Source organism: Festucalex cinctus, chromosome 4 (genome assembly GCF_051991245.1).
Source record: "Festucalex cinctus isolate MCC-2025b chromosome 4, RoL_Fcin_1.0, whole genome shotgun sequence".
NCBI classification, from domain to species: Eukaryota; Metazoa; Chordata; class Actinopteri; order Syngnathiformes; family Syngnathidae; genus Festucalex; species Festucalex cinctus.
This window is the reverse complement of record NC_135414.1, coordinates 19,156,509-19,440,950: the sequence shown is the minus strand read 5'-3', so window position 1 is coordinate 19,440,950 and position 284,442 is coordinate 19,156,509. Positions and strand designations below refer to the sequence as shown.

Genomic DNA, 284,442 nt, shown 5'->3' with positions numbered 1-284,442 from the left:
CATTTCATATGGCAGCTTTCTGGCTTTAAGAAACACTAAAGAAATCAAGAAAAAAATGTGATAGTCAGTAACCTTACTTATTTAGACCAAGCAGAGGGAAACATTTGGGAATCAGTAAATTCTGAGGGGAAAAGTATGGAATTATGAAGGGTGGGGGAAAAAAGAACACTAACACACCACTAGTACTTTGTTTTACCACCTCTGGCTTTTATAACAAATATACAAACTCGATTCGTCCCAAACAACACAATCGCATTGTAGATATACTGCAAAAGTGTCGACCAGGAGTACCAAATAGTTGGAATCTGGTCCGGATCCAGACTCATATTCCTTTTGTATATGAACCCAAAGGTATTATTACTAAATACAGAATATTTCCTAACTATGGAAAACTAGGGGTGTCACGATTCGCCAACTCCACGATTCGATTTAAATTTCGATTTTGGGGTCACGATTCGATTTTTTTTTCGATTTTTTTTTTTTTTTTTTTTTTCCGCTCCCCCACTTTATAACACAGAGGCATATGCTTCTGTAGGCTAAGGCTAGTCTATGATCATTGGTTCTATTCATTGTACAGTAAATCTTATTTCAAAAGATCGGCTACATATAGGTGATGCAATTTCCATATTATTTTTGTGTAAATTTATGTAATATATGATAATTGACATTAGGCAGGAATGATCAAATTCAAAGAATTTATTTACAATATAAAGTTAACCGTCTTGTTCTTACTGAAGTGTAAAATAAAAAATAAAAAAACAAAAACAAAAAGTCACAGTGGGTGCCTGCCATCTATTGACTGTTTTTGGTTACAACAGTGTGCTGTGCGTTCCTCTTAAAATAATGTGCAATGTGCAACAACAACAAAAAATATATTGTATCCAAAGTCATGGAACAAATACAGCCTGAACAAACTATATCCCAACATTTACAGTTGCTGGGCATACTGTAGCGTGGTTCAAGTACACTAATTAAATGTTTGAATCCAGCGTTTTCCAAGGCTGCAGGTCTGCTGCTATAAATAGACCTATGGATCTGGCGTTTCGCGCGAGCTGAAGTGTGTGGAAGTTTCACTGTAAATGAGGATGAAATAGTTGGTTGGACCGTTGTTTTCCCACTTCTAGTTGAATTTGATAAATCTAAATCTTTGTGATGCCTGCGTAAATGTCCCGTCATGTTTGTCGTGTTTCCCGTTGTTACGGCTGGCGGCTCGGGCCCGCCGCCGGCTCCGCTCCCCTAGTATGTATGTGTGTGTTTGTGTCGGCTGGTGCCCGTATAATGGTACTTCAGTTTGAATGCGCCAGCGCGACACTCTGATTGGAGGACTGTGCCAGCGCGACACTCCGATTGGACGACTGTGCCAGCGCGACGCTATTGTGTATCCGTGTATTATACCCCTATTGGTTATTGTTGTTTCTCCTCCGTTCTGTCAGTTCTGTCAAATGCGGTTATTATTTGTTCACCTTCCACTTTCACTCCCTTGTCAAACCCCTGCCTGAAATTTCAATTAAAACTACTCAGATGTTAAAGTCGACCCGTGTTTATCTACTCTATATTTTCTGTTATTGTGTTACTTCCCTTCCCCTTGACGAGCCGGGCGCACATGGAATCGTGTGTCCTCTCTTCTATTTCGATGCTCGAAATCGTGACGTAATTTCGATCGATTTCGATAAAAAATCGAAATCGTGACACCCTTATGGAAAACCAATTGTACTCCTGCATTGCAGGCTTCCTTCAAGCTGTTACTCTTGAAGTGAGGGAGAGGAACTCCACGTGCATCAAGGCTGAGCTCTCTGCATTGTTCTCCATCACGTACAACACTTCAAGCAACTCGGTACATACAACAGAGGATACTCTTTTTGAAGTACCACCTATCATCCAATTAGGATTCTGAATCAACCACGTGTCTTTCCTCAGAGAACTGTGCAGGTGCAGCTGCCCAACACGACCACAGTCGACGGTACGAGTAGCTCGTGTGGCTCAGTTACCGCCGGCATACCGTGGCTGGTGGCAACATTTGGACCTGGACACACACTGGGGCTGAGCTTCTCAACCAACGGAAGTCTTTACAGTGTGGCGGCCCTGATGCTGCAGTACAACTTGAGTGACTCGTCCATATTCCCTGAGGCCAACAGCTCTGGTGAGTAGTTGCACAAAGATAAAGCCATAGCAAGTGCACAGAGCTTGTTGACCACAACCAAGGAGGTTATGTGACATGTTTGTGTGCAACTCCCAGTTATGATTTATTTTACATACAACATTGTCACTAAAAACACCATTTAACGATACTTCATGTGATAAAAATATAGGGGACTGGTGACTGACTACAGTCGTCGTTAAATTAAAATGGCCTGGAGTCCACGAGTTACTTCATGTTCCAAATTGCTCTGAATTTGAAAAGAAGTGTCCTTTTCCTGACACCAATGTCTGACATGAAACACTAATGCCACATAGTGGCAACAAAAAAAATTACCTCAACACAAATCTATGACTCAATGTTTGACACTCCTTTTAACTGTAACTTAACTGTAATTTTAATATTTAGTTACTATAGAATTACTGTATCATTAATCTAAATGATGCAACCACATTTGGATTTGGTATTCATATTCGTCCACTTCTATGTTAACAAGAGCATGAAAAACTTGAAAAATATATTTTATTGTTCATTCAGAACAGATATAATGGGCGATTAATTTACGATAAATCGTGAGTTAACTAGGGAAATTATGTGATTAATTATAATTGACTGACAGACCTGCAATACAAAGCATTGAATGAGATGCGGTGATACCTGCAGAAACCCTGTATACTAATCCCATTGCATTTTGTTTCTTTGGATCAACAATAAAAATAAAAAAAAACTAACATTTTAAATATAGATTGTAACAATCTAGTCATAGCTTTTACTAGTAACTAAGAATTGTCAGATATTTGGCCACCGTCTCACTGCTCGTTGATAAATGTGGCTCTTTTCCAGCAGAATTTAATTCATTTTCCAGGAGACAAGAAGTCCGTTTGGAAACTAAATTTGATTTATTGTTTGTGCTTTTTTTTGTGTGTATGTAATTTACCCTTTAGCTGTGGTAACTGTTGAGACTGCTTCGGTTGGCATCTGGGCAGCAATCAACACCACCTACCATTGTGTGAGCGCCACCTCTGTTGTAGCTGGGGGACAAACGGTCACCTTCTCTGATATGAGACTTGAAGCATACATGCCAGGAAATGATCTCAGTTCAGCTGGTATGACGTAACTTTCTTCTTTCCATAGTTTGGTAAAAGTGTGTAGCCATCCGTGCCTTCCTTGTCACGAAATTAATTACCCTTGCTTTGTTTCTTCAGAAACAATTTGTGCAGCAGATCAGGCTCATACTACCACTCTCACTCCTACCACCACTGCCCGTACTCCGGTAACACCGACTCCAGCACCCACACCACCCGGAACTCCTGAACGGGGAACTTACTCCATTAGCAACAGCAATGGCACAGTTTGCCTCTTGGCCCAAATGGGATTACAGCTCAATTTCTCTTATGTCTCTCAACCTCAGAACAAGGTAGCGTAACGGCCATTCTGTCTGTAATGTTCAATCTTTATTCATTTACATCAAATTTGTCTCACTGTTATCATTTTCAGACTGTCCAAGAATTTTTTAATCTGACTCCTAATATGACAAGTTCTTCGGGATCATGTGAAGCCAGCAGGGCTACCTTAGTTCTGACTCAGGGCAGAACTACCACGCTCAACCTCACCTTTACCCTGGTAATCATGTTCTCAACGCTGCTGTTTAGCTACTCATGTTTTGTGTGTGGACACAGTTGGTAATCCAAACTCTCTCTGCAGAATTCCACGACCAATAAATACCACCTTAGCGGGATAAATATGCTCGCCAATTGGTCTGATATGACAGGTAATAAAGCAACGTATCACACATCATTTTTGATCTATTTTATGTAATTAGATTTCAAAAGAGAATCAAATTTGTCTCTGTCCAGCTCCCTTTTCAGCCGGTAACACCAGCCTTGACTACCTGCGGACTACACTGGGACGTTCCTACATGTGTAATGCAGAGCAAACTCTGGCTGTGGTGCCAAGCTTCTCTCTCAACACATTCAGGGTGCAGGTTCAATCATTTGGAGTCACCACAAACCAGTTTGCCACAGGTACAAATGCCCATTAAGCTCCATCTCGGTGTACTCTTGGTGTGTCTACTCTTTGGACCTTGTCATTTTTTTTTTATGTCAGTGTTCATGGTCTTGTATGGATGCAGGTAGGTGGACGTATCGCCATTATACATGAAATCAAAATTCATTTGCAGCCCATATGGAATATGTAGGAAGAACAACAAATGTGAGGGGTAACAGACATTACTGTCGTTTTTTATGGGGTTGATGATAAAAGCACTTCAATTCTTCCACACTAGACTGATCCAAGTTTGCCTGTATGGACCTTGCTTTTACATCACAAAGTTGGAAACATAAAATTGTCAAAATGGGAAATGAAGATGAAGGGTAAATCATGGACAATGACGTCAAAATGTGAACATTTTCAAGTAATGTTACTATTTGTAGTTAAGTAATCAGATGAGAGTTTACTGTTCTAATATTGCAAGTTACTTGCTTATGTATGCAAGAAAGAAGAAAGCGTTTGAGAGTGGCACCTTGTCATACCACATGTAGTAGCACTTAGCCAGCTGGAGGAGGCACTCGTGAGAGAGAATTGAGATGTAAATGAGCAGCACACTTTTCTCACCCATCATGTAATGTAAACCGAATGGAAAATAAATAGGCCTTCAGGGGGGTACAAAAAAAAAGAAAGTAATATTACAGTACTTACTCACTAAAGTCACTAAACAAATAGCTACATCATACAACACCTAAGAAAGGGAACCTCAGGTATTTAACATATTGAAATGCATTGTGGGAGTATTCACATTCCTGGCTGTCGGTGACATTGGTTTCAGCACATTGAGACTCATGTCCATAAACGGCAATAGAGGAAATAGAGAGATTCACTTTTTCAAGACGCAAGTACAGTCACTTGTTTGCGTTTGTATGAGATAAAAACAAGAATATAAAGGCTCATTACACGTCAAGTGTTATCTATATATTCAATAATACTGTCAAAAACATAAACGTATCGCAGGGTATGTGGTGTGTATTCAGTCAAACCGCATTGTGTGACTGCAGAATGCCCCCAATTTTAATCATATTTATAAACGATATACATTATTATAAATGTTTTGCCATTGCATTAACAGATGTGAAATAAGACTGCCTTTATTATAAATAATGTTTTAAAAAAATTAATTATTTTTGTATTTTTCTGTATTAAAAATGAGTAGAAATGTTCAGTGAAATCCTGAAGGCTAAATATTTTTTTTAATTAAAATAAGTCAAAAAGGCATCTTATTTTTTAATAAGAACAATGATAAGTAAATTAACTTAGCTGTTGTACTGCTTGCAGTGTCTCTCCAAGGCATGAGAGAGAAAAAAAAAAAAAACTTTCCGAATGATTACGAATTGGTGCCAAATACTGTTGTGCAAGACTCATCGAACTAAGCTACATTAATCCAATTGTGGCGACATCTTTCCAGCGGAGGAGTGTCAGATGGATCAAGACGAGATGCTCATCCCCATCATCGTTGGAGCGGCCCTTGCCGGACTCGTGCTGATTGTCCTCATCGCTTACCTAGTAGGCCGCAAGAGGAGCCACGCTGGATACCAGACCATCTGAACAGAACCCTCATCGGAGGGGGACATGACTGACTGGCCTGAGTGAGGCGTAACAGAAACTGCAGGCACAAGCATTAGTCAGTGGAAACAAGTGTTGCTATGTCTGCATGTTGTTTCATAATGTCTGGACTGTTTTTTTTTTTTTTTTTTTTTTTTTTTTTTTTCCCCCCTCTGGGTTGATGATGAAAAGCCAAATGCGACTATGTGTCCATCAAGATTGAGTCTAGCATGTTGACCATGACATTTTTTGGATGTTTTTATCTCTTTGGAAATGATTCTGCTGTATTTGTGTAAAAAGGGTGTTGGTTATATTTAAATAATTTCTTCCCCCGCTACTTATGATTAAGAAACAGAGAGGAATATAATGAACAGAAGGTTAAAAATGTATTTTTAGCCAATGAAATTGCTCCTTTTTGTAAGAAAATTGGACAGCTAAGAATGTATATTCAAATGTTATCACGGAGTTGATTGGCTGTGAACCTCCCATGGTGAGGCGATGATCCAAGTTAGCCGAAGCTCAGATGTTGACCCTCCCACAATAGTTTGCAGTGAAGCGTGACGTTCTACTGCACACTGCCTTTTTAATTTATTTTCTTAAATCTTTATGGTGGTCAAACAATCCAAGTCTGCCTTGTGGGTTAGTTTTGTATTGCTGATATATCCTCAGTATCTACAAAAAAAAAGTGTTAATAGAAACTAGTGATTTGATCTTTATTTTTATAGAAAGTGCTTTCCAAGTCATTTTTGCATTGTGTGTCCTACTGAAAGATTTAATAAACATTTGGGTGGTGATTCCTTTTGAGTAAATTGTGCATTTAGGATTTCTTCTATCCTGTATGTTAAACTGGGTTTAACTGAGGAATTCAACAACTTAAGGTGCACAGTACTAATGTCAATACCAAGGTTATTTTTGAGTCCTGAAACTATCTGGCTTGAGAACCCCACACAGACCAAATAGGACACAGTATTCTTACAGGAGTGTTATATTTTGGTCAGGTAGCATGAGGTGAATGAGACAAAGATCACATGAAATGTATAATCGAGTTGAAGCTTAAGACAATTCATATTCATGTTACAGACAGTGTCACTTGATAACTCATTAGATACTCACTTGATAACTAATTAGCCTAATTTGTCAGTGTCACCCCAAAAAATATATTGGGTGTGTCTCTTGGCTGTGCTCAAAGTATGCAAAAACATGATACATGGATTTTGACATCACTTATTGTGTCCAAACAAATGACATTAACGTGTAAACTAAAAAGTGTTACTTTCACATAGCTATAAATATCACATTCTTTCAATTTATGCTAAACTGAAATGTAAGATGAGATCAATAGCATGGAGGTCAAGGTGGGACAAGTTGTTTGGTCCTTCTTCCAGTGGAATGGGCAAACAAAATTCATTTTGCTTCCTCAGAAATGATACGTGCTCGACACGCTGCTCTGAGCTTCGTCAACGTTGCGATGGATAGACTTCCGGGTTCAGTAAAGATTTTCTAGAGTGGAAAAACAAGTTTAAGGAGGAGATAACTTTGTTGTCTTTTGCTCCATCTCGTCTTACCTGCATGAAAGGGTGGCATTCCTCCACAAACGGTCCACGCGTGATCTGTTTGAAGATTTGGCAAATGTCTGGCAGGGACTGAGCTTGTTCAATTAGAAGTCTGTGGTGATGAATCAGCGTCAGCGCGACACGGAACAGGATTTTCGAGCCCTCGTAGAACAGGCAATCCCAAATTCGTAGAACAGTCTGCAATGGAAAGTTAATGAAAGCATCCAACTAGTTAACTTATACCCTTTAAACAAACAAGCTGTGCAAGTGACAGCACTAGACTAAACTAGCATTTCCTCCATAAAAAGTCACTAGAGCCTTCACCTCCACAGGCAGAATGTCGACGAAGAGACAGATGAACCATCGGGACGCCACAAGAGTCCACATGACGTTGTGATCTGTCATGGCCTTCCACACTCTGGGCAACTTGACTCTGACCAACTCCCCCAACACTTCCTGGTCTATCTTCAAGCCAAGCATTGCCGGACTGTAGTAGTCTGCCATCAGACATGTACGTCACCCAGTAGGTCATGTTAATAACCAAATAGTAACACATGATGACTAGTCACACACCTGGTAAGATTCTGCAAAGGAGTGCAACCATCAGCCAGAATGACTTCTCTTCATCCTTGGTGATGATAAGCAGATAGCCGGCTATAAAATTCATGCCCTGAGATCAAATCAAAGAAACATGATATGACAAAATACTCTTTTCAATCTACTGTGAATGAGAGTGGTGAACATGATTGCTGATGAATGAAAGGATATATTTACAATGCAAAAGAGGTTACTATGCTGTGATGGAAGACGTTTCCATTTCAAATACAAAACAATGGCAATGGACGTGTTAATGATGTAGAGAGATCAGGTGCGATGATAACCAGTGTATCATCAAATTTAATGTAATGTTTTTTTTTCTAAATGCTATTTGTTTCTTAAATGCAACTTAAAACTAAATTTAATGCCCATATACTGCATGCACATGCACACACACATGCACACCTATATCCATACCGTTTATATATTAGGGCTGTCAGTCAATAACAATTTTTAATCAGAATTAATCTCACAATATGGTTACCAAATGCAAATTTGTCTGTAACTTTTAGTTAATAGAGTCATTATATTGCAGGTAATTTATAAAATTACAGTTAACAGCTACAGTTAAAAGGATGTCATAGATTTGTGTTGAGGTAATTTCCTGCCACTAGGTGGCATTAGTGTTTGATGTTGGTCACAAGAACATTACTTTTTTTCTCCCCCCCCCCCCCCCCCCCCCCAAAAAAATAAATAAATAAATAAATAAAAATAAATAAATCACAGAAATTGGTATTTGGAACATGAAGCTACTCATGCACACGAGGCCATTTTGTTCATTGTAAATTACTAGTCACCAGTCCCCATAAACACTAATTTTTTTTAGATCATATCATTATATTTATTATTGATTTATGATTGTTAAATTGTGTTATAGTTACTAATTGTCCATTTAATTAAAGTATGAACAACAATTCTATTTAAATGTTTCATCCCTCTCAACATATTTAACGCTTCTTAATTAAAAACATTTAAGGCCTCATTTTTAGCAAAATCCATCTAATAACTTTTAATGTTTTGAGCAAACGTAAAACAAAAAAAGTGTGGCAATACAATTATTCTAATGCAATTTGTGTATTACCTGACAATAACCCACAGCAGGATTGTGGTGGCCATATGCTTGCAGCACATTGAACAAAGATTTCTGTAGGCACGGGTCAGATGTCTTTCGAAACTGCACGTTGTCAGGAAATGTTCTGTTTAAGTCTTAAAAAAAAGAATAAGAGCAGTCATTCAGGTAAGGAACTCCACCAAGACAGAGAATGAATCTGACCTCTACCAGATATTTAGTGCGAATAAAAACCACTGCCGGCTAACCTGTGCAGATGGTCTCCACCAGTTTGGGGTCATGCTGGGCACCAAGCAGGGCTTGGTAGTAGCCAGGGTTTTTCTCTAACTGCTCTTGAGCTCCACTAGCCGCCATCCAAATCAGAGCCCGGTGCTCATTGGGTATCCCCTTACGTATATAACGCTTTACTGAAAGTGGAAGGAAAAACGGGAGTTTACTGTGTGCAAGACGAGCTTGTTGCGACAAATGCATGTTTCACACTCACATTTCACATTCCTCTGCACCTTGCGTTTGCTCTGCAGTAGTTTGGACCACTTGATGGACCTCTGAGTGAGCACAACAAGATACTCAGACATCAGTTCTTCATATGACTCATAGTCAAAGTCTTGCGGTCGCTCAAAGCCATATGGATCCACCCTGGGAAACAGCAAACAGACAGTTGTTTACATTTGTTCTTAAACCTATGTACTTTGTAAATGTCAAATATAGAAAAACACAACATATTCAGTTTAAGTGCATTATGAAGTCTAACCAGACTGGATTTGAATGGTATACTTTGTTGTCCCTTCCTAAATATACCGTGCTATAGTGAGAGTGGATGGCTTGAAGCAGTACCTTTTAAGATGATTACCCAACATGATCAGCTTTCTTAGCTTAACGCTTTCACGAGTGGATACTTCTTTATAGGAGAGAAGCATTTTATTTGCGTACGTGTTTTGAACAGGTTCAGGCACAGTAAAACTTTTATATAAATCACCTGACAAAATCATAAAGACAAAACAGTATTTACAAATGTCATGAATGTGTAAATAAGGCCGTAACAAAGTCGACTTTGTTATGGATAAGGATATCCTTATTGCCAAAACAAAGGAAGGGCTTCGGTGATGCAGGTAAAATAAAGGCAGTGGCAGATGTTGGGGTGGAAGTGTTTTTTTTTTTTTTTATACATAGGAGGTATTCTGGTTTTAGTTTGCAAACTGTGTATCCAAATAAGGGAAAATCAAATAAATTATATATCACTGAAAAACTTCCATCGCAACACAAATCATTAATACATCTCTGATAGGGTTAACATGTTCACATATGGCAACTATTTTTGTTTCGGATTGTCTCGCAAAATAACCCAAACAAGTTCTCGCGATATTTCGATCATGTTCCACCGCGAGTTTTCGACAGGTGCATCTCTGTTTTGCCAAATGCAAATAAATACTAAAGAAGAATTTCTTGTAGCCATTACGACAGGTAACAGTTTGTACAACATAAAATCCAATGTTTTCACGTGTATTAGTGAAACTAGTGAACTTATATGCTTGTAAATTGTTTTAGAGCAGGTTACCTGTCCACTCTGTCTTTGGCTGTGCTGCCGGAGGAGCTCGTCGTCTTTTTCTTCTCCATGGTCGCAAGCTTTCCTTGCTTTTTACGTCTGCTTTCTTCGTCCACCGAGATATTTCCAGACTGCGACGCTTCAACTTCAGTTTCTGGTATGTTTTTTTGTTTGTTTGTTTCTTTGTTTGTTTAATTGCTTCCGTTCTTTTTCTTTTATTTAACTAACAACAGGGGTGTTCGCGAGCGGAGGGTCTCTACACGCTATTTCTTGACAACAGGACTGTGAGAACACTGTTTCGTTCATTCATCGTTTTCTTTCTTCACCCTACGTAAGTAAATAGCTTAATATCTGTTGAACAGATTCCCAGTCCGCCATTGTGCCTGCCATATGTAGAGAACTTTAAGTTTGACTTTTACCGCCATTCACATGCACCTGCTGCTTGCTTCTTCGCAGTATCCTGCCAAAGAGCTCGAGTAACGAATGCAACCCGGACATAAAGAGTGGAGGTTTGCTGCCCCGCAATGCCAGCTGAAGATCCGCTTTGAAATCCGTGGAAGCTGAAAGGAAGGTTTCAGTCAGAAACAAACGCGTGACGCTTGCCCTGGAACTCTCACGTCAATCAGATCTCATGGTGCCTTCAAGGGAGTCAGGTAACATGCGTTTTCTCCCCACAGTAGAACATTAGTTAATTATTTTCTATTTTACTAATAAATGTTTTATTTCGTTTTAACTCGATACCATATATACTCCATAATAACAATATTTCATACAATACTTCATATTAATGGATGGAAGGAATATCAGCTGTTGGCGCCATCGACGATATAATTCACACATTCTGGACTCATATCTCTCTAGTAACAATCTTCATAATATTTGTTTAATTGTATGCTCTCCAAATGAACACACTATAGTTGAGTAACCACGCTCTTTTCAGTGCCTGGAACTTAGGTGGAGTAAATACTGTAGAGCAATATTTCTCGACTAGGGCTCAACAATATAGCAAAAAAAAAAAAAAAAAAAAATAATTGTGTGTGTGTATATATATATATATATATATATATATATATATATATATATATATATATATATATATATATATATATATATATATATATACATATATATTGCAATATGCATATCGCAAAGACATACAATAGGTTTCTCAGCAGAATTGTACGCTTTTATCTGAATTTGATCAGTCAGACGTAAACTAACTGTAAATGTGCATCACTATCCAATAGTTGAACACTGTCTAGGGTAAGTACAATTAATTAACAATACACTAAGCGTGCTTATTTTACCACATGAATAAAAATGTAATTCTTTCATTCGATAATAAAAATGTAATTTCTTTAGGTACATGTATCGCAATAATACCTCTATCACATAGCGCATGTTTTTGACTGTGAGCAACCTTTCCTGGCTTGCAACAAATTTTTCGATTGCCTAATAGCATAATTGCTTAAGTCATTTTCTTTCTTTTTTTATGTAATGTCTTTGGGCACAAAAACAAAAACACATTCAATACACAAATACAATTTCCATTTGCCTCTATTTAACCTTTGACCTTGATGATTGAGAATCTACACAGACTTAAACAAACAGACAAAAAAACTTAGTAAGCACGTATAGTAAGCAAGTATATTTTTTTAATAGATGACCGTAAATTAAACATGACTTAAGCAATGATGTTATTGGAGTGAAGTACAATGTGAACAATATTTGAGAGAAATATGCCTTTTGTTGACATAGAAAATGTCCTTGAGTCTAAATGAATGCAATCAGTGATAAAGAGGATGAAACATTTTGCTATAGTGTAACCAATATTTTAAAATTACACTTTGCACGTGTTGGGCTCGACCACTTGAGGGCGACACTAACCAAAAAATAATAATAATAATAAAGTACTTCACTCGAATTGGGGAGTGCACAAATTTCATGATTACTTTATTTACCGTACATTAGTTATACTAGTATTACCGGTTACCCTTCTTCCCGCCATAATTTGCAGCACTGAAAGTAGTACAGTAGCTATCTCGTGCACTGCACCAGAAAACTAAGGTGATACTGAGTTTGTCACGTACATATTGGACTGGGGCATATTTATTTTGGGGGCGTATGCAGTATGCAGTCAAAAGTTGCAGGGTTAGGGTTGGGTTAGGGGGTCTAGAATGAATGAAAATTGTTTTAAATAGTCAGTTATAATTTGCAAATAATACTTGTTGGAGTGTTATCGATTTATATAATTGGATTCACTCAGTGGAATTACGATTCAATTCGATATGGTACGGCTCCGTTCGAGAAGGTATTAATTATTTTCGAATAAGTCGTTTTTCTTAGGATATATATGGTCTATTTCATTTGCCTCTCCGCCAAGTCATCAGGATGCAGTAGTTGTATTTCATTTAAAATGCTATAATTTGATATGTGTATAATTCTCAGCGATCTAGAACGTAAATGTGTCAGTAAACCGTATGACCTTGGGTTTATATGTTTGTTTGACAGATGGGTCACCGTAGTTGATTGACGTATACTTTTGTCTCTGAGTTTTGTTGGTCATCGGTAATTGAGTTTGAGCAGGTGATGCAAGCATGCTGACAATGGCCTCAGATGTTTGACCACTCTGTGGTGCTTGTGTATATCTCATTTCTGCTGTTATTGTGTCGCTTATTATGTCTCCATCCTGCTCATGTTTTAGCTCAAATGTTTCTGTTTCATTTTCCACTGCTGCTTGAACACTCTGTACCTTGATGTCAAGAGGACAGGACTCCTGTGAAGTTCCTTTTGTTCTCAATCCAGTTCCTAAAACATTTGTAGAACAGTTGGAGGATGAAGTTTTAGCCAAAACTCTCTCCGAGTGCCGAGCATCACCATGTTGAGCGTCAAATGTACAAATGTGCGGTATGATGTAATGGGGAAATCTTGTTTGACTAGCTACATGTCTGTGTCGATTTGGCTCATCCATCAGTTCTTTACCCATCAAGCTATAGTCTGTATCAGTGGAGAGTCTCCCACAACGTGGGTCTTTTTCTATCATTTTCATGTCAGCACTAGCCGAAGCCTCATGTTTACGTCTCTTAACATATTGTTTCGGAGAAGAATCCTCACATGTGGACCACAGGATGGACGATGGCAGCACAATTGTCATATGGCACTTGAGTGCAGCCTCTCTATGTAAAACAAGCCGGTTGGGCTCAGGGAGAGACCACTGTGTTACACATCTAAACTGGATTGTCTCTTGACAAGCATAGTTTAACTTTGCTGTCATACAAATATTTTCTTCACTTGTACCATGCATTTTACCAGAACTCCAGCATTGTGCATCACCTAAATAAAAATTGTCGTCGTCCAAATGTGGCAACATTTGCTCTATTTTCGAGTTCAGGTGTACCTTCTGCTCTGAGTTTTGTTGCTCTTCATCTATTCTCTGATCTGGTTTCAAGCACTGACTTTTACTTTTAGGTTTCATATTTTTACACTGGATTTGTTTGTCATCATTTGCATCCACTGCTGTGTTGTGCCCTCTTTCACAACAAGCAACCCGCTGTTTTACACTGACTGTTCTGGGCGGTCTCTCACTTGAAGATTTTGATTTGATCCCCTTGGACACAATGGCCATTTTCTCAAACTTCTCCATCAAGGAGGACAGGAGGACCCCTTTTCCAATTACTCTTGATTTCATCGACTGCTTTGATGTTTTCAGTCCCAGTTCCTTCTGCTCAGTCATGGCAAACTTGGCCACAATATCTTTCACTCTGCCACCCCGCTTCAGCTTGTGCTCTCGTCTTTCTTTGCTACTTTTACTCATCGCATGTCCACCATCTTGTCTGTGATTTTGAGCACCTGTCGTGCCTCTGCTGGATGACAGAGTTCCTACCTCCCTTCTATTTGTTAGAGGGGGTTTTGGGGTGGTCTTTGTGAATTTGGACTGGAGTAGGCGGAATGTGGTAAGACGCCGAGGTGTCGGGTCTTCTTTTATTTCATCTCCTTCAAACATTCTTTCAAACATCTCTTTTGGTTGTTCGCACTCATTTTTTTCTGGGATCTTACACATTTTTTCAGCTGTTTCCCCATTGGTCATTTTATCAAGGGCCTGAATCACTGACATGTGACGTGTTTTAAGTTCAGTCTGCTTAACCAATGTCTGGATTCTCTGAACAGGACAATCGCTCTTTCTCTCAAAGGAAGTTGTGAAGACTAGCTCATCCCCATCTTGGGTTCTGATGGTCCGATTGGGTAGATCCTGTGTCAGGTAATGCAGGAGAGTCTCCAGAATCCCTCGGAGCACTGGACGACAGTCACGGTCTCTTAGTAACTTCCTCAACATACTGGCATTGGGGCTGTTGTTGATACAGGTTTCCTGAGAATCTGGTCTATAGAGAATAGAGGATATGCAAAACTTAATCCACATGACTATGTCCAGGTTAGAAGAGAGAACACAACTATGAAATTATCTACGTAATAAAAATGGTAGAAACGGAGATGCAGCTGCCAACAACCTGGTAAATACAGTAAGTACAGTACTCATGCACTGAATGAAGTTTTCTTGTCTGCAGTGACTTAACGTGTCAAAGAAAAAGATCATCCTTTTTTTTTGTTAGTGGAAGTGAGGCTACATATGTCCTTTAAGGGAAAAAAATGCATTATAATAAAAAAGATGGGGGGGGGGGGGGGGGAAACATACTGTAGCCTAGTACCTGAAGGCCAGCTTTGCGTTAATTAGGCACCATTGATTAGTTCATTACAGTATTAGATCATTTGGGTAGAATAAAGTGAAGACACGAGCATACATCCATTATTATTATTCAGACATGTCAAAAGAAAAAGAGTCAGGGGCTTTATATGTCTCAGTACATTTTAATCATTGATATATTATGGTTAAATGACATGCTGTCACTAATATGTTTGTCACTGTTCAAATCACAATCACAGTCTCTGGAAACATGAGTGAAAGTGCACTACACATTTACACACTGTTAAGAATAAATTATCATTACAGAATTTAATGTACTGACAAGCTGTTGGATAGATTCATCTCAAATGTAGTTGTCATTGAGCGCTTTTAGACTAGGATTATGTATGCACCCCATTGTTGAACTATGTTGTTAATCCAGAGAGAGTGGCAGTTTCAGTGTGCTTAAATATAGGTTAAAGGGGAAATAGCGTTAGGGTTATCCTTGGGTTGATGATGTTTGCTTAAAGGTTGAAACAGTTTACTTCTTCCCACAGCAATGAGACGTCATCCAATCCATACATATTTAAAAAACAAAACAAAACAAAAAAACAAACAAAAAACAACAACATTCTACATAATATGAGATATAGTACTGTACTTCATGTAGAATAGATGCTATTAGTTAATTGGACAAATGTTGAAACCGTATACAGTAGCCTAACCTTTTGTGTATGTTTTTTTTTTTTTTTTGTAATTGCAGTTGTTTTAGCAAGATGGTGGGAAAGGACAGAAAGGGTGAAGAGAGGATGGGTTACATTAGCAAGAATCTGCCAGAACTAAAGGACAGTGCGGGGATGAGGGGTCTTTGGGTCGTGCAGTTCCTCTGATAGCCGTTCAGCTTGTGAAGTGCAGTTTTACTTGTCTATGCACTTCTCTGCTGATGCTGCTTTGTAAAGCGCCTCTCCCAGCTCCTCCAAACGCTCCCTTTTGTCTAAATCCTGGTACAGGGTTGAGGGAACTTGGCTTAGACCGTACATTAGGCCATAGAGGCAACCAGCGATTAGACCCGTGGCTTCACTCTCCCCTAAAATAACACAAGTCTCAGTGAGCAGGTGGTCTTTTGAATCTACCCTTCTTAAAATGTGTTGATAGCGTACCTCCATGGAACATCGCTCTTTTGCATAATTCAGCCCAGTCATTTCCTGCAAACAGAAGGGCATCGTAGGCTATCATAGGGGCATCATGTCCCCTCCGGCCCGCGCGGCCTTCTGAACTCCATCGCTTGTACATCTGTATCATAAAGAGTAGTAAGGGAATGCTGCTTATAACTAGAGGTGGGCACTTCCTCTCCTTGTCAGCCCCGTCATTGACAGATGCCCACATTTTCCACCAATTCCTTATGTTGCGGAAAAATACATGAATTGATGAGGACCTGAGAATTGAGAAGGAACGAAAATGTGGGCATCCATCAATGACAGGGCCAACGGAAAGACGGAATTTCCCACCTCTGCTTATGACAGTATTCTGAAATGAAACTGAAAAAAGGAACTTACCTTATCTGTGTCTTCAGCATCATAGCGATTGTCAAACAATGGTTTATTCTGACCTTCTTTTTCGAGTTCCCGTTCTTCCAAGTAAAACTGCCACTTAGCCTCAAAGTAGAACCAGTTTTCCTGATATTCTGTAGAGAAAAATATGCATTAGTACAATGACACAATGATCCATATATTGGTTGATTCTGCCATACTGTGTCGTTAGAAACTTAAATCAATCTGAACTAAAAACCTTGTCTTACCTGCCATATGGCGTATGGTCTTCCTACAGTACTCCTCAGCGCAAGGAATGACTTTCATAAGCTCACGGCCCCAAGTCCCAAGTGGTTTTCCCTGGATTGCATAGGATGCAAACAGTGCTGTTGTCAGGGAACCCAAAAACCCTGAAAGACAGTAGTGATATCGTCATGTGGCATTTTGAATTCAATAGCTACAAACAAATGATCTTGCCGCTAGATCACCTGTCGGATGGTTGTGGGTCATCCTGCCAGTTTCAATGCTGACCTCCACTAGGCTGTCTAGTCTTTCGGGTTGCCAGTATCTCATACCCACACACATGGCTTTAGCAGCGCCCCCGAATCCTGACCCTGAACAGACACGCGCATTGCAGCATTTTTCTCCATTGAAAATACTGTACATTTTTACTGAGCGAGAGAAACATCCCCAAACCCCAAAAACCTTTTTCATTGAAGGGCGTATGCCAAGCGAGGAGAAAATTGTGAGGTTTGAGGTGAACACAGGGTTCCACAGTTGAAGGATCAGGGTTTCTACCCTGGAGAGACACCATGGCTTCAACATAGAGACGCACCAGCTCACGGTAAAGGTCCTCCAGACACCAGTAATCTGCATGTACACAAACACGGAGTGATTCTGAATCATTCATAACTGGCACGCAAGAGGAGACGAGTGCAAGCTAAGTTTAGCCTCAGCCTACAACGCGACAGATTAGAACAAGCATGCCTTGAGCAAATGGAGACATTAAAACACTGTGAAGTCAGCTGAGATCCACAAACAAATCTCATTGCCACTGACAATGACCAACTGTAATTGAGAGTTCATTCACCCCTTTAAATTGATAGAAATACTGTCACAAAGCAACGGAAGATTTACAAGATAGTGTCCGTTCTCTGAAAAAGAAAAAGCAGGGAGGAATATAGTTTTCGATATGTCTCTTTTCCATTTGTTTCTGCCGCTTTTATTTTACACACCCACGGTCAGAACATTAGAAGGGAAACTCTGCCATTAATACAGTCTAATGTTTCAGTCTGGCTGCGGCGCGTGTTTATGTACATGTGCATATCTGCATGTGGGCTGGCATTCCGGCATGTGGCTAAATGGGGATACCTAATCTCAAAAGATGTCATCACCATTACTGCAGCCTTGTTACCAGCAGAGTCTGACCAGCTATTGTTCAAGAGGGAGAGAGCTAAGCTTGTGTATGCTATTTTCAACTCGACTGTGCTGAAAATTTATTGCCATCCTTTGCGGGGCTTAAGATGACATTCGGGTGAGGACAAAGATACTGTATTACGGTTTGTATTTTGGTTGGTGACTGGATGCAAGGATGGTGAGTGGTCTACAATGACATTCTTTCAGAAAAAAAAATGTACTCAAATACTAAACTTATTCTCAATCAACATGGATCCCAAACGTACCTGTTATAAGTGCCTCTGCCGTGGTCATGTGCATCAAGGTTGCATCACTCAGCGGCCAGTTATCGGCGTCCAGTTTGAGTGCTCCCAGACCGCCCAGGGACACCAGTTCTTCTTGGATCTTTCTGCCTGATGTGCAACTTTCCCAGTGGCCTTTTCTGAAGCCTAAGGCATCACCGGCACCGCCCAAAACCATACCTGCCTTGAATTTCTCCATGGTCCTGCGGTTTGCTGTTCAGATAACAACTTCTAAGTTTTTCTGTTGATGCTTTTCTCTACCGCCCCAGAGGACTCAGAAAAGTGGTCTGGTCTGGTATCACTGCAAAATTTCCTTAAAAACGTTCTTCGGTGCCAACAGTATTATTGTCATTCTTTCTTTACCATTCCCATTATTGCAGCTGTCCTCTAGCTTTTCACCTGTTGTCCGTATCAATTCCAAGTCAGAAATGCACTTAGTTTCAAGGATGGTCACTCGCATCAAAGTTTCGTGTTGTCATCCATGCTTCTTTATGCTGGTCATGGTATGTCCACAGGAATCGGGTGTCTCCTAAAAAGGCAATCCCCTTGGCCCTAAGGCTTAAAAGACAGTGGCTCGGTTTGGGGCAGTGATGGGGTCTGGATGCACTTTAAGAGATGCTAATGTGCTGCTCGTCAGCTGGTGCTGTTGATATTCCACCCCAACCCATGGGAGGAGGAGAGTAAGGTTCCATCCTCAGTCCAACCAATCATTCACTGAAGCTGACTCTAATCCTCTGCACAACATTTCAGACATTTTCAAACACGTCACACTTTGGTGCTGTGCTGCCCAGATGTTCCGCTCTTTGTCAAGCTTAAATGATATCTTCATTTTACCTATTGCACCAATAACTCAAATGTGTTATTTGAAACCTCCCCTGAGTTGCCATTTGATTATAGACCCAGACATCTAAAGTAACAGGAGACAAAGCATTACCACAAGAGCTTATGATGACTATGACGATGATGATATGAAATCGGAATGCAACTGGTTAAGAGACAACTGTTACAGAGGACTCGAGGAGACACTGACTCTCTCTCTCACACAGTGGCTGGCAGTGCTTCACATTCAGCAATATCACAAATGTTACAATGTTTACAAACTTGGAAACAAATTCTAGGAAATAATAGGAACAGGAAACGATTGTGTCAATCCAATGACTTGGTGATCGTAAATGAAACTATTAGCATAAGATAATGTTATAGTTATAGCTACCCTATTTGTAATGAAGAGTTTTGTTAATCGTTGCTTTTTGTTCCTTTGCTGGCACACTAAAGGTTTGAAATGTGCTAACAGGTCACACTGCAAAGACTATGATATGTTAGTTTCTGGTTTGTTTTGAAAAATGAACGATACATGGATTCATACTGTTGGTGTCCAATGTTTTATTTTTTAAGATAAAGAGTTTTAGAACAACCTTTAGTAAGGTAAGGACACATTGTAAATGACTGTTATTGGACTCATTTAGCAGAAATCAGTCAAACAAGGGATTTAAATCTGAAATTTATATCTATATTCACCATCATCACGACGTGAAAGTGTAAATAATAATATAAGTGGTTAGGAAAATGGATGGATGGAAACTGACTGCACTTTAAGCCCTTGAACTTCTTTTTCTTTTACAACAGCCAGACAAAATCTTCTCCAATGAAAATACACCATTGCTCCCTTGAAAATGTCACTTGGCATTTTGCAATGTAATTTTATTGAATTTTGCATTGCCAAATGTAAAATATATGCTTTGAATCTTTTATAACCAGTAAATTTGTTTTTTTTATTTGTGATTGTGTTTCTCTGCCATAACAATAGTTTACATGCTTAATCAATTCTATGAAATCGTACCAACATAATATGGTACAGTATACAGTAGGCCTGTAGAATGGAGTTATCTGATTGTCATGTCATGTTTATAACTGTGAAAGTCCCACTCAGTTTTTCACACAAACTGCAAAAACAAACTGTATTATACATATAAATTCAAGAGCTACAGTAACCAAATAAAACAATGTATTCATTTACTTCAAGCTCATGTGCAGTCAGTGACTCAGTTGCTTACATGCACATTTCAGTTATATCAAACACATTAGCACTGACCACCACTAAATGTAATGTCTTAATCCAGTTCACACACATGCTTTATTGACATTCTTTTGTAAAACATTTACACCTTTGGGACGTAACAATCACTTTCCTTTGCCATGTAAACCTGTCAGGTAACCAGAAACAGATGGCTTGTACCAAATGTAACACATTGCCCATCTTTAGGATGTGACATTTTCCTATTCGAGAGCCACAATGTCATGCAATGAGGTCACCAGCAATCAGTTACATGAGGTTTCACATCTGCATATTTTTCAAAAGGATGTGCATGAGCCCGATGCTGTGAAACATGGCCGTAACTCACGATGGATAAAGATTTATCGTCTCGCATTCACATTCAACGCAGCTTTAAAGATCATAATAGTTGACAGCTTTGTGAGGACAACAGTGCAATATTGCAGGGAAACAAGATAATTTATACAGATGGAAAACAACTAGAGGTGACATTTTAGCCTTTCCGAACCTATTCAAGCGTGGTCAGACAAGTCCAGGCTTGTAACGTTCTGTCACCCCTAGATGGCAGCAACAATGTCCGTGTGACCTTTTCTGAAATACTTTCTAGTATCAAACTAAAAACTCAAACAGTGTAAACAAAATACATTAAAAATACTGATGGATTGTATGTTGATGTAAAATGTAGCAGCTTAGTGTGATACAAGTTTGCAAAACAGTGTAAATCAGTGCAGTTTGTAGTTGGCAAGTCATCTTCACCAGGGTACTCAAACGGTTCATGCGCCAGTCAGTTTCTAGCTGTGCATTGATTTACACACTCCTGAACTTATTGAAAAATAAAAGGCAACTGTATTTAAAGTGTATGCAATTGAGGAACAACTACTAATTATTAGATACAGTATTACAATTACTGTTATTTTGCTGGTATTGAACTTGAAATGCATACTCTTCTGACCAAATGTCAGATTCGAGTACAAAATGCAGAGCTGTATATTCAAATCATTCCACATTTAGATGTGAATTTCTAATTAAAAAAGCAAGTTAAAATCATGAACCCCGCCCAAAAACACTCATACACTGACAGCAAGTGCACATTTTGCTCAGCTCTCACTGTGATTGTCAGTGAGATCGTCAATGGCACTGCTTCATTCGACAAACATGCATGATTCGGCGTATTGTTCAATTCAGTGACGAAAGGAAGACAACACTTGCTGCTGCACCAATAGCTCACTCTTACTGACTCCCCACCCCCACCCCCCAATGTGCAAAAGTTTTAGGTCAGTGAGCCAAGTCCACAGCAGCATGATAAATGTTTGTCCATAAATGATAAGTACCAGAAGACCATCTGAAGCCCGCTTGGTAGTTGACAGAAAAACATCTCGGTGCAGCTTCATCCACGAACGACCAGGCATCTTATGCAGGCTCAATGTTCGACAACTCTGCAGATAAGACAACTGAGGATGTCTTTTTGGCTTATGTGTTTAAAAAAAAATCATTTAAAAAAATAACTGTGAAAGAAGTCCAGTCAAAGCAGGAGTCAAGCACTATGTCATGCCGCTCTTGCCCCCCATTACAATTGGCCGTGCAAACTCCACAAAGTCATCTATGAGAACAGGCCATGCCCCTGAGGAGCGAGAGAAGAAAGGTATTAGCTAGGTTTTGTGCATGTTAAATATCCCAACGTCATTAGCTCACCCTCTTCATCATAGTTTGACATGTCGTCTGCAATCATATTGCCAAAGTCCAGAAGGAGATTCCATGTGTCTTTGGGGATAGAGCGCTTGTGATGCTCCTGCGCAGCAACCAAACATTTAATTAGAGGGGGAAAAAAATACATGCTCATTACACCATAAGCTGATCCGTATCATATGGTAAGTAGTGACAACTTTCTCCATTCACCTGCAGGAATCTGTTCCAAAGATCCAAAAACTTGAAGCGACCTGTGAGAACTAGATTCCAGTAAGCCACGGCCATCTCTAACTCTGAGACATTAAGAATGACGGAGAAAATCAGTCTGAATAAATACCCGCCATAAAAATAATTTTGCTTTTGGCCTTACCTAAACCTTTCTGCCCAGGATTCTTGGCAAAGTTAAAGGTAAACTGGTAAAAGTCTTTAAACTTCCCGGTGTCTTTTAGCTCTTGCTCTAGTCTGGGAAGGATGCCCTTCAGTTTTTCTGGAGTGTCACAGCTAGGGGAGAGGGGTAAAGACAAATAATAGATTTTACACAATATAATTACTCTAAATCAGTGGTTCTTAACCTGGGTTTGCATGAATCGAGTATCCCTTTAAGAACCACTGTTCTAAATCATCAGTACGGGTCTTATACAGAGTAACATTAGACAATATTTTTTTAAAGCAATCTTTTCAGTCACAATAGAAAATTGATTTTTTAATACGTATTTCACTATTACTCACCCAAGGTCAGCCATTCCATCCAGGAACTCTTTCTTGCTAAACTCGCACTGTGTGGCTGCTCTGAACTTCCACGCTACCACCAATATGCTCATGCTCGCCGGGTCTAGCGTCAGGTCATCGCAAAATTGCTGGATTCCATCGATGCCAATCTTATTCTCATCCTGCGGATCTGCAAAGATTGGACAGAAATGTAATCACATTGTTGTAAACAGCCCCTGAGAAATGTCACAAATACTCACCTTTATATCTGTTGTAGAGCTGTTCCAGCTTCTTGCGATCTACTGAATTTTTCATGGATTCTTTATAGTAAAGGTCCGGATTCTGGAAGTAGTTGTCCGTTGCAACTTCTAGTTTCCAGTCATTCTGTGACAGGCAGTAAACGGCAGTTCTCTCTCCTGCCTGTGTGAAGGACATAAACTGCCGAACCTTGTCTCTCTGTGATGACTTTAACTTGTGCTGGAAGAAGAATCCACGCCAAGGACCATATGGTAAACACAAAGTCAGATGAATGCACCATTACTTCACATTTGAGATCAACACAGGAAGAAGAAAAAAAGTACTTGATACCAGGTCCGAGTCTACTCAAAAGTGTACTGTATACAGAACATGAAAACCTTCAGCAGCAACTCCTATAAGATGTGGCACACATTTGATACAGATATAAATGTGTAGAAACATTGTTCAATATAAAATAGTCACAACACGCAGGTGTGCGGATATTAAAGGTTCATGGAGTTCACAAAGTGTCAAAACAACGTCCCGATGATTTGCAGAATTATCACACAGTGGCAAATTAACCTAAGGTCATGCACTGCAAGTCTTGCAGAATTGCCGACCCATACCGACTCACCCGGGGATCGAACACGACGATGCTCTGAGTGGTCTCCTGACCCGGAGGAGCGGCTTAGGGGGCATCAGCTACCAAAAAGGGAAAGGTACGTGCCACAAGTGCTGTCGTGCGCGTTCCAAATATATATAACCACTGACCTTCCCCTTCCATCATATTCCATCCAATGCGACACAAGGTTAAAGACACTACGGTAAACTGTTTCGCAAACTCTCACATTATGAATAACGGGTATTTGCAGCATTTGCATTTTGAGTCACTTGTTCTGGTATCGTGTTTTGAATTGTACCTACCATTTTATCACCCGCTGTTTTGGCCAACATATCTATTTTTGCCTCGCTGCGCATGCGCCAAAGAACTGCACTACTGAGTTTGCAGTTGACTCATGGGACGTGTAGTCCAAAGCTTTGCACAAGCCGTGTGACTTGACGTCTAGTTTTTCACTAATCTCATGCATTCACATACAATTTACCTTAGTGTTAACTTTTTTTAAATGTTGCTTATTAGTGACACCCAATGAGGAGAGATTCTGCTGCTGTCGGTAATAAAATTTTCTCTAAAACAGTGGTTATAAAACTCGTAGGCTAATTACATATTTGGGGAGATTGTCCGATTCCGTTTTAGTTTAAACAAAAAAAGTTAAACTCTTATTGCAAAATTATAACTTGAAAATGTTATACACGACGCGTAAGATAAATCGACGTTAATGTGGTTGTATTAGCTTCGTGCGCTTTAATCGGCGAGAAAACAAAACTACAACTCCCATACCAAAGCAAAAAAGTGTTTCGGAGGTAATATTAAAGTTAAAGAACACAACCGAATTCGAGAACAGCGTATTGTTTTGGTTATTTCTTTGCGCCGTTTTCGCATTAAAGCGACGGATCAATGACGTGTTCTGTAAAAAGATCGTTTTCATGCTGTAGGATAGCGGCCTTATCAAAGTTCGGTTAGCTTTAGCTTCGTGCACTCACAGTACTGTACTCACAGTACAGTCTGCGAGCTGCCTCGAGTTGGTTTGATAGCCAGCAAGAAGAAAACCGGTACAACTTTAACTACATAATCAAAGAAGAATAAAATTTCAAAACCTTATCGTGTTAGGAAACAAAATATATGTACCTACCCGGACGATTGAGCGACTGTCCTTTCTCTGCTAGCACTACTACTGTTGCTGTTTATTGCAGAGGTGGGGGACGGAAGTAAACGTTGAAGTTGGTGGCCAAGTGAGTCGCTGGAAAGCTGCACGGAGGCTGGCATGTTTGAGAAATGTGGCACGACCGGCCAGGAGGGGGGAGCCATCGGTCCGATACAACAAGCTGATTGTTCCCGGTTTACTCAGTCGTGCACCGGAGAGCCAACGCAGTGCACATAATATTTCGCAGGTATCCGTTTCTTATTCATGTGTTTAAACTGGTCAAATGGGATGTTTTCACCTTTCCCCTGCTTGCTCATCTTTGCATAATGGTAGGATCTGTCACGATTTATTCCAAATTCATTGCATGCTTCTTAATCAAAATCTGTCGGACGTGCTGAATCGTTGCTGCGTCGATGTTTCGCTTCTGGACTATTCAGTGTCCGCCAAGCACATGTAGTACAGAGAGGGGAAATAGATATTACATAATTATTAATGTGTCACAAAACGTGATTCCGTGTAATGTAATCCATTAAAAAAATAAAAATAAAATCTCCACTCACTACAGTCGTTGTCATGTAAGTTTTTGGTCACTGCCTCTCTCTGTACATCTGTAAAGAATAGTTGCATTATATTTTCTCTACTACACAAAATCATTGAACAATTCTTGCGGAACAAGTTGTCATAGGCACTCTCTTTAAATATTGCAGTTATAGTGACATTGTACCATAAACTTTTCATACAATGCAGTCAATACAAAGGATTGTGACCAAATAGTTGCCTATGTATACTCGAAAATTGTAATTATACAGAGAACTAGATCATTTTTGCAGACTTGAACATGTTTACATGAACGTGTGTTTTCTCTACACTAGCAGGCCCGTGAACAGTGGCACTATTGACTTCCACTAGGAGTACCCAAGCAGCATTCCAGCCACTGGAGGATGGACAGGCAAGTAGTTTGGAAAGTTAACATCACTCAGCTTTATTGAAGCAGCTTGGGCGTGAGTTGAAAATATGACATACGGGACTCATGAAGGGCTATGTGCAATATTACTGGACAATAAAGGGGTAGTCTTGACCGTTTAAGCCACTGTATTAAAATTTAGGTCTTGTGCTGGAATCCAAACACATGGCTTGTTCACTAAAAAATCTTGCTAGCAATTGGGTGTTGTTCCATAATGAAAGTCAACACCAGTTGTATGCACAGCTGTTGTTTAACCTGACTAGCTGTAACCACACCTTACCTAAATATCCATTGTGCGGTATTGAAGCACAATTACTGTGACCTAGAACATAGTCCCGAAACCATTCTTGACAACTTCGTTTTTTTTATATATAGTTTCCAAGTCAAATCCTTAATGATAAAAACGTAGGACAACATGCTTGCCTCTACTTTTGTTTCTCAGAATTTCTGAATTCCTTTTCTGTATAACTCACTATTATCATTTCTAGTTAGTGGATTTTGGCGTGTTCTATGAATATTTTAGGAGGTTTCAGATTGCAGTGTGAGCTTTGTTAGTTTGTTAGCTTTGTCAGCTTTATTAGTGTCATCGCTTCATTTCACAATTTTAGTGGAAAAAAAAAAAAAGTCTGACATATGACAGACATTTTCTTCCAACCAATTCTTGCCACATCTCTTAACCAATGTGTAGCTGTTCAGTTTCCTGTGAAGCTTCATAATAACATACATGTCTCTTATTTTTGTCTTGCCCAATTCAGGCCCATTGCTCTCAACGCACTCTAGTCAGGAGTGAATAGCCTCTTTGGATGCAGGTTTGTTTGGTTCTGTGCCTTGGCCTGGCTGCGGCATCTGCTGTGCAGCCGAGAGACCAGGCGGCCTGGCATGGTCTCAAGAGGCTCCGCAGAGATGGGGCCACACAGGGTAAAAGCTGGTTAGCCAACAACTGCATGAAGTTGGGTAGCCTCCTCCGCCGAAAGAACGTGGTTGTAAACAAGCTGGCAATCGCCGCGGCTGCTGTCATGCGAGACCAAACCCTTTCAGAATCTGAGCGTCACTTTCAGGTACAAGACTCTGCCTTTTGTAGTGCACTTATTTAATGTTGTTGAAATTATTTTTGCCCTCAAAATTAGAGGCACAATACCCCTTTTGTTGTTGTTTTTCTGTATTTTTTGTTTTGTTCTAAGATAAGTGCTCATCTCTGACTTCCTTCAGGTGCACACAATCCAGGTTTTCCAGAAGGAGTTGAATGAGAGCGAGCACATGGTATTCCAGGCGGTGCAAAGTCTACATAGGGCGCTGCAGGGAGACTACAAGGATGTGGGCAACATGAAGGAGAGTAGCAAACAGAGGTTGGAGGCGCTCAGGGAAGCAGCCATACAGGTGATCACATCATCAAGTTATAGCGATCGCTGTTTTGTGATCCTGACCTACATTTCCTTAAATATTCACGATCCATGGGGATTTCACACTTATTCTGAAATATTCTTAAAGCAAAATCTGTTTCGTTGTAAAGTGAACATTTCTTCTTTTTTCTGTAATGAAGTCTAAGATGCCTCATCTTCAATAATAACGTGCTCGTGTCTTGGATTTAATCCTCCAGGAGGAGCAGGAGTATGTTGAACTGGTGGCTGCGGAGAAGCACCAGCAGGAGGCTGTAAAGAGCGTCCTTGCGCGGAATAAGACTCTGTCCATGGTGGATGAGATCCTGGAGAATGTCAGAAAGGCAGCCGACCGACTAGAAGAGGAGATTGAAGAACATGCCTTTGACAATAACAAGCAGGTTAACAATTAACTTCTCATTTAGTAGTTGTCCCTAAGCAGCCAAAAATACAAAAGCCACCACATGTCTTTCTGTAGATTAACTCTTATTTTTCCATGAAAATAAAATTCAGTATCAAGAAGGTAATAAATAATACAGTTGGAAAGACTGTGTAATATGTTTCTTCCCTCCTGTCTGTCCTTTGCTGTATAGATGCAAGGAGTGAATGTAGAAGCAGTGCTGAGAGTGGAGGACGACGAAGAGAACGGTGGCAAAAGAAAAAACAAATCCAGTCAGAGGGAAGTGGAAGACGACTTGGGCCTGAGCATGCTCATTGACTCGCAAAACAACCAGTATGTGTTGACCAAGCCCAGGGATTCCACAATGCCAAGAGCAGACCATCATTTTATCAAGGTCAGTTCTTTTTTTTACCTTCCAAATTCTTCAAAAAGGCAGTGCCAATATTTTGGATTATTACTATATATTTGATGCCCTGCGATTGGCTGGCAACCGGTTCAACTACTGCCCATAGCCAGCTGGGATAGGCTCCAGCACCCCCCACAACCCTTGTGAGGAGCAAGCGGTTCAGAATATGGATGGATGGATGGACTATATACTTGATTTGTCACCTTATGGTGGTATACGGCTTCCATTGTTCATGATAATTCCAGTACTCTTTAATTAACTCATTCACTCCCAGCTGTTTTACTGGATTTTGACTGATTTTGCAAGGCCCACAGAATATTGTGTTCTATATTTTATAAAAACATGGAACCTAACAAAAGGTTTAGCAAGTATATTTTTATGTTTCCGTTTTGCAGCAATTAGCATCGTAATATAGTTTTTCACAAATCTGTTTAAAACTGGGGAAAAGAGCTTTTTGCAACATGGCACCAGTTGATCTCTTATACTCTGCTGCCACCTACTGGCCGTTTTTGTAATAACTACCTTTGATTCAAGCATTCTCTTCAGTTCAGCGGCTGCATCAAAGCCTTCTGTATGCTCTAGCATTTAAAAACAAAAAAAAACGTATAAATACGTCTTTGGGAGCTAATGAGTTAATAGACCCTTCCAGCTGACGACACTTCTTCGCTTCCGCTGCGCCTCACGGAGGGCAAACATTCCATAACAAATGAATGGAGAGAGCTTGATTTTTGGCGAGCGTTTTCGTTAAAAGGTGGGAAATATGTCAAGTGTCACAAAAAACGTCCAGAGTAGGCCACTACATTACTGCGACTCATTGAAACCAGTTGTTTGAAGTCGCTAGCTACAAAAAAGGAGTTTGTTGAAAGGCAAAGTGGAAGTGGAAGCTTAAGATGTTGCTTTTGCTTGAAACTGTACGTCGATCACTATTTTCATGGTGTAAATTGTCATTTATGGAATTGTTTATGTCCGGATATACCCGGTACTTGTCTTGCTGTACATCGCAGTTTTCAAGCTATCTTAGCTTGTTAGCTGCTAACAAACAAATTGACGCCCTGCCCTCCACCGCAAGGGGCACACTTAAACGTGATGTCACACTGGAAGGGTCTATATTGTATTTTAGCATTTATTCCCAAGATACATATACTATATATTTGAATGTGTGTAGGATTTGGTGTCTGTGGTCATGTTGTCGCTACCCTGCGGCTGGATGTGCACCCTGGTGGGTCTTCCTCCCATGTTTGGATACATCATCTGTGGGGTCCTGCTTGGACCATCTGGCCTCAACAGCATCAAGGTGTGCGTTTGTAGCTGTGTGTCTGTCACTGCAAGTTTTGTATTGCGTTCATTGAGAATGTTGACTTATTTATTTGCGACAGTCTATGGTCCAAGTGGAGACTTTGGGTGAACTCGGGGTGTTCTTTACCCTCTTTGTGGTAGGACTGGAGTTCTCACCTGAGCGCCTACGAAAGGTACACAAAATTTGTACTGTAATATATAATAATGTAACAGCATATGTGTACAATTGTACATGTTGTGTGTAGGTATGGAAGACATCGGTGCAGAGCTCCTGCTACCTGTGCCTGCTCATGGTTGTTAGCGGCTTGTTATGGGGACAAGTGCTGCACATTCAACCCATCCAGACTGTCTTCATATCCACGTGTCTCTCCCTGTCCAGCACGCCGTTAGTGTCTCGTTTCTTAGCAGGAGGGAGCAGAGGGGAGAAGGAAGGTTAGTGTAAACCCCACTTTCAGTGAAGTTGAGGGCTGTCACAAATGAATGTTTTTAGATTCAGGTGTCAGACTCAAGTTTCTGGACAATTTTGTCCCAGAGAGAGAATGTCTGACAGTGATAAAAAAAGAAAGCCTCTATACTTAACACTTGAGTTTACCAAACTTAATGTTTAAACACTCTCCTACAATGTAAACAACATTTTTATATTGTTGTTCACATAAGGATCTCTCGCAGCCGACCATTAATGGCTGCTCCGCTGGTGGATGTGAGGATTTATTTAAAAAGAAAGAAAGAAAAAAAAAAAAAAGATCCGGCTGCAACTATGTTGCTTGTCTGCTCTTTATTCATTTTTTTTTTGTAAACATTTCCCATAATAATTAAATGACTTTCCACTCACGCAATCACTGCTGAGCCATGTAGACACGCTTTGGAGCAAGTTAGCGTAGCGATTAACATTGAATTGGCTTGTGACTTGTTACTGTACGTGTGACACAGGTGACCTTGACTACAGCAGCGTGCTCCTCGGGACGTTAGTGATGCAAGACGTTCAGCTGGGCCTCTTCATTGCCGTTATGCCCACTATGATCCAGGCTCAAAGCGGAGACATTGACAGGTCAGTTCGACGTCACTCAAGTTGCTCCTGCCTGCCAGCAAGCATGGCATGCTCTCTTTTGGTAAAAGCAGTCGTTCCCTTGTGCGCACTGCAGCTTCCTGTTGGGGAGTCTCCGTGTCCTGAAGCTGCTGGCGCAGGTCCTGGCGTCTCTAGCTGCCGTGATGCTCCTCTGTCTGCTGCTCAAATCGTTTGTGGTTGGCCCCTTTTACAAGAAGCTACATGCTGAGAGCAAAGGCAACAAGGAGATCCTGGTGCTGGGAATATCAGCTTTTGTTTTTTTCATGCTAACGGTACGCACTTTATTTACAGGCTTTTTGTGGGCCATTACAAATCATTAAAAATCTAAAAATCAGTCAAATGAGTAAGCTAAAATTAAATTTCTATGCTTTCTTGTTAAGGTTACAGAGTTTCTGGATGTTTCAATGGAGTTGGGCTGTTTCCTGGCCGGAGCATTGTTGTCCTCCCAAGGTCACATGGTCACTGCAGAGGTCAAGGGATGCTTTGAGCCAATTCAGGATTTCCTCGCCATCATCTTCTTTGCTTCAATCGGTCAGATGCAGTTAACCCTTTGATGACTTTATGATGACGACATAGTACACTTGGATCGTAACAGATATTCGTTGCCGCAGGTCTCCACGTGTTCCCGACATTTGTACTGTATGAACTCACCATTCTGGTGGCGCTCACACTCACGCTTGTCATCTTGAAGGTAATGAACTCCTCCAGTAGTTTTTTCATCTAATCCCAAGTCCACCTCCATCTTGATTTCTCTCCCTCCCCTCCCCCTCAGTTCATGATGGCCGTGCTGGTCCTTTATGTAATCTTGCCGCCCAGCTCCCGTCACATCCGCTGGATCGTCTCGGCCGGTCTGGCGCAGGTCAGCGAGTTCTCCTTCGTCCTCAGCAGCCGCGCGCGTCGTGCCGGCATCATTTCCAGAGAGGTCAGTGGCCACTTGAGTATTGACGGCCATGGATATAAGCGACACGTCTTTATATCCATCGACACAATCCAATGAAGATTTTGTTCTATTTATATTTGACCCTAATGTGCTAGATAGTTTGTAGTTTCCTCTCTTAACCACCACAAAACGAGTTCTGAGATAAAGTATGGAACAATTAGTCATCATCAAACATATCCAAATGATTGGATGTCATTTTTAATGTATATGTGGTTGTGCTCAGGTGTACCTGCTGGTTCTCAGTGTCAGCACCCTCAGCTTGCTGCTGGCACCGATCCTGTGGCGAGTGACGACACACAAATGGGCGTCACGAAGAACTGTCACATGACCAGACGGGCTTGCAGGAAGAGACGTTTAGTGGAAGGAAGGTGGGAAATCCAGCAGCATTCATTTGGCAACGTGACATTTTGTCATCACATCAAATGGGTGCTGTTCAAAAGACTTTTTTTTTTGGTTTTTTTTGGCCGATCATGCTTGAAGATGTTTATATGCACTCCAACTTTCTTCCATCACGATCCTCTTTTATTATTAGTATAATACTGTAATTGTACTATAACAGTATACACACACACACCATTTGTCTTTGCAAAACTTTCAATTCAGCAATTTTTACATTCCAGTGTAAAAGTGCATGTGCCTTTTTGACGTTCACACGTTGTGTGTTCGAACTTAGACAGAAAGATTTTTTTTTCTTGCAACTATTATTGCACATAATTGCACTAGTTCCCCATTGCATTCCAAGTGAATGTGCCTACTCAACTTGCTGCTCTGCATAACTGCTCGTCAGCTCTTCTATGGCATTATGTATGCTGTGTAAATGTCTCTGTACAGTATATACTTATTTAACGAGCTTTTTCTATATTACTGTTAATGAAAAGGCTTTTTTTGTTTTTGTTTTATTGTTTATTTATTAAACGAATAAAAAACAAACAAAAAAGATTTATTGTATGTATTTCAGTGGTCACATTTAAACTTCTATCTTTTTTTTTTTTTTGTCATATCCAGTTCACACATGTATATGAAATGTAACCCATTACAGCAAACACACTTCGCAGTGTACACTGACTGACAAACTGAATTTTCACCTGTAGTAATAATCTAATTAGCAAACTCCCACTGTCCTAGGATCTCGCAAGTCTATCTTGTAATCAATAAATGACAGTGTGTGTGTTTGTGCGCGCACCTGTAAGCTGTTAACCCTCAAACTCTTCTCTCAGCAGATTTATTTTGAAGCTCCGTCATCCTATTAGCAGCAGTGTCCTTAAATAGAAGTGTTGTCAGATTGCTTTAGCGGACTCAGTTGCATTCAAGTCAACTGAAAACCAATACTGAGCAGGACAATTAAGTTTATGACATGATTGATAAGTGGTGTATGTTGAATGATGGTAGGTTGCATAATTGCGGCTATCAACATTTTTGAGGGCTATGTTTAAAAAAATCGAATAATTGATGTTGAATCGATTTTCCTTTTCAAGCCTGATATTGATTCATAAAACCATGAAATCGATTATTTTAATATCTCTTTTTCCCATAAATTCATCCATCCGTCCGTCCATCCATCCATTGTCTTAACTGCTTGATTCTCATAAGGGTCGCGGAGGTGCTGGAGCCTATCCCAGCCACCCTGAACTGGTTGCCAGCCAATCGCAGCAATAAATTCATAAGAACATAATTATAAAGGCCTTTTTTTTTTTTTTTTGGTATCTTACCGTTTTCTTGAAATGTACTTTCATCCTTGCTGATGTCACTGTTTGTGTATAACATCTACGGTGATTATAACGTGTTACTTTCATTAATAAACTAAATCATTTTCATCATCTGCAAAATTTAACTTGGAATTCTAATGTTTGTGGAGTTTTTATCATGTGCTTGATATTTGAGAATTGATGTTCTATCAATATTGGATTGAAGTGAAGTGAATCGAATCTGAGAAAATCGAACGGAGCTCAGGAAATTGGAATCAATACCCAGCTCTACTGTTTTTTTAACACCTACTGTTAGATGTACCTCATGAGGGCACCATAAATTTATACTTCCGTGAATATATTAAGAAATGTTTGTATTGTGTACTTGATTACTCTGTACTCAGTGGAATTTTACTGCAATGAAACAAAATTGATATTAATTAAAATATTTCCATTGTTAGGCCTGCTAAAATGTAATGTCAGGTGAATGAGCACTTACCAGCGTCCCCGCCTGCCCTTCCACCAACTGTAGGTTAGTGAAGGATAAACCCAGAGTGGATAAAGCCCTTTGGGAAAATGATGAGTCAGTCAGAAATGAATGTGTGAGAAGAAGGACTCTCAGGTTCAGCCAGCCTCACTCGAGGAACCACCCTGTTGTACGCTCTATTATTTTTGTTTTTTTTTCTCATCTTTATTTTCTCACATAAACAACCTCTTTTTTTTTTTTTTTTCTCTACCCCACTACCATCATCATCATGGATATTGGCGGTCTGACAACAGTGGTGGCCAACTCGGCCTACATCTCCGCCCGCGGGAGTTTTGACGGCACCGCCAACCCCGCAACCAACCGCGACAAGAAATATCACTCCCGCCTCAAGCTGCCCCACATCACGGTGTGCGAGGGCCTCAGGGAGACTTTAGATTTGGGCTTCCAGACCGTCTGCGTCGAGCAGCCCATCGGCAAACGCCTTTTTCAGGAGTTTCTCGACTCCCACAGCGAATACAAGGGTCCGTGCCGCCTGTGGAAGGACATCGAGGACTACAACCTGGCAGAGGATGAGGACCGAGTGAAGAAAGCAAATAAAATTTTGTTGCGCTACATGGAGCCCGGCGTCAAGTATTTCTGCCCCTTCCTGCCCGAAAACAGCATCACAAAGGTCAAAGACAAACACCAGGAAGCCGGGGATGACCTCTTCGGTGAGACGTTGGATAATGTGATGGACTTTCTCAAGGAGGTGCCATACACGTTCTTTTTGGAGAGCATGTATCTAAAGAGGTTCCTGCAGTGGAAGTGGCTGGAGGTGCAGCCGGTAGGAGAAGACTGGTTTCTGGATTTCCGTGTGCTGGGCAAAGGGGGGTTCGGGGAGGTGTCTGCTTGTCAGATGAAGGCCACGGGGAAATTGTACGCCTGTAAAAAGCTCAACAAGAAGAGACTGAAGAAGAGGAAAGGCTATGAGGTAAAGATTTTTTTTTTTTTTAGGGGGTCATTTCCTGCTCTAACCCTGACCCTGAACTCGAAACGGGCGTGAAATGGTGTCTGCTGAATGTTGAACCCTGCAGGGAGCCATGGTGGAGAAGAGGATCCTGGCACGAGTTCACAGCAGGTTCATTGTCTCCTTGGCTTACGCCTTCCAATCCAAAACTGAGCTGTGTCTGGTTATGACCATCATGAATGGAGGTGACCTCAGGTGAGCCTGACCTCACTTTCGGCATACTTAGGCTACAAGTAAATTATTGAAAGATGACTTCAAATACAGTATTCTTTTATTATTATTATTAGGTGTTTTTTTGGGGGGGGCAGCGTTATCACAGTCATTCTGTTTCAGACCATTTTTGAACAGGGTTGCCCAAGCTACCAAAGCTTTTTTTTTTTCCATTTTTCAATATTTTTGACTGCTGCACACGCTCATCCTGCTTTTTCTTATCAATTTATTATTTGCATAATTTAAGATGGGGAAAACATGACCTATGGCGTATGTAAACATTTATTAAATGCTTTACTTTAATGCATGTAGTTATGTTTATTGCTCAAACTCCAACAGCTACCTTTAATGTTGGCTAAAAAGGATCATCTGCGGTCAAAATGAATAGTGTGATTAATCTGTGGTAATACAATGAATAACGCGATATTTTTTTGTGATTAATTAATTAGTTAATGCTTTAACTTTGACAGCACTAATATATATATATATATATATATATATATATATATATATATATATATATATATATATATATATATATATATATATATATATATATGTGTATATGTATATACACAAAAAAAATTAAAGTGGCATTATTCAATTTTTCTAAAAGGAAAAAAATTGGACAGAATGGCGTTTGGTTTGGCTTCTGGTTTTGTTTCCTATGCATGTTTATAACCTAAAGTTGAAACAATCCAACATTTCCCGACGCTTCCCACGTTTCTCTATCAGGTATCACATATATAACGTGGACGAGAACAATCCAGGTTTTGCCGAGCCGCGGGCTTGCTACTATGCCGCGCAGATCATCCAGGGCATGGAACATCTCCACCAGAAGAGGATCATCTACAGAGACCTCAAACCCGAAAATGTGCTGCTGGACAATCAAGGTCAGATGCAGATTCCACACGCTGACTCTACTGTACAATTGTCACTGTCGTTTGGCGAGATGATGCACCTGGTCCATACTGACGTATATTTGTCCTTGTAGGTAATGTCCGCATCTCGGACCTGGGTCTGGCTGTGGAGCTGGCTGACGATCAGTTGAAAATCAAAGGTTATGCTGGCACTCCAGGTGGACTTGATGATCATCAACTCGCCAAGCGTTATCTGTCAGTCTGAACTTTCTGTCTTAATTGTTTGGTGTCAATGTTCCTCCGCCTGCAGGCTTCATGGCACCCGAGCTGCTGAAAGGAGAAGAATATGACTACTCTGTGGATTACTTTGCGCTGGGTGTCACGCTATTTGAATTTCTGGCTGCGAAAGGGCCGTTCAGGAGCAGAGGAGAAAAGGTTCAGAAAAGCATGTTTGTCCTGGCATTTAAAAATAGAGTCATAGAGAATAAATACTGTCTGCAGTCCCCTCCAAAAGTATTGGAGCGACAAGGTCACTTCCTTTGTTTTTTTTTAGTGTTTTAGTAAGCTTTACTTACAAAAACTGCATCAGTTCTGCATCCACTGACTTCACCAGACTGTTACATTCGTCAAGCCCCCCCCATTTTTGTTGTGTTGAATGTGTGTTTTGGGTTATTATTTTGTTTATGATGAATGGTTTATATATTAGGGCTGTCAATTGATTATAAATTTTAATTATAATTAATCATCTGTTTTAAATGTACAATAAAATATTTTTTTTCAATTTTTCCTACTCTTGTTAATTAACATGTAAGTGGACAAATATGGTTTCCAAAAACAAATGTTTAATTTGTAACCATTGATACAATAATTTTTGAGTAATTCATAGTTATTTGAAGTTTAAACGATATTATAAACAGTTAAAATGAGTGCAAAACATTGAGCCATACATTTGTGATGATTTTGTTTGCCACTAGGTGGGATTAGTGTTTCATGTTGGACATTGGTGACAGTGAACAGTTCATTTTTCTTTTCATACTCAGAGCAATTGTTATTTGGAACATGAAGCAATTCAATGACTCTTGTCATAAGTCCCCACAAATATGCAAATATTTTTTTAAATCCCATTTTTTGTTGGTAAATTGTGTTATAGTGACTCCCTTGCACAATGTAAGTTAAAGCATCAACTGTAACATCAACATCAATTAATTTTAGATTTTTAATGTCTCTGAACATTGCATTTATTACTTTTTAATGCCATATAAGGCGTTAATTTTAGCAAAATCCATTTAATGACCTGCGGAAAAGCTGTCTGATATTCATCTTTTGAAACTATAATAAAGTTAAAAAGAAAAACGAAAATCATCTTTTGATCTGAAACCCAAATGTTGTCACTATACAACAAAGGAATTAACATTGTTATTCCAATACTTTTGGAGTTTGGAGTGGACTGTATATCTGTGGATATATACAAATTGTTCCTTTGTCCATGCTACATTTTATTTCTATAATCAATGTGTTGTTGTTCTTCGAAATCGATTAATGTGAAGGTGCCAAACGTGCTCCTCCCAGGTGGAAAACAAGGTGGTGAAGAAGCGTATTTTGAACGATCCCGTGATCTACCCGGAGAAGTTCAGTGAGAAGGCCAAATCCATCTGCGAGGGTCTGCTCCTCAAAGAGGTGGACAAAAGGCTCGGCTTCAAGAACGGGTCATGTGACCAGATCAGGGCGCACCCTTTCTTTGCTGACATTAACTGGAGAAAGCTCAACGCGGGTATGTAAAGACACGAGTTGTAAACAAACATGTTGCTTGTCCAAGTCAAACATGAGCTAAACTTTGACCTGCTCAACAAATTCTCCTCAGGGATTCTTCTGCCCCCTTTTGTGCCTGACTCCAAGACAGTTTACGCCAAGAACATTGACGACGTCGGGGCCTTTTCCACAGTTAAAGGCGTCCAACTGGAAGACGAAGACACCGACTTTTTTGTCGAGTTTGCATCCGGGAACGTGTGCATCCCGTGGCAGGAGGAGATGATCGAGACGGGAATCTACGGGGAGCTGACCGTGTGGGGCCCCGTCGGGACTTTACCCAATGACCTGCGACGCGAATCCATCCTGGAACAACCGGCACGCTCCTCGACCTGCTCTGTTTCATGAGGGAATGGAATGCTCACACTTCCACATGTCTGGTACTTTTTCATGCAAAAATTCAAGACGCATGTTTGATTTTATTTTTGCAGCCCTGGATCAGCTCTTTTGTACATTTTACAAAATTTTACATGTTTTTTGATAATGAAGAGATACAGTTTGAGTTGTTGTTTCTTTTTGTCTTAATCTGGTAAGATTTTTAGTCTGATGTGCTCATGCATTTTTTTTTTAATTCGTGCCTATTTTTATAAATACAGCGACGAGCAAACATCACTTGCAGTTTTGCACCGTAAAGATATACAGTAAAAGAGCTAAAATGTCCGATGAGGAAAGGTAACAATCCACAGTTTTGATTGACACTGTCAAAGATTTTGAAATCAGAAAATCAGAAAACCGACGATTAAAGAATGTAACTATTCAATTTTATGTTAAGAGATTTGTGAAAGGGATGGTGTGTAGTATTTAGTGCCATCTAGTGGTGAACACTGTACAATATATTTTTTAATAATAAAATAATATTTTTTGAAGCAACCCTGTCCGTTAAAACGTATTCTTTAAATCCAATCATAATTCTATTTTTTTTTCTTATATTTTGTTATTTTGAAACGACTGAAGTTAGAACCGTATGTTTTGAAGCAAAAAAAATCAGCGAATAAGCAAGTATGCAAGAAAAATGTATTTGCAGTATTTTTAATCATCATCATCATAATAATAATAATAATAATAATTTGGGCGTCCTTAAGTCTGTTGAAACAAATTATGTAAATCCAGGCTATTATTTTTCATTGTATCCCCCCCCCCTTATTCCTTTGTGTACGCTTGAGTATGTTATTAAATGCATCAGTTTCAGGCTGAACAAAATTGTATATCAGCTCTGTAATGTAAATGCAGATTTTAATTAAAGGAGACAGTTGCCTCTGACAACACGTTGTTTGCGTTTTTGGATTGATTGACCGTCGGAGGGCGCTGTAAGCTCAAACGTCTTCTTCAACCCTACACAGCATCATGACCAGTCACATAAAACCAGTCTGCTGAGTCAAGCTCATGTAAGATGCATGAAGAAAGAAGGGAACACTGAGATGGAACTGTGGATGCTGATTGGCCTGCCTCTCTCTCTCTCTCTCTCTCTCTCTCTCTCTCTCTCTCTCTCTCTCTCTCTCTCTCTCTCTCTCTCTCTCTCTCTCTCTCTCTCTCTCTCCCCCTCCCCCTCCCCGCGACAAAGTTGAGACGTCTGGGCTCAGGTTCAGCTATAGTGAACGCTTCTTTCGGGGGCCAACATGTTTGAATGTGTATCATGTGTCGTTTGTGAGCGCGCACTTCGGAGGATGCAGTAGCTGTGGTGAATCAACAGGGACAAAAAAAAAAAAACTGCCTAAAAACTACAAGCGAGCTTGTTGAGATCATATTTTCCCTCCTTTATTCATTCATCTTGTCTGAGTCAAAATGCAACAGCCAGAATCTCGTCAGACCACTCAGCCATCAGACGCAGACATCCTGGATCCAGAAGGTACCTTATGATATTTGTTGTGTGAATTAATTTTACTTGAGTGGGAATGTGTTTTGATAGCGCACAAAGCTCTTCTGAAGACAGAAATCATATTTATTAGGAGTTTCGTTGAAAGCAAAAATGTTTGTAGCACCCTTTAATGTAATAAATTCTTGGAAATGTAATAAATTTGGTACTAAATTTCGTGGAAAAAAATGTAATAAAACCAAAAATATAATTTCACCAATTATCCAAAAATCCATGACAGATAATGTTCATTTTCAGTCCAATTTTTTCAGTCCATTTTGTGTTTAGATTATCTAAGACTGCATGTTATATACATTCATAGCAAAAATCGGAGTCTTAATTTTGGTTTTACATTTTTTCAAGTTGATTTCAACCCCCAAAGTGTAGTTTTAATACAGTCTGATTAAAATGGAGGTACGTGTTGGAATTATTTGACAGAGTTGATTTATTTAGTGTTAAACCAACTCTGTAGAGAGTTAACGAAGTTAGCTCCACCCACCTGATTACATTTTCGGTTTAAAAAAAAAAAAAAGTTATTAAAATGTTAGTGATGATTTTTTTGTACATTATTGGTAAAATTATTACGTTTGTGGGTTTTATTACATTTTTGTTAGCGTTAAGTGCAAATTTTATTACATTTACAGGAAGTTATTATAGGGTGCCACAGTGTTGAAATGACCAAAATGGGAGAACGACGCAGTTAAATAAATTAGGAAGCAGCCTTGAGGGTAAAACTTGCAACAACAACAACAACAACAAAAAAACACATCAAGATTTAGCTGCAAATCTTGGGTCCATTATTTCGGCTTGTATTTTAAATGTGATTTTATGACTTTGTTGCTCTCTGTTTTTATCTCACAAAAAGCAACTTCAAAAGGATAATAGAAGAATGAAGAATAGCTGAGGTTTCAAATCCAAACTCTGGCCTTCATTGGAGTTTGCATGTTTTCTCGCGTTTTCACTATAGCTTCCTCACACATTCCAAAAATACGCATATTATATCCATTGAAGACTCAAAATTGTTCTTAAGTGTGGATGAAAGCGTGATTGATTGTCTCCCACTTTTCTCCACATTGCCATGCCCCTGTTCAAGAGTATTTCCTGTCCACAGTTGCGTATGTGCGGAGGAAGAAAACAGCCCTGTGGGTGACTGTGGCTCTACTGATTCTGTCTCTGGTGGTGCTGACCGTGGGTTTGATCTCTGCCACTCGCACTGACAATGTTCCGGTGGCTGGATATTACCCCGGGATCACCGTGAGTGGCAAGCACTTCCATACTCGTACTTACAGTCCTTGCTGAGTTTGTCCAATGAGCAAAAATTGCTTTCTGTTACCATCCAGTTGAGTTTTGGGGCGTTTCTGGGCATCGTTGGCATACACCTGGTAGAAAACCGCAGGCCTATGGTAAGTGTTATCATTCTTGTTATACATTTATAATCCGTGTTGGTCTTCATTAGGACATTTTAACCAAACAGTAGGCCTATGCCAAAAATGAAAAGGATACATGTGCCAATTGTGCCATATATACTGGAAAAGCTTCTGTTCCTGTCATTACCTGTGTGCTTTACAGGAAATTGTTGACATGCGCAAAAATGTGATTACTCTGTAATGCGTCCTTGCTCTCTTGGGCGCTGGTCATTGTTCATGACTGCATTTGTGGTCAGTCAAAGAGATTCTGATTGGCTCTGTATTTCGGTGGCAAAAACAGAAATTCAATTTGCATTGGTTGTTTGTTGAGTGGCCTCGTTTCTTTGAGACAGCCACAAAGTGCCTGGATGTGTAATAGGAGGTACACAAATGTGATCGTGTTGCCAATTTATGACATGAAATGTGTACCTTTTTAAGCTTCTGGTCTCAAGGATTTGCAGTTTTTACTTTTTCATGATAATCTCCCTGAAATGACAGTTATTCCATGTGCCTTCTCTTAAAAAATTCAACATTATTTATGGTTTAAAAACAAAACAAAACTGAAAGTAGAAATATTTATTTATCAGACATTCCCTCTGCTGTCTACTGGTGAAGGCGAGTGTGTCTGTAGTGAATTTTTTATGTGGACTTGACGGTGTCCTGTGGCAGGTCGGATCTGCTTGTCGGTGTCGAGTGTTTGATCCAAAAAGTTGAGCAAAAGTTTGAAAATGATGAAAGCCTTTTTAAATGTACATTTGTCTATTGGGGTGTTGTTGAAGTAAAAAAAATAAAAAATAAAATAAAAAAAGAAAAAAAGAAAAAAAAAGAAAAAACGGCAGATTGGCAAATATGGCATGTTTTATTTCATAAAACAGTATACATTTTGTAAGGAATTCTTTAGTGCCCCTAATAAAGGCAAACGGGATAGAAAATGGGGGGACAAAACCAAAATTGTCCATCATATCACCCGTTTTTGAATTGGCTCCAAGGTTAGTTTTAAAATTGATTTAAATGTTATTATTAGTGCTGTGAAACACTTAATTAATGGCACAATTTCCGTAATTAATTAATCACGATTAATCAGGATTAATCACATATTCTACTTATCCAACAGCAGAACAAATTCTGCTTTTTCTCTTTGGTCCCATTTCAATCAATTACGTGGCTACCAGCCTCATCCTAGCTTGCGCTAAGCTAGTTCGTCTCACAGGTAAGGAGTCAAAATTCGTTAACTCCAATGGCCGAACAAATTAGGCTTTTCTCTTCAGTCCAATCTTAAATCCATTTAACTGGCTACTAGCCTAACCCTAGCTAGTGCTAAGCTAGTTCGCCTCTCAGGTCCAAGTCCAGGAATCCAAGTTTGCAAACTCCTTTTTGTTTGTTGCCAGCAATTGTTAGCCGGCTAACAGTGGTAGCCGACCAAATATTACTCAACTACTTTCAGGCGTCTGCTTGAATAACTTTCACGAATGTGCACGTACATATGGCAGACATAGTGAGAACCAGTAAAAAAAAAAAAAAAAAAAGACCAGTAAAAAAATGACAATATGTTATGACGCGTTCTGAGTCAAATGGGAAAATTCTGATTCGGTGTTTGTTTAAAAGGGGAAGTCAACCCGATTTTTTTTCTTTTTTTTTTTCTTTTTTTTTCTCGATATGTTCTATGCACCCCCACTAGCCTAAATATGGTTTTCTGGTTAATATTGTGTGAGTCTAACATCAATTAAGCAGCAAAAAATATTTATTTTTATCTATCTCTAGATGGCGGCCATATTGCCATTTGCTGTCGACTAAAGATGACATCAATGTTGCTCAGGTCTCAGGTAAAAGCCAATCACAGCTCAGCTTCAGAAAACAGGTGAGCTGTGATTGGCCATTGCCTGAGCCCTGAGCAACGTTCATGTCATCTCCAATCAACGTCAAGTGGCAAAATGGCCGCACCCTGAGATGGATAAAAATGGCTTGATTTTGCTTCATAACTCTTATTCCACAAATATAATATTAATCAGAATGTTATGTTTAGTGACTAGTGAGGTCACATATAACATATTATTGTCAAGAAATGTTAACTTAACTGCCAGTTGGCCATTATTTGAGTCACCACGTCCGCAGGGTTAACATTTTTTTTCAGTATTTATCAATTTCTCCTATAGTTTCCAATCACACTTATATTAAGATTATATCAGACACAGCAAAAGTTGTGAGTCATGATATACTGTACTGTATGGCCTCTGAATGTTTACCCTTTTTAACCATGATAAGCCAAATTACTGGAGGTATACAACATGAAAGAATACACTGACTAAAATGTACTCAGTTCATCAACGTAGAGGGAAAACTGCATGTGCCTCCATTTTAACTCATGCCGCTGGCTCCTTTTCGACACAGCGACTTTTACTTTATGACTGAACGCTTCACCAAACTGGTGTTCTGTTCTCACCTCTAAAAGGCTCTTGTGGACATGGCCACTATATTTCACAGACAAAAGCCTTTCCGGTCACCTTGCTGCATGAAGAGCATTATCGTATTTTAACCAACAGGCAATGGGATGTTGGCTTCTTATTACCAGTGTGCTGTGGTGCTCTGTCACTGGACCAGTGAGCACTGCAAAAAGACCTTGTAGTGACTTTAGTTGCAAGACATCATTTTCTCAAGGCAGCTTAAGTTGCACTTGTTACTTCTTTCTCCATTCTGCTTTGCATCGCTCATTTATGCACATGAGGGCTGATGAGAGGCGGTGTTTGGAGTGCGTGTTTTATGTCCTGACAGCTGGCGCTAAGCTAATGTGAAGTCATGCATTTGTCAGGCTGTATTGTCTGAGCTGCTGGCCTCATCTCCCGCTTGGAGGCCATAAAAGTCGAGGCATTTAAACAGCTAATGAAGTGGAGAGTCTGGGCTGGGGGCAGATAAAAACCCACCGAGAAAATTGTTATTCTTTTTCAGCGGGGCTCTATGTTCCTTCCATGTTTTATTATGTGCTTTCAATCAATCAACAGTCATCCACTTGTGTTATTTTTTTTTCTCAGAGCTGCAATCATATGACATAACGGGCGGTTCGTTTTAAGCTTTAGTTACAGAATCCGTCCTAATATGATGATGAAGTTTACCACTTGTTCACCTGTGGACAAAATTGTTGATACCCTTCCGTGTAGCCCGTAGGCAGTATCTTATTTTGAAATGACTTGGTCAGAACCATCAAAAAGCTCAAAACGAGGTCATAATACAGCATACGGGTTTTAAGAGAGAAAACTCACAATGTCTGCTGAAGACAGATGTAAAAATAATGATTAAAACATACACAAAATTAGCTACTGAAAGTCAAACGTTTGCTTTATTTTTGCAGTCTAAGACAAATGTAAAAAAATAAATAAAAATACTCTTAAAAAGCCATACAGAGCTGCTGTAACATTCACATTAGGGATGGTAAAAAAGTGCAATAAAGATTTGTTATTAGAATGCCACTAATGAATTATAGTAACTTTATCTTTTTTTTTTTTCTTTTTTTTTCTGCCACTCGTTTTTTTCCACTATAGCTATGAAATGTGATACTGACTATTGGAAACATGCAAACTGCAAATGACAAACTGACTTCAGAATAATTTATTTGAGTGTGCGAAAGCAAATGAGAAAGCGGCATATAAATCTGCTCCATTATTATTATTATTATTATTATTATTATTATTATTATTATTATTATTATTATTATTATTATTATTATTATTATTATTTTATTTTTATTTTTTTATTTTTTTATTGAGATCTTTCCACTTGACAATAAGCGGTATAGTATAATAATAAAAAGGTCACCTTCCTAAAATAATGGTCAAAATCTTTTTTTTTTTTTCCTTCAGAAAAATTAACCAAATACTGATTATATTAGACTTAATATTTTCATTTCACTGGTAGAATTGAAAGACCTCATTAACTCAGGATGTAGCACAGGTGGACAGCAGCCTGAGAAGTTCAGGCAAAAATAATTTTATGTCAAAACATGACATAGGTCATTATTGTAAGAGGGTGACGATATAACATATTAAATAATACATTGAAAAGGCTTAGTTTAAAATACATAAGGACAGCAGTTAATACAGCTCGGATGACTTAATCGTGTATACCGGTACATAAACACACACAACTGAACAACTGAATCAAATATGACTTGACTTGTGTATGTAGATTTAGAACCTTTCAGAAAATGAATAGTAGTAGTTGGAAGTACAGTAAATTATAAAACAGAATAAGAAGATGTATATATATCACAGTTCATTTCATATACCTGCAAATGATTCCACGGAGTATTTGAAAGCCACTTGTCAAATGTAGAGCAGGCACTGACCTGGTGGACTGATTGAACATTGACAGTAAATGATATTGAGATATACAGTAAATGTTATTACAAAGTTTATGATGGGCCATCTGTGACGGGGCAGCTGGGGCTTCTGAACAAATTGTGTGTGCACGTGCGCGTGTGTTGTCACTCTTTGAGAACATGAATCTTAACATTCGCCAAATGTTTCCTTTATCGCCCTACTGTCTTTATGTACCTACTATCTGTGTGTGTAATATGTTTGTCTGACCAAACATGAACTTGAAGTAATTTAGCTTTTGTTGCTATGTAATTCTGCTACCCATAGCCAGCTGAGATAGGCTCCAGCACCCCCAGCTACCCTTGTGAGGAACAAACGGTTCAGAAAATGGATGGATGAATGCTATGTAACTTTTGGATGTTATTAAACAATAAATTTCCCTCTCATTGCACGTGTTCTCTCCAAGCTGATGGCAGCCATCATCTTCATCAGCATTGGAGTTATCGCGTCCTTCTTCTGTGCCATCGTGGACGGGATCATTGCATCAGAATTTATTGTGAGTATGAAAAAGACGGAAAAGTTCTCAGGTTGTGGTCTAAAAAGTAATGTTAAATAAAACAATGCAACAGTTTCCATTAGTTTTGTATGTTTATTTTTGGTTTTTGGTTTTTTTTAAATACAGTTTCCCTCACCTGACTTCCTGTCCTGCACAAGAAATGTAAACAGTGCACCAACATAATGATATTCTCTGTTTGAGGACCTGGAAACGAGCAAAGCTCAGTATGGCCCATTAACCCGCAGTGAAATATTAAACATATTCGAATGAGTGTGGATGGACGATGAGGAGTTTAAAAAAAAAACATCCAGCTCTTAGCGCGGAGTCGCTGATATTGATCACGAAAGCTATCAGAGGCCTCACAGGACATGAGAATTTATATTCATTGCTCTTTCAAGCCTCACACAATGAAATCATTTAATGAGCTCATTCATCGTATCGTGCTGCTGCAGGAGGTCTGCTGCGTTCGGCGGAAAACGCCTGCATTCGCGCTAATGTGCGGGCACCTCCCCCCAAAAGGGAAAACCTGTAAACGTGGGACTGGAGGAAAATATTTGGGATCGTTTGCTGCACCAGGAGGAAGACTCAGTGGCAGACGATTTCATAACTATTTTGAAACTCTACTTTAAAACCTTAATTTCAAGCCCCAAGCCCAGGTGGATGCCCTGGGACCACCGCCCCATTGTGCACCCCTCTACGCGCCCCTGGGAAGATTTTAATGCAGTTTGTCTCTATTTTTGAATCTTCCCACAGGACATTCGACCTTTGCAAGAGGACATGTGTGAGTTTTACACCAGTGGCTCTGGCTATGCCTTTGACAGCCACTACACTGAGGTGAGCAGTTGTCCTTGACGTCAAGATATTTTCTTTTGGTACGACATCAAATTGTTGACCTCTCAGCAGGCACAGCATATGGAGTAATGGTAAGATACTAAAGGACAGAATTATATTTTTGACACTTCAAAAAGCGACATTTTATCACACCTTCTAATGGGCTGTTTGCACAAATCCACTACTTCCTGAACACACCAGTCCTTCATTTCCTGTCTTTCACGAGTGGACAAGCTGATTAATCCAGGTGTGCCTGATCTCAGTAACTACAACAACATTGGGCAGACACACCTGGATTAATCAGTTTGTCCACTCATGAAAGACAGGAAAAAACAACAACGTAGTATTCAGTTCAGGAAGTAGTCGAGCTATGCAAAGAGCCCATTCATAGACCACAACGAATGCGAGTACACGCCAAGCTCATTCCAACTGTTTTAATTCAGCGACATCTAGTGGTCGAATGACTTTACTGCAGTTACTCAAGAAACAATAAATGACGCTATAACGGTTGTTCGACTTGAATTCACCACCCTTGCAGGAGACGTGTGCTTCGTCGGACAAAACCTGCAAGCTGAAGCTGAGAAGCAACACTTGCTACTGCTGCTACCTTTACAACTGTGAGAGGTAACATTTGCATACAATTTCCATTTAATTTCATGTAATAAAGTAGTTTTGATTGTGGACTGTTAACAGGCCTGCATTAAACTGTAACTTGACTGCAAACGTTTAGGCTGTTCTTATGAGCGCTTTTATGTTTTTACAGCACAGAGTACCACCCCCACTACTTTGAGTTCACTGGGGTTAGCGGCTGTTGGGATGTGATCCACCTCCATCGTCTGCTGTGGTCCTCGGTGGTCCTCAACGTGACCGGCCTCTTCCTGGGAATCATCGCCGCCGCCATCCTCGGAGCCTACAAGGACATGGTATGTTACAGTATGAAAAATGGTGACTATTCCATGCTGCCACACACTTTATGTTCCATTTCCACTCCAAACCCTGCAGCAGAAGCCCGCTCCCCCGATGGCCCCAAGCCCAGCGCCGCCACCCCACATCCTGTACAACCCGACACAGCACATGCTCACCTACGCTGGCTTCTGTCCTCCTGGGCAGAATCTACCCGCCTACCCTAACTATCCAGTACCAGTACAGGTAAAGTGCAAATTGTCGCATTGTGAAGCAGCATGATTGCGTAACCGGGTCACTCACAGGATAACATTTTTTGAAAGTTTCTCTAAGGTACATATTGCCTCCTTCTTTCCTCAGACTACCAGTAGTTTCCAAGGACCAACGACCCCACAAATGATGCCCGATGGTGGTCCGGGAGGCACTTCCTGTCTTTCTGAAGAAACCCACAGTCAGCCGCCCTCACAAGGTGCCACCCAGATGTTACAGCAAGGGGGCACCCAGGAACCAGGAGGCGGATTCATGCTGACGCCCAATGCTCCGGTCCTCTTCAGAACCTCACACAACCCCTTTGAGAAACCGCCACCTTATGCCTACTGAACCGTCAGCCATTAGAAAACAAAGCATTTGTGTCTCTAATTTGTTTGCCTGAATTTATAAGACGTTTGATAGAAGGCCGGCTACTGCTAGAAAGGAGGAAGATGTCTTTTTAATAGTGAACGTAGCTCATGTGCTTTGAATAGACATTAGTTTATCAACTGACTGACATCTTCAGTTTCTTAGCAGATGTTCCTGTGTGCTCTCTCTGATGACAAATGCACTATAAATAAGGGCTTTCTTTCAAAAGGAATGTGGATAATACACATCGTGTCTGGTGAAGTCAACCCAAAAATGTTCTTTCCAATCAATGTTGTATCTAAACACAACATTCTGATTAATACTGCATTTGTGGAATAAGCAGCGAAATCAGCCTGTTTTTATCCATCTCAGGGGTCGGCCATTTTGTCAGTTGCCGTCAACTGAAAATGACATCCCGTTTTGACGGGGGTTTGAGCCTTGTATCCTGTTTTCCGGGGGATTTCAGTGTCAAAATGGCCACCCCTTGAGATGGATAAAAACAGATGGATTTTGCTGCTTAACTGATATTCCACTAAAGCAATATTAATCAGAATGCTGTGTTTAGACTAGTGTGGCTGCATAGAAAATAGTGTAAAGAACATTTTTGGCTTGACTTCTTTGGACGATTATATTGTCAACGAAGAACATTAGGAAATAAAAATTTTATTTAGCACTAGTAGTAGAAAATGCTGTGGATTAATATGTGTGAACATTGTCAACACATAAACACAACTAGTGTTTAAAAAAAAAAATCAATTTCACTCTTAAAGTTCATTGAACTGTTTATTTTGCTTTTAAATACAATTGTCACCCTGGAAGATTAAAACATAATTGTAGCATTTTGTACATTGGGCTGATATTTAAAAAAAAATAAAATAAAAAAAATAAAATAAAAAAAATAATTGGACATTACAACATAGATGATAAAAAAAAAAGAAAAGAAAAAAAAAGTATTCTGGTATCCTGGCATTCATTCATGAAAAACTAGAAAATGGTACACCAGAGTGAAGCCAAAATAATACTGGAGCCCTTTGGACCAACACAATGCTTCTCAGTCTCACATTCTTTGTTTGTTTGTTTTCCTGTATTTTGGTTTATTCAGCATCTACAAAATGAATAATTAAACAATTCAGTTTGTGAGTAGAGTATTGCTCTTAATCCAATTTTTGAGAGAATCAGCTATAGTTTATATGAAGAACATGAAGTTGAGACGATAGTAGTTGTTAAGCTTTGATGCAAAGATAACCTCAGTGAGCCGAGCCTATTGTACGGTGAGTTTCTGTCCTTCTATAAAGCATTGTACAGTCACATTATTTACACACTTAGTATAATACAGCGCATTTGTTTTCCTCTCAGTAGCTTGCATGGTATGTTGGATACAGCGGTCTTCCACTTTTGCAACGTCAGCCTCCTCTTCCTCTCTGGCTTTCTGAAATGAATCTGTCATTATCGGACCTGGTAGTTTTTAGCATTTACGTGATTTGAGAACTTTGTGCACCAGCGCAGATGCAAAGTGCAACTGTGACAGAATTCACCTGTTTTTAGACCACTCAAGTAGGCACAAGGTAGATTTTTTTTTTTTTTTTAAGGTTGCAGGTAGACATGGAGCAGGTGGAGATGAGCTTGTGAATATGGCTTCATGTTGCGTACCACGTCTACCTGCAACAATGTGCAAATATTTTCCAGAATATGCAAAAATGAGTGAATGGAGGAAGGACACAAATGTGAGGACTTGCTCAGTCTGAAATCATGTTGGACAGAATGCTGCTTTGGGTCACAGGTAACAGTGAAATCACAAAAAAAAAAGAAAAAAAAAGCCTACCTGGGCCTAAAAATATTCTTGAGAGCTTACAAGGTGAAACATTCCATCCGATGACTTCTGACTGATGAGGTGGACATTGTTGACTTATTATATTTCTTAGAATATGCAAAAAGTACTTGCTAGAGCTTCGGGGCAGCAAGCACCATTGTCACAGTCAAGACCATGGTACGAGGGCCCAGTAGGACCACAACACCTGCTTTAGATTTCATGACATTTTAATCTAATAAGTCGCCTCTCTACTCAAGACATGATATCTTATAAATATTCTGGAAACAATCTCCCCTGCTTGTGGATTTGCTTGGGCAGAGTACTGTGCAAGGTCACTGGTTAGAGTCCAGCAGGGGGCAGGAGTGGGAGCGGATGTCGTTATGTTTCAGGATGGCCTGGTCCAGGTCCAGTGTTTGTCCGTTCACTGTGACCTTCATGCAGCCGCTGAATGGAGCAGACACCAGCGTGGAGACCAGCGGGACATCTGACAAAGAGGTGACAGTCAATGTCAATGGTTACATCGATTTCAATTTCTAGTCTGTCATCCATAAGCGATTATTTTAACACCTTACTATACATGGTCGTTATATATATATATATATATATATATATATATATATATATATATATATATAATAATAATAAAAACACCCACTACCTTACTATACATTGTGGTTTAAAAATAAAACCGCATTACTAATATACATGGTTATTTAAAAAAAAAAAAAAAAATGCCTTACTATACATGGTCATTTTAATTGTTTGTTATAAGTAAATACCTCCATATCGTTTTTGACAGTAACATTTTCCAAAATTTCAAAAGATCTGAAATGCGAAAATTTTCACTTACAGTTTTAATATCAAAGTAAAACGAGTTCTCAGGGTCAACAGCATCTCTTATACTGTAAGTACTGAAAATTAAAGTAGTTCACTGAAGTTAAAACAGTTTTAAATTAATCTATTATTGCTCGACAGGGTGGAAAAAGTGCAGATATTCGTAAACATTGTCTGAAAGTCTTCATCACAATTATTTCTGAGTGAGGTTCGATTCCTTCTTTATGCAAACAAATGTACTCATCCGTATCTTCTCTCAATGCTCACCACCAGGCAGGCCTCCGATGAAGGTGCTGGACGATGAAGGAAGGTTAACCTCTGCATCTTCGCTCCGTCCAGGCTCCCCGTCGACAAGGAGCAGCGTGCGGTTGCCTGACATCTTCACCTCGATTTCATGACTCTCACCATCACAGAGGGGCGCCGGTGAGCTGGCGACGATGACGCCGCCTGCTGTTACCACAACAAACTAAAAGCACAGTTTATTCTCATTAAAGGCATTCCGGATTTTTTATTTTTTTTAACCCAATTAAACCCAAAAGTGTGTAAACACTGTTTTTAATACTTTGTTGTTGTTTTTTTTATGCAAGACTACACAGAAGGTTTTGATGCAGCTTCTGACATGAAGAGGTGGCATAAAGCAATGGTAGTTATTACAAAAAACGGCCAGCCGGTGGCAGCAGAGTATAAGAGATCAGCCAAGGCCATGTTGCAACAAGCTCTTTTTGACCATGTTTTCTCCAAGAATGTGAATATTGATGAAAACTTATAAAAAAATATATATTTGAATAAATATTTCAATGTTAACTCATTCAACCCCAGAAATGTATAAATACATGTTTTAATACTTTGTCTTTCAGTCCCAAAAACCTATTTATACGTTTTTTTTCCTCCGATTTTTATGCTGTAGCATACAGAAGGCTTTGATGCAGCTTCTGATCTGAAGAGGTCGCTTAAAGCAATGGTAGTAATTACAAAAAATGTCCAGCAGGTGGCAGCATAGGAGATCAGCTAAGCCAGGGCCATGTTGCAACAAGCTCCTTTTCCCAGAGTTTTCAACAAGTTTGTAAATAATGATGATACTTAGCTATATTCGAATGCAAATTGCTGCAAAACAAAAACAGATACAAACATACTTTTTTTTTTTCCTAATGAAAGAAGAGACTGTTATCTTTCTTTTGGTAGGTTCCATGATTTCATAGCAAAAGAACACAATATTCTGTGGGCCTTGCAAAATCAGTCAAAAGCCAGGAGGGAAGGGGATTGCTTCAGTGCAAATGGCTGCAAGTGATTGAGTTAAATGGTTTAGTCTGTACTTACGTCTCTCCATTCATCAGTGCCAGGGTGATAGTCAGCCAGAGCGATGGAGAGGGGGATTGTGTCTTCGTGAACGAGCGTAAAGAGCACCCCGATGCCGGTAGTGGGATAAAGGGTCAAGTGGACACTCAGGTTCTGGGACTCTAAGCACATACAAAGAATGTTCGATTCACAAAAAAACGTGAACGCACCACCACATACACACAGCTCACCATAAGTGATGTTGAAAAGCGCAAAACCCGTGCCAGGGTAATACGCTCCCGGATTCTCGGTGCTGAAACACTGAATGTTCTCATTAGTCATGATGCTTTCCTGCATCGACCTGTCTTCTCCGGTCATCCAGCGCCACTCCTTCATGCAGCCGTCCAGACGCGGGTTCACCTACAAACAAGAGCACAGGTTGAGATGACCAGGCAGAGCCCGAACAAGAATATGGATGAACAAAACTGCCACAATTAAACATAAATAAATAAATGAATACATTGAAAATAAAAACAGATGTAAAAAATATAATTCAAAAATTCAACACAAAAAATAAATATAAATGGCAATAAAAACATATAAATAGAACTAAATAAAAAAATAAATAAAAAAGATCACTCACCACGCAATTTGTGTTTATTTCCCCATTTATTTTAGAATCTCGTTTATTTTTGTATTTATTTTTACTTTTATTTATGGATATTTATTTTTAGTTGTCGTATAAATAAATGAATGAACAAATACATTGAAAATAAAAACAGATGTAAAAAATATAATTCAAAAATTCAACACAAAAAATAAATATAAATGGCAATAAAAACATATAAATAGAACTAAATAAAAAAATAAATAAAAAAGATCACTCACCACGCAATTTGTGTTTATTTCCCCATTTATTTTAGAATCTCGTTTATTTTTGTATTTATTTTTACTTTTATTTATGGATATCTATTTTTTGTTGTTTTTATTTCCATTTATATTTATTTTTTGTATTATTTTTTTTACATCCACTTTTATTTTCACTTATGTGTATTCATTTATTTATTTTTAATCTGGCAGTTTTGGTCCTCCATCGAAGAAAGGCGAGAACAAAACCAAAACCTTGCTGACGAGGCTGCCCTCCTTAAAGGGGACTCCGCCCACGGTGAGGTTGAGCTCATGCATGTCCTTCTTCAGCGTGAACAGATCACCGTTAACTGCAATCTTCATGACGGCCTCCCTGTCAATCTTAATCACCAGACTCCGCCCCTGCTCCTCGACCGAAATCTGGTTGGAAAACGGGAAACATTCTGATCAGAACTGACGAGTCCACTCGTGATAAGAAAGCACCAACCTTCCTCCATTGGCCGTCGTTGACGACGGGTCCGCTGCTGGTGACCCTGCTGACTGCGCCGTACTTCAGCTGCAACTCCAGTTTCCCGTGATGAATTGCGAGCACTATCCAGGAGCTGTTCAGGTGACCTCCGGCAAAGAAGATCACACCCTCCGAGTCGTACGTGCGGAAATCAAACTCTGCGGAAAAACTGCAGCAGAATGAGTTGTAAGATTGATTAGGAGTGGTATTACATAAAGAGATGGAAGAAATACTTTTTTTAAGCTACTAAATGCAGAATATTCAATTTCAAATCACTACTGCCACCTGTTGATGAATAATGAAACTGCACACATGCCACACGCCCTTCTTCCACATGACCTTCACATCTGCACACAGGGGCGGGTCATTTGAACCTGAATCCAGTCTGAAAACTATTGGCCTGAGGCTTGCAGGAGTACCCATTGTAAAAACCTAAGGTGTTAATCTACATGTTTCAGTCATAAATGCCATTTGGTCAAATAAAAAGACTATTAGAAAGATATTTTTGGCCAAATTGTTACAAACAGCAGCTATAAATCATTGATTGCTACTTTATCTTACAAAGTGATATAATCTTCTGAAAAAAATTAAATCTTGAGAGAAAAAATTGCCTTAAATTGACCAAAATGTAACAAAGGTAGCTTTCGAATATTTCGAATAATCAGGCAATTCTGACAAAAAAAAAAATATATATATATATATATATATATATATATATATATATAAATAAATGTTTACTTGGCGAAAAGAACAATTATAAATAAAAAAAGACAACAAAAAAATCCACTTAATAATGATCGACCAACTGGTTTTCACTTCTACATTTTTTTTATTTAAATTTAAACTGTGCTTAGCATTAAACTATGTTCCTCAGGTCATGTGACCAAAATACTCAAAATCAGTGTGAGAGAGTACTGTAGTGCTGGGTCTGCCGCATGAGATCCTCGATTCCGCAACTCTCAATATTTTCTATGAATTTGTATACATTAAAAAAAAAAAAAAAAAAAAAAATGCATTTTAGCTGAATAGCTTCCAAGTGATGTGACCTGTCGAGTCAAAATCAGTGTGGAATGATAGTGCTGTATCTTCCCTGTGATATACGACTAATTTTCATTGCAATATGATAGCACAATGATGACTGGTTGACATGCATCTCAGATTCTTTCATTTCCAATTCCAGGTGACGAAATTACGACTATCCAACCTAAAACTAACTTCACCTCGGTATAGTTTGTGACAGTAATATGAACGGCTGAAACACATTCTGAAAATTTAGTCAAGTCAGCTGTTATGCCATGACATGCTGCCGGGAACAACTTCAAAATAAAAGCATTCCAAGGCATTTATCTCCATATAATATTTGGTAAGGTAAGATTTATTCTGAAGTTCTCACTGCATTGGTGGCATGTTGCCAGATAGTGTGTCATATATTCCCCACAATGTAAGATTACTTCACTGTAAAATCACGTTAGTGGGATAAATGTCTTTTTAAATAGCATTGCGGGCCACTAAAAAACAGAGTGTGGGCCACAAATGGCCCCCAGGCCGTAGTTTGAACATCGGCGGGCTAGTTGTTTGTTTTTATAACCACCAATCAATCAATTAGCATTGCAAGTTCAATGTGGTGTCTCTTGAAGAGAGCACTACCTTATATGTACTGTATCAAAATGTAAACTATTTTCCATGTACGTTAAAAACAAACCAGTGTGAGATTTTTCTCATACTTTAAAACGTGGAGGAGTCAGGAGACATCCATCCAAACACATCCTCACCCAGTGTTGATCCTTCGACGGAAGCGCAGCCTCATCACCGGCAAGCCGTTGAACATGCGGCCCAGGTAGAGAGAGCGAGAGTTCCTCTTTAGAGCCGGCGTCATGCAGGGAGTAATAGCCTGCAGGAAAACAACCACGGTGTCACTCAAGCGCGTTTGGCAAGCTACGACACGCATCATCGTTTGATGTGTTTCACTGAACGAGAAAATTGTTTACATGTTGAATGAGCTGAGAACAAAAGGCTGGTTATTTGTATTTCACCTTACAGCTCCTGAGGTCCTGTTCCAGCTTCATGCCCTGACGCCCGTCGCACAAACAGCGGAAACTCCCCAGAGTGTTGAGACACTCTTGCGCGCACACACTTGCCTCGCACTCGTCCACATCTGGGAAGTGATAACAAAAGTGGAGGAGAGCAAAAATGATGACTGTTGCAACAACGATTACAAGTGAATTCAAGTGCAGAATTCAATCAAAACATGGGCTCTAAAATATAAAAAAAACATCGGAACTGGCTTCCTGTCACCATGCTGAGGAATGTAAACAACACTCGTATCAAGTGGGATTTGATGTGAACCGAGCCGTTATCTTCCCGCCGCACACAAATGACCTTATATGGCTATAATAAAACGTGATCATTCTCAGAGGAGGGACACTGAGATTACGTAAAGTCTCTTTTCACACAGAAAAGCAAAATACCAAAAGAACAATGACGTCACTAAGATAAATTCTAAATCATCAGTTCTTAACCTTATTGGAGGTACTGAACCATACCGGTGTCCACCAATTAAATAAAGTATGATTTTTTATTTATTTTAATTCACGACATAGGTTTACTGGTGAACAAAATGTACAGGGAAAGTTTTCATCATCATTAGTTTTGTTACCTAGCTAATTGCTAATTTCAATTACTACACTCCACAATTACAAAATCAGCATAATCGCAAACAAAAATAAAAGATTATTAAGAATTTTGAGTTGTTTATACATCTGCACCTTTTTTTTATTATTTTAAAATGACTAATTTTTTTTTTTTTTAAACTTGCACGATTATAGTGTTTCAAAGAAATGCATTTGTGTTGATATTTTTAACATGTTTAAACATTTTTTTTGTACCAAAAAACAAATGATTGTCCTAATCATTCAATTATTACCAAATTAATCATAATTAATATTTTGTTCATAATCAAGCAGCCCTACTGTCTCCCATCAATCAACTCAGCTGAACTATATTTATAGAGCACTTTAAAACAACTGCCACTGTTTTCTTAAGATGGAACCCAAGAACAGCAGATCCAATGAAAACAGCAGAGTCCCCAGAATTGAACCCTGTGGAACACCATACGTTACGTTATGGGAATTTTTATTGCACAAATTCATCCGACTCCAACCACTTTATTTTATTTTTAGCTTAACATAGCATCACACGACTGAGCCGAAACAAACTGACAGCACACGGAAGACAAATGACCTGTTACCTACTTAAAAGTATTTCTCTCAGTTCTCTAGCATTCCTTTTCTGACCCCACAACACAGCTGCATCAGCGCCTGCTGACACTGAAAGCTGCTCCTCCAGCAAGACTCATCAAACCTGTGCGCGTGTGTGTGTTATGCTTACCCACGCAGCTCTTGCTCTCATTGTCAAAGATGTAGCCGGGGTCGCACAGACATTCATAGCCTCCCTCGTTATTCTCACAGTGGGCTGATCCACACACGTTCATGACGTCTTTACACTCGTCCACGTCTTTAAATAAAGACAAAAATGTAGACAGTTAGGGAACAGACAATTAACAGTGGCATTGTTTTCTGAGTAATAACTAGGACCCGACCCATATGATGGTGGATGCCGATACCAATTTTTGGCAGAAAAAAAACTTAGATTAACAGACCGATTACCGGTAATTAAAAAAAAAAAAAAAAAAAAAAAAAAAAAGCATATGCAAATGCATTTCAGCAGGTATAAATGTTAAAAAAATAACCTTCTTTTATGGTTACCAGTTTCCCCCCCTCCCAGTGCGAAGCTCTCTCTTGCATAAAAATTATCAATTAAGGGCGACACATACAGCAACTGTTGAAGAAGAAACCAACATTAAAAACTAATTTTGTACATTCCCCCCCCCCAAAAAAAAATCAACTCACTCAAAATGTGAATATAATTGAGATACTTTTTGTCCTGCATAATATTTCAAAGCCACAAAAAAATATATAATAATAAATAAATATTTGTAGTATAGGGACCGTATAGCAGTATAAGAACATAAGTGAAACTAAGACATATCTGAAATCTAGTGGCGAATGGTGATATTACAAATTAAAACTACAGTCAGCCCCTGCATTGTCAAAGTTCTTCACCCACAGCTTCGGATATTTGTGGATTTTTTTTTTTCTTCTTTTTTCTTCCATTTTTTTTTCATATTTTTGTTTTTTCTTGTTTTCTCAAGGATTTTTAGCCCAATGTCCTAATGCTTTTCATGGAAAATATATAGTGGCTGTTCATCAGCGTTTTGTGAGGAATATTTTGGGTTAAAAAAAAAAAAATCCGATGTTTCAAGGGCCACAATCGCTGATTAATCGGTCACACACTATTCACTCATTTGCTCCCAAAAACGCATAAATATTTCCATTTTAAATGTTTTAAGCGTCCCAAAGATGTATTTACACGTCTTTTTATGATAGAGCATACAGAAGGCTTTGATGCAGCCTTTCAACCGCTGAGAACGGGTGAAGCAATGGTAGTAATTACAAAAACGGCCAACAGGTGGCAACGGAGTATAAGAGATCAACCAGGGCCATGTTGAAAACAAGCCGTTTCCCCACAATTCTAAACAGATTTGTGAATAATGATGAAACTTAGCTAATTTATAATGCTAATTGCTGCAAAACGGAAACAGGCAGAAATATACATTTTTTTTCCTGATGAAAGAAAACACTCTAATCTTTCTTTTGGTAGGTTCCATGCTTTTATAGCAAAAGAACACAATATTCTGTGAGCCTTGCAAAATCTGTCAAAATCCAATAAAACAGCCGGGAGTGAATGAGTTTATCACTACACACGAGCAATTTGAACACACACGCCATACACGCACGTCTCGTTGCTCACCAACGCACATGTGATGTCCTCGCAACATGTAACCTGGCTGACAGTGGCAGTGGTAACTCCCCATCGTGTTACTGCACTCGTGGTCACATCTTCCGTTACTCTCGCCGCACTCGTCGACATCTGCCAGAGGGGAGCGGAGGGCCAAGTTGTGGGAGTTGTTGGGAGTAAGCAGCAAAAAGAATATCATGAATTATTTTGGGCTTGTGTAATTTAACACACAATGTTGCATTTCTCAACTCCTGTTTTTGCTCAGCGAGTACTAAATACTGTTTTTGTGTTTGGGACTTGAGAATCCTCTCCAGTGGAAAAGACCCAAGTAGACTGAATCCTCCTTGATTTCCACTCTCGGTAAGGTGGTAAGATGAGTCACGGTGGAAAAGTGTGAATTGAGTGGCTGTGGAGCATATTCCCCTCCAACTCACAGTGTGCACTCTTTCCAGTTTGTGCTTCGAGATTTTCACATCTAAAAGTGGAAGCCTTCATGGTCGGCTTATTCAGGGTAGGGCAGCATCCTTCCCCTCATATCTATTACACACTATAATAGGAATAGGAATGAATGTCAACCTTGTTAAAGTGCCAAATAAAAACTGTTTGTTTGTACTCCAACTAATTCATGTAAAATGGCTGAATAAAAATACCGGTAAGTATTTTGATGAGGCCCGTCTTGTTACTTATCAAGATTAGGCAGGCAAGGTTCGAGACTTCTTAAAATGTGCAAGTTTCCACGTTTGTTGTTGAAAAAGCTCCGCAGTAGAAATAGAGCACAAAAGACTGCGTGAGTGCGGTGAAGCCAAGCGACAGCTGTCAACGAGGTCACCGACATGACACTGCGTGCTATGCGCTGACCTCACCCCCCGCGCACTAACGGCTCAACATTAAATCTCCCGTGGCGATGACAGTACCTTGATCACAGAAGTCCCCCGTCCAACCTGAAAAACAGTGACAGAGGAAGGAGCCCTTTTTGTCCTCGCAGCGCACGGTTCCTCTGGAGTTGCAGGGGGAAGGCGAGCACTGGTCCGGAATGTCTTGTGGGGGGAAAACAAAAAGTGCAAAACATATTTGGCATTAGACTGACACTCAGATTTATTAGAAAATAATATTGGACCAGAGCTGCGAGCAGCCATAAAAGGACCCTTGCAAACCTGGCCACGTTGGGGTACTGTCAAATAGGACAAGAACCCTCCAAATATGAATGGTTTTGCTGAGCTTTAAGTGTGTGGAAAGTTTTTGCCAAGGTTTCGCCGTTCAAAATGGTAGACTTCCTATTAGGGTTAGCATGGGGGTACTTTTGTAGGTTTATAGATATGCCTTCCAAGCTTCGTTGAAAATTTGTAGAGGGCACTATTGACCCATTTATTGAAAATTGCACAAGAACTCTCATGTGCAATTTCATGAGTTTTTGCATATGTTGAGACCCCCCCCAAAAAAACAGTATCATTTTTCTTTGCGAACAGTGCGTCGCCACGGCAACAGCATACCACAAATTAAAAAGCTTTCATATGTTTTCATCTTAAACATATTAAGATGAAACACCACAAGCTTGAAGACAATTGAATGAATTCTGCAGGAGGAGTTTGATAAAATACGACCCCTGGAAAAGGCCCCAAACAATGGCGACAAATTCCGAAGTAGATCAAAATGGTGGAATTCCCGTTTGGTGTCTTGTGAAAAACACTTATGTTCATTTTTGTCATTTTTCTTACATTTTTATGTTTAGGGGATGAAACTGAATGCAGACATCCCAAAAAGGTTTAAAAAAAAAAAAAAAAAAAAGGACGCGTTTTTCACAGGACAGTGACAATATGGCTACAAAAATGCTTTTTTTTTGTACGTCAGGAGCTGTTATAACCTTGCTCTTGCAAGATGAATTCTCGCGGTATTTGTGAGTTCACATCTCCGGAGAATACCATCTTGTACCGCTCCCGCAGATAACTGCCGTTCCCGAACCAATCACAGAGCAACATTGTGTTTGGGGGCGGTATATGCAACAGAAACCAGGAAGCCAGCGTCGACGCCAGAGCTAACAAACAAACTTAACATGGACGAATGGACGCTACAATTAATTCTGTTCTCGCATAATTACTCACCGTTTCCTTGTTGAACAGCGAGAGGCGCTTCGTGCATTTCTAGCTGGTAAGATGTTCGTGCTTTTCCCCCTCGTTGACAAGAACGATGAACGGACACAAACGCATTTTCATCCGTGGCCGTGATTGGTTAAAACAAACGTGTAGAATGTCGCATCGTCCAATCAGCTCGAATTATTGTAGTGAATGTCCCGCCTTTTTCCGACGAAATTACTGTGGAGCGGTACCATCTGGTTATTACCAGGTTAGCCATTCATACAACTGGGAACGGTTCGTTAAGAAGGAATTTCAGAACCCATTATTTGATGCCCCGTCCCTTTTATAAAGTATGTTGGAAAACTGCAAAAAAATAAAAAAAAATAAAATAAAAAAGAAAAAATCCATTGATGTTATCCCAGGTGTTGAGATGGTACAGTTTGAAGTCAATCGAGTTAAAAGTCTAGGACAAGGGGACAAAAAGTATGACCACTATAAAATGGGCCAAAATTGGACATTCAATCAAAATACTCATAGCTCACTTCCTGTCCTTTTTCGGGTATGGCTAACTAAGTCTTTTTTTTTTTTTTTTTTTCCCCCGTCTCGGTGCTACATGTGACACCCAATTTTCATAGCCATAGGTCAAATGTAACGGGACTATTAAACCTCTGTAGTAGGCGTTACGGACCAATGGTTTTTGTACTCGTGTATGTCAACTTTAAAATATCTAATTATCCACCAGGCCCAAAATTTGGTGAGTTTTCAAGAAGAATAATTACGAAATAATCATTCTTCCGGATCGCTGCTCACTAATTATGAGAAAACAGCAAAACAATTCTCTGCCTCAATTCAGTTCTTGTTTTAGTCTGTGTGCCCTCTGGCTCATAAGAACATATTACTCCACGACATGCTCAATTCTTTGGGGCTGATATGTGTAAAAAAACAACATTGTTTTCATGTGCTTGCAGGGGGAGTCTGTGCAAGTCTGTGCAGGCCAGCTTGCGATCAGAGTGCGAGTGAGTGTGTGCAGGGCCTGCACACAGCACAGATGCTGGTTCAAGTGTACGAAATGAATCCCACCCAGTTTCTAAACAGCGCAATGGGAGTTCTATCTGCAGATTTGACATCAAATTTGAAAAATTACACTTGCTTGTTGGCAGCAGTCTCAACATAACAATAACACGCATACGACTACCAGATGTGTGCAGCTACTGAACTTGAGTGTTGCGTGTGCAATGAGCGCAGCCAGACGAGGAAGAAACGAGCCAAAGATCTGTTTCTCACTTCTGATAATGCGCCGATATCCCGCCAACAAGTATGCATGACATCATTTTGATGTTAACAGAGGAATGCCAATGTGTGTTGTGAAGAAAAGGCGAAAGGTGGGAGAGGCAGAATATTGTGCTGACATAAGGAGAGAGGAAAAGGAGAGCTGTTGTCTTTAAGTAGCACAACAGCTGAGTCACAGTCCTCCATCCGCGTCACTCTACTACACTGATGCAGCAGAAATCTCAAACCCAAGTCACGTAAGACGAACTCGCGTCATCTCTGACGAAGAAGGCACCTGAATAGCCAACGAGGGGCGTCATTCAGCAATGTGCTGCATCATAATGCTGCAACGTTACTCATGCCAAGCACAGATGATAGGAGTCCATTTAAAGGGAATTGGGTTGTGATATTTCCTACTGCAGTATTCACTGCTGCAATGCAGCCCGACTACCCCACATCTTCCAAATAAAACCAGGTGACTCACTAAGGACGTCAAATTAGGTCAAAATAATTTTTTTTTACAATTTCTACACACAGACAAGTCAACATGAAACCTACTGTGGACGCAGGTGATCAAATCATGTTTCTTCTTTGCTGAACCTCCAAACCTCTCCAAACAATCTGAGCAGGAGAAGAAAAGCAAAAATATGAAAAGTAAGAAAAATGTTATGTCAGTAAAGCTCGGCATTGTGGATGGCGATGGCAAAATACGACTTACCTAAATACTTGGGATAGAAGTAATCCTAAAGAAGATGAAAACATGGAAACAGTACATTTTAGATGCATAAACATTATTAACAGAACATGTTAATTTATGCCTTAACATTTCTATTATTTTTCTTAAAACTTGTGTTACCGTAAAATCCCATGTATAACATGCACCCGTGTATAATACGCCCCTTCAAAATCACCCTGAAAAAGTATTTGTATGTGTATAAAACAGTCCCTCAATTTACTTTTATTATCGGAAGGAATCAGAAGACTCATAACATTTCAATAAGGTGTAAATGCTTTTAAATCCAGGTTAAAAACTATTTTCCTTTCACATAACTATGATTAAGGTCTTCCAAAGAATTTTTAAAATAATGTGTTTTCAAAAATCCAACTCTTATAAATTTTAGTAATCTGTTCTTCATGTCTTTACTTTGGTTTTGAATATTAAACATATTTATCATTTCATTTGCTTCACTTGCACAAGAAAATGACATTCAACACAATAGTTAGAAAAATTCTGCCTTTACAAAGGTAATAGTGCACAAGTTAATGAAAATATGATAACTTTATGGCTTGCTTTCTCCCTGCAAAGGCTGGCATCCATCGCCAGAGGCATCCTGAGAATTCTCTGAATTCCTGATAAGGAGCAGCAGCATCATCATTGCCTCCCAGCTGTAGCTGTAACTGTAAAATCTGCCAGAATAAGTCACAGATTCTGCTGCAGTGTTACTTTGGAAAGCGTCCGAAATTAGACATCACCAATATTTCCTTAATAAAAGCTCAAGTCGAGCCCTATGATTTGTTTTGGACTTTTATGAAAGTTCAATCCGGATTCTCAATCAGCTGTGGTACATTTTTATTGATTTTTTTTTTTTGGGGGGGGGGGGGGGGGGGGTCTGTGTCTGTTGCAGGGAAAAGTCAATGGAATCACCCCTTTCTCTTTGCACAGCCGGTGCTTGCAGCAGAAGACTAAATTGCAGCGTCATGGGTACGTTCAGAATGAAGAACGCACCTCGTTTTGACACTGCAGTCTTTGTGTTTGATATTGCAGAAAGCTACATGCGCAAATAAGCCGGTCACAGCAGCAAATTGTGTTTGTTGTTCAAACTCTACAAGATAGAAAAACTATTTGACCTTTTCTTAAACTCTCTGTTTCGGCTTCAAGGTCTGCCCATGGCATTAAGCTGACTTAGAAATACTTTCAGTAAAGTAAATATATGACAAAACATGGCTGAGCACACATCTTCTGGGTTATTAACATTTTGGGAGGAAATTGTACGTGTATTCTATTCACATGACCTGCACACTCATGAAAGCAGCGTGGACACTAATGCTGCTGTAAATGGCTCCGAGCGCAAGCAGTGTGATGGATTGTGTTTGTAAAACAGAGTGGGAGGGAATGAATGCAGATTAGGGACACATGACTGAGCAGAATGAAAACACGTTTCTCAATCTCAACCAAGATTTGTTCTAAAATAGGAAAATAAGTCAGGAGCTGCCCGAGTAGATGTGTTGGCAGGCATGTGATGACATAAAAGGGCCACACACAAGACATTTATTACCATCCATGAATAACGGCAAACTAAGCAAAGCAAATTCAGTTGGAACAGTGACATTTATTCCCCATCAAGAGATGATAAGATAAAATGACACGCATGTGAAGTGACTGGGAGTATGAGCACCGCAGCATTTTGCAAAACGCTGCATAGCATAAACGACGACTTAGTCATGCTGACTCAATGACCACCACAGAAACCGAAGAGAAACGATATTTTTGAAAAACATGCCCATCAAATCCCTTTCCAATACTATCTTGCTTGTCAGCACTGACGGGAGCATCAACACCAGCAGCTCAGACTATGAATCAGCAGTCACTATAAAACTCACACCACTCATGCCAGAAGTCTTAAAACAGAGTAGAATGCAGATTTGGGTCATGATTGACGTTTATACACTGTAAATAGGACACTCACTCGCTGGTCAAAACATTAGAAAATGCTGCAAATTCCAATTGAAAAAAATATTTAAGCATTACGCTATTAAACTACGTTCATCGCACACTAATGCCTCAGACAGAAGAATTGCCAACCCGGTTCTGAATCGTGATCACAACTATTAAGTTTACTCACAGTCTCGGGGTCATTTTCAAACACTTCTCTGGCCTCCTCCTTGGAACACTTCTCTTCCACACACTCCCTCTCCAAGTGGCCTTGCTTGGTCTCCTCAAACACTTGGTTAGCTCTCCGGTGTCTGCTCAGGAACTGGTTTGCCTTTTGGTGTGACAGGGAGACTGGACAGAATGAAACAAAACATCAGAGGTGAAAAAAGAACTCATACTCTGCATAGAAGTAAAAGTGCAGGTACTCGTGTAGAAAAAGTGAAAATGTCTAAGTACTCTCAACTCATTTACATTAATAAAAGAGGGTTAAAATATTCACAAAAGGTACAACTACTCAAATCTTCTCAATCTCTATTAATTAATAACAGTTCAGAACATTATTAGCGCTTCAGAATGTGAACAAGGTTGGTGACCTCGCATGAGTAATGACATCCGATTTCTCGAACGCTGCAACTTTCTCTGTGCATTCAAGACATGTAGGTCTAGCACTGTGCATACAAGAAAAAAAAAAAAAAAAAAAAAACATTCTGTCTCCAGTTTTTCTTGAACTTGGCAGTTCTCACCACAAGCCTTCCTCTTCGCGGTAGGTTTTTGAAAAAGACATGACTGGGACTGGGTGCCTGGATATCTTTTCCTTCTACTTGGTGTCACTTCTGAATCACGTTTCACCAAATGCTGAGTCTCGTTTTTGCCATGAGTACATCAATCACACAGTTGGCATACGATAAACCCATTAAAATTGAATTTAACTGTTAAATTTACTTCCAAATTCATATTTGCATGTAATTGTAGCAGTACGGACTTACATATCTTTAATTAAAGTTAAGATAAATAAATAAATAAATAAATAAACTAAAATAAAAATGTATTACACTTTGGTGTCAAGTTGGGGGCCGCAAAATATCACCCTGTGGGCTTGCAGATGGCCCTCGGGCCGCAAGTTTGATACCACTGCCCTAAAATGCCAAGATTTCAAAGGTTGACTTTGCTCTTACTTTTCTCTATTTACATGTTTTTTTTTCCAGATTGTGTCATCCATAGAGAATGAAAAAATTACAATCCTATTTTGTCAAAGTAGGCAGGATAGAAAAAAATGTCTTCAAATGGAAGGTTTAAAATAAAATGCCATAACTATACATATAATAAAATATTTGTATTGTATTTCGTTACTCCCACCACAGCAAAAGAGTCCACAACGACACACATTTGGAAACAATAGAAGGTCAGGTAGCGTGGAGGTGCCCCCTACGGTGATCCTAAGCTCCACCGCGTGGGGGGCTGTTCGGGGGCACCGTGAAGGACGCCAGTGTTTGTTTTACCACAACACAAACGTGAGGAGACACTTAGCACTGCAGTCTGCAGCATGCCAGTTAGCCACCTACTAGCATGCAAGTGTTTACTTACTACTACTGGGGGAGCAGCGAGCGGCCAGCAGGATTAGCAGCACGGCCGATGCGAGCCACTTCGTCCGGCTCACACGCATCGTGTAGCCGCCGTGTCCGCACCGAGCACCGTAAACTTTTGTCTTGGAAAATTAAAATAAAGTCCTCTCTCTCCCTTGTTGCCTCTTGCGGCTGTATTGCTGTAAATTCGTAGGTAGCGTCAGGTCTTCAGGTACTTCTAAAATGACCGCCGAGGTGTGTTGGAGGCTAAACAGCCGTCTTCTCCCCCCGCATGTCTCTCACTGCTAAAGCCGCCGTCGTTGTCCTCTGGCTGCGGTTAGCTCGTCTTCATTGCGGTCCGCACTTCTTGTCCTTTGGTTCCTCACCACCTCCTCCTCCTTATACACTTGCATGCGTGTGTGTGTCAACGAGTTACTGTGTGGTGTGCGAGCGAGGCTGCATCATTTTTGTTCAACGCAGACTCGCACTTCTTCATCTTCCCTCCTCTTCAAAGCGTCAAACGGGAATGAAGGTTTGGCGCATTGGCAAGGAATGCAACGCCCTGGGATTTGTGATATAATTTTGTGTTGAACATGTTGCATATGTTATACGGGGTTAATTTCCATGGGTCAAAAATGTCTGTGGTGACCCACAATGGAGAGACATTCAACAAAAATGAAACCTGTGAGAACAGCTAACATGTTTCTGGATTCAAAGGAGTAATAGACATGAAAGGGATGAAAGAGTAGCTTGCTGTGTAAAGTGACTTTGTCTCGTCATTTTCTCCACAAGACTTCATTTACTTTCCATACACTTTAAGTTTATGTTAAATTTTCATCCCTTTTCTATAGCACTTGTCACAGGTGGTCCAGGCTGCTCACTAGTTAAGCACATTTTCAATGTGAATATTGTAGCAAAGCATTCCAGCATGCTTGTCAACTAGTTGGTTAAATGTTGCTCTTTATTTGAGTTGTCACAAGTTTGTCTGTGATGTGTTTGAGCAAAGGAACATAGGAGCAAAGGCAAAGTAACATTTGTGTATTGTAATTTCTTTTACTTCTCAGCATTTAGCTTCCTGATTTCAGTTTTCGGTTTCAGCCAAGAATTTTCAGTTTGGTCCTTCCCTATTAAGTACGGTCACTGTTCAGAGTTGCAAAAAATGTGGGTGACTCAAACAAGACAATACAATCTAAATTGGGGGGAAAAAAATCATAAAGCATGTGTTTGACTTTTATTTCAAGTTATTTATCCATCAGCATCGGCGAGAGGAATAATCCCACCAAGATCCAGCGACAGGTCAGGCTGCAGGTGGCTTCGGAGCACAACTGTCTCTTGCTCAACATATTATGTGTGCTGCTACAGAGCTTTGCTGTTCTTCTACATTTCTTGGAATTACTTGGTTGCAGCAAAGTGCTACAACTGCATAATCTGGCTTCCAGCGATCTAGCTGTCGTCATACATCACAATTGAGGAAAAAAAAAAAACATTGATAAGTGCGGTTTAAAACCAACTAGAACAGTTGAAAAACTATCTCCTCTTCTTGATCTCTCTTACTCCCTCCCATTCTGTGTCCTAAATTCTCAACATCCCACAACGGGGAGGACACTGCTACCTACTGCGAGTGGCGGCGTTAATTAAGGTCACTCTCCATGTGGCTGAAGAACGTCAGTTTCTGCGGTTGAGGCAGGAGGACAGGAGTGGGACTTGATACTGTTGTGTTTACTCAGGGCCTCGTCAAAGTCCAACATCTGGCCATTGACAGAGATGTCCATGCAGCCGTGATAAAAGGCCGTCACTGGGGTGGCATCCAATGGGACTTCATCTGCAAGGGAAGTGAAGAGAAAAATAATGAAAACGTATATGAAACGTACGTGACACATGCTCTTCGAGAGGTGACACCTGGAAGTGTCTGCGCATGTATGGGAATGTTCGGCTAATGAGCATTATATTAAATTGTAAACATAATAAATAATATTGTGGGAATATGTTATTGTGATTTTTATTCTCCACATTTCTTTCCACGTAACAACTCCTGCATAATACTTCCGATTTACACTGTTCAAATTTCAACTTGCTTAAAAAAATCACGCCTCCCGGGGTATATATTGTGTGATTTCACATTACCTACAGTATCCGCACAATTTAATGTTAAGTATCAACTTTTCCCCATTCATTTTCAATGGGATAGACATTGAACTATTTCTAAATGTCACTTTCCACGCCCACTTCCATACATAACTTATCATCGTTACCAGGTGTTTGATACTGCTCGTTGGCACAGTTGGTAAAGTGCATTATTCAGTAACCAGGAGATCATCATTCCATAATTTATCTCTCCATTTACTTTATCAATCAATAAAATTTTATTTATATAGCACCTTTCATACATTAAAAATGCAACTCAAAGTGCTGAACATCCATAATACAATAAAAAGAATAAAAAGAAAGAAAAAGCCACCCACATCCCCATGATCGTACCCACAGACACACCCAAAACACAACAGACACACAAAAACCACAACATGGCGGGGCACAGAAGTACCCTGTAAGGAAAGGAGGAGATACAGGAGGGGTTCATCCACAGTGAGATGGATGAAGAGCAGCCATCCCTCTCACTGTGGAGGCTCCCCCATGAGGAAACACTGGAGCTATAAATTTAACAACTACCAAATAAAAACATTTCAACACTAAAAGAAAACAGTTAAACACTATAGAAAAAATAAATAAATAAAGAAGCATTCCACATGCATTCAAATCTTGGCATTCAGCTTTCAGCATTCCCACACAATTTCTCCAGAAATTGCACTTAGTCTAGTTAAACAGTGAAATTTCTGGAGAAATTGTGTGTGAATGCTGCTATTTCAATGCATGTGGACTGCTTACGAAATAAACTGAATGATAAATTATGTGAACATTACAAATTATTAATTGTAGTTGAATGACGGATTAATTAAAATAAGTTGAATGTCATGAAATGTGAACGGTGTAAATTTCAGGTATTATGCGGGAGTTATAATATTGCACGCAGAAAAATGGAGAATAATAAACACGAAGTATAATAATAATACAGGTTAAAAACAGCATAAGTGTGAATGCTTCAGTATTCACAATTTCACACTAATAATAAATAATGCATTCCTCTTCTTTTTACGTTTTATCAATGCAATGACATTAAACTTCTGGTGTAAATTCTTACAGTTGCTTACTGCAGCAGATTCAAGTAATGAGACCACAAAGAAACACTGATCATTGATTCCTGGAATCAATCAGGATGGTCACTTGGAAATGCTTAGAGGGAAAGTTTCCTGTAACTACTTAAAGCAAGTTGCTTTGAAGCACTTTTTGGAAGAAGTCTCAAAAGACAAAATGGGAAATTCGTATTGAAATGATTAGCGCTGGCCTTTATATGATGAACATACGCCACTGAGTATGTTAACTGAACAAATGATCTTCAACTGACCTGGTATCCCACCAATGTAGGTGCTGACTGGGTTCTGCATTGTGGAGTTAAGGCGCTGCAGCGCCTCCTGCAGGGCATCAGGCAATATTTCCCTGACATTTGAAGAGTTGGCTGAGATTGAAATTTCTGTCGGCGTGACGCTCAACAGAACTGTTAATCGGTCCGGGTAGCACAACAGCAATGAGTCCAGTGTTGCAACCATCACCCCATCCAAGAAAACTTGCAAGTTCTACAACAGAGAGAGAATCAATTGTGCTTAAAATATGCTTAAAATTGTTTAATATGCACGTACGGCATCATATTCGCCCTCTGTCAGCACAGCAAGAGACAATGGGACTCTATCGTCGGAAACTAGAGCAAAGAGGACGCCTGTGCTGCTTGAAGGACGGATGTTCATCTTTAAATCCAGCTTCCAGTTTCCGGAATCACCTAAACACATACAGTTACACACACTCATTTAAATAACACTGCTATTATTTAAATTCAACAGTCTTTATTTGACATAAGGTAACAAATATTGAAAAGATATTTCCCTATGTGGACTGATAAAGAGTGACGCAACTTACTCACTGTAGTCAATATTGAAGCGTGCCAATCCTTCCCCAGTGAAAAAAGATCCTCGTTCCACATGTACGTAGCAATGTTTACTTTCCTTCTCCTGAATGACCTCCTTCACTCCAGATGCTCCCTGGTTCATCATATTCCAGCCCCGGATGCAGCCATCAAGTCGTGGGTTGATCTATTGGACAGATGGATGGTTGAGCGGGCTCATCCAATTTCGGTTCTTAACATTCACTTTCATCCATTATTGGGAATCATGTGCAATAGAGAGCAAAAGAAAAAGAAGATGCCAACTTACAGGTTTGATGAGACTGTTGGTGCGGTTAGGGAGACCGGCGATGTAAACTTTGGTCTCCAGTTTGCCGTTAACCCCCGTAAAGAGACTCTCTGGACTGTTGATGCTCATTACTGCTTCCTTGCTGATCTTCACACTGATGCTCTTCTCAAGTTCATCCACAGAAACCTGCAGGTCACATTGTAGTACTGCTGTCATTACTCATATTTGAAATATTTTTTTTCTTCTTTGTGGAGCAGTTTTTTTTTTTTTATTTCCTTTGAGGAGCAGCTTTCAAATTTTGTGGAGCATCATCATCATTATTATTATTATTATTATTATTATTATTATTATTAACAATAATAATAATAATTTGCATGTTAATCCCACATTAAAAAATTATTTATTTTTTTCATCAAAATCAACACTTTATTTCTTAAATTCACATTGTGTAATGTATAGCAAAAAAAACTAAACATTTTCTTGTCTCGAAGCGAAGCTATTTTTATTTTTTTTAAAGAAAGATATGATCAACTGTAGAATAATTTTGAGAACATTTACTGCACAGACAGTCAAAACCTCAGGATTCTACTGTGAAAACAAATATTACTGATATAATATATATTTATAATTTGCTGCCGTACGGCGTAGCGTACCCTAATTCATTTCCGGTTCAGGTTCTGTTGAGCCAGTATGATTTTTGTCCCCAGAATCCAGACGCTTGTTAATTTGTTTGATATTTTGTTGTTCAAAGTTGGATTTTGTTGTTCAAAGTTGGATGTTCTCCACTTAACATGGTTCCTGCCAAACCTCTATGAAAAGTGGACTCCATCACCCAAGCACTTACAGTGATAAACGTGCTCGCTGTGTTTAGGTTAGCTTAGCAATTAGCATGGCTTCTCCATCTCTCCTTGTCATCCCTTTGTCAGAACAATACTTGTCACAAGTGTAGTTTACTGTATTAGCCACCACAGAGGTGATAATTACTGACTGAGTGACTCCACAACGTGTTTAGCCCCAGCAGTAGTTTGCCGAAACTCATTGCTAGCTGGCAGGTGCGGCGTAAGACGTGTCTAGCTACTCGAGGCTGGATTTTCTTGTGTTGCTCCACTTCAATACCAGTGAAACTTTTTGTGACCGTTGAGTTTCAGTTCTGCACGTCAACGTGTTGTTTCGATGAGGTGCAAAATGAGATGCGAAACTGCTTATTTTGGGCCTTGTTACTATTCTCTCATCAGCAGTTTACAGTACTGGTAACGTTAGCTATTTATTACCACAAACACACACTGTCTTTCCACACTCACTCTAAAAATGTGCAACATGTTCATCTATCTTCCATTCAAATCTTTTTACCACATGCCACTGTCCATCATTGATGGCTTTCCCTCCACTGGTGACCTTTAACGTGTGTTGATTTTTAAATTGGACCTCGATGCGGCCGTCTCGTAGCCCCAGCATGAACCATGCGTCCCGGGAGGATTCTGCATAGAGAATCACTCCCTCTGGGTCAAATGTGCGGAAGTCAAACTCAGCTGCAAACCTGCCATTCAGAAACACAACCGAAAGTGTTAATGGGGTGCCAAATGATTTACAGTACTCCAATAGGCACACATTTCTATGCTCATTTATGTGTGCTCACTTTGTTGTGTCTGGCAGACGGAAGAGGAGATATATCACGGGAAGCCCTGCAAACTGCTCCCCCAGGTACAACATCTCATAGTATTTGGAATCGTGCAACTCCACACAGACGGGGATCCTTTCACAACGGTGCTTGTCATCCGCCAAGCGAAGACCCTGGCGGCCGTCGCAGTGGCACGTGTAGCTGCCCACGTTGTTGACGCAAACGCCCTGGCAGACGTTCCCCTTGCACTCGTCAATATCTGCAATGACGAAATCAGAAAGTGTTCAGGACTGCAAGAGATCCTGATAGAAAGTTCAAGAAGAACAACCATGCAGAATTCGGCCAGTTGACTTTCTAACCCAAGTTAGGTCATAGGTCAGGTTTTAGTACTCACCATTGCAGCTTTTGGAAGTGAAGTTGTATTTGAACCCTGCTGGACACTGACACTCAAACATTCCTGGTGTATTGACACATTTAGCAGGCTCTTCACAAATACTCGGGTACATTCGGCACTCGTTTATATCTGAAGAGAGTAAAAATAACTTTTGAGCCTTTTAATGTAAACAACAAAAAAATAGATCCTGACACTTCCATTCCAGCCAGATGCTTCTAATGTGTAGCCTATAATGAATGTTCAACAGTTCAAAATCAACTACAGAATGGCAAGCTATTAGCAAACAATCTGACCCGTAAATGTGAGAAAGTAAATGTTTCTCACTGAGTCACCGCATGTTTAGAGAGACTTTGTACTGAACTAACGCAAGATAAACAGTGGCAAATGAGCACTACTTACTAAAGTGAGACAGCAAACAACAAGTAAGAGTGATGATGTCAGTTTAAGGACAGTTTGTCAGTTGAAACAACCTCTTCTGATGCCTTGGAGGGGAGTTTTGATTCAAGTCAATGTAAGAGTAGATGATTTAGAAACAGCTGGGTGACTAAAAGTTTCATATATTCATATACTAAGTACACTGGGGACATTATCAAAGGCAATGTTACGAGTGACCTGTTTGCTTAGCTGCTCATCAATTTGAGGCAGCTGCATTTCCGCCACAGGGGGCACAGTAAAAACATCTGCCCTCATATTTTATACAACCATGTGAATAACAAACATGTTTATTATTGCAGTTGCAGTTTTCGGTGGTGTAGAATTAAAAACGGAGCACAATCATGAACATGAAATTAACACCTCTTTGGCAGTTAAACAACATAATGTTGATATTTTTATTGTCAATACAATGTGGTTGCAAATGTAGCTACACTCACTTAAGGCTATATATGTAGTGTTTATAAAACACACGTTTTACCCAAACAGTTGATATTGTCGCTGAGATAGTAGCCATCTTTACACGTGCAGTGGAAGCTTCCTGGAATATTTTCACATTTCTGGTTACATCCCGCTGGGAACTTGAGATCTGAGCATTCATCGATATCTGTGCAACAAATTGGTAATTATCATTTGAAGTCATCATTTTATTTATTTATTTATTTTTAAATCCAACTCACCTTTCTCACAGCATTGCCCGTTCCAGCCAGGCTTGCACACGCACGTATAGGAGGCTTGACCGTCCACGCAGCGCTCGGTACCTTCCTTGTAGCATGGAAACGGTGTGCACTGATTGCTGATTTCTGCTCAACAACAAAACAACATTTTGAGGAAATAAAAACAAACATATAGGCAAAAACATTTCAATGTGGCCGGGAAGCTCTTGCGGATACCTTGTTGTTATGACGTCTTCTCAATTTCTTCACAAATAAATACATCAACAAAGATACAATTTTCATAAACAGATCATTTTCACACCAATTGGATAATTTCCTGCAGCACACCTGGTGATATCTCAGCGCACCGAACAAAGAGACATAAAAATAGCATCCACCTTTCACACAGGTCCGAAGGTCTGACGGGATGGCAGAATCGGAATTGTGGTTGTTGATGCCAACACGATGCGAGCCCAGACATGCTTAAAAAGACATATATATTTACTACAAAGATTAAAAAATATATTTTTTCCAATATATTAAAAAAAATAACCTGTCTGCAAACTTACCAACATACCTCGGATAAAAGAAGTCCTGTGAAAGAAAAAGGTTGGGTTTTTTTAGGATGTTGCGGTGACCTTTTGGATAGTGTGACAGCTTCAGCTCTAAGTATTCAACGCTTGCATTTTGATTTTAGCTGAAATGTTGCACATTATAGCATATTAAACAATGAACATCATATTTGGAATTTGGTCATTCGATGGATGGATGGATGGATGGATGGAAATTCCTACCAATGAACTCCCCCAGATGCTCTTTTTTTCTCCTCTCACTGAGGTGAGGACTTTGGTGCCCCTTCTTACCGTCTCAGGGACGTTCTCAAAGATCTCCCTGGCCTCCTCCCTGTTGCACAGCTCCTCAATGCACTCCCTCTCCAGGTTGCCCTTCTTGTGCTCCTCAAAAAGAGAGTTGGCCCTCCTGCGCCGGCTCAGGAAGTGCGATGCTGTGCTCTGGCTCAGAACTGGGACACACATGGAAACGCACGTATGAACACACATGCCATCATACTGCTTGTTGTCCTTTTTGCACAACATGCAGTTCCCGCATACGGGATTCATCCAAGAATCCAAGCAGCTTCATGTTACAATAACAAATGACTGATCCAAGCAGGAATTTAGTCATGTTTGCTTCTGACAGATGGCAGATGGAGCTGGAGTCTGCATGGATGAATTGGCCGAGCCAAATTGCTCTTATATGAACTGGCCTGGGAGGGGGGAAAAAAAGAGGTCATTGCGAAACTGAGATTTCCAAGAAATGACCTTTTGTTAGTATAAGCACCTCGTGATGTGCACGCGAAGTTTGAATGTTAAAACTCACTTCGAGTTCACTCGCTTAATTAGTAGCAACAACAACAACAACAAAGTGATTCAACTTTCCCCACAGTTGCTCAAAACAAGAACTTTTGGATATGAATCAAACAACGGGCGCAAACTTACATCGCGAAGCATCGGCGAACGTCAGCAGAAAAACGAGACATGCCGAGACAAGATTCTGTCTCCACATAGTCGAGTCGTTTAGTCCCGCTAGGCCCCGCTTGGCTCCGGTAAAAGACTGACTTCAAACCTTATTCTTCCCGAAAACGCTATGCGAGGCTGGGGTGGGGGGGGCAGAGAGATACTGGCGGGGGAGACATGCAGTGAAGTGCGTGCGTGTGTGTGCGCACTTACTGCTGGTGGGTGGAACTCATGCACAAAACAGATTTACTCCACACAATGCACGCCGGGAGGTCAGCAGCTCCACAATGTGGGTTGTCAACAACAAACCCTTCATTGGGACCAGAGGGGCAAAAATACAGTAAGTACAAGTGCAGATTGCCTACTTGTGTGACGGGAACAGCATGGTGAAAGTCTTGCTGTACTGTAATAGTACTGATTTAAAACTAAAACAAACACTTAAAAAAAATACTGACATTGAAAATTTAAGTACAAAAACAAAATTATTGTATGTGCACTACCCGTTTTGATTATCGAAAAATAAACTGAGCGGGCGGCCATTTTGCCACTTGCTGTCGACTGGAAATTACATCACATTTACTCAAGTAACGACCAATCACAGCTCAGCTTCAGAAAACTATAATACTATAATAACTAAAAAGTCGCCTATTTTTGAGAGGAAGAGAAAAACGTTTTTATCTTTACAAGAACAAGGATGTATTTTGTCTGGCTCAATTAAGTGTTCTAATGTTACAAGAATAAAGTTGTAATATTCTGATATTAAAGTCAAAATGAAGCAAGGGAAGAAAATCATTGCTTCACAAAATAATTGGTAAAATACTGTACTGTTATTGTGCATCAAAATAGCACATAAATGTCTAAATGTTTGCAAGCACAATCAAAGACCAACATGTGCAGCCAATTAGGTGAGCTATTATTCATCTCAGCGCAAACACTGGCTCCAAAGTAGCACATTTTCCGCAAGGTGATCAAAAGCAAGATGTTGGGAGAGAGTGAAAAAGAAATGATGTCATATGACTTTCGATTTACAGGAAGATCAAAGCACTTACTGGACATCCAATCAGATTCTTCTGATGCCATATATTTTTCATTTGCTGGTATTCATCTTGATGAGAGCGTCTCTCAGTATTCACACACGCACTCTCTGGGGCAACTACAATTTCTAGTCAACGGAATGCTCATGCTTAGTCCTTCCAGTAGACATCCAAAGACTTGTGTAACATATGCACCGTGCTGGCCCAACAACTAACAAATACCCAACGAATCATCTGGAGGATGTTAGGAAGCCATCAAAGAACACGATTAAGTTGTTTAAACAGTTTACAGTCGAACAGGAGAGCACTTCATCTAATTCCAATGTTTCTAATCCATGACAGAGCAGAACAATTAATGTCTCCAACGCGAGGTCATGTATTAAGACACCATTTTTTTTGTATTTGAGTGAGTTTTACAAAGATAAAATAATATTCATACCACAATCTTTCATTTGCAAAAACAGATGATAAAATGCCAAATCTAAAAGAATGTCATAAACGTTGATGAAATTGCTAACACTTGAGACACAACTCAAGTCTAACCGAGTGTTTTTGACAAATGACACAGACGCCACATTTGCATTAATATTTTCATTTTGTTGTTAAGAGAAAAAGCACAACACACTTCACCATTCATCCCACTATTCTATATACAGTACACTTACAATAAGCTATATTTTACTTTTAAAATATTTGTACAAAATACATGTTGATTCTGTGTTGTTAATTATCAAATTTATGGGATAATGTCAATATTATTGCAAGGTGGGGGGAAAAATATTGCATAAATCAGTCCTTTGAAGGCTTGAGGGTGGGGAAGTTAACTTTTAATAAGAAAAACAATGTGTCAAAATGGGGTTGGTTGTGTGGTTTATACTCAAAACCTGAGGAGTTAGTGGCATGTTTGGGGAGAGTGAATTAAAGAAGCACGAGAAAGGAACTGTGTGTGGTTCTACATCAGATGAACGGGAACAACATAAGACTGTTTGCCATACTGTTACTAGTATCATCACATGCAGTGATTCAAAAACATACATCTTACAACTGGCATTCTGCCTTCTCACTGCTAACACTGGGTCAATTCACTTGGCATGGCAGTTACACATTTACACACTTCAGTCATTCAACTCAGATGCACAGCAAGATGTCTGTATGACAGAGTCAAATTCATAGAAATAGCTTAAAAAAAAATCAACCAACAGTTTTTCAAACGTGACAGGTTATAATACATATATTTAAAAACAAAAACATACATTTAATGCATTGTATTATAATTATTTTTTTTTTAACAGAGTATTTTATATATTTAAAAAAAAAAAAAAAAACGACTGGCACTGACCACCACGGAGGATGCACAACCAGGTGCTTACATTTGGAGATAGAAAGAAAGCATGTGAATGGCGTTATTTTCACCTGCTTGCACAGAGGTGACCGGAGTCTGCTGTGATGACACATGCACTGGTTTGGCAAGAAAAAGTACAGTAATCATACAATGAATTCAACAGAGAGGTTGCAAAGACAACAAACACTCACACAATAAAAGTGTTAGCAAGATCAAAATCCAGTACCTTTGAGGGAATGTGAGGTGCTGATGGGCAAGATTGGCAAAATTAAGCAATAAACATTGCTTATTCATCATTTTTATGATTTATTATTACGTCTGCAGTGCATGATGTAGATTAATATGCTATGTTTGTGGCATTTTGCCTACAAGTGCGTTCAAATGTACTTGAGTACATTTGAACGCACTCACCAATCCAAAATGTTTACTGAACGTTCACGCTTCTATAATGAAGATTGATGACCTGCATTTTTGTGTACTTTCTTCAATATACAGTATAAATAAGTGGTTGTCACAATCTGTAACCAAATGACTTGTGTAGCCAATAAAAGCGATTGTGAAAGTATGTAGCTTGAAAGCATCTCCATCCTGACGCATAAGACCGCCAACAATGAAGTCGTGCAAAAGCCAACGGCTGACGCCATCTTTCAAGCTGCTCGCACAGAAACCAGAAGAGCCTTCCAGGTTTTTGCTTGGAATCAGTTCAAATCTGGATCAAGCGGCCAGGGCAAGACTTCAAAACACTACAGTAAATAAAAGCTCAGCATCTGGTGAGTGGCGTGTGATTTCGCTCACACCTCCAACGCACAAGGCTGCACCTGGTCCCAAAAATCAATTTTTTGAGCTGTCGACCTATTTATTATTTCTAGGCAAAAAAAAAAAGGGAAATACTGTTGCTCCTTCTGAATATTTTGGTCTATAGGATGTGATATACAAAGAACTATTACAACAACCAAAATACAAATAAACGCCGTAAAATATATTTTTTGGAAAAATGTGCTGCGAATCTTGTTCGTGCATCGATTTGGAGGGGATTAAAGTGCGTGTCGTTCACTGTCAAAACTGTCCAGTGAAAAGTTTTGTTCTTTCATCACACCACAGAAAAGACAAACAGTTCTTCAACTTCCTCTTCTTCCTGTGCTTATGTTCCTCTTCTGTCAATTTCTCCATCTATGTGGAGAGCTGCGTCTTGAGCACAACGCTGTCCCATCCTGTTTCCCGCTGGGAAACTTCAAACTCGTATTTTCCCTGAATGCAGCCGATCCACATCAGAACAGATGGACTGCGATTCACTGTCAAGTCCAACGTGCTGATTCTGAACGTCACAGAAGGAGTCTCGAGAGTCGTGGTCAGATGGAATAGGTGGAGCTCTCGGACTGCTGGCGGATGTAGCACTGGAAACTCTTGTCCCCTATTGGATGTTCTCTGTGGAAACAAGGAGAACTCGTGGTTAGATTAAACTGTAGATTTGGACTACAAGTCCATGCAACATTGTGAATCATGTTGTAAACAACATAATAAATCAACGCAATTGACAAGCAGAACCACGTACTGGCTGCCTATCTTGGTCTTCTTGAACTTGTCTCGTTTGTACTTGGTATGCTGTTGCTCCAAAGTCTGCACAGCTGAAACGATCTGCTTCAGGGTTTTGTAGGTCTCCTGGGGGTCGTCGATGACAAAGGTGGAGTATTCCTCTTGCTCGGGTCCGTCGTACACCGACTTGCTGCCACAGGCCTCTGCGGGCCGAAGGGAAACAATCCAGCAACATGTGAGTTGGGCTGTGCAATTAATCAAAATTCAATTACAATTTCAATTATTATACTCCACAATTACAAAATCCGTACAATTATTTAAAAAAAAAAAACTAATTTTTGAGTTGAGTTGTTTAACTAATTTAACCAACTAATTTAATAAATTTAGTTTCATCCAAAAGTAATTTGCAAAATTATAGTGTTTCTCAGTATAATTGTATTCGTCTTTTTTTTTTTTTTTTTTTTTTACATTTAAGCATTTTCTTGTTTTTGTACCAAAAAATAAATGATCGTCGTAATTGTGATTTCAATTATTCTCACTTTATTGTCAAAATTCTGACTTTAAAGGGATGCTTGATTCATTGAACAATTATCAGCAGTGAAAAGTTAATATTTTGTCCAGAATGAATTTGCTAACTTCATTATTTTTCATGTACAATTAATACCTTTAAAAAGTCACTTTTCTACTCGCTGTCAATTGATGATGACATCATGTGCTGAGGAAGTAGGTAACGGCCAATCACGGCTCAGTTTACTGACCAAACCCAGAAAACAGGTGAGCCATGATTGGCCGTTAACTACTTCCTCAGCACAGGTGATGTCATCATCAGTCGACAGCAAGTAGAAAATTTACTTTTTAAATTGTACATGAAAAATAAGTTGCCACATTAATTATAGACAAAATATTAACTTTCTACTGATGAAAATGGCTCAATGGGTCAAGTATCCCATTAAAGTGAGAATTCTGACTTTGTGACGTAGCACTATGAATTGTGGGGGGAAGTCAGAAAGTCAGAATTCTGAGATTAAGGTCAGAAATCTGAGATTAAAGTCAGAATTCTCACTTTAAAATCAGATATCTGAGAATAAAGTCAGAATCCTGCCAACCTTTTTTTTTCCCCCTCACTGGCCCAAATCCTCTTCTGTACAATTATTACCAAAATAATCATGGTTAATATTTTCTTCAGAATCGAGCAGCCCTACATGCAAGGTAAAACAACAGTTGGAGACAAACATACTTGAGGGACGTTTTGCCCTTTCTGACCTTGCATCTTGATCAGTTTGGTCATGTATGTGCTGTACAGGGAGTAGATGCGCTCAGTCTCTCTGTCCCCGTCTACGTCCAGCTGGATGTTGGCTGGGAGGCCGCTAGAAACAGATGCAACGCAGGAACGTGAGAAGAGCAAAGAAAAAAACAACACAAGATAAGGACCACCCGGGAGGATTCTTGGACGGCTCCACGCACCCGGTGCAGGGCGTACAGCCAGGCGCCGTGTCGGCAGAGAGCTTGCAGCAGAGCCAGTGGCCGTTGAGGTAGGCTGAAGGATGATAGGTGCTAAGACGCTTGCGGTTGCATTGGCTGACTTTGGTTAAGATGTCGATCCAATCTCGCGCCTCGACGCAGTTGTTGGCTTGGATGTAGAGTGCCCTCTCTGGCTGGATCACCTGAAACATCTGGAGGGAGGAGCAACAACACAGGGAAGCCATGATTCATGTGAACGTTTTCTTGAAATGTGTGAAAGCATGACTTTTTGTTAAGCTCTTACATTTTTCATCTTAAAAGACTCCTCCTCCAGCCTTTCCACAGCCAAAATGTTCTCTATGGGAATGCTGCACAATGCTCCCTCTCCTGGAAGTAAGAGGTAATTAGTGGAGGTTTTGTGCTTTTTAATTTCTGTTTTTTTGTTTGTTTTTTTTTTAATGAATTTTCCACAATTATTATCAGCTGGTAAGACATTTACACTCCTCTTCGTAATATTGAAAAAAATATTTAATAGAAAACAATTATGGAAATAGTATGGGTGTATATTTTCCTCCTGCACCTGTACTGCTTTCTACTTACTTAAAAAATAATAATAAAAATAAATAAATAATAATAATCATAATAATATTAACTGTTTTGATTTTTATGTATGACCAGCCAGTTTGCATGAGCCAATATTAAATTCTGACAGCATGATAACTATGAGCAAGAATGTCACGGTCTCATGGTATTAAAATTACAGATCCAAAATTATATATTTTTTTTATTATTTTAATTGCTAAATTTTAGGTAAATGAAAACAGCAATTTTTCGCATTGAATACAACCTATTTTCTAAACAAAATATAGAATATTTAAACGAGTAAATAAACAAATAAATGTTAATATTGTTCTTGGTAAGTCACAGTGTCTAATCACCGGTGAGCTATATTTAGTACAGTCCCATGGGCTACTTAAGTTGTCCTTGGGGCTAATCAGTACCCGCTGGTGCCTTTTTAAAGTTTTTTTTTTTTAGGACAACGCACATTAAACGCATCTGTTTTCAGTGTCTCTTTGGTCTTGCTTCCTCTCTCCTCTCCCATGCTTAACTGCGCTTTCTCTGCTCACCAAGGTCGAGGGAAACAAAGTTCAAACTTCAACGAGGCAGCTGAACTCTGCAAGCAGCCAATCATATTGTGCCCTGCTTAGACGTACCCTCAAGAAATTGAAACCGTCAAACTGGTAATCCAAACATGCCTACCAGCCAGTATAAAAAGAAAAATGTGTCGACTAAATTAGTGCAATGAAAAGGCACTACAATTGATAGAACATTTGAAAATGTTGACATCTTCCTGTGCCGTGTTGTTTGAATTTAGTACATTCTCAGCCTCCCGCTAGTTTGTCTGCAAAGACAAACAGGAAGACGCTACCTTTAGTCTTGTGGTAAGTGAACTCGTGGTTGGTGAGACGAAACCATCTCTTTTTAAAGTTCTTCATTCCGAATCGGTTCCTTCCTTGTGCTCGCTTTATCATAAATCTGAAAGAAAAACGAGACATTCATTCAACTGAACATATTTAGTAGATGAGCTCAAGCTTGAGGTTTTTAGAGTGGTTTGTGTTAAATATCTGCTCCATATGTGTGAGTGCACCCATGAGTTTTGTTGTATTGATTGCTGCAGTACTAAAATACAGGATACAGTACACAATGACGTTAACTCATTTTGTCAATTGAGGAAAAATAAGAGGATGCTTGGGCACACAAACAACTTGACGTAACTTGTGTTATCTGGCTCAAATGGACCTTAAATGTAAAAATAACTCACCCCGTGAAAAACGTTACATCACACTGATAAGACACGTTAACAAATAGTGCTGCTTTGCCATGACATTATGTAGCTAAATAGAAAACACACACTATCACAAGTACAAGACACACGCAAGTTATCACTGTGATGGTTTATGAATCCCAAGTGTGTTTCCAGTTAATGTTTACAACTTAGCAACAGGTGGTTGGATCGAATTGTGGGAAATTAAAAGCAGTGCGCTCTCGAAAACTGCCAGTAAGAGTGACAGTGTCGACATTGTTGTTAATTGATAAAACATGTATAGGAATGTGAACACAAGAGGAACTCGCGTGTAAGCGCCAGACTATTTTGGGGGAAGTGATGCAACGGGATTCCACAGTGAGACTTGTCTCCTTTTCACATTCCTGAACCCCAAAACGTGCAGATTTTCCCTTTGGAGCTGTGCTGGAGTGTCTCATGGGCAGCGATAAGGTGACAGTGGATACAAAGAGTACAAAAAGGGGGTCAGGATGTGGGCAGATATATGAGAAGCCAGGAATGTGCGTACAGTAACCAGTTCCTGCCGTCACATCTGGCGTGACGAGGAACGAGAGGAGCTATCCATGTTTCTGCTTAACTAGACACCACTGCAGTCCCCGTGCACGTCAGCCTGCTGGGCGCACAGTGTCACGCAAAGGTGATTTATTTTCAGCGATGTGCAACCAACTGTGACGCGGGAGAGGAGGTGGACCACTTGAGGAGGGTTTACAGTGCACACACGAGAGGTCACAAGGGCAAAGAGAAGCTCTTACCTGCCCTTGGTGCCTTTTGACACTTTCCCATCCACCCTCTTTATTGTGACTTTTACAATTCTATTCCCGGTAGCAGAAAGACAAGAGGGTGGGGATGATGGTGAGTGAGGCAGGAAAACTTAGCTTCCCTTTGAAGCCTCATTAATTCAAAAGCAGCATAGAAGTAGCAGCGTATGTTGTGTACAAAAGTACTCCGTTCGTATCCTCATGTGTATTGTTAGAAAAGTTCATTTTAGCTTGGGCACAGATGCAAGCAAAATATTTGGAGCTCTTGAGGACGGGACAGGTCAACAATAATTATTAAAACAACAGTAAAATGAGAAACACGGCGTGTTAGTATGAGGTTGAAAACATAAAGGCAGCATACCCTTCTTTGAGCATGATTGGTGTTTCAATACTCTTCTGATCCCACTTCCCGGAAGTTGATATGAGGTCAAGAAACTGTGGAAGGATAACAAATAGATACTGCTAAATATAGTACTTTATGTTGTACAGTACAGTTAAAAGAAAAAAATAGCATTTTCTCAGTCAATCAGGAGTTAGGTTAGATCAGGCATGGGCAACTGGTGACCTGCATGCAACCCCGAACGACCTCCGAGAGGCTCCTTGACCAATTTTCAAAACATTTTTCTTGACAAACCCATAACATCTTCTGAAAATGTTAAACTTTCAATATATATAATATGCTTTGCATGAAAATCATGGGATACATGTGGAAAGAAACAAAAAAATAATAATCTGAAAAAAATAAAATGTTTAAAAAAAGTTGGGGGGGAAAAAAGCCCAAAGTAAAAGAAAAGAAAAAAATCTACGAATATGCAAATATAGTTTTGCGTCGTCCTTGAATGGATTTTTTTTTCTTTATGCAAGAGAGCTCTTAGCACTGGGCAAAAAATAAATAAAAAATACAGTTGGTTGTTTGCTTTATACATGTTGTTGTTGGGTTATGTCATAATGGATCTTTTATACATGCAATGAGAAGAAATACATTATGAAAAATGAACTAAATTAAGAGAATGTATTTTGGATGTCTGCACATATTTGAAATGAGCATGTCAATTTTTGTCATACATCAGTTTAGAAAGTGTGTGGCATCCCTGGGCTAGACCCCTTAATTCGTTGTATGCCCCAGTATAGCAAAATTCCAAAGTAGAAGGGAAAAAAAGCATAGCTGTTTCCATATTCTCAACATCATATACACAGTATATATAATATTTTATGTTGGGAAAAAATGATTTACTGGGTGTCAAAAAGGAATAAAAATGCCAATACTTACATTCTTCACAGCATCGGCATACTTCTGCTCATTGAAGTAGTCGTAAAATGCTGCCATGTAAGGCTCTTTGAAATTGGCCTTAAAGAAAGTGAATACAGAACAAGGTTAGACACGAGTATTGGGTTTTATTTGTTGTTAGCGAGATAAAGAAATAACATTTTGGTGCGAGGTACTCACAGATTTTGACGTGGCAAGACTTCCCAATGTCTGGATGGTCTTGGAGATGAGGGTAAGCGTTCTAGAGGTGGCGGGATCCTGCACAGCCAAATAAAGGCGATAATAACGGAGTATAATATGCGACAAATTACTATGTGAGATTGTAAAGCGTCAATAAATCCAACTCACCGGATGGTGAGGCCGTAACTGAAAGAGATTGGGCGTTAGGATGGCTGGAGCAAAGAAACGCAGGAAGATGAAACTGCTCACTGCTGTGTATCGGACATCTTGGTCCACTGGAGGAAAGAGAAAAAAAAAAAACTTTTTTGTGATGTCTACAAAGGCAGTTCTTATATCTGGATCTCAACAAAAGCACAATTTTGAGGCCAGTTGTGATTGCAGAAGATTACTGCATCCACAAGGGGGCACCAGAGTATGAAACCCAAGCTAGAGTACACATGCAATCCTCAGAAAGATAAGTACCAAATAAGTTCTGAGTGAATAGCAAAACTTGACTTTACCTGTCTTCTGCGTTCGTCACACATGAGGTCAGTTAGTTACCTTGGAAACGCGTGGCGGCAGACTCTCTTAACGAGAAGAAGATGTCACACATGACAGTGGGACAGAGAACGCCAGAGGTGGTGATAACGTTGAAGATATGGTCCACATAGTGACGAAGGTTTTCCTGCGGTGGGAAAGTAAATACAGTATGTCAGATGACAGCAGCCGCACGCCAACACACACAACCACGCGGGATCATTTTCTTACTCGATTTGTCTCAAGGTTTTCCGATTCCTTGAGCTTAACCGGGTCAATTTCACAGGGCTTGTGTTCTGCGCAGATCTGTCAAGAGATTCAATTAAGAAGACTTTTATACTTGTATACTATATACAGGAGGAAGATGCAAGAAGCACATGTGATTTCCAACCTCATCTATGATAGGTCTAAGTGTGACTCGCAGATAGTGCATCCCTGCCAGTTTCATGGTCTCGTCAATGCATTTGGACGTGAGCGAGTTTCCCCGAAAAATGGTGTTTGGATCCCTGCATGACAAAGTAGATTTGCCAAAACAGAAAAAAAAATGCACCAACAGAAAGTTTGGATAAATGGAAAATAACCTTTCACAGTCATATCAAACTACTTATAATTGTGTTTGAAAAATTCATTACACCATCCAGTATCATGAAGTGCTTCAATAAAATATAAATATTGATTAATGAAACCATTTTGAACAGGAAACAGGAATTTCAATTTGGATTCACATTTTAACTCAAATTTTTTTAACCAGTTTTTCTGTTCAAGATTACAAGTAAATAAACACAATTTGACAATAGAGATGAAATAATATTTTGATCATTTTAAAAAAAAAATATTGGATTCAATAGTTTTTAAATACAGATGTGTTGACATTACAGAAACATAAATAAAATGGTATTAATTGAGCTAAATCTTACACTGGGTGACAACCTAATATAATTGTTAAGCATCTTCATGATCTCATTCTTTTAAGCCAATTGAATTAATTATTCACATCTTACGAAGCACAAGATTTAATAACATTTGCACTTCATTCAAGTGACTATGTACATAGTATACAACACTGAGCTATCTTATGGTGAGTATCAAATTTAATTCAAATTTACCTCCTGCAGGCAATTTACATCCTTTCCATTGCATCGCCCACCCTTCAAATACAAACATGATTTTTCAAACACTCACTGTGTACGGTTGACCTCAGCGTGTGCAATGGCGCTGATGAAAGGCACAATCTTGCCATAGTGGAGGAAGAGACGCACGAGCGGGATCGCGGCTTCTTGTTTCTCTCGACACGCCTCCCCCAGAATGTTGGCAGTGGACGCCGACACAGGCTGCGCAGCGACAAAGCAAAGTAAAAACACGTGGCCTGGAAACACGAGACCTGTGAAGATTCACTCACGCACCTGGACGTTAGCCGAGTACAGCAGCAAATCTCTGAGGGGGGTGTAGTGCTCCGAGGGGAAGACGTGGTCCTCGGTGTAAACAATGTTCAGGCGCAGAGAGCCGAGCTCTTCTACCTTGACAGACTTCCCTCCATTTTCCCTGGGTTGAAGATAGTACCTGAGAAGAGACTTCATGTCAATGAGTGATTTCAAGGGGAAGTCAGCCTTTAACATTTCTTGACAATAATATATGTGACCTCACTAGTCTAAACATGACATTCTGATTAATATTACATTTGTGGAATAAGAGTTAAGCAGCAGAATCCAGCCTTTTTTATCCATCTCACGGGGCGGCCATTTTGCCACTTGCTGTCGACTGAAGATGACATTACAGTTGTTCAGGGCTCAGGCAACGACCAATCACGGCTGAAATGTTTTCTGAAGCTGAGCTGTGATTGGTTGTTACCTGAGACCGAAGCAACTGTGATGTCAAGTAGCAAAATGGCCGCCTTCTGATATTGATAAAAACTGCTGGATTTGGCTGCTTAATTAAATCATATTCCACGAAAGCTATATTAACAAGAATACTGTATTTAGACTTGTGGGGCTGCATAGAACATATTGTCAATAATTTTTTTGTGGGGGTTGACTTCCTCTTTAACATTTATATGGTGATTAACTTTAAGGACAACTTCAGAAATTAATATGCAATATTTGCCCCTCTTATGCAAGCTAAATAAGTTAAAGGTAACCACTACAAACTCAAGGCTCGAAATAAGCGGCGGAAGTCAAAATGAGCATTTTATGCCTCATCAAAACAATAATAATTATAACAATATTGCTATAAAACATGGAACCTACCAAAAGAGATATTAGAGTATCTTCTTTCATCAGGAAAAAAAAGCATATTTGTTTTCATTTTGCAGCAATTAGCATTAGACTATAGCTAAGTTTTAATTAATACTCGTATTCCTGTTGAAAACAGTCAACGCCCTGGCTTAGCTCTTATACTCTGCTGCCACCTGCTGGCCGTTTTTTTGTAATAACTACCATTGCTTTAAGCCACCTTTTCATGTCATAAGCTGCATCAAAGCCTTCTGTATGCTCTTGCATAAAAAAAGAAAAAAACGTATAAATATGTTTTTGGGAGTGAAGGACAAAATATTAAAAACGTATTTACACGTTTTTGGGTTTGAATGAGTTAATCTAACTGGTGCGGTACACACCACACGTACCATGCATCATGGACTCCAGATTGACTCAAGACTCTGAGGGGCACCCGCACACCTCCCAGGAACTCATCACCAAACTTCAAGTTGCTGGCATTCCACAGGTCCACCCTGGACATAAACCAGAGGCCACCGTTCAAAGACACACACTCAGCCGATTGCAAATTTTTCACTCACCTCAAAGCTAGTTTGTCCACATCTTCCTCTTCTACATCAAACTGTCGCTTTGTGTAGCTTAAGGGCCGGGTCACCTAAAAGAAGCGGAACCATGAAATACAACAACAACAACAACAACAACAACAACAACAACAATAATAATAATAATAATAATAATAATAATAATAATAATAATAATAATAATCACATTAAATGGGCACATTTTTGGGCTATCGGGTCATCACTAAAAATTTAAATAATAATAATAATTAACTTCCCTTTTCCAACATTTTACAAGATTTTGGATGACTAATGCTGAAGGACTTGGTCACAAGCTTCTGTTCTCGTCCAATCACAAAGGTGTCTTGTTGGTCTCCGCTTCTTCCACACTAAAGTCATCAATTCATGCCTTGCTTTGTATACTAGGCCACAGGCATGCTGGAACAAAAACGGAACTTTCCCAATCTATTCTCGCAAAGTTGGAATCCTATCTTGAGACAGGCATCCCAATACTATTGTTCACGCTGTGTAATACAGCAACTGTTTACTGTGCAAGTTTCAAGAACCCAGACGTTTATGAGTCAGACTTTTTAGTGTGTCTGCATCAATCATACGCTTGTCCTGCTGGCTGGCGGTAGCAGAAAAGGAAGAGGGAGGAGCCACGGGAGGGGTCAACACGGCCGCCGACAACTATCTGACTGCATTTTCAAATGTATGCAGGAAAAAAACTCATTTAGACCCTTCACTCAGGAAAGTGTAGATAAATTCATACAATATCTTATACGGCAACGAAACACATCAATTAGGTTATTTAAAAGTTTCCTAATACTATTAGAAACTTAGAACTGTGGTGAAAATATCATGAACTAACAACAACTCTTAAAAAGATGACCTAATACGACATTTTGTGATTCGAGCACAGAATGTTGTGGAGTGTGTTGTGTAGCAGATAGCGAGATTGCATGACACTAATGTTATTAAACAATCACACAGTTCAAATGCTTGTACTTTGTTCAGTTATACAACTGAATAACTAAACAAACAATAGAAGTGATTCTTCTGTCTAAGATGTGGATGTGATGCAGTTGAGAGAAAATCAAATCAAACCTAATAAATTTCATTTAGTGTGGGTCAGTCAAGTGCAGCATGTCTTTTGAGAAGTTTTTTTTTTTTTTAAGAAGAAAAGATAAGACCACTGTGGATAGACTGCCAGGCCATTTATATTCAATCATATTAAAAAGTTATCAGGGTCACATTGATTTGACTAATCTGCATCCACAAATCTCTGCAGCCAAGCGACAAAATGTTTTGCAGTTTTGTGGTATAATAATGGACCCGTTGAAGTATCAAACGACGACGTATTAGCCTTAACAAACCATACCTCAAAATAGAAAACTTCATCAAACTGTGGATTGTTGGTTTTCCTCTTCACCTTTGTCTTCTTGGCTTCTGACCTGAGGAGAGCAGAAATACAGAAGAAAGAGGTTATTACCTTCAAGTAACGAGGTTTGTAGACTTTACTGCAGTCATTTACATGTTATGTTGCTGTTTTGCATGTTATACTGCACAGTAAGCATCACCTTCCCATTTGACCACTAGATGGCAGCATGCTATTTTGTTTGACACTAAATATGAAAGAAGAAGAATGGAAACAGAACGTGTTTGAATGATTGATGATGTATACTGTGAAATAATGAGTATTGTTATTTTTTTGGGGGGGAAAGCACGTTTTGTTTACTGTTAACGGATAAAAGAATTGGTACACTGATGCGACAATATTTTTGTGTTATCCATTTGTTTAAATTATTTGAAAGCATATTGTATTCCTAAAAACCTGACTTACTTTGGTTGCATGGACATATGATAGGTTCATATCAGAGTATTTTGTGTGCAACGTGTACTAACCTGGAAGGACCGAGTAGTGAGACAGCAGCATAAGGGTCACATTGGCCATTGACAATTGGAAGACCTTGGCACTCCAGCACTCTTGAAGAAACACAAACAAGACAGTTTATTTTTATTTATTTATTTTGTTAATGCATGGTTGTCTTTGCAGACCAGTTTTGTAAAACAGATTCCATTCAGCTGAACAGAATATGTCTGAATAAGAATATATACCCGAAAAAAATCTTATGTAGTGACAGTTGTTATGCCTGCCAGGGAGAAAAGTCTGGATGCATTAAAGTCCAATATTCTCTGGGGACTATTAAAACTCTGTTAAGATCTCAACGATCACTTAATTAGTGTACTAATGCGAGAGGGTCGCAAGCGTAGTTGAAACCACTGAAAAATGACACCCAGCCCAGCAGCCTCGAAAAGCTTTTAGCTCCCTCTCATCTACCTTCTTGGATAAAACCACAACTCCCAGTCGCAGTCAATTAAGTGTTTGTGTATAAGCAGCACAAGGGAACAGGGCAAAAATATGAGCACTTTAACAAAGACCTGCTCATTTTTCTGAGGAAATATTAGTGACCGTAAGGCTTAGCGAGAGGTGAGAAACAAGACTCCTGTGGGATGTTGTGTGTGTGTGGCGAGGAGAAGCTGCTGATAAGTTGATGATACATGAGCGGAGAGTTTATTCCATTAAAGCCCCTTTCCCCGACACTGTTGAAGAGGTCAACGTGTTTATTCAAAATACCGCAATGATAACAATTTTTTAAAAATGTGTTGGGGAATGTTTTGATAATATTTGGAATTGGGTGGAACTGTATTGCCTCATAATGAAAGAAAATAGAAGGGGAAAAAACAGCATTGTCAATATATTTTCGAGAACATATTACTTAAGCTGTTCAGTTGACAAAATTAATGTTTTAATAAGTGTGTCTCACCAAAAGTAAAGCAATATACCAGAACCTTCAGACATACTTATTATTCAATTACAAGGAAATCATTGACAGAGCACTGGCAACATTTTTTTTATGGGTGCTTGTATTTTCAAAAAGGCTGACTAGTAACTACTGCAAGGCATGTGTCTTAATGGATTGCTTTTCTTGTTACCACAGACACTGGCAAGATATAAAAGCGTTTTTAATACTCTCCTCCAAAAATATTAGAACAGTGAAGCCAGAATTTGAGGTTGACGTTAAAAGATGAACATGAGATCAGAGCTCAACAGTTCAGCAACTATTTCTAGGTATTTACAGCAGCATCAGATACAAAATTTATGGTTTAATGGTTTATTTCGGCATTATTGTTCTGTATAGAGAAATGAAGGTGAAACCGTTGTTAGGGGATTGTAGTTTACTTTATTAGTTAGATAGTACTTAAGTGACCCTAAAACTGATTAAATAAATAAGTAAATAAATAAATAAATGAATGAATAAATAGATAGATTAATAATAATAATAATAATAATAATAATAATAATAATAATAATAATAATAATAATAATAATAATAGCATCTAACAAACTTGCAGTCAAAAAAATAAAAAACTAGACTCAGAACAAAATAAAAAGTAATTACAATGAAGAATCCAAAACCATTCTAACCCTGGTTTCTACTTGACAAAATAGAAAGTGTGGTGTCGGTGTTCAGTATTTATCTTCCTGTGTGAACACCAACTGTCTAAAGCTGTCCCCACTCCCACATGACATCATGCTGTAACGGGATTAGCACCCACACAGGACGAGACACCCAGCAGGACGAATCACTTCCTGTGTGTCACGGTGACGCACTACTAGTCACACAGCCTGATGAATTGCACAGCAGATTGTGGCACATCCCCAACAAACACACATAGGCAGTGGCACACACACGCACACACGCACACACAGGGATTCCTAATAAAGAAGAAGGGCTGGGTTAAGCATCTCTAATGCCAGTGCACTTCCTGTCCAATAAGCTTGTTTATGTAACCCCTGCTTGGCCTACTATCCGGCCCCCTCACAACACTGCACGGAGCTCTGACATGCAGCTCAGGCTGCCTGGCAGACATATTTGCTTTCATCCATGCTACTCGATTTTTATTTTATTTTTTTTTATGATAATGCGCTTGTTTTCGGCGCTCCCATATCCTGTCAAAAACAATTCCAGTCCAGCAGCAGGATAATGAATTATAAATCACTCCAAACTGATGCAAAAAAATATTGTGTCATAGGCTAAGCACTTCAGCAGATGAAGGATAAGCTACAACTGGAACTGATCTATGGTTAATAGATAACATTTTAAACTAGAATGACAATCAGTAACATTTCTTTTTGCATTCTGAACCAAATGGAAAAAAAAATGGATGCATGCCTTTATTTTAATTACAGGTATTGATTAAAATTAGAGATTTTTGAGACCACTTTTTTCAGACTAATACCAGTATGAATACTCACCACTTTAGTAGTACCAATACCAAATACCGATACCACAAGTACATAAAATTCCCCCAAAAAAACTAATTTTAGAGAATATATAATATATCCCAATAGAGCATATTTTCCTTAAAATTACATGAAATAAATGGCAATTTTCTATTCTTCTCATTTCTAATTTCTAGCTCATGATGTTTGATACCATCGATACCACATTTTTAAGACTGATACCAGTGGGAGTATTCAACTCAACTCTAAAGTCGTCATGATACCAATATCAAGTACCAATACATTTTCAGACATAAAATTGAAAAAAAACAACAACAACAATGACTGTTAATTTTAAAGAAATTAATTTAAACAGCCACTGCCACCATCGTCAGTACCGATACCTTGAAATAAGGCCAGATATTGGCCCGATACCGAAATCTGGTATCGGTACTCGCCCATCCTTAATAACATTTAGATTAACATTAATTGATTGCATTTTCTTTGGACTAATGTTTTTGTGTGTCTAATTGAAAGCAAAAAATAAATAAATAAATATGAAAAATGGGCGCTTGGCATTCATACTTTGTCCCTATGGGGACCAGGACAGAGGTCAAAACTTCTACACAAATGTTCACTAAAGGAAGCGAGGAAAAAAAAATGCAAAGAGATCAGACATTGTCAGCAGTACGAGTCGTTATCTGGGATGGCATGAGTGAACGACTTTTTATGCCAAGCCATCCATTAGCTAATTCAGAGTGGAAGAAAGTCGAGGCTGGCTGTCCTCAAGCTAAACCGCAGGTGACAGCAGCTGACAGGAAGTGGTGGGAAGTTTGCCTTGCAATGTTGTTTATTACAAAAACATGCATCATGTGGATGCACATCCTGAAGGTTGACATTCTGTATTCCTGGTCAAGACCGCCTCAACGTTTAACTTGTGCAACACTAACTACAAACATGTTTGAATGTACTCGGCAGTCGAAAATGTTTACTCCACATTAGCAGTTCCACGCTATATGGAAGGACTATAAAATATGGGCCCTAGTGTTTGTCCAATCTAATAACAACACAAAGCATGCGCAGAGCTTACCGTGTGGCTAGTTTGTGGTTGATGATGCCGCTGTCTGTGATGACTTCACTCAGACGGAGCTCCAGGTGTACTTTTCCCTGCAAAAGAAATGCACACAAGTGAACATGTTTTTAGTTTTTATCACAAGTTGCAAATCACAAAGAGGAACTGTTCACGCATCAAAGAATAATTCAATAGAAACTGAAGCGCATAACCTTTATGTAGTTCTGTTTTTTTTGTGTTTTTTGGGTGGATCTGGTATGAACTAAAAAAAAGGGAATATTAGGGAAAGTTGTTTTCATATTTGCCTCTGAAACAGCATCAATCATGCACTCCTAACAAATTACGTAGCTAATAGAATGGAATGTCTGAGCTAAAGGGGTTTCAAAATTGCATTATATACTTAAAAGACTCATGTAATTATTTTCTATTTCTGTAAACAGCTTAATCAAAATGAGTTTTAATGGAAAGCATCAGGTCCAGCTTTTACGCTGTTACATCTTATGATGGCACATTTAACAGTGATATTTCTAGACCTCCAGTGGAGGTTTCATACATACACCTCAGTCACCACGTGTGAGCTTAGTGTTATATGAAGGTCGATTACAGAAACATCAAAAACGGTCTTCCTTCAAAAATGAAGCGCAAAACAAAAACACAACATTGTGGTATTCCTCCACCGAGGGAAAACAATCACGCTGAAGTTATTTTTACTCTGGAGTGATTGGATTAATGACATAATGACAGTGTTGGTGCACAACTGTCTCAAAAAGCTCCGTTAATTAACAGCATCGCTATGCAAACTCGCAGGCATCGCGATTTGAGCAAAGGGAGCGAAACACACGCGCACGGGGGCCAACAATGCGTCCTCTATTGAAAATAGAAGCGAGACACTATCTTCTGACTTCATTTGATCTATCTCACTCGCTTTCTCTCTTTAACTCCCATTCTCTTCACACATCCTTCCGCCCGACGCCTCCTTGGATGAATGTGTCTCTGTTTCAGCGAGCTGCTCCAGGGCGACACACACCCCATCTGTCTGCAGATGTTACCATTCACTGTTTTTCGGATCCTAACTGGGGTGTGTATGCGAGGCTGCGTGTGTGGCTGTCTGTGTGTGTACTCCTGACTGTGCATACATCTGTGTGGGTGAACCAGACGGCTGAATAGTGAGTAGAGGAACAGTAATACATGTGGGGACAAGTGCAGATATGGACCACAGGAAGCTAAATCCTGAAAAAACAACTTCAGGATCAGGACACCAAAATTTCTAGAATACCAAATCGTACAAGGCTCCACTCAAGTCCCAAATAATCCTATTCATTGGAAACTGACATACAGTACGAGTATAAAAACAAATTAACCATTAGAGCGCTCAAGTTCTAACTTTCACCGGCTGCTGTGCACACTCTGTTGCTAATGCTAAATGCTATCCTGGTTGACAGTTCAACTGCGCTAAACAATGCAATGCACTCATAATTTTGCAACCTTCCCGGTAGATATTGGGAGCTAATTGTGTACATACATGCCGCTAGAAATGATCACCTTGCGTTGGCTTTAACCAGCTATGTAGCAGTGGGACTACATTTCCCAAGATTCTTAGACACGGAAGCCGGAAGTAGTTCTAGTTTCAGTATAGCATAAACACGCTTGCTGCCGGTTAGATGTGGATGCGAATGAGAACGCAAATGTGAATTTGGAAATAAATAGGAAGGAATTTAACAGTTAAATTCCATTTTAATATAGGAATCGCTATGACAACTGTGTGATTGACATACACATGGGAAAAAAAATGAAACGCCGGAACGGGACCTGAGTAATATTGGGGCAAAACAATGGCGTTGGCAAAATTGGACTTTTTTTTTTTTAACCTTTTTTTTTTTTTTTTTTTTAAATAACTTCAGATTTAAATAACTTCAAAAGGGCATCAAATAAATTCCCAAAGCAGGAAAAAGCTTTTTAACCCACAGTTTGAGATGGTAGTTTTGATATTATGCATGAAGAGCACTGATGAGAAACGATAGTAAAGTTGAACCCTGCAATGCAGGTTATTCTTTCCTCAGTCTGTCTGTTGCTCAACAATGAGTCACAGTGACAGGAAGTTTTGCTTTAGCTATGCTGCTGGCATGCCACTGTATCACAGACAAGCATGTCCCCAGTCTTGACATCTGACAGGAACAGACTGATCGACTGTAATTGTCCTTCAATTGCCGCATGAAGCTTTGGACCATAGCGAAGCGTTACAACGTAATCTTATCTGACATAAAAACGGTTTGTGCTTCAACTTAATCATGAACATTAGTTCATAGGTTTTTCTTTGTATTTTTTTTATGGGTGCGTTTAAACACATCTGCCATGGTTTGGGTTGGGTTTTGGTTCGTTTTTTATTTTTTTGCTTTTGTCAGGGTTCTAGTTTTGAGTGTTTGAGTCTGTCATCATATGTTCCTTAAGTTTCTGTTATGTTCTGTTTTCCTTGTGTGTCTCCCTTTGACTCGTCAAGCATTGTCCTGCCCACCCGTGTTTGCCTGACTTCGTCGTGTCAACCTATCTGAACGCTCTGCCAATTGTGTCTTGCACCAGCAGTGTCTCGTTGTGTCAATTAGTATGTGCATATTTCATCTCTTGTCTCCCCTCTGTCTGTGTCGATTCATTGTCATTTTCCTCATGTCATGCTGCCGGTTCTGTTCCACGCCTTGTATTGTTTTACCCTTTTGGACTTTGTTGTTTTGGTCTCTTAACTTGTAGCTCATTTTTGCCTCCTCCTTTTGATTAAACATTTTTTTTGACCGGATTCTTTGCTTCCTCGCCCTGCTTCCCTACATTTGGATCCACCACCACACGCCTGACGTGACAACAGCTACAAAAGCTAGCTACAAAAGTGTGACACGACAATGAATGAGAGGTAAAAGGTGGATTGGGACCATGACTAACATGACCCATATTTAATAATTGTTTGATGATAGAGCAAGAACTCAGTTGTCATTCAGTTCCACTAGGACTCTTTGTTGTCACAATTTAACACAGATGAGGTCCAGTAGCATTGTAACGTGTTTACTCTGGATTCACTGACAAAAGGGAGCATAGAAGATTACAGGAGAGCTATTTAAAGAGTATGCACAGTAAATGTTTGTGCATTCCCTTTGTCTGTACTGACCTGCACCTCTGAGTCAGCGCTGACAGGTTGGAGCTGGAACCAGGTGTCTTTCCCGTGATATTTCTGTAGGTCTTCTTTCTTCACCGCAACCTTACCTAAGCACATCATTGCAAGTCAGTATGACGAATGAGCTCAGAAAGAAAGACATCATCCACATGCAAAAAAAAAAGAAAAGCGAAAACGTTCAGGTGTAAGCAAGACGAGTGGGTGTGAAGCATATCACAAAAAGGGCAAATGATCACAGATGCTTAGTTTTAAAATTGAGGTTCTGAGATGTTGCAAAGGGAAAACAGATGGTTTAACAGTAGTCGACAGACTACTGGCCAACTATTGGGAGAAGAAGAAAAAGTCTCGATTTTATGCTAAGTTGTAGCATCATACAAAAATCTGTTATCTCATTGTCATTACATGGCTAAAGATTTGGTTGAAAATTAAAAACCACATACACATATAATTGCCGAATATGTGTTTCTTGAACGTTTTTGTGGTTGATACTGACAATATCAATACTGTAGCGCATTTGAAACTTTCCATTCCTTCTGTAGTAGTAAACCACAGACACCAGCTGCACTTCCTGAATCTTATCTGACAGTTGTTGACGCATACACCACAGCACACCATTTGAAAGTGACGAATCCTATAAGCAAATGACAATTTGACAGGGTTGGTCAAATTTTGCATATAAATATTGAATCATAAAATGTGCTGTCTAGTTGTGAATGAGTTAATAATTTGAGAGCACGAAACCCACAAAAGAAATTGCAGTTGAAAAGTAAAACATGTTAAAAGTAAATACAGTACTATTGTAAATGCTGTTTAAAATTGGCATGACGGGTTTTAAATGCAAAGTAATTTTAAAAGCTTCAAAAATAATTTTGTGGTACATTCAGGAGAGAGGGCAATTATTTAAATTATTTATTATGTTGACGGATCAGCCAGAACAGCTGTTGCATGAACAGTAACTTCTGTGCCAATTGTTAAATTACCCAGACACTTATTTCAAGATGTCATGTAGCAATAAAAAAATAAATGTAGCACGTACTGTAAAATAATTGCCCTGACTTCATTCCACTCATTACATTTTACTAAATAAACTCAATGTGGCAAATAGTTAAATTGCAAAAAAAACAACAACAAAAAAAAACACCTGTCCTAATTCCCCCTGAGCATTACATATGTACATGAGACTGTATCTGAGATGTTTTATTTGCCAAAAACCTTTGAGCATTTCACCCACCGATACTTGAGTCCCTCCTGAAGACATCCCTGTCAAAGATATAGAAGGAGAGATGTCTGAAGCTACGTGGAATCTCACAATAGAAGTCTTCTCCGTAGAACGGACTGTTGGAGAAAGGGAACACAAAAAAATATATCACATTGTGATGTGAAGGAAAACCTCAAGGCTTAACTAAATCCTCCTCAATGTAAGAACGTTTGTCACCTGAGATGTTAATAGCTCTAGGAGGTAAAATTACAGTACAATGGTGCAAGATGTAAGAGGAGCCTTCACAAGCACAACAAAACACAATTTGTTCAGTTGTGATTTCATCGCATGCACAGACATGTAAAACAGATCAGCATTAAACATGGCAGGATTAACGAAAACAACAGTTGAGAGATGACACAGGTAATATTTCCCTCCAAATTTGTATTATTACGTTATTGCATCAGATTATCATCAAAACTAACAAGCCAATAGAACTAGAATAAAACGCAACAGGATTATAATAGCCAAGAAAGACATTTAGATAAATTGTATACAGTTAATAAGTAAAATTGTTTTGTTTATCTCTGTTGTCTCATTTTGTGACACATTTGCATTTGAAAGCTTTACTTTTACTTTTATCTTTTAAAATTTGCACGTGCGGTGTCTTAAAATACAAGAAACAGGAGCACGGTGGGCCGTTAAATTCCAATTTCAACGCCCACGGAGGAATGTACCCTCCCCCCGTGGAGCGGACATCACATCCGGCTATTGCTGATTGACAAGTGGAACTGCTTTCGTGCAGTCTTGCACACAATTGGATTGAACTCTGTTGACATGTCTGTCAGTCAAGCGCGGCAAAGTTTACTCGCCGTCTGCCGGAATTGCTATATACATTCATTTCGAGTACATCCTATCATACTGTACTTCTGTTCAGTTGTTCTATTTGTTAATGCTTGTAGATGTTGTGCTTTTGGTTGTGTGAAGCACAATGAGTTGCCTTATCTATGGCACAATGAGTTGCCTTATGTATGAAATGTTCTATATAAATAAAGTTACATTGCCTTGAATACCTTGTGTGATAATTGGAGAAAAACAAAGCAAGAAGTGTAAAATGTAAGGATAGAGGAGGAATCTGGATACAGACCAAGGCTATTTTATAGTTAACAAAAACTGACAAATTAACAAAAACAAAAAAACAAAAAAAAATTTGTTCATGAAATATAATAAAAATGCTTACTAACCAGCATAGTGTAGATAAAGCACTTTAAACCCATTAACCATAACTACAATTAGAGCGAAATAATCCTTCGTTTTCGTCTTTGGTCAATTAGTCTTACATTGTTCGTGGTTCGTTTTAAATGTTTTTCTTTCGCTATTACTGCACGTCCGTACAGGAGGAAGGTCAAACAGTCGTTCGAGAATTGTAGTTTACGTTGCTTTATTACACTTTTCTCAGTGATCCTTTTTTTCCCGTTTTGCACCCAACAAATACGCCATATATTAAAACTAAAATTAATAATAAAACAAAAACAAAAAAAAATTAAGCATTTTTAAAAAAAAATAAAAACTACAAAACCTGCTCAAGAAATTAATTAAAACGAACTGAATTTAAAAAAGAAAAGTCAAAATGAAATAAAATATGAACTCCAGTGTTCCCTTGCTATAATACGATTCACCTTTTGCGAGCTCACTCCTTTGTGGGCTTTTTTTTTAGTGCATGTTTCTTGTTTGTTTGTTTGTTTGTCTTTACAGTAGTGTACCTATATATATATTTTTTTAATCTATGTGGTTTTTAACATTGTGTGTTTTTTTGGGTATTTTTTGCAACATAGCCCCAGTGATAAAGGATATGTTTAGGATATGTTTTTGCGGCTTTTGCTTGAACCCTGTTACACACGCAAGGCTAATGCTGTACTGCATGATGTCGTGAAAATCTCTGATGATTGTTATGCTCGCTGTGATGCACAAACAAACTAACCCAATTTATAAAGTAACAGAAATTTCATTTGTTGGTAATATCAACAACCACATGAAACCTCATTCTTCATAAGTGTTAATTGACGGGAACGTTTCAATTATGTCTTTTATTACGACTTCCTGCCCACACAGACAAAAAAGAACAGGAAACAGAAAGACGGCAGGATAGCGGGCATACCAAAGCGACTTCTCCACAATTTTGGTTCTGAAGACTTCTTCTTGGTCCAGGTTGACAGTGCAGTAACAATCCCTCATCCTGTTTGGCCCCGGGTATGGAGGGATGTTTTTAGCTTCTCCTGTACAGCGAGCGAGAAAAAAACAGAGAAGAAAGGTGGTGAGCGGTTATTATTCAGGAACGCTACGGTAGGCACTAACAAAGTGTTTACTCAGGCACGATGCTGAAAGTGATTATTTATTAAAGAACAGTGACAGTAATAAAATACCCTTATGTAAGTGTGTACACCTGTTTATGTTTTGAATGAAACACACATGCTTAACACACACCTACATTACCATTACATCATCAAAGCGCATAATGAGCTTAGTTCTCGTAGTGTGGTTACTTCTAAACGGGGTGCGCTGTCATGTCATGCTCTCAGACAACCACTCAATAGGGCATTTATGAATTTATGAATGGTGTTATTGCGCATCATTGTGTGTGTGATGTTTGATCTGTGAATGAAACGAACTTGAGTGGGACACTTCCTTCATCCGGCCTGCTCGGTGTGTTCCTCAACCATATGTGACAAGATAGCACTCCCTTTCACAAGAATGTGGTCCAACCACCCACATCGACACGCTTGCATGCGCAACACGTGCACACGCAAACATACACAAAGGTGTTGGTGTCCCAGTTGCTCATGAGGAATATATTCTCCTTCCAAAAACCTCATATCCACAGCCTCGGTTCCACGTGTGTTCGCCTTACTCGCGTGTGCAGCTACATCTGATGAGCAGCAAATGACAAAAGCAACAACAAATCTATCACCAGTAGTTCAAGCTTTGACACAATAATGCCTTCATAATAACAGCACATTCATAAATATTAAACCTTTCATCAACAGAATTATCTATTGTAGAAACAGATCAGAGCAGCCGTTGCAAGAGAAAAATGAGTTATAAGATGAACCAGGAATTTACTGTACACAATAAACGCATTCCTGTAAGCAGAGATATAATACACTGCACTGTTTCCGTGTGCCTGATGGGGGAAGGGGAGAGAGTTGACTTTTGACCCTGAAGAACTGGCTGTAAAACAGCAAACAGATTCTCTCCGTGAAAGGACATGATTTATGACTCAGTTTATAAGTGCATGAATAGTAAAGACATTTCATCAATTTTGCACTTGCAATTGCGTTTCCATGGCGAGCCTTGGGAGCCATTTTTATTGCCACAAACATGTATTTTGGTGAGTATATTTACTGCTTCTGTGCACACAGTGACAGTTTGAGGGATGTGTTTGCAGAAAGGAACATTTTTCATGTGTCATCATTTAGATGACTAATAATGCAGGTGATTATGCACTTGCACTTGTGTGTTATTTTACCCACCCATCACTTTCCTAGGCAATTGTGTGATAAACACATTTCTAAAGTTAACTTCTTCACTGAAAAAAACGCAATGAGTATTTTTATTTTTTTTACTTATGCTAAAACAGTCATTTAAATTGGAATATTTTTTATATACAATTTTGGACTCTTATTTCTTTGTTTTGAAATGGGAGGAAGCCAATGTTCACAAAAGCAAAACATATAAAAATATTTAGTTGACTTGCCCAACTTAAAATTTTATCAAAATTTGTTGCCTTGAAATTTTGTGTTCACTTTTATAGTGTTCGGATTCCCAATGATCGACAAAAACAGAAAACTAGCATACAATCAGAGATCAATAAATACACGTTGCAATTGTTAACTAGAAAATGTTGAACCAATCTCACAGACTTTTAAAACAAATAGATTACAGGTGTGTTGATAGTCCCAAACTTGACTTTTTGTGGATATGAAGGACTATGTAGCCCTTCCAGTACATAAGCCAATTGCAACAGTAAAGGTAAGAAATTGTGAAATTGTTCTTATTGTTTCATTTGGTTAGTGTAAGAAAAATTATCCCATTGAGGTGTGGATTTTATTTTAATGTATCATAAAAAGCAGTAATGGCATCAGATGTGTGGAACTGTAAAGTTACACTACTATATAGAATCTATAATGTAAGTTTTTGCTACTTGTTGCAATTAAGTAAAACCCAATACATAAATGAGATTATTTGGTTTTAGAGGTAACTAGACTGAGGCACTGCTTGGACTCACGACAGTTCAAATTGCCTCAAGGATCTTGCTGTCCTATTTTGTCTGGCACTACACCTTTTTGCTCCAGGGACTCTATGGTCGCCTCTTCTGGAATAACTATAGAATAGAAGACATCCTCTCTGAAAGTCTGAAATTATATATAAAAATAATTTTATCAGCCCGGCCCATACTAATATTATTAACGTCACCTTACTAAAGCTGTACAAGAACAAATGGTCTGAGGGTAAAAAGCACATCTAACACGTATTCATCTCAACCTTCAGTTCCTGATACAAAACGGACGAAAATATACAAACCACAAAGGGACAAGCAACGGATGAAGTGCCCCACATGGGAGTCTGTTACAATGCAACCGAAGGTAATGTGTGACTCTCTGGGGGCTGATTCATACATCGCAGTTCACAACAACAACAACAACAACAACACGTCATTCACAATTTAATGATGCCTGAGGTCTAAAAATGGGATTCCTACCACACTCTGCTAAGTACAATTGTTTCTATCAATCATAACGGTTCATGAACAGCAAAGTGATGGTCTTGCTTTTATTCCCTTCTATTGTTAGATCTCCCGAACCCACTGAAACATCCTCCTTGCGCTTCACTTTGATTACTTATCCTGTCACATTCATTCCATCACTCAGCAATAATCCCTCATTTCCGATTCCCTTCCAATATTTGTTTTACTCTCATCCATCAACTAAAATGTGTTTAAATGACTTAGCCAACAAAATCTACTAGCGAGCACAAGTTGAATACATCATCATACATGTTCCAAGAATTGTTCTTCCTGAATCATGTGTCAATCATACTAAACACGGTTATTGACCTTTATAACTCTCTCTCGCTGCCTTTCAATCTTCTTCCTCTTTGTAGCTTTAATGGTAGTCCATTGCTTCCATATTCCTCTTTGAAACAAGATTAAACTTCATTTATTTTTACTTTCCCTTCCATCACCCCACAGCCCCTCCTTTCTTTCTCCAGAGGAGCTGGATTTCATTTTCTCTCCTCAATATTAAAAACTAAGCAGACAAAAACAACAGCTTTCTCCTCTCATCATCCAATGCTCATCAGTGCTGCTGTCTTTTGGGAATATCTTGCCCTAGTATGTGAACAAAACATACACTGCTCTTGGAAGGTATGCGTAAGTGTACTATGCACACAAAACAAGATGAGCACGCATGACAGAAAAACAGAACAGAAATACCCAAGTAAGTGAAACTGGTACACGTACACAATAAATGTACAATAGGTCAACTCTCCATCTGATTACATTACAGGAGAGTGCAGGAGGCGAAGACGGACGTAAGGCAGGAGGAAGCTCAGGCGGTTGAAGCAATGCCCTCAGTGAAATGTGTTGCTTTGTTAATCTTCCTTCTCTGTTGCGTGTACGGTTCCAGCAAGGCAACTTGTTATTCTAATCTGCACTGACGTGAACACATTCGAGGATATGCAGGCATGAATATTTTCAGTTGCTGTTCACGCAACACACATAGAAAACATGGGCTTAAGGAAACAAGTGGGAATGCCAGTGAGAGAAAACTATATGAATCAGTTGTAAGGGAGAACAATGACTGTGGAAGAGAAAAAGAGACTGAGAGGGGAGTGGGGAACAGCTAGCATTGGAGAATGCTACAAGAGGAAATGAGATGAGGAGAAAGGAATTTCAACTGGATCCAAGATGTAGTTGAAAGCAGCAAAAACCTTAGTTATGATCCAGTTGTGTTTGTGTGTGCATGCGTGCGCGTGTGAAAAGAAAGCCACATAATTGTACAATTACCTGTTAACAATACTCAGTTCCTACTTACTTCTATGAGCTTTATTTTTATTTAATAACGGTGTCAGGCCAGGAACGGAAGTACAACGCATCCTGTAATGATTGACACACAATGCAAATATACTTATTAATCATGTGGCTGCAGCATACCCTTATTTTCACAATAAGGTCTTATTTTGACATCCAAGTATTTATGTACATATTTCTCAACAGAATGTCAAACAATAGTAACACCATGATGACACATGAACAGTATTCAGGCCACGAAGTCAAATCTTAGAGAAACAACCACTCTGATTAAATCAAAAAGTTAGTAACTGGTTCCTTGGCTCTAACTCCTGATGCGACATTTCCCCAAATGCAACTTGACACTTTCTTTCGTCAGGGCCTCCTTGACAGGTAAACATTCACATACTTCGAATCCACAAGCACGGCAAGCTTGAGGTACAGTATTTGTGCAAGGAACACAATGACAACAAAACAATCATTACCTTTTACTTACTTTATCTTTTCAATTTTTTTCCCCCTCAGGGCACTTACAAACTATAATTAAACGGAAACCATGTTTGGAACTTGATGGTTGAACCGCTGTTTCTATTTAGAACACATTACTTCCAATGTGAACTCAGATGACCCCCTTATGACATCACCAGGGTTGTTCAGTTATTGTGACTCGTTCCAAAGCCATTGAATGTAAAATATGCAACAGCACTACACATCTCTTCCAGTTCCAAAACCACTACAAATAATAATGTTCCCACATAACGTTCCCATCCCTGAAGCTAACAAGACTGTCTTTTACATAAAGAGACAATCTTCAGATTATGCAAGTGTACCTTGTGAATTGTCCGGCGGCAAGTGTATTTTGCTACATTTTAAAAATACAGAGGACAATGGCGAGAAATAAAGGGGAGAGATCGCACCATTCACTGACTGCACTTGCGCATTTCACCTACAGAGACAGTTATAGTTATAAATTTATACATATATACAAAAAAATGACTCTTCATATGAAAAGAGAGGTATAAACTACATTTTTATTTAGACATTAGATTAGACATTAGAATTTTCTTTTTATTTTCCAGCAATTTTTTTTTAGTAGTGGCCGGCGTGTGGAAAAGTGTATTTACAGTTAATAACTACTCATGCAGCACACCAAAGTCCCTGGGAAAAAAACTGTATTGGGTTACTGATCAAACTCATTCCCATCTTGTGCTGGCAATGGCTAATGTTCACACCGATCTGGTAAGTCTCAATGGAAAACTTGAGTGAGACAAAAATAAACAACCACAAACATGCGCTCAAACACACATTTGTGCAGGGACATGCAAGTTCACTAAATATGGGGAGGCTTTAAACAGGAGGATATGATAGTATTCAAATGTTTGCTAGGCAGCTTTATTTGGACTTTCAGAAAGAACGATGCTACGAATTAAGTTTGTATCAGAGGATTGGAAACAGGCTACAGACTGACAAACAAACATGCATGAATCCATCCATCTATCTATCCACCCATCCATCTTCTTCCACTTATTCGGGGTCAGGTCGTGAGGGCAGCAGCTTAAGCAGGAAAGCCCAGACTTTTCTCTCCCGAGCCACTTCGTCTAGAGCAGGGGTGTCAAACATAAGGCCCGCGGGCCGGATCAGGCCCGCAAAGGGGTTTAATCCGGCCCGCGAGATGATTTTGTAAAGTAAAAAAAATAAAAAAATAAAAATTGTAATGCCAGACTAATAAATCAGCCGGCCATAATCCAAACATAAATTCGTAATCTCGCAAGCATTCCTCAGATGAGCAATGCAACTTGTACAAGGAATCGTCCTAGCGTCATTATTTTACACACAACCTAAAGTTACGGTTTGTTTAAATTTTTCTAAAAAAAAAAAAAAAAAATTGTAGACCGACAAACGTATAAATATGACACAAATTCAATTACTGGTCACAAATACAAATTAGAAGAATTAACGTCCTTATATCTTCATTAACTGCGCCAGACATTGCATTCTGTGAACAATATATATGCAAAACAGGTCGATTTAACACATCCGGAACTCATACTGGCAAAGTGTTGCCGTGTTCCATTGGCATTCCTGTTACTTTTTTGGAACAATAGATTACAGCTGAGCTCCGTAATTTAGGGCTGGTCCACAAATAGCGAAAATCTGCGTAGAATTGATGGCAATTGTTTTTATGTTATATACCATTATTTTACTGATTCGGCCCACTTGGTCATATATTTTCCTCCATGTGGCCCCTGAGCTAATATGAGTTTGACACCCCTCGTCTAGAGGAATTCCCAGGCTAATTGGGGGAGATAGTCACTCCAGTGTGTCCTAGGTCGTCACCAGGCCCTCCTCCTGGTGGGACATGCCTGAAACACCTCTCCACGGAGGCCTGATCAGATGCCCAAGCCACCCCATCTGGCTCCTCTGAATGTGAAGGAGCGGATGACTCAAATTATCATGCTATCTCTCAGAAAGAGCCTGGAGGAAGCTCACTTCGGCTGCTTGTTTCAGGGATCTTTCAGTCATGACCCACAGCTCGTGCCCATAAGTGAAGGTAAGAACGCAGACGGACCGGTATATCGAGAGTTTCGCCTTTCGACTCAACTCATTCTTCACCACAACAGACCAATACAGAGATCTACCAATTCAACTATTGATCTCCCCCACTCCATTCTTCCCTCACTGATGAACAAGACCCCATCATAATAAAATTTGTCACTTGCCCGTTGAGGGAAACTGCACCCTTTTCCGACTGAGTACCATGGTCTCAGATTTAGAGGCGCTGATTCTCATCCCAAACGCTTCAGTGAGAACTTAAGATTAAGTCTTGATGAAGCCAATAGAACAAACATCATCTGCAAAAAAACGCAGATCACCAAAACCCTCACGAGATCACCTGGAAGACATGGTGGAACACCGTCCGCAAACATGTATACTGGATGGGCGCACTCCAATGCACTCTCGAAGACCCTGCCGAGGATGTAATCCAGGGTCATTTTGGCAACAAGAGCCAGATCCAAAGTTTGCGTAGCTTTTGTGCGGCACAAACCGGCATAAATGGAGCAATCCGGGAGCGTGGAATCCACTAAGCATGCGCAGATGGTGAAATTCATCACTAACTGCGCTGCCAATTAACCAGATTGTGCCCCGGCGTGCCGGTGGTTTTCGTGTGTACGTAAATGACTCAAGTCAGGTAATTTGCATACATTTGTAGGAGATATAGCCTACCTCTATGCAAATTAGACTGATTGATAGCGTTAATAGCCACATGGAGTTTGAGTGACACAAACAACGTATATGTAAGGCTGGTGTAAACTTGGCGTTTCCTCGATCCTGTGGATCATGGCAGCAGTTTTTGCAGCACGGAGAAGGCAGTGCCCGTCCCCTTCACTCTGATCACGCACGGGTGCGTAGGGTGAGAGAGATGTGCGGCGGGGTGGGCCAGCGTTTTACTATGTTGGTTTACAACACGACGTAACCTAGGCTGATTGGCGATCGCGGTGGGTGGGGGACATTTTGTGATCATTTTCACGTGACAGATGCGTACTGTATGCCCACCTCAACCTCTGAAAATATATATAAAAAAATGATTGCACCAATAATTAGTATTTTATGGACATTAAATGAATGAATGACGTCACTGTCGTCCTTTCCGCTCACTACAGCTTAATGGCGCTAAATGAGGAGAACGCTACTGCACCCCTCGGTCCAAGCTCGCTTTCTGATCATTTCATCTTTCTTGCAACTGTTAATTGACATCTTCTTGGCACATATCCTTTGCAATGTGTTGTAAATCAGGTGCAAATTTGCTCCTAGCTGTCAAACTTTGTGGGCGTGTTTGCGCTGGTATATCATTAGAGCAATATCCTTAGTGAATAGGACGTTAACAGGAAGCAAGCTGCGGGTGCAGATGTGGAGCCATTTTGAGCGCTGTTAGCGGACGCAGCGCATTCTTAGTGGATTTGGCCCTGTGTCTTTTAAACCACAACGCAGTGAAGTCTTCATGCTTGTTATGCTACTTTGAGCAGCTAGAGGTCACCCTAGGGAGAGATCACATCTCCAACAGGGCATTTGAAGGGCAGCACCAAGGAGCGGCACACTCCAAACCCATTATTTACCCCTTCTAACCCTGCATGCTGGGCCTACTGTGGCCATTCCTCGCTATTCCAAGTACTTCTTTCTCATTGCGGCTAGATCACTGAGGACGAGCTGCTGTGCCCGAAACAATCTCTGCGTAACAGTCAACATTAATGTTGACAGAAAACTACCCATATTAGTTCCCAGAAAACTTGCTTTCTAGGACAAGGCAAGGGAAATGTATTGGGATATTAGAACTCAAGTAGAAGTCTTCCCATGAAAATCTGCTTCACTGGCATTCCTCCTCGCTCAGATGCCTCCTATTCAGTCTGGACAGGGGGAGGTTCGGGAACCTCTGTGAGACAGCTGTGAAGAGGGTGAGGGGAGGAGAAGCGGAGGGGTTTCTGTTGAAAGAAATCCACTCTTTCCTTTTGGGCTCAACCCTGCCAAAGTCAAATTGCCACAGGCGCCTAAATTCAGCTTTCTTAGCACAGTACCTCTTCACACCTCAACTCATTCACTTTCATTCACTGTGCTGTTTTCCATCACATCCAAAAATACACTTGAACTGTAAAAATGCTATAAAATGATAACAACATGCTGCTTGGTCAACAACTGATCCCAACTGGATTGATCGCAGAAAGGGGTACAATTTCTATGCTGTATTGGGCATAAACATTAATTATGCTGCACAATATGCAACATTTGCAAAATATGGGAACTTGTGCCAACGCCAGATGTACGTGCATTGCCTGTTTTGACACATCATATCAACATTTGATTTAAGTTTGTTTGCACTGATGATACTGAAATCCACCCTGAACCCTTTTTAAGGCTTTATTATTCATTTTATTGATAAGTCATCCATTTTGGTTCAGTCAAGAAGCAGTTTGTTTTTTGAGAATTTGCATTTTGCTGGGAGTGGTCATGCACATTGAGATGTTTATGTATTGTAGACTCTTTTGGTTCTATTTTCGTGAATGGTGTAAATCTTTAAGTGCTAGACCTAGAGTTGGGCATTGAGAATCAACAATTGAGTGGAATCGTGACTATTCCAGTTCTCCCGGAATGGGTCAATTTTAAAATGTGAGCGCTAAATTTCAATCCCGAGTTCGCCGCGCGGCAACCATTGAACACGAACGAAGAAGGACTAGCAAATTGTCTCCAGTCTTCTGCTTACTATTCAAATATGATAAAATATCTCCGGATACACAGAATAGAGTTGATAATGTTGAGGTCTTCGACCTTCCTGTGCTGCCTCTAATTTGGTACTTGGTACTGAAGCCTGGTCAGAATCGGGTAAGGATTCCAAAAAATTATGTCTAATGCTAACATTGAGCCAAGAAGTTAAACTGGAGCTAAAACAGTGGGTCAATACACAAATGCAAATGGCCAGCTATTTAGCTTTTTAGCTTACAGCACACGAGGGAAGCCAACATACAGTGTTTGTCAAATTTTGAACAGTTAAAGTTAAGTGAAATGCATGTGTTGTAGTTAATTAGTGCATATAGTTCCACCTCCAGCTGTGCCACTGAGAATCCTGCTGCCTATCGAAGTACTGGCAGAAAAAGCGTAGACCGCTCCTGAATGTGAGACACCACCTCTGTCCCTCTCTGTCCCCCACCACATCTGCTACGTATTAGCTTGATGCCATGCAGGAAAAAACACAATTCTTCTGTAGTCTAGTCCAGCCAATCAGGAAGTGAATTGGGGGGTAGTTTCCTGTTTCCTGTTTTACAGACAGTATGGACTCCCAGTACTATCCCTTCGTGGGTTACGAAAATCATGTGTTCCTCCGGTAAACTCAGGGGAGTCATCATCTGGCAGACTGTCCCAATAGTAAGCCATCTCCTAAACAAAAATGTTCAGGTATGAGTCATCAGCCAACTACACGCCAAAGACAATGTGGTGAAAACAGTGTGACGCAAGAGTTGCACAGGTCGGTAAAGATCACACAACATGACGGCTGCTAGGTGACTGCACGGTGTAAACTGTACTGTTGTCACTGTATGATATTACAGGTGGAGGACTGACAACTTGAGCATGTAACTGACAAGGCGATAACAGGAATACTTCTTATTAACAAGATTTAAATCTATTTTTGCAAGGATACACATTCAGGAAGGTCCTCCAATCTGCTTTAAGCAAAAATAGATACATTTATATCTCAATGTATGATTGTAATGTATTTCTCACATATGGAAAGAAAAGCTTCAGAAACGCAGTCTAATTTTATATCATCTGGACTGTTTTTGTTGAACGCGTGTGTTGTCATTTAATTCTCTTTTTTTGTTCCTCCCTTCTGTCGCGCGTTAGGAGTCAAAACAATCCGGACAGCACAGACAGGATGAATGGGGTGCCAGATGTCAGTGAGATTGTTCCTTATTGACCACGAATAACAATTAGGGCAAACACAGGAAATGAATGTGCCACTGAAAACTGAATGCATTAAAAAAAAAAAAAATACAGTGTGCACCAGGCCTCTCTTTGAAGAAACATTAATAATTTGAGCGGGGGTGGGGGGTCATTTGACTGACCCCATCTTAAGTGTGTTGCAAGCATCTAAAAAAATAAAAAATAAAAAAATAAATAAAGAGAAAACGCTTGAATTTGTGGCTATCAAGTATTTGACATTAAAAAATATATGAACATAATTACTAGATCTGACAAGAGTTAAGCTAAAGATTTCCTATTTTTTAACACATGAAAGACATACTTAGAATAATTTGTATAAAAGATTTTAATGACTGTAAAATAATAGAAGGTTTATGGAGCCTTCAGCTTTCCATAAGAGACGGTTAGGTTTCTTATCGTGTAATCACTGAAGCTATCATCTATTATAACCTATGGGATACACATCCATTCAGTCTAGTACACATGTAGCCTTGAGGCAACTTGTGCTTCATGTGCTGGAATGATCATTTCTAAAAGGGTCAAGAAAGCTCTAACAGAGCTTTCACTGTAAGATGCATTCAGCATTTATGGCTTCATTCATAACAAATAGCGGAATGCACTTACAAGTCTCTTGCAAACCAGGATATCCACTAGAGAGAAATCTAAATATAGCAAGCTTTTGCAACAATCAATGACTAGCCTGTGGTGGTCGTTTGGGTAGAGGATTGTTAGGATGACCATGAGAAGATTCAATCTACAAAAAAATGTTGATACATAAAATTACATATGCACAAATGCACGCAAATAGGCAGCTGCTACATTCCCACAGTCCCCCACAGCCACAGGGCTGTAGAAGTCTCTTTTCCACCGCACGGTCATTTGTTGTACAGTCTAAACAGAACCGCATGTGATTTGAATTAGAATAACATTAACAAGACAGATCTGTCCCGCTCCACAAGCATCGGTGCCTTTCTGGCCCGTTAATGAGGAGCCATCCATCGAGGGGCTCAGATTGGGGGTGGGGATTTTTTTTTTTTTCTTCTTCTTACCTATTTTTATTTTAACGCTCTGAAAAACCCGAAGACCTTCCTCTTCAACCGCCATGCTCTCGCCGTCCCTCAGTTCCCTTTAGCCGGCTGAACAGAAGCGGTCCTCCACGCTGGTCGCTTGTAGCCTCTCCAGCAATGGGATATTCCAGAGGTTTTGCACATCTATGCGCGCATAGCCGCGATCACACTCCGAGAACCGCGCCGCTGGCTGATTGAGAACAAGAGGACCGCTACAGCTCTCTGTCCGTCACGCAGCAGCAGCAACAGCAGCAGCAACGGCAGGGGGCGGGGACTTTACGGAGCCCCGCCCACTTCTATAAGGCGTGATAGTGGTAAGGAAGTCTGTTGAAAGGACGAACAATCTTAAATAATCCAGGGGTGGGTAATTTAAATTACCACGGGCCAGATATATGACAAAAATGCTATTTACATTTTTAATGCGTGTACAGTATAAAAGATCAACCAACAACTACGAGCTTGAAACAAACAACAAAACCATGTTGTGATTTTTTTCTTCAGTACAAAGGTCTTTTGCATAAATAAATACATAAATAAATACCACTCAAGGATGGTACAAAACTCTTGAACAGCAAACCAACTTTAAGTGCAAGAACTAATTTTGTGTATTTTGTCACAAAAATCAGCTCACTCAAAATTTTAATATTATTAAGGAACGTTTGAACTGCATATTCCAACTGTTGTAGCATAGGGCTGTTACTGTATAGGAACCGGTGTCAGTGTATGCCATCTAGTGTCATGTATGCCATCTAGTGGCGAATAGGGATATTACAAATTAAAACTACAGTCGATATGTGCAGTTCACCACCCGTGAATTCACATATTTACTGATTTTACCTTTTTTTTTTACAGGAAAAAAAGTATATTGCATGTTTATTCGTTTTTTTAGGGTTGTAAAAAAATTCTGAACCCACATTTAAAAAAATAATAATAATCAAGAGGCCATTCCCGTGGGCCGCCAGTTGTCCATCGCTGTTTCTAATCAGAGCCGATGCAAAATCTTTATAAAGATATATGTCGAAATGGTGTAAATGTTCACTTTTGATTGTCCATCAGAGATATTATTGGCATAAGTATTCACAGTTTGTACTTAAGTAGAAGCACATATTTTAAAAGACAGGTAAGAATTATGGTGAACCAAAAAGGAAAAAGTTCTTAAACTAAACTAAACTAAAAAAATAAAAATAAAAAATAAAATTTTTATTTATTTATTTATTTATTTATTTATTTATTTATTTATTTATTTATTTATTTATTTATTTATTTATTTTAAGTGTCAGTAATATATGAAACATGTAATGAAAACTTGGCATAGTAAAGCAAACATTTTGGTATGTGTTTTAAACCAGCTAGCATTTTCTCAGGCTTTTACGCTATCAAAACAGCTTCCCAGAGCTTTGCTTAGATTGTCAACTGACCAACATATGCTATCTGTCCTCACTAGTTAGACAGTGCTTCGTGCTTTTGGACTTATCGAATAGTTTGTCAAATTCTTTTTCATGACAGAATGCTTGGATTGGTAGTGGGGGTTGGTCATACTAGGCATTAATCAACCCCCCAATGCAGCATAATGCTGATGGCTAAATTATACAGAAAAGAAACAGCCCATAATTATGGGCTTTTCAGAAAGTATAATTTTAGCTGTTGGCAAGGCTGGTCACCATGCCTACATACTTGAATTCGAACACATCTCTGAGCTTTGGCAACAAATGTTCATGTTTCCTGCATCCTCAAGTGAAAGTTCTAAACAGTAAAATCATTAATTGCGAGATTAGATTCATTACTATTACTGATGGAGTTTAGCCAGACGTGGTGTGGCCAATCCACTTTTCCTGTTGACACTCTTCTTGGGACAGAGTTAACAGATGGAAGACCTACTGAAGTGTTGACCTGACCTGTGGGATGTATGTCTGGAAGGGATTTGAGGTCCATTCAGGTGGAAGACCGATGGCTATTATCAACCCACGCTTGAGCCTATTGGGCCACGCCTAAGAGACCATAATGGCCACCATTCTCAAAATAACCCGGCACTGGTGCGGAACATACGACTTCAGCTGGCCAAGCCAGAGATGTGGCGTGAACAGCGGTTGGACTTCCCCTTCACTAGAAATCACAGCTTGCTTCAGTGTTGACTTGAGATTAGTAGTGACTGCTTTAGAAAAGCTCTAAAGCTAATTAGGTTGCATCTCTGTTAGCCTGTGAGACGTGCCTGAGATCAGAAAGCACACTCTCCACATAGCTGTCCCAGTATTCATATCAGTAAGCTGGTAATGTGAGTATGTGGCTATCTGGAGCAGTGTGCCCATTTTTATAACAAAACAATAGTAAAGGTTTTCTGCAGGTATCAGCAAATCTAATTTAATACTTTTCAATGCAACTAAAAAATAATTGAATGCCCATGTCGTGCTGCACACACATAAACATACATATATACATACACATATATGCATATGCTTATATATTAGGGCTGTCATTGATTACATTTATAAAAGAAAGATATTTAAAAAAGATTTTTTTTTTTTTTTTTAAGATATACAAAGCAGTTAAAAGGAATGTGAAACATTGAGTCATCGTTTTGTATTGAGGTAATTATCTGCCACTAGGTGGCATTAGTGTTTGTGGTGCCAGGAAGATTAAAAGATGCAACCTATCCCAGATGACTTTGAGCAAAAGTCAGACTACAGCTTGGACTGGTCACAGAAACAGACACACTGACACATTCACACGTTACTGAAGTATAACAACGTTGCTTGCGCCAAAGTCAGGTGAAAGAACCACTAAACCATCAGTGACACTGGATCTCAGCCTTTGTAGAAAATAAAATAAACAATAATTGTGTACCAAGATGGCCACATCCTGCAGCATCTAAGATGCACACTTGATACATCACACAGAGAAATATAGAACCACATTGCATTTCAACGTAGCTGCTGTGACTACACCCTGTGGCAGACCACAAACCTGTGAGTGAACCTGTATGCACTTTTTTTTTTTTTGCCAAAGATTTCATTTAACATAATGCAAGTTTCTCAGCTAGCCTACAGGAAAAAAAAGGAACCATGTATGCTAAAATTTGTAATTTTATGACAATGTACTGCCAAAGACAGAGGAATGAAGTTGTGTCAAATTTGATTTGATTTGTATAGATTAGTGGGCGGGTGTTTATCGTTAATTCGTGGTCAACCACTACGTACCACAGTGTGTAGGGCGTTGTCGCACTTACAAAAACTGTACAACCACTGCAGTGTGTGCTAGTGCGCACACAACACCTCATATTGCGCACATATACATGACTGTAATTTCTCGCTGAGTGGACACTGAACAGATGGTGTTTGACATGTACAAAGTTAATCTTTTTGGAGCATTATTCTCCATATAGGGCTTGAATCAAATCAGAGTACCTCAAAATCTGATGTGATCTGTGATCATCAAAAAGAACAATGCGAACTGTGCTAAGGGGGATAAGCCTATTTGTTATTTTGAATCTGTTTATGTGTTTTCATTCATGCAATCTGTTGGGAGATGCTTTCGACTTGTGTTACAAGGGTTAAGATAACAACAGGAACACATATTTTCAGTTCTATTTTAGGTAACTGTCAGATAAAATCATATCTATAGTCTATTGTGATAATTAAGATGTATATTGTATTCCTTTAGGGATGAAAAATAGCAACAAAGTAGTTTCAAGGGTTTATGGATTCAGTGGAGAGCATTTTGTTGGATCAAGTCAAACTTCTGAAACTAGTCTTATCAAAACACATTAAAAAAAAAAAAAAGTGTGATGGCCGTACTGTAGTGTACAGTAACAGTACCTTATACAGAAGAACAAGCAGAATGGTGTAGTAACATGTAGGCTCCAGCACATGGGCCACCCTAGCCAAGTTAAGCAGAGAATAAATGACTATCAGTATTATACCACCACCTAGTGAGCACACACCAAAACATAATCCAAAAGCATGTGGATGAAGACAACATTGAACAAATAAGGTTTGTATTTTAGTGATAATAAACCAAATGCCTTTTCACCCAATACTAACAGTTCCTAGGCAGATTATTGACATATAGTAATCACATAAACTACTTGTATAGGTCTCAATATTTTTTTAAATCCATTTTTTGTCAAAGTACAATTAATGTCATTTTGATATATATATATATATATATATATATATATATATATATATATATATATATATATATATATATATATATATATATATATATATATATATATATATATGTGTGTGTGTGTGTGTGTGTGGGTGTGTGTGTGTGTGGGTGGGGGGGGGTTTAAATGCAAATAAATTATGCTCTCAAGTCTGTTTCTCTGTCCAAGTGAAAATCATTCAGAATATTATTCCTTAGTATTGCGCATGCAATGTGATCATTTGGAAAGGGGAAAGTATGAAAAGTATGTGGGGAGAAAATACACACACGCATGGGACGAATATACAAATCCCCAACATATCCCCAGTGAGATGTACTTCTAACTACAAATCCACCATGCTGCATGTGCATCAGAATGAAATGTATAATATAATCAACTGCGGTACTCTAAAATCGTAGTGTTGTATGGTGATGGACAATAACACCCCCCCCCCAATATTTGCGGTTGATAGAGACCGAGCCCTGCTGCGAATACTGCAAATACCCCTGCTACATTGTTTTTTTCCCCATCCATTCATCCATCCATTTTCTTGATTGCTTTTCCTCACAAAGGTCACGGGGCGCTGAAGCCTAACCCAGCCGGCTTCGGGCAGTAGGCGGAGGACACCCTGGACTGGTTGCCAGCCATTCGCAGGGCACACAGAGACGAACAACCATCCACACTCACAAGGGACAATTCGGAGCACCCAATTAACCTACTATGCATGTCTTAGGAATGTGGGAGGAGACCGGAAAACCCAGAGAAGACCCACGCAGGCACAGGGAGAACATGCAAACTCCACCCAGGAAGGCCGGAGCCTGGACTTGATCTTGCGTCCTCAGTACTGATCCATGGTGCATATGGGGGGAATTAGTATTGAGCTGCAGTGTAAACAACTGAATGGCTTCATTCAGCATTTTATGGCTTATGACGCCATCTTGTGGGATCTCAAAGTCTTACAGAAAGCAGAAATCAAAATACCCAAGGATTGGTTCAATATGGGGGGGAAAAAAATACAAATAGGGGATTCTGTGACTAGAGCTGGAAACAGGGTTGGTTGTAAAAGAAATGGGGCTTATTATAAATAAATTAATTTAGTGAGTTTACTGAGTTGTCATTTCCACATTACACATTATGAAGCAACTTGACAGCACGTACTACACACAGGGTGTTCAGTTTAGCTACAAAATATTGATCTGAAAATGTAACATGCAAGTAAGTACGTTAAGTTCAATAAAGACAAAACAGGTAGGTGCAGTAAAGCTCACGTAACTGTGACGTGTTGTGTTGTGGCCCTTTAAACAATTTTCCTCCACTGGCAATCACTCTGTCCAACGGCGCTTTAGCATTTCGCTGCTGTCATATCGCTCTTCGAGTCATGGCTACCCATTCAACCGAAGAGCCGTTCCCCTTTCACGGGCTGCTTCCCAAAAAAGAGACCGGCGCCGCGTCCTACCTAAGCCGGTTCCCTGAGTACGATGGCCGGGGGGTTCTCATCGCGATCATGGACACCGGGGTTGACCCGGGGGCGCCCGGCATGCAGGTACAACTCACCCGGCTAAGTTAGCTACAAGCTAACTGGGGGCAACTGAAGCGAAAGGCCACATAATCTGTACAGTCACTAGCTAGTTAGCTAGCTCAGTTGTTAGGATGAACAAATGGAGCACATACTGCGACATTACCATTGATAGAAGGATGACAACTTAATTTATAGAAAGAAGCGCATTTGTTGCCTCTTCTTCCGTGCTCACTAATGATTTGCCGATAGAGTCGAGTTGACAAGAACGGTTCCTGTAAGTTAGCCTTCTCGCACAGTATCTCATAGCATACAGGCAGTTGATTGACTTTTAGACAACTTGTTTGTATTTAAGTTATTACGTGTTATTTACTCAATGGGATAAGTGGTGTATAAAACGGCTGGATGTTTACAAGTTTTACAAGAACCACGGCCATTGCTTTTAAATAAATAAATAAAGTAAGACGTGAATGATTCAGCTGTATTTTCCTTTTTTTTTTTTTTTTTTTTTTTTTCTTCTTATAGTTTTGTTAAGCCTCGGGATAACACTACACAATATTTTACCCCTTTTGACAATAAACGAAATCAACTCTGGTCAAATATTGAATCTCATTTTGAAATATATAAGTGGATCTAGTCTGTGTTCTTCTCACTTGTGATTTATGTCTTCATCCTCAGGTGACAACAGATGGGAAGCCAAAGATTGTCGATATCATTGACACAACAGGCAGTGGTGACGTGAACATGGCCACGGTGGTGGAGCCAAAAGAAGGGGCAGTCACTGGTCTATCTGGTAGAATATTAAAGGTTTGTAAATTCATACAGAAATAATTTACAAACAACAACAAAATTGTGTATTTATGTGTGTAATACATGGTATTTTAGCGCACTCAAACTCAGCCCAACACCTCTGGAATTGTCCTAAAAATATATCTCATACTGTGTCTTTTTATGTCTTCCAGATCCCTCCTGCTTGGGTCAACCCATCAGGGAAGTATCACATTGGAGTTAAAAATGGCTATGAGTTCTTCCCCAAGGCTCTTAAAGAAAGAATACAGGTAAGAACATGTGGTAGTGTATTGTTACGCTTCACTGGGTCAGTTGGCTGGCGACCAGTTTAGTGGTAGGGTTGGTTTTACTAGATTATTATTAACTCATTGACTGCCATTGACAGAAAAAGACGTCAAATAATGCATTTTTGCTGGGCTGGCAGTGAATGTGTTAATAGTAACATACTAACAATATTATAAAACTTTGTTCTGTAGTGTTGGAAACTTTGAACAATGTTTGATGAAAGCAAAACACATTTTGAGCAGCATTGCTAGATGTCATGGCATTATCAAGTCTCTGTCTAGTCTGTATTACCAGGTACTCAAATGTAAGTGTTCGTACTTTGTCTGAACAGTGGTATTGGTGCCTCGCTGATTCTTTGATCGGATTTCAAAGTGACAGTGTTTGAAATGATTTAGATAATTGGACACGCTTGTTGCATAAGACTGTTCTACATTGCAGAAAGAGCGAAAGGAAAAGTTGTGGGACCCGGCACACAGAGCAGCACTAGCTGACGCCAGTCGCAGGACAGAGGAGTTTGATCTTTCACACCCAACTCCATCACAGGTAACAGGAATGATCTATTCAATCTGCTGCGCTCATGTCACTCATCGTGCCTTATGTCTCCAGTTGGAGAAATTACAGAGGGAAGAGTTGCAAAGTCAATCAGAGCTGCTTGTTTCGCTAGAAAAGAAATACAGTGATCCCGGGCCTGTGTATGACTGTGTTCTTTGGCATGACGGTGTCACATGGAGGTAAGGCCAAACATTGACTACGTTGATTCGCCAATATCCTTCACAAGGTCCTCACATTGTTGTTCGTCTCTTTAGGGCTGTAATAGACACCTCTGAATGTGGAGAATTGTCCCAGTGCACAGTTTTGAGCTCCTTCAGAGAGTCACAAGAATATGCAACATTAGGGAACGCTGAGATGCTAAACTACTCCGTGAATATTTATGATGAGGGAACCACGCTCTGCATCGTCACCAGTGGAGGTAAAGTATATAAAAACCTGTTGTTGTCTGTAATACTACCATTTTTCACTAAAAGGAAGTTCTTGTTGAGTGGTTTGAAGTATGAGAACTTGTGTATTTGAAGGTGCTCACGGGACACATGTTGCAAGCATCGCAGCAGGTTACTTCCCAGAAGAACCAGAGCGGAACGGGGTTGCCCCTGGTGCTCAGATCTTAGCGCTTAAGATTGGAGACACTCGGCTCAGCACCATGGAAACGGGCACAGGACTTATTCGAGCTGTATGTTAATTGGATTTCCACAATATCAGTTAGCTGTTGAGAATGAATTAATGGTTTTGGTTTTTTTCTTGCACCTATCCAAAGATGATTGAAGTGATCAACTACAAGTGTGACTTGGTTAACTACAGCTACGGAGAAGCCACCCACTGGCCCAATTCAGGGTAAGTGTTGTAAAGTTGCAGAAAAAAAGCCTGTATATCAATAGATTTGTCATTGTTCACATCTGTGTGTGTTTTTTTTGTTTTGTTTTTTTTAGGAGGATTTGTGAGGTTATCACGGAGGCTGTACAGAAGCACAATGTGATATTTGTTTCAAGTGCAGGAAACAACGGCCCCTGCCTATCCACGGTGGGCTGCCCCGGAGGTACCACCAGCAGTGTCATAGGTAAAAGAGCGGTATCTTAAAGTTTTCTTTCACATATGAGCAGCCTAGATAAGATTAGTCTTATTAATGCATTATTAGACTAGAAGTGTCATCTCTGGAAAATGAATGCACATACACGTCTTATGTATATCCTCTCCTTAGGTGTTGGAGCCTATGTGACCCCTGACATGATGGTGGCTGAATATTCTCTGAGGGAGAAGCTGCCTCCCAACCAGTACACCTGGTCCTCCAGGGGCCCCAGTACGGACGGTGCACTCGGGGTCAGCGTAAGCGCCCCTGGTGGCGCCATTGCATCCGTACCCAACTGGACTCTGCGTGGTACCCAGCTGATGAACGGCACGTCGATGTCCTCCCCCAACGCTTGTGGAGGCATTGCTCTCATCCTCTCTGGTGGGTCAGAACGTCATAGGACTTTTTGATGTATGGTCTCGCACAGCCATTCATGCTAGTTTGTGGCTTTGCATGAGACAGGTTTAAAGCAGCAAGGGATACAGCCCTCTGTTCCTGGAGTCAGGAGAGCACTGGAAAACACTGCCCTGAAGGTTGATGACATTGAGGTGTTTGCGCAGGGTCATGGAATCATTCAGGTAACTGACCTCTAGATTGCTGGTAGTTTCTTACTGTCAGTGTATTATGTTGTAATTGTTTGCACTGCTTATTTAATCTTCTGCGGGTAGGTGGACAGGGCATTAGACTACCTCACACAAAATGCCTCCTTACCCACCAGCCATCTGGGTTTCGCAGTAACTGTGGGAACACACCGAGGCATCTACCTCAGGGATCCGGCACAGCTTCTGTCACCATCAGACCACGGAGTAGGAATTGAACCAATATTCCCTGAAAACACAGGTAATTTCTCCTTACCTACCATCCATTTTGGAAATATTTTTCCAGTTATGAGCAATTCCTATAGCTTCATATCGCTAGTGTCAGCGGAATCCTCATACCTCCAAAATCATATATTTTCAGGAGATCCCAAAAATAATGTTTAACCTAAAATTCGTCAGTAATTTGTAAAAATTCTCCCATACGTGTGGATTGATCAACTTTGGGTGACGTGGCTCCATGGTAGAGTTTTCGTCTCCCAATCCAGAGGTTGTGGCCCTTGTGACCATGCCAAAGTGTCCTTGAGCAAGATACCGATCCTGACTTGTAAGGTAGAAAAGCGTAATATAAATGAAGCAGTATAGATTTGTGAAAAATATGTGAAATTTACCAAATTGTGACATAGGAGGTTCTGACCCGACACCAGCGAAATATTAAATCCACATTATTAGAAACAATTATCACACTCTCATCAAAATTCCCGTTTTACATTTGATATTTTCATTTCATGACCTTTTTTACACCCATATATTAGGATTAAACAAACATTTTTGCCACTGATTGTAGCCATTCACTTATTGATTTTAATTCATGCCATCATTAGATTTAATTCAAAGCAGAGTTGCTCCGTTTGCTCATCCTCTATTTCTTCTGAATTCCAGAAAACACTGAGCGAATATCCTTGCAGCTGCACTTGGCCCTCACGTGTGCAGCCCCGTGGGTTCAGTGCCCATCTCATCTCGAGCTGATGAACCAGTGTCGTCATGTCAACGTCCGTGTGGATCCCCTCGGCTTGAGGGAGGGGGTGCACTATACAGAGGTGGGCAAAAATAGCCAAGGTTCTAAAAACTGTTCGTTTGCATGTGGCAACTTACAGTATACCTTTTTTCAGGTATGTGGTTATGACACCGCAGCGCCTGCTTGTGGACCGCTCTTCAGAGTCCCCATCACAGTTATTATTCCCACCAAGTAAGATGATACTTTTTTTTTTTCTCACTTTCTCTCAATAACAGCTTCTTGAAAGTTTGTGTTTCACTGTTTTTTTTCTCCGGCAGGGTGTCAGAGAGCCGTAATCATGAGTTGTGTTTCAAAGACGTCCACTTCAGACCAGGACAGATCAAACGCCACTTCATAACTGTGCCTCAGGGAGCCTCCTGGGCAGGTCGGTACTGGTTGGGTCCCGCATGTTCTCCTTTCTCTCACGGCTAAAAAAAGAATCTTGAATACAATGTTGCTGTTCGTCAGTGTTCTGACAATTGTTTGTGGCGTCTCCTTTTCACCTCGCAGAGATCACGCTGACTTCTCATTCTGGAGACGTGTCCTCAAAGTTTGTTCTGCATGCGGTGCATCTCGTCAAACAGAAAGCGTACCGAGCTAATGAGTTCTACAAGTTCTCGTCACTTTTGGAGAAAGGCTCACTAACTGAAGCCTTTTCTGTGCTGGTTTGTAAATTGTATTTCTGGCATCATGTAGTCTGCATGAAGCCAAGTGTGTTGTAGTTAAAACCTCCATAGAAATTTTAAGGCTAGGATTTCTAATTCTGTTTTTGTCCACGCTTATTTCAGCCTGGTAAGATTGTCGAACTGTGCATTGCCCGCTGGTGGGCGAGTCTGGGAGATGTCACAGTGGACTACAACATCTCATTCCATGGTCTCAGTATTTCTCCTTCACCGCTGCACATTGTAAGTGGAGCACTGTCATGCGTATGAAACCATTTTACATACAGTCCGTGACTCCTCCATGTCTGTCTTTGGCCAGCATGCGTCAGAGGGAGTTACAAGTTTTGATGTGTCATCGCCATTGAAGTATGAGGAAGTGTCTCCGACTATCACCTTCAAGTCTTGGGTTCAGCCTCTCAGGTAAATCCACACGCTAATCTGTAACTTGTTGCACCAATTTGCTATAATTTATTATGTTGTCCACTCCTCTAGGCCCACTAGTTCAAAGATAAAGCCTTTGGGAGGGAGGGATGTTCTACCTAACAACAGGCAACTTTACGAGATTATTCTCACCTACAGTTTTCACCAGGTACCCCCCAATGCCTGAAGCATACAACAGTCCTCATGTTTTTTAATCTCATATTTATAACTTTCCCGTTCTGTGCAGCCAAAGAGCGGGGAAGTCACACCCAGCTGCCCGTTGCTGTGTGAGCTGCTGTATGAATCTGAGTTTGATAGTCAGCTATGGATGCTGTTTGATCAGAACAAGAGATTACTGGGTTCAGGGGATGCTTACCCACATCAGGTAACTTTTTTTTACATGCATGTTTTCAATTAATATGTTCCCTTTTGCCAGCACAGTTGTGCCGGGTTTACCTGTTGTATCGAACACCCCGTTTTTCTCCTCGTCTAGTATTCTCTCAAGCTTGAAAAGGGCGACTACACAGTACGCCTGCAGGTGCGCCATGAGTTGTCGAGTGAGCTGGAGCGGCTAAAAGACCTGCCGTTTGTTGTCTCCCATCGTCTGTCTGCCACCCTCAGCCCAGATGTCTACGAGGCGCACCGAGTGGCCCTTCTGGCCAAGAAGAAGGCGAACTCTGTCACCCTGTCACCAGGGGCCTCACAGCATTTCTATATCACAGCCTTGCCGGATGACAAGTGAGTTAAAAGGGAGGATAACAAATCCAAGACACCACATTTAAAATAACCAAAATATTTATTGGCAAAATGCCGTGACAATTTAGTTAAATGCTCTCTAGATGGTTGGACGCATTGAATTTGGTTTTACGTAAGAAATGTGTCAGTTGTGTCTAAATTTGTTGCCCTTTAAATATCGTGGAACTATAATTGTGTTCTTTCTGTTTATTCTCATTTTCTGCCCTTCCTTCAGAATTCCAAAGGGAACTAGTCCAGGGTGCTATCTTTCAGGGTCCCTTGTTGTGGCGAAGAGTGAATATGGCAAGAAAGCAGTGAGTGAATTCAGTTCTTTCATAATGTATCTGTTCTTCAGACCAGTAGTCAGTCCTGGTCCTCAGAACATTCGTTCCATTTTGATTGGGGAATAAATATTGTAACAGTAAATATGCCATAGATTAATTATCGCAGTCTAAATTTGATACTTTTTTTTTTTTTTTTTAACAAATCTATACTCTTGGTCAGTCTCCATTCCCATATGCAGGTTTTTTTTTAAACAATTTATTTATTTTTTTAATTTTGATTTTAATTCTTATTGCATAAAAAATTAATACAATAAAATATTACAAATTATTGACCCGTCTAGAGTGTTGAAAATTACTTTCTCGTTTTATAAAATTTTTAATAATTGCAGAACAAACTTGTCATTTTTGGGCTTTTGTGATGGTTTTGGACATACGAGAATTCAGTCCAACAGCAATGAATGATCCTGAGGATGAGGGTTGAAATATGGTCCTGTTAAGCGTTTGCGATTTTGTTTTGTGTTTTGTCCCCTTTTAAAAATGTGTCAGCAGAGCCGGTTGCCGTTGTACATCAATTAATCAGTGGTTGACGTGGATCTTGTTTTTCTCGCATGTCGTGTTTTTGCCTCTCCTCACTCTTTTGCCCGACATCTGCTGTCATATAATGTCGCCCATGTGCCTCCTCGACCAGTCTGGTTTTGCTGGTTTATTCTATAATTAGATTAAATGTCATTTGTTATATTTTAAGCATCAACTTGACCTGTCAGCGTGTCTTTGGCTCACATGTTCACTTTGTCATGAGGAAAGGCAGGAATTCTATGGGGGGGAAATGGTCATAAAATATAACCTTTGAGGGGGAAAAAATAGGCTCACCAGTATTTGCCAACCTTAATTGAGCCAAGGCACACATTTGATAATGCATTAGAAAAACTGTCATGACAGACCACCAAACAAAAATGTGATCTTGCCTCGATTTACGCACAAATTAGTATTAAAAGTTGAACACAAAGGTATTATTCTGTATCAATCACAAAAGGTGGAAATACTGGTAAATTGGACCTAATGCCACCTAGTGGAAGCGCATTTAATTATTTCACCTGTCATTATATGTCACTGCCACATGAACAAGGATACATTATTTGTTGGAAATAAATTATCATTTCTAACAAGCTAAATAAAATTGAGGTAATTTCCTGATGATTTCATTCTAATGTGCTTCAGAACTGTAGTTGGGAATCACTTATATAGAGCATGCATTATATGGACAAAGGTTTTATTTGATGTGGAAGAACTTGACTGGCCCAGACAGAGTCCTGAAACCAACACACAAAAAAAAAGGTGTAAAACTGTTAAAAAAGCCATTGATCACATATTGTTTGCACTGAAGCTCATTTTACTGTCCTCATCCAAAAGACGCGTCCCAATGTTTATTGTTTCGTACATGGTTGTTCATAATTCAGAGGTGAGTGTTCCGAGTGTGCGAGTGTGTCGGCAATGAAAATCAAACTTTTAGTTTCAAATTTGTGGGCAAAATGTTCACGAAAAATCAAAAGAATCCTTTGTGGTGTGCTTGTGTTGTCTCTTCCTTACTGTGTGTTATTCTGACCACCAGGGGCAGTCGTCTGCAAAACGACAAAGAAAGTTTAAAAAGGTACTGGATGAGATAGAAACTTTATACAACAGAGCGCCCACTGCTCTTGTGGAAGTTGCTTCGACTTCACTTTGAAATTGCATTTGTTTTATTACTTCCATTTGATCTGTCAAAAGTATGCCAATGTGTCTTTTTAGAAGTATTACAAATTAGTAGGCTACATTGGAAATTCTACTGGTGAGTGAAATGATTACTGACTTGGTGAACATGATACTAAAGTTTTTCTCTCTCTCTTACTTGTTAGCGTTAACAGTTGGTATTCTAGAGCTCTTCCTCAAAATAAATAAAAGGGTTATTAATAAAATAACCCTGTTTGTTTTGGGTACTAAATTGACCCATGATGGGTGTGCTAGCTGAGGTCAGATTGCAAGATCCACATTGTCTGTCGTTGCAGGGTGCAATCATGATTATATTCAGACTTTTAGGGATTCTTATTCTCTCATGTTGTACGTGGGCACGTCTTTATGCAACTGATATGAATGATTCGGCATGCTTGTGCTAACTGGGGTTACATTGCCACAATTTGTTGTTGCTGTTGATGGTGTGAGAGTGAAAATTAGCTGCAATTGTTATTGAACGCTACAATTATTTATGTTTTCTACAGGATCTTGTTGCAGTCATCTACCATCTGATCCCTACACCCAACAAGGCAAAGAATGGCGGGAAGGAGAAAGACAAGGATGCTGACAAAGAAAAAGACATCAAAGAGGAGTTTACTGAAGCCATGAGAGACTTGAAGATTCAGTGGATGACCAAGTGAGCATGAAAAAAAAGCTAACATGTCTTTGTTTTATTTATGTATTTTTTTCTTAAACCATTCAAACTCTTTTGGTTGCTCAGGTTGGACTCCAGCTCACTTTATGATGAGCTGAAGGAAAAGTACTCTGATTACCTTCCTCTACATGTGCAAAGACTACATCAGCTGGACTCTGAAAAGGTCATTTCTCCTCATCCATCCGTTTTCTGTCATGATTTTCCTAATCAAGGTCTTGAGGGAGCGGGTTTGACTACCAACGGTTTATGTGATTAAAAAAATCTAAACATTCAAATTAACATGAATTCAATTTCCATTTTCAATTCAGGAGCGTGCCAAACGTCTTGGGGAGGTGATCTCAGCCGCTGACACTGTCATCTCCCACATTGACCAGACAGCCTTGGCTGTTTACTTCACCATGAAGACGGACCCTCGACCTGATGCTGCTACCATTAAGACGTATGTGATACTCAACTACAACTACGCATTCAGTTGCCCCCCATCAAACACAATACAAAGACTTTTAGCATTTCCGTTTATTTCAATGTGGACAGATGAGATGAGTTCCGAGCGTGGTCTCAGAACAGTGGTTCTTAAAATGAGTTTGGCTAAAGGTGATCACGCTATATTGCTTGGCGTAACTGTGCTGTAGGAAATTTAGTACACTCAGTAGTCAACTAACTTGTGACTGTTGTGAGGGTACATTGTGTGATTTCTTTATTATTTTAATCCCTTCAAGTGATGTAACAAAATAATTGGGTTGAATTCCATTTGTGCAGTTCTAGCACCCTCTGGTGGCTAGTTTTTTAGTTCAGTTTGTTTCATAAGGCATGATTTGGCCCTTCTTATGTTTAGGATCCAAACTAATGGTCAGATGAAGGGGAACGTAATATGCTTGTGAACCGAATCAATATGTGTATGAACTCAAGGTGTGCTTGCATTAGCAAGTGCCTCAATATATATATTATATTTATAATTTTATATTTTTTTATGTTTAGATTTTTATATTTTTCATTGATGTAATGTACAAAAGCACAATATTGTGAATTGTGTGTGTTTTTTGTATGTTTTTTTTTTTTTTTTTTTTTTACAATATTGTGACCTTTTTTTGTATTGCCAACCTCCCCACAATATCGTGATAATTATTGTATTGTGACCCTCATATTGTGATAATATCGTACATCCTTACTTCATACTATAAGTTGAGCAGGGGGGGTAATAATGTCATTTTTCAATAAAGAAGGATATGGTGAATGTACATATGAGCACCTCCAACAACATTAAGAACCACTATCCCAGAAAGAGTTAAATCCTACGTCAACGCCTTCCTCTCCATGTTTCAGCGACATGGAGAAGCAAAAGTCGTCCCTACTGGACGCCCTGTGCAGGAAGGGCTGCGCTCTGGCCGACCAGCTGTTGACTGTCGCGCCTCAGGAGAGCGGCGGCGCCGTCGCCACGGGCCAAGCCGAGCCCGAGGGAGTTTGCGAACAGGAGGCGAGCAGTTCTGATGACTCGGCGCAGAGTATGGCCAACACGCTGACGGAAACCTTCTGGGAGGTGCAGAAGTGGGTGGAGCTTACTGAATCTAAGGTGGGTTCACGCTTTGTCAATTTTTCATTTAATTTATTTTGTGTTGTTTCGTTTGAATGAAAAATGTCTTTTCCTTCAGGTGCTGATGTTTTCCTACAAGCACGCCCTCGTCAGCAAGATGTACGGTCGAGCCTTAAAATACGCCTCCAAGATGGTGGAGGAGAAGCCTAGCAAAGAGAACATGAAGAACTGCATCCAAGTATGAGCAACATCAAGCAATTGTATTGATTGATGAATTCAACTTACACTCACTTTCCACGTTTTGTTTTTTTTCTAGCTGATGCGTCACCTCAAATGGACACACTGTGCCACCTTCACTGAAAATTGGCTTCCTGTCATGTACCCTACAGACTACAGCCCCTTCTAGAAATCACATAAACACACACTGAAGCATCACATCAGTTTGACACCCACTCAGGATCCTGTGGAAAAAGAGGACCTTTTTTTTTTTTTTTTTTTTGGAAGGGGGGGGGGGGTCTCGGACAATGAAGGACAGTGTGCAACTAACTGGTCATTTTAAAAAGACTCACTGAGCATCTGTCGTTGATTCAAGTGCCACCAGCAGCACACCAACAAATCTTTGAATTAATGGAGCTTTTTTTTCTCTCTCTCTTCAAATCAATTTGTAGTGGATGGCGCAGTTCAGTCTTTTTTCTTTTTTGTGTGTGTGTGTGGGGGGGTTCTCTTTACCCTGGCGTCAGCTCTCATTTTTGCTCATAGTTAGCCATTAAGGTTTTTTTTTTATTTTTATTTTTTAAACCTCTGAATTTTCCTCCAATCTTCAACATTGGACGTCTTTGTGCCATGCTTACCAGGATGTTGAGTTCACTTAGTGGACTTTTCGGATCTGACTTTGCTCGAATGAACAGACCTCAGACCTGAAGCAGTATTGCGGTGCCTTGCATCCATGTTACCTTTACTGACGCAAGGGGGTGGGAAGCTGCGGCAGGACTTGAGTTTTTTGGTTGTTGTTTTTTTTTCTCTCTCACGTCAGTCCACACCTAAAGACACTCCCCTCATCAGCTTCTGGCGTCCAACTGGCCACGGTCTCATTTTGCGTCACGCCGCTGCCGCTCGTCAAGATCAGCTGCGCTGTGGCACGTGACCACCTAACGGACCTCACCCGTGGCATGAAACGAACTTCACTGGGACACGTTCACGTGTTGGTAGATGTTTTTTGAAATGTTGCTCATGGACACACAGACCTAAATTATGTACATACACACATAGGAAAGCATAGTACGATGCAATAAGTATATACTGTAATACTAATATTCCGATTGATGTATTTTGCATATTATGCATGTCTTGTAGAATTTCAGGAAACATGATTTTATTTGCAAGCTAATTATTGTTTGAAGGATTTTAAAATCTCAAGCATTTGTCATTTTCATATAAGTGTGTGTGAGTGTCAACTGAGCTGAAGGATAAAGTGTGAGTAATTTGCTTCAACTGTTTTTGCATGTTTTTGATATTTTACCTCAACCTACTTTTATTAATCACAAATGGCCATTTTGCATATGATGCTGTTGTTTGACCTGTGGATGTATTTTTCATCAATTTTCCATCCATTTCTTTACAAATGTGTTACATGAACTGAGTTTGTTACATTATGTGTAGTGAAAATGCATAATTGCAGATTGTCAGCAAAGAATATGCAAAGGAAAGTTGGTCTGACAGATGTCAAATTGGGAAGGATGTTGTTGATACTGGTCAGTCATGTTTTATAGCTCAGCAATAGACTGCTACTCTCCTTTTTAAAATATGAATAGCAATGTTTAAAAAAATAACAATGAAAGTTATCCTCTGGCTTGTGTAACTCGACTTGGATTTGTTGAAAAGATGAACATGTTGCTGCATTTGTAATTAGAGGTCATAAAAATTACTTTTTGAGGGGACAGTTCATATTTCTGTTTTGAACTGACACTTTTTAAGTCAGGGCTTCTGATTTTTGCAACCTATTTACAGTTATCATGGAGTCGGGCACCTGAGTTTTTATTTCGGTTATGACGTGCATTGTTGTTCCTTTACCACCCCTATGTGTGTCTTGGGTCAGATAAAAAAAGAAAGAAAAAAAGTTCAGAGTTCTGCTGTCGGCGCGTTGTGTTGCCATTGACAGTCTCTTTGAAGCAAGGCCTTAACTTCCACCACCACTGAATGCCGTCCATATCTGGCACCAAACAGAATCCTCACGTCTAATTCACTGCTGGTGTCAGGATATTTAAAAAAAAAAAAAAAAAAAAAAAAAAAAATCAAAAAGAAGCTTATGCTCTTGTTTTCTGACTGAAATATTTTAGGTCATGTATTCTAGCAAAGGGTCAATAAATTCTTGGTATTTAACTGATTGTTCCTCAGAGACTTGTCAGAAGAGGAAAAAAAAAAACAAGACGTAAAAAGGTCTCAGATGGAACAAACACTGAATAAAATCATTTTCAAGTATGTAAGTGTGTACTGATCATCACTTACTTTGATGATGTCAACCATGATTATTAAGTAGGTTGCTTCTTGGTTGTTTAACTTTGGTTTAAAACTGTTATCTGATGTTAATTGTGACTTGTTTTCATCCAAATCCCTCAGAGATCAAGAATTGTAACATGCCTTTAAGCCTCTCACAGCTGTGGAACTAATGCTGATCAAAAAGTATTTCCAAGATTCAAAGTAGAGCATTTTAAGAACAGATTTGAACGCTAATAAAGAATATACAAGAACATGTTTTTGCTGTGAAAATGCTTGGCATCGTTAAACATTTATATACAATAGCTGTTCTTCAAAATACTGCAACTAATAACTAAAGTTATACACACGTGGACAAAATTGTCGGTCCCCCTGTTAATAAAAGAAAATGATCAATAAAATCAATTGAAACAAAAACAACAGATAAAAAAATATATTGAGAAGTTTATTTAGTTATGTTAAAAATTAAAAAATAATACCTGATTTTGATTGTTTAACATTCAATCATATTTTTTTTTTTTATTGTTACTGGGGGTAGCCATTTTGCCACTTGGTGTCAACTGAAAATGACATCACAGTGGCTAAGGACTCGTGCTACATTCGAGGAAAATGGTAAGTTGTACTTTTCCGACTTCATACCAGAAAATGAGCACAGGAACACACACCCCTTTGTACTCGGCAATACGAGTTGCGAAGTGTGGGAAAAAAAAGGATTACGACTTCACCGACCGGCTGCAATGTGACGTCACTCGACAATGGCAACCCCCATAGAGACAGACTGGGAAAGGCAAAACATAATTTACGCAATAATAAACACATACAGGAGTTGTCTCTTTATTTATTCTAACATTCGAAATAAGTAACACATGATTTGTACTGACTGTGTGAACCAGAACAATATATCGGAACATTTTTGTTGTTTACGTTTGCTTCGAACGCTTTGAGGCCGGAACTGCGACAATCCAAGTAGGGTAAATCCAACTTCCTACTTACCCTCCAATGCAGCATTAGCGTGCAAATATCACATGACCAATCCCAGAAAGCAGGTGAGCTGTGATGGTTATTTGTTGTGGTTCTGTTTAAAAAGTATCAAAATGTCTGGCAACAGCATGATGATGTTTTTAGTGTTCATGTTGTTAGCGACTTGAAAATGTAGCTTTTATGTGAGTTACTCTTTATTCAGTTAGCTGATGTCTCTGCATCTTCCCATGTAGATCTTCATCTCTCCATCTTCAGCGAGCAAAGTCGTTTGGAAGGCTTCCTTAAATGTGTCCGTAAACGAGAGGTCAGACTCCAGCCTGATCTTGTTGGCCCAGATCACGCTCGTCCCTGGCTGGCAGAAGTGCTTCATGGTTGCCAGAAGCTCAAGCAGGTAGTCGTGATGGTAGACCACATCTGCCGCCAAGACGTAGTCGTATCGATGCTCAGATGTAGGGTAGGCGCGCTCCAAGTCACCCCCCCATGGCAGAGCTACTACAGTGGGCGTGTACTTGCAACGTCCTCTCGTGTTCCTCATCACATTGGACCTGAGGTTGCTTAGCACCTCAGGTAAGTCCGTCGCTGTGACTGAAGCTCCTGAGGGCACCAATCATAACACATGTCATACACAGTTTATACGAGCACACAAAAAGTGTGTGCATGTGACTTGAACTCACCAAGCAGACTGGCTACAATAGTGACCAGTCCTGTTCCGGCTCCCAATTCGAGCACACGTTTGTCCTGGAGGTCCACGATGTGCCGGTTGTTGTCCAGGAAGGCGCACAGAGCTAGCGCCTGGAAAGTGGACAATGCAGTAACTCATTGATTGGGGAATTATAAACCGATTCATCTATACGTGAAATTGTTTTTCAATATTTGTTTTTATTTATTTATTGGTGGTGATTTTATTTTATTTTTTTCATTAAAAAAATGCATATTGGAGATTTACACAGAAGCGTATTGCGTTCATTTGGAAAAAAACAACTTTTTTCTGAATATATTTTGAGAGGGTGGGAATAATTTTTTCCTCCTATTTTTCTTTATATTTTGCATGTGCTTTATTAATTTTGTTCCCTGTTTATCAGAATTTTCTTTCTGTTTTCATAGTGTTGTTGTTTTACTGTTGTTTTTGGGAATATTTTATTTAATAACAATAAAAAAATATTCTTAAAAATGGGGGAAATAAAAACAACAGGAAAACAAGTAATCCATACAACATAAAAAAGAAAAATAAGAAAAACAAAGCTCCCCAAAAATACTTAAAACGGACTTATTTTTTTCCAAGTGAATGCAATACTCTTCCCAAGGTTTATCAGCATTTTTTATTTTTTTTTGGTGGGTTTACAAAAAAAAACAACTAACTTTTGCACACATTATACATTTGAATTGGCTCCGTCAATTATATACAGATTCGTGGACTGCCCCAGTTCCTATCTCCCACAAATTGCAGGGGTCCACTGTATAGTTTTACATTGCAATATCACCATTCACCACATGATGGCAGACATTTTATGCACGAGAATGCTTTGCACCGGAAAAAAAAGTATATGGTTATACTCTATTTTGATTGTTCAAACCCTTTGTTGTCGAATCTTTTATACATGTATTGAGCATTAACTTATTTAAGATACTGTAATGTACAATGTTAAATAAAAAACAGACATGTGCATGCAGTTTGTCCTTACTTAAAATTAGTGTTGTTCCGATACAATTTTTTGGCTCCTGATACCGATACCGATACTCAGCTTTGGAGTATCGGCCGATACCGATACCATACCGATACTTAAGTTTTTTTTTTCCTCAACATGAAAAAGCTGTCCTGCCATTGGTTCAGAGCATTCAAGGGCCAATAGGATATCTTAGATTGGCATGCAGTGAACATGTCACATACCAGTGAATGTCGTGCACCAGCAAGACACAAGATGCTGCATCCAAAATCCTATATTAGAGTTGGAATTAATGGTATCGGCATGTTACTTGTGAGTAGTCACCGATACCGATACCACTGTTTTAATGCAGTATCGGCACCTCTGCCGATACCAGTATCGGTATCGGAACAACACTACTTAAAATAGTATTTTTGTCATACATCTAGTTATTAAGTGTGTGGTCCTATGTGACGTGGTCCTATGCTAACCCTGGCCTTTTTGTCTATGCGGCAGACATGCTAACCACTATCGTTGCTTACTGCTGGCCACATGACCGCTCCAAAAGATTCGATGGATTCATGAATGACAATGTCCTGTCCTCTGTAATGGTACACATCTCTCCCAAAGCTGCTGTTGTTGCTGGGAACCCAAGCTGGTGTCCTGTCAGGCTGCGTTTGTTTCACCGCATGTACTTTCCCTAAAGCAGATTGTCGCATACATTGGAATTTAGCGCTCTAATCTTCCAATACTTACTACTTTAACTCAGAAAACACTCACCTGAGAAAATGTCCTTCTCCACTTTGTCTAAAGAGTTCACTGATCGTCCTGTTGTCTTCTCCTCATTACATTCGTTTTGGTTTACAGCATCTCCATCAAGTCCTGCATTCTCTTCCGCATTGATCCAGGCAGATTTTGCATCCATGTTTCCATGGCAACAGTCTCCCTCTGCCTCTTGGCTAATCATTCCCTCCCCTGTCTCCTTTCCTTTCTGAAGATCCTGGATTTCCTCTCTCTCCTCACCATCTCTGCACGTGGCCATTAAGATTATCAAAGATTCTTCTTCTTGCAGCAACCTAGTGTGAAAGACCCTCTTAAATTTATCCAGAAACGTATAGTCCGACTCCAGCCTGATCTTGTTGGCCCATATCAAGGTGGTCCCTGGCTTGCAGAAGTGCTTCATGGTGGCCAGAAGCTCGTCCAGGAAGTCGTGGTGGTAGACCACATCAGCTGCCAGGATGTAGTCATAGTGATAGACCGTCGTTGGGTAGGTGCGTTCCAGGTCGTAGCCCCAGGACAGCGGAGCCACTTGGGGTGTGTGTCTGCAGCGACCTCTGGTGTTTTTGCTCAGGTTGTACCTCAGGTTGCTCAGAACGTCTGGAAGGTCTGTAGCGGTCACCCAGGCCCCTGCAGACCACATAGGACAGGGGAGGGCAACTTAAATGCTGGCCGGGGCCACATCGGAATTTGCACTTCCGAACCAGATGTATGACAAAAAAATATATTTTAGATATGGACAAAATACATTCATATGCGCAAAATAATATATTTTATTTTTCATAATACATTTCTCACTGCATGTCCACAATCCCAAACCAACAATGACAAAATAACCACGTCTTGCATAAAAATGTTGAACAGCAAAGTGCAAAAACATATTTTGTACTTTTTTTTTTTTACACAAAAATCAGCTCAGTCAAAATGTTAATATTTTGAGGTACTGTGAGAGAGAGGAAAGCAATGCCAATTTAGTCCGTCGCGATCAAAATTTGATTTATGGCCTCATTCGCTTTGATGTCCTTTGATGTCCTTTGATGACGTAGGATGAAACGATAAAAATGATCGATCGGGGGTCAAGAGGTCACGATCAAAGGCCTGGTATGGTCCAATATAAGTCTGTTATTAGGTCTGTGTATGTGTGCGCGCGCGTATGTTTTTTTTAACAACATCTGGAAGGAAAAAAAAAAGAAAGCCATCCGCTTCACCCACACCCACACATTCTTCTAAAGTCATAAAACAATCGTCACCCCCACCTATTTTTTGTTTTTCTATCGCTTTTAAATCTCACCTCGTCTTCCTGTCAATATGAGAAAAACAGACGCGGTCAAAAAGAGGAAAGCCATATCTCCTTTTAAAATATCGTGTACTCCTTAGCACCTTTCAAAAGGGCACCCCAATTCCTCTCTCTTGGGATTAATCATATCGGCCTACCACGTCGCTTCTTACATTTTTATCAAAAGCGGTCATATATAATCTCCTTCTTGGGGTCCCCCCCCCCCCCTAGAGGTTTATCATGCTCGATTCATTTCCATCCTCGCGCTGCACAGACATACAGACGCACACAAATTGCATATTCACTGACTTTTTTTCATTTTTTTTTCCAATATTTTTTAATATTTTATTTTTTCCTAGTCTATTCCGGTATTTTATTTCCCCCATTTCCCCCATGTTTTTATTGAAAATGTATATTGAATATTTATTAACAATTTTTTATTTATTTTTTTTGGGGGGGGGGGGGGTTAAACAAAAACAAATTAAAAAAAATCTACCCTGAATTTCAGATTTGTATTTTTATTTTATCCCCCCCCACACACACACACAAACAACGCACAAAAAAAAAAAAAAAAAAAAAAAAAAGGACTAATTTTTAGACAATTGTTGGGGGTGTTGTAAAACAACAACAAAAAAAACACAAAAAAAAAAACAACCTTTTATTTACTTATTTTTTTTATGTTTAAAATAAATAAATAAAAATCTCGCGACCCGACCTCGGATAAGCAGTAGTAAATGGATGGATGGATGGATAAATAAATAAAATCTGCGATTGGCTCGCAACCAGTCCAGAGTGTACCCCGCCTACTGCCCAAAGCCAGCTGAGATAGGCCCCAGCACGCCCCGCGACCCTTGTGAGGAATAAGAGCGGTCAAGAAAATGGATAGATGGATGGATAAATAAATAAAAATAGTGGGGGGATGGGGAATTACTCACTCAGGGTGCCCACCATTTGCCCATTCCTGACATAAGACATCGCGACATAACATCTGCCATATCCACACAAACGCCTCTGAGTGTGTCTCACCTACCGAGGAGCGAGGCCACAACAGAGAGCAGGCCCGTCCCTGCGCCGATCTCCAGTACGGCTTTATCCATGAGATTCAGCTGGTCCCGATGAGAGTCCAAGTACTGACTGAGAGCCAAAGCCTGGGCACCGTGCACACGACAGTCATGCAAACACTCTCACATTCAGGAAGAATACGACTAAAACTCACCGCAGGCCATATCATTCCTCCATAGGAGTCAAGACCTTCCTGGATGACGATCTCCTGCCCGACATAATTATACATCTCTTTATCAGTCCTAAAGAAGAAAAACGGGGTCCAACCTTGTCTTTGCTGCTTGTGGACATCTTCACTGGGTGACTCCTCTGTAGGACGTGACGGAGAAGATGATATACACAAGTGTGTGACATTTTGTTAACTAAAACTAACAAAAAATAAATAAAATTTAAAAAACAAGTTAGTTAATGAATTAAAATAAAAACGAAAATGCTTTTAAAAAAAACAAAAACTAACTGAAACTACATTTTATGTTTACAAAATTAACTATAAATGTAGCAAAAATGTCTTTCATTTTAGTCTTTGGTAATTAATTTAATGCATGAGCCTTTGGGGATGATTTAAATGTGATTTTACATAGATTAATTTTGATATTGACCGGAATAAGGACGTTTGAAAGTATCACACAGCAGTGACATCATCTAGCAGCAGCCAATAGAAAAGCACTTTCAGATGATGTAACTCCCATGGTGTTTTTAAATATTGCGCAGGGCCTAATACACCTTTAAAAAAAACTAAAAAATAAATGAATAAAAAAAACAAAAAACTAATACTGAAACAAACTACAACTAAACGAAAACTAAGCATTTATTAAATAACTAAAAGTAATCAAAACTAACAGAACCACCCTGAAAACCTATTAAAATGAACTAAATTAAAAAAACAACAACACTCAAAATAAAATCAAAACGAACTAAAATGAAAAATTCCAAAACTATAATAACCATGGACATGACACCTTACCCATTTCCTCTGGTTGCTCTTCATCTTCCTCCATCGTCACTCCAGTTCACTTCCCCACTCTGTGTTGACAAATAGCCATACAAAATGGAATATAGTGTTTGACAACCAAAAGAATACATGAGGGAAATTGGAGTTAAAAATATATGAGAGACATTTTCAGCTATTTTCAAATAGAACATGGCCTCCTTCCTCCTTTCTAAATCCCACCTTACCTTTAACCTACTTGCTGTCGTGTTTTAGCCTCGAGACAGTTCTGGGTTGCAATCTGTGTGCATCATGAGATAGCAGACTGGGGGGGTTATAGGGAGCATCTTGGTGGACACTCCCATCATCATCATCATCATCATCAAAATCATCACAAGGGCACGTGTGTATTTTTAGAACCACAGCCATGATAAATAAACACAAGCCGCGGGAGACGCGTGCACGTACACACAAAGATGATTTGCTAGACCAGAAGTGGCCATCAATCTACTTCCTGTCTTTTCTGACGGGGCTTTGTGGAGGGCAGAAAGTAGAAAGTAACGAACATGTGATCCTGTTCACCAGGTGGAACCATTCAGATCAACAACAGATGTGCTCACTAATAATACTCCCAAACACTCATTAACACTTGAATTTATATGTGACAAATGAGACTCTCTCATAAAAAAACAATTTGAAACTGTTTTTTTTTTCTTGCTGCACAGATGAAAGGAGGTCACTTCCTGAAAATTGTATTGGAAGCATGTAAGCACCCTGAAATGTGGTGCTGGCTTCAGTTTCTTCACCAGATATTGACGGTAACTGGATCAGGCTCGCATGCAACCACATCGGACTAGCAAACGCTTGAGGGTGAAAAGTAGGACGCTGCTACATTAAACTCCAATTAGAGATCTAACAGCGCCCTCATTTATTTATTTATTTATTTATTTTACCTTGGACCTCAGTTCACATGCACCCAGGCATCAACACTTTGATCCATGCACATTCCAAATACAGAAGCCCATCCATGCATTAGGTCATTGCTCTATTTCTATTGTTGATGTGAATCAGCCTTATATAGGAAGAGGGAAAAAAAGAGATAAGACTTTGAAAGATGATGACAAGCAGCAAATTAGCTGTGCGGCTCAGCAAGACTTGTTTACAATGTGTGCGTGCTCAGGCTCTAGAAGCTTCTAGGTACTTTATTTATTTATTTTTTTTTGACAGACACACAGCCCTTTAGTCCGGTCGGATCAACAAAGCCTTTTGTGCTTTAATCCAACGTTCCACTGCGGCATTCTGTTAGCAAGCCATGTTCATGCCCATTGCCTGGCCACAGGGCAAAGAACGTTGAGGGATTTTGGATTCATAAATTGTGTGGCAGCTTTCATGTGTCATACAACTGGCAAGTTGCTCAAAGTCTCTGGCTAATGTTCATGTTACCAAGACATCTCACCTGCCTGTGCTTAAAATAACGTTTCTGGCGCTTGAGGGCAAAGAAAATAGTGTGCTAACTTGATCATGCTGCACATATTTCAATTGAGTTCCTAATATGCCTGTTGGAAAGCTCTGCAGCTTCATTGGCCCAGATTCTTGCCGATGTTTTGGTCTGACAGGCGCCGTTCAGAATGAGAGCAACCCGTGATCTGTCAAGTTGGCCCTCAACCTCGCAGTAACAAAGTGCAGCCACAAGATTAGTAGTAAAAGACATACAGTATAGCATTACGGAGCCTTGCGCAAATGACATTTTCATCTGTGCTTCAAAGAGTGAACAGGAAAAGCTGACGAAAATGGATGGGTTGTAAAAACAAAAGCTGATAAGTACGAATGTGGCTTCTTCTCCACCAGTCGTCAAAACAAAAAGTAACCATCCAGCATCAAGAAATGCTCAATGAATGAGGACTCAATTCCATTTTGGACAGTAATCTCATAATCAACATCTAAAACATTTGTCTGTTTTTTAGATAAATATCAAAACATAATCCAAAAATATTTTAGCAATTGACAGTGCTGTTAATTTAAAGTTGTGGCATAGACTTTTCATTGGTACAGTATAATACTGCATATCAAATGTCTTATTGGATACGTTTTACTGTATTTAAAAACATTTATTCAGAGACGTATTTGTAATCAAATGTCAAATCTGCATAAATTACAATAGACTACACTAACAAATGTCATTATATTTGTTGAAGAATCAGTAAACCACTGTCAGCCATAAATAAGACTACAAAGCAAAAAATTGGAGTGTTAAAATTTTTGTTAAATTTAGAGGAGTTCGTTTTAACTCCTGAAATGTAATTTTAATATTTTAAGAGTTAAATGTTGCCCAGAGTAATTGTTATTTTAGAGAGTTGACCACCTAGTGTTAGATTAACGCTACAGAGATGTCATTAAACTCCGCCTTCGCACCTGCACTTCTCCAGTCAGTGCCATTTTCCTCCTCCTCTCTTATCACTGGGAAACACCGACATTCAAACAAAAGCGGTTTGGGCACATTAAGTCATTTTCACTCACAGAGGAGAACACAGCAAAAACTGGAGAGTTAAAGTTTGGTGTTTTCAACTCTGGCTGTGTTAATTTCTCACATTCGTTCGTTAATATTACCATTTCTAGTGTTAATGAAAGCAAACTGTTTTGAGTACCGGTACAATAAAAAAATACAACACTTTGTGTTATATTTTAACTTACATACTAGTGACTGACCAGTGTTGACTAGTGTTACATTTGAAGTAACTATTATCAGGGTTGTTTTAACTTCATCTCAGTGTAAAAAAATGGACACTTTCAAAACTGTTGTTTTAAACTTCATTAGTACGGAACAATAGAGACACTTCAGAAGTGCTCAATTTAGTCTGTAGGTGTTGAGTTAACATTGACAAATTTTCTGTGTTAGTACAAAAGAGTAATCAGGCTCAGTAAGGCACATTATAAATTGATCCGTAAAGTAAACGGTTTAAACAGTAGCTTCTTATTGATCCTTGGTCCTCTTATCTCTCCTCCAGGCACGATACAGTTTAATGCTCAGACTGGGGAGGTCGTACAGTTCCTCCAGATGGAAGTGTTCCCTGAAGCGATCCACAAAGCTGTTTTCTGGGTCGAGGCGGAAACGCATGGTCCACAGGATCTGGGTGTCCGCCTGACACAGGTGGATGAACGTGTCCAACAGCTGGTCCAGGTAGGGGTGGGCGTACACCACGTCTGCAGCCAGGATGTAGTCGAAATAGTGAGTGCGTTGCGGGAACTTCTGCTCCACCTCTGAGCCCCAGACCAGCTCGGTAACCTGCCAATGACAACAAGGTATGATCATGTATTTAATGGCAATGATACAGCCCTTATTAAAGTGTTATATTGCCAATGGATTCCCTCTGTAACAAAGGTTATGATGATTAACCCTACAGTGTGGGTAAAAATGACCCACGTACAAATTAAAGAACAAATGTTAGCTTTTTGCTATCAAACTTGGCACCAACAGACAAAAAAAATGTTAATTTTGACATATTTGGGAAAAAAAAACAAAAAACAAAAAAACAGTTACAATGTTTTTGAAACATTAAGTATATACCGGGTCAAAGGGACCCAAAAACGTTTTTTGTTTTTTTTGCTACGAAGCTTCACATCAACAGACTAAGAAATTGCTAAGTTTAATGTATGTGCAATGAAAATGGTTAATAATAAGCTATATATTAATTTAAAAAAAAAAACAACAACACACACACAATTGGAATATTGGGTTGGTTTTGGAATTCCGGGTCAAATTGACCCATTGTAAGAGTGGAAAAATTAGAAATGAAATTGTCTATGAAAGGTCTCATAGTCAGATAATTAAAATGGTTCACTAGTCTGAATGCTTTTGCGACATTGAACATAGCCTGGGTCAAATTGACCCATTTTAAAGTTGAAGATACAAATGCATAGTTTTGTTTTTTTTTGCTATGAAACTTCTCATCAATTAAAATGGTTCATATTGACATATTTTAAATTAAAATGGTTACTAATGTTCGTCTGAATGTTTTTGGAACATTAAACATAGCTCGGGTCAAATTGACCCATTTTAAGGTTATTAAAGGACTACAAATCGTAGCATTGTATGATGAAACCTGTTAAAAATGGTTCATTTCAAATATTTGCAATGAAATTGTTGGTCAAATTGACCCAGGAACATTATTGCTGTTCCTTAGAAACCAACCTAACAGGAGGTTTAACAAAAATGAACAAAATAATGAATATAATTTGTCTGTGGCACATACCAGGGGTGTGTATTTGCACCGTCCTTTTGTGTTGCAAGTAACGTTGTACTGGAGGTTCCCAAGCACATCAGGGAGGTCTGTAGAAGTGACCTTAGCACCTTCGCAGGTCAAACAAAATGAAAGGGACTTCAAAATGGTGGACTAAATAAATGCAGAATGACCGTAGTCAGTAGAAGTTTGATCAAAAGTTAAGTTGTTTCACCTAAAAGACTGGAAACAATAGAGACAAGACCAGTTCCTGCGCCGAGTTCTATCACGTTCTTGTCCATCAGGTTGTACTTGTCACGGTTGGTCTCCAGGAAGTGACACAACACCATAGCCTAGATGGTGATAGTGTTGTAATCAGCAGATCATCATCAGATCTGAAACATAGACTCTTTGTACGCGCACATACCGAGGGCCAGAGTACAGCTCCGTAGAGATCTGTCGATTCTTTTATTCGGATCTCCAGGCCAGAGAACATGTAACCCTCCCACGTCTCCGGGCCGATGAGTGAAGGGTGGAACTGGCGGGCTAAAATGGCTTTGGCGAGTTCTTCATCCACAGCAGGATCTGCTTAGGGAAAACGAGTACAAGTGTAAGTAAATTGACAGCTTGACCAAAAATGTCAGCTTGTTTGATGGCATTAGTACATTAGCATACGTTGGGTCAAAAGTGAATCAGCAAATGATTTCATTTTTGATTTTTTAATCTGCTTTGTCTTTGGTGTCTCATACGAGATAAAACCAAATACATTTGCCGAGGTGATCAACCATCTCTATGACCCTCTTGAGTTTTTCGCACTTAAGCTAGCCAAGGCAAGGCTATTTTGAGAGTGTTCACTGCAATTTCGGATGGCGGTATCAGGATAAAGATGGAGAATAATGGATAAACTTCTATAAACTTCTGTATATATATATATATATATATATATATATATATATATATATATATATATATATATATGTACATAGGCCTACAGTGTGCTAACAACTGGAATTTGATTAGGCTACAGATAATTTGTTGCTATTATTTACTTGCAGTCCTCTACATCCTGTTTTGTTTTTTAATACACAGTACAACTGCTATGAATCTGTCTGAATGCTATATTTGTCACACAACTTTGGTTATGTTATGTAACACCAGTTTGGTCTTAAGATCAGGGACTCCCATGCAGTGACATAATAAGGAATAATTACATAAACGCAAAGACTTGAGCTTTTAAACTGTGCGACCTATGAAACTAATGTGTAAAGCCAGATGTAAAGTTTATGAGAGCGTCTTGATTAACACTGGTTAGGAAATGCTTCAGGGTGCTCTTGAATAATCTGTTGCAAGTTGAAAATGTGTTTAGAAAAGTTCCTCACCTTCCTCTCCAGTCTTGGAGCTCTCCTCACACTCCTGAGACTCCATGATCAAATGAGAGGACAAGATCACACACGAGAATAGTGCGGAATTCAAGCGTTGTTTTTGGTTTCTGCTCATGCTCAAGTCCTTTTGGATTAGGTCGATCTGGCAGCAAGTCTCTGGCTGACCACTAGATGTGATCTAGTTTTAGATTACACACACCCCCATAGCACCAAATCCAGCATTTAACAACTTCTTATCCAAACATCCCAACTGGCTTCCCCGGTGCATTTCCAGATCTGAGATTGTGTTAGGCGCTGACTGGCAGAAGCAGCTGCCAGGTCCGACAACTGAGCTGCAGTGAATAGGACACCTTTCTGGTTTAAAATAAAGACTATATGAAACTCTGCCTACAGGTTTATAAATAAATTGTTTTGTCTATGAAAACGCTGAAACCATGCATGTGGGCGTTTTGTGAGGCTGTTTGAAGAGTTCACAGACACCTGGAGTGAAAAACTAAACTATAAATATATAAAATTAGTACAGTACTACTTGTAGTCTGTTTGGACGCTCTCTCTCAACCCTCTCATTGAGATGATGTGTTTGGCTGGTATTGAATGCTTCAAATAATGCAATTGAAAAACAGCCTTTACAATGTTTTTTAGGGATACACATTTAATCAATTTAATATAAAAACAATTTTTCCATTCAAAATCAGAGGTCACCAACCTGGTCCAAGGGTGCCAGGTCGCCCCGAAGAACCACACGAGTATCCATCCCGTGGTGGGACTGTTCTAAAAATAGCTCACCAGCGATGAGATATTGTGATTTTCTAGGAATTAGATTGTAGAAGTGATCATTTGATAATGTAAACAAAGTGTTGCATCACATTTTTGTGTTTTGTAATTATTGTGAGAAAATATTAACATGATCAGTGTCTTTAAATAAACAGATATCATCAATTCATAATTTAAGCAAATTTGTTCTTCAGAAATGCATATCAAAATGGGAGACTTTCATATTAATCCGTAAGACAACTGTCAGTTTCAAAAAGGTTGGTGATACCTGTTCTAAATAGTGCACTTTTAAAATACATCGCTAATAAGTACAGTGTTCCCTCGCTATAATGCAGCCTCGCTGTTTGGTTGATTTTGTTTGTGCAATTTCGCATGCTTTTTTTTTTCTTTTCTTTTTTTTCCGTAATGTACCTATTTTATCAAATTTATGAAGGTTTGAACATTGAAACGAGAGAAATTTGAGAAAATGTAATAGCCTGGATGAATTTTTTTTTTTTTTTAAACTGTGTGGTGAGGTGTTTTAGAGCCTTATTATTAAACATTTATAATAAATGTAAAACATAAAGCTATTTTTTGGAACTTAACCCCAGTGGAAAACGAGGGAACATTGTATTTCCTCTTTAAAATTAATTTTCAGTTTTTCTTTCTTTGTCCTCTTCCTCTCCTACTTTTATTATCGCGTCCTCTCATGCTTCCCTTGAACACAGATTGCGCCGTAACCATAGCGACTTTCCCATAATTATCTTCACTGTCCTCACCAGAGCTGCTGCTGCTCTGTTTCGTGTGTTGTGAAACAGTCATGGAAGTCTTTGTCAAGTGTGACTCCTGGCTAGCGCAGCTCACATCATTATTAGACGTAATCAGAGATTCTCCAATTCCCTCCGAACCCAAAAACCCGCCAGCGCCCATAAATCCGTCCCGTTCTGTCACTTTTCTATTTTCAGCTTTCTTCTGGTCCTGTTGTATTATCTTCCCTTTCTTGGATTTGGTTGGTGAGACGATTTTCTCGTTAGAGTCCTCATCCTCGTTTCCGTTCTCTTTTCTTTTCATGCAGGTGATGGCGCGGCGGAGACGTTGACTTCGGATCGCCTGCTTTTCCTGTTGCTCCATGCGGAAGAATGTGTCAATTCGCATTTGAGTCTAGAAGAAAATAGGATAAAAAAATATGTAAGAAGCCTGTTACCAACAGTGGACTCGCATTTCTGCCTCCCAGAAAGATAAACAATCATTATTTGTGTGAAATGTACCTGTTGTGTGTTAAGCTGCTTGATCACAGGCTGCAGGGTCTCCGCTGTTTTCTTACTAGCCCAACCAAAACGACTTTGACAGAACGTAAAACGCTGGTCAAGAAAAATGCATACCTGTACAACACTTTAATACAGTAATTTAACCAAGAGCGTAAGGATATTCTTTGATCATGTCCAGCTGAGGACGTCCCCAACTGAACGAGCTGTCTGACTCGTCCACAGCAGGCTGCAGGTAAGCCTGAGCCACCGAAGGGTTTGGGAATCCAGGCTGAAGTTTCAGCTCCCTCAGCTTCTTTTTCACTTTTGTGTCCCGAGGATCAGCAGTCAAACGCTTTTTCTCTTGAGCCTCCGACCACCACATTCTACAAAGACAGAATAATTTCCATTGTCATAATTAATGGAAGGGAAAGACATCATTACTGTTTTTCTTTCGTATTTTCTGTCCAGTTGTTATCATAACAGAAATCTTAGAAGCTTTAAGCCAATATTGATTAATTGTGATAGTCAGACTTACAGATAGTTTTATCCAGTACTGTTATCTCAAACCGCTTTCTCATAATCAACTTTTCCTTATAAAAGTTGAACCACACCTGAATTGTGTGAGTGGCTCCAGCCCAGGTCCAGGGAATTCATTCAGGATTTCCATGCCAGTCACAAACCCGACCCCAGGCACGCCCTCGGTGTAATCACTTCCAAGCAGGTAAGCCAGATTTATCAGTTTGGTCCTGTCCAAACCTGTGTTGGATAACAGAAAAGTCATGCAATTAATTACGATTAAAAATTTTAATCAACTGACACCCCGAAAAATAATACAACCATCAATTTTCAATAAAAGAAAAAAAAATTCCAATGTGCAACCATAACAGATTAGATGGAGTCCACTGACCCAGTTGGTTCTGCAGGTCACTGTACTGGTAGTGCTCCACATATTTATTCTGGCTGAAGAAGTTCTTGTAAACATGCCGTCCTCCAAACAGCCAAACGTCCGAGTCGTCAGTGATCGTCCCGTTGGTTTGGTCTGCTCGGTCGAGTGCGGCACACTGCGCTTCGGCCTCCATCGGTGCCACCAGGAACGGAATGCCGAACAGTCGTAAGAGCTCCTGGAACGGCAACAACGATCACTCGGCTAATTTAAGTCGATGCAAAGGTAATCTTGCTGTTTTCAATGTTTTTTGGTTTAGCTCACCTGGCTCTCCAGGTACATTTGACCTGTGACAGTGTTGGCCATTCTCTCCTGCTGCTGTTTCTGCTCTTTCAGATTGCTCTGCTCCACCAGCAGAGAACTCTCGAGAGACTGCAGCTCGTCCTGCACCACAACAGCAACACTCCGAGTTAGTTGTCGGGGTATTGAAACACCGTTCTACACGTAACACTTTGGGGAAGTATTCAATAGAAAAACATGTTTGGAGAAGATGCATCTGAATCTATTCCACCACTCATCATCAAAAATTCCTTTAGTGGTGCCAAACTTAAGGGCTGTGGGCCAGAAATGGCTTGTTAGGGGTCTAATCTGGCCCTTTTGAAGGCAACACAAACTGCAGCTTTTCAACAAAAAAAAAAGTTTAGAATTTTGTCCACTTGAGGGCACATTGACAGCCACTTCAATATAAGATAAATAGAATATTTTCATCATGTATTTGAAAAAAAATAAAATAAAAAATACTGTAACGTTCTGAAAAATGGTGGTATCGAGTAATCTCGATCCAAACACAAAAAGGCAACAATCACTTATAAATGACCTTTGGTTTAATTTTCACAATACTTCACAAGTTCACGCCATTCACGTTGAATTCCCCCCCCCCCCCCCATAAATGAGAATGATGCTTACCACATTAAAATCTTCCCATTCATTGACTGCAGGAGCTGAGCAGGACGCTTCCTGTTTTTCCTCATCCAACGCTTCGTCCTCGTCAGTCGGTGTTTTCTTGTCTGGTTCTTCATTTAACTTCAAAGACTCGTCCGGAATGGCGGCAGCATCGGATTGACTTTCTGCTTGCTCGTCTTCATGGACCTCCTCTGCATCCTCTTCACATTCTTCTTCTGATACTTCGACAAAGCTCTCTGGGGGAAAATGTTTTTTTTTTTTTAAATGAACAGTTTTTTCATAATCATAAATTTATCGGCTCAGTTACCGTCTGATTCCCTGTCATGAATGCCTTCTGGCTCAACATCCAGGTTGGTCTGGAGAACAGTGGATCCTTTATTTATCTGTTCAGGCAGCAGAAGGTGACTTGGAGCATCCCTGGGAGGTTGTCCATGTTGCTGCTCAGACACACAAGCAGCTGCCTCAGGATGGACGTGTTGTACCTTCTCAAACATCAATCCCCGCCCCGAGTCACCTCTCTCATCAGGCTTCCTCTGACCAAAACTTACTGTCCTACCGTCAACTAGATTAGCTTTGATGATTTCCTTGTCCTTGTTCAGCTCACTCTTCTCCTCACCCACATTTTCCCTGTCTGATCCGTCATTCAATTTATGAATAGTTGCTGCAATGTGAAATGCTTTATTTCTCCGCCCAATGATTTCATCCATGTAAGCTGAACTATCGAACAAATCATCAGGTACATTTATTCCTTCAGTGATACCCTTCAAATGTGTTCTTTCTTTGACATCACTGATAGCGTCAGGTTCCATCTCCTCCTCTGAACTACTGATGACTATTTGCAACTTAGTGGCAGAGCTGCTGCTGCTTTGAAGCCGATGCTTCAGTCCATCCTCTTCCTCATCCTCCTCAGCCAGCGCTCGTTGGATGGCGATCAGAGTACGTGGAGACACGCTGCCATCGCCCTCTTCCTGCTTCACCGTCTCCCCGTCCGAGCTGTCACTCATGGCGGCCTGGATAGCCTTCATTGTACGCGGCGAAGGCGGCGAATCCAGTTTAGATCCGGACGCTTTGCAGTCTTCTGAACAGGAAGCTTGCTTTTTCTCTTCTTCCTCGGAGACCGGACGCCACAAGGGCTCCGGTTTGTCCACTGCTCTTTTTATAAAGCCTGCGAGGGCGTTCCCAGTCCAGGGTGCAGAGGCTGGTTGGCTCGATGAGGGGTTTTTACTTTTCGATGAGCCTGTTGAGCAGCAAACAAACCACAATTTTTAGCTTGTTATATTTGTACACAATTACAATTAATATTTTGTTTGTTTAGTTAATAGCCTTTTTGCATTTGTCATGAAATCAAAATTATTGACATTGGCTGTAAACATGTGTTCATCCAAGCAAAATACTGTATTAAATAAATTATTTATTAATACAGTATAATGATGCTCAGTATTATTCATTACCCATGATCCTAATGACGAAAAGCTATACAGAAAATTAATTGGTGGAAGGTAATTTGTCTTAAATATTAGAAAAACCTCTCCATATCATGCACTACATGCACAATAATTTCTAAAACGTGAAATTAAGCATTATTATCACTGTGATTTTTTGTTTTGTTTTGATTTGTTACAAAGGTATGGAACTAGATCCGGATGGATGATGAGTTAATATTTTCATAGCAAGCAACTACTAGCATAATCTATTACAGGATCATCTATTTTGTAATGCACAAACTTCCTCATGCTCTTGATTAGGGGTGTCAGGCGATTAAAATTTTTAATCGTAATTAATCAAATGACTTTCCGCGTTAACTCGCGATTAATCACAAATCTTATATGTCTTCTAAATGTATAATAAAATGTACAAGTTTTCATACGCTTGTTAAAATAAAAGTGGGAAAAAATGTTGAACTAATAGAAATACGTCTGCATCTTTTAGTCATTGATAGAGTAATTTCATAATAATTCATAAATTCAAGTTAAAAATAAAAAAGATGTACTGTACTGTAAAAAAAGAGAGTGTGTGATATTGATTTGTGTTCAGGTCATTTTTCTGCCACTAGATGGCATAATTGCATTTTTAAGACAGTTACAGCTCAGTGCATTTTTCTTTTCATATTAAAAGCTTTCTAATCGTAACTTGTGAAATTCTGCTCATTTTTAATATTGTTAAATACAACTTGACCCCAGTCTCCACAAATATATGCATTATTATTAAATTTATTAGTGCTAAATTTACACATGGACGTGTCTGCTGCGTTGCAACTGGAATTCCCCCAGTACACACTTTACAAGTAAGGGGCAGTCATTCATCGCGTGTTAAAATAGTGGCGTTAAAGAAACTTTAAATTAACTCAAAATTAACACACTAATTTTGACACCCCTACTCTTGAAACATGGACTCGCCTTTAATGAGGATGTAGTGAGAGTTGTCTTCTGAAACAAGCCGACGTGACTCAACGTCATGATTCTGCTGGTCCTGTTCGGAGAGCTGCGGTGCGCTGCCGGCGCTGCGCTGGTTCATCTCTTTTTCCACTCCCTCCAGACGTTGATTCAGCGTGTTCCTGTGCAGCAAGCCGGACAACTGGTACTGGGAAAAGTCTGTGGAGAGCTAAGAGTGACTTAAGCAGTTAGGAGTTGTGTGTATGTGTGTCTATATAGTTGTGTAGACATGAAGCACATGACTGAAGTACCTCAGGGGGTTTGTGGTACAGGGTCCGGCGCCTTTTGGAAAACTCCTTCATGTCTTTGAGGATTTCATGCTTCATTTCGAGTGGCAGGCAGGCAAACTCTACTGAGTTGATGTCCACAGAGTTGGGGTCCGTATAAACTTCCTCCCCCTGGAGGATACAATATACTACTCAACTTTTATGGAGCACATTAAAATACTAATTCAGCTTCATTAAAGTCAGATTGTTTGTCGGTCATGATGATTATGAACATATGTACATCAAATGGCACAGGTGTAAGAACAGTAAAAGTGCTTTTTTTTTTTTTTTTTTTTTTTTTTTACCTGGTAAATACCATCAACCGCATCATCAGACTCTTTCTGTTCCTCCTCCTCTGAACTGTAATAAGGATAATTGGGTTTGAATAAACGCTTGTAAAAATAAAATGAAAATGTTGACAGAATTACTTCAATCTTCGAAGTAATGTCAATAGCGTTAGGAAAAGAGAACATACTCTACTAATAAGTATTATTATTAATGGATTTTCACTTTCAGGGGTGTGAAACATGGGTATAAGAGTAGAGTCGACCTTTGATGTTTGAGGAAGATAGGGACTGTCACAACCCATGTACCGGTATATCAAAAACATGCATATAATTGACGCCAACTGAAGTCCACTTTTTTGTTGCTGTTACAAACTTCAAACTCTGATGAACATTCAATATATACTTTCAGTGGAAGAAAATTGGTACAAAATGTGTAAAAACAAACAAACAAAAAATAAATCCAGGACAAAACAAATACAACTTTTTTTTAGTGAAAAAAATCAACTGTATTATGCAAATCCACTGCACTACCTCAAATTAATCATATGTTAAAACAAAATAACATCTGACCTGCTTTTCTGCTCCTCATCTACCTGTGGCAGGGCTGGTAGAATGTACACGTCATCCACCTCATTTCTCTTCACACTGGATAGGCTGGGTAGAGGACTCTTACTGAAGAGAAAAAAAGTTCCACCGCAAGTGTATATTCATTGGTTCAGCTGTTTTACTTTGATATAATTCGCGAAAAAGACATGTCTATGATGCTTATACCTGTCATCTCCCAGCACAGCTTTAATTGCTTGCCTCTTCAGGAATGTCTTGAGTAGTTTGTCATTTGTCTTTTTGGACTCTTGGCTCAACTCTTCCTTCCTCTGTCTCCTCAAGGCCTTAGAGAAAAAAAATCCACAAATGCTGTGAATAACATCCATGAGTGAAGAATGCAAAGTGTGGACCTTACCAGTGTTTGTTTCTTCAGCAGTGGAGCATCGCCATCAAATACAAACACTGGCCTGATGCGGAAAAAGAGCAGCTTGCAGATGCGGTGGAAGAGAGTGAGAAGGTGGGCGTTCTGGACACTGTTGCCTTCACGATCTCGGACCCCCTTCACGGCCTGATTCAGCCATATACTAATATCTGTTGGTGCCAGGTTAAGGTTCGTGTTTAAGAGGACATAGTTAATAAAGAGAACACATCTGGGAGCGAGAGGAGGATGGAAACAGTTGATTAGATCAATCAAGTTTGGATACCAACAGCAAGAATTTTACCCTCCAGGGTCTCTGGATTAATTGCTTTTCCTGTGCTCTCCAGCAGCCTCCAAAGCCCGTGCACTCCCATGGCTCAGTTTAAAACAACATAATAAGGTTAGAATTATACTAGGGCTTCACAGACAAATAAACTTTTGTTTGGGTCTCACTTTGGTGACAACAATTCCGTCCGTCGGACAACAAATGTCGGGCACAAAGGTTCCGTATAATAAATGTGTCGATTTCCGGTACATCCGGCAAGTTGGCAACATAGTAAACAGCTGGAATGCGGAGGGCCATTGCCATGTTACACTAACTGTTATCCGATCATGTTAGATATATTTAATCGAACTACTACTACGAAGTACTAGGGCGTATTTGCCGAAGCTTCCTTCAAAGTAAGCGGTCAATTCGCTAGCCGCAAAATTAGCCACGTAGGGACGTAGTTTCGCCGTGGTCTTTATCTGATTGTGATTACCTTATCAACTCCTCTTCTATTAAACGTGACCGTTGAAGCTCTAATCATGTTTGTGTTATAATAACAAGTGTGTGTTGATTGTTGAAACACCATTTCATTTGTGTTTTCTATTCAGAGTAACTCCTGGAATACCCTGGACGTGGATACTTGTCTGCATCAGCTCAGCAGCCTACCACCACCATGTCGACTATTGCTATCAGGGGTATGTAACAGTGTAATTTAACAGCCACACAACCAAATCATATAAAAAATGAATGGTTTTCTTTTAAATGAAAACACCTTTATTTCATTGCCAAAAGTAATTACCACTTGCCGTAATCCAAAGCGTCATTCACTTCACCATTAAAAGGTACCAAGTGGATATTTCCACTCGCTACATTGCAATATTCTGGTGTGCATAATCGTGGTGTGTTTAGTATATAACACATTAGAATCATCAAGTTACTTATGAGCACATTTGAGGGCCTATGGTAGACAGCAATCCTATCTTCCAGAGTCTGCCCGTGTCCCAGTACGAGTTGCTGGCGATGGCATGGAAACTGAGAAAACAGCCTCCATCCCGGAGGTCAGCACAGATACACTGCCATCGGGTCTTTCTACCGCTCCTTTCATCAAAACAACAAACCCCAAACACAGCCCCAAGTCTTCCAGCCCTCCTCCTCCTGTTGCCCCCCAACCACTTGGGGTTCTCCACCTGGGCAAGGTGAGTAGGGAGGCCTGCATGGAGGTCGAGGCCATAAGGATTGTCGTCCCTCGCGCTGCAATAAGTAGAAGCAGCCGCATAGCCGAGGCGAAAGCAGATGCTGGTCACCAAGTGGAAGAGCGAAGTTCTTCCCCGCAGCCATCAGTGGATGATTGGAGAGGACAGCTGGAAAAGCTTCAGAACTCTGAACGCAGACTTCTGCAAGACAAGGAGGGCCTCTCCAATCAACTGCGTGTTCAGACCGAGGCAAGACCCACATTAAGCAGAATGACATTCAACGTGGTTTTTCGCACGCACTCTAAATGTTATTTCACCATGTGTGACTAGGTGAACCGTGAGCTCAAGAAACTGCTGGTGGCATCCATGGGCGATGACCTGCAATACCAATTTGAGCGTCTGGCTCGCGAGAAGAATCAACTGATTTTGGAGAACGAGGCTTTGGGTCGGAGTTTGTCACACACGGCGGAGCAGCTTGAGCGCATGAGCATCCAGTGTGATGTCTGGAGGAGCAAGTTCCTGGCCAGCAGGTATGAAACAGACAAAAGGGGTACAATATTAAGTGCTCACTTATACATTAAATGTTTAGGTAGACAATCCAAGTGCTTCCTTCCAAGCAACCCCCCAGCTTTAAAACGATTGGTTCTGACATTGTCACTTAGACAATAAAGACTGGGGCAGTACCGAAAGCCATAATTACCTTCATATGTGGAAAGATGGTGTTGAATCTACTTCATTGTATCCACAGAGTGATGGCAGAGGAGCTGACAAACGCCAGAGCAGCTCTGCAGCGTCAAACCAGAGAGGCGCAGGGAGCCATTCAGGACCTGTTATTGGAGAGAGAGGAGTTCTCAAGGGAAATGGTGCTCACTCATAGGTGAGAGGGCCCCATAGCTCATCATCTGTTTTCACAACGTTTATCAAATGTTATTAAGGAGTTTAGAATAAACAGAGATACCAAAACAGGCAACAACAAAAATTGCAATACTGTACGGTAAAATACACAACTTCAGTAATACAGATTATCCTTGTATTAGTTATAATGTTGAAAAATCGTCTCTCAGCAAACCATCTTGTCGCATAATATTCCTTATTGAGCACAGAGTTAAAAATATAGTCAAGTCAAAAATTTTCTTTACATGTTCTATGTGGCCCCCTTAGTCTAAAAACTGTATTCTGATTAATATTGCGTTTGTTGAATATGAAAAAAGCAGAAAAATCCACCTGTTTTTATCCATTTCAGGGGGTGGCCATTTTGCCATTTGTTGTCGACCACTGATCTGTATATATTACTGGATAGCTGATAGGCCAAGACTTTTGAAGCCGCTCCCAAGAAACGTTTCTCGGCATACGATCCTATACCCTTACAGTCACGAGATTGGAGAACATTTGAGACAGTACTTAGTAGAAAGCTTGATTTATGATATTTTAAATTCGTTAAACATAAAAAAAGAGGACTTCAGACACTTTACAACTTGCCTTGAATACATGTATAAATTACATGCTTGATGATGTTTACAGTAGGAAGCTTGTATTTTATTTTATTTTTTTATTATTAAAGGATTATACCTGTAATTTAACAAAAGATGCCTCTGCCAATATTGGGGTCAAAAGGAACCCACCTCCGCCCCTTTACTGGAGCGTGAAAGCTGTATACTGTATGTCTAATCCGTACGTATATGTCTGCTCATGAGATGGGAGGGGTAAGATGGCCGCCATGTGACTTCAACGACTTGCACGGGCGTGTATGGGCTATCAGCTACCCAGTAATATATACAGATCAATGCTGTCGACTCAAAATTACATAACAGTTTCTCATTGCTCAGGTAACCACCAATTGCGGCTTAGCTTGCTGAATGTTACATAATCAAACTCAGAAAACAGGTAAGGTGTGGTTGGTCGTTACCTGAACCTGAACATCTGTGATGTCATTGTCAGTCAACAGCAGGTGGTAAAATGGCCGCCCCCAAGATGGATAAAAACAGGTGGATTTTGCTTACATATTCCACAAACGCAATATTAATCACTTTCCTTTCATACAATCATAGTATCATGTTGTTATTGTTGTCAGATCTCTGGAGCAGCTCCTGGTGTCTCTGCAGTGGGGCAGGCAGCAGACGTACTACCCCAGCGCGCAGCCGCTCAGCACAGGAGAGATGGCAGCGGCCAATCACAAACTAGCAGATGCCATCAACGCCCACCTGTTGGGCAATACCTGCGGCGGTGTGGTCAAAAGCAGCGGTGCGACGTCGGATCAGCTGTGCAGCACACCGGCAGAGAAGATGGCCGAGAAGGTACATCATATTGCCCTGTTTTCAGATCAAATTCTTATCATGAAACCAAATGATTTGCTGATGTGTTTTTTTGTTTTTTTGGTAGGTGCTGAAGATTTTAGATCCAATTTCCTGCGCAGAAAACAAGGCGGCGTCTCCACTCGGTGACTCCTCCCCCTCAAACTTTCTAAGCAGTAAGAAGAGTATTGGCAGGTTTCACCCGTACACTCGCTATGAGAACATCACTTATAACTGCTGTGAACGCTGCACCGGAGAAATTATTGTGCTGTAGACCAGCGTCATCATCGCAACCAATCATCTCAGTGCTGACTCATCAGCATGGAATAAGACCACATATTATTAGACATTGGCCTGCTTTATTTTTTTCCCCCATCTTAATAATCTCTTTTGTCGCAAGGACATTTTGAACATGTTTCTAAACATGTCTTAATAGTTCCTCTTGTCTCAAGGAACATGTTCAAAATTAACTTGCAACATGAGAGACGATTAAAACTGTCTCTGTGAACCTTGACGTGAAATGAACATTTGTTAACGTTGCAAATATTTGCCTCTCAGTAAGATATGGGCTTTAAGTTTTTAGCTTATTTGCAAAACAATAACCAGTTTTATTTTAAATGATTTCCAACGTTTTTCCCATTCAGTCTCAATTTTCAGTAAATGTTTTGAATTTACTGTACTTTCTGTATTCAATTCTGCAGGAGTCATGTCAATGGCTTTTGTGAGAATTTGGTGCTTTTATATTATTCTTTCTTTTAAAGTAGATTTAAGGTTAGTTTTTTGATTATTGGATGAAAAATATATGTATATTTAACATCACAATTCATGATCTTAAATTGGCATTATTTGCAGTCATGCATTTCAGAGCCACCACAAGTTGGTTGGCGCTACTGTATTTAAATGTTGTCCTGATTTAGGATCTGTAAATATTTATGGTCGTGTTTTGGAATTATTCTGTTTGCATGCTGATGAATGGTAAAGTGTAAATATATTTTTGCAGCTGTTACAGAAAATAATACAGAATGAGTTGGAATGCGTAGGAAACGTGGAACTTTGTTTTTCTTTTTTGGCATAGATTTTTATTATAGTCAATGAATAAATTATTTCAAAAATACAGGACAAAGTTGTGTAATTTTTTTTGTTAATTTAATAAAGCCGAAAGCAGGTTCTACTGCTCAAAAAGTCTGTTGGATAAATATTTGTAGCAACCTATAGAAAAAAAAACAAAAAAACAGCTGCAGTATTTCAGTATTTTATTCACTTGATTATGGCATTCTTGCAAAATGTAGATTTTGTCATATTCTATCGTCATCATTCCACCACACCCTGCTTTTGCTCTCACGTCTTTTTCCCAGGCTACTCTTCAGAGATGCCCGCACTCTGGTTGCACCTGGTTTGTTCTCTCTGTTTGGAGATGTTCTAGACACTTGGTTCATCACATCTCCTTTGAACTTGAATGTACTTTGTTGCCCACTCCTGAGTGTCAATTTACTTTTGGGACTTGCGGGCTCTGAAGCCCTGTCCCCATTCTCTCCTGTTCCACGATTGCTGATTTGCTGTTGCTTCTGGAAAAAGCCCTCATGTTTCCTCTTCGGCACAAATTTGAGTGCCTCCTGCCAGTTCCCCGTTTCTTTCACGCTTATCATGATGCGTATCATCTGGTCCAGGGTCAGATTTTTGGCTCCCATCCCCCAGTGGAGGAACTCGTCCAGCGGCAAGCGGGCTGTGGCCAACTTGAGACGCTTGGCATTGGCCAGTGACAAACCGGAAAGAATCGACCGGTCGACAAGAGCGCCAATGATGTAGACTTTGGAGTGGTCGAAGGTGTGGAGAACGTTGCGAGAATCAGCAGTGAGGTAAACAAGACGATCACGAGGAAAAAGATCGACAGCGTGATCGCCTGTGCTGGTGATGAGCAGGCGGTCCCAGGTTTCAGCACCATAGCGCGTGAGGAACTCCTTCATGTAGGCTCCATCTGGTTGCAGGTTACAAAAATGTAGATGGTAGGGCTCCTTGGCACGTCTGTTCCATCCTTCCACCTCCATCATTTGGTTTACCGTGTTTTCAATCTCCCGCCTGGTCATACTGGACTCGTAGCTCATGTCAAAGACCAAAGGCTGGTCAAACAACATGGCCTGGATGCTCCTCCAGGCCAGCAGTCGGTCCAGGTTGCGATTCCAGAACTGAAGTATGAATGTATTTTTCCATTCTTTCTCATCCCCATCTTCATTTTGATCTCTTTTCTGTGCTAATGACGCTTCCCTCTCCGTTTTCTTCTGTTGCTGCTTCTCCTTGCGTGCTCTTTTACGGTATTCCTTTCCGGCCAGGTACCTCAGGTACTTTTTTCGAGCTGACTTTGTGGTGAGGTCTGCCACAGTCTTTAACTGTTCCTCAGACATCTCCTGAGGTACATCTTTACCAGCTAGCCGCCACATTTCAACCAGCTCCCGAGCTGCTTCCAAACTGTTACTTAAACTCTCTTCCGGGATTTCATCCTCATCACGTACTTCACCATCCTCAACATCTTCTTGTTCAACTGATGAAGATTGGGACCTCATTACGGATTTCCATTTGTCCAAGTCAATATTTTCCTTTTTCGATGGACTCCCAGTACTGAAGAGATGACTTGGTTGGCGGGGGGAAAGGGCTAGCGCGGCCCCGATTGCTTGCGTTTTGTTGACACGAGATAACGCGAACCTGCCACTTTTCCATAGTCCACTTAAATGTCGTTGAGTGAAGAGTGGTCGCAACATGTCAGAACAATTGGTATGGTGCGGATGTAGAGCTGGCAGCAACAACCGGAAGAGAGACACACGCAACAAACCTTATTTGCACGAGTTGTGAGCTTTCACAGATTGTTATACTACAAAATCCATGACAGAAACTGGCTTGACTGATTATTTTTGCGGTCCACGCTGTGATCGTATGGAGGTCACGTTTTGCAGTGTAAAGTTATAATATGTCGTACTGAAACAGCGAAGTACCATTTGTTTTAATTTACGTCAATTTAATCAATTAGTATATAATGTCTAGTGTTTTCGGTATTTTTAAATTGTTTTTTTAACAGTATATATTACATTTATAATAACGCTAACTAAAACTTAAGCAATTTTTTTTCGCCATCGAAAGTTAAGGTGATATATTTTCCCCACGGTAAACTCAGGGTGTTACACATGACAGCAACGACAACGTCTTCCGGCTGAAAACACATTTGCCGAATTTGAAAATGAGTTTATTTTTGCCAAAATTGAGCTGCAAGAAAGACATAGACGATGTTATCAAGACAGTAGCAGAAAAGGTGGTTGTTTTGAGATTTGGAAGAGATGAAGACTCCGCTTGTCTCCTGCTAGATGAAATCGTAAGTAATCCTCTATTATATTTGTTTTTAACAATTTTCTGCTTGACGTATAATCGCTGTTTGTGTTCTTTTGTAGCTGTCAAAAACGGCACACGACCTGAGTAACATGGCCTCTGTCTACATAGTCGATGTGGATAAAGCACCTGTTTACACCAGATACTTTGATATCAGTTACATCCCATCAACTGTGTTCTTTTTCAATGGACAGCACATGAAAGTGGACTACGGGTGAGACTTTTTTTTTTTTTAAATAGGAAAAAACGCAGCATGTTGTGAAATGATAAAAAAAAAGATGATTTTGCTTTCCTTCAGCTCACCAGATCACACAAAGTTTGTTGGCAGCTTCAAAACCAAACAGGATTTCATGGATCTTATTGAAGTCATATACAGAGGGGCCATGCGGGGGAAAATGATTGTCCGGAGTCCCATCGACCCACAAAATATTCCTAAATATGACCTCCTGTACCATGGGATTTGAAATCAACAGCTACTTTGGGTGAGACATGTCGAACACCATTTTTTTTTTTTTTTTTTTGTGAGTGTTGGTAATTCTTACTGCTTGAGCAAGAACTATGTAGTGATTCTTGTCTGAATGGGAAACTCAAGATTTATAACAGTGATTCTTAACCTTGTTGGAGGTACTGAACCTCACCAGTTTCACCGGACATGTCATCACAAAGAGTCGGGTGTGTGTCTTGACCTTCGCCAAATCCCTGAGACTACTCGGCGAACCCCTGGGTTTCGATCGAAGCCAGGTTGAGAATTACTGATTTGTTATCATCTTCAGTCAGCTTGATGGGAAGGGATGTTTGAAACTCTTTACTGCACTGTACATTTGTTGATCATGTTGAGTGTTGTGATGTTTCCTATGGAAAACAGTTATATTTAGTGTGAAATGTGTATTAATGCAATACAAAAGTTTTTATGTTGCAATAAAGTTTTCTATTCTAGCAATGAATCTGTTCTTTTCTATATTCACAGAGGCTTGGAATCATGTAATTATTTGTGTGTTGGGGGTGTAAGGGACTGATGGAGAGAAATTAACTTGTCGCCTTGTGTTGTCCTCCGTGTACTATATTACATTTTTGCACCAATTTTAAAATAATTGTCTGAATCTGAATTCTCATTTGTACAGTGGTGGACAGTGGATAATGGATATCTTTTTTTTTTCTCTTCCATATTCAGCTTGAATTAAAGAAATGTCTAACATTGAGTTAACCAAATGCAGCGAGTCCTAGTCCTATCATTTGTTTTTGTTTTTTAATTCTCCCACACTCCTACTCGACAGGTGGCGCTATATCGGAAAGCAACACCGGAAGAAGGACTTGATTAAGTGACGTACTCATTCTATGTGCGCGACCTTGTTCAATGCACGCCGTAAAATAATAATAAAAAGCCGCTTAAAATGTTTTTGCGGCAGCGCTGAGACGTGATTTAAGTGTTGTAGTGTCTCTATCGGGATTCAGAAGATGATTTCTGTCATCAAGGCTGCTGTGGGTAGCGTGGCCGCCGTCTGCGCCCACGGTCACCCGAACGGTAACGAAACTTCAATACATTTAATTTTAAAGTAAGATAAAGTATTTGTTAATAATGGCGGTCGTACTCGGCAAAAGGAAGTTCTCCGCTCATTGAAAAGCATCGGACTTGCAGTCGTAATTTGATTCGTGATAATTTTGATTTCAAAATGTGATGAAATTTCGTTCGACTACTATAACAATCTGCCTGGTTAGTCACAGGCAAAAACAATACAATACGTTGTATTGCGGAAATATCAGAAATGCCCGAATGTTCAGAATTGTCCATAGCATGGTTTGGTTTTGTACTGCATGTAGTCAAACTCGTGCCAATATCTGTACCTACAGGCCTTCTGCACAGTCATTTAAAAATTCTAACTGCTGGACTGAAGACGTTCGAAATCCCTCCAGACTACAGTGGTAAAGTCCTTTTTGAATCTACACATGTTCCATGTCTGACTGGAAGGATCTTGGTTGCATTAACACATAATAGTGGCTGTGTGCCTTGTGAGTCTTGACAGCACCTTTGTTTTTGTTTTAATAAAGATGTGGTGCTGCCAGAGAAACCCAAACTCACGTTTATGAACAAGGTGCCCAACTTACAAAAAGTTAGGAAGGAGATGAAGAAACTACGGGACATTCAAGGCCCTGCTCGGACAGGAACTACCTTCACATCTGGAAAGTATGCAATTGTGGTAAGGTCATATTATATTTTACGCTGCCCTAAATTCAGTGGTTTATTGTTAGCATGATGGGACACTTTTGTTTCTGATGCTCAGGCAATGGGAGGGGGCTACCTCCGCTGGGGTCACATCGAGATGATGCGCCTAACCATCAACCGCAAGACGGATTCCCGTACTACGTTTGCTCTCTGGCGCATCAGTGCTCCTTACAAGCCAATCACGCGCAAAGGGTTGGGTCAGCGCATGGGTGGTGGCAAGGGAGCCATCGACCACTATGTGACGCCTATCCGCTTTGGTCGCCTTATTGTGGAACTGGGAGGAAAGGTGGAGCTGGCAGAAGTAGAGAAGGTTTTGACTGAAGTTGCAAAGAAACTTCCTTTTCCTGCTAAGGTGAGATTGGAAAGTACACTCATTGCACATTTGTACAATATGATGACAAAAGAAAATCAAAACGTTGGACAAAACTTACTATATTACATTTTTGCACCAATTTAAAAATAATTCTCTGATTCTGAATTCTCATTTGTACAGTGGATAATGGATATCTTTTTTTTTTCTCTCTCTCTCTTCCATATTCAGCTTGAATTAAACAAATGTCTGTCTAACATTGATTTAAACAAATGCAGCGAGTTGAATTATTATAATATTGTCCCTCCTCTAGGTTATGACTAGAGAAAGCCTAGAAGCCTTTCACCAGGCTCAGACCACTATGGAGGAGAACAACCAGAACCCGTGGACCTTCAAGAGGATTGCCCACGGAAACATGCTTGGTATCAGGAAGGTCCTCAGCCCATTTGACTTAAAAAATCACGGACGCTTCACGGGGAAATTTTACTTCCCAGGGAGGGTATGACAAACCCCAAAGCAGTCCAAAGACAGAGACCAACCACGACATAAATACTGTATGCGACCTTAACCTTATTTTCAAAAGTCATGCAACTCTTCCTCTTCTTCTTCTTTTTTTTTTTTTATTCATATGTATTTTCATTTAATGTGTGTATTCATTTTCTTGGCCATAGACTGTCAAATTTGTCTTATTTCATATAATCAATGAAACCAAGCAGTTTGAGTGAAATAAACATTTTGACTCAATTACACACAAACATGTTCACAGTAACACATTAAATGTGGAAATACAACTGCCACCAAAAGGTACCACACTTGTATCTTTGTACAGGCCCTTTGAGAGTAGCCTACATTTAATCAATTATTGTGTACTAAATCTTTTCACCTGCAGTTTACAAGTAAAACAATTCCTAGCAGTTATCCCACAATTTGGATTTGTACTCTTACAAGCAGACATTTTTCTGGGTTGGGGGGGTACAAGTATCGTACTAGTACCACTAGTGGTACACGGACTCCCTCTAGTGGAACTGTACAGTACTATTTTCAAAGCACAGTAATGTGTACAGTAGATTTGCTTATAGTAATATGGAAAATACTTTTCATGAATAAAACCTCTTGTGTTTTGCTAAACAATTAGGCCTCGGTAATGCCTTTTGTTGGTCATGATACTTAATGTAAAGTTCGACAGCCACTAGTGAAAATGTATGTAAACATTTCGGCTTTTTTTTGGTAAACTTATTCCCCCTGGCATGTTTTATTTTTGTTTTTGTTATGTATCGTCAACTATTGGTTCAGTCTTTTGGGGGTGGAACATTATTTGTCCCGAATTTAGACTTGCAGGTAGCGATTCAACTCCGTCTTCCTAACACAAGACAGTACAGGGGGCGATTTGGAGTGACTTGATTGTAATGTTAATCGACAGATCAAATGGATTTGCATATTTTGTGTCTATAGTTTGGAAAAAAAAGTTTTTTTTCGAAATCGAGTTGTACCTGAGAAGATAAAATGAGGGGTTAGCTTCGTGTCTACGCATGCGCGTTTTCGATAGCAAACTGGCGCGGAAAACTACTGTGGCCATTGAGTTTTTTAAAATGTAGATTATAAAACGGTTTTTTGTCATTTTTAGTTTTTACATGTGGTTTGCTTAAGCAAACTATTACGGACGTAATCGCTATTAGAGATGAAACCTGTACGTGGTTCTAATCGGGCAGGATCAAAAGTACCCATCCTGAAAAACAAGTCTAAAAAGAAGACTCATCCAGCAACCGATAACCCGGTAAGACTCACAAAAGTAAAATGAAGTGGATATTTTTGCCGTAACTGGCAACTCCCCTCTTTGCGTTATTTATTTTGCCGAGAATAATGTGAGCACTATAAGTACAAAATCTGCGCCAGTTATGTGTACTACTTCGTGGCATTCGGCTAACTAGTCCAGGAGAGTTGCCGGTCACGGCAAAATATTCACTGACACTTCATATTACTGCTTCTCTGACAAACATCTTGTATTTTTTACTTAAGGATTCACCGCCCGCCGACGACAACCATGACACGACTAAGCAACACAAATCTCCAAAGAAAAGAAAAGGTCTGAATATCTGGGCAACCATCAAACATTCCTAGAAAATCATAATGTCCCATCACCAGCGTCTCGTGTGTTCCTTGACGGCTACCTACCTTGGTGACCTCTGATCTCCAGTATGTTACAGTCCTTTCGCCGTGTCTTATGTTTCTATCTTGCCTGCTGCTTTTTGCATCTTCTACACAGCTTCTGAAATCGCACCTAAAGTTAAAGATTCAAAAAACCTGAGGCAGATCCGGAGATCCACCATCATTGCGCTGGAGAATATAATGAACATGGAAATAGTGTGGGTTTGACTCTTGTTTTCTAAATAATTTTACAGTTATAGCAAACATGGTGTCCCATAAGTTTCCGTATATATTATTTGAAACATTTAGTAATCTTATTTTTCAGTTATTCTAAAAAAATGTTTCAATAAAGGGCCACAAATTGAGATCATATAGAGGACTGATTCAAGAAGCAGTCACATGGTTAGTACCTAATTGAACAGAAAACATTTAATGAGGTTGATCAGAAAAACGTTTTTGGAATAACGTTAGTTCTCATTGGTTAAGTCAGACAAAGACAGAAGGTGCATAAAGATAACTTCACCAGTAGTATTCCGGTGGTCATGTAGACCATATTACATTAATAAAAATGTTTCTTTTCCGATTGACGGAAACTTCTTGGACACCCCAAATAACTGAAATAAAGCACAATGAAACTCTTTACTATGTTTTCAGAACAACTCTGGCTTTGAGACAGTCAGAGATGAAGGAGAGCCGAGACCATCTAAATATTGTGAAAAACAGGTGAGTCGTAATTTCAAAACAGTGGTACAAATCCTCTCAAGCTGTGTGACTTAAGCAGATAAATAGATAAGTAATAACCTATAATATTACTTCCAATTAATTGTCAGAATTGACACACTGTAATGACTGCATTAAATGCCTTTTTTAGGTTCTTAAGTCATTGTGCACAGCTTCAAGTTCCAGTGCAGAAACACGATGAGTTAGGGCAGTTGTGGCAACGCCACCAGGAGGAGAGCAAGAAATGTGAGGCTGCAAAGCAAACTCTGAGTTCCCTGGAGGTGAGAATTCCCGAGGTTGGATTAGATGCTGCTTCAAACCTAACTCAGCATTCAGTATCAAAGCTGCTACTAATGTCATCACAGGAAGTTGATCGATTTCACGCCTACAATTTGTCAACTGCATATGTTTTGAAGAGAAACATTACTTTGGAAAGAATGTCCACTTTTGAAAGCGTTAATTAAATATTTTGTGTTTCCAGGAAGACCTGAAGGCTGCGGTCAATGCGCTGGAGAGCACAGAAGAGCAGACGGCCTCTTTGCAGCGAGCATGCAGTTCTCTGCAAGAACAACTAGAAGAGGAGGAGGAGAAAGCTAAGGAGGTGCAAGACATCAAGATGCATTTGATATATTCAGAATTAAGGAGCGCAAACATGCAATATAATTGTAAATCTTTCAACCCATTTACACGCAATGTAGATCTTTTTTTTCTCAGATTTTTGTAGCTCAATTAAAAATAAAATACTAAGAAATCACATGTACGCAAGTATTCACAGTTTCCGTCATGAAGCTCAATATTGAGGTGAGGTGCACTGATCAGCCTTGAGATGCTTCTACAGCTTAATTGGCGTTAGCTTTCAGTAAATGTAGTTGCTCGGACAATATTTGGAAAGCCACAAGTAAAAGGGTTCATCAGACTGTACACGTCAGACAGGATTGACTCGAGGCACAGATCTGTGGAAAAAAATAAATAAAAAATCCCAATGAAGTTGAGAACCACTAGGCAGGACTCCTCCCAAAGCTGGCCAACTTTCTAAAGTGAGATATCTAATGAGAAGGCCCAAGCACCTGATGGTCAGAAATTTTGCAGTCCTCTGTGGAAAGAGGAGAACTTTACAGAAGAAATTACCCTAAGTTTGCCAAGCTTACGGCATCACATTCAAACACATTTGAAGCTGCAATTGCTGCCAGAAGTAATGAGCAAAATGTATAAATACTTATGTACATGTACTGGCATAGATGTTCAAACCCAGCAAATGTCAATGAAGGAGCTTGGCAGTGTTGTGCAGCTGTTTAGACGTACAATCATGTCCTCTTGTCAGATGTTACAGAGAAGCAAGCAAGCAGTCCTCGGCCTCCCTTCTCACCTGCCTCGGAAAGGTGAAGCAACCTTAGAGGTGAGCATGAATGGTGGACACTTTTGCAGTAACATAAATCGGTTTCACAAGTTCCTATTGCATAATAGCGGTTTTCATTGTTAAACAACTCACTGTCAAAAATGTGGTTAAAATGGCTGAGTTGCGTTTCCCTCCAAGAGGAACTGCAAGTTCTAAATAGCATAAATGGAGTAATTTGCTAAAACCACTGTAAAAAAAATAAATTAAAAAAAAAAAAAAAAAAAAAAAAAAAACAACAACAACAATGCTCAAAAGTATGTGCTCAGTGCTTTATTATATTTTATTTTATTTTGCCTCAGGCTATTTGAGAAACCAGATCCCGGACGACGACCAAGATACCATCGCACTCAAGCTGGGGGCAATCTTGCAAAAGAAGAAGCGATTTAAAATAAAATAAAAAAAAAAAAAGACAAGCACATAAACATGCAGGTGAACTTTGAATTGTTCTCTGTTGATGGTGCTTCTTGTTCAAAAGGCAACTAGCCGCCACATTTTGTTTTGTTTTAAGAAAGATTTTGTATAGAAGTGTGATGGAGTATTGCGAAGGTGTTTTGAATTAGCTGCAGTGAGTACTCAGCCACTTTGTTTAAAATGATGTTTAGAATTTTAAAAGTCTACATTTGTAAGAATAAAAGCAATCATACATTTAATATGAAGAATCTCCTAATCCTTTACCTTTGTGCCCTTTTTATTCTGTGTCAAACAGCTCAATTTTTATGCCCCAACTCCCGCCGCTCTTAAGAGAAAATGTTCTAATGAAGATAATGTAGTGTGGTCTGATTGTTCCAGAACTATGTCTGTGAGGTCAGATGTTACTGATTTTGACCTACAATCATTGGTTTAGGTCACCCCAAATTCTTCCGCACCGTAGTCAACAAACCATGGCTTATGGACCTCGATTTTTGGTCAGCTAGCTAGGCCAAATCTATGGAGGACCAAACCTGTCAAAAAGTAAATAAATAAATAAAAGTGAAAATGAAAACTGATGTAAAATAATAATAATAATAATGAAATTCAAACGTTACATGGAAAAAGAAAATATATATTCCATTTATATTTATTTTTTTAAATATTTTTTTTATGCCCATTTTTATTTTCACTTTTATTTATTCATTTTTTATTTTGGTCCTCCATACAAATTAATCACAATTATTTTAATTTTTTTTTACCTCGAAACGAATCTGGGGGCGGGCCTGATTACCAGAGTAGTTGATACAATACGAAATTGATTCTAAAAACAGTAGTTAATGACAGCCCTAGTTACCATTGCTGACATTCATTTTAGAAACCGACAAATACCCAAATGCAACACTCTGTTTCTATAATTAGTTTTTGTTGTTTACGTTTTCAATTGATAACTTGTACAACATTCTTAGAAAATCACAATGCCCCATAACTGGTGAGCTATTCTTGGAACAGGCGAGGCTGCTTGTGGTCCTTGGTGACCCCTGAAAATGTCGTCTTGTTTACGTAATGAGTCCTCATCCGTCCATCCATCCATCCATCCATCCATTTTCCAAAACATCAATCAAAAGGGAAATATATTGTACTTTTATGTACAGTAAAGAAGAAAAGTAACCAAGCTTATCCTTTTGTTCCGCAAAATAACATAAATGTGTTATTTGTAAACAGTAGTGCATTTATCAACATGCTGTCCACTAATGGAGATGTGGCTCAGTCCCCACTCAAACCTTTCGACTGAGAAACGGCCACTATCACATTTTGACTGGATTGCTTGTCTGATCAAAGAGACAAATTGTGCGAGTTCTATTTCCTTTCTAAATCTGGGACTTCTTAATTGATCTTTTGCGAATGGACTCAATGGACTCATCATTGAAGAGTCGTTCAATCGTCGAGACGACTGAAGCTCGGACGGCACGGCCAAGGCCTCGCGCGGCGAAAACGTAGAGGACGGGGTTAAGGGCGCTCTTGGTGTACACGAGGTACAGAGAGATGTATGTTCCATAAGATGCATTTTTATAAAGTGAAGCCCTCTCAGGCCGTCCTTCAGCCAGGGCTCGCAGGAATCGGCATACAAAGTAGGGCACCCAGCAAACGAGAAAGAGCAGCATGGTGAAAAAGAGCACCTGGTACATCCTGGCCATCCTGCGTGAAGCTGATGGGGAAGGAGAGGTTGGACTCATTGGCGCGGATTGCCGAAGAGTGAGCAAAATTGCCAAATTGCTCCCCAAAAACACCAGCAGGGGCAAGATGAAACCCGCTACGGTCTCCGTGACAAACAGCCCCGTGTCAAACTTTCCACTTTCAAGGCACTGGTAGGTATTGTTGTTTTCTTGCAGAACAGCACTGTGCAGGTACGGAGCCGACAGGACGGTGGCTAGCAGCCATGACGAACCACATGCTAACGGAACAGCCCAGGCGGGGCGCCGCAACCGAGCCCACACAGGCCTCAGCAGACACAGGCAGCGTTCCAGGGCCACGGTGCACACCAGGAAGGCCGACACGTACAAACCCAAACCTCGCAGGAACATGACCAGGCGGCATAAGGCGAATCCGAACGGCCAGCTGTTGTTGTGGGCAAGGTATCCCAACATGAGCGGGGTCCGCAGGATCAGCACCAGGTCGGCCAGCGCCAGGTTGAGGACGTAGATTCGGAAACTGCTGGCGGAGCGAGTCTCTTCCCTGCTGCCTCTGCGAAGGAGATGGCGTCGACTCTTTGCAAGGGCCCAAACCACCAGTACGTTTAAAGGTACGCCCACCTTTAGGGGGTAAAAAAAAGACAACAAATCTGTATACTGCATAAACATTAAAACAGTTCTTAATTTATGAGGTTGTACTAGAGCCCTGAGCTCCGCCCAAATATCTATTCCTACTCTACCAAGACATTTGGATAATTCTGGTAAGCAGTTTGATGGACGTCCTTTTCTTGAGCCAGTGGACAAAACTGTCTGAAACTCACTTTAACATGGACTACTAATTATGGTGTTCCACAGGGTTCATTCCTGGGTCCTCTGGTGTTTTCATTATATCTGCCCACCCATGACTTCCATCTGAAGAAAACATGATTCGTGCTTTTTGGTTTTGGTCAGAGATGGGAATTCCGGGTAAACGAGGTCATTTTGAGAAGCACCTATGTCGAAAGCCAAACTCTGACAGGGTTTTTACTTTGCTTGTCATCCAATCAGCTCCCTCAGCCACCTGTGTCTTGTCCAGGTGTCTCTTGTCTCATTAAAAATAAAGAAAATAAAAAAATAAAAATAAAGAATTTTCTGGAAAAATGAAAAGAACAATTCCCTGAGTTTAACATTTTCTTTCATGGGCCATGTTAAATGAGGTGGCGGACTGGAACTGCTTCTTCACCTTAGACAGGTTGGTTCATGTTCTGTTTTTACGTCCCCAAATGCACTTTTGCACTTTGGTTATTGACAGTTTGAGATGTTGAGTTGAATTTTTATGTTATAACTTGTTTTTTTATTTTTTATTTTTATGTACTTGGCTACCATGTTCCCGGAAGCAACTTCAATATATTTCTTACGATCTCTGCGCTATCTTGCAATCACAGAGGAGACATTTGTGATCAAGGGAATACTGTACGTCCTCACCCACCAGGAAAATGAGCAAGGTAGCAGTCATCTGGACTCCTCTGACTGCATCTGCCTGCCAAGAGCTGCTCGGGCCGCTCATAAGTTGTTCCACTTGGTGTGTTCCGTTCATTGCTGCCATTGAGGGCGTCATGATGCTGAAACGGTTGGATAAAAACTGACATTTCATGACAAGTTTGATGTGTTTTATTCATCTCTTTTTACAAATGCCAATCACTTGACTCACTGGCATGTAACATGAACAAAAAGCAAGATTGCATATGAGCGTGGCTTTCTTGTGCAACTTTCCAAACATTTCCGCATCACGCCCAGACCATATGGACCATAAACTTCTCTTTGTGCAAACGGAATGGTCTAAAATCTTAAAAGTACTCACTTTGCACTTATCTAGTTTAGGTGGATTTATTTTCTTGCATTTATGTACCATAAACTTGAGCGTAACTACATCTTGTATACCTCGAAGATGTAGATTCTAATAGGGTATTTATACAACATAACGAGTTTATACAGTGCGGTCAGATCGGTTTCACTGTAAGATTCAATCAAAAGTCATTAAGAACTAAACATGTTATGTGTTGTACACTTAGATGTTCTAGTACAAAGTCATGACTACATAGACAAGAATGTTACTTCTTGGAGCCCAATCTGCCTTGAGGGTGTCTTCAAACATGCACCTACACCTCACCTGTTTTTGTGTCCGTGGGCATGGGAACACAACACATGCAGTCACACCTACTTTGGTCAACAAAATAGCATACTTAATCATTTTTTGTTTGTTTGTGCTGTACATTTGCTAAGGGGTCAATTTGTTGAACACACATTAACCCCTGTTGTGTGACCTCTAAAAGCCAGCGACGATCCAAATTGAAATGTGCAAATGAAAGATTTGTGCCTTACCTGCTTTTAGGTGTGAGTCTTAAAGAGATGCTGAGATAAAGAAAGAAAGACAGTCTCGATTGACGATTAAGATTCTCTCTCTCTCTCTCTCTCTCTCTCTCTCTCTCTCTCTCTCTCTCTCTCTCTCTCTCTCTCTCTCTCTCTCTCTCTCTCTCTCTCTCTCTCTCTTTCTTTCTCTCTCCTTCCTGTGTGTGATTGCGTCACAGGCATCCTCTTATGAATGTGTATTCACATCCAATTAGTCACCAATCGTATGTTTTCTTTTCCTCTCCAACACAAGTAGACCTGATCATTTGGCCAAGTGCAAAGTTTTGGGCTGATGGAAAGTATAAAGATTGCAAGCATTTCAAAGTTGCACGCAAGAAGAGTAACTCCCAAGACCACTTGAAGCATTGAACACATTTATTTATTTATTTATTTATTTATTCATTTATTTATTTATTTATTTTACTAATCATTTTTACAATAAATTTACAAATCATTTGCATTTTTACATTTTACCATGAATATGTCATCACTCCACATTGCATTGCATGACAGCAAGATGGTAACTGCCACCGCTTTAAAAGACCAATAAAAACATTTTTAAATAAAAATAAAAAAAACTAAAATGGTGGGTGAGACAGACAAGTAAAACCACCATTACACTGTTTTCTTGTTTAGAAATGTTTGACATTTTTAAGGTGAAGAAAACCAAAAATCAGTCTATGCACTATGCTGTTTAATATTGTGTTTGCATTTGAGTTAAGCAGCAAAATCCACCATTTCTTTTAAATTAATGACATCACATTTGCTCCGTGATTGCTCGTTACCTGAGCATATGTGACGTCATTTTCAGTCGACAGCAAATGACAAAATGACCGCCCTCTGAGATGGATATAAACTGATGGATTTTGACAAGTTAACCTAAGATCAAATGAATCAAAACGAGTTATGTCAACTTGCTTTGACAAGTGGGGAAAAAATGGATTGGGTTCATGCAATAGTTGATGCTGTCCTGTAGATGTCACCACAACTCATTTATTTTCATGCATGTGTACAGCATGTAAAGCAGGGCGTGACATTTCTGAATGACAATTTTTGAAATGAGAAACATCCACACTAACAGTTTAATAACAAAACAAAACAAAACAATTATTATTATCATTATTATAATATTCTTGATTATTTTTCCCCACTCAGCTCAAATTATAGCAACCAATGTTTATTCCATATTAGAACATTGTATAACCAATTTATGACAATTCATTTACAAAAGGGTTTTCAAACATTTTGGTTGCAGAGACCCCTTAAACAGGAGATTTCCAAGGAGCCCTTCATAATACTAAAACCAATTAAACACAACGTTGAAACTTAATGCCATGGGATTTATTTTTTATTTTTTTAATATTCATGACACCGTTTTAATAAAAAAAAAAAAAAGGAACCAAAGTCACCTGAGTTCACTTTGATAGTTTTTGCTTATGTGCACTGCTTCCACTAAAAATATGACTGCAAACAGAGAGGAGCATGTTTACAAAAGTACAGTTGTCTTCCAATCTTTGCAACTTTTCCAATCCCCCTAACTGTTCTTTTTTGTTTTGTTTTGTTTTGTTTTGTTTTGTTTTGTTTTGTTTTGTTTTGTTTTGTTTTGTTTTGTTTTGTTTTGTTTTGTTTTGTTTTGTTTTGTTTTGTTTTGTTTTGTTTTGTTTTGTTTTGTTTTAAGCGACTTGTGGGTTTACTTCCAGCAAAGAAACAAAATGTAACATTTTGAATAACAAGCATGAAATGATGATGATATGGACAAAATGAAGGAAAATTAAAAATAAAGTGATTTTAAATGCAAACTATGCAAACTAATATTCATGATTGGGGGAAATAATATGAGATCATTTTTTATTTTACTTCATATATATATATATATATATATATATATATTGAAGTTACAAAAGATGGTGAAATAATGTTTCTAATGTTTAGCTGATAAATGTAATTGGATTTCTTTTAAATATTTTGAAATGTTAAAGACAATTTTCGATAAGATATTTTGATGAAACTTATTTCTTTATTCATATTATTCATTCAAGTATTTTACGTCATACTAGTTGGTTTGATTTTTTTTTTTTTTTTAATGAAAATTTTGTTTTACAGGAACAAAAATGATCCAGAAATATTTGAGCTCTGTTGATGCTCATTAACGTCATCAGTGATTTATTTATTTTATTTTAGTTTTAAATCCGATTCAACACAGTTCATGAAGTTGTAGGCTATAGTTATACCATCAACTTGTTTGTGTTTGCTTCTATGACAACGTCAATAAAAGTGTTGGATTTATTTGCTGAAAAAAAAATATGCATTGGATTTAATCTTCGTAATCATAAGAGAAACAACATCTAATTTGTCCAAACACACAATACAGTTCAGTATATCTTTCAATCGTGTAACCGAATCGTGAGCAGCATTACACTTTTCCCCTCTGAAGACCACCCACACTTCCTTTAAATCGGCTAATTTTAGACGTCGGGTTTAAATCGGGGAAACCGAATGGTTTTATGTCACAGAATGAAAGATGTTCTTATTTAATGCACTTTGTTGCTCATAGTGTGTTTCTAGATATTAGTTGCATGGTGAAATGATGCACAGCAAAAAGATTGCCTTGTTGAGATAAAAAGAAAGGAAAGCAAATATATTTTTCCCCTTCAGCTGCTACACGTGTCCCTAAGAGAGCAGGTGAAATGTTATCAGATCATATCAGCTGTATGCCTGTCGAGATTAAAGTTGCACATGACGGGAAAACGGTGTAACGTCATATATGTTGCCCACATGGAAAAAAACAACAACAACAAAAAACGAGTGATGCACACAAACACAGTTTTGAAAAAAACAAAAAAACAAAGCAAAAGAAAGTTGTCAAGAATTTTGCAGTTAAATTCTACAGTGCACTTTCACTTGTGCGTTCTCATCTAATAATACTATAGATGATGGGGAGAAACAGTAATTTAAAACCCTAACTCAGCTTTGTAATCCATATTTGAAACCCCACTACAGTCTTGAAAGCCTACCCCTGGCTTGAAACCCTAATTTGAAATTCCAACTCATATTTGAAACCACAACACAGGCTCCAAACCTTAATTTGTAACCATAACCAAGGTTTGAAACCCTAATTTAACATCCCAACCCTTACTTAATGCCCTAAGATGAAACCTTAACCAATTCTTGAAATCCTATCACAGTCTTGAAACCTTTATTTTATCCAAAACCGAATGACAAAACTCTAATTTGAAACCCGTACACAGGCATGAAACCCTAACCTTGTCTTAAAATCCCTAACTGGAACCTCCAACTCATTTGAAACCCCAACACAGGCTCCAAATCCTTACCGGAAACCATAAACAAGGTTGAAACCATAATTTAAAACCCTAACTCTCACTTAACCCGCAACTTGAAAACCTAATTCGAAGCCCCAACATAGGCTTGAAGCCCTAATTTTGAATTCTTTACAAAGTTTAGAATCCTTATTTAAAACGTTGGTTGACTTCCTGTCTGTGTTAGTGTCAGGGCCGTTAGTGGTCGTGGAGACGTTGTTGAACGGTTGCCATCAGTGTCGATTGTGCGGCAACCCCGCAGGGAGTCTCTAATTGGCACCATTGTGAGTAGTATGGAATGAAAACTTTAATTCAGACAATAATTCACCCAAAAGGGCATGAGTTCATTCATTCAATCATTCAATCATTAATTAATTAATTAATTAATTAATTAATTAACTAATTCTGTGCAAACAGCAAAAGGAATGACAATAAGTAGTAAATAAAAAAAATAATTAAAAAAATTTAAACCTCAGTTGTGAATTTCCACATCACGGGGGTTCCCCTTGATTTGACTACTCTTCCCCCCACCCCCTCATGACAACCATTCAACTATTATGTCATCTCTTTTCACATTTGCTTTCTTGATCCAATCACGGCCACGTCGTGTGTTGATATCAAGAACGCAAGGCGACAGTTTGCATGAGGACAACCTGTTCCCTCAGCAAGAGGGGCGCTCGCTTGTGAGAGTTGACGGGGAGGCACCTTGTGTTCTCGGAATCATATCGCTATGACTTGGTTGTCGGGCGATCACATGCGAACGGCGCCGCGGCACTGACCTGAGAAGTCTAATGAGGATTGTGTGCACAGCACTCACAGTCATTTAGTGGAAAAGAGTGGCTCTCAAAATCCCCATGTTGGGACACTCCCATAACTGACATTTTTTTCCTCCAATTCATCTCATCACCTGACACAATTAAAGGTGTCAATGTGGAGAAATTAGCTTTAATGCACACTGAATTGTCAAAAATGGTTGTCACTACACATTTTTAGACAAGCGTTTCACACCAAAGCGGCACTACCTTGCTTATGTTAGTATGGAGTCAGAGTAGTTGTTGTGCCAAGAACTTAATCGTTGACCAGCCGTCACGTTAACGCTACATGACAAAGCCAAACGTTAGCATGCTAACATGCTAGCATAATTGAATGTGTTTGCCACCCAGCAACAAAGTGCAGAGAATGGTGGGTGTACTTTGTCATATGATTGACGAGACAAAAATAAACAAAGCAGCAACTTTTAAATTTGCGCACCAGATTGGGTTGACATTTCGATGTCTTTTTCTCGAAACAGCTGACGGTAAACAGCAACTTCATGGTGCTATTACAACAGTATTTCACAACCTTTATTGAGCCTGGTCATATATTTTACATTACAAAAATCTCATGCGCCAACCTCATTATTTTTCTTACCATGACATTCATGTTTGTGTCATTATGTTCATGTTTGTTTTGTCATACAGGAACTACAACTACTTCCTACTAGCCTAATACAGCCGCAACTAAGCTGAGCTTTTCTGGCGTCATATTTCCAATGTTACAATGCGAGACTGGTGCAAGGTAAACGCCATAGACAGCTTCCAATAGTTGAGTGTCTTGGTAGCTGAGAGTGCGTTGACTTGTTTAGTGCTGTTGAACTGTCAACCAAGATAGCATTTAGAATTAGCTATAGTTATGACACAAGGGATGAATCGGATTCGGTGTATGTTCCCACTCCCCCAATGCCCAACCGATTAAATTGGTGACAATATGTTGTATATTTTCAGTGAAATTGTAGCGTCCCAGTTTGAAATGTGAAAATCTCATCACCCGAAACATTTTTATTTTTTATTTTTATTGTGTTGTACGAAAGGCAACATGAGGATCCACGTTTATTTTACCTGCTGCCATCTAGTGGAGGATAATTGCCTACCATTGTATGTCACTTACCGAATATTTTATGACCTAATTACATAAGTGCATTGACTGCAGAACATTGCCTACATTGCAACTATAACAGTAAATAAGCCGGCAAATTTCAAGAAATGAAAACACATCACTTCTGTAGGCAGCATTTACATAAAAGACAAATGGCAATTGAATGACAACAAAGTTTTGATGTGTAATTTTCTTGATACTCATGAAGGGGATTTTACATGAGTCACATACAAATGTTTAAAAGAAAAAGACACCCACATTCAGATGCACTGCACAATTGGAGAGTCGCTCAGAGGGCGGAGGGATGCGACATGGTGAACTAGCACCCGTTGGTGAAAGAGGAAGTCGAGCTGCGTCGAGACAGGTCAGTGAATACCTAACATCCACCGGGTGTAATAAAATATCTCTTAGGTTTCTCTTCATTCTTTACATTGTAACAGTGCCATAGAATGTATAAAAATATATTTCAAATAATCCAATTCATTATTTTACAAGGTTGACAAAAATGTAAGGGTGAATATAAGTACTGTAATATGTCTTGCTTGTCTTTGGTTTCACTGTAAAGACAAATCTAAATGAACATCACGCCTAATTAGGGAAGTGTTAGCTTAATATGCTAAAATGTTGAAAGCAGAGAGTACAATGGTGAACTGTTCAATATTGACACAGTTTGCTTATATATTTTTTTTCTTTTTTTTTTAACCAACTGAATACTGACTGTGAAAAATGATCTCTTTCAGCATTCCAGTAAAAGCGAGTTTGGCGTGTGGGTGATGATCACAAAGTCCCAGATTGAGGTTAATGCTAATCGTGATAGGGGTTGATTTCATCAGACACCTGCCATGTTAGCATTAGCTTCACACTGGGAGAATTCACAGAAGATCACTGGAGCTCGTTGCCACTAATGAGGAATATGGGCAAGAAGTAAAAAAGATCTAAAAGGTACCAAGTGCATGGAGCAACTCTACTTTCCTTTTTGACACCAGCATTATTGTCAGATGCTTTTTAGCATGTAACTGTTAAGCCTTTGTGAATAATTTAATCAAAAGGGATTACATTTTATGATCCATGTTGGAATAGATTCTAATCTGGGTTGTGCTTTGTTTGTTGTGCCTGGATTTGCACGTCTGTGTTCAGGGTTATGGTGACTATTTTAGATGTGTTGACTGTTGTGACAGCAGGATTGCTTTAGAACCATCATAAATAAAATATAGATGTATCTAAAGATTGTTTTAACCAACTAAATGTCAGGCGTACGGTCCATGTTTACAAAATGTCACTGTGCATGCTCTTTGTAGTCACCAAATTCCAAAGTTTCATAGAATTTTAAATGCGAAAGATGTTCAGCCCCTTGAGCATTTGAAGCGATGTCCCTTCACGTCACAAACAGACATTTGCGCAGTTCACTCATCATTTGGGATGTTTTGCTTTCCTCACAGGAGATCATGTAATCTTTTAAACCACTTTGTCATTAGTTCAGATTTCCTTGAAAATGGGGATTACAGCATTGTCTCCTTAAAAGCATTGTCCCAATCCACCAAAAATTCCAATCAGAAATCTTCATTTAATGATAAATCCTTATTCCTAAATAAACTCTTCATGCGTATTCAGTGTGCGTGTGGACGCTTGAAGGTCACAGTGTACGGACATACAAATGTCCTTCTTAGTGATACGTCGTCATCTGCAGCGGCACCATTGACATTAATCATGCACTCGACAGACACGCCTTCAGGTTCACCTACACAGTCTAATGAGATCTCATTTTATAAAGACAGGAACATACATTGCGACACAGTTCACTATGACATTATGTGATTCCCAACCACATGTGCCACAGGAAATGATGCAAGTTCTGAAAATGTGTATTTATCTACTATAAATAATGTATCTTTGTTCATCTATGCCAGTTACAGTATGTATTGTGAAAGAAGCTAGAAAGCAGAAGTTCCAATTAACTTGTGTATTCACCTGTTGCCGTTCCAACAATAGAAAACAGTAATAGCTTTGTGTTAAATTAAACAGGCCCAGATTTCTCATTTGAATGTGTGAGTAAAATAAGATGAGATCATTAATAATTCTGTGTACAGTGTACATACAATAGATTTGTGACATTTTTGTTTCGTGGTGTGCATTTTTTCCCCAATGAAAATATTGGTTCAGTAAAGGTTGAGAAACATTGCACTGTGATACATGTATTGGATCTTAAAAGGGAAGTCAAAGATTTTCTTCACAATAACAAGTTTTATACGCCCCCACTGGGTAAACATTGCATTCTGATTAATATTGCGTTTGTGGAATACGAGTTAGGGTGGCCATGTTGCCACTTGCTGTCGACTGAAAATGACATCACAGTTGCTATGGGCTCAGGTAACAACCAATCACAGCTCAGCTTCAGACAACATGTGAGCCATGATTGGTCATTGCCGACCTGAGCCCTGAGCGACTGTGATGTCGTTTTCGGTCGACAGCAAGTAGCAAAATGGCCACCCCTGGTTACCACTTGTTTTTTTTTTTTAATTGAATAAACAATAATACAAAACAGTATCAAAGCCAGGGGAAGACAAATACGCAGGAAAAAGAAACTTCTACCAAAATCTCACATAAATGTAAAGTTTTACTTGCTTTCTTGTTTGTGGAGTGTCCAATACATTTAATATATTGTTTAACTTCATTTTTAAACATGAAAAAATTAGGTCTCCCTGGTTAACGTATCGACATTTGCGTAAATGCCATTTAGCCAATATTAGAACAATATTGATTTGAAAAAATTGCTCCCCGCTACCCTTTTTTGAGTCAATGAACAAAAAATTGTGTACTACTATGTTTATCTTTATTTTTTGTTAGGAAAATTAGGTGGATTAAAAAAAAAAAAAAACGGGTGGATTTTGCTCCTTAATTAATTTTTGTGGGGGTTGACTTTTCTTTTAATAAGATGATGTAAGCACGTATTCAAATAAACAATATGTTACTCTGTCTTGTAATAAATTTCAATCCCGTGAATGAATCTCGACAACTGCAGATTTAAATTAAATTATACATGACAAAAACTGGGTCCTGTACTATTTCCAAGTATCCAATGTGACGCGAGCGTGTCTAAAATGCGCCAACCAACCCGGGCCGCCGTTCCACTCACGAGCCGGCAAAGGGGCGGGCCGGCGGCCCGGCCGCTCAGCTGATGGCTGAGCTGCTCCACTCCACACAATCTCAGTCCTCGGTGGCTGAACGTGGTCACGCGACGTTTTCTCGCCAATTCCTCCCGTCCCAATGTGGAAGGTTTCATGAACTTGCGGCTGCAACTTCATGGCATCTCCCCGCAGGATGCACCTGAAGGCGCCACGCGCACACCTGCACAGGCAACGCACGTTGACCTGTCCCAGCTGCGTGTTATGATAGCGAGCCCGCGCGTGGCTTTTGTCCCGTGATGGGGAGAAGAATCCCATGGAGAGACGACGTTGCCGTCATCCTGCTGGTCGTCGTCATGAGCTCATGTCGGGCCATCACTTTGGACTCCATCCTCTGGAGCAGCGCCAACACAAAGTGGGTACTTTCTTGCACTTTTCTGGTGTTTATCTTTGTGCAATTATTGGTACATTTTACTGCTCTATAATGCGTATGATCTATTTTATGGCTCATTATGTATTTGTTTTAAGGTTTTGGATTTTAAAATTCCTTCCCCACACATGTTGAGTAAAATGTATTTAAAAAATACCTGGACATTGATTTAGCAATCTGATTTAACCAAAAACAGGACAGAATGTTATATTTTAAAGCACTTTCCAGGTTCAACCTTTGGACCCGCTCCCAATACAAGTACACAGAAACAGATTCCCAAGTGAATGTTGACACTTTGTGCAAGGCGGCCATCTGTCTTGATCTGAAGAGTGGGAGTGGGGAAGGCAACCATCCTTTACACAAACTATGGCTCGGGGGCTATTGGTGGCCCGGTATCCATTTTTAAGCGGCCAGTAGCATATACTAAAAATGACATTTGCTACGAATTATGGATGCATGATAATACTATTTTCAACCGATATCGATAAACCAATAATTTAAAAGTGCCGATGTCGATAACCGATAAGTAAGCCGATCATTTTTTTGCAAAATTAACTTGAATACAGTGCTACTATAAGTCTAACAAATACATTGAAACATTACATAAACATTGCACAATGTTTCAATGGATGTCAAGCACCATGAAGCTGAATTTTATTGATATGAGCCACAACCACAACAGATGGACCAATGTGGCATGTCTATAATTATTGCTGGATTTTTTAATTATCTGATTTATCTGCATGAAATCAAATTGCCGATAATTATCGTCAGATTTCTCTATTATCTGGTTTATCTGTGTGATGTCAAATTGGTCGATGATTGCCGATAATTAGCGGCCACCGATATTATCGTGCATCCCTACTACGAATACATGTTTTCTGTTCTAAATGAAAAAGATGCAAAGTATTTACAATTAAATTACTAACAATATTTCTCTTTTTAGCACTGTGGTGAATAAAGATAATTCATTTTTATGAACAATATTATCCGACACTTTTTGCTCCAAATTGTTCCAAATTGTGAAAATATCGCATGTAACAGCTTTAAAAATTGTCATCTTATGACAGATTTATCCTATTTTGGTTCTGAATGTAGAGATGTGATTTGGGCCACCCCAAAGCTTGTAAACTATTTCAGGGTTAAGGCCAAGGCAATGATTAGTAGTGCATATTGGATGGCCGTTGTCGTGGCCGTCCCGGACCACCAAGCTTAGCAAATTTTCTGGGGGAAACTGTGCCTTATAGAGAGCTGTTCAATAGCAGTTTTACAAAACAAAAAAACAAAAAAAACACTTACCCGATTCTTTATTTTCTTGTCTGCAGTGGGTGTTGACCCTCCAATCGATGCGGCCCCCATAGGTCAGCAGCATTACACACTGAGCTACTACTGTCCCCGATCCGTGATTTGGGGCATGTAAGCCCATACTGATTAAGGCCATCCGATTTAAGAGCATTCAAAATGACCTCCCCTTTTGAGAAAATTATCCCCAACAGAATTTATCTTGACTGTTTATTGTCCTCATATCGTTCTTCACAGCTTTACTCCAGGTCAAGGTCTGGTCCTCTCCCCCCAGATTGGGGACAAGATGGACATAGTCTGTCCACGGGCGGACGCCTCCAAGGGGGAAAAGGAGGAGTTCTACCGAGTGTACTTGGTCTCCCGAAGGCAGATGGAGAGCTGCACTATAGACAAGAAGGACACACCCCTGCTGAACTGCGACAAGCCGCATCGGGATGTTAAGTTCACCTTCAAGTTCCAGGAGTTTAGCCCCAACCTGTGGGGTCTGGAATTTCTCAAGGGGAAGGATTACTTCATCACTTGTAAGTTATTTTGTGGAATTCACCCTCTTTTAGGGTTGGCTGATTATGGAAAAAATTGTAAACATGATTATTTTTTTATTTTTTTTTAACTGATATTTAAATCACAATTATTAAGACGCTTAATCTTGGGGTTGGGGGCGTGTTGATGGGTATGCCTGGGCTAACCTGGGACCTCAGGGATCGTCTTTCGTGCCACATCATGTGGACATGTGCGTTGGTGTTCTGCAATTCCTTGGAAACTTGACTTGAAAACCCTAACTTGAAAGAACAACAAGAAATTAAAACAGTATCAAAGGAAAATAAAAATTTACTTAAAAAAAAAACAAGCAATAAATATACATAAATACTGACTGTTTGCGTGTTGGCCTCTTAGGGGCAGTGTGGTGCCGTGGCGCACACACACGCATAAATGACATAAAAAGAGAAGAAGACGATTGTGATTTATCTCTATGAAAATAACTTGTTTTTCACAGATTGGGAAGATTATATACCTTTGAGTATTGTTATGTTTTCAGCGCTTGTGTGTAAATATTCGTTACTTGAAGGAATATCACTCCCGGACGTTGATGCTAATTTTCCGTTATGTCAATGGGATTTACTTTGACTTTAGCATTGTCACTGGCGATGTTTTTAAGACGAATCATGTATATATATGTTGTTGTTTTTTTATTGTGTGTTAATTTTACAGTAAACTCCAACTGGGTTGCCATTAAACAGCTTAAGCCAATTCAGAGACGTCAGATTCACAAAACATCACAGGCTTGCGGCGCAGGCAACACGGTGCATTCAGGGTATTTTGACAACAGTGGGAACTTGCAAATGCACCATCCTGTTCTGAATCTTCACGTAATTCGTTTCTCGTGAATTATAATGTTCTTAAGATCCTCATACTTCAAATTTTGGTCTCCTTTTGGACACACCAACAATATGTTAGCTAGCAATAAGACTAGCATAGCTCAATTGGTAGAGTCAAGTCTTCCATTCTGAAGGTTGTGGGATTGTTCCTCAACTCTTGAGTGTTTGTTGTTGTTTTGTGCATTTACTTTACTCTCTTCCAAGTCAAAACTCTGTTTAGAGTGGGACCAAATATAGTCTTTTGTTGTTTTTTTTTTAAAGAGTAAAATTTACTCTACGAAATGTACTGTGTGGGAAGCTAAATTGTCATTTACGATTAATTGCACTTTCCCTAACTTATTTGTGGGTAGGTGAGCATCTTCGCATTGGCACAACCACCTGTTTGAGTCCTACAGGTGTGATGGCTTTTTTATTTTTTGTTGTAGCATCATCCCGCACACCCTTCCACACAATCAGCCACCCATCTTGATCCAACAAGAGGCCATCGCCCTCTCAATTTGTCAGTTGGCGTGAGAGTCGCAACCGTGGCCTCGTTATCGGACTGCTGTCAGTAGAAGCAGCGCATCTTAGTGACAAGTGATGCACAAGATAGTGAACAAGTGTGACCACACAGCCTCCCCCGCCTCGCCCCGCTCTGACAGCGCACTCGTTCGGCTCTGGCAGGACAGTGCCATTCTGAGGGCTTACATGCCCCAAATCACACAAGGCTTTTACAGCATCAGGCAGATTTGACGCGAGCTTTCATGGCAACGTGGCGTCTTGCCTGCGCGATGTTGTTATCTGACCTAAATGCTCCTAACAAGTGTGTACTTGTGTATTGGTCTTTGTGTGGACGCGTGAGTGTGTGCGCTTGCGAATGGGGTGACAGAGAGTTCTTGGTGTGTTTTTCCTTCTTGATATTGTAAAGCAACACGGATTGAGTTGATTCCAAAACCCTTTCGCATCTTGAGCTGAAAGTTTATTTAGCGCAACCATCAACTGTCAAATAAAAATTTTATTTGTTAAATAATTTATGGAGATAATTTATTTAATCAAAAATGCTACAGCTTCCAGGGTTTTGGTTCATTTATGTCTCTATGTTTATGTACTGTATCTAAACAAGTTAGATTACAATTTTGCCAATTTTATCTATCTATCTATCTATCTATCTATCTATCTATCTATCTATCTATCTATCTATCTATCATACTCAGGAGTAAATATTACACATCATATATAATATTGATGCCGTTATCATTATACAATATATATCATTTCATGATACGAAAGTAAAAAAGATGTTTCTCCATATTGGAAGTATTCCTTCCCTTTGAGTTAAAAATAAAGTGTTGTAAGTAGCTATGGTATAATCGTTTCGCATGAAATATAGCCAAACCTCAAGAGTGCTTGTGACTTGACGCCATGTTGGAAATGTTCAGAATCAAAATACACTTTTACTTGTGATGTCAGTGATGTTTAATATGGTCATAACCTGACATCCTAATATAGGTGGTTTTTTTGGGGTTTTTTTTTTTAAAGCCCAATTTAGTATTTTTCCTTACAATTACATGAAATGAATGCCGATTTTCTCTGTACTCTATTTATGAAACTTTTTTTTTTTCATAATACATTAAAATATATAAACGAGATATACAAATAAATGAAAACATAAATATATCCAAAATTGAGTTTTAGGAACACAATTTGCCAGCTTGGCCTGGAGGCCTTGGTTTAACCGACTGTAGTGTCTCATTCTGAACACTAGGGGCGCTCTATGAAAGGAGTCTGTAAATAAGAGATGCACATGAGAGACAAATTAGAAAGTATACAGTGGCTACTATATGGAGTGGCAGTAAATGAAATCCAAAACAATATAAATTCTAGAGCGTTATATTGTATAGTAGATGTTTTTGTATCGTACTACGATATATAGTCATATTTGACGTCATGACTCATTTGCGACGTATGAGCTGAATTATCAAGTAGTTGTCAAAGATGTTGCGCTTTTGTTTCCTAAGGTAGCTTGTTGAGGACAACAATATTAAAAAAAATATCAAATAACAGAAAAATGGCTTACATGTACCTAATGTTGTGGGAGCAGTGGCAGTATTTTCTGCAATTTGTGTGCACATCTGCATTTTCCTTCCTAAAAGTGATGCAACATTTAGCAACTGGCAAAACTCTTATCACTGCCTGATAATCCTCTTTGACAATAGCTTCAGTTGGAGTAACCATGCTTGCTTGCGCTCTGTATCAGCCACATCTACAGGCTCGCTGCAAAGTCTGGATAACACTAATGGAGGCGTGTGCAGGACCAAATCCATGAAGCTGGTGCTGAGAGTCGGACAAAGTAAGACCTTTTAGATGGTTATGTTTGGAAGCATGGCAACATCACATAAGACAAGAAAAATGGGGGGCGTGTACAGCATGTATTCCTGACTAGCAATTTGAAACAAATTGTTAGCTTCCATTGATCAAAATGGAATATAATGATATCAGCGCCTCCTAAAGGGTTGGATCATCTCGGCCATCCGCTCGACTCCTGCAGACTGCTGTCATAAATAATCTCAAATCCCTACTTCAAACCTCTAACTGCTACACACCATCAGTACCTCCTTTGCATGCAATCATTTCGACTGGATGTCGCAGTCAATAATTCCCCCCCACCCAACAACAACAACGTCACTGATGGTCCATTTTGATTACATTGCACCCAAGTATAAATATTTGTTGCTTTTATTTCAATGTTGGCTAATCGCACACAGAAGACGCATAACTTAGTTTTATGCCAATATAAATCCTGGACCAATTGCATGTTTCTTCATATGATGCTTCATTTGAGACCTTTTCCAAATATTAGTCACACCAGTCTGTGTGTGCAACTAAATGCTGAGAAACGAAGAATTTGTTGAAGCCCCAAACTGCAGTTTTGCAATATTATTCATATGAATAATTGAACAGTTGGACTTCAACATGAAAATTCAGCATTTTGTGTGTTTGTCAACTGATCTTGCAAACACGGGTTTGCTTTCATGTTGCATTTAGAAAACACCATAAACACAAACAAACATTTTAAAAGCAGACAGAAACAACTAAAAAGATTTAGTTGTCATTTTGAGTTATATGTATGCATATATTAATGTCCATTAATGAGTCATTGGCATTTAAGACGTCACATTTAAAAAAGAAAGAATTGTGCCTTTGCCTTGGAATTGAACTTTCACTGAAGTTAGTAGCTATCCATTATTAATAAAGTGCATGCAGTGTGAGATGGAATATGCGAGCACAAAAGTCATTTTAGTTCGTAATTACTGAAAAGACCCAAAGTAATATTTTTGAGAACTAAATCAAAGGAACATGTCCCACATTGTTTTCAAAGGATATTGAAAGTGTTGTAATCAGTCATGTAATGTGAACAAGGATTGTTTTTTGATTGATTTTTATTGATCTTGAAAGTCATATTGGTCAATTTTATTTATTTATTCAAAATAACCATTTTCCAATTAACACACCTTTCATGTTACTAAGAGTTGACATTTCTGTCCTTTCATTCTTGATGTGTTGACGTTGCAGGTTCGTCAGGTCCTCGATCAACACTTCAGGAATCGCCAACCAGATTTTCACCTACACAACTAAAACCGAAAGCAAAGGATGGAGCTAGAGATAATGGTACCAAGAACAAAACTGGCAAGTTCGATATTTCAATTAAAATTGCATTTCTTAAAACGTAATCATTTTTCATTTAAGTAGTGTTAAAGAAGGACGGAAAATTAATGCATATAAAATATAAAATCATAGGACTGAAGATGCACTGTCCTCATGTTTGGTCTTAAGTTTTGAAGTCATTAGTGATCATAATTCATTGAGTTGTTCACTGGCAGTTTTAAGGATGTTGACTAATGGCTTTTTCACTTCTTCCTCGAGTTACTCAAGTGATTAAACTAGGCCATTAATTTCCCTATTCCACTGCATAGTAATGGCTCAGTTGGACTTCGTGCCATTTGCCTTCATTTGGGGCGGTTGGTTTTCCTCAGTTCCCACTCAATGTGGTGTGAATGGAAGTGGATGTCAATCTCTATATGTGGCTCTACAAATGGCTGTAGCATTGGTACACCTTTGGATTTTAGTTGGCTGTAGCTCTCTGAGACCACGAACAGGAAAACTGGTGTAGAAAATTGATGGATGGATATTATTAGCGTCTTTGTAGTACTTGAAGGCAGCTCTGATGCTAATGAGTATAAGGCACGCTAACGACCAACATTGAAGGAGAACGGGATCTCATTAATTGTTAGCATGTGGTTGTTGGCCGCAGTAAGGAGAGAAATTCCATTTGATGAATAGACTGAGAGCAGATTTGTGCAGACAAATTAGCGAAAACTAACTGATAAGGAATCTGCTCAACTGATGAGCTATATGCTAGCTAACTCTACCCTTGTCTAATTTGGAACGCTCAACAATCTTGTCAGCGAAAAAGTAACAGAAATTGTCACGAGCAGTGGCAATGCAAGATGGCTGCCCTCTGACTTTAGTGTTGGATGCCATGAAAAAGCAGCACAGATGTCCCGGCTGGTTAACTACGACTACTACTGTTCAAATCTGGTGTGCTTTTCCAGAGAACCTGTTACACAACGCTGATGTAGTAAAAACAGAATGTTTTGTTCCCTTTTATATTTCTGAAAAGATCATCTGATGGGGTTTAAAATATATACAGAATTCCAGGACATGGTAACTGACTGCTCGCCCTCACTATCCTCCAATCCAAAACATTCAGTGTATGTGTGACTTTCGAACATGGAGAGTGTAAGGAATGTGAATAGCGGCGGAGAAGTGTGATGACAGTCATTATCATGAGCAGCGCAACCACAACAATATTGCTGCGGTCCTTCATTGTTGTTTTGGTCATGACACCCTTGTGCATGGCCAGACTGAACACATTCTGTTACATGTTTTCTATTTTCACAAACAGTATTTTACACAGATTTGTAACATTTTTAGATGTTTGTCATTTCAGGCCCAAAACCACAAATAGCCTATATACGGTATTAGTCTGTTGCGATCTTCTTCTTCTTCTTCTTCTTCTTCTTCTTCTTCTTCTTCTTCTTCTTCTTCTTCTTCTTCTTCTTCTTCTTCTTCTTCTTCATATTATTCGTGGGAATGAGGATTCCCACGTATGTTATTGTGATTTTTATTCTCCACATTTTTTGCCACGTAACAACTCTCACATAATCACAAAATATACACTGTTCAAATTTCAACTAGCTTCAAAAATTTACGCCTCCCGGGGTATATACCGTATTGTCTGATTCCACATTACTTACAGTATTTGCACAATTTAACGTTTAAAATAAACTTTTTCCCCATTCATTTTCAATGGGACAGACATTGAACTTTTTCTAAGTACACTTTCCGCGCCCACTTCCATACATACAACTTATCATCATTACCAGGTGTCTGATACTGCTCGGTGGAACAGTTGGTAAAATGCATTGTCCAGTAACCAGGAGGTCATAATTTCATAATATATCTCTCAATTTACTTTATAAGCATTCCACATGTATTCAAATCTTCGCATTCAGCTTTCAGCATTCCCACGCAATTTCTCCAGAAATTGCACTTAGTCTAGTTATTAGTATTATCATTGTTTGTAGAATGAGTTGTAAGCAGTAAAAAAACAGCCATTTTTAATCCATATCAGGAAGCCATTTTGCCACTTGCTGTCACTTGATGTCACAAATGCTAAGTGCTAAAGCAACGACCAATCATGGCTTAACTGTTTTCTGAAGCTGAGTTGTGATTGGTTGTTGTCACCTTCAGTCCAAAGGTGGCAAAATGGCAGCCCTCTGAGATGGATAAAAATGGTGGGATTTTTCTCGTATTATTACAGAAAATGTTTGCTTTGACTTCACATTTAAGAAAAAGAATTTTGTGTGATGAATTTAGTTTATTTAGTTTAGTGTATGTGCAGACACATTTATTTTGAGAGCTTGTGAAGTCATGCTACCAAATCGCAAATTTGTACAAAATATGAGCAACAGCACAGGTTCCCTCGCCCGCCATCTTTGTCTGTCGCCTTTGTTTAGTTTTGACTTTACGCTTTGTATTGATGTGTTTCTTCAAGCGGAAGCCCTCTGGTTGATTGGCCTTGAGCAAATATGAGTCTGCATGCGCATCCTCAGTCCAGCCCTTTGATAAGTGCCTTCAGGCTCCACTTTTCACAATGAATCGCATGTTCACACGTCACAACCACTGAACGTCCCCATCCCTCATTCCGATTCACTCTTTTATCTCAGTTTCTTTTCCCCTCTCTGTGTCCTGTTGCCCCTGACAGACGCGGGCTCAGAAGCAGGGCAGCTCAACCCCGGTGGCAGTGGTGGCTCGCAGCCAGGACTGTTGATATGGATTGTCTCGGCCTGTGTGATCGTCCTCCTCCTCCTCCTCATCCCGTCGGCCGTGCTGTGGAAGTGCCGTCGCTGTGTCCCAGATAGGCAGCAGTCTGCGTCTGTGTCCCTCAACACTTTAGCTGTGCCAAAGCGGGACAGCATCAGCAGCGACAACGTTGGCTCGGACCGCAGCGAGATCGTCTTTCCTCTGCAGGCCCCCGACAGCAGACTCTGTCGACATTTTGAGCGTGTGAGCGGCGAATACGGACCCCCTGTGTACATTGTTAAGGAGATAACGCCCCAGAGCCCAACCAACATTTACTATAAAGTGTAATTTTGGTTTCTTTTTCCCCCCCTTGCTAATAACGTTATTAGCTAGTTGGAGGAAACATTCAACTTGCTTCATATCATGATTCTTTTTGTGAGAAGAGACAATCAGAAAGAAACATACAGGGGGACTAATTGGTTCACAATTACACGTAAATAAATTATTTGCATATTCTGATTTGTAATTGAAGCTGTTTTTAATATTGTGTGTATGTAATGTATGTATTCAAATGAATTATTATTATTTTTTATTACAAATATACCTTGTCTGATGTTACACAAATTGTTGAAACTTTCCACTACTTATGTACATTCATATTCATTTTCTATTAACTTCAAAAAAATTGTATGAAATTGTTTTAGGTGAAATAAAATTTTAAATTTGTGGCTTTTATTCAAGTTGTCAAAAATTTTGACATATTTTGCCGTCAGTGCATATTTTTATACCACATATCCCACTGAGGAATTAATGTTTGCGACGCTAGCAAATGTTGATTTCACGTCAGGGTTCATTCAAGGTCGCAGTGTTCCTAATTGTTTTCTCAACAATCTTAATGGTTCTTTAAACAGTCTTAATGGTTTTAAAGAGTCTTTAATTGTCTTGGCAGTAAATTTGGAACACATTCAAAATTTCCTGGTCACAACAAATTTTCTGCATTTTCAAAATTAAGATGTTAAATGTTTATAGGACTTTTATGAAAAACTGCGATCCTGACGTGAAATCAACATTTGTTAGCTTTACAAATGTTCACCTCTCAATGGGATGTAAGCTTTTAGGTTTCAGGGCAATTATTGTGAATCCATGGTTATAGAAGACTAAATTACAGCATTTACCTTGAGATTTCTAAATGCTTTTTGATCCCTAATCGGCACAATCATAAAGCATTAAGTAATCCAAGAAAGAAACAAAAGCAGGAAAAAATAAAATAATAAAACTTAAATCACACAAGGGGAAAGAAAGGCACAAAATGTGACAGAATTAATTAATACATTTCCTTCACTGAAATAGTAAAAGTAAATGACAGCCAATCTGACAAGCAGCAGGAAGTTAAAGGAGCAATTTCCCATGTTAGGTGAAGAACAAAGCTTTGAAGAAGACAAATAGTGTTTGTGCTTTCCTTTGGGTGCTATTAGAAGTGTGACATTGCTTCGAGTGCATGTATTTTTACTTGACTTCTAATGATGTGCAAGGAAAATTGAATGTCAGTCTGCCCTCAGTAGCATCATGCTGTGAGCTTCTCTGTGAAATGTTAGGCTTAACAGATTTGCGGACCGGAAGGAAGGGTCCCTTGTATATTAAAATATTTACTTGCCAGCAAAACATAATTATATGAATGGGATATGATGGGCAATTTTCCCTTTTGGACTGTATTAATGTGCATTTATAAAATGAAGCGTTAACATTATCATTAGTAATAGTATATTTTTTATTATTATTTTTTCAAACAGCTTTTCCCCATTCTGGGAATTTTGAGAAAGAACAAATATATATTTCATTTTTTAATTGGTCCATATGAATGGGTGTGGCGCTACAGCCACTATCAGTGTTTGAGTCAATCATAAGATTGAAGTCAGTAAGTTTCAAGAACGGCACATTTAAATGTAAATTAACACCACAAAAAAATAAGGTTGGTGATGATGGACATGATCAAAAATATATAAAAAATATATATATATATATATATATATATATATATATATATATATATATATATATATATATATTCATATATATATATATATATATATATATTTTTTTTTTTTTTTTTTTTTTTTTTTTTTTGCAGGAATCATGCTCATTTGTGCAACATTTTTGGGACTTCAAACAGTGATAAAAAAAATAAAATAAAATGATTTTGCTCACTGCGGCGTCATAAACTTCTCATCCACACCCACGTGCGGCATCAAGTTCTCTTTAATGATTGTCATAAAAAAATAAATAAATAAAAAACAGCCAGCGCTTGATTGTCTCACAGTCTCTCCTGTGGCAACATGCACACCATCCATGGATGAACACGTTTCATGCTCCCTCAGCCACGTCATGCGACACATTTTCAACCTGTCAGCTTCCATGAGCCTCTCGGTCACCAGGGACGCTCTCTCACTTGGGATGATTGCGGGTCTACTTTGGCTTTGTGTTGCTACGTTTAACATTGAACACAAGATAACTGCAGTTATTATTAGCATTTTTTTTGTTAAATAAAATGGCCTGTAAGTGTAGATACGTATTAGTGAAAGGGATTTTTTTTCTTTACAATATTATGTTCCCTGCAGCCTGAATTGCTTTTGTGCAATACAGTATAAATAAAGCAGCAAAATGCACCCATTTTTTTAATCCAAAATGGCCACCCCTGAGATGGAAAGAAAATGTGTGGATTTTGCTGCTTAATTCATATTTCACAAACATAATATTAATCAGAATGTTGTGTTTAGACTAGTGAGAACATATGACATATTATTGGAAAGAAACGTTTTGGATTGTCTTCCCTTTTAAGAACTATTCTATACTCTGTTAAGACCAAAATCAATGGAACAACATAAACACCAATACAATTTCTTGGAAAACACAAAAATACTTTATTTGTTTTAATCTTTTTTTTTTTTTTTTTTTTTTTTGGTCCAATGTTAAGATTCAAAGCAGAATAGACCGTCGTCAGGCGAGGTGAGTTCAGTTGATCCCGGGTCACAAGAGAGACAATGGCCAGTAAGGCCTCTGTAGGAAGAACAAAACAGGGACCCCCTGGGCTGATGGGCCCCTGATGTGGGAGGAGCTTAGCTATGGTAGGCCATTTTAGAAAGAAAGTACAGAAATGGGCGGAGAAGGGGATGTAATTTGAGTAATGGCACTGCAACATGTCTGAACTGTCCTGCACAGATGATATTTTGCACAAGTTTTAATTTTCACAAAATAAAAAGCAGCCTGAAATGTTGTTTCTCTATTACCTGCTCCAAACCCATTCCGATTGGTTCATGTATCATTAGTACTGAGAATAGGAGGCGAGAGATCTTATAAGGCGAGCCATGTGCTTTCATCTGATCCCGCGGGACATGTGAAGTCGAAAAGCTGCCTCGTGCCCCCACCCCCATCTCACTTCCATGCGGAAGCACCAGTGGCTTTGTGTGGGGGGTCGGGGGTTGGTGGTTTGTGTTGGGGTGGAGGCAGGGGGAGCGCCATCTCAGTTGAGAAACCAGGAAGAGGAAAAGACGGTTTTGTAAAGTAGGGTGAAAAGCAGAGGTGGCAAAAGTAAACACATGCTTATGTAGAAATGCAGAATTGTACAAAAAAAAAAAAGTTGGAAAAGTTTGCCGATTCAACTCCTTTATTTACTTAATTATTTTCTGATTTATGACATGTTGGTCATAAATGATTTCTGGAACAGACATCAAACATTTCTCTTAAATAAGAGCATGTATGGGGAATATTTCTCTTCTCCAAATCTGTTGCTGGCGTCGCTGCCTGGTTGTTGCTCCATTTCACTGCTGTTCATGACTTCATGTTTCCTTTAAAGTCGCTAAAAGATCTCAACCACCTATCATGATTTCAACTGCAGTTGGGTTGAGCTCGCTCTTGTTATTTTTTATTTTTTTTTATTCTTTTTGGTACCCGTGGAGATTGAAAATTAAGAGTAAGAAATAGAAAATATAGGTATATTCAAATTTTGGGAGTCAGAAGTAATAATACCAAGTTGTCAGAAAAATAAATACTCAAGTAAAACGCAGGTATGTCAAACATTGACCTAAGCAAGTATTCGTACTATAGTTACATCCCAAAACTGGTCTACTGTGAAGGGAGCTTACGTTTAAGTATATTTAGTTTGTTGTTAGTTCCCTCTGCTGGCCAGTTAACAGACTGTATTTACTGTACTGTGGCATACTTGCTTCTCCAACACGTTCTGATGAATCAATTAAAAAAAACAAAAACAAAACAAAACAAACCTATCTAACATCCACTTTCCGAAAAACAAAACAAAACAAAACAACAACAAAAGATTTTTTAAATCTGATTAAAATTTGCTGTTGAGGTATAAAAGGTTTTACATTGAGCCTTACATCTTGTCACAGCCCTGAAAATCTCTATTCTTTTGTTCATGAAATGGTTTTATGGTATTATTGTCTCCATTCAAGCCACCTGTTTGGTCTGTCAAGGGAGCAGCAAGAAGAAAATAATATTCTGGTAGGAAAAACATTGCCATTCTCAATCATTAGTGGCAGTAGGCTAATTGTGAATTTTATAGACATATTAAAGTGAAAACACTGACAAAGACGTTTGGATTATGACAAACAAACAAAAACATACTATATTTTAGATATTAAAATGAAAATGTCATTTAATTGATTGCTCTCATGGCTCTAGACAAACTTTTTTTTTTTTTTTTTTAAACCAGGAGCACCTTGGGCCCTAACCTGAAATTTTATGTATGCAAGTCCAAATTTTAGGGGCACACACACACTGTAAATTAACTGCTAAAGCAAATATTCATCCCACTTATTTCAACTATATTACTGATAAATGGGTTGAAGTGTGGAGCAGAAGGTTTCCTGCAAAATAAATGAATACATTCAAGAATAGTAATTAGATATATAAAAAATATGTAAATTTTAATGTTTGCACTGGCGTGAGTAGATGAAAATTGTCATTGCGCTGTCTCAAATTTTAGGGTCAAAATGCCATCTGGAGCCCTGTCGTTGGATGGTTGAAATTTTGAATTATTTTGCACATCCATTAAAATTAGAGTAGTGTTTTATGGATGTCTGGAATTAATCTTTTTTTTTTTTTTTTTTTTTTTTACATAAAGTTGCATTAAATTAATATTCTGGTTTCTAATGATTCACCAAGTGTACTAAAAGTAAATTACTTTATTTTCCTATTGAGCCTTTGTTTTGGAGAAATACTTAAATGAATCCCAGGAAATTAAGTAAATTAACTTTATGTATTATTCTCACTACAAGTAAACACGTACCTACATTTAAATGAAACAAGAAGCAACAGGTCAATTATTCGATGCACAGCATGCATTATCTTTAATTTGGCTTTAAAAAAACAAAAAAACAAAACCGAATGATAAAAAAAAATCCAAACAATAAATTTAAAAAACAAAAACGTAGTTCCACGTCAAGCTCCATTTGGGATTGTCCGGTACTGAAGATGATCTCATCAATGAAATCGCAGTTAGGTTAAATTTATCATGCAAGCTCCGTCGGGTTGTTTTCCTTATAATGTTTGAAGTTGAAATGTTAAGTAGTTTCTTTTCTCTTGTAGGTGGCCAAATGCGTCCGAGATGCAGTGCTGTGGGCTCGCAGCGTCGCTTTCGGAAGTCTCGTAGTTGATGTATGCAAATGTGGGGAGAGTTGGGGGTTGTAGCTACATATTTACGTTCAGTGGGAGCCGCCCTTCATTCACCCACATGGTTACCAACTGGTCGCCTTCGCGCCACTTTCCTGCGCCCGCAATCTTCTTCAAGCGGTGCATCGCAGCCGCACATTCACTCGCAATCGGCGCGAGTCACGTCTCGTCCTTCGTTTTTCCGCCGCGGGTCCAAAAGTTTGGCGAATTGTTGCGCGTTTATTCCGCTTTCGTCGGCCGCAGCGGAGTGCAAGCGAGTCCGAGCAAGTAACGAAGATGGTGGATTTCGGCTGGTGAGTGTCTGACGAGCGCATGTTTATCAGCAAGGAAGTCTGCTTTGGGCTGTTTTTAAGTCTTTGGGTAGTGATGGGAAATGTTATGCTGGCGTATCTGATGTGTATGGTGTGCGTTTGACCAACGTGGAGGTTGAAAAAAGCAAAGCGTTTGGCGCAAATTATGTTTTGGCGACGAAAACAGTGTAACATGAGGCGCATGGCAGCCCCCTCAGCTTCCACCATTGAGGGAATGAGGGAGATTTGAAAAGCTGTCCCGAGCTTTCGTCGCTGCGCTTTCTCAACTACTTCAAACTGCTCACCACGTTAGAACTGAGTTTAATACAAAGGCAGCGGTTTAATACTTTTTAAAAGCAAGCGTTGGAAAAAAATGCGGCGAATTGGCTGGCCAATTTCGAGTGCAGTGGTGTGTGAGTTAAAGTGCCCCCCAGAACAAAGCAGTAGCACATGGGGCAGGCTTAAGGCCGCGCGCTTTAGCATGCTAGCTTAGCAGCCTCATTTTATCCCAATAAAATTTCACCGTAACTTGTTTGAACCCAAACTGTAGACAGTGAAACAGACCTCTTGTTGTTTATTGCACGCGCCACTGTAGAGAAGCCAAATTGTAGATTTATTAATTAAATGGGCGTGTTTGTTGTTGGGCTAGCTAAGGCTAACGTGTATCATCACATGTAATATCGCCAAAACCTGAGTTTCAAAGCTCCAACTGCTTGTTTATAAAACTAACTCACACCTGTTCCACACCAGCTAAGATAAATGTTACTAAAAGACACTCCGCGCAAGAGGCAAGCGGCACGCTTTGCCATGTTTTCGTCTTGCTAACGCCAGCTAGCCGCGGCTAAGCTAACCTCCTCCAACAAGCGCAGCACGCAGCTGCCCGTTCTTCGCTGTGACGGCGGGGCTTTGTGTTGTAAAGGGGTTCGAAAGCACAACACGCGCGACAGACAGCTCGAATGAGCCAACACACGGCAACAGTTCTCGGGGTACGTTCGGATGGCGTCAGTTGAGAGCTATTTACGCTAAGGTTGGCGCACTTCTCGGCGCCATGTTAAAAGACGGTGGGGGAGGGGTGGACAGCACTCCCCGCGCACGCGCTCCCATGGAGCGAGAGAAAAAAACGCCGCTCATTCATTTTCTCTCAAAACTACGTTAGGCAATGACTTTTGATCAGAAGTTGCCTTGTTGAGCATTTGTACCTGTTGCAGAAGCAATCCTCACACATCTTCTGTTTTCTCCTTCCAGGTCCACTCCGGAGTGGAAGCAGCACAACCACGAGCTCATTTCAACCAACACTGATCAGTCTGTGTATTGTCAAAGTGCTTACAGTGCAGGTAGTTCTGTGCAATACCTACTGCAGTGGAGGCACTTAAAGCAATATGCAGACACGTGTACAATCACCCCCAACATGCATGTGTGTTTTGCAAAACTGTCTTTGTGCTAAGGTGCATCTAGTGCAGATAGTGAAATAGACTAGCACCTACTGCCCTAAGTGCTCCTTCTGGCATAAGGGGCTGTGATATGCGCCACCAGACCAATCCTAATTTCTAATTGGGCTCAAATGTCTTGCAGTTCTCTGCTAGTTTTGCATAGTTGCACTACAAGAATAGATGAGTTGTGCAAATCTATGCAAAACTGATGGTGGCCTGCTTGCTCTCCACCTGTTTGGATCTTTTGGTTTTCAATGTGGCATCCCCGCAATCTCAACTCCATAATAAATGCTTTCTTGTGCCAAGTGCAATGGCAGACATCTTTTCTAGGTCTCCTCATGATGTTCCATGGGTTCAGCAGTACTAAAGTGCTTATAGTGCAGGTAGTGCTTTTTACCTATCTACTGCAATGTGAGCACTTGAAGTATTTCTAACTAACAGGCTTATTTGGAAGCGTGCGTGTTCAACCATCCTAAATTATGCTTGTCATCACTTGGTCAGTTTTGCTGGTTTGCATTCAGCTTTAACTAGTGTTTGCTGTGCAAATCCATGCAAAACTGACGAGGTGGATGAAATATCGCTTGAGATTTTGTCAGATTCTAATCATTCTTTGGTCTTTGCATATTAACACGATCGCATGTAACACTGATTTGTGGAGGCGTCCCTTTTTGTGCAGGTGGGGATTAGTAGCAATGCTATATATTTTGAGGTATTGCACTTGTCCCGGCCTGTATAAGAAAGAGGATATGGGCAAACAGACTTCAACTGTGACCCAAGTGCTCCTCGTTAATTTGTATTATGTCATGTTGTGATCTGTGACCTTGTACAACAGAACATAAATGTAATTCTACAATGTTGATTTTTGCTGATGTGAATAAAGGTAGTTCAAATGGCTTTGCTTTGTTTGGCTTTGTCATTACTAGCATAATTGTCAGTTCAGTATAATGTTAACCATGATTGCTTATTAATAGTTTAAACTGACCAGCTCTTAATTATTTTGTTGTATAGTTGCATAGTGCTTAGCCTACTAATAAGTCCAGTTGGAAAATGTACATCGCATTGTATACAAAACACTTAGAAATATCTAAAATGTGGCCTGCAGTTTTGATTCAATATTTTGCAAACCACTTTTAAAAAAAGAAAAAAAAAGTGTGGTTTCACTTTTTGTCCAGTAGGTGGTGGCATCGCGCTGTTGGCCACCACAGAGCCAAACAGGTAACAAGAACCGCCTCTGCCAACTTGTGTTGCATGCTTTTTGGAGACGGGGCCACTCATACCGCTGTAACTTCGTGTCTGACTGGATGTAAGCCCTCTTCCATCGGTTACTTGACCTTGCCCCGCATCGCTGCCATGTAACCTGGTCGCGACTCACCTGAGCGGACAACAACACTTAACTTCTGGATTGTATATGAACAAGCACTTCTCAAAGTAGTTACGATGTGGACGAGCCGCTCTTTACTGCTGGCGTGTTTGTGCGCCGTTTGCTTTGGGAAAAAATGCGACGAAGTGCGCAAAGTTTTTCAGCTTCGGCAAATTGGTCCGAACCAGATGCTGCCTTTAGGTCCCAGGCCAGGTATGTGTGAGCTTCATGGACTCAGCTGAGCGAGCCATTCAAGCTCGCTACTTTGTTTAAATGTGGATGTACAATTTCCATACGAATACCCGTAAACCAGATACTAGCGCTTGACACAGACGACATTATTGCTGTCAACCTGTCGTTTTGTAATGTTCAAAGCTGTTATAAGGCGCGTGTAATTTTAATCACCTTCTTGAGTTAGGTTTATGCTTTTGTTGTCCCGGGTCTATCTATAGCTACTTAATATGTGACTGAATGATAAACATCACTAAACACATGCTCTTAGTCATGATAATTCCCTCCATATGAGTGTACTTAAGCATTGACACAGAGTGTTACTGCATCTAAGCAAAGGATTATATTGTTGAAGTGTTACATTTTTGGGAGAATAAACATGTGCGGCTTCAGTCAAACTTTTATTTAAATTCGTGATGAAACTTCAGATGTAAACTGAATGTAAACGCTGACATGCAGTATAGAATTTACATGTTGACTACGACTAGCTCTTTGCCAACACAAACCACTTCCCTTCCAAATGCTATGTTGTGGCAGCACATTAAAATGTCAGAACAAGCCTCAAACCTCGATTTCAAATATGGACGGACACTATAGCTCAAAGATGCTGCATGAATTTGCAAAATTGCAGCCTTTAATTAATTACTTTACATGCGTCATTTGGTGACTTCTATGGCATCGCCACTTTTGCTGAAATTGATACAACTTCACCTACTTTTCCTTTTTGAAGGCAATTGCTATTCGAAACATGGAAGATATAAAACATTTCCTCTGAGTCCATCAAATATCAGCTATCATTGAGAAATGCAGAGGATTATAAGTATGAGCTGGTGAAAAATAAATTCCAATAATCGAAGAGTCTCATGTCTGAGGCTTCCCGCCAGATTATGAAAGGTCAGCTATAAGATATTTTTTTCTGCAGTATCTAAAATAACCTTGTGTGTGTTGTTTGAAATGAGCATATGTCCGTGTAGTGTGTGTGCGTCAAAGCAAGATGGGTGAGCACTGATTTCATGTTGTTGTGGAAAGAGCTGAAATTCCTCCACGTGTGCCATCACATCATGTTGAACCTCACTAGGAGTTGATGGTGCCTTTGGCCGAATCTCTCTACCCTGTCTCAACATGCCCGAGGACCATTTGCAAAGGCTTCGGCTCGCTTTCAAGATGTTCCACTTGTCCTGCATGGGCGCACTACAGATTGTTGACGTTTGATTGTACTGTAGTGGAAAATCTGACACATCTCTTGTGATGTGATAATGTCACATATCACAAAATCAAGATGTTTGGGTTTTCTTGCTCCAGTCAAGTCGTTATCACTTGTGTATTGCTGAAAAAGCATGACCATTGTTGTTTTTCCTCTACATCACACACACATTTATGTTCTTAAAGGGGAAGACAAACCAAAAAAATATATTTTTTGACAATAATTTGTTCTATGCATCCCCAATATGGTATTCTGTTTAATATTGTGTTAGTGGAATATGAGTTAAGAGCAAAATCCAGCCGGTTTTATTCATATCGGGGGGCAGCCATTTTGCCACTTGCTGTCGACTGAAAAATGACATCAATGTTGCTCAGGTCTCAGGTTACAACCAATCACAGCTCAGCTTCAGAAAACAGGTGAGCTGTGATTGGTCGTTGCCTGAGCTCTGAGCAACAATGATGTCATCTTCATTCAACAACAAGTGGCAAAATGGCCGCCCCCTGAGATTGGTAAAAATGGCTGGATTTTGCTTCATAACTCATATTCCACAAATCTAACATAAAATAGTTTACAACCACAATGTGTGGACAAAAAAGCATTTAAAACATAACGGCTCAAAAAAAGATAAGGATATTAGACTTTGGGTTAAAATTTTGAGATAAAGCTAAATTGAACTCTAATCCTTTCTAGTGAACTCAATTTGACCTTCTCTAAACTATTTACTTGATATGTCCAACATGTCCAATGTACTTTTTGCACAACTTGTTGGTTAACAAGAAGATGAAGAGCCAAAATTCAAAATAAGTGTTACTAAGAACATCCACTTTTATGACCTTCCGTGACTCCTACAGTGTTTCTGTGTCTGTGCTACAACCTGCCCAAGACACTCACAATATTTAAATAGCTCAACACAGTATTAAGAACTGTCCAATGTAAATTAATATGTATTTTTTTTCCTGTAGTTGGGTACTGATACATCTTTTTAAATGTGAAAACTCCCAGGTTCAGATCTTCAAGTATGCAGGTCTAAAAGCCAGACCTGCTGCACCAAAAAGATGGAGGAGAGGTACCAGATAGCGGCGCGCGGGGACATCCAAAACCTCCTTCAGACCTCCAGCTCCAGTCTAAAGTTTCTCATCTCGCGCAACTTGGCCGCTTTTCAAGGTAAGACTCAGCTGGTCGGACACACCGATCCCCGCTGAGGCATTTTGAGGTGTTAAATGGAGGTGATGTGGGTGCTTTGAAAACAGAGTGTCAGTGTGGATGTGTGCAGTGAGGCCCCCCTTCAAAGCAAACAAGAGCGTCTGTCCTCCTTCCACAACTACCAGTACACTCTGATGTGGAGATCAGACAGGTCGTCTGCTTCTGAAAGAGCCCCAGGAGGCCTTCACTTGCAATGTGTCCAAGTTAAACCGTATTGCACTTGAACCGGCAGCTCACACTTCTCCGACCAGTCGGCATGGGTTACTTTTGTTGGGTTTGTTTCTAGAAGCAGCTTCTTATTAAATCTTTTTGGGATAGTACTAAATGCTATATTTGGGGCAGCTTTTAGATTAATTCTTGTCCAGGGCTACATGTGATAAACTCTAAATCGACTCCAGTACTAGTGTGACTACAGCAACACCTCAGTGATATTTGTCTTACCATCTCTTGGCTTTATTGTTATTGTCATGCTTTATTTTGTTGATACAAAAAAAAAAAATCCCCACTATCACCAGCTGAATTCTTGTACAAACCTCTTTTCACCCCCTCACACTCATGTTTATTTCCCGCAAAAAGTGTAAATGTGCCGACAGGCGTCTTACGCTGGGATGGCAGCGCATGTTCACTGCTGCCAAACCAAACTGAAGTTCCCTGTCAACATCAACTCTCAACAAACATCGGCAGCTGCTTCCATCAGGCTGCGCTTACTAGCCAGCAGCTGACTCAAATCAGATGATGTCAGACAACTGACTGATCTAAGATGAAAGGTTTAGCATTCGGTTTCTTCTTCATCACAAGTATATTAGCGTGGCAAGATTTTGAAATTTTATTGAATTAATTCAATTTGAGTCAGGTTTTGATTATTAGCACAACTAGGCTACTTATATATCACAGAGGCTTCTGAGCCTTTGAAAACGTTGTAGGGGCACCATGTATGGGAAGCACTGAGGGACAAAAATCACACGTAGATTCTTAACAAAGTGGGGCAAAAGCTGTTTTTTTTTCTTCTCTCTCTGCCAGTGAGTAAACATAAAAGAAATGCAAGCATTGAATCTGTCTCTCGTAACCAGGGAGTACTCGACAATGTTTAATTGATGTCAGCTGCTTATTCATATGAAAGTATTGTTTTTGTTTTGAACTGTCAAACGGTTCAATATGTGATTAAAAAGATTTCTCTCGCTCCTCGACTGACACATTTTCGGAGCAAGTTACAGACCAGAAATAATACTTGACAAGCTTTTTTGATCTAATTTCCTTCTCAACATTGTTGCTGTGAAGCGGGGATGGTGAAACTAAATGACCGCCCTTCCATTTTTCAGTTCAGTTTGCAAATGATTGGCAGCCTGTACTGTAATTGCACACACAACAGTGACAATGAAATAAGTGGGTTAAAGCCAATGTAGTCGTTCAATAACACATCCTAATCTGAAAGTATTAGAAGAAATGCATGGTGTGTATATATATTTTCACATGGTAGGATTATAAAACCATGTCACCTTTCAGAAAAGTGCTCAATACGTTAAACATAAAGAGCAACAGTAAGCACGAGCTGATAATTACAAGCGGAGCTTCAAACCGCGACTCATCTTGTTGCAACGCTTCGTTACATTTTCCACATTTCTTCAGAGCAAGTTGCCACAACGTCTTACTATCTCATCCTGAAACCAACTCGGACATTGCCTTTTAAGTCGTCTCACAGTGCCAAACATACATCTGGCCAACTGGGATAGTAAAAATAAAAAGACGAACACCAAGTAGTAGTTGGCCTTTTGAGCTTCTTCCGAGAATCTTATCTCCTCTTGTCTTCTGTCTGAATGTCTCCCAGGATGGAATGTTTTCATATGCTGGTTTTGAGGTCTCTGCACAGCGCCCGTGCATACACACACACGGCCGCACACAAATACAAACACGTGCAGCCTGCTGAGCCGAGCTTCAAGAAAGACTTTTTTCTCCATCCTCTGCAGTTTTGTCTTCCTTCCATGACAACCAAACTGTTCCGTCTCAGCTCCATGCCAGGCAGGGGGCAAATAAAACCTGGAGACATAAACCACTGTGAGTCAGCTGTTAAGATCATGAGGACCCATTCAAAAGAATGTTCTTATAAAGTTGTCAATTTGACCTTTCTGCATCCTTTGTGAGGCCTTGAAGGAACAGAGAGGTCATTGGGGACTGCTTACCAAGCAGCACTGGTAGCAACTAGTCAAGTCAAGTCATCTTTATTTATATAGCACTTTCAAACAGCTTTAGTTGTCACAAAGTGAAACTCGAAATCAACCACAAAAATTGGTTGACACATTTTCTCAAAACATAATTGTAAAACCACAACTGTAGTCAGTGACACACAGAACCATGTTTGTCCTCTTCCGTGGCAGGTGCGTCTCCCAGCAACAAATGTGTGCTAAAGTGGCCAAACAGTTCAAATGTCGAACTTACATGGAGCAATATACAAAAATAAAAAGATAGCTAAGGCTTGGGTCCACTTTAAATTATAGAAGGACAAAAATAAAGCAGGAATTATTGTAAAATGGAGCTGACTGATCTTGCGAACAGGTACATGGGAACGTGTGAGCGCACAAGCCGGCTGGATGACACATAGATACTACTAGAGGTGATGTTTTTTTTAGCCACTGTAATACATCCTAACACCACTAGTTCAAACACATTCCATTATATTACTCCATACTAGTCAGCCAGGCTTGGCCAATGACAGATCCATTATGCCAAACATTTTACCGTTTAATTGACACTGTCTGTCCGAAAGGTATTCATTCAACAAAGGTTACTCGACCTTTCATGGTATCTTCCAATTACAGTTATAATCATAAGCTTACTGACCCTGAATGGGACCTGCTGCTTTTAAAATGTTTCAATAGAAAACCCTTCTGAATGGTCGTGGCCCCACAAAGGAGACTACAGTTTGTTGTCTCACTCTTGGCCAAACAAAAAGGCTTTCAGTTGAGTTTCACTTGTTGCAGATCAAACATGAGTACTGTAAATACATTTTTTTGTCTAGCATTATATGGATTTGTTCTTTTAATAACTGCTTTGGCTCAAACTCTCCATTACCGCCAACATGTTGTTTTGGGTGCAAAAGGTTGGTGGGAGGTGCTTCAGTGAATAGACTCACAAACGAAGGACGAGGAATGTCTTCATCCAGTGTCTGGTTTTGTTTGCAGCACTTGCCACACTCACTGCCTTTTATTTTTAGTTTGGGACAAACCATGGACAAAAATACAACATATAGATTAGAAACCTTACCACCACAGACAATAGCTTATGATTGAAAACGATGAGAACTATTTAAATGTTGCCATAGTTTAGTTTAGGTTTGAGCAGTGACAAAATATCTCCACGTTTGCAACCAAAACAAGAGCATTCTGTTACTAAGATGCCCTTGACATTGAGCAGGAAGTGGGGCCAAAGATTTCTATTCACACTGTTTGCTGCTGTAAAATGTTACTGCTTTAGGTGTAACTGGTTTCTTTGCATTTTTACAAATCTAGAAAAGCTCTATAGCAAAGGGTGTCTAATTATTTTAGCTCAGGGGCCACTTGGAGCAAAATCTATTCCCAAGTGGGCCAGACGGGTAAAATCACAATATACTCTATAACTTAAAATCAATTGGTGTCAATTATATGCACATTTTGTCTGTATGCGCGTTGGCCTGGTCCCTATGCCCTGCGAATAGCGGGGGTCAACTGTAAATATATTGTCAAAAAAATAAAGGTAAATAAAATAAAATAACTTCCTTTTTGGTCCCCTATATATATCCTAAATCTGAGGATTTCTTATAGTGCACCAGACAGAACATTTTTTATATTGTATTATTAACATCTGTTCTTCAGGCAAATCCCTAAAAGTAAGCAAAACCATTTTGAAACATTACCACTACTACTACTACTACTAATAATAATAATCATGATAATCATGTACAGTATCTTGTAATTTATTTCTCAGGATATTGTACTCCAACCGGCCTTAAGCCCTCCATCAGCGGCTTTAGTGTAGTATAATAGTTTTCCTTCCAGTAAAAGGTCCATGTCGGGCACAAATTGGCTCCTTGCTTGAGACTAGGAAATTGTCTGGATTCTTTTATAGGCATCTTATAAAGGATCTTTTGTGCTGAGAATGAAATTCACATCCACTTTTAAGAGAACCAGTACTGCTCACTTAGGAGCAACATTTTTAATTTAGTTTTTCGTTTTCTGGTAATGTAATGTTTACTATCATTTATTGGACTGATAGCAATTCTATAGTTTGAAAAATAATAGAATGAGTGACTTTAATACCTTTTGAAACTGTAGTGTCAGACATGTTGCGTTGGTGTTTAGCGGTTAGCAAATTAGCATCACAGTTGTTTGGCTCTGGGTTTGATTTTCTACTCCCCTATTTTGGGGTGTTCTTTCCTAGGCTATTCGACATCCATCGCATAAGCTATGCCAAACAAATCATAAATGACTTTCCATTCTGAGGAACCAAAGCCACATGACTTTATTGATCACAGAAGCTTATCTTGAGGTTAATGTTTAGATGGGTTGCAATAAAACCTTGATGATTTTAGAGCACCACAATAGAAGTAAGAGAACAGAATATTTGGTTCTGGAGTATTTTAAAAATGTTGAGTGCTGGGTGGATTGGTTTGAAATCCAGGTTCGACTCTCACAGCTGCCCTCCACGCTTTTATGCGGAACCTTTCAATTGGCCGTCTCCTTTGTTGTCTCTACTTCCAAACAGAGGGTGTGTATACACGCGCATGTGTGCGCCCCATCCAAAGCGGGGGCCTCCTCAAGATTCCCACATGAATTTGGGCTCTGCTTTGTGGACAGTTGATCCAGGGGAGGACAGAGAGTGAAGAAGAATGAACGACGGATGGAGAGAAGGTTTGGGAGGATGCCAGATCCTATTGAAAGTCTTTGCGCAGTGTTTGAAGTCAGAGGATGAGGATTTAGTGGGAAACGGGATTAGTCAGAGTCAATAGCCTTCAACAATCCAGCCGTTCGGGGTGCTTCAGAGAAACAAACTTATCGGCCGAACCACTACTACGCTTTCCCTCCGTCTTCCAGCCACTTTTCTAATCACGTTGCTTAATGACACGTGGGCATGTTGTTATTTGCTTGTGTGTAAGAGCTTGTCGTGCAGCTCAGATTACATTTTGCATCACCACAGAAATCCGAAACGTGCAAATTGTATAGTAGCTCGATATTGAATTCCCAATGAATAACCCTGAAAAGCCTAAGATGCTTTCGGTGCGATATCAAAAAAGTCCCTGAGATGGTGTGTGTTTTTACTATTTATTCAGGTGATTTGGGATTTTATATTTACAAATAAATTGCTTTTCAATGTACATAGAACAATAAAAGGTTTTTCATGTTTTTTTGCCATCCAATGGCAAAATTATAAACCAACCCAATTAATGCTATCCTTTACAAAACAGGATGTTGTTGACCGATTAGACTCAAAATGTTAATAGTGTTTGAGAAAAATATCTACAGTATTTAGCTCAAGTAACAAACTGTTAAATTCAAAAGCGCAAAAACTGGGTAACGAAAAGTGCTATAGGGAAAACTATAAAACTAATCAAGACAGATGAGTAGAGGATAGAGTACATTGTCTGAGTACCAAAACAACAGAATAATTTGTGCGATACGCTACAAATTACCGGCAGTAGTAGGATAAATTACCCAATGAGAAAGGAGTAAACAAGGAATACTACCAGAAAAAAAACTAAAACTTACCACTCTATCGACATAGCTTTTAACTAGGGCTGTCAAAGTTAAAGCGTTAATAGATTAATTAATCACAGAAAAAAGTTAAATGAATCACATATTAACGCAGATTAATCACACTATTTTTTTGGACCGCACTTAAGCCTTGAACGTAACCGCGGATGGTTACATTGAAGGCTGCACAGGTCAGTGATTAGGTCAATGTACAGCATTCCCTACGCCTGTTGTTCCAAAATGAGCGGGGTGACTCCAATTGGTGTGCTCGGTGGTAAATTTCGCTTTCAAAAACACCCCGACGGGACTTTAGATAAAAGAAAAGTAATTTGCGTTTAATTAATTGCTGATTTGCACCCAATTGTTATGATGCTGTTACGTTTTGAGCAATACACGTGCATGCATGCAATTGCGTACATGCATTTAATCAATGTTTGCAAATGACATTCAGATAAAATAATATGCCTTAATATCAAAATATTACGGTATTTGTTAGGGGTGTTAAAAAAAAAAAAAATCGATTCGGCGATATATCGCGATACTACATCGCGCGATTCTCGAATCGATTCAATAATCGGCAGAATCGATTTTTTTTTTTTTTTTTTTTTTTTTTTTTTTTTTTTTTTTTAGGATTCACACCTTGAGCATGGAAGAATGTTATATGAACGGCACATTAAGCCTTAATATTTTTATTTTAATGCTGTTCAAATGTGAAACAGATTGCAAACTGTTTGTGTACAGTGGCTCACGGTTATAAGCCTCAAGTTTTAGATAAATATATTCATACAAATCTTACAGTGTACATGTACAAATTTACTGATAGTATTTTCTAAATTTGAATGGAAAAAAATCGCAACAATCGACTTATAAATTCGTATCGGGATTAATCGGTATCGAATCGTGACCATTCGTATCGGGATTAATCGGTATCGAATCGAATCGTGACCTGTGAATCGTGATACGAATCGAATCGTCAGGTACTAGGCAATTCACACCCCTAGTATTTGTATTTATTTTATATTACGCAAATACACGAGTAATTTAGCTGATTAATCGTGATTAATCAAAATTTAAAAGTGTGATTAATCAGATTAAAAATTTTAATTGTTTGACAGCACTACTTTTAACTGTAACGTAATACAAAGCCAGTCTCTCTTGAACCATAGCAAAGTGATGAATCGATCTTCTCTATCATGCGCTGATTCGCTAGCTAACAGCCAATCAGTGATCAAATGCAACGACGGTCCAACGCCGAAAATGCCCCCAGTGTTGAACTTTCTTCACGTCTTAACTGACCTGCTTTGGACTCATCTACATCAAGGGGTTTTAGATAAAGATACTTTTATAAACCTTTCTCTTAGCTGGCTGACTCGTGACTCCTCTGTCCACTAATGTCAAGTTGCCACTTCGAAGCTTTCACTGCATGCCTGTACTGCCACACACATAGTGTACACACATTCACAAACTCCACAATATGCACTTTATTGCCACCCACTTCATGCTTGGTGATGAGGTCTAAAATTACACACACTTGTCAGCGTTTTACATAGTTTGTCCCCCGTGGGCGCGTTTGAAATGGAGATTTATGGCCGCTGGTGCTTGTCTTTGGGCCATTTTCTAAATGAGATGATGCAGCTTGCTCCTAAACCATAACTGGAGTTTTATGACATGTTTTATGCCCTTTTAGAGATTTACAGAGTTATGAGGAGTTGTGAGGAATAATTTCTCAGTGTCATGTTTGTGCACTCGAGTAGACGGAGTTCCTAAAAAATGTTTACAGAGGATGGCAATGATTGCGCCGGCTATGCAAGCTACCGTACTTCATTTGGTGGTTTTGGTTCTAAAACCCAAACAAGCATTCTTAAAATAAGTCAGGCGTAACTCTCATACATCACACAGAAAATAACGTTTTTTCAGGTACTGAGAATGCTTCTCTTTCTCCAGAAGTTTTCCAATTCTGATTCTGAAATGGCTTCCCTGAGAGTTTGAAGGAAGTATTTCCTGCATAAGGAAGGAATCTCCAAGGATTTGTCTGCAAAGAAATCTTAAACACAGCAACAAACAAGCCTTGTGTGTCAACTCTTCCGCCTCATCCTGTCCGCTGACATGGCACATATAATGGCATAATTGTCCTGCTTTTATCTTCAACATCCTGGCATGAGAAGTTTGTCAATCTTTACATCTTGAAAATTACTGTCAACCCCTAGCCCTTTTTCATTAGCCCACTGGATTAACTCTCTCATGTTGAAGTTATTTTGACGTCACCTCCTCGTTTGTTTGCTCCTTGGAGTTCTCTCTATTATGATTATGCAAATATACTTTCCTCGAAGGAGTGTGGGTGTCAAGGGGTTAAACACTTTTTCAGAGAGTGCTTTGTTGTTTTGTGGGCCACCCTAACCCACCCTCCAGCAATTGGACGGACTCTGGTTTACCTCCTAGTTCAGTCTTGTGAAATTATCCTACTCCCGAGTTGATGAAGAGTTATAGCGAAACTTTCCTAACACTGAACCTTTTCTATCACTGTACCTGTACAAAGTTTACAGCGACAGACTAAAGTTGTGGATAAACTGACTGTCATGTCTCTTTCTGGATTTAAATGTATTTATACTCAGGGCTGACTTTACTTCTATTGGCTGTTTATTCCATTTGTGTGCAGCATAACAGATAAACGCAACTAAATGCAGCGTAACAGCTAAATGCGGCTTCACCATGTTTGCTTTGCATTCTGAGATCATCAAACTGGGCTACACCATTAAGAGAAGCACATTGCTTTGTGGATTGTTTTTAGCAGTACTATTCCAAATAAACAAAGGACGAAAGATTCTGCTTGTTGATTTATTTCTTTTTTTTGGTCAGCTGACCTAGACTTGCTAACTTCATCTTAACTTATTGATATTGAGTTAGTAGAATAATTTACAGTGTGCTTGTCTTATTATACAAAACCTTTCCTGGTTCCATCAGTGATGTTTTACAGTTTTCAAAGGTGTCACAGTCAGGAAGTACTTGATAACGTCACACAGAACCCGTGCTGAAAATTAATTACATGATTTTCACTGTGGCTGGCCAGTTGCAGTGGCTCTCCCCTTTGCGAGGGGCTTTGGAAAGATACACAATGCTGCATATGTCCAAAGATTAACCTGTGTTTCTACACATATAAGACGTTTGACCTGCTTGTACAAGGCACACAAGCGCACACACATCTCTTCAACAAGACGCTCTTGTGTCCCACTTTATTGACCCCTCTCTGCTTCTTTTCCTGAACGGCATATTAAATGGTATGTTCACAGCCGAGCTCTGTGCTCTTTGAAGTGTTGGAGAGCTGCAACAGATCCTCAAATATTGACTCTTAAGCCTTGTGGAAGATGAGAGCAGCGGGGTGGAAAGATGGAGTGCAAAAGGGCACAGGCTGATAGAGAAGGAAATGTTTTTTTGTTGTTATTCTGGTGAGGCTATTCAAAGCCTGAATTTATTTATTTACTTATCAGTGGCAAATGTGTTTGAATGTTATGTATGAGGAAGTATGGAGAGATAATGCCTGAGTCTGAGATGGGAAAAAAAATAATCAAAATGGTTCATCCACATCCTGTGCAACATCAGCTATGAAACAATGCCAACTTTATTGAACCTGAAGGAAAAAGAAACTATTCCAGGGCTCCCAACGTGTCTTTTGATTTTTGGAGGTCAGTTTGTAGAGGGTAAACAGATAATCCACCATCCTGGATGAATGTTTTTACGTGGCTCAGCCAGATTTGGACGATTCTTCTTCATGCTCCGACTCCCTCTCCTCCTTCAAACATGCTTGCACATGTCCCAACACAAACAAATACACCACACAGACCGTCCGCTGTCCTTCTTTGGGGCTTGTATGTTGACCAACACTCACCTCGCAGGTAGACTGAGCTCGGCTCTGTCACGTACGCTTTCTGTTTCATGTGACCTGCAAGGACGTGCCAACTTGTCTACCATTTGTATGCTCTATTTCCTTATCTGCTTCCATGTTCACTTTACATCATAGCTGTCATCTTTATGCAGGTCAAGTTTGTCAGCTCCCTTGTCAGCAGTAATTGTACTTAAATGAAAAAGGAAAAAAAACAAACAAACCAACAAACAAAAAAAACAAAGAAATATAAGTGCTCTGTAGTTCGGTGCGTTAGTGGTTAGCTTCCTTGAAGCTCCGAAGGTTCTGGGTTGGAATCTTGGCAACATCCTTCGTCTGTGGAGTACGTTCTCCCCTTGTTTGTGTGGGTTTTCACCAGTTTCTTTGGCTTCCTCCCACATTCCAACAACCTGCTTGTTAGGGTAAATAAAGACTCTAAATTGGCAAAGCCAACCAACCGTTCACTCTGAATGGTTGTTTCTTATGTGTCCTGGCCGGTATTGTTAAACAAATAACTTTTGGACAGTGTCAGTTGAATGGGACAAATATCCTTTTGTGCAACATTTTTGATGCTTATATGAGATCTCGTCATACGATGTAGCTGTAACTGTGTTTCCATTAGTTTCAATGGCGATCAATTTTTTGTTTTTTTCCCCCACACTGCGTTCCAGCTTGTGTTGTTTGATCTAAATGAACTTGTATCCACGTTAAAATATCACAGTGACCTTACAAAGAATTTATTTAGATAAAGGAAAGTAGTATTTGTTAGCACATGACTGGAGGGAGTGAAGTCAAAGTATTTTTTTTCTACTTTCAGTGCCAACTGCCAGAAGTATCAAACTTAAGTGGAACTCATCACCAGATTAGCTCACACTGTCACAGTTAACTAGATCATCCTACTTAGAAAAAGGAGTGCATCATTTGGGGGAGGCGGGAAGAAAATGGGATCAAATGTGAAAACCTTTTAGACGTAGATCAAAGCTTGTTTGAATTCCACCGAAAGCGTCCTTTAATTGGCATCTAAAAGCCAACAAGTCCTGAGGACGGCTGGTCATTCTCAAGCTTTTGAAGACGCTTTGTAGCACATACAACATTATGTATTAACGCTAATGTACACCATGACAGCTGAATTTCAACATCATTTATTTGATAAAGTCAGATGATCAAAGCAGCTGTAATGAAGAGATTTTGTCTGGGTCGCTGGGATGGGAAAGTCATCTTGAATTTTCTCCTTGAAAAAAACAAAATAAAAACTAGCACAGGTTTTCCCCTCACAATTCTCCTTTTTCCCAGCCACTTGAGTATGATGGTCGTGAGGCTTGCCTGCAGGCTTCGCTGCTGGCCAAGGCCTCCTTGTGAGACAGTTTCTTCTGGGGCTTAAAATAATATCAAAAACACAGTATGTGTGTGTATGTGTGTGTTAAGTCTTGTGCTCAGTGCGCAGAATTTCTACCCAGGTTATTAATCATGCCCTTTTATGTTTGTCTGGATGATGAAGGACTGAATGACAAGATTTAGTTTGGAGTTTAGACATCGAGATAAAACACAAGCAAATTTGTTTGCCACAAATATATTTATGGAGCTCGACAGGTGATATTCATTAGTTCCACAGTCTCGTATGTTTACCTCTACCCGGGGCTCGTGCTGGAATCCCTGTGGGATCCCTCATTACTCTGATGGCTCTGCCTCATGCACCCGCGGGCCTGTAATAATCTCAAACGGTATTTCATGAGCACATTTTTCTCTGCTGTTGTGGTTCACTTGTGGGTTCACTTCCCACTCTCTGTGAATGTGAGTGTGTGTGTTTTTTGTTGTTGTTGTGGTCTCAATATGATGTACTGTAACATTCCCTGTGATTCACTGGCAACCTGCTGTGTGCCTTCTGCGCAAAGTCACCTGAGATTGGCTCAAGGCCCCCGCGACCCTGAACAGAATGAGAAATATATAACATGGATGGAACGTTTATTCACAGAGGACCGGCAAAGGTTCGGCTATGTTTAATGGTACCTGTTTGAGACAACGTGCCCGCAGGCATGTCAGACTTCTCCATCACCCCGTCATCATAATGTCTAAATGCGCCTCCGCAACCACAATTCTCACAGCTCCAGGCCTTCACCCGGATGATTGCCTCACAGCTCATGATCAGCACATGATGGCAGAGTGGCCGTGGCTTAGGTATTAGCTGCAAAGGGGGGGAAAATTAACAGCAAAAAGTGTCAGCCGGATAAAGGTGACCTTGTAGTAAACATTGTTTACTACATCCTCATTTAGCATGCATATTGAGCTATTGGTTTTGTGGTTAATGTCAAACTAATTAGTAAAAAAATATTGTGAGTCAAACAAGTTTTTAAGTTAGACATAATATCCACAACCACAGCAAATTTTTGTCTGTAGCAAGTGAAATATTTCACCACATATCCAGCAGATGGTGCTGTTGTGATAATAATGTATGACTAATAAACGTGCAGTTTTGGCCCTTCTATGTTTAAAATCCAATCTGATGATCAGATGAAGGGGAACGTAATTTGCTTGTGAACTGAGACAATATGTGGAGGAACTCAATGTGTGCGTGCATTAGCAAGCAAGTGCCTCAATATTAAGTGTTATTAGAAGTTGTAGGTTGTTTATATGTATTGCTGTAATGTACAAAAGCACAATATTGTGTTTTTTTCTTTTTTTTTTTAAGTATGAACTGATTTTTTTTTTTCAAATATGACGTTTTTTATATTGCCAACCTCCCCATTTCGTGATAATTATTGTATCATGACCTTCATATCGTGATGTTTGGATATCGTTACATCCCTAATATATAAACCAATTAATTAGTAGTAGTGACACCTATTATTTTTTATACCCTCCCTTCTCACTCTACCCACTTCCAGCCCTTTTTTTTTTCCTTTTGTAGCCCCCGTGCCATAATTTGGACACCACTGATGTGCAAACACAATTCTAGCCATGAGGACCAGCACCTACACAAAACACATACCTTAGTATGCACTCTCTTCATGTTGCAGATTTTGCTGCCTTTTTTTTCTTTTTAATAAACTTTCATTCACACTCGGCACCCTTGTGGGATTTTTACAGAGAGCTTCATCGACTAGTTTACCTGAAGTTGCAAGATATTAAGATTTTTTTTTTAAACACTCTTCCCTGCTGCTATCCTTTCCACAGGTACGTTTGAGCTTCTGAAGAGACAGGCAGAGAACCTTACCAACACCGTGCTGCAGGAGTCCTACGGCAACATGGCTGATCAGGCCCAAGGTCCTGTAGTCGAACTCTTCACTGACATTAGCCTCTTTCTGCTTGGGTCCGAGCTCAACGTTGAGGACTTTGTCCAGAGATTTTTCGACACACTCTTCCCGATGGCGTACAATCATTTTATCAGTCCAGGCCTCGGCGACCTGTCAGCGGGCTACGCCGAGTGTGTAAGGTCATCGAGCCGTGACGTGAGGCCATTCGGTGGGGCGCCCGCTTTATTGGCTGATCAGATTGCTCGCTCCGGGCTGTCTGGCAGGGTTCTCCTCCAAGCGTTGCACCTTGGCATCGAAGTCATCAACACGACCGACCACTTGCCGTTGAGCCGTGAGTGCAGAAAGGCTTTGCTCAAGATGCATTACTGCCCCCACTGCCAGGTAGGATCGCGCTGCTCTCAAATCTGTTGATTGATTCCAAACAATTCGCATCGACCGTAAAGTCGTTTGTTTCACAGGGCTTAACTCAGTCCAAGCCGTGCATGGGCTACTGCCTCAACGTGATGCGGGGCTGCTTGGCAAGTATGGCCGAGATTGACATCCACTGGCGGGAGTTTGTCCACTCACTAGAGGACTTGTCAATTCGGATGCACGGAGCGCAAGATTTGGAGCAAGTGCTTCTGGGAATTCACACGCTGCTGCACGACGCTGTTGGCCTTGCTCAAAGAAACGGACAGCGTATCGCAGCACAGGTCAGATTCACTTCGACGGAACTTGAAGGGATTTATTCAGTAAAGTACAGCTGTCTGTTTTTAAATGTAGGAAGTGAAAAGTTGGCATTAAATGACCCACAACACAGTCAGTATTTTCCTTGGAAGTACTGTATAATAATTAGCCACTTGATTAGGTACACCTGCATAGCAAAGTTAAAAAAATAAAAAAATAAAACAGTATCAAACACTCAGCCTGAAAGTTCATTCAGGTTTAATGTATTTATAATTTCAGAGGTATTCATTTTTCGCAATGACTCACCATGAGGTCTGTAAAGGGCAATAAGATCATGATTACACATTTAATTAAAAATTCTATTTAAAAATAAAATTGTGACATATTATACAGAAGACTGTAATTGGATGCTGGGTTGCTAACAAATCTCTTTAAATAAAATTAACAGTTGAATGCAAAAATGGCACGCTGAACCTGGAAAGATGACGGCGTTTCACACAACATCGCCATCTAGTGGGTACCTAGTGACATTGTATAGTTACACTAGACAGGAAATGCTCAGCTTCGCATTGCACCCACCACGCTCACAGTAAATCATTATCCCCTTCACAGCAATGGCTGCCATCCTCAAGTTCACATTACAAACTAAAATGTGTGTGTCGCTATGTTCATTGGGTGGCAGGTTCACAAGCTGTGTGGGCCCCACACCAGGAAGGCTGTGCTCACAGCCAGCATCCAGCACAACAGCAAAGTATCAACTCCTCTTAAAACGCAAACCAAAACATCAGGCGACTCTCTTGCTGTTAAGAGAAGGTAAGTGAAAAAAAAAAATTCCTGTCACATCACTTGAGATCCTAAAGTTTTGATGAGTGGGTGGTTGTCGGTTTTATTGTAGTCCCCTGAAAATCTAACAGACCTGTAAATCAGCTCCTGACTGATTTTATAGGGACTTCCTGAACAGTCTCCGCCTCTACCGGACGTACTACGGTGGGCTTGCAGATCAGTTGTGTGTCACTGAACTGGCCTCTGATGACGGCCTGTCCTGCTGGAATGGAACCGACATTGTCAAAAGGTTTGAGTCACTCATTCTCTATTAGCGTCAGGTCACAGCGCACTATGATTGTTTGAATGGCAACACGTGACGTATGTACGTATGTGGGGAGTGCACAGCGTCATGTGACATACGCTTTTAGAAGGCGACACCCGGATATGTTCGAGTGTGCAATTAATCGAAATTCAATTACAATTTCAGTCATTACGCTCCACAATTACAAAATTGGTATAACGGTAAACAAAACTAAAAGATTATTAATACTAATTTTTAGTTGTTTATATTTATATATTTGCATTTTTTTTTTCAATTATTTTAAAATGACTACTTTAATAAATCTTGTTTGGTCCAAAAGCAACTTGTTATAGTGTTTCAAAGAAATGTATTTGTCTTCATATATATATATATATATATATATATATATATATATATATATATATATATTTACATGTTTAAACATTTTGTTGTTTTGTACCCCCCCCAAAAACAAAAAACAAAAAAACAAAACAAATAATTGTTCTCATCGTGATTGCAATTATTACCAAATTAATTATGAGTAATATTTTCTCCATAATTGAGCAGTCCTACGACAATGCTTAGTTGGCTAATGAGCATTATATTGAACTGCTAAGTAGTCAGTCAACAAATAGTGATGGGAAAATGAAACTTCATGAAGCACTTGCAATACATTTTAATCCTCTAGATGATGCCCTTGGTTTTACATTTACAGTGCATCTTGAAATCAAGAGTGCCATCTAACAATGCTTCATGAAGCTTCATTTTCTCATCGCTAAAGCCCAATCTTTGCAATCTTTGATGCTGGAACAGCAGGACAACCCCTTCCTAGGTTTAGTTAGCTTAGTGCTAGCTAGATAGCATGACGAACACGACCTGGATGAATGACATGCATGGATTTAAAACTTTACCAAAAGAGATAAAACACCCTTTGTTCTGCTTTTGCCCAGTGTATGGCGAAGGATCCTGGAGGTTTTTGGACTATTAAGTGTTATTGGGTAAAAGTACTACTACGAACCCGTTCCATTTGATTGATTGGTTGTGCAAAGACAGATTTGAGAGAGACAGTTACTGTGATTAAAGATGGTGCTATTAGCAAGACAGATGAAAACATCCTAACTTGAGCAGAGGTTATATTATCTAAATGTACACTCACACTGCGACAACTTCAATCTCACCTCATTTGCACAGTGTCAAAGATTTACCCCCGTGTCATCTCCTTATGAGATCTAGACATGAGTGGGTCATTTCACTCGTTGACCCATTACGTAGACACACCCTTCTCAACCCCAAGCTGACACTGACGAAGGGTCACTCTATTATGTGGACATAGATCTCGGATATGAATGGTTGTGAAGTTGAGCAGACAAACTGGCCTCCTCCGCAGCATCGGTTAGCGGCCTTGTCTCCATTACATCACAGTGCTCTGTCTTATGTGCTCATTCAAGGACCAACTCGTATATCCACAGTCTGGGTGGGTTCGCTCAGGTGTCAGTGCTGCTGAAATGGTCACGGGGCTTGTATTTCAACCTAGATGTGTGCCTCAGGCTAAGCACGCCTGTAAATAAAAACTTTGATGAGATTGTAAAAGTAAAAAGAATGAATCTGAGAAATAAGAAAAAAAAAATCTTCTTTCAAACACTACTTGTTTGTGCATTTGCAACAGAGCCAAAGCGTTTCTCAAGAGTTGTCTTTCCTCACTTTATATTGTCCAAAATAACACCTCATGTTTTCATTACAAATGTGGCAGCAATCCCCAAGATGTGGATTGTTTTCTAATTTGCAGAAAAAGGCAGAGCAGCAGGCTGCGCATCATCACTGCCTTCAGCCTGCTGGGAAAATGTTTCTTTATTGTCTTTAGCCCGCCTTTCTCATTCTCAATAATTGCCATTAATAGGAACCTATTTGCCTCAGGTTTTCATTTTGATGCCGGTTATAAAGAGACAGGAGATAAGACGTTAGGAGGGACCGTCGACTCAATTGTTTTTCAGATCCTCACTATGCTGTTAGCTTACTCCTCGCCTCCAACCATAAATGAGTGGCTGGGAGTCAACACAAGCTGTGACAAATGCAATAAATAACCTCCTGCCTATGGGTCATAAGCCAACATCCACAGAGAGAGAGGGGAATAAAACTCAGTGCCGCATGGTGGCTGATTTACAGAGGCTTAGCGAAGCCTCGGCGACCTTAAGCGATTGCTTTGTTTCCCGTGTGTGTCTAAATCTCTACATATGAGTGTGTGTTGATGCCGCTCATAACAAATGGCCATGCACTGCGGCACAAATTACTTTATGGTCTTAAAGTAGTGGTGAGAATAGCTTTGTCTTGTTTAATAAAAAAAAAAAGGATGAGCACACAAACATGACAGAGGAAGCAGAGATTTAAGGGAGATTTAATGCACGTCCTCATCTGGGTCGCTGGTAAACAAAAGAAATAGTAGATAAGATCACAGAGGAGGAAAACAAGCTTCAGCTTCAGTTCTCTGTACCTTTTGTGAGTGCAGATGATGGTGTCTCACTTCACTGGAGATTTGTTAAACACATTCGCTTTGTGTCTCCTGGCTTTGTCCTTGCATGCACCGTGACAAAGTGATTCAAATTTGAAAAAAAGAAAAACAAATCTTGATCTGTTTATTTTAAACACAGTTTGGTGAGGTGCTAATTTGCCCAAGGCATAAATTGGCCTCAGAAAGTCAATGTGGAATACCCGCAGAACACAAAGTTAGATCAAATCATTTGCTTATTAGCATTTTTCATATGGTAGGAGTTTCTTACAGGCATTAAGTAGGGATGGCTATTTACCAACATTTCTGAGTTCTTTCCATGGAGACAATAACAATCAATCAATTAAATTAATTAAAATATGATAAAAATCTGAATGTTCAAAATTCCCGTTTTGATGCCAGCAACATATAGTGCAGAATAATACTTTTTGGAGAAGTTTTTGGAAAAGGCTGATGATGATGATGTTTCTCGTTTTGACCGGAAACTTGCCGAAACTCAATCACCAGCGCCTCTACTGGTTGCAGCAAGGAATTGCACTACATTTTTTTTTCAAGACACAATTGGATGAATCTATTTAAATATTTGTTAGCTGCTCGCTCATTGCTCCTCTGTTCACCTTAGCTCCTCCCACCAGATATTCCATGCAGAGCTACGTGGTGGCCACACTCTTTTGCCACCCCACATTTAGTGGACAATCTGGATACTTTCATGCCATTTACACATGGATGCCTTGATGCTGTCCTGCAAATAATTTATTTGAATTACGAGGGATGTTAAAAAAAACAACCCCATAACAAAACAAAACAAAAACAATGACAGATAGTTTTAAAGCAATACCTATGAATCTCAATATAGCATTTATTCTTAAAATTGCATGCAACTAATGTTAATTGTCTTCTTCTAATTTCTAGTTCCTGATCGTAAAACGTCCACAGGAGGGCGGTACTGGTATTGGCCACACAATGTTGTCTTTTTATACATCATAACACCAGTGAAAAAAGAAATAGGCTTGGTCGCATGTCATTGTCGTGCGCTATATAAATAAAGTTGACTTGACTTGACTTGACTCCTATTGGCTCAGAGGCGCAAAGTATCATGTTCTATGTAGTTCACAATGTTGTGTTTGGCTGAAACGAGCGATGTTGAAAAATATTTATAAAGCACCAGATTTATAGGAGCAATAACCGCCGCAGTGACCAAAAGATTCTTAATTAAAATTAAGCTTATTGTTACATCCCTAGTGAGATGTTGCTTCACCATGGCTACTCTACTGAAAAATTTCTGTTTTGATACCAGAAAAACAAAACAAAATAAAAAGTGTTGTTTTAAAAATGACATTAGAATAGGTTTTCATTGAACTGCACTACCAATCTAAAAGGAAAGAGATGGAAAACAATCTCACTTTTAATTGGTAAAAAAAAATAAAAATAAAAAAAAATAAAAAAAAATCCAACCCCTTGAAAGACCAGTGAACGTGTTTGAATGAACTGAACCGGCAGAATGGATTTCAAAAATAGAACTACTCTCAGCCTTTGGAAAGAGAGGAGGCTGTCCTCGCCTCGTCAGAAAGGTTAACACATTCCCACATGCTTTAACCATCCGTCATGGATACAAAACACACGCGCGCACACACACGGATGGAATGGCTGGCGGCCATGAGCTGCCTCCTTTTTGTGAGTACACACTCTCACTCACATGGCAATTATAGTGGCAAAGAAAAATAAATAAATCCACCTACCATTTTTCCCCTCTGGAGTGACAAAGATAAAGTAGCTTCCGTCCTGGGAAAAGAACTCACACGCCCCACATTTACTTGCTAATTCCTGCTCAAGTCAGATCCGAACACTCGAGATCACGAGCAAGGGTAGTCAGCTTGTTACTTTGTACAAATGTATATTTTTCTCTCTTTTTTTTCAATTTACTCTGCCAGTGTAGAAAGTTATTTCTTGGCTAAAAAAGCTCAACAAGTATGTTAAGGAGTCTGATGTTTTATTCATGATGATCTCTGCTGCTTTTGAATCGATTTATGCGGCCTATTTTGCCGCTGCCAACGTGCACCAGGTGTGAGTCGACATGTTTATATTTTCAAAGCTCCTTATTCTAATTGAGTACAACATTTAAAAAAAAAAAAAAACATAATAAGGCAGCTGACCTTGCATGCTGTTGGAATTTAGCACTAGGAGGGATGCCTCATTTTGGCATCTGTCTAAATGATGCTTGATGGCTGGCGGGCACATCTTCAGCATGGCCTCTCTTCTAATAGGCTGTGCTGCATGCTGGAGTGGTTGTCTAAGCGCTCACCCTTGACCTTTCATCTGTCTTTGCTGTCTGGGAAATCTTGAAGGAGGTTAATCACATGCTAATAAGAGCCACTGTAGTGCTGCCTCTTCACAACTTGCACTGCTTTCCTCCATCTCTTTTCATTCCACTCGACTGAATTTGTCATACGTCTTTATTCTCAACCCCCTGCTAAATGTGAAGCTCTGGTGATTTGCCATTGCGTAACTGAAATGACAGTCCATAAGCCATGCTAATAGGAACCCCCTGAAGAAGCATTAAGAGCTTAGGTTATCTCCAACATTTCGGTTGTTGGAACAAAAATGACGGTTCCCTACAGATTGATCGCCTCAAATAAACATCACAGCTGGTTATCTTTGTCTGAGTGCCATCACATATCAATGTGAAGTCTTCAAACATAAATAACCCATGCTGTACTATGAACTGACGCTTTGTATTAAGGATGTAAATCTAAAAGGCTTTTCCTTCAGGCCTGATTTGGTCCTGCCGTATGTCACCCTGGCCAGCAGATGGCGCTGTGTCCTTTAGCGTGTATACACCCCAGGAACGGATTGCTGCTACTTTAGCCCGCTCCTGTGCATCAATTTTGATGATGTACGCCGTGGTATGGTTGTTCTTATCTACGCTGTCATTGACGCTGACAGATTTCAGATGAAATTCAAGTGAGACATGTCCAAGTCTGCTGCCGTTTGTTTTTGCAATGACGAACTGGCCTAATTTTGAACCGAGGAGACAACCTTTTAAACATATGCTGTCAAATATATTATGCATAAGCTGTCCTCTCAGTCACTCTCACGTGTCGACATCTCCTTCCGCTGCACGGAGAAACACCACGCAAGAAATGTGATATAGAATTGCAGGTCTTTCACTTTCAAGCTGAAAGCTGTTCAAAAATGTCGATTTAACTGAAGCTGATATATTTCCTCTGAGTTTTCCCGTGAATAAGCAGACTGTCTGACTGTATTGTTCATGACTCCTATTCATAGGATGTGATTGTGTGTTGCAATCCAGCTTTTTAACTAGTTTTGTGCTAGGGTTGAACAAAGCTAATTTGGATTACAACAAGATTAACATCTTCTTGCCTGAAAGCTTTGCAACACTGAAAAAGTCAAAACCAAGATCTAATGAGTTGTTCTTTAATCCAGGTATCACATTTTGGAAAGATTTTGTGTGTGTAAACCTACTCATGAACAAACAAATGCGTAACCCAGTGGCTCTTAACTTGGGTTCGATCAAATGCCAGTTTAATGAGGCAGTCTCAGTAGTTTGCCGGAGGTAAAGACACACACAAACAATTTATTTTGTAATTCCTTCATATACTAACTTATGATGGGCAAAAAAATAAATAAATAAAAAGAAAGTGAAGGACAAATATGTGCAATATGAATTCACATTTATAACAGCACATCTGGTGTTCCACAGGGTTCCATTTTGGGACCTCTGCTGTTCTCATTGTATCTGCTGCCCCTGGGTTCCATCTTAAGAAAACAGAGGTGATTGTTTTAAAGTTCTCTATAAATATAGAATTGAGATGAGTGATGGGAGTCAGCATCTTATCTAGGGCTGGGTATCGATTTCCTCAATCGATTCGATTTCGATTCACAAGAGTTCATAAATTTAAGTAAATTTCAAGAAAACAGTAAGATACAAAAAGGCCTTATAAAATTCAATTTTCTTATGAATTTATGATAAAAAGAGAGTTTCATGAATCAAAATTAGGCGCGAAAAGGGCAATCGATGCAATATCGATTATTCAGGTTGTGCAATTCTAGATACAAAAACAAAACACTTTCTAAATTCAAGGTAAAGAGAGCCAGATTCAATGAAAATTCTACGCTCACTGTTCATTGTCTTCCCTAATAAACCCCTATACCTATGTCTTCAATTTGAAAAAACAACAACATATTTTTCAATAAAAAGTTTGGTGAATACGCATAGGAATGTGGCGGGGTTCAGTACCTCCACTGGCATAACCTCTGGCATCATTTTTAAATGATCCTGTATGGACGCATTTGTCGCACTGATCTCCATTTGCGACATGAACAGAGACAAATGCGCATGCGGCGAAAGATGAGACATGGAGGAAGAGGCGAGAAGGGGACGTTCTTGAGGATCTCCTCAATCACGACAGCCGGCCACGGGAGATAACCACAAAAACCACTGGAGCACTTGAGAGCCGGGTGCCGCTTGGCTAGAGTTGCACTCCAACATGACCTTATATCCTGCTTGGGTTTAGACGCCGCACTTGGCCCGAGTGCCACATCCTGACGATCATCCCGAGTGACAGAATCAAGACCTCTGGCTGGCTGACGAGATGGAGTTCATAAGCCGCTCTTGTGTGCACGTGTGTGGGAGTGATGCATTTCCAATCATGCGCACATATCGCTTGGCATGAGCTGGTGCATGTGTCTTTTACTAATCATTCATTTTCCAGCGATTACACTATCAAACATGAATGTCCCCCATCAAACGCGCGCACACGGGAGCTGGACGCTTGCCGCTCGCATCTGGAGCGTATTGTGACCCAGCCAGGTAGTCGGGCATTAACAGCCAAAGCCTTATTGTCCACTGATGAGCTGTGAGGGCACCCCCGCAGCTTGCCTACTGTTGAGCGTACACACACAACAGCATGCATGCACACATGCACGCACATTCTCTTTGATCTCCGTGGACCCCTCTCCCACTTTTCCTCTGATATTAATCATATTGGAAGAGGTGTAAAAAAAAAAAAAAAAAAAAAAGACAAAAAAGCTTGTTATATTCATTAGGTATGAGCAAAGGGGCATGTTTACTGTGAGAAAAAGGCTCTGCGAGTGGTAGATAATTTGGAAAGCTTGATTCTCGAGTTTTAGTTCAATTAGGTGTATTTTATTGCTCATAGTATAATATGTAGTTTCATAACCATATAAGGCAGTGGTGTCTATGGCCCGGGGGCCATTTCTGGCCCACAATCCATTTGTATGTGGTCCGCAGCATATTCTAAAAATGACATCAATGGTTTATAAATTTGTTTTATATACACTAGAGTTTTTCTAAATTCCAATTAGGGGTGTCAAAATTAGTGCATCCATTTTGAGTTAAAATTTCCTTGAACGCCACTTTTTTTTCTTTTTTTTTTTTTTTTTAAACACGCGATTAATGACCGTCCCTTACTTGGAAAGCCTGTACGGGTAATAAATGTAATAATAATGCATATATTTGTAGAGACTGGGGTCAAGTTGTATTTTACAATTTTAAAAAATGTGCAGAATTTCACGTTACATTAGATAGCTCTTAATATGAAAAGACAAACTATAATACACTGAGCTGTCACCAACGTCAAATACAAATATGCCATCTAGTGGCAGAAAAACACAAATTAATATCACACTTGTTTTTTACAGTACATGCTTTTAATTTTAACTCAAATTTATAAATTATTATGAGATTACTGTATCAGTGACTAAAAGATGCAGACATATTTCCATTAGTTTAACATTTTCCCCCACTTTTATTTTAACAAGCTTATGAAAATTTGTACATTTAGCACATATATAACATTTGCGATTAATCACGATTTAACGCTGAAAGTCATGCGATTAATTACAATTAAAAGTTTTAATCGTCTAACACCCCTAATGCAAAGAAACTATTTACAATTAACCAAGAAACGTTTCTCTTCATAACAATGTGGTGAATACGTTTTTACAAGCAAAAAATGATTCTGAAATAACTGCTTTAAAAATTGTCATCATACTTTATCCGTTGACACGTGGAGAGCGCATTGTCCTCTTTTATTGGGCAAATAATCGGCTTGGAATGAATACAGATTCAAAGCTCAATACAAAGTGTTGTATTCAACAATTTCCTGCAACAGTTCTGGCGGCGCGTACGTTCTCGCGAGCCGCGTGCCATCTTATCAAGGGCACAGCATTTCATATTGATTTTACGACGGCACATGGACCGCATCCATGTTGAGCTGTTCTCCAGAAGAGACTTTTTTTTTTTTTTTTTTTCTTTTTCCCCGGAGTATTGCAGGAAACAAAGACTCGTATCTTTGTATCATTGTCTTGGCTTATCTGGCGACTGCAGGCTTTTGACAAGGCATGAGGAACCTCGTGTTCCTTTGATTTGCACCTCATTTGTTAACTAAACATGCTTCCCATTTACTTATACTGAGTGAAAAATGTAGTCATCGTTAAATATTCATTACTTGTGCAATTTGTCTCAGCTTTATGCAGTTTAAGCCTGTAGAGCATTCGGGACGCGTTGGAAGGTCAAATGACTCTTAGTGACGACTTTTGAAGGCAACATTTATGCTCGTCAGTGTGATGTTATTGATTCATTTCAACGAATGAAAGACAGATTCTTATCTTACATATTTTCTTTTGGATCAGTGTTAATTGTAAAGAGCACGAGTCAATATTTGTGGATAACAACTTTGTTCCCGCAAATGCCTGAAATCTACCTTTTAGCGCTCGACCTAACCGAAAGCAAAGTGTTAATATGCTCTCATTAATCTCACCTCCCACACTCAAAGCTCATACGCTCCCTAAACGAACCCAAACAACTCTTTCATTTTTTTTTTTTTAAATTTGTGTATTTTTTTATCTAAAACACAAACATCAACTGCAACAATCTGACATACTTCTGGATACCCTGTGACCGGAATTTGCTCCTCATCATTGCAATGTTGTCATGTAGTTTCTATGGGGACCACGCTGAAATAAAAGTTTCACCTTCTCTGTGACTGCCCTTTACCTGACAGCCAAGATAAACGAGCAGAGTCCAGGGAGGAAGTTAACACAAACGTGCATCTCTGCCCACTGGCCCGTGCTCATTGGCTCCCTCCTGCAAGGCCTTATTTACCTTAATGTTGGAAGGATGTGGGGGTGGAGTTTGAGGGGGAGGCGCCTGTAATGGGTGTTTGTGTGCATGAGGGCGTGACGCGCGATTATTCGCTACGCAGCCGTCAACAACCTTGAACTGAGCTGCGATAAAAGGAAAGAAAAAGCAAACAACTCTACTCGCTATGCCCCCTGTTGTGCGTGTGTCCCAGATGATGTCTTATGTCACCTTCAGCTAATGAAGGTGATGATGATGTGCGTGAGCGCCGCGTACGTTCACCATCTGCTTCGTTCCACCACGTTGGAGCTGTCCCCTGCAATGCTGCCACGAATGTGGCTGCCTGCTCCAGATGACTCAGTCACGTTAAGCAAAACTTCAGAGCACAACTCGATCTGAGGTAACGGCGACTTTGTGTTACTGGGCAAGGTCCAGCAGATGGCACTGTGGTGAAAAAATGCGTTTCTTTCAATTTTACCACCCAACTATTTTGCACTTTTCCTTTTAACTCATTCACTCCCAGCCATTTTCACTGAAGCAACCCCCACTTCGCTCCCGGCTATTTTACTGGATTTTAACTTATTTTGGAAGGCCCACGGAATATTGTGTTCGATTGTATCTGTTTCCGTTTTGCAGCAATTAGCATTAGAATATAGCTAAGTTTAATCAATATTCACATTCCTGGTAAAACACAGTCAAAAAGAGCTTGTTGTAACATGGCCCTGGCTGATCTCTTATACTCTGCTGCCACCTGCTGGCCATTTTTTTTGTAACAACTACCATTGTTTTAAGCCGTCTCTTCACGTCAGAAGCTGCATCAAAGCCTTCTGCATGCTCGCATAAAGAAAACATGTAAATAGGTTTTTGGGAGTGAACGACAAAGTATTTAAAAACGTGTTTACACATTTTTGGGTTTGAATGGGTGAAGAAGGTACAAGTGTTGAGCTGGACTCCATTCCAGGAAAGTGGGAGTAGCTTACAGCTAGGTTGTTATAGTTAATGACAATTGTCGAAATAAGTCAAGCTAAAATTGAAACAAAACAAAAAAACAAAAACTGAAACTATATTCCATCTTACGCTAGTAAAACAACCTAAAATCCATCCATCCATCCATCCATCCATCCATCCATCCATCCATCCATCCATCCATCCATCCATCCATCCATCCATCCATCCATCATCTGCTTTAGCAGGGAAGCCTAAACTTCCCTCTCCCCAGCCACTTCGTCCATCTCCTATGGCGTTCCTAGTCCAGCCAAGAGACATAGTCTCTCTAGTGGGTCCTGGGTCGTCCCCAGAGCTTCCCACCGGTGGGACATGCCCAGAACACCTCCCCAAGTAGGTGCGCTCTCCACGTGTCCACGAGGCATCCGAAACAGATTCGCGAGCCACCACAGATGGTTCCTCTCAACATGGAGGATCAGCTGATCACTCTTTTGCACCATTGACTGGTTTAATGTAGGCGTTAGTTTCACAGACTGGCCTACAACCGGTGGCAGCAAAAATAAAACACACCGTGGGCATAAAAACAAACGTTAAGTCCATGGAAATAGCAATGCAGTACTGTAGTCTCTATAGATTACAACCCACCTTTAACACATTGTGTCCAATTAGAGAGCAGCGGTGTAATTTCGTGTGCTCATACAAAACCGAGAAATCCTTTTTTCAGCACAATTAGTAAGTGCAGCTGGTATGTCTGCTGTGTTGTAGCTGCAGGTTATGGGAGCTGTGACTGACAGGTGCTTGACCCCAGCTGTTGAGTCGGGTGTAAAAGGCAAAGCGTCGGTGACTGAGGAAGATCTTTCGATAACATCAGATGACCTTTGAGATCAGCTCAAGCGCTTAGTCTCCACGGGGCTTCTTGCCTCTTTTTTTTGACAAATCTTGACACTTTTTTTCTTTGCTGCCTCTCACTCTCTTGCTTTTTCTTTGTGTCTGCCGAGATGTTGCAGTGAGTTGGCAGCCTGTATCAGATCCTGAGGTAATTTACTGGCAGAGATAAGGAAGTGGTGTACACAGTGTTCCATTATAGTCCACTCTGGCAGGGCAATTGGAGGCCAACAGAGCAGAAGTGAAATTGGTGAATTTGGACACCAGATAAAATGGTTCCTTGCAAGGAAAATTATTACACAAATTTTAGAAGTGGGATTGATAAGGGGGACAATAAATAATCCCCTTCATCATATTTTAGCTTGCAATATCGCTAGTAAACTGCTGGTAGAGTTGCTGCAACAGTGTAAATGACAATGTGCGTGGATTGTTTTTAGCGACATCAAAATGAGTTGGCTGACCGACAGCAATTCAAAATGTAAATTCGGATGTAAATGGAGTAATTTTTCTCGTCATTTATTTTTTTTTTATTACTTAAAATAGTGTTAATTTTTACACCAACAGTGGGTTCATCTTTGTAGGTCAATGTGGTCATATAACCATAATTAATTTTGCTCTTTTTGATGAAGTTTGAATGTAAGGCTTACATAGGGATGCATTTTTGTTCAAAATCAGGTCTTACAGTAAAAGCAACAATTTGGGCCAATTTTCATTTAGGGATGTAACTATAACTGCGATATCGGCATATCACTATATTAATACTGCACAATAATCGTCGTCGTCATGTCACAATATTAAAAGCAGCACATCTGTTCAAAAGGTTGATTTCAATTTGTGCAGTTCCAGCACCCTCTGGTGGTTAGTTTATTAGTGCAATTTAATTTTAATTTGACATGGTTTGGCCACCTATGTTTCAGACCCATGCTAATGGGCAGATGAAAGGGAACGTAACCCGTTTGCGTTCCTCCACAAATTAACTTGATTCAATTGATATAATTTTTTAATATGAGCTTTATTATTATTATTATTATTATTATTATTATTATTATTATTATTATTATTATTCATCCATCCAACCATCCTTCTTCTTGACCGCTTAATCCTCACAAGGGTCACTGGGGGTGCTGGAGCCTATCTCAGCTGGCTCTGGGCAGTAGGCGGGGGACACCCTGGACTGGTTGCCAGCCAATCGCAGGGCACACAGAGACAAACAACCATCCACACTCACAAGCACACATAGGGACAATTCGAAGCACCCAATTAACCTGCTATGCATGTCTTTGGAATGTGGGAGGAGACCGGAGTACCCGGAGAAGACCCACGACCCACGTAGGCACGGGGAGAACATGCAAACTCCACCCAGGAAGGCCGGAGCCTGGACTCGAACCCGAGTCCTCAATACTGGGAGGTGGACGTGCTAACCACTCGTTCCACCGTGCCGCCCTGTTATTATTATTCCATATTATTATTCAATATTACAATACTCTTTTCACCCATTTTCCAGCAAGGACATTCTTACATATTTACTTCCCTTTGCACATTTAAGTTATCCTATGTTGAGCTACAAGATTTTAAAATGAAAGCCAATTTTTAACTTTAAAACTGGAGCCACTGAGGGACAGTCCCAAAAGATATGAACGAGATTTACCAATACATTTTAGACAACTGTAAACTTCCAACTTTGTGGGAACAAACAGCATGACTGCACTGGTGCACAAAACAAGGCCCATAAAGGCAGCATGGTTGGATGAGTTTGATGCGAGCACCTTTAACTGTCCACCTGAAGAGAAATTCCCTTTAGTGTCAATTTCGTCTGTCCAGACATACGAACACATGCTCTCACACACCAGATCATATGGACATGGCAATAAGGGATCATAGGGGTACTGTAAAGTGCCTTGCTTCAGGGTAACTTGGCAAAGGAGACAGAGCTGCCCCCACAACCCCTCCATTGTGTGTGTGTGTATGAGGTGCTTCGACCAGTCCCCCTTCTTCAGACAGCCCAGGGTCGCTACCTTGGCATATCTTTGAGAAAGAGCCATTTTGCCGTGGGCTATAAGACACAAGAAAAGGATCCTAAATCAAGACACAGAGCGCCATGAATCATGTCAGCGGCGGAGCTAAAGAAGAGCGATGACACCATCTGGAGCAACATATGAATGGCTAACGCAGCCACAGTGTTGTTGACACAAGCTGAAGAAGTGTGAAGAGGTTGCGAAGATGCGCGCTTCCGCTGGCTGCCGAGGCCTGGAAACCTGTTTCAGTCAGAAATAAGCCAGGCAGAATTAGTTTTCCGAGTGTGGCATTTGTCACTCTGACGTTTGAGAAAATTGCACGGGGGCATGTGGTTTTAGTTTTATGACATATTTTGACATCTCTATCAACATGTTTATCGTGAAGATCAGGCCGCCAGCTTTGTTTGTATTGCTGTAGCAGTATCTTTCATAGTCAAGTACTTGAAATATGTTTTTGAATAAAAAACAGATTAAAACGTCATATTCTGGCTGCTTGTTTAACATTGAAAAATCCATCTTTTCTGCCACAGAGGACGTAAACATGCACAAGTGTGACATTTACCGTTATTGTCGGTGCATGACGCTGAAGAAACTGCACTGTAAGATATATTTTAGCCATTATGTACATATTTCCTTATGTTCAAAGGTGAATAATCTTTGAGGTGAGTTGTTCAAACAAAACGGTACAATTTTAACACGTGAACGTGACTCAATGTGCTAAGTTTTGTAGCCACAAATGTGCCATGCATATAGTTATAGTAGAATATTATATGGCCTCTAGTGGAGTAAATCAATACTTTTATAAACACTCTATCATCCTTCAAGTTGAAAAAGGCTATTGAGAGACCTAAATCTGAACAAAGGTGGTGACTTGGTCGAGCTTATTATGCTAATTAGCCGTGCTGTTTTGCGACTGTGGTGCGCAAGTGTGGAACAGCTTGCTTACAGACGCGTTTTCAAAAATAGGCGGATTACAGGAATTTGTAGTTTAATTTCACACTTGATGGGCAAGCAGACACTCCAGAGACCCAACTGCTTGTATACAAACATTAAAAAGTCCATTTTCCATCATCTTTTCCCTTTAAACTCAAATTGGCCATATAAATGTGTACTTTATGTTATATTTTGTCCTGATTATACACAAATTATTAAGGATGTCGAAAAGCTACTGGTACTTTTGATATATAAAATATACCCCCCCCCCCCCCAAAAAAAAATAAAATAAAAATAATAATAATAATAATATTGACAGATCATTTTAAAGTAAGACCTATATGGGTCATTGACTGATAAGAATTTTAGCAGCCCCAGCATGGTCAATTTATTATAAAAACATAAAATATGTATTCTTTATTATTATTTACTATCATCTACAATTATACTATTATCTATAATTTAGGACATCTGTAATTTAGGGCATACATCTATCATGGATTTTTTTTCTACAATGGTCATGATGGGTTGCACTACATATTTTCAACCTAAATCAAAGTTATGAGGCTAACAATTAGCCATCTAAACAAAACAAGCTAGCTAGCCACACAAGTAAAATTATAATGAATAATTAATAATTATTATTTTGATGTCCAAATGTGAACACTACATACTAGTTGCTAAAATAGTACTGGTAACTTTTTATTTTATTTTTTTATTTTTTATTTATGTGGTTGTGAGACAGTGTCTTGTAAATGATACAAACTCCTGTCTTTAAATGGATTTCAAAATAAAAGTTCCAAATTGGTTATGTCATTTTGGCAAAGGAGCTTCACATGATAATTCAGAAAATGGACATCATCGGACAAACATATCTGTCAATGACCCATATCCTGTATCCTAATATAACATTTTTTCTTAAATTGCATGAATTTAATGGCAATTTTCTATTCTAAATTTCTTGTTCCTGATCGTAAAACGGCCACAAGAGGGCACCTGATACTGGTATCGAACACAATTGCGAGATCCACCCACTGTATTCGCCCATCCCTACAAATTGTGTTTTGTTTTGTTTTTGTTTTTTTTAATGATCATTTTTGAGTGTGTATCTAGAGAAATGCATTTGATCAGAAATGATAAAGTAGGACCCTCTTTCAAGAATCACACCTAATTTTGCAACTTCTGTTCCCTCTCTGAAGTCAAACAGTAGCATTTTGATTCCTCTGACACTGTCGAGCTATAGAGCCTCTTGGCACTGCTAAATGATTCTCCTTGAAGAAGGACTACACCTGAACTGAAGACGCACAATATCGTGGCCGGCCCTCTGGCTTGTTATCCACAAATTCACCACATAAATTTACCTATCCGACCGTTGGCAGACATTCCACCCCGAGGGCTTGCAGTGGTATTTACGAGGGTGTTGGTGTTTTTGAAGTGCATAAAGAGCGCGGAGCATTGTTAAGTGCTTCATGTAATGAGAAGTCGTGATGGTGGATAACGCGCAACCTTCCTCTCATAAATTATTTTCATCTTTGCAGTCGCTCTGTATGACAGAGAGAAGATGGGTTCCTTTCGCTGCAAAAATTTATGCTTATCAAGGACGCGTATCATAACTTGTACTAATAGGGATCAATGTGATTCAAGTGTGCGTGTGGAAGCACAAACTCTGTTATCTGTCTTTGTAAAATGGTTTAAAATTGAGCCGTAGAGGCATGAGCCCAAACAATATACTGTAGATAGTGTTTGGGTGAATATAAATAGCTGTAAGAGCTCTTTACCCTTGCACTCTAATACAACTGGCTACACAAAGAAAGGGAGATACAGTGGGAGCATAAAGCCCATCAAAAATGAAGGGAGAGGCGACGTGATCAGTCGGCTATAAAATTGACTCAGACCAAGTGCTTTTACATTCTCTCGCTGTCAAAGATTGCTGATATAACATGACACCAAAATGTTAAACATTGCTGCTGAATTGAATACATTTCACTGTGAACTGCCATTCACTTGGTTTTGTTGGCGAGTCACCAGCAAAATCGTACTGTCTTTAAAATCTCTAATTTAACATGAAACTCAGACAGCATTGTTGCATTTGATACCAAAATATGAAGTTGATCCATCATCACCATTAAATAACTTGAATGTGATTGTGCTATACTGTCTTATTATACCTACAGTAAGTGCAGGGTTGGGAGGGTTACTTTTAAAATGTATTCTAATACTCTTACTAGTTACTCGGGATGTAATGACGTCAATATCGTGATATTGCGATATGAAAGCTGCCACAATATCATCGTCGTCATGTCACGATATTAAAAGCAGTACATCTGTCGTGAAGTTCTAGCACTCTCTGGTGGCTAGTTTGTTTTAGTGAACTTTAATTTTCATAAGACATGTTTTGGCCCTTCTATGTTTAAAATCCACGCTAATGGTCAGATAAAGGTGAACGTAATATTCTTTTGAACCTAGTCAATATGTGCAGGAACTCAATGTGTGCGTGCATTAGCAAGTAAATGGCTCAATATTAAGTCATATTAGAGATTGGTTGTTGATATGCATTGCTGATATGTACAGAGCAAAATACTGTAGTGTTTTTTTTATTTTTTTATTTTTTGTGACCTTCATATCATGATAATATCGTATCGTGTTTTTGTATATCGTTACATCCCTATTAGTTACCTTTTATAAAATGTAGTTAGTAATGTAATCAAAGTACCATAATAATAAAGTAATGTAAAGTGATTACGTTGAATTACTTTTGGATTACTCCCAACTAATATGGTAATTAAGATTAAATAAAAATGTGTATGATACAATTACTTTTTGTTATCATTTTACATACATTTCAATGAACCTTTCAGTACTGTAAGTGTGCCATTTACTGCTAAGGTCTCCAACGTCCAATCTCGCCAATAAAAAATAATTTTATGTGAATCTAGTTATACTTCAAAGTGGAAGTATTTACTTCGGTTCAATTCGATATACTGTACTTGCATCTTTTAAATAAAAAAACCCCAAAATGATTTCCCAGTTCAAACCAGTGTTTTTTAGACCCGTAATAGATATATAGCTGCAAGCGTCATGTTTGTTGACAACGGCTTGAGTATTTCTGGTGGGTTACACGCCAGAAGCACGGACTTATATACTTGTATAATAGAGACAACCTGTGGCGTTTTCGCCGTTGAGACACAAAATAATGCGAAAACGCCGGGGAGAAATGAATGTATTCAAGTGAGGCGTCTTTAGCAAGTGAGGCAGAGCTGCACATACAAGTCGATACTACAACTTAGACCAAGAATTAAAATAAGCGATGAAGAAGAAAAGAAGACGAAAAAGAAAATGGAGAGCATGCGCTCAGCAAAAAACAATGGGCCGTTCAATCGAGGTATTCCAAGTGCGTTTATATGCGCAAGAATTCGGGTTTTGAAAGGTGTAACACAGGGGTCTTATTCGGGTTTTTAAAAACCTGAATAAGAGCATATTCTGGTTATTGTACGTGTTTACATGGTCTTACAAAAGCCGAATATTGCCAATATTCTGGTTTTCAAAGGGTTATTGCCTGGATGTAAACGTAGTCACAGGTGTTTCAAACGATCAGCTAATGAGCAAGCTCTGCATGAAGCCTGATACTGATCCTCAGCTGTGTTGGCTATGGGAGACATGGAAAACAGGCTGGATAGGGCCAGGGGCACTCAAGGACCGGGGTTGAGAACCAATGCTCTAGTTAACATCATCACTACTCTGCTTTAAAAAGCACATTTTTCCACATCGTACTAATAACATTGCCCTTATATACAAGATTTATCTATAAGACACTTGCACTTAAGATTACAAAATTACAGTGTAAAGAAATCTTGAGATTTAGAGATTGTTTTTTTAGTCTTCCAGTTGCTGTAATGCTGAGCGACAAGAGCACTGGGGAAGTGAACAAATATGTACAAACAGTCTCACAGAGGGTGATTAGACTGAATTTTGGTCCCTTTTGCCCTTTTGTTTACTTGTTATGACTCTGCAGTGTCTTCTTGGAGATTTAGGAACAGTGCATGCAACTGGAGAAAGAACAGATGTGGCTCCTTGTTTCTGCCAGCTGTGCTTAAAATAATTAGAGCTGAGCAGACAAAAAAAAAACCCAACGACATACTTGGTTACATGTTGCAGCTGTTAACTGTAAACTTCAAATTGATGTATGTAATCACACCTTGCATACTAACCAACAATCCAACCAACAATCTCTGTTAACCTTTCGTATTTGTAGTAAAATGTACACTCAGGTAACTGTTAGCCAATGCTTTAAGCACTTTTCATGGCTGGTTGAACTGAAGCCCTTTTTTTCTGTAGCTATATCGCTTCTCAGAAAATAACTTACAGTACTTGGGTCGGCAGCCTCTTACGGATTTGAAATCCAAGAATCCAGTCACATCCTTGGATTAATTTTCATAATCACTGAATGTGCATGTCACCAAGCAGCAATCTGCCGTTGCAGTGTAAAAGTGCTTACATTCAACTACTGGAAGTATTCCCATTACTTAGATTCTGTCGGGCAGAAAGATTACACGATGATGACAAGACTGTTTTCCCTGCAAAATAAAAAGTGTATAAACCATGACATCGTTTTTACCACTCTGATGGTCACGGTGCATCTGAAATTGAAAGTGTGAAGTTACTCCCGACCAAATATGAGCACACAGAAGGTGACTTGTATGGATTCAAATGTTGCAGAAACGTTTTAGCTTTGAAATCGGACCAGATTTTGTGACATTTGCACAGATTGACAAGTGAATATTATTAACTTAATGGATGATGGCAGCACAGTGGAAGAGTGGTTGACTGGCTTCACATTTCTGAGGACCGGTTTCAATTCTTCGCTGTTTGGTGTTGGCATGTTCTTTTTCACCATTTTTGTGCTCTAGATTTTTTTGGAGGGGGCGTGGCGAAAGTGGCTAAAAAAGCGCCTTTGTTCTAAGTGGTTGTCATTTGCAAACAAGAGACGAAGTGATTTTTTCTAGGCCCATTTTTCTCAATACAGTGTGCAGTTAGCTAGCTAGCTAGCTATGCCTTCCCCCATGAAAATGCATCTTCCTTATATGCCACAATATACAGAACAGCTTGTTGATGTTATTTAAATTCTCAAGTGAGGAGCTGAAAGCAGCCCCCGAAGCATGTTAGCTCGTGAGCTAGCTTGTGACTACCGCTTCTTGCTTCAGTATGGACATCCCCGCAATGACCCAGTGGGATATATTCCAACCATCGGAAGTTTGAAGTGGATATATTCTAACGGTTCCAACTTGTACAGGTCGTATCTCACTGAGCGGCGAAGGCTTGCGAGGCAGTGCGCACGTAACGAATGGACTTCTGCTAGCTAGCACTTGGCTAACATGGGTATTTCGCCTCTGCTAGCATGCAAGTGGTCAAGCTACTTTCGTATGCTGCTGTGACAGCATGAAAGGCCAGCAATGAAGTAACACAGACAAAGGCGTTCATAAACTGTCTATCTGTGCCTCATTGACTGCTTAACATCGAGTTGAATTTAATGCTCGATACGCACAAACACTTCCCGTGTGTTGTGCACAAAAGTCGCCGAATTTTAACATAACACGTGCTCCTCCCACATACATACGAGTACATATAATGTCCAAATGGGTAGGGCTTAATGTATGTTTACTGGATTTTTTTTAAACTGTTACTTAGGGCATTCTACCAGTCGAACATTCGTTTGATGTCGTAGCCTACTGATTTTGTGAAACATGCTGATGAATAAGTTATGCAGTGACGCACATACAAGCAGTGTAGAAAACTCATTACAATCTATTTGTGCTTCTTCTTGCACTAAAATCAAAAACAATTCCACTGTGCAAAAAAGCTCAATTTTTGCTCAAGTGTTGACTTTCATTCTGACATTTTTATGTGCCCCACTATTTGAGAGTAGTATTTATCAAGTCTCGTTGTTTATGTGTATTTACAGAACTCCCATGAATTCATAATCAGCCTCTCAATGTTTGCCTTTGCATCTCCGTGATGCAGGTGTTGAAATTTGGATAAGCTTGGTCAATGATTGAAGATGGCAAAGATGTCTAAGCCTCTTAAATTTCATGCCAGAGGGGGGAAAAATGTTTTTCATCAGAATGACAGTTTGCATAATCTGCTCTGGATTGAGACCAAAGTATTACTACACGGGATTCAGAAGGATATATTTTTTTTTCTGTATTCTGAAATGAAACTTTCCAGTGGAGGAACATTGGACTAGTATTTTCTATATTGTAAAGAAAATAGCGCAACTTCTAATGCTTGCGTGTTGATGACTTATGTCATGAAATCACTGATTAGTCTTTTATTGTCTGCCCTTGCTCTTACCACATCTGCTTAATCCTGGACATTATTGCCCTTATGGGACATTAACATCTTTAAAAAATCCCTCTGTCTGTGACCATCTGGTTTTATGAGGCCATTGTACCTCCTAGATAGCCAACTTTTCCATTTGTCCTTATTACCTTCCATAAAACTCCAGTATTTAAGAGGCGTTATAAAAGTTCCATTGCTATTTGACGGCGTCTGATATCTGGTTGGCATTAACCACTTGCATGATGCAGTAGTCCATTTGCACACGGAGCCACTCACCATTGCAGGCAAATTATCGATATAATATAACACTTCTTTTACTGCTTTACTCCGCCATAATAATGGATGTGGGGAGGATTTGGAGATCTGTGTCCCACATTTTTAGCTTGCCCACGGCTCAGCAACCTGTACTCTCAAATGAGCCATTTTAGGCCAAATAAATAACAAAAAAACTGTCCGGAGTCGCAAAACATTTGAATATTGTGATGAACGAAACAGTGTGTTAGTGTTAGTCTAATGTACTGAGGGCCCAAGAGGTAATTAGAGCTGCACCATAACACAAAAATATACAGCATCCAATACTTTGAGAATCATGTTCTTTTTGTCTTCAATTTTTTAGATTTTTCAGACTTCGTTTTTCAGACATTTTTAGACTTTTCTTCCTTTCTGACATTTTTGGTGATTTCATGGACATGTTACGTAATTTTCTACCTTTTTCTTTTTTGGACATTTTATGGTTATTTTTTCGACATTTCTGCTGCTCCCCCCCCCCCCCCCCCCCCCTAGACATTTTTGGCAATTTTGTGGACATTTTATGGTAATTTTCTGCCTTTTTTTTGGGGACATTTTATTTACTTTTTGAAGATTTTCTTTTCTGCCTTTTTTTATTTATTTATTTTTTTTTAAAATTAAATTCAATGACAATTTTGGCAATTTTATGGATAGTTTATGTTACATTTCTGCATTTCCTCTTCCTTTTTGGACAGACATTTTTGGGTAATTTTTAAAAACATCTTCATCTACCTACCTATCATCTCTCTTTTTTTCCTGACAACTTAGACATTTGGACGCTGACATTTTTGAATATTTAATTATTCATTAGATTAATTCATTTATTCATTAGATTTTATTTAAATCATTAATACATATGATGAACATTTTATCTAAAAAAAAAAATGTAAAAAAATAAATAAAAATGTTAATTTCTACAATTTTTTTTTTTTAGATATCCACAGAGCCACATGAGAGGGAATAAAGAGCCACATGTAGCTCCAGAGCCGCAGTTTGCAAACGCCTGAGCTAGCCCTATATACAAGTAAATATTTGGTCGTGTTGAGACATAAGTCCGTCAAAAAGCAGGTGACTTTGCAACGGTAATATATTTGATATGGTTAAGACCACAATGCGGGAAGTTTTTAATAAGAATTGAAATAACTAAGAGTTGACACCATTTGAAACGAGGAAGAATACATTTGATGCAATGCTGTCATAAACAATCATTATTGCAACATCTAGCCAAGGTGGTTCTGAAGTAACCCAGATAATTGTAAAGGTACTAATGAGATCCAAAATGTTATACAAAACATTTTGACTGTATTCGACAAGATTTTTAGATTTATTTTTTCACCATTTCAACATCCACTTAACAGTCCAAAGACATGGGAAATCCCAGTTCTCTTTATTTTACAAAGAATTTGGACACTGTCTGCCCAGACAATAACCCACATATTGACCTTATTCTACATAAGACAATTGGGCTCAATTTTTGCACAAATGCCAGCGGGTCCTGATTTTTCTGCACACACTCACGAGGCTCACTGAGCGTGTTTGCCAATTTGGCAGAGTGGTCTTCCTCAAGCTGGGTGGGCTGGCGCGTCAGAAGGAGTGTCTTAGAGATGTGCCTGGCAAAGTGACAATTCAGTGGCAGAAAGTCGATCCAAACCAGGGGTGTTCAAATCCGGTCCTCGAGGGCCACTATCCTGCAAGTTTTAGATGTTTTCCTTCTCTAACACGCCTGATTCAAATGATGTGCTCATTAGCAAGCCTTGAGCAAGCCTGATAACGATCCAGTCTAAAACTTCTGCTGTTTAGGCCACGTCCAAGGGTAGGCACAGAGTAGACAGCTGGTCTAATGCACAGGAAAAAAGAATACAAAAACAATTTATGGCTTCAAATGTCAACGCTTTAAAGCCCTAATAAAAAAAAAGAAAGAAAGGTGTACTTCACCAATATACCGGACCACATTTAGCCACCTCTTTAGTGTATATCTATAATTAATCCATCCCAGCAATATGACTGAGCTCTGACAACTCAGTAATTACAGATTCCTGTCACAAAAGCGCAATTACCTGCTGACCATTTCACAGATCCTATTAATTCCCGCCGGTAATTTGCTGAAACAGCTCTGCCTGGAAAATTCCATGTTGATGTGCTAGCACAAGCCAATGCGACTTTAAGGCTTTGGACTTTTGTGTAATTGGAACAAACATGCCAGTCGGGGTGTTAGGGGATCAATCTTTGCCAGAGGATTCAGTGAGTGTTGTGTTGTTGCTGTTGTCATTAAAGGTTCCCAGTTCTTCATATGTATGCATATTAAATGATCAAAGTAATTGGAACTTTAAAAATGTTATCAGTTAACAACCTTATTTAATTTCCAAGTCATGCACAAATTGAATTGACATGCGGGTAGAACGGCATGCATATCCAGAGATTTTTTTTACTCCACAGAATATAAATTGATTGACTCCACCATCGTTTGTTTTCGGTGTGATGCACGAGTGATTTGTGCCTTTCTCCAGTTCCCTTAATAAGGATTCCCTCTTGAGGACAGAGAATAAGAGAACTGACACGTCCTTCCTCACAGGCTGGTCCAAACACACAAATGGCCTTTCACTTGTATAGCGCTTTTCTACCTTTTAACGTACTCAAAGTGTTTTAACACAATCTCCCCATTCAACCTATTGATGACATATTAGGAGTAACTGGACGTTCAGTATCTTGCGCAAGGACGCTTTCACATGGTCACAAGGGCTCAGGATTGAATCCACAGTTCGAGAGACACTCTATCACCTGAGCCATGCCACTCCAAAATTAAATAGGTGTTGTATTTATGACAGCAATATAAGAGTTGTTATTAGGTATTGACAATGAAATACTGTTACCGTATTTTCCGCACTATAAGGCGCACCTTCAATGAATAACATATTTTAAAACTTTTTCCATATATAAGGTGCACCGCATTATAAGGCACACCTTCAATGAATGACATATTTTAAAACTTTTTCCATATAAAGTCGCTAAAGTAGAGGCTGGGGTTACATTATGCATCCATTAGATGGTGCTGCGCTAAAGGGAATGTCAACAAAACAGTCAGATAGGTCAGTCAAACTTTATTAATAGATTACAAACCAGCTTTCTGACAACTCCATTCACTCCCAAATGAATAAACAGCTGTTTTACTATTTTCTCTGAGGTAAAGTATTAGTATTTAGCTAGCGATCCAAGATGGCGGAATCTTCTGCGCATGCGCGTCACCGCTCGTGCAGGGTCACCGATAGCGTCTTGACAGCGAGACCTGTTGTGGCTCAGTATTGATCCATATATAAGGCGCACTGGATTATAAGGCTCATGGTCAGCTTTCAAAAATTGAAGGCTTTTAGGTGCGCTTTATTGTGCGGAAAATACGGTAATTTAAACCTAAATGTGAAGAAACACAATTTTAGACTGGCGTAAGAAAATAACTTCTCACACTGGGCCCCATGGCTGATATTATACACTGAAGTGCACATGTTCTACTGTTGTGCATGAAGAATTTCGGTCCCTGTCCACTATGGAAGCGAACTATCCTGTGCTGTGGTCTCCGCAGTGACAAGCGGAAGGCAGGTATCACCTTCTGCTCTGCTAACCGCAGGCCTGCTTTGTTTCTCACGCAGCCAACCATGAAGACTGCGCATTTTAGAACTCCTTCATCTCCCGAGTCACGGAACTCCTCTCTCCATTACATTTTGATGAGGCATCACTCGGAAAATTAGAAAACAAGAGGTAGTAGACTGTTGGGACACAGCAGACTGGTTCTCCATCAATGCTTGGATGCCTAAAAGGGAGAGAAACGTTTTTAGCTGGCAACAAACTCTCAACGTTCAATTTAACGTATTAGACCATGGAACATAGAGTCAGTTTTGGAAGGCCAAAAAGTCAAGTCAAGTCAAATTAAGCATACTTTGCACTGTAAAAAAAAAAAATAATTCAAAAATCTCTACAATTTACTCAATAAATCTAGGGTAATGATTTGCAGCCACTTTAAATGGGTACATTTAAATGATACATTTTTGGTTAAAATATTACATTAATTCAATAATTATTAAATACTTTTATACTTTGCGTATTTCTGATTGTATTCTGCAACCAATTACTAATGATAATTGGGTAAAATAGAATCACAATTTATTACTCAAAATTAATAGTTATTAGCCTTTACTCGTTCAACAAAGCTAATATAATAGCTATTCAAAAACTCACTTTTAGCAAAGATGGTATTTGTTCTAATCTGGAATGATGTCCATCCTCTGATTTCTGGGAGATTTTGTTTACAAAGACTATAATGGAATCTGAAACATCTGTTTCACTGACAAACTGTATATTAAAAACACAATTACTAAAAAAGTGCTTAAAAACACATTAAAGCACTTCATGATGCCGTCTCTGTCTTTCTCGAAAAGTGGACCAATAAATTTCCTAAGCACTTTATGTGTTAGTGTGTACATGCACTTTTTGCATATTGAATACACTAAATTACATTAAATTCATATTCCACCACTTAAAATGCCGTTCATGTCGGTGCTTTTCGTAGTGTGAAACCATCATCAAAATAAATGTTTCCTCACTCCAGATTCAGGGTTGCAGCATGGCACACTACAGAGATAAACTGTAATCAAGGTTAAAAAAAGGTGACTCCGTTGCATAGGATTATATTTCTGAACAACTGGAAGCAATATATGAGATTAACGGCCTCGGAATTTGCTTAAAAAAAAAAAGAAAAAGAAACACCTCTGAACTCTGACCTAATTACTTATCAGGGTTTTGCACAAGCAGTTCAGTGATTAAACAAAATCTGACGGGCGGGTCAATTGTGAAATGTCAGGTCATGTTTCAGACAAAAAAAAAAAAGACATTGGGTACGACATCCATCCATCCATCTTCTTCCGCTTATCTGGGGTTGGGTCGCATAAGACATAAGATCGTCGGGCATTTGACGTCCTTCGTCTTGACGATTTAGCCATTTTTCAACATTTCCACCTTCAGTCCTGTTCAGAAACACTCGGATGATATCGGCTAACACGAGTGTCTTTTCTTCTTTGTTTTTGAGAGCTGACGTGTAATTTCTGCCTCGGAGGGCTTGTTTTGATGTCGGTTGGTGGACAGAATCTTTGTGCGCGTGGTTCTCGGTGTTGGATTATCGGAGCACACCACACACAGTACCACCAAAAGTGTTAATGCCGTAAATATCTTTGTGTGTAGGCTCTGTAACAGATAAACAATCTTTTAAAATTTGAAAAATCTTTTACAGTGTATGATTTTTCCTTTTTACACCATATTTGAAATAAAATGACCACCATGTGATTGGAGTGTTCACCTTTGGATTTTATTTAAGAGGTAAGACAAAAATATGGCTATGAGCATTAACTCTTTGACTGCCAGGCGTTATAAAAACAAAAACAAAAAATCCACAGTGCCAGCCGCTTTTGAGCATTTTAACTCATCTTTCAAGGCAAAAAGAATATTGTTTGCCTTTACTACATATACAATGCGGCTACTCAATGAAAGATCGCATTCCATTCATTGGAATTTTACTAATCATCATGAAACGTCTTTGGCAGTCAAAGAGTTATTAAGAATTACCCACATTTTATCTCCTTATTTTATAGTGTATAATTTTCAGGAGTGTGTCAGTCAGCATCAAACAGTTTCTCTCAGCAATTTCCCAGATGCATTTGTTCAAATAAACTCTTCCTTCTGAAAGCTCCGGTCAGTGAGTTAGAAAGGAACATCAAAAATACATCCATACAACCCAGACGTTATGACAGAATTTGAATTCTACCAGCCATATTTTCTTTTAAATAAATCAGACACCTTGCTTCCTGTGCTTTATTTATTCATGTAGTCTTCTCTCGACCCCAACTGGCTTCAAATCACTCTCGTTTGTTCGCGACTAAGAACTCACCAGTCTCTGAACGCACAGATTTTTGTCTTGCAATTTTCATCTTCGCAGTTGTGAGGCTGCTTTTGTATTTCGTCAGACCTGTATATACACAACTGGTTTCTATTCATTGTATTTTATTCTACATTGCGGTTGAGATGTGTGTATATTGCGTTCATTCGCCAGCTACCAATGTCTTTCCCAGCTGGATAGGCCGAGACCTTGTGGTGAACTGAAGTCTTATCACCAAGCAATAAAAGCATTGAACTGCGTTCAAATAAGGATTCATGTGGCATATAGAAAACGCCAAGGTGTACATCATCAAGTGAGTGGTTTCATCCAGTGTACTCACTGTGGTTTAACGGATTTATATTCAAGTGTGATCATAAAGAGGAGCTCAACCCGTATGGAAAGCACAGCTATAGAATAGCAGTGAAACGCATTGAGCATCATCATCATGATTCTTTCATAGTGCAAATCCCTGTTTAGCCCCAGGATGTACAACGGCAATTGGATTACATCATCGCTTGCGTGCGCCCTCTGAATATTAAAGACTTTTAATATTGATACCCAAAGAGGGTCGGCATTAATGGCTTCATTATATGTTGTGTTCACAGCTACACTCTGCGCGTGGTTGGCAATGGCATCAAGGCTCAAAATGCGAACCCCGAGGTCAAAGTGAAAGCAGCTGACTCCGTCATCCATCAAATTATAGACAAGCTGAAGCATATCAATCAGGTAGGATTTGCCACATGATGTATTGGTTATTGGTTTGAAGTTTTGTTATTGGAACGTACGATCGTTGAACTCATTCACTCCCAGCCATTTTCACTGAAGCAACCCCCTTCACTCCCAGGTGTTTTACTGGATTTTGACTGATTTTGCAAGGCCACAGAATATTTTGTTCTATTTCTTATAAAAACATGGAACTAACAAAAGAAAGATTAGCATCTCTTCTTTCATCAGGAAAAAAATGTATATTTCTATCTGTTTCCGCTTTGCAGCAATTAGCATTAGAATATAAGCTAAGTTTCATCATTATTCACAAATCTGTTTAAAATACTGGGGAACAGAGTTTTTTGCGACATGGCCCTGGTTGATCTTTTATACTCTGCTGCCACCTCATGTCCGTTTTTGTAATAACGACCATTGATTCAAGCGTTCTCTTCAGTTCAGAGGCTGCATCAAAGCCTTCTGTATGCTCTAGCTTAAAAAAAAACATAAAAAACGTATAAATATGTCTTTGGGAGCAAATAAGTTAAAAATCAAAAAGTGATGAACTTACCTTTTAAGAAGAAATGTTGCTAATTCCTCGTCATTTATGAAGCCTCTCAGCTATCTGCGGCTCTTCCGCGAGTATAAATAGTATCATTATACTGTAGTCGATGTGCAATTACACTTTATTCTAGTAAGGCAAAAAAAAAAAAAAGTTCCCTGGTGACATATGCACCTGCCTTGGCATCGCTACACGAACCCCTATTTGAGAAGGACTGTGCTAACTGGAGGTGGATATTTTGCGATAGTTTTAGCAAAGCTCCTCAAGTCGAACACAAATAGTTTGAAAATGGAATTTCACTTGTATAGTTCTTTTCAACCTATTAAATTAAGACATCCAAAGCGCTTTACACAGAGTTCACATTCACCTACTGATGGTGTTGCATCGGGAGCTACTGGGGTTTCAGTAAGTAAGGAAGGATACGTTCGACATGGTCACAGGGACGAGGATCGAACCCACAACCTCTGAGTTGGGAGATAGCCACCCTACCATGTTGCCTCAGGAGAAGGCTGGAAATGTGAACTGGAAAAACTGACTATATGAAATGAAACCGTAAATTATTTTCAAAGGCAGCAACAAGATTGTCTTCACTTTGTTTTCTTTTGTGGGTTCGATCAATTGTGTCATTGATTGATTGTCAAAACACTACATTTGCATAAAAATGCAAAATATCTGCCGATCTGATCTTCATCAAGACTCTTTTTAATCTCAAATGATCACGTGTAATGCTTATGCGCTCTTTTTCTCGACTTTTGCCATGACCCTAAACGCAACCACAAAAATGGATCAATATCCAAATTATTAGCATTACCTTCACACATCTTGCTTTCATTGCTTCCCCTGTTCTGTTTGTGTGTTACATTGGTGGCATAAGGGCACTTAACAAGGCTTTTCCTGCTGTTAGCTTCACCAACATCTGCCGCAGCAATCTGTGTGCAGTCGGGCCGCTGCATGTGCAGCTTCACATGTTTACGTCTTATTTCTTTAGTTACCTGAGTGACAGTGAGGGTGAGGTCCAGGTCGTCTCTATCCTGACCTCATTCTGCCATCCCCGACCCTCTACCTTACTAATTTGCACCATCTGTGGGTTGTCACAACAGATAAATCGATATCACAATTGTTTCAGGGTTCTAGATCGGACTCTGGCATTCAGTGTATGGCTTTATATTTTGTTTGTCTTCTAGAGAGTGCTTTTTTTTCCGTGGTGAAATGGTGAAATTCAGCAAATGAAGAAGAATGAACTGAGGAATTTGTATTCGTTCACCCTCCAACCAGCTTGAGCTTAATATGCCAGAAGACTGCAGCGGTGATGATGATTTCCAATTTGAAAGGCCATTAGGAGACAAAGCAGAGAAATTCTGGATGGCATTTCCTGAAAATTCAGACGTACAAGGAAAAATAAACGCCCTGAAATAGTTTCGTTCAAAACTTTGTTTTGATTGATGTGAAAGTGCAAATTTTTACTTTAGTTTGCGCATGAAAAGGATATTTTGTCTTCAATATTAAATTACCATCGCTTGTGGCTTGACCGACCTCAATCACAGCAGGGTGTAAGATGCTGGCAGGGAAGGCAGCACCAGGCAGAAGGAATAGTGTACCGGAACATCTGTACTAAATATGGACTGGAGGTCCAAGAATAAAGATGGCAGACACCACCGAGATTGGAGATTCGTTGAGAACATGTACAGCATATTCATCTGTTCCTATGGTTGTATTGTTTTTTTTTCTTTTTAAAGCTGGAAGAAGAATTTTTCAAACCAAACTAGAGCAGAAATATAATTTAGTTACTTTTACTGCTTCATTACAATCTCGTTCTTGTGCATTATATCAGATATCTGTGTCACATATAACTAGGCAGACGTATATCTGGTTTATAGAGTAATGAGCTGCATAAAAAGTACTGTATCCGAGTGTCACTTGTCTCTCGGAGAACATCACTAACAAGTTCCCACATGATTCAGTTTTCAAAGAAAGCAGTGCAAATTCAAACACATTGAATCTTTTCACACGATTTTCACTGTGGAGAAAGAAGAAAATGACATGGACTGTATGTCAGGGGTTATCAACTCTGGTCCTCAAGGGCCCCTATCCTGCATGTTTCCCTCCTCCAACACACCTTAATCAAATGATCAAGATCGTTATCAGACTTCTGAAGAGCTTGCTGATGAGCTGATCATTTCAATCACGTGTTGGACGAGGAAAATATCTAAAACATGCAGGGGAGGGACTCCATATTTATATTTATTACTGTTTCTGAACAGATTATGACTGATGTTTCCAAGGTTTGAGAATAAAAAAATGCTACGTGGGTGTCCCAAATTCTGCTGCTGTTGCAGGTGATGGTGTGGGTTCAGCAAAACAATTACTGATAGCTCAGCTATCATTCAAAAACCTCTGACAGAGAAACATAAATTACCGAAAGGTTGAAGTTGGGTTTGACAGCAAAAGGTCACTACCAATCTTCCCTTTAACTGCAACTATATTCAAGATATTCAGCCAGTGTGAACCGGATTTAGCCAGAGCAGCTAACAAGAGCGGCTAGCGGGAGTGGCTAACAAGAGTGGCTAGCAGCAGGAGAGGGCTAGAACAAAAAAAAAAAAAAAAAAAAAAAACATGTTCGGAAAAGTTTGTGAGAGCAAAGCAGAAGGTGACAAGTGACGGGAGCCCAAATCATAGGCACCACTATGGATAACTATGTTTGTGAAATTGTCCTTCAGCTAGCCATAGCAGGAAGATGACAGAAAACATGACAGTCTCCTGTATTAGGACCGACAACACATCTGTAATATAATTAGTGATTACAAGACCGACAATTGTATAACAAAATGTACGTTTATGAGATAGAACATATTTTTTTTTGTATATTATTGACATCATTAGTTTTTTTAGTTTTTTTAAATTAATGAAGTAATAGTTCACCAATAGATGGTGCTAAAGATTGCACATCAATATTTGAGATACTTTTGGTGCAGTCAAATTGACATTTTTTTTATTTTTATTTTTTTAAAGAACATCTTTTAGGGTTTGTACAGTATTTTTAAACTTTTTTTATACTGCATATTTTTTTTTTTATATTGCCTAGCCTTAGTATGAAATGATTGCTTTCTTACTGTTCACAGTACTTGAGTCATGCTATCATTATTATCTCTTTGGAAGTTGATCTGCAAAGAGCATCTTGGCGTCTCATTAGCTGCTGACGAGAGTCAGCTGTCATTTCATTTCACCGTTTAACCCCGATCATGTCTACCTCTGCGCCTCTATGCTGTATGTAAATAAACAAACGTGAGGCAAAGTGGATTGAAAAGAGCTCAAGATAAACAGGGGCTCCAAAATAAAGTGTGGATCATATACTGAGCTTCGTGTTGTAAAATGCCAACGCGATTGAATCAAATGTCAATTTATCGTTTGTCGGCGAAGGAGATATAAAGGCCAAGTTTGTGCAGGTTAATGGAAGCCCGGTTTATGGGCAGCGAAAACATCAATTACATGTACCAGTGCACATTCTCATTCAGTTGTGCACATGAACAAGTTTGCACCATATAGTATAATGTCTGCGTAAATCACTTTATTTGGACCTTATTAAAATAAGGAACATGTGTATTGGTGCATAAATGGCAGCTTGTCCGTTTACATGCGCAGAGAGCGACGCATGTAAACTCTGAATTATGGATGGTGGTAAATAATGAAATTCTGTTACCTTTTAAAGAAACATAAAAATGATGTGTCTATCTGACATTTGCATGCTTGCTTCTTTACTCTTTATTTTGCCTGTGACCTTGACGAACCGACGTGCAGAAAAGGTTGCCACTAAACCAAAATGGAAATCTGTTATTACTATTCCACTGCTGAAACAACTGGACAGAGCCGCAACGCACCAAATAGAAATGCAGCTATTGACAAATTCATCATGCAATGTGTTGGCGCAAACTCCGGATTTCATCATCTTGCTCATCAGCAGCTCTTTCTGATGAATTATTTGTACGCCGGTCTCCTCCTCGGCCGTCCTCTCTTCTTGATGTGGTGAAAGCCATCAAGAATCTATAAGCAGGTCCCGTCCCCGTGTCTCTCAATCATAATCAGGGCCAGGCAGCTTCTCACCCACTCTGCCTCTGAATTATTCACCAGTCATTGATGTGGTGGTTGACCAGCAGTTTTTCTTGTGAATTATTCATGTCTCCTCCCCTCCCGCCAAAGATTAACACTGAGAATGCATTCACTTTTTATTATTTGTTGTGGTCTACAAAATTACAATATCTGACAGCAATGGGTGCTATAAATCTCATATTGAAACCATTGTAATATTTTCTCGCTTTAAAAGGCATATTATTGCACGTTTCATGACTTCGTTTTACTTTCTTACACACTATAATGTAACAATCTCCTGAGAATGTCATAACATTTTTCTCTTAACTTCATCAAAAATGTACACAATGGGCGGAGCTTACTTTTAACTCTCTGCTGAGTTGGTTTAATACCAAAAAAGTAAATTCTGTCAAATAATTCCAACACTGACTTTAAACCAGATAAAGGTAAAAAACGTTTTTTAAAAAAATACACTTTGGTGATTGAAATCAACTGAAGCGTTCAACACCAAAATTTTAACACTCTTATCTTATAGATTCTCAAAATGCAAAATACAGAACTTTGGGCTAAAAATTTAACATGTATATTACACTATCTGACAAGTTTTACATTGTCAATTTTGATTTCAAGAAAAATATCCAGCTGAAAATGTAATAAATCCCCAATAATTTAACGTATCCAATCTCCAAAACGTGTAAAATCGTTTTTTTAAAATACTTTGTCCTTCTCTCCCAAAAACTTGTTTATATGTTTTTTTTTGTTTTTTTGTTTTGTTTTTTAATGCAAGCACGTACAGAAGGCTTTGATGCAGCTTTTAACATGAAGAGGTGGCTTAAAGCAATGGTAGTTGGTGAAACTTGCTAATTGCTAAATGCTAATTGCTGCAAAACTGAAAAAGTTACAAATAGACTTTTTCTTCCTGGTGAATGAAGAGACTCTAATATTTCTTTTGGTAGCTTCCATGTTTTTGTAGCAATAGAACACAATATTCTGCGGGCCTTGCAAAATCAGTCCAAATCCAGTAAAACAGCCGGGAGGCGAAGTGGGTTGCTTCAGTGAAAATGGCTGCGAGTGAATGAGTTAACAAGGTAATACAGTATTAAACAGTATTATTAGCAGTAAAAATGTGATTTAGATATAAATTTAAATTTTTTTAATTACATTATTGGTTAAATTATTACATTATTGGGTTTGATTACATTTTTTTTTTATCAAGTTAAGTACAAATGACCTTTTTTATGCCTTTTTTTTTCCTCACTTGTGCGTACACTTTTGTTTTTGCTTTTTCAAGGATTTATCAAAACATACGTGATCATTCCTCGATCATATAATAGTAATGGTGAAAAGTTTCAGCAGCGATGACTGTGAAGTTTTACACCTTCCGTGTACATTGCCATCTTGTCGTACTCTTCATGCCCCCAGACTGCACATGGTCCTAATAAACACCCCGTCAGCATTCCTGCTGGGATGAAGAAAATGCAAAATGATGGTGTGTCTCCTGGGAGTCGACTGTCTTCCTGACACTTTTCTCCTCTGACAGGCAAATATGGTCATTGTGCATCCTTTTTTTCTCCCCCTCTCGGCCTTCCTGCTTTTTAGAGATGGCAGGATGCGGTCAAAGGTGTGCCTAATGTATAATGTAGCAATGTATACATGTAGCACTTCTCTGGGGGAGAAAAGCAGAGATAAAGTTAACCTGGTTGTCTTGCAGAATGTTGAATAACTGCTCTACAAAATATGCCAAAAATATATTCAGAATGGTCAAATTTTAATTACAGGTAGTTGTCCTGTTTGTGGTCTGAATGACGGCTGTCTCTGATGATGTTTTCAGTCCAGCGAGAAATGAAAGATATTGGCGCTGCAGCAGCGGCATGCCAGTAAATGGTTGATGCTGGCTTCACAATGTTACACTGCAGTTGCCAGTCTTCCATTGTCAAACCTGCCAAATCATTTACTGTGATGGAGCGGAGCCTGTCACAAATATTTCTACGGCACAGTTGCGGAGGTTCAGCCAAAGTTCTACTGCATCGACTCTTCTTGATGTCCAAAATCTATTTAATCATGCACCTGTCTGAAATCAAAACATGCTTCTGAATCTAACTGCATTTTAAATGCCAAAAAATTGTTGTATGAAATCAAATCACGGTTGTTTTGAATTAGGGAGAGGTACCTAGGGATGTGACGATAATGGCAATATCGTGATATTGCGATATTAAAACTGCCACAATATCATATATCATTGTCGTCATGTCATGATATTGAAAGCAACACATCTATTTAAAATTTGTGCAGTTTTAGCACCCTCTGGTGGCTAGTTTTTGTTGTTGTTTTTTTTTGTTTTTTTTTAGTGCAGTTTAATTTTCACAAGGCATGTTTTGGCCCTTCTATGTTTAAAATCCACGCTAATCGTCAGATGAAGGGGAACGTAAAATGCTTGTGAACCAAGTCAATATGTGGAGGAACTCAATATGTGCTTGTATTAGCAAATGCCTCAATATTAAGTGTTGTTAGAGACTGTAGGTGGTTTATATAAATTGCTCTAATGTACAATGTTTTTTTTTTTAGTATGAGCTCATACAATATTGTGACCTTTTTTTATATCGCCAACCTTCCGACAATATCATGATACTTGTCGTATTGTGACCTCCGATATCATGATATCGTATCGTGATGTTTGTATATAGTTACATTCCTGGCGGTAGACCCGATGTAAAGTCGAAAACAACAAAACAAAACAAAAAATCAGCAGTAGCGGCTTGTAGAGAGAGGGAATACTGAGTTGAGCTTAGCCACCTTGAAAAGCACAAAATTTATATGAAATATAATATAATATTTATATGAAAATGAAAAAATAATAATTCGGCCCTACTGATATGAATTTTTTTTAAATGGCCTAATTAAAAAAAATCCTTCAAAATATATGTATATCTGTTTTTAGACAAGCATGACGGTTATTGATAAGTAAAACTGAACATTTCCTCTCGTTAAACGTGCAGTCACACACGTGTACCTTTTGGGTGCTGAGAAAGTAAAAAAAAAAAGCAATCCCAAGTTAGAAAACTACAGTTTTAACATCTGATGTGCAAGGTTGTCGAAAGACAATCTGAATAAAAGTGTCGGTGTCAGGGATGCGTGTAATAGCTCAGATTGTCCATTCAGGTTTCTTCTTTGTGCATCGCAATGCCATGCATCAGTCAAACACTCACAGTGCCGATTAGGGTCAAACAAAATACTTCAGAACTAATTAATTTGCTGCTGAACATTGCAAAGATGAAGGACAGTCTGAAATTGTTGCAATTCTGCCACCTTCTCTCTGTTCATTCGTGTGCCATTCACTGACTGAAAATGAATGTTTAAGGTTCTAAATGATTAGAATCGTCAAAGCATGTCCAAAACATGGTTCTCTCCAATATTCCCATGTACTATATGCTGTGTGCTCACAACTCTATTACTCTGTATCACAATGATTTCCGAAAACAGATGGACGCCATTTTAGCAGATGTTTCCCAGACTGGACTAAACGACAGGTTGTGTAGCATTACGGTGTACACACTGGATGAACACTGCTTACTGAGCAAACACGAGAAGGAAAAAAAAAAAAGATTCAGTGCCATGTTATGGTTGTGGCAACGTGGAAGTATTTTCTGCATAACAGAATCCTGTTTGGCAACAAATGCTGCGTATCATTTACAAGGAAGGTGTGCTCAAATTGATGCCATGATGAGCTTTTGAGCTTTCTAGTGAGAATTAAAGACTGCAGTTTAATGACATGCATGCTCATCTCAGCCACGGCAGCATCCGGCGTGACACCGTTACACTCTCGTACCAAACCACAACAAGAACTAATTAACACGTGCGATACCTGATCAGCACAAAACATTTTCTGTTGTTTCCTATGACACGCCATGAATTTAGATGTTACAATTAGGTGTTTGCATTTCTCTCGTTAACACTAAAAAATGTCAGTCAGTGCTGCGCATACGGAAGTGCACAACTAACAACTACATTTTTAGACATGCTCTATTAATTGTTGTTGTATATCAGTAAAAAATTATTAAATAAAAGCTGCAATATGAAGACTTAATGAAGATGTTTCCAAGACGACATCAACAGCAGATAAAAACAAAAAGATTGTTTTTTTTTTTTTTTTACTTTTCAGGATGCATCAAAGAATAATTTTCAAGGATATATGAAATTTGAAACATTTTCAAATAAATGACTGTCTTGAGAGTTTGCTCTGCAACAATTTTGCATTTTCTTTCTGTTTGGCTTCCTTTTGATTGCGTATCATGAAAGTCATGCAGTTGTAAGCCTCTCACCTAATGTAAATATTGAACGTGAATGTGATATGTATGCGCTTGATACGTGTAGATACACTATAATGTAAATTCAATGTAAATAGAATGTTCAAATTATAATGTGGTTTGTAGTAGTCAGATGTACAAAATAGCACAAAGCTAAGCACTTTAATACGCTTCCATAGACATGCTAAGTTATATACTATAGTCATGTTATGCAGGAAAAAAGAAGAAGTCTGCTTTATAATAACTACAGTTAATTTGACGCTGTTCTAGGGACTGACCGATTATTGGTTTGATGATTTACAATAACTTGACTTGACTTGAGCATGGTTTGAATAACCGCTAATTGTGACTGTCACTGGCAATGACTGAGCTCTTCTTTTTTTCTTGAGGGGATGTCTAAGCAGGGCAAAGTATGATTGTCTACTTGCAGAGTTGAGTAAACGAGCCGCCTCTTTGAAGTTAATTGCCTCCAATTATTTTTTTCTTTCTTTTCATGAACAGTTACGCAAGCAAAACATAAAAGACAATGCAAAACAGATCCATTTTGTGTGTTTTCCTTTTAAAAAAAAATGGTGCCAGTTGGTACTATTTAGCCCCAAGGCCAACATGAGTAGCCCACGGCTCTGTTAAAAAAATAGCTCACCAGCGATGGGACACTGTGACTTACTAAGAAGACTCAAAACAGAAGAATATTGTTAACATTTATTTATTTAGACCTAACATGGTGGTACATGTGTCTTCTGTACCAAATATTCTATATAATGTTTAAAAATAAAATAGATTGTGTTTAATGGGAGGATGGGGGGGTCATTATAGATTTTGTTGTCATACTACCAGAATCTAATATCAGCTCATTCCTACATTGTACAAAATTACTCAATATTTTTGCTCTAGCTTTGAGAAAACATCCATATGATTTAACATAAGAAATCAAACAAACGTATATTTACAACAAGAATATCTACATTTGCACCGCTAGTTGCTGCAAGGAAAATCCATTCCGAAGCTGGGGACGTTGGACCAAATTGAAACAGGAAGCGGAGACGCAGAAGGACGTTACAGCGGCGACTGCGATGACGAAGACGGCTGCGATGGTTCGGGTGGCGGCGAGATCACGAAGAACATCCACAGAGTCTCCAAATGTAAGTCACGACCGTTTCTAATGTTACTGAACAGTCAGCAGACTTTGAGTGAAATATTTTTTGTGACGTTCATTTATTGAATATATAGTGCCAGTAGTCTTTGTAGAGATGAACGTTAAACTAGAAAATATATGTTTCTATTCATGTCTCATAAAATCTACTTCTTTGTTGCACAATTAACATGGAAAGTTAGTGAAGCGAGCTCAAAGTAAATTTGGATGAAAATCCATCTTAATAAGAGTCATCCTAGACTCCAGTTTATGACACACATAATAATAGTCATGAAAGATAATAGTTTCAATGGGGGCATTAAGACAATCAAGGCCCGTTATTTAAAAAAATTATCGCTCCGGAGAGGATCAGTAACCCCTGATGAATCACAGCGCTGTGACTCTTCTTTCACACCTTGGATGCCTCCCCTCTCATCGTTAAACATGCTAACCACTGGATTAATTATCCCTCCCGTTTTTGCCCGTGGCGACAGCGAGGGTGGCGGCGGTGGGTGGTCATCCAAACAAGTCATTCACGCTGTGTAAATGCTCCCCCTGCGGCCTGACAGTCCGTCTGGAGGCTGCTGCAATTGGGGAAGCTGCCTAATGATGGCTCATCTCAGCCTCTGATGCGTTTCACCCAAAGTCTTAGGCCAAAGCAGCCTGAGGATTTATGACCCCTTGAGAATTTATGACCTCCAGTCTGCTTTCACCTGTCGGATACGTACACACAAATATGAAATGTTGCTAAATAGACTAAGAAGAAAAAAACAGCAGTTTCTGACAAAATCCAGGCTAGCACAGCCCTTTCATTAGAAGTGTGACTAATCATTACTATTTGCCTGATGATATGCTAAATAGCACACAAATCAGTTTGTTCCAGCATATTGCTCTAGTTGCAGAGAGAAGGTTTGCTCTGTTCTGATTATAACACATTATTGTGATCAGAGCAGCAAGCTGTGCAAATCTGCTCCAGCTGCAGCAAGTGATTTAAGAGGCAACTCATCACACGTCTCTCTATAGGGTGAAAACTGATGATCTTTTTAGCTATTGCTAATTGCAAACTGAGAATTTGGAAAGTTGCTGCATTTGCCGTCAATGGTGCCAGTTCTCCTTCCTCTGAGTGCAAGACTTCAATCATAGAAACACGCAACAGAAGTCATCGTGACACAAATAAAAGATGAAAATAATACAGAGTGGAACAGAAAATACACAATGTTTGTGTTAGGGGTGTTTTTGGAGGTAACTGTTGGAGGACAATATTTGAATTTTTGAGACTTACAAAAATAAACCTGAATGAAAATGCTAGAAATACAAAAAAAAAGGCTTAAAATTTGCCAAATAGTTTTTACACTTGGCGAGAGTGGATTTTTCAGCATATAGAAAAAAATAAAATGCAGAATTTTGGCTATGGAATTGAATAAACAATGACAGGACCACATACTGTCTCACGTTTTGACCAGATATTATAAGATAAGAAATGTAAATATATCTGGAAACAATAAAAGAAGCGAAACGGCAAAGACGTCTGTGGTTGTGCACCAACGGGGACACTATTAGAAGGCAAACTTCAAAATAAACCGTGGCTTAACAAGAATGCACCAAAGCCTTGGTTCGCTTTATTTTGAAGTTGTTCCCGGCAGTGCGTAGAGGCGTAGCGGCCATTTTTACACATCTCTTGACTCATAGATTGGACCAGTTTATATCGCTGTCACAAACTCTTTTCAAAATATCAGCACAATGCCATCCCCAAATTATGTTCATGCTAGTTCAAGATGCTAATAATAATAATAATAATAATAATAATAATAATAATAATAATAATAATAATAATAATAATAATTTAATATTTAGTCAGCTGAGTGACTTGTGGCAGTGACACTGTCGTAATGACGTCATCTGATGGCTCAGTTTCCTCTCAATATTCACAAAATAATAACGAATGGAAACGAGCACAAGTCACATGTTCGCTTTGCGCATTTTCACAAAATTTGCTTAAAAGTTTTGAAACACCATTATATTAGTGACACAAATAAAAGATTAAGTATAACCACACAGATGAAAATAAGGAAAGTAAGATAGTGTGGACCAGAAAACAGACAGTGTTTGTGTTTGGAGTGTTTTTGGAGGTTAAGAGATGTATGTGTGTGTCTGTGCGTCAAAGCAAAGCAGTCAAGCTGCACGTCTGACTGCAGCTAAAACACCATTTAAAATTTAATTTGATTCTTTTCTCTGCAATTATCTATAATCCTTCTGCCATGTCGTTGAGCTTTATCAGCAGAACATGCTGTCGATGGTATAGCCTGATAAGAAAATTCAATAGGATAAAATCAATGCTCACAATAGAGGCACGATTTGAGAGATTATCCTCATTAGGCGTAATTATGTGAACGTGAGATCTGTGCGATCCTGACAAGAAGCAACAAGAGACCGCGCGAGCCTACATCACGTCAGCCAGGGCGCCAGTAAAGTAACTTGACAGTTTCCCAACCCACAAGTAGTCAGAGATCGTTACTTTACTAATACATGAGAACTCTGCTCGTCATTATTATATTATTACGTGCACACGCAGTAGTCATAACTAAATTATCATTTGTCTCTGAACAGGAGCATCCGGGCTGACTTTCAGATATTTTCATCCAAGAGTTTTTGGTTGAGTTGCCCTTTTCGAATCTTTCCTCAGATAATCGTGACACAGATGACGGAGAACCTTCACTAAAACATTACAGGAGTGCGATATGAAAATAGCTCTTCCTCCTACACGCATTTTATAAGTCTGGCCTCATTTGTCTCATGACTGCATGGAAGGGCGGATGGCCTGGCAAATGTTTTTAATGTACCACAGCTTGTTAGCGTACCAACAAAGCTTGTGTATGTGTTTGACCACACAAGTAGTTATCTGTTCATTGTGGATGTTCTTTTTATTTCTGTTAAAAGCCGTTGAACAAAGGCTTAAACCAGGGGTCTCCAAACTTTTTCATTTGAGGGCCACATACAGAAAATCAGAAGGACGCAAGGGCCACATAATGTTATGAAGAGATATTGTGTTTTGTAATAAAAATTGTACGAATAATTTATTTGTGATTTTGCATATTTAGAAAAATGCTACAGTATATAAACCAATTTATTTGTAATATGGCATTAGTGTTATTATAGTTTTGGAATTTTTCATTTTAGTTTTTATTTAGTTTTGAGTTTTGTTTTTTAAAATTTAGTGAGTTTAAATTAGTTTTCAGGGTGATTCTGTTATTTTTTTTTATTAGTTTTAGTTCTTTAATAAATGCTTAGTTTTAGTTTAGTTAGTTTAAGTATTAGTTTTAGTTTTTTATGTGTATTACTTGTGCGCAATATTTTTTATTTTGTTTCTTTTGTTTTAGTTAGTTTTGTAAACATAAAATGTAGTTTCAGTTAGTTTTCTGTTTTTAAAAAGCATCTTTGTTTTTATTTTATTTTGAACAAAATTCTTTTTTTTTTTTTTTAATTTTAGTTAACTAAAATAAACTTGAATAGCACCTGTGTTTTTCGACACCCTCCCTTCTTACTTTGACCATCTCCAACCATTTTTGTTGAGTCAAATGCCATTTTTAGCATATGTCTCGGGCCACTAAAAAGTGGACGGTGGGCCCCCGGGCCGTAGTTTGGACACCACTGGCTTACACGAATGGACATTTGAACCCAGAAGCAGACGCTGACACTAAAGTAACAAAGAAACTTTATTAAATAAAGAAACAAAGTAAGTAACGGATAAAGACAGAACGGTGTAGCGGCAAATGAGCGTGAAACATGTTGAGGCTGAAAAAAGAACAAAAAGGAAATCAGTCCAAACTTCAAGCACTGGGAAAAGCCAGGAATAAACTCGCAAAAAGAACAAAGTAATGAACAGAAAATCACTAGGTACAAACTAGAAGCCAGACCAAAGTACAGCAGAGAAGGATATCAAAACTTGGTGCGAGCAACAAGAAAAACAGTGGGAAGAAATATATGCGAGGAAGATAATACCGGTACCGGGGATGTAAGAAGACGTTCTGCCGAGGAATGAAAGCGAGACCGCTGCATAAATTACTTTTAAAATGTTTTCCCATGCAGTTAAGTGTTAAAATATGTAGTTAGTAACGAGTACCATATAAAATATCGTCATTTGACAGCAAGATAAAATGCGAGCTACCTAATTTCTATTTGGTCGCAGCCAAAAGTACTTAAATCATCAGGTTTAAGCTGCTTCATGCTTAGCTGTTTATGAGATAAATCTACACCTGGATTAATCACATCAAACCAGTGCCGAGCTCAATTTATGATAATGCAAAGCAGTTTTTCCCACTCTCGCTGTGCTGTTTTATTATTCCACTCCCAGTTGGAAGATTCTAACAAACAAGTATCCAGAGACTTTGTGAGGTTCTAATTAGACCAAACTAAATGAGCTAAATAAACCTAATGTCTGCCTGAAAATATAATGGAGAATGCACATATTAATCACAATCAAAAACAGGTGTGGACAAATTACTGGGCGATGCTTTTTTTTTCTTTCTTTTTTTTAAATGTGTGTGTGTCCCTGGATGACTGCAACGTTTGAGAGTTGGAGTTTCTTCTTGATCCAACACAAAACCTTGGCTTTCCATGACCTGGCAGCAAGGCCTGCACTAGGAAACAGCTAAGAGTTCTTTTTCTATCCTTAAACCTCAACAGACAACTGTAGCCCTCTTATCAGGCCAGCCTCGATTCAGTTGCAGACATCGTGACTGTCAGCCTTGTGAGCATTGTCGTGCAAAACAACATCTGTCAGACACTGTGGCAGCGTGGAGAGACACAAATCGATTTGGAAGAAGTAAGCACACGAGGGCATGGAAAAAGACTCTCTTTAGGTGTGACTCTTATTAATTAATGGCGTCTCTGCAGGTGTTTGATTATGTCTGTCTCCTCGGCACTGCAATAAAGTGCTGCTGAATATAGAACTCCCCTACTAATAATGCTGAGTGATGACGGCCACTCAACGCAAGGGAAACTGGGCACATTTTGCGATAGTTTCCACTGTCAAATATTCAAAACTGTAAATCATGTACTGTTCCGGAAAGAGAAGGGATTACATATTTTTTGGAGCATCCTTTTCTGCAAGAGGTGCTTGCAGCTCCGCCGGAACACTGTTAGAAAGCTCTTTAGTCTCATTACAGCGCGGGATCAGATCAGCTCACCTGCTGCGATTCTCGCCCTCCTCCATGCTGTCATAATGGGATGCAAATCATTTGCAGCAGTGTGGCTCACAACCTTTTGTCCAGTCAGCCTGACTGGGACCACTTCAAGATTGTATGATGACAAGTCAATTAAATGATCCCTCTGACTAAATAATTATTCAGCATGCTATTAAGGGAAACAAGCACAGTGATCAAAAGATCAAAAGCTGAAGTGCATTATATGAATATGTAAGTTTTAATAAGGGACACCACAATACTGTACTGTACATCAAAGCATTTTGCAGTCCGGTTGTACAGTACAACTACGACTACTGCGAACTACATTGATAACGAACACATTGATAAATGAATACCTGACAGTGTCAACAGAAAGTGAGACGTGAATAACACGCAGCCGTGTATAATACGCACCCCCCAAACTTACCCTTACAAAATAGTTTTTCTTTGTACTTGTATAAAAGGGTGTCCCAGTTTGCTGGTATCCTTTATTATCCAAGTGAATACAAATTCCGAACATCCCAATAAAATGCTTTTGAATCCAGTTTAAATACTATGCCACCCCAATACCTTTGCTCAAGGTTTTTCAATGGTGTTTTTAAAAACATGTTTTCAATAATCTTGTTTTTGCACCGTACTCATAATTTTAGTAAGCTATTTTTTTTTTCATTTCTTTGCTTTTCTTTTAAATCGTTCTCACTTTGTAACTGCTTTTAAACATTTTTATTACAGTTGGCTATGTGTTATAATTTATTTATTTTTTTAATTATTTTTACAACCCCTAGATGCTGCCTAGAACCCAATTTTTATTTTTATTTTTTTTACATTTTCAGAGGTTTTAGACGTTAACAACATTAAAAATGTGCATGGGAGTTTCGGTGATGATTCATAACATTTTTTTTTTGTGTGTGTTATTAAGCAACGTAAAGATTTTGCACATTTGCAGTTGGGCTCATAAGTTTACATTCCCCAAGGATATGTAAACATTCAAGCACAACTGTAGCTAATGCTGTGACCTGTGTGAAAATGTGGAAATACACTTATCGAGTGACACCACTGCAAAAATGAACTGGTCACTAAGGACAGGCTGAGACAATACAAAGCAGCAAAGCAAGCAATAAAAAAAATAAAATAATAATAATAATACTTCCATATGGAACTGCACTATGTGATTACAAACCAACAACAGTCTCCCCTTTTCCTGTCAGGCAACATAGTCCTGAAACTGAAGGGACTTTGTGTGTGTGCGCACGAACCAAGCTCCGCGGGGGATTGGAAACGACACCAAAGGCAAAAGCGAGCAGCGAGCAGACAGAGCTGTCACAATGTGCGTGTAAATTGTGATGGACCAAGCTCAGTGCCGTTTGGATTGGAGCGATAAACTATGATGTAATATATTTCATTTTCAATGATTTTTCTGCACCACTCTTTTCACACGGCTCATTTCGTACAGTTGCTTTTAGGTGTGCTATTGTGGTCATTACCTCAGCAAAGAGGTTATGTTTCACCCGTTTCTGGTCGTTTGTCAGCAAGATTACATGAAAACTGCTTGGCCGTCTAAATTGCGTTTTGTGAAACAATGCTGTTGATTCTGACCCCAATCTAGTAGTGACGTTAAGGATTTTTTCCAACATTTAAGAACATTTTTTCTGTTTACTTGGGTTGTCGGTGTCTGTTTAGTCGGCGGATATGCAAATTATGGGTGTCAAAATTAATGTGTTAATTCTGAGTTCATTTAAAGTTCCTTTAATGCCACTATTTTTTTAAATGACTGCCTCTTACTTTAAAAGCCTGTACTGGGGGAATTCCAGTTGCAACTCAGCAGAGACCTTCATGTCAAACTTTAACAATAATATATTTAGTAATAATGCATATATTTGTGGACTTGTATTTTACAATTGTAAAAATGTGCAGAATTTCACAAGCTCCTTCATGTTAAAGATTAGGTAGCTCTTAATATGAAAAGAAAAATGCACTGAGCTATCACAGTCTTACAAATGCAATTATGCCATCTAGTGGCAGAAAAAATGACCTCAACACAAATCAATATCACAATTGTTTTTTACAGTACAATATAGCTTTGATTTATGATGAAATTACTGTATCAATGACTAAAAGAAATAGCCATATTTCCATTTGACATTTTCTCCACTTTTATGTAAACAAGAGTATGAAAACTTATTGTACATTTTATTAGTACAGTTATAAAATTTGCAATTAATTGTGACTTAACTATTGAAATCGTGATTAATTACGCTTAAAAATTTTAATCGCCTGACACCCCTAATGCAAATAAAAATAGCTCAGATAACGTCTTTTAAAACAAAAACACATAGCTTTTCAACACACGGCGATACTTAAATAATGAAAAGGTGTACAAACGAAAACCTGTGTTACAGTCATAAATCATTGATGCCTGGCAGAATCCAAGAAAAAGAACCTGCCAATACATCACTCAAGTTGTGACTAACTACCACTAATGGCTGCTTGTCCACATCAATCCCCTCACCGCCGTACAACAATGTGCCAGCAATGCTGCTGATACGCACGCACATTTCTAACCCCCCCTCTTAGCCAGACCGCCATACAGGCTGCGCGATCCAAGAGTGGAATTGCCATCATTAACCTCGCCCACAGGCAACTAACCCACCAGATGAATGACGAGAGGATCTCCAGCAATGATTCTTGGAAACCATTTGGAGTATAAAGTATGGCTTGGTGAGAGCAAATGGAGGGAGAGTAATTGAAGCTGAAAGACTGAAAGGCCACATCACAGAGCGGCAACATGGCGGAGAACCGAGTATGCCAAAAAGTGCCGTGCCGAAAAATGACTACACTTAAACAAGACTGTTCAATGGATATTTAAGTAAAAGCACCCTTTTTTCCCATTCATCCGTACCAGTGTTATTGTAGTTTTCGAATTTTTCATTTTAGTTAATTTTTAGTTTTGCTTTTAAAATGTTGTTAGTTTTAATTAATTTTCATGGTTCTGTTAGTTTGTATTAATTTTTATTTGATAGATGCTTAGTTTTAGTTGTTAGTTTCAGTATTAGTTTTTTTTTATTATTTTTTTTTTTTAAATGTGTATTACTTGTGCGCAACGTTAAAAAAATAACAAAGAGCTACGCCATCTGAAGGTGCTTTTCTATTGGCTGCTGCCAGATGACATCACTTCTATGTGACGCAACGACCTTATTCCGGTTAATATCAAAATAAATGTACTTAAAATCGCATTTTAAATCATTAAGCATTAAATTAATTACCAAAGACTAAGAAGGACATTTTTGCCATAATTATATTTAGTTTCGTAAACATAAAATGTAGTTTCAGTTAGTTTCCATTATTTAAAAAGCATTTTCGTTTTTTATTTCGTTAACAAAATTGTTTTTTGAATTTTAGTTGTATTTTTTTTCCGTTAGTTTTCGTTAACTAAAATAACCTCGATCCGTACAACTGCAAAACAGCTCCAGTCGTCTGCAGATACACGAGGTGACTGCTTGAAATTCTTTAATTTGATTTGGAATGTATGCTATTATCCTCATTATAATCCCCCAAGAGGAAATTCAAGTCACTCTCCGTTTTATAATGCGTTGGGCACCACGCAGAGTGGCACCATTCTGATTTGTTTACTCTCAAGTGGCACAATTCGGATGTGCGTCACGGCAGCGTAAGTAGAAACCCCCCCCCCCTGCATGGAATCAGATATTTCCAGATCAGAATCAGGCTTCTTTTTAATGTGGGTACTAGGTACACATCTGATATGTATCGGCTATCTGACAATGGAAGTGCAGCGGATATGGACAAAATATACGCCGTCAATCCAAGTCATCAAAATGCACAGACACACACTGTTAAACTAAGCTTCAGCACAAACATTTTTACCATTAAATATGTTCTTGATATTAATGGTAAATGGTACTTAACACATATAGCGCTCAGGGTTTTGAGATGACCACTCTACCACTGAGCCACGCCACCCCCATTAGATCTGTTTTGATAATTAAAATAAGCAAACGGATCTGTAGGTGTGCTGGTTGATAAGTCTGGACCACTCGTAGCTAGGGTTTGGAATAAATCTTTTGTCGCTCTAGTCAGGGAACTTTTCTGACCCACCTTGATTCACTTGACATGGGCATTACATTGGAATGGGGCATTTGGGCCTGCAGTTTACATCCAGCACTAAGGTTGAAAAATAAATACAATGTACAATGCATGTTAGAGATAATTGTGTTCATATTAATTGCGATTTTCAAGTGAACAAATACAGGTAAAATGGCGGTTTTTTTTTTTTTTTTTAATGTGGTCATTTCTGTGTCATCACTGCCCATTTAGTTACTAGAGGGAAATGCGACATGATCATAGTCCACACTGTCTGGAGTTCTTCTTTAGTCCTTTTCTATTTTTCTCATTGAACTACAGCAGTGGCACTGGCTGACCTCCTCTTTATCCAAAATAAATGCAAAAATAAATAAATTAATTAATAAATTCATTAAGTTCTTGTACTTCTTCCTTCTCCCTTTGAACATATCAACAATCAATCAATCAATCAATCAATCAATCAATCAATCAACCTCATCAGTCCTTTTGGCCAAATGCAATTTATTATTTATATTTGGTTGGCCCTAAACACAATAAATATTTACTTGTGCCCTTTCAGGGGGGAAAAAAAAAAATGCAGCTAAAGACAGCCAGCAAGTTACAATGACAGATCGTACAAAAAGGTGGAAAAGAAATGCAAGCCGAAGGGCAGCAGATGAATCCATCCCAAATGTTTTTAAAACACTCTCTGGATCTTTTTTTTTTTTTAAAGGTTGAACTTTAGGTCAAACTGTGGACATGTCAAGAGACAAAAAAAAAAAAAATGGAAGAAACACTACAGTGTACTTCGGAAATAAGAGCATTCTGAATGGGTAAACTGCAAGACTGAGTAAATAAAAAAAAAAATCATACAACACTGCTGAATGGTTCATAATTAATGACAAAAACGTTAAACATCCAAATGGAGAATTAGTCATCGGTAGTGGGAGCAAAATGATGTGCAAAACCCAAAGGCATACAATGACACGGTCCCAAACAATACGCTTCACAATTAGGTCTCCATTATAGCCGAATAAATAAATAAATAAAAGAGACTTGGGAGCTTCGAAAGCATCTATTTAGTGAGTTGCAGTCAGAGAATTTATATCCGCACGCAGCGTGGTGTGTGGGTCAATTCATCCTAATGAAGAGTTCAGCTCCTCATTTCATTGATAAAGCAGACTTTTGTGATAAGGTCTCTGTTTGTGACACCGAGCTGATTATTAAAACAGTCGGCCCAATAAATGTGTGCTTGCCCTTTTCATGGTTCATTAGGACAATGAGAAACCTTTGCAGATGCAAGCCCAAGCTCATTAAGCTCACCATTAAAGTCATTTTAGCTTTAATCAAATGATTGAAAACCGGATACTTTGTTGTGAATTTGAAGACAGAAGAGTTGGAGTGGTTAAAATACATTGGTGGCAATGTTTAGGAGTGATGAGAAGGGATTAAAAAAAAAATTTTTTTTAAGTATCATCTTTCAAGTGCAACACATTGTGTGTTCTTTGTAGTGTTGTAGTTCTCAGGAAAGGTTTTGATCTCGAGGCCGATCTCAAGACTTTTTAAAGGTCTTGATCTTGTCAAAGGCATTTTTACTTTGTTTTGGATCGGGCGGACTCTGGAATTTTTTGTGATTTTTCTTTGCTATATACAGTCTTCCCTGTCTCGACCTCAAACATTCTTGACTTTTAAAAGTCTCAACAATGTCTTGGTCTTGGTTGTAGTGGTCTTGCTACAGCACTAGTTCTTTGTGAAAAGGTGTTCAAACTGACATGATAAGTTACGATCTTAATCTGAAAGACAACAAACTTGAAACTGTGGCAGGTGACAGGAAGGACATCAAACCAGAAAACCTTTGCTACAATTATAAATGAGTTGATTAAACCATCTCAAAATAATGTTTAAAACCCATCATGAAATTTGACCAGTTAAAATACAAATTCAATTTAAAAAAGGGAACGTGAGTAGAAATTAAGAAGAACAAATATTTTCTCCAAAACAAAAAAATAGAACAAAACAAAAAGAATGATATATTTCAACTCACGGTGTCAGTTTATGGAACAATCTGGATTGTATCTGTATTTTTAAAAACTTGATAATTACTGGAAAAGTACATATAGCACAAGGACATGTTACTGAATTATTTTATAGGATTATCTTTGAAAGCGTCTTGACCGCTCGCTATCATTTATTTTGTGTTGATTATTTTGTTGTTGTTGTTGATCAGGGGTAGATAACATAAGTTTTACTTATTTCTGTCCATTTTCATTTCTTTTCTTTAAGGAATGAAATAAAATTGAATTGAATTGAATTGAAAATAGAAAAAAAAAAAGCAAATGAAGGAAAAAAGAATGGAAACTAAACAGAACATGCACTTTAAAAATATTAGTGTAAGTTATAAATGCTAGCGAAAGTAAAAGATAAAAGAAAGGCCAATATATACAATTAATCTACTCTCAATATGATAAATTTATATTTATAACTGATTTATATGAGTAAAAAAAATATTTACAGCATTCTTTGTCCAAGTCTTGATTCCATCCATCACCTGCTGCATGGATGGGAGTGTGCATGATCCAAAGCAGCTGTCATCACACTGACATATGACAGACAGGTGTTCTCTCCTTCCCGTTCATGTCCTCTGAAAATGTCACTCAGCCTTCATCCTCAGGCCATCCAAGGTCACCCTCACATGTGCATCAGAGCCGCACGCTCGGTCTACATGGCTCAGGCAGACCAAAAAAAAAAAAAAAAAAAAACACTACCTGTTTGTTGCAGAAAACCTCGACATGACCACACGGTCACACAAACCCACCAGGTGAAAGCGGTGAATGGAGAAAATTTTCAGCGGCGCACAAGAAAAGGGTGAATCTACTCAGACTGATGTTCTGTGGTGACCTTCAGCAATAATGAATGGAAAAATGCTTTTATCCAGGAAGAAAACATTGCATTCTTCGCGGTGATCAAAGAAGGGAGGCCTTGAAGTTGATCAAATGCTTTCAACATTAGAACATGATCTTTGACAACTTCAAAATGGTTATTTTTGTTTCAGAGATAAAAGAGTTGATTTACTGAAGGCATTCATGTGGGAAAATGGACGCAAACTTGATTGCTAATACATAACAGATTTGGAAGCCGATCTACTAACCGAGTACAACCAGAATTGCATCTCCAAATGTGCTATATTGACGTGCATTGTGGGAGGAATATGTGCAAATAGATGAATTTAGCGCACACAGTGTGATTTATCAAACTTGTGACAAATACCCATGGCTGATTTTACATCTTTAAACGTTGTTGTGTCTGAAAGTCGGGCACTAATGCTCTCACTTTGTGTAACTATGATGATGAGAACAAATGGAAACATTTTCGAAATGCCAGAATTAAAATGTCAACATATTGTTTATTCAGTATTGTGATTTGAAGATGTGATTGAAGGCGGACTTTAAACGTTTTTCATATTGAAGCATTATTGTGTTCAGTTGAATTCTGAGACAGTAGTTGGATTGAATTTTATTGGATTAAGAGTTGTGGCTGGTGTGTTTTTGTTTTGATAGTTGCCGAAAAAACGAAAAGCAAAGTCTATGTGTACATATCTGGAATATGCAAAGGACATGACAAGGAATGGAGATTGGACATCATGATAACCGTCTGGGAGTCAAAATTGGAGTTGTGTCAACAGTATTTCAACAACATGATCATATCTCTCGCCCATCAGATCTGTGATCCCTTGTGGGTGTCACCGTTTCCATGGGTACACAAACCGCGACTAATCATTGCTGCCTGATTGACTGTAACAGCATAGTGCAGCCTTCTCAACCTCTTAAATCACAACACACTTGATGTGCCTTTATAAAGATCACAGAACTGCATTTAAAATCTTTTTCAGTTTCAGGTTTTTCTTGGAATACTTCTGAACATAATACACTACAATTAGTATTATAATGAGGCTGTGACCAAAGTAGTCTGAGTCTTGTGATAACTTTTGGATGTTATAAATTATAGTACGTATGCATTTCATTCCATGGAAGTTGGAAGTGGAGACTTAAGTGATTCAATCCACCTCATGATATCGCCATCATGCCACAATAGAATGTACCAAAATGTTATATACAGTAACTATGCATGAGATTGAAGAAGAGGCAGTCTTCTTTCATGAAGGACTACAAAAATCAGTGAACAATTGCTGTTGATTTGCTGAAATCAGAGGATTTGTACAGTTTTTAATTGGCTCCAAACGATTACTCGATTATTAAAATAGTTGTCCATTAATTTGATAATCGATTACTTGTCGATTAATCTTGACAGTTCTACTATCATCATGACTAAAACAAAAAACACATTTATGGTGCTTTTATCTTCCATGGAGGTTAGAGTGAAGGTTATCAAGTAAAGATGATGTCGCTCAATTCACAGACTTCTCGATTCATCTCCCAATTGTCGATCAGGGTCCGAAGCGTGGTACCATTTGCACTTGCAATACTCCATCTCTTGCTGACTGCCACACGATCTTAATTGGGCATGTTAATGACCCAATTCCACATTATGAAGCGTCCTATTTGTGCAAATGTGATCGCTGATAATGGATAGTTATCGATCGGCAATACTGGCATTCAACATACTCCGATTCGCGCATTAGCCTGGCATTGATTGCTGGCCGTACTGCCTGTGTGCAATGCTGAGAATCGATCTGATTCCTAATGTGTGGTTCATGCTTGACCATTATAACCATCCATTATCACACTTGCTATCCAGAGGCTTGTCACTGAGGCCTGCTGGGAAATTGTCAAACGGTCATGGTGGTGACTGGGAGACAGAGACGGATAGATTCTCCCACTTTTTGTCATCTTGCATAATTGGCTGGACATTCCCTACCCTGTAGTGTGTATGTATATATATATATATATATATATATATATATATATATATATATATATATATATATATATATATATATATATATATATATATATATATATATATATATATATATATATATAAGCTGAAACTAATTAAAACTAATTAAAACTAAACGAAAACTAAGCATTTATTAAATAACTAAAACTAATACAAACTAACAGAACCCCCTTGAACACTAATTAAAACTAACTAAATTTAAAAAACAAAACTCAAAATGAAATCAAAATGAAAATTCCAAAACTATAATAATAACCCTGGTGGGCACATACAATCTCTATATTTTGAGTCTAAGTTGTGGTCACTGGAGGTCCAAAGTTTTGTGTGGAGATCCATCATCATAATACAGCGAGGCAGTTTAATAACACTGCTGCGGACTCCTGAGAAAAGTAAGACATTTACTTTGTATTTTATAAAACATGGGCCACGTCGGGGTGTAGACAGACGACCCCAGTTAACCTCCATCCACAAATTATGCCGTATCATACCTCAAGTCAGAATTAAATATTCTCTTTGGGAAATAAAAGCAACAGCAAAATGTGCTGTTGGACTGCTGATTTTCTGTTGGATAGTTCTTATAGGCTTCTCGTTTTTATTTTGTATTGGTAAATACTTGCTTTGCCCCTCACTGCATCGAGTTGCCAATTGTAGTTTCGTATGGAATCATCAAAAAATAAAAGTTTGGCATTTTTTTTTCTGCAAATTTTTGTTTTGTTACATCACGCTAAAATGATTTGTACATGGACATCCACCAATGTTAGTTAAATGTCACCGGCTAAAGTTTAACTTCGAGCAGGCAATTTTTGTAGCCAGATTTGAGCAGAGTTCTGACTGCATATTTGGCCATTCTTCTCGGCAGAAATGATTATTTAAATTAGAGGATTCAGACGATCCAGACGAAAACACTTAATGGAAAAACCTTGACTGAGAAATACTGATTGAGAGAATAAAGATCAATTTGATCAAATAAGAGTGACGAGACAAACTAAGAGTAAGTCATACATCATCATCACTAGTGACATAGCAACTGCATGTAAACTATAAATATCACGAGACATAGCAACTGCATAGCAACTGACAACATCAACATCATAGTAACGAAATGACCCCATGACCTAGCCCAAAACAGTTATAACAAAAATAATTCAAGCTTATGCACTTGCATTTAGAACTCATTTGAAGATGCGCTTGGAAAAAAAGTGGTTCAAAACAAAAGCAAAGAAAAATAAACGTAAAAGTAAATCTCAAAACAAAACTAGGGTCAATATAAATTTACAAGGTTTTGTTCTTAGTCATTCTACTTTTTTTTTTTTTTTAATATGTCCTCTTCAGCTGCTTGCTCATGCAGAATGATGGACCTGTTTGTCTTTTTATGCTGCAGCAGTTTTTTGGGCAACAGGGGAGTATAAAATCCTCCCAGTGTGCTTGTTTGTTTTGTGATATTTATTGGAAAATGCAGTCGGACAGAACGCGGCTTTTGAGGGGACAGACAGAGAGAAAAGAGCGAAAAGAGCCAAAACAAAGGGAAAAGAAAGAACAATGGCAGAACAGCACCGTACATAATTAGCATCATGTGACATAATAACCTGTAATGGAAACGCTGTGCCACACCCTGTGAGGAAACAACACAAGTCGCAAGTAGGATAGGATAGGACAGGATAGGACAATAGTGGAATGGGTCTGCCAGTGGTTATTAGTGTGGCTATTAGGGATAGACCGATTATTAGCTAGGCTGGTGCCGATATTTGGCATTTTGACAAATATCCTTTTTACGAATCTGAAGGCCAATAAAGCTGGTATGTCACTGAACAGTGAATGCGTGCAAATGAAGCGAATTTGTTTTTTTTTTTTTGGGGGGGGGGGGGGGGGGATTGTAAGATGCTCACAGACTGTTGTTACTTGTCAAAAAAAAATTAAAAAAAAATCTTTCGAAACGTTTTACGAACCCTGACGAAAACCCCAAATTAGCTCCATTCACATGCATTTGTCACTTAGTGAGATGCAGGAGGGAACTTAAATTTCCACTTTATAAAAATTACACTTAAAAAAAAAAAAAAAAAAAAAAAAAAGATATTTTGGAAAACTTTATTTCCATTAGAAGAGTTTAGAGATCTATTTATTTGCTTTGGAAACTCCCTGCAATTTTTATTTTTTTAAACATATCTGTCAATATAGTTTAATATAATTCCTGTCATTTTTGCTGAAAACGCCTGAAAAAGATGCACCCAAAGTAAACGAAGCTGTTCTTGAACCATTTGGACTATCAGCATAATTTTGGTCTCTTTTTAAAGATAACTCTTTGAATTTTTCTCCCTAACAGTCAGAATCTGTTTAAGTGCAACTGGCACTGACTAATAAAAGTTTGAATACAAAAAAAAAGACGGATTTTATGTTTGTCTAAATATTTTTCACAAAATGTGCCTTGAAAATGAATGTGGAATTTCGTGCTAGACTGGAAAACACTACAATATGAAAGTTTGAGGTCTTCCCTAGTTCCAGTTCAAGTTTGACAATATTATTACAGAAAATGAGCATTTTACACAGGTTTTTCTAAAACATGGTTCCAGGCGAAATAAAGGGTGCCATTTGATTGACATTTGAAAACCTGTGTCAAGTCTAAAAAAATTATTTTAAAATAAGAAGTTGTTGTTTTGTTTTTTTTAAACGCTAGTATTTTATCTTTTAACTGTAAATGAATATTGGCTTGAAAAATCGGTTAATGGCCTCCTTGACTAGGAATAATCTGTATCGGTATTAACCCTGAAAATAAAACATGTTGGTCTATCACTCGTGGCTATGTAGTACTTAAATCTGCTGTAGGTACTCTCGAGTACAAATGAGAAGACAGTCCGGGGAGTTAACGTAAAATCTGTCAGTGTGCTTGGCCCCACATCAAGTGACTAGATGGTGACCATTATCTCTGCTCCATCTATATAGAGTATGACCCTCAGTGTGATGTCATGCATGAAAAATTAGAGAGGCTGATGAAGGTGAGGGAGGGGCGTTGGATACGGGGCCCAACCTCAACTGTCCTAACCTGCATTCAAAATAAAAACTTTCTTTCTTTAACGGGTGGTTGCAATCATTTAGCTTACGTGCGTGTGTATAAAGCATTTTACCTGCTAGCACACATTACAATGAATACTGTTGTGAAGATCTAGAGAGTTCCTTCAGACTTTTTGCTCCATGCGCACGCGGCCGTTTAATCGACTAAACATCTTTGCTCTGTATCGCGTGGAAAGTTTGATGTGGCAAGAAGCCCACTTGTAAATCATGAATATTGGATGAGACGTGCGGCAGATGAGCCGGGGCCCTCCAGTCAGACCTGGCATTAATTAAATATCAATTGGCCACGCTTCCGTACCTTATTTCATGCCACATTCACACCTTCTCGGAGAATTTTGAAGTGGAGTTAAAAAGAGTTGCAGTTTCTTATCATTTGTCGAACAGTTCAGCAAAGTCACGATGCTCGTCATGACACGGGATTTCTATCGCTCTTGATTTCAAATGAGGGTGGGGACCTCAAATTTGGCTTTCTTGGACTGATTGAGATGAGGTTTAATTATGCTAAATTAATGATGCTAAATGCTAATCAGCTATCTTCATAAATATTTCATGCTGTTTGTATAAAATAGGATTATTATATGACTCGATTGCACATTTACTCAAAAGGTAAACATTCATTCTGAATCTGTTAGTGGTGTATGATCCTGCAAATTTTGGTATCGATCCAATATCAAGTAAATACAGGGCCAGTATCACAGATACCAATATTGATATTGATACCTTTTGAATTAAAAAAATAAGGTAACTGTATCATTGAATTGCTTATTCTCGATCAAATTTCAACCTTCATTCACTGCCAGCCATTTTAGAAAATTTTAAAATTTTCAATACTCACGTGATATTACATTCAATAATTATATGTAAACCGAATCTACCAAATGACAGAATAGACTCCCTACTTTTTGCCCCGCCCCGTTCTTTTATAATTGACAGTAGAAAAATGTAGGTTTGCCAAAATACAGCCATTTCTCCCATGGACTCTGAAACTGTGTTTATTTCCTATAAAATGGGGCAATGATGTCATCTACCGGTGGTTGGGCATCAGTAAAGTTGTTTCCAAGTTTGATATTTACAGTGGATCATAATCAGATTTACCCCAATTTAGCACTGCTCTAAAAAATACAATTGACAAGTATACTTGTCAAAGGCAGTGAATGAGTAAAGTGTTTTTGTGTTGTTTCTTTTTTTTAAATGACAAAATTAGGACAGTTAATTGATAAATAGAAAATACTTTATCGACGTTTCCCTCCAGAAACATTCCAACCATGACAAAATATTTTTTAAACGATCTTAAACAAAGTGCACAAAGTGGTCATATGAAAAGAAATTTAAACAAATACTTTATCACATACTGTTCAGAAACTACAAATACAAAAATGTACTAAAAACACTTTTTTTTCAACCTAAATAAACAAGATGTTAAGATTGACTAGATTGATATGTTAGTGCCAGTATCGATATCAATATCGATAATATCATATTTGGATTACCTCAACAATCTGTACAAGTCAAGTGTCACAAATTCTGTAGCTTTGATCAGTGACGTTATTGTGCAGTTCTCGCAAAACCAATTATGACGTCTCATCCCTGCAATATTATCTTCACCAGTCAGAAAGAAGACACTAAAATATCAGTATTCACAAAACGTGTGTTGTTTTGAATTCACTATTGAATTATTTTCAGCAATTTCTGCGTCTACATGAACATCTTGCGGAAGGAAACATCAGTCAGTGTTGTCCAATGAGCTGACAAGTAAATGCCATAAAGTATTATTATGAAGGATTTCCTTTTCAGCTATTCTTCCATTTGGCAATTATACACGCATTATTATTTATAGGAGTTGTTGCTAAGCTTGTCATCAATGAGTTGTGGTTGTGTTGTAGCGAAATACTGCATTTCATCTTAATCTGCAAATTGAATTTGAGCTTTAAAAGGCAGATTGTTTTGCCTTTGTCTTTATCTCGAATCCTTTTTGCGTTGCCATAATTTGCAACTGCAACATCGGGCAGTAGAACTTTTTAGTATTTTAGTATCTTTCACACTTTCAACTATTTCATCTTGTGAATTATTCATTGTTAGTTGTAGTCCTTCCCTCTAGGCATACTGTCAAGTGCAAATCCCTTGTTAACAAAATAGCTAAAACTAAGATTGAAAACCATTTCGATGATGAAATAAAAATAAAAATGGACATTAAAAAAAGAAAAGAAAAGTTAGAGTTCTGTTACATTGCACTTATTTTAATTTTATGTATGTACTGTTATGCAGCACTTTGTTTTTTGGGTGGTTGTTTTAAACATGTTTTTAAATTAATAATTTTGTTGAATTTTTACTACACAATACTGTTTTGTTTTTTTTAAATCTTGCACACAATAATAAAAAAGAAATGCATAAAAAAATAATACTGAAGCAAATAATACCTAAACTAAAATGAAGCATTTTCAGGGAAAAAAACTAAACAAAACTTAAAAATAAAACTAAGTCAATTAAAATAAACAAAACTCAAAACAAAATAAAAAGTATGAAAATTGCTAAACCATTACAACCCCGCACAACGCTACACAACGTGTACGTACTTTACTTTTTGGCTTCCGGCAGTCAGTGGAGTCGCTGCTGATCTGCCGTCTCGTCACTGACTTTTTATAGAAAGTCAGCAGCCCTTTTCACCTTGGAGTCCCTTTGATGAGGTCCAAGGGATTGTCCTAATCCTGAGAGGGAAGTCCAGAGGGTGATTTTTCCTTGCTGAGGGGCTGAAGCCACTTAATGGATCACAAAGTTAATCATCTACTGGGGAAGCCCGATTGAGCTTCAGGAATTGGTTCTGCCATCTGAGGTCTTTTTGGGGCAGACGGGCACGTTCTGTCACGTATGCCTGGTTACCATTTTATAAACATTTCAAAGTATTTTATGGTGAGATGGAGACAGTGAAGCGACTTTTATTTATTTATTTTTTTCCAATGCATGACATTTGTGTGCGCTCAGAGTCCTGATGCGCCTGCAAGTGTTTGATGTCCGCAGAGTGGTTGCCTGGGCATGCCGAGATAAGCATGCCAATTCAAATCCTGATTTGTTCTCACAGAGGGAGGATTTGAATAGAATTCCAAAAAATGACTCATGAGATGTGTGACTTTTTTCTTTGAGGCTTTAAGTGTCGTATTTTTTGGACTATAAGTCAAACTTTTTTCATAGTTTGTCCGGTTCTGCAACTTGTGCTCTGGGACGACTTGCATCTGATAAAATTAAAGCTCGGACTTGCGCCAAAATGACTATTTTTTTTCACATCCATGTGATTTATCTTGAAATTAGAGATTGGATTTGTTTCTGATTTGTTTCTGCCAAGAATACTTTAATAATCAGATTTTAACAATGATGTCATTGAGAACATTGAAGAAAGTTTTGAGGACATTTCACCAGTTTATTATAAAAATAATAATAATAATAATAATCAAGGCTTGAGGAACGAACCCACTTACCTTCAGGTTAGGAGACAGCCACTCTACCACCTGAGCCATGCATTTCCTGCTGTGTGTTAGTGTATTGATTGTGTCAGGTGGAATCCTTGTACCTCCAAGAGTGCCGTTTTTAGTCTCATTTTGGACACACTAGTAATGCAGTATTGTGGCAAAACAGTAAGAGTGGCATGACTCAGGTGGTAGAGTGGCTGTCTCCCAAGCTGAAGGTCATGAGTTCGTTCGTTAACTCTTGAGTAACTGCTTCTTCTTCTTCTTCTTTTTTTTTTTTTTTTTTTTTTTTTAAATAAACTGCTAAAATGTACTCAATACTCTCCTTGTAAAATTTACTTATAATTTCTGAGTGAAAAGCCTTTCAAGTAAATCTTACTTCTTTTTTTTCTACATTCCATTTCACAGTTCTTAGGGAAGACGTTAAGTTTAAAAACAAGCATTTCTTTCTTCCTGTTTGTTTAAATGACCTGAGAGTAAAGTCGGACATGCAGACTCACCAGATGCTGTATTTTCATTTTATTTATTTTTTTAACCTCCTGGCTCACTCGCAGCTTCTGCCAGTTCTTCATCCTCAGCATGGCGAAGAGCTATCAGTGGCTTAATCAACCATAAGCAATTCCACAGCTGGTCTGATGAATTTGGGCCATGCCTGTTGCTGTGCGGTCCCAGGAAATAAAGCTCAGAGACGTCCGTGTTTATCGAAAGGTTAATGGAAGGTTAATAAGAAGGGAGATCGGAACACATTTAGAAACTTTATTATGGAAACTGTGTTTTCTCCGAAGAGTTACATCAGAAGCGGGTAGGGTGCGATCATGCTAATTAGCGAATCATCTCTTTGCGCATTCAAGGAAAGTGTTTTGATTTTTTATCAAGGTGTTTCATTAAAATCTCATAAAACACTGCTGTTGCGCTTGAAATTGTTTTTTTTTTTTGTTTTTTTTTTTAGTTATTATCATCAACACCTTTAAGAATGTGTTGCCTGAATGCGTTGTTATGAGTGTCTCGTCATCACTTATTGCAGTTGCAGATTTTCCACATCGTTGAAGTCTTACAGTCAAATAGTACCTTATGTTCAGTCAACAGTCACCTTGTATGAAACCAGATGATGAAAATTAATCACAAAATCTCACCGCTTCATCTGGAACGGAAACATTTAGATTGAAAGTTGCAGGAAAAAAAATATATTTCAATCACTTTTTAAGCGCTTCTAATCTTCTTTTATTCAAGCGCACATTCATACATGAGCACATCCTTTGGCATCGCGACACGGATTGGTGAAGGCCATAACAGCACAATGACCTTGTGCTTTTCATATCTATTTGGCTTTTTGACTGAACCTTCCTGAGGGTTGAAATAAAAGTGGAGAACGGCGAGCCACATGCGTCCATCTGATCTGGCCCGTTATGTGTTTTTTGTGTTTTTTTTTTTGGTTTTGCTGTGTGGAGGAAGGCGCTGCGCATTAAACATTTACGACCTTTTCTCCTTTTGTTAACACTCTTTGAATCTTTCTGTTACAATATTAATGCAACTGTTTTCAACGTGTCTTTTATAACTTGACAGAAATTGTTGTTTGCCTGTAAAACTGTTTTGAAGCAATTTGGGAATAGATGTTTTTCCAAATGGCATAGCTCCTTCATAGTTATTAATAATGAAACTATGTGTTATGTTGATGTATTTGGCCAGCATTCTAAAAGGAAAACTAAGTAACATTGTGTGTAGAATAGGATTGTATTGGTATGTATCAATCCAAGGGTGAAATTAGTGTACTGTATTTCCTTTTTTTTTTTTTTTTTTTTTTTTTTTTTTTTTACACCAACTGACCTTTGTTTCCCCTCCATCTTCGACCTTATTAGGGCCCGAGCAGCATTTGCTGCAAAGTCCCTATTGTTTGCTTATTTTTAACTATTATTATTATTATTCTCCGAAATGAATCGGACTTTTGAGACCGTAAACATGAACGAAAACTCACCAAACTTTGCACGTCGAGCCTGGCGTAAAATGATATTTTTAAAGCTGATTATTTCGTTGCACGCTGTTGCCGTGGTGACGCGCTGTTTTGCAGAGACGAATTAGGGATGTAACGATTCACTCAGGCACAATTTGATTTTTGATTTTCAGTTTTCGATTTTCGATTTGATTCAATTTTTTTTTGTTTTTTTTTTGTTGCAAACTGACTAATTTGACAACCAAGTTATGTTTTTATGTTAACATCTACATCTGTCCGTATTACAAACATTAACGTTTTTTAACTTTATACAGTTTATTAAAACAAACACCTTGAAAATGAAATAATAATTTTGACTGTTTAATGACATTTTTGTCTTTTTATCAGTGCTTTGTGGTCAAGGTTAATATTCTGAAGTGTAAAAATGAGGCCCTCTACTGGACTAATAAGACACTATATCAGCAACACATATTTCACAGCGAGTGTAATTCATCGCGGCCACAGGCGATTAAACACACACGCGATAAAGTGCCTCATCAAGTAAACGAGGAGCCACTTACAAGATTTAAAACATGAAATTGATTACTTACAAAGAGCTATGCAAATTTTGACTGGCGTCTACAAAGACCCGACTAACACTACTGGATATCCGCAAAACGTGTCCAAAAAAAGAGTCCGGCTAGCAACGATGAAAAATTGCGCACGCATAACATGTAACTTGGCGTTGTGAATCGATGCTTTTATTTTATTTTTTTACATCAATGCATATTTTAAGCGCTTTACATTGGCATTAAATAAATTTTCGATGCATGGTTACACCCCTACAAATGATACTATTTTTACAGGTCGATACCAATGTGCACACACGAAACTTTGCACACACATAAAACCGAGCAAAAATGTTTCTATTTTAGAGGGTTCTTGTCCTATGTGACAGTACCGCAACATACTAGTACCCATCCCTTAACGTGGCCAGGGTTGCGAGGGCCCTTTATAGCTGCTTGCAGCTCTAGTTCCTTTATGAATTGTTTTCAGATAACAATTTGAGCTATTTTTATGGACAGCATCCTCCTCGAGTAAAAAGAACACCTGGACACAGGTGTAGAGGCAGAACGATGACTTTTGCAGTCCGATTTGTATTCCGTCGGCGTTCGTGCAACCTGAGTCTGAGTGACTGGCGGTCGTATTGACTGCTCTGAGGATGTAATAGAGGCTGGGGTGATGGGATCCAGGACATGAACACTCTCACTGTGGCATGTGCGGCAGAGCTGTAGAGGATATGAGCAAAGCGCTTAATCATTCTGTTGGCCCCATGCAGAGATGTGCAGGCCTCTCTCTCTGTGTTTTAGAATAATGCTGCGCCCTTGAATTAGATTCCATTGATCTGCTCTGTGCTATAATTGCACACCAACAGGATGGATGCTTGTTTTATTGGGGGGTGAGTCCAGACATTTGAAATCCTTTCGCTGCAGAAGGTAAATTAACTCAGATGAAAGACAGACTGGCCTGATTGAAAGACTGGCCTGGTTTAGTTTTCTATACCATGTAACATTCGGCACTTGATTTTATTATACTTCCTTTGGTTGGTTGTATTGTAATTTACATTTTTTTACGTTCGACTTTCTTATCCAAAAATAAGTTTGTTTGCATCATAAGACATTGACGTATAAAGATAGTCACAAACTTTATGAACACTGGCTTTGTTCTTGATGTCAACAAAATTAGGCAATGTTTTTGATGTCTTCAAAAGAAAACTTCAAAGAAAATTGTCCTTACAAAACCTTATCGTTAAACAGTGTCGCCTACGTAAACAAACTTGACAGATTATACACTCACAAGACACTCCAGTACTGTAGATGAAATAAACGAATCTGCCTTTATGGATATAAAATGGCTGTTATTGACGATAGGGTTTACGTGACAAAATGTTTTTAATTGCTGTCTGCAGTGGAAGTGGAACAACACAAATCCATACTGAGAGGTGTTATCAATAATTGGGATGCTTTATTCTGCTATGAGAGGGGCAAACTTTATACACACTCTGTTAATGAAAGAAATAAAATAATAATAATAATAATAATAATAATAATAATAATAATAATAATAATAATAATAATAATAATAGAAATATAATTTAAAAAATCAATGTCTGATTTTCATTGGCTAATTTTCTATCTATTTTTAGTTATTATAACTAATATTTTTTCTTTTTTCTATTATTATATATTCTATTTTATTTATTTTACCAGCAATTGCATCTATAATGAACTCCCTCTATTCTTCCGCAAACGGCGAAAATGCACCTATAATTGATAGCCATTATAACCGCATTGAAAAAAGAAATACAATGTAACCTAATAGGGGTGAGTGGTCGTCTCTTAAAGCCATTTAAATGCTGTGATCTTAGTGAGGCTCCACCGTTGCCACGGAAACGGCCAGCTCCATCTTAAGCTCCAATTTGTTATCAATACTACAGTTAGCACGCTTCCTTTTCTCGTCTCCGCTATGTTTGGATAACATGGTGAATGGCTTGACAAATAACATCTGGATACTTAACTGTGTCAAAAATCAGTGTTGAATGTTCGAGAGACGTCGAAGCTAGTGCGCAAGTTAACAGCTGCTATGGAGTTTCTTTCTTTCTTTCTTTCTTTCTTTCTTTCTTTCTTTCTTTCTTTCTTTCTTTCTTTCTTTCTTTCTTTCTTCCTTCCTTCACCCCAAATTCTTGACTAAAATGGTAAATGGACTGCTTTTTATCGACACCATATATTGTTAAATGAATACTTCTGTGGCAGTGAACCTATACTGACCAACATTTGAAATCTTGGACACTTCTCATATTGGAAGTCATTGGATGGATTTGCTGTATTGGATAATGGAAATAGTGGAAACACTCCACATGTAGTGGTTATCATTAGTGATACAACGAACAAAAAGCATTTCAGGCTGGGTCAAAAAGCGATACCAACTCACAATATCTCAACATTGCTTGCTTGTTTTCTTGCATGTGTATTAGCTGCTAATCATATTCTATGTCTGGTTGTGTCTTGGAGGGGCTACCAAACCGAGAGGCTCTTGTTACTGTTTGAAGCACACTTAAACGCGGATTCCGATGGCATTCCTCTTCATGCATCACTCACTTTTGCATTCAGGTGTGCACACATACATCAGGCACTGCTTTGCAATCAATATATGAAGCACATCAAAAAAATAAAAAATAAATAAAAATCGGACACTTCTAGATTGACTCAATATTGAAGAGGAGGAAAAAGCACAAAAAAAAGAAGATAATTCACTGGCAAATTAATGGATTTTTGGAGATAAACACTGTTTATTCTGTATTCTCTGAATGTCATGTTATTTTCAATTGTTCTGCCTGCACTCAGACGTCCCTCCAAGTGGTCTCGGGTGGTTTCTTACTATTAAGCGTCTCTTCTCAGTTCATCTTGTTCCAGGGTAAACAAAACAAATGAAGGAGAAATCCACTGGCTTATAAATACGCACTTGTCTTTCTTGTTTACACTTGTCTTGCCTGCTGCTGACAAGTGATTAACTGTTTTTTGTTTGTAAATATATACCCAGTGGACACATCCTTAGATGCACCTTCACATATCCGTATTAACATCTAATTCAGGATATGGTCAATAACAACTTGCAAACAACAAGAAGCATTGCTAGGATAAGTTTGTCGTGAATCCACTTTGAGTTGGGACTATTTAGAAGTTTTGACAATTGGAATGACAATAAAACATAATAAAATGAAATGCTAATATAAATGTTTTCAACATATTCAGCAGGTCTCACAGAAGGAATAGTAGAGTTGCTCCAAAACGTGTTTCTTTATCTGCACTGCAATTTATCAAGCCTTAGATAAAAGAGAAGTGCTGCTCTTCTTTGCCTGCAGTGTGTCTCCAAATGTTAATACATTCCCACGCTGTAGCACAGCAGATTTCTTCTTTCTTGTTTTTGCAGTCACATAACACATCACCCATTTTGGGAAAGTATCTTTTTCCCCCCCCTATTTGTTAAAATAAGACAGTGTTGGAGCGACACAAACCTACCAATCGTTCTACAAATAGGTGATGATAAAAAGGAAGCTGAGGGAAAGGTGGTGGGGAGACTTTCAGGATCCACTTCACACAAACAGACTGAGCTCACCCAACACACACTCACACATAGGATTATAAAACCGAATTGTTGGTTTGTGCATCCTCTTCTTAATCACGCCTACGTAATCCTTCAAACTTTAGTTGTTTAGTACAGACTGATAAGATTTCTCTCAGGGTTGCGTTTTTTCCCCCGGCTGATTTCTGACGGCAGCAGTCTAATAATGTCAAATCACACAAAAATCAATGTGGTTAAATGGCGGTGAGCTTCCTCCCTCAGGCTGAAGTCTTCAGCAAGCTGTACATGATACTGTAATACCTTGACGTACAAGATTTTCCAGATCCGGTCACTGGGTGATTTTTGTCCATTTATTCTTTTGGCTTTGATATGTAAGCAAAAATGTTAAATATGGACGCTGATGGCAGTAAACTATAATATATAATATATGTTTAATCCTTAAAACTGCAGATATATACAGATTTATGAATCGTAGCTCTTTCTGCATGTACCGGTAGTTGTTTACTTGTAGAAATGAGAACATGGTTCCAATTATAAAATCATGATACCAGTTGACACTAAAACAACAACAACAGCAATCCACTCCAAAAGCAGTGGAGGTGATGATTAAGTTGGAATAATGTGACCCTGCATACTGGACCAGACCAGCTAAATATGGCAGACGTCTATACACATATACTGTAACATTGACCCTCAGACAACCACACAGAAAGAACTTTTCACCACTTTTCCCAACGGCAGTTAGTGTGCTATTGATCCTTTGTGGTCCAAGTCCTCAGGAATCAGTGCCTATTGATTTCACTTCAGTTGTAAGCCTCTTTTTCTGACCTATGTCTCTCTTCAGACTGGGCTTTATTGTCCAACCAACCTTTTCAAACATCCTAACCACTCAGCTGTGGCTTTACTAGTGCAAACTTGCAAAGTCTTTCTGTTAAACAAACTTGAAGCTAATATTAGCGAGCAAGCTAAACAAGCACTCGCTTTAGTTTTTGCGCTTTTGCAACAGACCAGTTTTTGTTGAGGTGAGAAATGAGAATGTACTTGCATTAATGACTTTGTGAGGTGAGGGCTAATGTCCAGCATGTGTCATAAATTATTTGGGCGGTACAAAAGCTGATAAATGAATTAATCCGAAAGTTAGCTTTGGTAAAGATTACAAAAAAAAAAAAAAAAAAAAAATCAATATAAGGTGTGGATGTTCACTGCTCTTTATGCGATGTTCAGGCAGGCCATCTGTGAGCTATATGTATTCAAATGGCTGTCCTGAGGACTGCTTGATAGTGGATCAATAGGTGTTTGATTTCAGGCCACATTCAGATGCTGCAGTGATCACGTTGTTTTTTCTTGTAATGACAATTTATGTTACGGAATTATCCAAGAATCAAAAATCAATGTGCAAGAGCAAAAAATGAAATTGATTGTGTACTCTCCTCAGGCGACTGGAATTTCAGGCAATATCATAAAAGTGTAACTGAAGATTGAATACAAAGCTTCTGCAGCTGGTCTCATTTCTTGCAATGTAGCCTTTATTGACTGTGAAAGGGTTAGGTAAGAATAATCCTGCTTTCGGCAGACTTATGATGCTCGGGTTTAAGCGTGTAACTCCAAAGTCCTCGAGCTGCTGGCCTTGTGTTGCCGTTTGCCCTCCTCTGTGAGGATGAACAAGATGAAGTCTGAGGTGTCCGGAGGAAACATCAGTAAAACACTTTGCTCGCAAGGGGTCTGTGAATTTCCTCCCGACGCACTTGGGCCTTCCAGAGAGGTGTAAACAGCAAGATGGATGCTGACAGCTCATGGGGGGCAGTTGTCCCAACTAAAACCTTTTGTTGGCAGGATGCAATTTAAAAAGCATATACTAACTGGGGTGTTGAGCCCAAGCTATTTAGGTGGGTGATAATGTCAAGATTAGAAGAAGCTTACTGCTGTCTTTATCTTTTTTTTCTTTTTTTAGGCAAAAACTGTTAAACTACCTAAAAAAAAAAAGTGCTCTCCATTTTACGGAAGCATATTCATTTGGGAAAAGAAACCTGGTTTTCTGTAGGAGCTTTGTTTTTTGTGTGTACATTTTTCTGTTTTCTGATTTTTTTGTGTGTGTGCGTTTTACTGCATTTTTTTGGCATAAAAAAATATATATATCAGGGAAAAAAACTATTCAGAAAAACTTGAGGGGAAACAAAATACTCAAAAAACAGAAAAAAATTTAAGAAAAACAGAGGGGAACTTATTTTTTTGAAAAACGGAAAAAAAAGAAAAATTGTTATCCACCATTAGCGAGTCTGCAACAATTCACTTAACAGAGGTTAAAAAAAAAAAAAACAGCACCAGCTTCTGTTTTTCTGAGTCATATCTTTCCGTTTTTTATTTAAATAATTTTGATGCCCTGTTTTCTGATTTTTTTTTCCTGTTCTTCTGAGTCATTTTTCCTGCTGTTTTTCCTGAATATTTTTTCCTCCCCGTTTTGACAAAAAAATATTCAGTAAAACATAAAAAAAATATTCAGAAAAAAAATTACACAAAAAACAAAGCTCCCTGAAAAAAATTAGTCAGAAAAACAGGAGTTTCCCCCCCCCATGTAAATACAACACGCTTCCGTACCTTTTATCATTTTAATCCATCTGGATTTTTCATCAGTTGGATTAGGAAAAAAAATTGTTTTTCAGAAAAGAACAAGTTGTGAACCGATTCAAATAATATAATAATAAAATCTTATTTGTGGTGTCTTTTCAGTGAATCCAGATGAATCAAGTGATCATAATCATCATCATCCACCGATAAAGGACTATAAATTGAAGGTCCCATCCAGGAGTGTCAGATTGACTGGATCCGTTGTCGCCATGATGATGCCTTGCTTTCATGTGCTCCTGACACTGTAACGGTTGCAGCCATCAACCTCAGAACTTGTTTCTAACCTTATTTATCAAATAAGGACATGTGACGCTTGAACACACGCAGTGCAGGACACGCAAGCGTTGCAACCAGGTGGAAACGTAAAGACATTACCTCATATTTTAAAGACGTTCTCCTGCTTATATTAACTGAAAGATTATTTTGTCAACTGACATCTCAATCTATATTTGTCAGCAATAACTATAGTATATTTTGCCACACGTATTGATTTAACTGTACTGTATTTCTGCACACTGCTTGTAGATACATGACCTGTAGATATACAAATATGCGCTTAATTGATGTTTTTAAAGATAAGTTTACTTTTGAATGATCTGCTGTATAAACATTTTGGAGAGCCAAAGTACTCAAGACAGATATTAGCACTTTGAGTGTTTTTATAAGTGGCGACATATTTAAATGAATATGCAATTTGCAAACAATGTTCTCAAAATTTTTAACAGGACATTTAAAATCTTTTCTTTTCCTGTTTTTTATGGTCTGTTTAACTTGTATACTTAAATTGTAACGATGAGGCTCGAAGAAGAGAGAGAAAAGTGGAAAGACATTTTATTTTTATATAAACATACTGTATACATATACAGAATATAGAAATAAATTAACTTCCGCCATCTTTCAGATTCTGGAAGGGAGCCGTTAGCTCTGGTAGTGTCTGCTAAAAAATAATCCAATCTGGTCAGCCTGTTACTTGACTATACTCCCAATATTCAATATTTAGATTGTGAGCTGCCAAGATTTTTTTTAATTTATTTTTTGCCTACAGAGAAATGGAAAATAATTTGTTTCACAAATGCCATGCATGTCGGGTGAATGGTTGAGGGAATATTGCTGTGCAATATGAAATGCATACTCTTTTGCTCAGACTGGAAGACTTAAGTGATCCAATAATAACATGACAGAAAACATGGAGTAACATTAACATCCAAAATGTCAACGATAACAGAAACATATTTTATCTTAGTTGCTCTTGTTGGAGCGATAACAACAAATATTGCTTCTTTTTAATATATGAATGTTGATTTCTTTGTGTGTCCTTACAGCACTTTTATTCACCTGCAGACTTTCCATTCCAGATTCAAATCAGCTCATTGATCGTCATGGTGATAGCCAAAGTCAATCCTGTCAGAGTTTGACGCTCATGTTTTGGCCCTGCAATTCTGCTATGCAGTATACTGTCTAAGGATTGTGGCCCTTTTCACTGGGGGAAATTCTCACAAGTATGACTTGAGAAAATTCCCTGACTGTAAATAATGGAAAATGACTTGAAAACTAATGCTCCCCAGTAAACCGTTGTTGCTGGAGAATGGTTCGAATGTAGATAGTGCTTGAATTTTCAAAGTCTTTTCTTATGAAATTCTCTTGAGCTATTCTGCCATCCCTAATTCAGTATACCGAGTGTAGCAAGTTTCACCAGCACACCAAAAATGTACATAGTACAGTATAGCCTGTATAAAGATTTTTACAGCTTGACACAGACTTCAGTTTACTGAGAGGAAGTTTTGGGGCATTTATTCACAAGGTCAGCGCAATAATGATTTTATTGACTATATTATAATATGTGTTATGTTCTTCTAATACATACAATTTTGTTTTTTGTTTAAAACACCCATCTTAAAACACCCACCCTTTTATTTTATTATTTTTATAAAGAAATGTGGTTTACCGTTATTGATTTTTAATATCCTGGTACCGTGTGATAAACAGAGCACTCATTTTGACCCTCCAATCAGACCTATTGTTAGCAAACACTGCCTGGGATCAGCAGGCAGGCTATTTGGTGCACACAAAATCCATACGTACAAAATAAACACTGTAACAAGTATAGTACTGATTTTACCATGAAAGGAAGATGTTTTCATGAGCAAAGTTTGATACATTTAAATGTTTTATTTTGATCTTCTGCCATATCCTGAAATCATACATTAACGGTATTTTAGTTTTTAACAATGACAATAAAAGATGATACAACAATTCCAGATGTTTTGCCGTCATTGTTCATTTCGAAAAATCGTGTGAAGAACTAGAGATGTGAAATTTCTGGAGAAATTGCGTGTGAATGCTGAAAGCTGAATGCTAATATTAGAATGCATGTGGAGTGCTGTGAGTGTTGTCATTGTTCTATGGAGCGATATTGTAAAAACAATGTGAAATGACATTGAATATCATGTTTGTTAAATAATTGGACGATTATTTGAAATTGAAGTTGGACAAAAATCTACTTCAACCGGGATACGAACCATGGTACTTGGCATGTGCTGAGTTTTTAAAAACCTTGAAACACTGCGTCAACGTATTGAATAAAGTGGAATAACGCTGAAAACCATCATTGAAGAAGAATGTGGATTTTATGGGTTTAATCAAAATCTATGTGATTAAGTACAAGACATTTGGTGATATTTAGTGTCTTGTCTAAATGGACACATGGGAAATGTACAGTCCGAGTTGGGATTTGAACCAAAGACCTCTTGGTAAATACATTTTACCAACTGTTCCACTGAGGCAGTATCAAACACAAGAAATTCTGAGTCCCACTTTAAGTAAATGAATTTTACACTCCTAAAAAGGTTTCCTTTATTTCATACACTGATCACAATGACCTTGACACCCGCTGACATTTAACCTCAGCTATAATGGAATTCTTGATTTTATAGCAGTGCTATGGAACGCTGCTGACAAGGTCATTGTTACCAAAAAGAACTTGCCTTTTGATGAGTCAAGAGATAATTTCCCAACATTACAAAAGCTTCTTTAAATCAGAATCAAATGCTAGTAAATGAAAGGAGATTTTGTTTGAGCTTTTTCCATAGCCTTTGCCCCCTCAAAATATATTATGGGTTCATTAGAAATTCAACCATCCATTTTCTATACCACTTTTTCATTGAACACCTTAACATTAACATCATTCTCAACCATCTTATATTGTATGAAGCACTGAAAGTCGATGTGCCGTCAAATGTAATATGACCTTCAAGCAGCAGACTTTCAAACTACCAACTTGTTTCATAGGTTAGTGCAGTGGCCTGATAAAAAGAAAAAGACAAATATTTTATTATACTGACTGAATGTTGAATATTTTATCAGTCTGTTTCTTCCAATAGTTCCCTGATGCAAGGTGGACGTTGGGTTTGTCACCAGCAGATGACTTCATCCGGCTGCATTGAGGGCGGATGTTGTGCCGGTTCCATTTATGACATCGGCTGATGCATAATTCATGTTTCCTAATTAGTTGGTAAAGTAGCAGCTTAACAATGGAGCACACTTACGGATTTTTTAAATATCTCAACTGATTTTTTTAAAACATGACAGACCTACACGTGGCAAGGAAAAAAAAAAAATCTTTCAGCTGTCTTCTTATTTATTCCACTTATAGTGTGTGATGTACTCCAGATGACCAACACTGCACACGACACACAAAATAATACCTCCAGTGCATGAATTGAGTCATTACTACCCGGATGTTTTAACTGCTGCGGTCAAACTAATCCAAAAGATAAAACATACATAAATTTGACTTGAACAGTGAGGTTAACAATGTAAAATATTGAACCGTGGAATGATTTTGAATGATATTGAAAGATATAGAATAATCAATAATGTGAAATCAATTATTTTGAATGTAGTGAATGTTTTGTGTAATGAGTAATTTGTAATGAATAGTTTTTTTGTTGGGAATTGTGATTTTATTTTTTTATTTTTTTCGACAAATGGAAATTTCTGACATTGAAAATCATTCCTAAGGTCATTCCAAAGGTGAATTAAATTAATTAAGCATTTAGAATTTGGTGTGGAAATGACATGAATCTGTTTTGTTGAATGTGTAATTGAGAATGAATCAAGATTTTTTTTTTTTGTGGTAACTTTATTTGGAAAAATGTTGATTTGTTTTGGCTAAATCAGAATTTTTGCATGTGAATTGAATCAGATGAACATTTTGAATTTCAAATGTAAACAATCTCAGTCTGTTTAGTTGAAAGTGGCTTTGGGAATGAATATGGTTTATTTTTTTCTTTTTGCGTGTATTTCAAGGGTGAAAATGTTGATTTTTGGTCAGTGGAAATTTTAGGCAAGTTGAAAATCGCTTCCAAGGTAAATGAATGAGCTGAATAGTTTAATTTTCACGTGAACAATGTAAACGTGTAACGTTGAATTTTCAAGTGTGATTGAATGATCAACAATCTGTGGGGGGAAATAGGTCTCATTGGGAATGAATGAATGAAATTTGTAATTAGAAAAATACTAGCCCCCATGGTGTGAATTTTTGGGATATGTTGAAATTGGAATGATGTTAATCGGATAAATTATATGGAAGGAGATACATGTTAAAAAAAAATACAAAAGTGGGATGAATAAAACATGAATAACGTGATATCAGTCTTCACACAATTACAATTGTAAGAATTACAAATGAATAGAATTAGACACAATTATTCATTCTTGCTGGTCTCTGCACTAAGGAGTGCAATTTCCAGTGATTTATGTTTCCTGTGTATCATCAGCTAGTTACACTTCGCTGACATATTTAACAAAATGCTGCAAATGTTGGATTTCCGAGCCAACAAATCTTGGCTGCTTTATATCTTGTAAGCCTCTTTAGCTTTGTTGAGTCTGTTGAAAAGGGGAGAGCATTTTGTACCTGGCACAGAAAGCAAATGTTAGACAGGCTGAACCAGGTTTCTATTTTTCCAAGTCTTTTTTTTTTTTTTTATTTTGCGAGTGCGCTATCATTGTGGTGACAGGTCTGAACATAGCACGGGCGCTCTCGTTTCCTCTCATTCTGAAGTCAAGTGGCAGGTCAAAAGGGGTAAACCGTCTTTTTCTCCTCGTTGCTGCATGCTAATGTGCAGTCAGTCAGCAGTGAGCTGGCAAGCCTCTCAGGACGGGTTTTACACTGAACTATTTTTTTGTCTGTCGAAAGATCAGGAAGGGTAATCTCTCTCTCTGCTATCGAGGATTGTTCTGCTCTTTATCCGGAATCCGGAGGGAGAGCGAGGCAGCGGCAGAGTCAGACAGAAAGGATGATAAGAGAAATTATTGGAAACCTTGAATGTTCAAAAGTAGAAAATGCACGAGCAAGATGATAGAAAATGATTTAAAGCATTCAGAATGGGATGTGTTGGAGCTCAAGATAGAGTGTGCGGCAAATATAAAATGACAGACTGTCAGCAAGTATCACTGCAATGTGATGCAATGAAGTGATATGTTAAGCCCCTGTGTCCACACATGGATATTTTTACACTCTTTCTCCACACAGGTCGGGGGAGTGTGCCACCAGTTAAACATAAGCACCTTGCTAGAATCTTCAGTCATTGGAAAGTGTTCATGTTTGCTGGATAGATAATCCAGCTGTGGTCTGTGCTCTATCATACTATTTACAATCAACTGGAACAAAAACAGAGGAGAAGCGGCAGTAAAACAGGCCAAAGTCTGGATGTAAGGTAGGGCAAAAGACTAGTTGGATATCATTTATAGTTTGAACAAAAGACCAGAATGTTGTAAAGCGAAGGCCTGGGATGTAATTATGAGTAAATCAATACGTTGTTGTGTTTCTTGTGATTTCTAACGGCACACCAATGTGCGTTGGCACACTGGTTGGGAATCACTGCCATATTGTGTGCACGTCTATTTACCAAGCTGTAATGTACAAAAATTAGAATGCAAAGCCTTTATTGTATTGTATGATGCAGATAAAACAAAAATGGTGTACAAGTCCAGGTTTGTGTTTTAAGAATGAAAAAAATAATAAAATAGATTATATATACACCGTATTTTCCGCACTATAAGGCGCACCGCATTATAAGACACACCTTCAATGATTGACATATTTTAAAACTT

The 284,442-nt window shown here is 39.1% G+C and overlaps 22 protein-coding genes and 1 long non-coding RNA gene across 52 annotated transcripts in view; 11 read left to right on the top strand and 12 right to left on the bottom strand.

The window, feature by feature from the left end:
- Positions 1–6,540, top strand: part of lamp1a (lysosomal associated membrane protein 1a) — an 8,005-nt gene extending 1,465 nt beyond the window's left edge. Inside the window, exons 2-9 of the mRNA XM_077519554.1 lie at positions 1,728–1,834; positions 1,918–2,140; positions 3,082–3,243; positions 3,343–3,554; positions 3,635–3,760; positions 3,842–3,908; positions 3,994–4,161; positions 5,595–6,540. Of these exons, the coding sequence (XP_077375680.1) occupies positions 1,728–1,834; positions 1,918–2,140; positions 3,082–3,243; positions 3,343–3,554; positions 3,635–3,760; positions 3,842–3,908; positions 3,994–4,161; positions 5,595–5,734 (1,205 nt within the window). The 3' untranslated portion in view covers positions 5,735–6,540. The remainder of the gene's footprint in view (positions 1–1,727; positions 1,835–1,917; positions 2,141–3,081; positions 3,244–3,342; positions 3,555–3,634; positions 3,761–3,841; positions 3,909–3,993; positions 4,162–5,594) is intronic.
- A 160-nt stretch (positions 6,541–6,700) lies between these two features.
- grtp1a (growth hormone regulated TBC protein 1a) lies at positions 6,701–11,142 on the bottom strand. Its single transcript, XM_077519556.1, has 8 exons — positions 10,506–11,142; positions 9,435–9,586; positions 9,199–9,357; positions 8,963–9,087; positions 7,858–7,954; positions 7,609–7,781; positions 7,297–7,482; positions 6,701–7,231 (listed from the first exon to the last, which is right to left on the bottom strand). Exons 1-8 carry the CDS (start codon positions 10,562–10,564, stop codon positions 7,136–7,138), a joined length of 1,047 nt encoding a protein of 348 aa, XP_077375682.1. The 5' UTR covers positions 10,565–11,142; the 3' UTR covers positions 6,701–7,135.
- On the top strand, positions 11,015–33,903 carry slc9d1 (solute carrier family 9 member D1). 11 transcript variants are annotated; one of them, XM_077519542.1, is made up of 17 exons: positions 11,015–11,146; positions 23,684–24,253; positions 24,894–25,091; positions 25,717–25,793; positions 26,564–26,866; positions 27,018–27,185; positions 27,406–27,585; positions 27,778–27,978; positions 29,156–29,284; positions 29,367–29,459; positions 29,532–29,718; positions 30,217–30,334; positions 30,429–30,624; positions 30,733–30,883; positions 30,964–31,043; positions 31,125–31,274; positions 31,516–32,229. In XM_077519542.1, exons 5-17 carry the CDS (start codon positions 26,612–26,614, stop codon positions 31,618–31,620), a joined length of 2,013 nt encoding a protein of 670 aa, XP_077375668.1. In that variant the 5' UTR covers positions 11,015–11,146; positions 23,684–24,253; positions 24,894–25,091; positions 25,717–25,793; positions 26,564–26,611; the 3' UTR covers positions 31,621–32,229. The 11 variants fall into 11 exon arrangements, with proteins under 11 accessions (XP_077375668.1, XP_077375671.1, XP_077375670.1 ...); XM_077519545.1 differs by lacking the exon at positions 23,684–24,253 and having other exon boundaries at positions 11,129–11,146; XM_077519544.1 differs by lacking the exon at positions 11,015–11,146 and having other exon boundaries at positions 23,050–23,800.
- Positions 15,337–19,345, bottom strand: adprhl1 (ADP-ribosylhydrolase like 1). Its single transcript, XM_077519555.1, has 7 exons — positions 18,383–19,345; positions 17,406–17,570; positions 17,189–17,314; positions 16,970–17,110; positions 16,728–16,855; positions 16,332–16,464; positions 15,337–16,258 (listed from the first exon to the last, which is right to left on the bottom strand). Exons 1-7 carry the CDS (start codon positions 18,594–18,596, stop codon positions 16,089–16,091), a joined length of 1,077 nt encoding a protein of 358 aa, XP_077375681.1. The 5' UTR covers positions 18,597–19,345; the 3' UTR covers positions 15,337–16,088.
- Positions 20,513–25,281, bottom strand: dcun1d2b (DCN1, defective in cullin neddylation 1, domain containing 2b). Of its 3 annotated transcripts, none has more exons than XM_077519557.1 (7): positions 24,006–25,281; positions 23,105–23,321; positions 22,866–23,034; positions 22,507–22,637; positions 22,347–22,429; positions 22,143–22,239; positions 20,513–22,071 (listed from the first exon to the last, which is right to left on the bottom strand). In XM_077519557.1, the coding sequence occupies exons 1-7, from the start codon at positions 24,057–24,059 to the stop codon at positions 21,992–21,994; spliced, it is 831 nt and encodes a 276-aa protein (XP_077375683.1). In that variant the 5' UTR covers positions 24,060–25,281; the 3' UTR covers positions 20,513–21,991. The 3 variants fall into 3 exon arrangements, with proteins under 3 accessions (XP_077375683.1, XP_077375684.1, XP_077375685.1); XM_077519558.1 differs by having other exon boundaries at positions 24,833–25,279; XM_077519559.1 differs by lacking the exon at positions 24,006–25,281 and adding an exon at positions 23,716–23,997.
- On the bottom strand, positions 28,629–31,663 carry LOC144017704 (uncharacterized). The gene is made up of 3 exons (XR_013283231.1): positions 31,522–31,663; positions 29,565–29,686; positions 28,629–29,450 (listed from the first exon to the last, which is right to left on the bottom strand). It is a non-coding gene; the product is annotated as an uncharacterized LOC144017704 (long non-coding RNA).
- Positions 33,351–38,609, top strand: grk1a (G protein-coupled receptor kinase 1 a). Its single transcript, XM_077519553.1, has 8 exons — positions 33,351–33,633; positions 33,758–34,434; positions 34,538–34,665; positions 35,416–35,573; positions 35,675–35,758; positions 35,851–35,975; positions 37,110–37,311; positions 37,402–38,609. The coding sequence occupies exons 1-8, from the start codon at positions 33,576–33,578 to the stop codon at positions 37,692–37,694; spliced, it is 1,725 nt and encodes a 574-aa protein (XP_077375679.1). The 5' UTR covers positions 33,351–33,575; the 3' UTR covers positions 37,695–38,609.
- A 391-nt stretch (positions 38,610–39,000) lies between these two features.
- On the top strand, positions 39,001–48,721 carry tmem255b (transmembrane protein 255B). The gene is made up of 9 exons (XM_077519540.1): positions 39,001–39,192; positions 40,310–40,452; positions 40,539–40,601; positions 45,378–45,467; positions 46,221–46,301; positions 46,837–46,922; positions 47,062–47,221; positions 47,301–47,447; positions 47,562–48,721. Exons 1-9 carry the CDS (start codon positions 39,129–39,131, stop codon positions 47,799–47,801), a joined length of 1,074 nt encoding a protein of 357 aa, XP_077375666.1. The 5' UTR covers positions 39,001–39,128; the 3' UTR covers positions 47,802–48,721.
- gas6 (growth arrest-specific 6) lies at positions 48,590–66,176 on the bottom strand. The gene is made up of 15 exons (XM_077519538.1): positions 65,549–66,176; positions 64,155–64,315; positions 62,030–62,054; positions 61,870–61,932; positions 58,885–59,007; positions 57,983–58,102; positions 56,501–56,626; positions 55,147–55,268; positions 54,886–55,004; positions 53,093–53,282; positions 52,861–53,025; positions 51,990–52,158; positions 51,781–51,920; positions 50,731–50,929; positions 48,590–50,113 (listed from the first exon to the last, which is right to left on the bottom strand). The coding sequence occupies exons 1-15, from the start codon at positions 65,625–65,627 to the stop codon at positions 49,962–49,964; spliced, it is 1,953 nt and encodes a 650-aa protein (XP_077375664.1). The 5' UTR covers positions 65,628–66,176; the 3' UTR covers positions 48,590–49,961.
- Positions 66,177–66,716: 540 nt separating this feature from the next.
- pros1 (protein S) lies at positions 66,717–74,607 on the bottom strand. Its single transcript, XM_077519537.1, has 14 exons — positions 74,421–74,607; positions 73,788–73,945; positions 73,494–73,518; positions 73,323–73,406; positions 72,949–73,071; positions 72,750–72,875; positions 71,837–71,965; positions 71,461–71,701; positions 71,175–71,361; positions 69,846–70,010; positions 69,557–69,725; positions 69,279–69,415; positions 68,987–69,215; positions 66,717–67,348 (listed from the first exon to the last, which is right to left on the bottom strand). Exons 1-14 carry the CDS (start codon positions 74,485–74,487, stop codon positions 67,167–67,169), a joined length of 2,022 nt encoding a protein of 673 aa, XP_077375663.1. The 5' UTR covers positions 74,488–74,607; the 3' UTR covers positions 66,717–67,166.
- A 1,441-nt stretch (positions 74,608–76,048) lies between these two features.
- rasa3 (RAS p21 protein activator 3) lies at positions 76,049–110,700 on the bottom strand. Of its 2 annotated transcripts, XM_077519535.1 has the most exons (25): positions 110,439–110,700; positions 99,013–99,130; positions 96,888–96,991; positions 95,651–95,745; positions 92,518–92,594; positions 89,045–89,125; positions 88,521–88,593; positions 87,161–87,234; positions 86,990–87,094; positions 85,776–85,932; positions 85,555–85,703; positions 84,764–84,878; positions 84,604–84,678; positions 84,397–84,520; positions 84,025–84,131; positions 83,857–83,934; positions 83,680–83,757; positions 82,771–82,844; positions 82,404–82,463; positions 81,238–81,344; positions 80,113–80,195; positions 79,812–80,020; positions 79,611–79,714; positions 78,367–78,550; positions 76,049–78,239 (listed from the first exon to the last, which is right to left on the bottom strand). In XM_077519535.1, exons 1-25 carry the CDS (start codon positions 110,491–110,493, stop codon positions 78,164–78,166), a joined length of 2,562 nt encoding a protein of 853 aa, XP_077375661.1. In that variant the 5' UTR covers positions 110,494–110,700; the 3' UTR covers positions 76,049–78,163. The 2 variants fall into 2 exon arrangements, with proteins under 2 accessions (XP_077375661.1, XP_077375662.1); XM_077519536.1 differs by lacking the exon at positions 82,404–82,463.
- Positions 110,701–115,754: 5,054 nt separating this feature from the next.
- On the top strand, positions 115,755–129,210 carry tpp2 (tripeptidyl peptidase 2). 2 transcript variants are annotated; one of them, XM_077519533.1, is made up of 29 exons: positions 115,755–116,146; positions 116,798–116,926; positions 117,082–117,177; positions 117,632–117,736; positions 117,800–117,924; positions 118,000–118,163; positions 118,267–118,421; positions 118,506–118,582; positions 118,678–118,805; positions 118,947–119,195; positions 119,277–119,392; positions 119,483–119,654; positions 120,293–120,450; positions 120,523–120,599; positions 120,686–120,792; positions 120,918–121,072; positions 121,196–121,312; positions 121,389–121,489; positions 121,562–121,658; positions 121,737–121,874; positions 121,983–122,227; positions 122,460–122,538; positions 124,118–124,156; positions 124,761–124,912; positions 124,997–125,093; positions 125,239–125,369; positions 126,254–126,500; positions 126,580–126,699; positions 126,778–129,210. In XM_077519533.1, exons 1-29 carry the CDS (start codon positions 115,982–115,984, stop codon positions 126,865–126,867), a joined length of 3,831 nt encoding a protein of 1,276 aa, XP_077375659.1. In that variant the 5' UTR covers positions 115,755–115,981; the 3' UTR covers positions 126,868–129,210. The 2 variants fall into 2 exon arrangements, with proteins under 2 accessions (XP_077375659.1, XP_077375660.1); XM_077519534.1 differs by lacking the exon at positions 124,118–124,156 and having other exon boundaries at positions 115,756–116,146.
- A 632-nt stretch (positions 129,211–129,842) lies between these two features.
- mettl21ca (methyltransferase 21C, AARS1 lysine a) lies at positions 129,843–135,954 on the bottom strand. Of its 3 annotated transcripts, none has more exons than XM_077519511.1 (9): positions 135,870–135,954; positions 135,658–135,716; positions 134,961–135,002; positions 134,848–134,901; positions 134,662–134,779; positions 132,359–132,985; positions 132,121–132,278; positions 130,610–130,727; positions 129,843–130,529 (listed from the first exon to the last, which is right to left on the bottom strand). In XM_077519511.1, exons 2-9 carry the CDS (start codon positions 135,679–135,681, stop codon positions 130,138–130,140), a joined length of 1,533 nt encoding a protein of 510 aa, XP_077375637.1. In that variant the 5' UTR covers positions 135,682–135,716; positions 135,870–135,954; the 3' UTR covers positions 129,843–130,137. The 3 variants fall into 3 exon arrangements, with proteins under 3 accessions (XP_077375637.1, XP_077375638.1, XP_077375636.1); XM_077519512.1 differs by having other exon boundaries at positions 134,848–134,898; XM_077519510.1 differs by having other exon boundaries at positions 134,848–135,002.
- A 2,461-nt stretch (positions 135,955–138,415) lies between these two features.
- mettl21e (methyltransferase like 21e) lies at positions 138,416–141,556 on the bottom strand. The gene is made up of 5 exons (XM_077519526.1): positions 141,218–141,556; positions 140,266–140,423; positions 140,074–140,191; positions 139,872–139,969; positions 138,416–138,904 (listed from the first exon to the last, which is right to left on the bottom strand). The coding sequence occupies exons 1-5, from the start codon at positions 141,333–141,335 to the stop codon at positions 138,593–138,595; spliced, it is 804 nt and encodes a 267-aa protein (XP_077375652.1). The 5' UTR covers positions 141,336–141,556; the 3' UTR covers positions 138,416–138,592.
- On the top strand, positions 140,077–153,878 carry blzf1 (basic leucine zipper nuclear factor 1). 11 transcript variants are annotated; one of them, XM_077519521.1, is made up of 11 exons: positions 140,078–140,448; positions 143,049–143,473; positions 143,821–143,941; positions 144,219–144,388; positions 144,500–149,111; positions 149,889–149,975; positions 150,268–150,722; positions 150,804–151,003; positions 151,222–151,350; positions 152,545–152,767; positions 152,853–153,878. In XM_077519521.1, the coding sequence occupies exons 6-11, from the start codon at positions 149,954–149,956 to the stop codon at positions 153,036–153,038; spliced, it is 1,215 nt and encodes a 404-aa protein (XP_077375647.1). In that variant the 5' UTR covers positions 140,078–140,448; positions 143,049–143,473; positions 143,821–143,941; positions 144,219–144,388; positions 144,500–149,111; positions 149,889–149,953; the 3' UTR covers positions 153,039–153,878. The 11 variants fall into 11 exon arrangements, with proteins under 11 accessions (XP_077375640.1, XP_077375647.1, XP_077375645.1 ...); XM_077519523.1 differs by adding an exon at positions 149,360–149,412 and having other exon boundaries at positions 140,079–140,448; positions 143,049–144,388; positions 144,500–144,585; positions 149,028–149,111; XM_077519514.1 differs by adding an exon at positions 149,360–149,412 and having other exon boundaries at positions 140,077–140,448; positions 143,049–144,388.
- ercc5 (excision repair cross-complementation group 5) lies at positions 143,093–149,505 on the bottom strand. The gene is made up of 14 exons (XM_077519509.1): positions 149,299–149,505; positions 149,010–149,185; positions 148,823–148,938; positions 148,622–148,723; positions 148,070–148,124; positions 147,750–147,896; positions 147,463–147,667; positions 145,374–146,303; positions 145,070–145,302; positions 144,428–144,547; positions 144,128–144,341; positions 143,832–143,976; positions 143,242–143,603; positions 143,093–143,134 (listed from the first exon to the last, which is right to left on the bottom strand). Exons 1-13 carry the CDS (start codon positions 149,384–149,386, stop codon positions 143,381–143,383), a joined length of 2,754 nt encoding a protein of 917 aa, XP_077375635.1. The 5' UTR covers positions 149,387–149,505; the 3' UTR covers positions 143,093–143,134; positions 143,242–143,380.
- A 122-nt stretch (positions 153,879–154,000) lies between the features above and the next one.
- trmt10c (tRNA methyltransferase 10C, mitochondrial RNase P subunit) lies at positions 154,001–155,727 on the bottom strand. The gene has a single exon (XM_077519513.1). It carries the CDS (start codon positions 155,515–155,517, stop codon positions 154,060–154,062), a length of 1,458 nt encoding a protein of 485 aa, XP_077375639.1. The 5' UTR covers positions 155,518–155,727; the 3' UTR covers positions 154,001–154,059.
- On the top strand, positions 155,270–157,080 carry txnl4b (thioredoxin-like 4B). 3 transcript variants are annotated; one of them, XM_077519532.1, is made up of 4 exons: positions 155,270–156,122; positions 156,199–156,350; positions 156,435–156,618; positions 156,778–157,080. In XM_077519532.1, exons 1-3 carry the CDS (start codon positions 155,991–155,993, stop codon positions 156,598–156,600), a joined length of 450 nt encoding a protein of 149 aa, XP_077375658.1. In that variant the 5' UTR covers positions 155,270–155,990; the 3' UTR covers positions 156,601–156,618; positions 156,778–157,080. The 3 variants fall into 3 exon arrangements, with proteins under 3 accessions (XP_077375658.1, XP_077375656.1, XP_077375655.1); XM_077519530.1 differs by having other exon boundaries at positions 156,761–157,080; XM_077519529.1 differs by having other exon boundaries at positions 155,272–156,122; positions 156,435–157,080.
- A 343-nt stretch (positions 157,081–157,423) lies between these two features.
- Positions 157,424–159,474, top strand: mrpl16 (mitochondrial ribosomal protein L16). The gene is made up of 5 exons (XM_077519527.1): positions 157,424–157,658; positions 157,985–158,056; positions 158,183–158,331; positions 158,416–158,709; positions 158,981–159,474. The coding sequence occupies exons 1-5, from the start codon at positions 157,592–157,594 to the stop codon at positions 159,170–159,172; spliced, it is 774 nt and encodes a 257-aa protein (XP_077375653.1). The 5' UTR covers positions 157,424–157,591; the 3' UTR covers positions 159,173–159,474.
- A 455-nt stretch (positions 159,475–159,929) lies between these two features.
- On the top strand, positions 159,930–163,578 carry cenpq (centromere protein Q). The gene is made up of 8 exons (XM_077519528.1): positions 159,930–160,441; positions 160,684–160,750; positions 160,931–161,030; positions 161,467–161,535; positions 161,684–161,813; positions 162,014–162,133; positions 162,854–162,928; positions 163,228–163,578. Exons 1-8 carry the CDS (start codon positions 160,346–160,348, stop codon positions 163,234–163,236), a joined length of 666 nt encoding a protein of 221 aa, XP_077375654.1. The 5' UTR covers positions 159,930–160,345; the 3' UTR covers positions 163,237–163,578.
- A 1,128-nt stretch (positions 163,579–164,706) lies between these two features.
- LOC144017719 (C5a anaphylatoxin chemotactic receptor 1) lies at positions 164,707–166,612 on the bottom strand. Its single transcript, XM_077519591.1, has 2 exons — positions 166,496–166,612; positions 164,707–165,648 (listed from the first exon to the last, which is right to left on the bottom strand). The coding sequence occupies exons 1-2, from the start codon at positions 166,610–166,612 to the stop codon at positions 164,707–164,709; spliced, it is 1,059 nt and encodes a 352-aa protein (XP_077375717.1).
- Positions 166,613–175,767: 9,155 nt separating this feature from the next.
- Positions 175,768–185,740, top strand: LOC144017712 (ephrin-B2a-like). 2 transcript variants are annotated; one of them, XM_077519571.1, is made up of 5 exons: positions 175,771–176,183; positions 177,738–178,021; positions 181,113–181,205; positions 182,429–182,542; positions 185,184–185,740. In XM_077519571.1, the coding sequence occupies exons 1-5, from the start codon at positions 176,068–176,070 to the stop codon at positions 185,567–185,569; spliced, it is 993 nt and encodes a 330-aa protein (XP_077375697.1). In that variant the 5' UTR covers positions 175,771–176,067; the 3' UTR covers positions 185,570–185,740. The 2 variants fall into 2 exon arrangements, with proteins under 2 accessions (XP_077375698.1, XP_077375697.1); XM_077519572.1 differs by lacking the exon at positions 181,113–181,205 and having other exon boundaries at positions 175,768–176,183.
- Positions 185,741–193,894: 8,154 nt separating this feature from the next.
- Positions 193,895–280,581, top strand: gpc5a (glypican 5a). Its single transcript, XM_077519710.1, has 9 exons — positions 193,895–194,199; positions 196,424–196,585; positions 209,393–209,853; positions 209,931–210,164; positions 210,821–210,951; positions 211,085–211,210; positions 238,755–238,875; positions 248,780–248,942; positions 278,431–280,581. Exons 1-9 carry the CDS (start codon positions 194,064–194,066, stop codon positions 278,574–278,576), a joined length of 1,680 nt encoding a protein of 559 aa, XP_077375836.1. The 5' UTR covers positions 193,895–194,063; the 3' UTR covers positions 278,577–280,581.
- The last annotated feature ends 3,861 nt before the right edge of the window (positions 280,582–284,442 follow it).

Coding starts and splice junctions, on each gene's coding strand:
- gas6 (XM_077519538.1), bottom strand. CDS start 65,627: ATGCGTGTGAGCCGGACGAAGTGGCTCGCATCGGCCGTGCTGCTAATC. Junction 64,316..65,548: donor TCGCTGCTCCCCCAGTAGTA/GTAAGTAAACAC, acceptor CATTCTGTCCAG/TCTCCCTGTCACACCAAAAG. Junction 58,103..58,884: donor GGGGGACTTCTGTGATCAAG/GTACTGTCATCG, acceptor CCCCTCTGGCAG/ATGTCGACGAGTGCGGCGAG.
- grk1a (XM_077519553.1), top strand. CDS start 33,576: ATGTGTGAGAAGAAGGACTCTCAGGTTCAGCCAGCCTCACTCGAGGAA. Junction 35,574..35,674: donor TGTGCTGCTGGACAATCAAG/GTCAGATGCAGA, acceptor TTGTCCTTGTAG/GTAATGTCCGCATCTCGGAC. Junction 35,759..35,850: donor AGGTTATGCTGGCACTCCAG/GTGGACTTGATG, acceptor CTCCGCCTGCAG/GCTTCATGGCACCCGAGCTG.
- gpc5a (XM_077519710.1), top strand. CDS start 194,064: ATGTGGACGAGCCGCTCTTTACTGCTGGCGTGTTTGTGCGCCGTTTGC. Junction 196,586..209,392: donor CAACTTGGCCGCTTTTCAAG/GTAAGACTCAGC, acceptor TCCTTTCCACAG/GTACGTTTGAGCTTCTGAAG. Junction 238,876..248,779: donor AGCTGAAGCATATCAATCAG/GTAGGATTTGCC, acceptor TTGCACCGCTAG/TTGCTGCAAGGAAAATCCAT.
- rasa3 (XM_077519535.1), bottom strand. CDS start 110,493: ATGGCGGTTGAAGAGGAAGGTCTTCGGGTTTTTCAGAGCGTTAAAATA. Junction 85,933..86,989: donor TCTGGAGTCCATGATGCATG/GTACGTGTGGTG, acceptor GTCTCTTCTCAG/GTACTATCTTCAACCCAGGG. Junction 81,345..82,403: donor TCAAAAGGCACCAAGGGCAG/GTAAGAGCTTCT, acceptor TTTTTCTTTCAG/ATTTATGATAAAGCGAGCAC.
- trmt10c (XM_077519513.1), bottom strand. CDS start 155,517: ATGTTGCGACCACTCTTCACTCAACGACATTTAAGTGGACTATGGAAA.
- tpp2 (XM_077519533.1), top strand. CDS start 115,982: ATGGCTACCCATTCAACCGAAGAGCCGTTCCCCTTTCACGGGCTGCTT. Junction 117,925..117,999: donor CATGACGGTGTCACATGGAG/GTAAGGCCAAAC, acceptor TCGTCTCTTTAG/GGCTGTAATAGACACCTCTG. Junction 119,655..120,292: donor AATATTCCCTGAAAACACAG/GTAATTTCTCCT, acceptor TCTGAATTCCAG/AAAACACTGAGCGAATATCC.
- dcun1d2b (XM_077519557.1), bottom strand. CDS start 24,059: ATGCGCAGCGAGGCAAAAATAGATATGTTGGCCAAAACAGCGGGTGAT. Junction 23,322..24,005: donor AAACAGCGGGTGATAAAATG/GTAGGTACAATT, acceptor TTCTTCTTCCAG/CACAAGTTAAAGTCATCACA. Junction 22,430..22,506: donor TCCTGGGCAGAAAGGTTTAG/GTAAGGCCAAAA, acceptor TTAATGTCTCAG/AGTTAGAGATGGCCGTGGCT.
- grtp1a (XM_077519556.1), bottom strand. CDS start 10,564: ATGGAGAAGAAAAAGACGACGAGCTCCTCCGGCAGCACAGCCAAAGAC. Junction 9,088..9,198: donor GGTGGAGACCATCTGCACAG/GTTAGCCGGCAG, acceptor CTTTTTTTTAAG/ACTTAAACAGAACATTTCCT. Junction 7,232..7,296: donor AATGCCACCCTTTCATGCAG/GTAAGACGAGAT, acceptor TTTCCACTCTAG/AAAATCTTTACTGAACCCGG.
- adprhl1 (XM_077519555.1), bottom strand. CDS start 18,596: ATGGAGAAATTCAAGGCAGGTATGGTTTTGGGCGGTGCCGGTGATGCC. Junction 16,856..16,969: donor GACCATACGCCATATGGCAG/GTAAGACAAGGT, acceptor TTTTCTCTACAG/AATATCAGGAAAACTGGTTC. Junction 16,465..16,727: donor ATGCTGAAGACACAGATAAG/GTAAGTTCCTTT, acceptor TTTATGATACAG/ATGTACAAGCGATGGAGTTC.
- cenpq (XM_077519528.1), top strand. CDS start 160,346: ATGAAACCTGTACGTGGTTCTAATCGGGCAGGATCAAAAGTACCCATC. Junction 161,536..161,683: donor CTAAATATTGTGAAAAACAG/GTGAGTCGTAAT, acceptor TGCCTTTTTTAG/GTTCTTAAGTCATTGTGCAC. Junction 161,814..162,013: donor AAACTCTGAGTTCCCTGGAG/GTGAGAATTCCC, acceptor TTGTGTTTCCAG/GAAGACCTGAAGGCTGCGGT.
- tmem255b (XM_077519540.1), top strand. CDS start 39,129: ATGCAACAGCCAGAATCTCGTCAGACCACTCAGCCATCAGACGCAGAC. Junction 40,453..40,538: donor GATATTACCCCGGGATCACC/GTGAGTGGCAAG, acceptor GTTACCATCCAG/TTGAGTTTTGGGGCGTTTCT. Junction 46,923..47,061: donor TACCTTTACAACTGTGAGAG/GTAACATTTGCA, acceptor ATGTTTTTACAG/CACAGAGTACCACCCCCACT.
- LOC144017712 (XM_077519571.1), top strand. CDS start 176,068: ATGGGGAGAAGAATCCCATGGAGAGACGACGTTGCCGTCATCCTGCTG. Junction 181,206..182,428: donor GGTGCTGAGAGTCGGACAAA/GTAAGACCTTTT, acceptor TTGACGTTGCAG/GTTCGTCAGGTCCTCGATCA. Junction 182,543..185,183: donor TGGTACCAAGAACAAAACTG/GCAAGTTCGATA, acceptor TGCCCCTGACAG/ACGCGGGCTCAGAAGCAGGG.
- mettl21ca (XM_077519510.1), bottom strand. CDS start 135,691: ATGGAGGAAGATGAAGAGCAACCAGAGGAAATGG. Junction 132,279..132,358: donor GGAGAAGGACATTTTCTCAG/GTGAGTGTTTTC, acceptor AATCTGCTTTAG/GGAAAGTACATGCGGTGAAA. Junction 130,530..130,609: donor TATTGTAGCCAGTCTGCTTG/GTGAGTTCAAGT, acceptor TGGTGCCCTCAG/GAGCTTCAGTCACAGCGACG.
- LOC144017719 (XM_077519591.1), bottom strand. CDS start 166,612: ATGGCAGCAATGAACGGAACACACCAAGTGGAACAACTTATGAGCGGC. Junction 165,649..166,495: donor CTACCTTGCTCATTTTCCTG/GTGGGTGAGGAC, acceptor TACCCCCTAAAG/GTGGGCGTACCTTTAAACGT.
- mrpl16 (XM_077519527.1), top strand. CDS start 157,592: ATGATTTCTGTCATCAAGGCTGCTGTGGGTAGCGTGGCCGCCGTCTGC. Junction 157,659..157,984: donor CGCCCACGGTCACCCGAACG/GTAACGAAACTT, acceptor CTGTACCTACAG/GCCTTCTGCACAGTCATTTA. Junction 158,332..158,415: donor CTGGAAAGTATGCAATTGTG/GTAAGGTCATAT, acceptor TCTGATGCTCAG/GCAATGGGAGGGGGCTACCT.
- pros1 (XM_077519537.1), bottom strand. CDS start 74,487: ATGTGGAGACAGAATCTTGTCTCGGCATGTCTCGTTTTTCTGCTGACG. Junction 73,946..74,420: donor GTTCGCCGATGCTTCGCGAT/GTAAGTTTGCGC, acceptor TGTGTGTCCCAG/TTCTGAGCCAGAGCACAGCA. Junction 71,362..71,460: donor CGTCTGCCAGACACAACAAA/GTGAGCACACAT, acceptor TCTGAATGGCAG/GTTTGCAGCTGAGTTTGACT.
- blzf1 (XM_077519514.1), top strand. CDS start 149,954: ATGTCGACTATTGCTATCAGGG. Junction 150,723..150,803: donor AACTGCGTGTTCAGACCGAG/GCAAGACCCACA, acceptor ATGTGTGACTAG/GTGAACCGTGAGCTCAAGAA. Junction 151,004..151,221: donor AGCAAGTTCCTGGCCAGCAG/GTATGAAACAGA, acceptor TTGTATCCACAG/AGTGATGGCAGAGGAGCTGA.
- slc9d1 (XM_077519547.1), top strand. CDS start 26,612: ATGCAGGTTTGTTTGGTTCTGTGCCTTGGCCTGGCTGCGGCATCTGCT. Junction 29,719..30,216: donor GAGCAGAGGGGAGAAGGAAG/GTTAGTGTAAAC, acceptor CGTGTGACACAG/GTGACCTTGACTACAGCAGC. Junction 31,044..31,124: donor TCACGCTTGTCATCTTGAAG/GTAATGAACTCC, acceptor CCTCCCCCTCAG/TTCATGATGGCCGTGCTGGT.
- ercc5 (XM_077519509.1), bottom strand. CDS start 149,386: ATGGGAGTGCACGGGCTTTGGAGGCTGCTGGAGAGCACAGGAAAAGCA. Junction 148,939..149,009: donor TGCTGAAGAAACAAACACTG/GTAAGGTCCACA, acceptor TTTTTCTCTAAG/GCCTTGAGGAGACAGAGGAA. Junction 144,548..145,069: donor AATGGGAAGATTTTAATGTG/GTAAGCATCATT, acceptor GTTGTGGTGCAG/GACGAGCTGCAGTCTCTCGA.
- mettl21e (XM_077519526.1), bottom strand. CDS start 141,335: ATGAGCAGAAACCAAAAACAACGCTTGAATTCCGCACTATTCTCGTGT. Junction 140,192..140,265: donor GAGCTGTACTCTGGCCCTCG/GTATGTGCGCGT, acceptor ATCACCATCTAG/GCTATGGTGTTGTGTCACTT. Junction 139,970..140,073: donor TATTGTTTCCAGTCTTTTAG/GTGAAACAACTT, acceptor TGACCTGCGAAG/GTGCTAAGGTCACTTCTACA.
- txnl4b (XM_077519532.1), top strand. CDS start 155,991: ATGAGTTTATTTTTGCCAAAATTGAGCTGCAAGAAAGACATAGACGAT. Junction 156,123..156,198: donor GTCTCCTGCTAGATGAAATC/GTAAGTAATCCT, acceptor GTTCTTTTGTAG/CTGTCAAAAACGGCACACGA. Junction 156,351..156,434: donor CACATGAAAGTGGACTACGG/GTGAGACTTTTT, acceptor GCTTTCCTTCAG/CTCACCAGATCACACAAAGT.